At 43.1% G+C, this 288,358-nt stretch overlaps 1 protein-coding gene across 1 annotated transcript; it reads right to left on the bottom strand.

The window, feature by feature from the left end:
* Positions 1-64,743: 64,743 nt before the first annotated feature.
* On the bottom strand, positions 64,744-228,557 carry LOC126260749 (lachesin-like). Its single transcript, XM_049958087.1, has 7 exons — positions 228,420-228,557; positions 228,145-228,330; positions 207,230-207,422; positions 181,388-181,519; positions 95,197-95,316; positions 88,250-88,417; positions 64,744-65,204 (listed from the first exon to the last, which is right to left on the bottom strand). The coding sequence occupies exons 1-7, from the start codon at positions 228,555-228,557 to the stop codon at positions 64,744-64,746; spliced, it is 1,398 nt and encodes a 465-aa protein (XP_049814044.1).
* Positions 228,558-288,358: the final 59,801 nt, after the last annotated feature.

Below are 288,358 nucleotides of genomic sequence, written 5' to 3'. Positions count from 1 at the left end.
TCTGAAATTTACTCTTCACCGCCTGTGCAAATAATTTGATAATTAACGTATTTTCTCTTGATAATGTCGTGACACACTCGGTTCAATAAGGTAAGGATCGGAAGGAACCTACTTGGTGTTATTGTCGGGTGGAATGTAACTGCAACACTTCGATTATAAAGTGCTTGTTATTAATTGTTCAACTTCAGAGAAAAGCACAGTCACTGGCAAGCCTTCTACAATTTTATCCTACGAAAATTACGTAGATCTTACTTCCTTCGTTGTCGGTGGATCGACGGAAGTCCACGGCAGCGACACAATGTGGCAGCGGGCTTTTACTGTTGCGACTTGGGCTCACGGTGCGCTTCACATTTAAGTCCTCGTTTCTTCAGCAGTATGCCCATCAATCCATAATAACTTGCCCGGCCATGCTTCCAGATATGCCGACCATTACTTTCCCTCCGTACTTAGATCCACACACTAGCCGTTAGATGTAACACAGCTAGGACTAGCAGCACTCGACTGTACGTCTTACTCCGAGCACGGCGTCACTGCTACTACCGCCCGCTGGCGCGCTCCCGCGCCCAGAGGCGCGACAAAACAATCTCTCTGAGTTCAACGTTAACTAAAGATGCCCTGACTTGCCAGTGTTAAATATTACATAATTTAAACATAGTTTTTACAATACATATTTACACTACACAATTCATCGTATACAGTTGCATGTGTAAAGTAGGCGAAAAAATTCATAACAAGGACTGCGTTGTAGCGTTACAACCTGAGTGCATGTTTTTCTTATAATCACAAGGGAATAAATGGTGCGGCAGTGGCAGGCATTAGCACTAAGGCAGCGGGCCGCAGGTGAGTGTCGTAGGACCGTTGCTATTAACAATATACATAAAAGACCTTGTGGAAGACATCGGAAGTTCACTGAGGCTTTTTGCGGATGATGCTGTGGTACATCGAGAGGTTGTAACAATGGAAAATTGTACTGAAATGCAGAAGGATCTGCAGCGAATTGACGCATGGTGCAGGGAATGGCAATTAAATCTCAATGTAGACAAATGTAATGTGCTGCGAATACATAGAAAGAAAGATCCCTTATCATTTAGCAACAATATAGCAAGTCAGCAATTGGAAGCAGTTAATTCCATAAATTATCTGGGAGTACGCAGTAGGAGTGATTTAAAATGGAATGATCATATAAAGTCGATCGTCGGTAAATCAGATGCCAGACTGAGATTCATTGGAAGAATCCTAAGGAAATGAATTCCGAAAACAAACGAAGTAGGTTACAGTACGCTTGTTCGCCCGCTGCTTGAATACTACTCAGCAGTGTGGGATCCGTACCAGATATGGTTGATAGAAGAGATAGAGAAGATCGAACGGAGAGCAGCGCGCTTCGTTACAGGATCATTTAGTAATCGCGAAAGCGTTACGGAGATGATAGATAAACTCCAATGGAAGACTCTGCAGGAGAGACGCTTAGTAGCTCGGTACGGGCTTTTGTTGGTTTCGAGAACATACCTTCACCGAAGAGTCAAGCAGTATATTGCTCCCTCCTACGTTTATCTCGCGAAGAGACCATGAGGATAAAATCAGAGAGATTAGAGCCATTAGAGGCATACCGACAATCCTTCTTTCCACGAACAATACGAGACTGGAATAGAAGGGAGAACCGATAGAGGTACTCAAGGTACCCTCCGCCACACACTGTCATGTGGCTTGCGGAGTATGGATGTAGATGTAGATGTAGAAGTACCCAGGTAGTCTTGAAAATGGACTGCGCAAATGAGTACCACATGCGCTGCAGGGGAGTGTTCCCTGGTTGGCGTCCTGGGCAGGCAGGTGTTAGCCACAGTGGCGCGGTCCACGCGGACGGGAATCGCTCTGGCCCTGCGGCGGGCGTAAATACCGGCTGAGTAACGAACGCTTAATTAATCGGGAGCGACGGTGGGCGGGGGGCGGGGCCCTCGCCGCCTGTCCTGTTATTGCCGCCGCGTAATTGGTACACGCGGGAGGGAGGGCACCGGGGGGTCGTTACGACGCTAACCTGTTACAGGCGGCGGCGCCCGTTTTTGGGGCAGCCAACTGCGAGCGCTGCGAACAACTGGAATAGCTCGCGGTCGCAACTGCCTACCTTCGTACGCTGTCGGCTTATTTATGGCTGGCGCCCCGTGTTCCAACAGATCACGTTGCCTTGCGTTCGAATTCCCACCCACTGAAATGGAGAACCGTCGCTGCTGAAAAATCCATTCTCTCCTGTCGCGACACGTTAGTGGTCGATGGAGGGAAACAGAAAATGAAATTAAGAGGAAGCTCCGAAAACCGAAGTCTGGTGAAAGTTTAAACCTGTATTTTTGTTTCCGCAGAAGCTCCAACATATTTTCCATTTACTACAGTTAAATAATATTCCCAAAAGCCACCCTGAAGTGTGTGGCTGAATGTAAAATATACTAAATTCATTTGCAGATGATCAGCTAGAAGAAAAGAATGAGATTTTCGCTCTGCAGCGGAAAGTGCGCTGATATGAAACTTCCTGGCAGATTAAGACTGTCTGCCGGGCCCAGACTCGAACTCGGGACCTTTGCCTTTCGCGGGAAAGAGCTCTACAAACTTTTCTTTTAAGCTCATTTTGTTCGCTTCGTTGCATCTGCTCGGGGCGGACGGCGTAAGACATCCGTTTAAGATCGTTGTTGAACGATTAACTCAGTTTTTTTTATTACAGAGGGCAGCTAACCCAGTGACCGAACACGCTGAGCTACAGTGCCGGCGCCAACTGAGCTACCCAAGCACGACTCACGCCCCGTCCTCACAACTTTACTTCTGCCAGTACCTCGTCTCCTACCTTCCAAACTTTACAGAAGCTCTCCTGCGAACCTTGCAGAACTAGCACACAGATTCAATCTGCCAGGCAGTTTCATAGAAGAAAAGTATCACTACTGTAGCTCCCCAAATATGGAGAGCTTCCCTTAAGTATTCGTATATTTTAACCAGTATCATAAAAATTGCTGAGAGTCATATAATTTATTTTTATGTAATAATTAGTTTAGACACATCAAAACTTTAAATTCAAATTTTGTGTGAAGAGAAGAATGTATCTAGGAACCCGTGATGTTTGTTGGTTCATGCTTCATTCTGGTGACTGATTTAGAATCACACGAAGGAATGAGTAATAGAGACAGCCATCAACTTTTTCACCACTTTCAAGCCTTTTTGTTGTTGCTAAACAAGTGGTTCCATCTTGTGTTGCATTCGTAAATACTCGTATTTCGAGTTCTACGCATTCACGTACTGCATAATATTTGTTAATTCTTCAGTCTTAAAATTTTGTACTTGCTTACTCCGTGGCATGTAGGTCCTTGGCCTCCTGGATTATCTCCACCCACTCTTCTCCGCTGGCTGCCTTGGCTCTCCATCTTCTAACTCCCATTCTCCACACGTCCTGCTCCACGTTGTCTAGCCATTCAGGCCTTGGTCTGCCCCTTATACGGTGTCCACCTGGTTTTCCTTTGAAAACGTTCTTGACTGTGCTGTTCTCCACCATTCTCTCTACATGTCCTAAACAACGTAGTCTATTACTCTTTATTTCTGTCCCGATATCTGGTTTGTTGTACAACTCTCTGATCTCCTTATTATTTCTGATTCCCCAAAACACCCTGTCATTCACTGGCCCGAAGATTTGCCTGAGTATCTTCCTTTCCCATCGCTCCAATAACTGCTCATCATTTTGCGTCAGTGTCCAAGTCTCCGAACCACACGTCCCCGCAGGTCTCGCTACTGTATCATACACTGTCAGCTTGAGAGTCCTGGTAAGGCTTCTTGCTTTAAACACTTTGATCAGTGCGAAGTACCTGTTGTTACCAGCTGTAAACCTTGCAAGTATTTCTTCTCTCATATCATTATTCTCAATTACTAGTGACCCAAGATATTTAAAGGTCTTACATCGTTCAAATTCTTTTCCGTTAAAAGTCATACATCTTTCCCCTTTTATGGCAAATGTTAGTCTATATGTAATTTTTGAAAACTAGTTATACGTATAGCGTGCGGACGGTAAAGTCATATTTCGTCCGTTTTGCACCATCTTGTAATTTTAAATGGGATAATGAGTTTTACCACGATACATGGAACACTTGGAAATTAACTGAGTTTCTTTTACGTTTTAACAGTTTGACCGGTCTTGAAATTGCGAATGGTGGTAAAACTTCTCCTTAATTTGATTTCATGTTTGTTGTTGTTGCGGTATTCAGTCCCGAGACTGGTGTGATGCAGCTCTCCATGCTACTCTATCCTGTGCAAGCTTCTTCATCTCCCAGTACCTACTGCAACCTACATCCTTCTGAATCTGCTTAGTGTATTCTTCTCTTGGTCTCCCTCTACGATTTTTACCCTCCACGATGCCCTCCAATACTAAATTGTTGATCCATTGATGCCTCAGAACATGTCCTACCAACCGATCCCTTCTTCTATTCAAGTTGTGCCACAAACTTCTCTTCTCCCCCATTAATTTCAATACTTCCTCATTAGTTATGTGACCTCCCCATCTAATCTTCAGCATTCTTCTGTAGCACAACATTTCAAAAGCTTCTATTCTCTTTTTGTCCAAACTATTTATCGTCCAAGTCTCGCTTCCATACATGGCTACACTCCATACAAATACTATCAGAAATGACTTCCTCACACTTAGATATATACTCGATGTTAACAAATTTCTATTCTTCAGAAACGCTTTCCTTGCCATTGCCATTCTACATCCTCTCTACTTCGACCATCATCAGTTACTTTGCTCCCCAAATAGCAAAATTCCTTTACTACTTTAAGTGTCTCATTTCCTAATCTAATTCCCTCAGCATCACTCGATTTAATTCGACTACATTCCATTATCCTCGTTTAACTTTTGTTGATGTTCATCTTTTACCCTCCTTTCAAGACACGGTCTATTTCTTTCTACAGCTCTTCCAAGTCCTTTGCTGTCTCTGACAGAATTACAATGCCATCGGCCAGCCTCAAAGTTTTTATTTCTTCTCCATGGATTTTAATACCTACTCCGAACTTTTCTTTTGTTTCCTTTACTTCATGCTCAATATACAGATTGAATAGCATCGGGGAGAGGCTACAACCCTGTCTCACGCCCTTCCCAACCGCTACTTCCCTTTCATGTCCCTCGACTCTTATAACAGCCATCTGCTTTCTGTTCCAATTGTAAATAGCCTATCGCTCTCACTATTTTACTCCCGCCACCTTCCGAATTTGAAAGAGAGTACTCCAGTCAACATTGTGAAAAGCTTTCTCTAAGTCTACAAATGCTAGAAACGTAGGTTTGCTCTTCCTTAATCTTTCTTCTAACGTAAGTCGTAGGGTCAGTATTGCCTCACGTGTTCCAACATTTCTACGGAATCCAAACTGATCTTCCCCGAGGTCGGCTTCTACCAGTTTTTCCATTCGTCTGTAAAGAATTCGCGTTAATATTTTGCAGCTGTGACTTATTAAACTGATACTTCCGTAATTTTCACATCTGTCAACACCTGCTTTCTTTGGGATTGGAATTATTATGTTCTTCTTGAAGCCTGAGGGTATTTCGCCTGTCTCATACATCTTGCTCACCAGATGGTAGAGTTTTGTCAGGACTGGCTCTCCCAAGGCTCTCAGTAGTTGTAATGGAATGTTGTCTACTCCCAGGGCCTTGTTTCGACTCAGGTCTTTCAGTGCTCTGTCAAACTCTTCACGCAATATCATATCTCCCATTTCATCTTCATCTACATCCTTGTATAGACCCTCTATATACTCTCCACCTTTCTGCTTTCCCTTCTTTGCTTAGAACTGGGTTTCCATCTGAGCTTTTGATATTCATACAAGTGGTTCTCATTTCTCTGAAGGTCTCTTTAATTTTCCTGTAGGCTGTATCTATCTTACCCCTAGTGAGATAAGCCTCCACATCCTTACATTTGTCCTCTAGCCATCCCTGCTTAGCCATTTTGCACTTCCTGTCGATCTCATTTTTGAGACGTTTGTATTGCTGTTTGCGTGCTGCATTTACTGCATTTTTATATTTTCTCCTATCGTCAATTAAATTCAATATTTCTTCTGTTACTCAAGGATTTCTACCAGCCCTCGTCTTTTTACCTACTTGATCCCATGCTGCCTTCACTACTTCATCCCTCAAAGTTACCCATTCTTCTTCTACTGTATTTCTTTCCCCCATTCCTGTCAATTGTTCCCTTATGCTCTCCCTGAAACTCTGTAAAACCTCTGGTTCTTTCAGTTTATCCAGGTCCCATCTCCTTAAATTCCCACCTTTTTGCAGTTTCTTCAGTTTTAATCTACAGGTCATAACCAATAGATTTTGGTCAGAATCCACATCTGCCCCTGGAAATGTCTTACAATTTAAAACCTGGTTCCTAAATCTCTGTCTTACCATTATATAATCTACCTGAAACCTGTCAGTATCTCCAGGCTTCTTCCATGTATACAACCTTCTTTTATGATTCTTGAACCAAGTGTTAGCTATGATTAAGTTGTGCTCTGTGCAAAATTCTACCAGGCGGGTTCCTCTTTCATTTCTTACCCCCAATTCATATTCACCTACTACGTTTTTTTCACTCACTTTTCCTACTGCCGAGTTCCAGTCACCCATGACTATTAAATTTTCGTCTCCCTTCACAATCTGAATAATTTCTTTTATTTCATCATACATTTCTTCAATTTCTTCGTCATCTGCAGAGCTCGTTGGTATATAAACCTGTACTACTGTAGTAGGCGTGGGCTTCGTGTCTGTCTTGGCCATAATAACGCATTCACTATGATGTTTGTAGTAGCTTACCCGCATTCCTATTTTCCTATTCGTTATTAAACCTACTCCTGCATTACCCCTATTTGATTTTGTGTTTATAACCCTGTAGTCACCTGACCAGAAGTCTTGTTCCTCCTTCCACCGAACTTCACTAATTCCTACTATATCTAACTTTAACCTATCCATTTCCCTTTTTAAATTTTCTAACCTACCTGCGCGATTAAGGGATCTGACATTCCACGCTCCGATCCGTAGAACGCCAGTTTTCTTTCTCCTGATAACGACGTCGTCTTGAGTAGTCCCCGCCCGGAGATCCGAATATGGGACTGTTTTACCTCTAGAATATTTTACCCAAGAGGACGCCATCATCATTTAACCATACAGTAAAGCTGCAAGCCCTCGGGAAAAATTACGGCCGTAGTTTCCCCTTGCTTTCAGCTGTTCGCAGTACCCGCACAGCAAGGCCGTTTTGGTTACTGTTACAAGGGCAGATCAGTCAATCGTCCAGACTGTTGCCCCTGCAACTACTGAATAGGCTGCTGCCCCTCTTCAGGAACCACACATTTGTCTGGCCTCTCAACAGGTTGTGGTTGCACCTACGGTACAGCTATGTGTATCGCTGAGGCACGCAAGCCTCCCCACCAACGGCAAGGTCCATAGTTCATTGATTTCATATGGCGATTATTAGTTGAAAGGTGAATGTTATCTGTATGTTTCATAATTTCATTTTTTGCGGGTTTTTACTCTGGTGTCCAAAATTAAAGCAAACATGGAAATTTTGCTAGACTGCATTTATGTTACCACAAAGCGCTATAAACAAGTGATAGTAAAGTAGAAACATTGTGTAGAATACAGAACGTAGACATGTGCAACAAGCATAACGGTAGACAAAAATGTTCTTAATGTTTTCCAACTTAACGGGTTTTGCCACACATTTTGACAACTAGTTAATGTGCTCAATATGGGGCGTGGCCACTTCCAGGAGCAACACAGCCCTGTAAACGACGGAGCATGCGTGCTGTGGATGATGTGGTCCATCTCATGTTTGAGACAATAAGGCCCATTTTCTTGCAGAGCTGCTCACAAGTCTTGGAGAGTAGTCGGTGGATGCTGACGTGATGCAACCCGTCTCCCTATGGCATCCCAGACGTGGGATTCACATCGGGAGAGCGAGCAGGCCGTACCAGGCGTGGAAATCTTCCGTTTGCAAGAGAAGATCAAGCATCCATTTTCGTCCTTGGATACGGCAGCACCTTGAAACAACCGGGACAACACGACCAGTGGGTGCTGCGAGGCCAATTCCAGTTGCATTGCAGTACTGAGGTGATGTCGTCCTATCCTTACAGCCAAATAAGGGTCCTCTCTTTTTGATATCACATGTGGTCGTCTCTGCCCTCGTCTTCAGGATACAATTTCGGTCTCTATAGACTGTCGCAACATCCGAGAAACCACAGAACGAATCATATTAAGCCATCGGGAAACATCAGTATGCGACTGTCCTGCTTCCATTCTTACAACGGCCCTCCACCGCAGAGAGCCTGGAAGGCGTCTTCTCTGTGCCACACTGCATCGTCTGTGACGGTGCACACAGCTATTGTGGCTGTGGGACTACCCGGCAAACACTGCTCTCTATGATAGGGGCCCTGACGTCGTTGTTGGCGTGCTCGTCCGTTGACCGGAATGCCATGCTCCTTGCAGAACACGATCTACGGACATCTGTTGACAGTTTGTATGACTATATCGTGAATTGGACACTGGACGAGGAAATAAAGGTTTGTTGCTTTAATCTTGGACCAAGCGAATTTCATCTTTATATATTGGAAGTCGTTCTGACGCATGTCTTCGCCTGGGAAGGGATTTCGGATGGGCAATTTATTTAATTTCCTCATGTAACTAATGAGATCAGCGGCCTCATTCTGCTTCATATTGCCATTCCTTACGTAACCACTTGCATGAATACTGGAACAGGTCGTCTTTGGATCGAGATTGAGGCGATTCGTTCCTCCTATTCTTCCTCACAGAAAACAAGGGACATTCGTTGGCAATATTCAAACTAGCCCGGTGGGAGTGGATGACAAAGGCGGCAACGCAGATTCCCATCGTTTTCAAAACCAAATCTTTCGATTGGTATGGTGGACATCGCGTGAGCAAGCTTCCAGAATGTGGTATAAGTTCCTCTGTCCTCAATGAATTGAGGCCGTAAACATTCCGTACTTTTTTCAATCCCATTGATTGGCTTAGCGTTTCACGTTGTGTAGTGCCGCCCCCCCCTCCCGCCCCCTCACAATATTTCTGCTCTGGACTCAGCATCAAGCAAGGACTCTTAAAATCTTGGCGAATGTTCCAGACATTGGTGATTACACACGAGTCTGATGCAACGCGAGCCTACCAGTTGTAAGTGTTGATTCGTGTTGAAATTTAAGTTAGCTCACGTTCAGACCTGACGATATCAACGCCACCTGCAATGGGGAGTGATTCACTAAATTCGTTTCAGCAATTTGCTGGTGTAATTTAATCATTCCGTGTGAAGTTTTAGATCGATCACGTGAGTCAACGTGTTAGCCACGGACCACCCCTGTGATCGTATTATGAAGTCAGTGGCGAGTCTGGTGCCGACCCTTTCCTTTAGATTATCAGACGTTGTTAGGATTGCGAAGCACTCACTCTCGCAGTATTTTTGGAAATAGTGTCGAGTGAGCCTGTTTTGTGCTAACATGGGATCGATCGCTTCGTGGTCTTGGGCTGCTATCAACATGGTGGTAGTTCACACAATTAATGTGAGCCATACGTTGTCAGTTTACAGAATACGCACTTCCTCTGTATCAAAAAGTTAATTCTCGGTTGCATGGCAGTCTGTAGTAGTTGGTGATGCTAGACTTTGCCTTCCTAGTTACTCTCAGTACGTTTTCATACCATAAAGCATATCAAATCCTCAGTGTATGACGAGGCTATTCCGCGACGCATTCCTACAACCAAAATGTACCCCCTTTTCATACGTAAGGGATTGTAGTAGGTAACTGATGTTTAATATGTGTAACGAATAATACTGATTTTTTTAAGTAATGTGAGGCAAAGGAACAAGAATTAATAGTCGTGCTATAAGCTTCTATATTCGTTTCCATCACAGTGTACCAAACTGTTACCGGTGATTTAGGCAACGAGGAAGAAGTTCAAGACACGGCCATCTGCCGGCAAACTGATCTCCATTCTGTTTTGGACCCTGAAGTGCTAAATGATGACATTGACAGGACTGCCACATCGAATTTTCAGAATTAGGTCGGAGAAGAGTTTTTCACTTGCAACACGGTAAAGCCAGGCACTGTAACAGTTTTGTGATCAAGGAAATCACTGCAAAACATGACTGAACTGTCTTACCACATTCACTTTAAAGTCCTGGTTTAGCACCTTCAGACTTCTATCTCTTCGGGCCATAACAGATGGAGTTCGTGGTCATTATATTCCTCACTCAAATACTGTCGAAGCTGAAAGGCAGATGGTAGCCTCAAGTGATCCAGTATTTCACGAGCGTCATATTCAGCTCCTTAGTCATCCTTGTTAAAGATGCATAATGAACTGTGGCGACAAGATGGGAAAACGACACTATGTAGCTGAAGGTTTCATTCAACCATGTTATTTTGCTTTGTGTATCTGCTGTAGTTCCCCGAGGAAAATAAATGTTAGTTTCGGAATGGTTTCGTACATCAGAAGAATTAACCGTACCTGACCTCGAGCCCTTGCCATTCTAAGAACGTGGACCTCCACGATCCTGTACGCCTCACCACCTCTTGAGAGAGTTGAGCATTGCACAATGGAACGGTCATATTTGTCATATATAAACTTGCAGTGAGTTTTTTGCCACTCGTAACAAACGAAAAGCCACATGCTAAATTTCAGCTGTCGACTTGACCTAGAATCTATCTAACGAAATGATGAAAATCGTTATTCATTTGCTTGGTGCTCACAACCAAGAAAGCGGTGAATAGCCCTGCGTCAGCTGGCTGTTAGGCGAGCGTTGCGCGCATATTGGACCAAGTGCGGCCATCTTTATCGTCACAACGCTCACTGAAGGAAAAAGTAGCGTCAAGGATTTATCAACAAAAGGGAAGATATATAATTTTTTGTGGCTCTTTCTTTTAATTTCCCGTTTTTATTTTGAAACACATCTTTCTGACCTAAGTACGACTTTGTAAAAGAACACTTGGTACATTGAGTGTCGTCTCGCAGCCGATATGGAGCCTTATGAATGTTTTACCAGCAGAGGCCAGCTACAGAAAAGGGTGTTATGACTTGTAAGGTTATCACTAGGTTTCAGAACTGGATTGCCTGCGATGGTAAATCCGTATAAGCCCTAAGTTGATAACTATCCCCATCCGTATACAAACTTTTGACTCATGAATTAACTCTAGTAACGCAGTCTGACTGAAAAATGACCTAAGCAGTAAAAGCTTACTTTATGACAACAACGATTCATAGTGGGAAAACGGAACGAAAATGGAATTCAAGAACTATGAGATGTTATATGGAATATCTCACAGGTTTTAATGTCTTTAAAGAAGATGGCTTACAGCCATTTCGAGCGCAATAGTACTGTCCTCTCCATTTATTACACTAATACGCAAAACATGAGACATCAAGTAGGAGCACCTTGTGCAGTTCGTCTCTGCCTCATGTATCACCACCAGAACCTACCTCGTTTGCTGAAAGTCATGCACAGGGACGTGCAGAAAAATATTCTTAGTGATTGCCACCGTTGTTGATGTAAAGTGCAATGAGGAAATCATGAAGTTCTGCTGAAGGAGGCACAAAGAAAAATTTTTCAGATGAAATGAGTGTGTTAAATACAAATTAGCCTGATTCGTTTAAAATGCAAAATATGTGGAAAAAATAATGTAAAGAGTGTTTAAATTACATAATTGACATCAGAAAAGTTAATGAGTCATATCGATGCATGGGCAACACGTGACACACATGTAGCCAAAGTGCAAGAATGATTCTAAGCTTTCCCGGCGGATAAACTGTATGATTGTATTGCTTTCCGCTGCTCAACCGGGTCCAGTCGTTAATCTAAAATACACTGCTGGCCACCGTAAATGCAACACCCTGAAGGAAGCATCCGAATCAAGTGAAATTTACACCATGAGTTTGCAGCGATGAGATATACAAGTGATTAGAATTTCAGCGCAGACGCACATCACGCGCGCCTGTGGCGCCACCTCAAAGCGCCATTTAAGGCTTGGCGATTTCGACGAGTGTACGTTCGGTACGTGTGTTTACCTTGTGGTTGTTTCACAAGACGATCAGTTATGCGTCGTAGACAACAGCGAACATCTTTTGATCAAGTATCCGAGTTCGACAGAGGAAGGATAGTGGCTTACCGAGATTGTGGATTATCATACAGAGAAATCGCTAGTCGTGTTGGACGAAACCAAACAACTGTAATGCGGATATGTGACCGTTGGATGCAGGCGGGTACGACGGACCGACGTGGTCGATCGCATTCACCTCGGTGCACCACTGCACGTGCTGATAGGCAAATTGTGCGCATGGCAGTGACGGATCGCTCAGTGACGTCCCGAACCATAGCACGGCACATTGCGTCTGTAACGCATCATCTAGTGTCTGCGCGTACCATTCGACGCCGTTTACAGCAGAGTGGTCTGTCCGCAAGACGTCCAATGCTTCGTCTACCATTGACGCAGAACCACAGACGTCTCCGTCGCCAATGGTGTGATGACAGACGGATGTGGACGGCAGAATGGAATGACGTTGTCTTTACTGATGAGGCACGCTTCTGTCTGCAGCACCACGATGGTCGGATTCGAGTGTGGAGACACCGTGGAGAGAGGATGCTGGACAGCTGCATTATGCACCGCCACACTGGTCTTGCACCGGGTATTATGGTATGGGGCGGTATTGGATATTACTCTCGCACGCCTCTAGTACGCATTGCCGGTACTTTAAATAGCCGGCGCTACATATCCGAGGTGCTGGAGCCAGTTGTCCTTCCTTACCTTCAGGGCTCGGCCACAGCCATATTTCAACAGGATAATGGGCGACCACACGTGGCACGCATTGTCCAAAGGATCTTCGTCAATAACCAGATTGAATTGCTTCCCTGGCCGGCTCGCTCTCCGGATCTTTCGCCGATAGAAAACATGTGATCCATGGTTGCTCAACGAGTGACCCAGATTACATCCCCAGCTGCCACACCAGATGATCTTTGGCAACGTGTGGAAGCTGCTTGGGCTGCTGTGCCCCAGGAACACATCCAACGTCTCTTTGACTCAATGCCGAGACGTGTGGCAGCGGTGATCTCCAACAATGGCGGCTAGTCTGGCTACTGATTCTGGCAGGAACCACATGTCACAGACGTCTGTACACGTAATCATCTGATACTTGGTCAACATGTTATCTACAAAATAAATTTTGTTGTGCTGCCTCTTGTATTTCTTGGTGTTGCATTTACGGTGGCCAGCAGTGTACAACCGTGTAAGACGGTATGGCTGAAACTAAATGACTTTTGAAGATAATTCTCATTCTTTCTGCCATCTCAGTTGCACATTTTAAAAATGGATTACACGTTTCGTTTACTTTGGATGATCCAGAGTTATCGAAACACTTATTGCAATTTTAAAAATTGGGCAATTCATACGGAACAATACAACTGTTGTTATATGGTGTAAATGACTTTTGTCTACTTTTAGGAACAAATACTTCTAAAAGAAGTGGTCAGTATATCCGATCGACTCTTACGTTGTTTTTGATCTTTCTTTTTTCCAGCTGTAGAATTCAGCTACAGAACTGAAAAAGCGAATTTTCGTTTAGATAAACGATAGTACCCGACTGGACACTGAAACGTCACCATGTTTTTTCTTTAGTCCTGTCGAACGGAGAATAATACGTTGCCACTAGGCAAGGAACTCGAATAATGCTGAAGTACGAGGGTGAGTCAGTAAGTACACTACGTGATCAGAAGTATCCGGACACTCACAAAAACATACGTATTTTATATTAGGTGCATTGTGCTCCCACCTGATGTCAGTTACTCGACATCAGCGAGCTCAGCAGTCATTAGGCATCGTGAGAGAGCAGAATGGGGCGCTCCGCGGAACTCACGGACTTCGCACGTGGTCAGGTGATTGGATGTCATTTGTGTCATAAGTCTGTACACGAGATTTCCACACTCCAAAGCATCCCTAGATCCACTGCTTCCGATGTGATAGTGAAGTGGAAACGTGAAGGAACACGTACTGCGCAAAAGCCAACAGGCCGACCTCGTCTGTTGACTGACAGAGACCGCCGACAGTTGAAGTGGGTCGTAATGTGTAATAGGCAGACATCTATCCAGAGCATCATACAGGAATTCCATATTGCATCAGGATCCACTGCAAGTATTATGGCAGTTAGGCGAGAGGTTAGAAAACTTTTATTTCATGGTCAAGTGGCTGCTCATAAGCCACACACCAAGCCAGAAAATGCCAAACGACGCCTCGCTTGATGTAAGGAGCGTAAACAATGGGCGATTGAACATTAGAAAAACGTTGTGTTGAGTGACGAATAACGGTACACAATGTGGCGATCCGACTGCAGGGTGTGGATGTGGCGAATGCCCGGTGAACGTCGTTTGCCATCGTGTCTAGTGCCAACAGTAAAATTCGGAGGTGGTGGTGTTATGGTGTGGTCTTGTTTTTCATGGAGGGGGTTTGCACCTCTTGTTGGTTCGCGTGGAACTACCACATCACACGAGTACATCGGTGTTTTAAGCACCTTCTTGCTTCCCACTGTTGAAGAGCAATTCGGGGATGGCGATTGCATCTTTCAACCTGTTCATAACGCACGGCCTGTGGCGGAGTGGTTACACCACAATAACATCCCTCTAATGGAATGGCCTGCACAGAGTCCTGACCTGAATCCCATAGAACATCTTTGGGATGTTTTGTAACGCGAACTTCGTGCCAGGCCTCACCGACGGGCGTCGATATCTCTCTTCAGTGTAGCACTCCCTGAAGAATGGCCTGCCATTCTCCAAGAAACCTTCCAGCACCTAACTGAACGTATGCCTGCGAGAGTGGAAGCTGTCATCAAGGCTAAGGGTGGGCCAACACCATATTGAATTCCAGCATTACCGACGGAGGGCACCACGAACTTGTAAGTCATTATCAGCCAGGTGCTCGGATACGTTTAATCATATAATGTATGCCACAAACGCCAGAATACCACATACTGCTTTATATTTCTTTCCTATAAGTGTGAGGACAGCATTGTATCGTAGTGAAAGATGGACTGTGGGAAAACCGGAACAGATGAGAATCGAAGCATTTCAGATGTGGTGCTATAGACGAATGTTGGAAATTAGGTGGACTGATAAGGTAAGGAGTGAGGAGGTTCTATGCAGAATCGGAGAGGAAATGAATATGTGGAAAACACTGATAAGGAGAAGGGACAGGATGATAGGACATCTGCTAAGACATGAGGGAATGACTTCCATGGTACTAGAGGGAGCTATAGAGGGCAAAAACTGTAGAGGAAGACAGAGATTGGAATACGTCAAGCAAATAATTGAAGACGTAAGTTGCAAGTGTTACTCTGAGATGAAGAGGTTAGCACAGGAAAGGAATTCGTGGCGGGCCGCATCAAACCAGTCAGTAGACTGATGACCTAAAAAAAAGTGTGAGGAAGGAAGGTAACCGATACAAGTATTCCATGGCCAACGTTTAATGAAGTCAGACAGAGATGGTATGGCTGATAACGCTGATTAATTTTTTGTTTACTTGAGTAAAACCAATCTCTGTCAATTGTGGTTACTTCAGTGGTTTGTTCTTGGTAGTAACTTTCGAAAGAAATGTCTGTGTAAGTGTTCTTAAATAACAACTTACATTTCAGCAGGCGTATGTGTTGTATCTTTTTATTACAATACCGTACCATGCTAATGAAGTGTTGATCTTTTTTTTGGTAGTTTATCTAATGGATCAGATGGTGAATTACTGTGAGAGGAAATAGCTGGCTTGGTCGCGATTTGCACAGTCGTCATTGTTGTGTTTTATATTTATCACATAGAACCTACCTGTTTCACCTTAACGATGTCCATTTCATCAGCGCGGAGAGAAACTGACGTGTCTATAATTTTGAAAATACACGGTCGTGAAATTTTCAGCCAAGGCAGGTAATTCTAAGAGAAATATTTTCTATTCACAACGACATCGAGAGAGAGACAGTCAGAGAGAGCGAAAGAGCCTCTAGATGTAATGGCCGGTTTTATTTGAGCTGAAACCACGATTCGCTATTGAATCAGTCCGACAATTGTCACTGCTAAAGCTATAACATTGTTCGAAATTCCTTCTTTACTCAAATCCCATACACACACCCGAGAGTAGTACATAAATTCTAAGGGAACTGAACGAAGTACGAGACAATATAAGTCGGGAAGCATTCACAAAAAACCAATGACAGGACGAGTGACAACATTGATGGTCTTATTATTCGGATGAATTCATGACAAGTAGATTGTGTCTTCGAAATGAATTTGCCTCGCCAAGCCGACACACACAAATAAGACGTGAGTCGAACGCGTGAAAGTTAAAGGAATTTCGCGACACTGGTCAAGAAAACGTTAAAGCATGAAGCAAACTGTCGTCGTGAATAACTAACAAGACAGTTCGAATTTTCTGCACACAGCCTATCAACATCGCAACATTTCATCGACCAGCGTCCAGGAAAACGCAGCACTCGACACCAAAATGACGTCTTTTCTCTATCCAGAAGAATACCAGAGTATTCTACTCAAAAGACCAGCGTTCCTAGGGTGGTGGATAGCGATGTGACTGGTTTGTTCACCTGAAAACTCAGAGCATATTTCCCATGAACTTCACACACTGCCCCTCAGGTAGCCAAGCTGTTCGCGATCGGTATGTTGTGAAATACAGTTTTTTCAGTAAGCCTGCGAAGATAAGCAAGCGAAATAATTGAAAAATGAGAAATAGCAAATTGAAATATGAAACTTGCAATACGACAGGTAAATTTCAAATGGCGCCGAGGATGCAGACGAGTCCGTGGTCCAGCGGCTATAAAGACTCGGACGAGACGTGAACCCGACACTTCGCTTGAAGATGGCAAGTAAGGAACATACTGAAACGTTGCCAGAGAACGACGCGTTTACTCGACTGTCAACCCAAGAAGATTTTATCCTCGAGACGGCCGAGCAAGCCTGCATTCCCATACAGGAGCTGGCTGAGTTAGTCCGTCTCTAGAGTGTATCCATCTGTTTCTACGAAATTTTCTTGACCTGCTGGAAGATATTGTTTGTGTCAGGTTTTGTCTTATATTACGTGTGAGTAACTGCGATTACAATGTCACACATTACTCAGCATTTCTCGTGTTTATTATCAATATCTTGGAGGTTTTATCGGATCTGTCTCTCTTCTAGCTTTGGGTATTCTCTGTCACCTCTAATAAAAAGTTTAATTTAGCAACTAGAAACCCCTGAAAAACGTAACGGAGTCCGGTGCCACAAATTAGCAGCTGAGGCAAAGTGTTCCAGTCATTGACAATCAGGGGCAAGCAGTTCAATTAATCTTACAGACATTGCTTTCAACATTTTGTCATGACCCAGCCACGTCATAGTTAGCATCAGCTGGAAGTTGTCAAACTACTAGCTCTCTCTGCATGCAATTAAGAGTAGTCTCGGAGTTATGAACGATATCTGCCCTGCTGTTATATATTCTAATTATAATAACATGCAAATCGTGTAAGCCTACAGTAATGTCGCTGCGTGCTGCTCACATCGATACTGCGCTTTCTCAGAGAGTGCCAATGTAATCGTGGCAAGTAGTACTTACAGTTAAATAGTAGTGTATGTTGGGACGTGCTCGTTATCGGAATTAGATTATGTTTCATGGTCAGAAAAGTAACACCCAAACGGTAACAGTGATGATAGAGGATACTACGAGGATTGCCCAGAAAGTAATGCACTGCATTTTTTTCTTTAATAATTCTTTATTGAAAATAATGAGAATTACACGGACGAAAGAATTGTGCTTTATCTACACACCCTACTTCTCCATTTAATCCCAATCCCGTTCTATGGCCTTCCTCCAACAGAACACAAGGGCGTGTATGCCCTGTCGCTACTAATCCTTGTTCTGGTGGTAGAGCCAGTGCTTCACTGTGTGAATCACCTCCTCATCGTCCTCAAAATATCTTCCAAGAATGGCATCCTTTAATGGCCCAAACAAGTGGATGTCCGAGGGGACTACGTCAGGTGTGTCAGGTGTGACAGCCGTCGATGATCTCCCCGAGCGTTGAAAATTGTGGAGCTCCGCCGAACCGCCTTCTGATGACCTCTCCGTCCGTGTTCAGCGACAAACTGTACTTCTGTCGACAGTATATGCTACATAGACTTAGAACAAACGTTTGTGAGTATTTCCCACAGTTTCTTTCTCGGCAGTGAGAAATTCAATCAGGCACGTTGCTTGTAACGTACATCCCCTACGGAGGCCATTTTGAAACTGTCCTGCAGCTACGCTATCTGTTGGAAGTGACGGAAACTTGGCGCACTCACTCAGGAGATAATACACACGTAACGTTTCGCATTGGTAGCATTGTTTACGGCTGAGAAAAAAAATGCGGTGCGTTACTTTCTGGGCAACCCTCGTACCTCGAGGTGCGGAAGAAGAAGTATATTACATGTTATCGATATGTGAGTACGTGTGCTGTGCCGTCGACATTACTTATCTCACGCGAGAGTGCGTTTTTCGGGAGACGTAAGGACGTGCGTAGTTGCTTTGGTGTTAACCATCAATGCAACAAAAAATATACGGTGTCTATCAGGCAAGATCAGTATTGAGTACCAATTTTTCTTAGAAGACAGCAACAGTTACAGAGAAAAACTGGATGTTAATTTTAATTTTAAAACCAATAGCCTCAGTTGCACAGTTTACCTAGATTTACCTAGGTTTCAGTCGGGATAACCCAGCCTTCTTCACAATAAAAGTAACTACCGTTTGTCAATAGTGGACATCGTCAAGCTAAAACTACAAATCCAGAAATTATCGTCAGACTGTACAAACTTATCTGAAACTGCCCCGGCCACGACTGCTGTACTGGAACTGACCGTAGCGTAATGAGGACAAGACGCGAACGTAACTCCTCACCTTGAATTTACTAGTAAAGTAAAATAAAAGAAAGATACAGCTGAGGAAAAGGACGTATATGTTATCCTGTGCAGAACGTACTTAGATCGACTGTCTTAACATATATGAAGTATTCGTTGATCATGATATGAGGATGACATCACGTGCTTACAACGTATGGCCTGTCTAGGAACATTTTTGTGCTAAAGAACGAAGTTTAATCACCTAAAAAGAACTTAGGATTGGGAAGGATAATATAAAAACAACATCGTCATTATTATCACTAGGTCAATTTTTTTTAACGTAAATGTTAAGCATGTGCTTAGCTATGCTTACAACGCGTGAATATCCTATTGACTTACCACACAAATGGTCATGAATGAACTTATGAACAAGTCTACATCTAAGCTGTAACATCCGGCAATACGGGCCATATAAAATAGATGGCCAGTATTCAAGATTAGTATATTTCACCTGAAATGGTCTAGAATCAAGTCAAAATAAACTAATTCACGTGCCTGATTGAGCTTCGTGACGAAGTTATGGTTATGAGTTACAGAAAACGCTGAAGTAGGGGATAATGCGGCGGCAATGGGGTACTCAATTTTTCTTGGAGGTTAGATTAGATTAGATTAATACTAGTACAATGGATCATGAATACGATATTTCGTAATGATGCGGAACGAGTCAAATTTTCCAATACATGACATAATTAAGTTAATTTAACAACATACTTAAGTTAATATAACAACTTTTTTATTTTTTTTGTGTGATCCACACACAACTGTAAAAACTGTGTGTGGAACACTGCCATCATTATTCGGGCCTGGCTGGCTCTGAGCACTGTGGGACTTAACTTCTGAGGTCATCAGTTCCCTAGAACGTAGAACTACTTAAACCTAACTAACCTAAAGACATCACACACATCCATGCCCGAGGCAGGATTCGAACCTGCGACCAACGCGGTCGCGCGGTTCCAGACTGTAGCACCTAGGACCGCTCGGCCAATCTGTCCGTCTCGGGCCTGGTGACCACTGCCATTGAACTTAGGGAATGACAGCGGAATTAAATTTAAAGCTAAAGTGCGACTTGGCGAACATAGCTCTAGTCAACACACTTAAGATAATTGACCGACAAACATCAATATGTGCTTCAAGAACTAGTCCAAACTATGGGAGGACGACGGGAAAATGGTTAAATTATGATGAGCTTCTGCAAACAACGCTCGAAAAGACACCTTTAAACGTCATTGAGTAAGATTGATTCAAACTGATCCGGCTATTCTGAACCAAAACTTCGTAACCAGTAGATTGTGGCAAGGTGACGTCACCCACGTGATACTTATATGGATACGACTGCCATTAATTATGTTAATGAAAAGTTGTGTATGACTAGGTGATATCACTGCTATCATATACACATAATACTGATCACAATCGGTCATATTGAAGGATTATGTGGTAGCACCTATATTCTGCAATGGGGTATCGACTTGGTGATCGTCATTCCAGTTATTACACGTACATGTTATTGACCAACGAAGTTATTATCCACTAATTAAATCAAGTGTTGAAACCGTTCTTAAATCTAGAACGTGCATACCGAATATCGGTTGACCATCTGTGTGCATGTTCAACGTGTTCAACACGCCAAATATTAACCATTTACGCTGCTACCCTATATAATAATGAAATATTAATTAGGTAACTGAATATTCCTATATAACTGTGCAACTGAGGCTGTTGGTTTTAAAATTAAAATTAATATTTATACAGCTGCTGGCAGGCCGCGAAATGTTGAAAAAATTAAAAAAAACTTGATGTGTTGTCTTTCTACGTCCCCTCAGCACACTGAATTTTCTGCAGCGCTGCCAGGATTAGAACATAGTGCTTAAGTTTGCAGTGATTAAACGTCATATCGGTTCGGCTGCTATAGACACGACTCTAAGAAAGGCGAGCAGCGCCGCTGCAGAAGAGACAATGTTTCGCACTAGGTGCAATCTTCATTTTATTGCATGTACGTTATTTAAAATGTATCTGTTTGTCGAAGTAGAGAGGATATAAAATGTAGACTGGCAATGGCAAGTAAATCGTTTCTGAAGAAGAGAAATTTGTTAACATCGAGTATAGATTTAAGTGTCAGGAAGTCGTTTCTGAAAGTATTTGTATGGAGTGTAGCCATGTATGGAAGTGAAACATGGACGATAACCAGTTTGGACAAGAAGAGAATAGAAGCTTTCGAAATGTGGTCCTACAGAAGAATGCTGAAGATAAGGTGGGTAGATCACGTAACTAATAAGGAGGTATTGAATAGGATTAGGGAGAAGATAAATTTGTGGCACAACTTGACTAGAAGAAGGGATCGGTTGGTAGGACATGTTTTGAGGCATCAAGGGATCACCAATTTAGCATTGGAGGGCAGCGTGGAGGGTAAAAATCGTAGAGGGAGACCAAGAGATCAATACACTAAGCAGATTCAGAAGGATGTAAGTTGCAGTAAGTACTGGGAGATGAAGAAGCTTGCACAGGATAGAGTAGCATGGAGAGCTGCATCAAACCAGTCTCAGGACTGAAGACCACAACAACAACAATAACATCTGTTTGTGTCGGCAACCATGTCTCAGTTTCTGTTTGACTTGGTAGATCCAACAGGGACCCGGCGGCACAACAGCCTAAACAGATTATAAGCGAGGCAAGTAAGCAGTCTCAACGGCTCACCCGAGGATAACAAATACTCCATGGACTGTTATCGATGTCCGCAAATCAAGTTCTGGATGGCGAGTCTATTTCGAACCTTAGTAAAGACTTAAATTTTGAACTGACGTCGCTGCAACTAATGGTCGTGGACTTTATCAGTAGAGTGGAATAGTCTGTTAAGCACATCTCGCGAGATGCAGCAGACGACAGAAAGTGAACAACTAGTCATGCTGTGGCTGTAGGTAAGCCACCTAAGTCCAGCATTAACTGTGCAGAGAAGCAAGGTGTTCCTTTCGTATGTAACATCCGTGACTTTGTAGTACTGCCAGCGGATTCGAAGAATGTGTCTATGGTCCTTAATCCTGTAGACTGTCGTAAAAGTGTCTCAGGTCTCCGTGGTGCTAAGACATTTCGATTACTCTAGAGCAGAGGCGGGCAAACGTTGCACGCGGCTCATGAGCACACAGCGCTGCACGTGTGCTGCTCACGTGCAATCGGCGAACGGAGCAGTGGCGACAGCCGGCAGGTTGCCGCAGTGTAGTTCCAGGCTAAGCTGCGGACGTTGAAGCGAAGCGACCACTACGTAGTGAATTTCAGTAACCGGCAAATGCAGAGTGAATCAAGGAAACGGAGAATTGGAGATTTGCTATCTTTTAAAAAGGAATGGGAGAATCATTTTTTCTCTGTGCAAAAACGTGAAAATTGGAAATGTATAATATGTGACAGTATTCTCGCTGGTCAGCGGAAGTTTAATATTGAACGCCATTATAATAAATTTCAGTATGTTGCCGTTCTTAGTGCAATAAAAGAGGAATTTCTCAAGCGATTTGGGGATATATCTTACTTATCCCAAGGTTTTGAATAGTTCTCGAGACAATCTGCTGTTTCTGTAGATGATATTCATCCCAGTTTGCAAATGGAATTAATAGGTCTACAGCGTAATTCTCGTCTGAGAGACAGGTTCCTTTTGGCAAGACGTGTGACAGATTTTTATCACGACTTTCCACAGCAAGTTTCCTCGTCTCCATCGTGAAGCCGCGAAGATAATGTCAATGTTTGGCTCGACATACGTTTGTGAGAGATTTTTTTCTGTTATGAAAATTAATAAGTCTCGGTTAAGAGCAAACATCAGTAATGAAAATTTGCGTAACTGTTTGCGTTTGTCTGTACGTAGAAATGTTGTTCCAGACATTAAACGTATTGTAAACTCCACCTGTGATAATTAAATAAAACGTATCGTAGGTAATAGGTACTCTTTCAAACGATGATTACTTTCAAGCACTCCTACTACCCTTATTCCTTCATTCAATAAAACAGGCCAGGAAACAAAACGCATTACAGAGGAAGAAGCGGAGAGACATATACCCAATGTGATCAAAAGCATCCACCTGTAATGCTGGAATTCAGTATGGTGTTGGCCCACCCCGAGCCTTGATGGCAGCTTCCACGCTCGCAGACATATGTTCAGATGGGTGCTGGAAGGTTTCTTGTGGAATGGCAGCCCATTCATCACGGATTACTGCACTGAGGAGAGGTATTGATGTCGGTCGGTAGGACCTGGCACGAAGCAGGCGTTCCAGAACATCGAAAAGGTGTTCTATGAGATTCAGGTCAGGACTCTGCGAAGGCCAGTCCATTGCAGGGATGTTATTGTCGTGTAACCACTCAGCCGCAGGCCGTGTATTACGAACAGGTGCTCGATCGTGTTGAAGGATGCAATCGCCATCCCCGTATTCCTCTTCAGCAGTGGGAAGCAAGAAGGTGCTTAAAAAATCAATGTAGGCCTGTAATGTGATAGTGCCACGTAAAACAACAAGATGGCAAGCCCCCTCCATGAAAAACACGACCACACCATAACACCACCGCCTCCGAATTTTACTGCTGGCACTACACACGGTGGCAGATGAAGTTCACCGGGCATTCGCCATACCCACACCCTGCCATCGGATCGCCTCATTGTGTACCGTGATTCGTCAGTCCACACAACGTTTCTTCCACTGTTCAATCGTCCCGTGTTTACGCTCGTTACATCAAGCGAGGTCTTGTTTGGCATGTTCCGGAGTGATGTGTGGTTTATGAGCAGCCACTTGACCGTCAAATCGAAGTTTCTCACCTTCCGCCTAACTGCCACAGTACTTACAGTGGATCCTGATGCAGTTCTGGGCATCTCGCTTACAGACGTATCACATGTCGCACCCAATCACCTGACCATGTTCGAAGTCCGTGTTTTCCGCGGAGAGCCCCATTCTGCTCTGATGGCTAAGATGGCTCTAAGCACAATGGGACTTAACATCTGAGGTCATCAGCCCTCTAGACTTAGAACTACTTCAACCTAACTAACCTAAGGACATCACACACATCCATGCCCGAGGCAGGATTCGAAACTGCGACCGTAGCAGCAGCGCGGTACCGGACTGAAGCTACTAAAACCGCTCGGCCACACCTTCCGGCGATTCTGCTCTGTCACGATGCTTAATGACTACTGAGGTTACTGATATGGAGTACCTGGCAGCAGGTATGCTTTTGTGGGTGGCCGGATACTTTTGATCAAACAGAGTCGCTGCCAGGTAGTCAGTTTGAAACTACAATCGTCGCGATAATTTGGAAGTGATAAATAATGAACAATTGCGGTTATTGAATATTACCACGGACTTCAGTCAGTTTTGTGCTTAGTGATATCAGAAATACGCGGAGTATGACCGTGTGTGTTTTAGTGCTAAGTGTACTAGTGTTATATTTTTCAGTGCGAATGAAGAGTTTATTCGGGAATAATTGGCATATTATTTACCCGCGTCGTAACAATACAATATAATGGATCGTTATGTAATAAGAAAAAGAAAAGTAGAAGGATCTGTACATTCCGGTCACCATTCAGCGGCAAAAATACCTCCAGATATATAGGCAGATCCCGGCACTTCGGCGAAACTTTCACATCAAAGTTCGTCGATTCGTTCCTTTAATCCTACGGCTTTTGCCAGGTCTCTGGATATATTAGTGTCAGGAAATATTAGTGATGATATAAAACACAAGCTTCTCGCAGGAGCCGGCCGCAGTGGCCGTGCGGTTCTAGGCGCTACGGTCTGGAGCCTCGTGACCGCTACGGTCGCAGGTTCGAATCCTGTCTCGGGCATGGATGTGTGTGATGTCCTTAGGTTACTTATGTTTAAGTAGTTCTAAGTTCTAGGGGACCGATGACCACAGCAGTTAAGTCCCATAGTGCTCAGAGCCATTTGAATTTGAACCTCCTCGCAGTAAACCTGAAAAAGGTTATATCTTTCCTACAACTGAGCACAAGAAGAGGGGACGGATTGAACGCAGGCAAGTGCACGATAATTACTTTGAACGGTATCCATGGCTGGTGTTCTCAGAAGTTGAAAATGTTCTTCTTTGCATTAACTGTTCAATTTTTATGGATAATAAAGTGGTCAGAGAAAAGAAATCCATTGACGCCAAGAATCTTGTAATTGAACCACTAATAAAGTCTGCCCAACTTACCGATAAAGATGGTGACCTTGAGTACCACTCTCAGCTCAGGTACCACGTTGATGCGTCAACAGATGCACGAGACAACCGCGAACTTGAGGTCTTAAGCCAATTGTCAAGACAGATAATAGAAAGCATTGTGGAATACAAGAGACCGTCTTGTACCTCTAATAAAGTCCGCCCCCGGTAGCTGAGTGGTCAGCGCGATAGAATGTTAATCCTAAGAGCCCCGGTTCGATTCCCGGCTAGGTCGGAGATTTTCTCTTCTCAGGGACTGGGTGTTGTCCTCTGAGGTACTGAAGCAAATTGCACCGCAGATCACCCCGTTTCTCACAACGTTGTTAAACGATGCATTAAGACTAGGCCGTGTGCCTGCAGTGAGAAAGACCTCGAAGGCGGTTATCATCAAAAAGGCTCCAGACAAAGACCCATCAGACCCCAAGTCATACAGACCAATTTGCCTTATCAACACACTCGGTAAAGTAAAAGAAAAACTACTCTGCAAAAGACTACAAGCACACCGAACACTACGGGGACTGACACCACACCAATACGGTTTCAGGGAAGGGAAATCTATAGACGACGCAATTAACAGAGCACTCCAAATAGTACACGACACACCCTCCAAATACACACTTGCAGTTATAATAGACATCTCAGGTGCCTTCGACAACCTCTGGTGGCCGGCTTTGTTCAAGAGGCTCAGACACCTGCAGGTACCGGATTCTCTGTATAATAGTTTCATGGACTATTGCAGAGACAGAACGGTCGTTTGGCAAATGGACAACCAGAAAGTGATTAAACGAATTACAAAAGGCTGTCCACAAGGGTCGATCTGCTGCCCCATCTTCTGGGACATAGTTATAGAACCGCTCCTACAGCTACTAGAGGAGCACATCTTGACAGATGAAGTTGTCGCTTATGCTGATGATCTACTCGTCGTAGTTTCAGCAAACAACCGTGCCCAGCTAGAAGAAAGAGCCAATGGAACACTTCGGATAATAGCCCAATGGTGCACAGATAATAAATTAAAGATAGCAGGAAACAAAACAATTTATACATTCCTAAAGGGTATCCTGCGCAGGAACCCAATAGTCAAAATCGGGGACACAAACATAAAAAGACTAGCAGTCACACGCTATCTAGGAGTATACATTGATGAACGATTGAACTTCCACGAACACATGCGAATATGCACAAACAAAGCAGAAAAGATACTACACAACCTGGCTAGGCTAAATTCGGAACAATTCATACTACCCCTGTCAGTGACACGAACATACCATTGCGCTCTCTTCGAGTCAGTACTATGCTTTGCTGCCAGTACGTGGGCCCACAGATTAAATCTCTCAACCAGCAGAACCATTGTACGTCGAGGCCAAAGAAGTGTTCTACTTCGACTAACAGGGGCATTCAACACAATATCATAGGACGCACTATGTGTCGTCATGGGAATCTTCCCCATAGATATCACCAACAGGTACCGTGCGGCAATGTACTGGCTTAGGATGGGGAGAATAGACCAGGTTCGGCAGATCACTGGTGTACCGATTGAGACAACACGCCAACTCAGAACATGGCGAGTGGATACCTGGCAGAGCGAGTGGGCCAACAGCGATAAGGGCCGCCGTGTATACAACTTCTTCCCTGACATCCAGGAAAGACTAAAACTAAAACATATAGATCCCAGCCGCGGTATTGTACATTTCATCACAGGACATGGCCCTTATCCCACGCACCTGTACCGCGTGAGTCTGCAGCAGACTAATAGATGCACATGCGGGGAAGAAGGTTCCTCTGAACATACTGTCTTCTTCTGCGGACAACGCACGAACATAAGACACACAGTACACATAAATTGCCTGAACACACAGAACGAACTACATGCCATAATACGCGACCCGGAAAGGTGGACTGAACTCAACAAACTAACTGACGAAATCTCGAAGATCCAACAAACAGAATACTTGCGCAACAGACCCTAACCGAAGGCAAGTCGGTCCAAACAGACGTCACGATGCCCAGGGGGACACAGATATGGTTAGCACCACGAGTGATGAAGAAGAAACAGATACAGACCAGGGCACCAACACAGATATTGAAGCGTCCAGCGCGGATGATCCACAGTGTCAACCAAGTCAATTTCAAATAACAGAGTGGAACAACCGACAAGAGGTGCACAAGTCACACACAATCCTAAAAACGGATTGCACCTTATATGTAAATAGTTAACAGCATCTCCATGTCTAATAAGGGCTTAAAGCTAGGTACCTCTTCAAGAGACCTACGCCTTCCGTTAAGAGGCAGCGCACAGTCTGGATGGAAGGATCTTATTGTGGTCCCTCTCTTTTGAGCCCAACCCGACGGATACCTATGGTAGATCGGGTCGTGTTGTCGTGTTGTCGGCGGGGCCGGGAGGTGCTTGCGCCTGATGTACTGTACTAGGAGCCCTGTAGGCTCAACACAAACCGTTAGCGTCATTACCTTTTTACGTTTACCACAAGTACCCTTTCATTTGCAACTTTGAGCCAAGCACAGAACCGGTTACCTCTCTACTGTATATCGTAAACAGTTTAGCAGGCTGGACATGGAGGTCTTAGTCTTAGTTTCTAGCTTTAACGTACCCTAATCTCTTTAAGTTAGTTTTTAGGATGGTAGATGTTAAAGGCATGGTGAGCGACGGCCAGCGTCTTGAGGGTCATTCCAAGACCCGGGCCGCCGCCCACAACCAGGTGACGGACAATATTATACATATCCCTTCTCTACTCAATTCTCTTCCTTCCTTCTTTCTAAACATTTAATTTCGTTTTGTTTCTTAATATCTCACTTGATTCTGTATTAGTTATAGGTTTTTCTAATGCTGCACAAAAAAAAGATATCAAATGGATCTAAACAAATAGAGTCCGCCTCCACGTGGCGGGACACGGGCAACGGTGTGAGTGGGGACGGGAGCCGGTGTGGTGTCACTGTCAGTCACTCCGGACCCCGAACCCAGTCATAGCGGCTAAGTGGTAACATACGACCCACCATAAGAAATTAGACGGTGGGTCATAAGAAATAAGCAGCTACTGAAAGAAAAGTGTCCTAATCATCACCATTTCATTCCCATCGACGCGCAAGTCGCCGAAGTGGCGTCAGATCGAAAGACCTGCACCCGGCGAACGGTATACCCGACAGGAGGTCCTAGTCACTCGACATTTACATTTACCGCTAATAAAAACAATCATATTTCATGGAAAGCTAAATATTCCTCTGCGGGAGCGTAGAGATGATGGGAGTCTATTAGAAAATGAAAATGATCGTGAAAATATAGTAAATAAAGAGGGAAACTTAAGAAATTTTATAAGATTTAGAATTGACGCTGGAGACTTGCAATTAAACGTCACCTTGATACCACTAAAGCGAACGACACACAAGTAATACAACGTGTAACGAACTTATTTCATGCTGTGAAACAGTGATGTTATCGAGAATACTGGAGGAAATCAAAAATTCTCGTTATTACAGCATACTCTTCGATGAGACGACGGACATAGAGCACTTCGCCGAACTGAGTTTAGCTGCAAGATACGTTGATGGTGACGGCAAATTACACGAAAGATTTTTGGGTTTCGTTGACATCTATAAAGACAGTGATTGTAGTGGAAACATTGACCATGAACATCAAGAGAGTCAAGATGAAGAGCGTAGTGTTACTCGTGAAGTATTAGGTAATACGATTCTAAGGAGAATGGAAAGCCTTTCTCTCTCACTCTGGAGAACTGTGTGGGTATAGGCTGTGATGGTTGCTCAGAACTGAAAGGAGCTGTGGCTACAATAATAAAGAAAGCTATCAACGCGCAGGGTGGACCGTGTCGAAGTCATCAACTCAACTTCGCTGTCTCTCGCGGTTGCAAAGTTACAAGTGTAAGAAACTCACTTGGTACTATTGAAGAAGTAGTACAGTTCCTTACAGCGTCTAGCAAACAGCTCGCGACATTGAAGTGACTTAAAACACTCCCTGCAGTCACATTGTCAAGCAAGATGGGTTGAGTTACAAGATGCCGTTATTCAATTCGCAGCTGCCGGCCGGAGTGGCCGTGCCGTTCTAGGCGCTACAGTCTGGAACCGCGACACCGCTACGGTCGCAGGTTCGAATCCTGCCTCGGGTATGGATGTGTGTGATGTCCTTAGGTTAGTTAGGTTTAAGTAGTTCTAAGTTCTAAGGAACTGATGACCTCAGAAGTTGAGTCCCATAGTGCTCAGAGCCATTTGAATCAATTCGCAGCTGATCTCGAAAGAGTTTGCAAAGTTCTTAAAGAAAAGGAGGGATACAACAACAGCTATCAAAGCCAATATTCTCCTTCGAGTTTATTATCTATCTGTTTACACTAAGTAACATTGTGAGCATATTATATCCAGTCAGCAAAATAGCTTGTACGTCGCGATGGCAAAAGCAATATTAGATTCGACTCTCAAGGTGTACGACGGCATGAGAGCTAATGCAATAGTCACATTTCTCGTATTGTTGAAGAGGCGAAAGCAGTTATGGAAGAGTTAGATGTGGAGATGAGAGTTTCCCGTCTTCCAGACAGACAAATACACAGGGAAACTGCGATCATAATGATGATGCTATGACAATTGAAAAAAAAAAAAACATGAGAGAACGTTTTGCTGAAGAAAATATTTATCATTAGAAATTCAACATAATTTTGCCTTCACAACTACTGAAACATGGCGGTAATGATCTGGCACATAAATTGAAACAGTGCTTATCTGAACTACCGTTCTTTGAAGAAGAATCACTCTTTGTGATTAAAAAGAGACTAATGGTAGAGATTCTTCAAAACAAGTGAACTAGCATAAACGCCCTTAACGATCGTGATTCTGTTATGCAAGCGCTGTCTGTTTGTCCTAGATGTGGCTATCCTACTTAGCACACGCTGTACAAAACATTTGCTCGCTACCTGCACCTATTGCTACAGCAGAAAGAAGTTTGTCAACATTTCGGCGTACAAAGACATGGGTGAGGTCGACAATGTAGGAGGATCGACTTAATGGCTTAGCTCTGTTCAACACTCACTCTGAAATTCATTGTCCTATTGACGATGTACACTCCTGGAAATGGAAAAAAGAACACATTGACACCGGTGTGTCAGACCCACCATACTTGCTCCGGACACTGCGAGAGGGCTGTACAAGCAATGATCACACGCACGGCACAGCGGACACACCAGGAACCGCGGTGTTGGCCGTCGAATGGCGCTAGCTGCGCAGCATTTGTGCACCGCCGCCGTCAGTGTCAGCCAGTTTGCCGTGGCATACGGAGCTCCATCGCAGTCTTTAACACTGGTAGCATGCCGCGACAGCGTGGACGTGAACCGTATGTGCAGCTGACGGACTTTGAGCGAGGGCGTATAGTGGGCATGCGGGAGGCCGGGTGGACGTACCGCCGAATTGCTCAACACGTGGGGCGTGAGGTCTCCACAGTACATCGATGTTGTCGCCAGTGGTCGGCGGAAGGTGCACGTGCCCGTCGACCTGGCACCGGACCGCAGCGACGCACGGATGCACGCCAAGACCGTAGGATCCTACGCAGTGCCGTAGGGGACCGCACCGCCACTTCCCAGCAAATTAGGGACACTGTTGCTCCTGGGGTATCGGCGAGGACCATTCGCAACCGTCTCCATGAAGCTGGGCTACGGTCCCGCACACCGTTAGGCCGTCTTCCGCTCACGCCCCAACATCGTGCAGCCCGCCTCCAGTGGTGTCGCGACAGGCGTGAATGGAGGGACGAATGGAGACGTGTCGCTTCTGCCTTGGTGTCCGCTGCGCCGTGCAGGTGAGCGCCACAATCAGGACTGCATACGAACGAGGCACACAGGGCCAACACCCGGCATCATGGTGTGGGGAGCGATCTCCTACACTGGCCGTACACCACTGGTGATCGTCGAGGGGACACTGAATAGTGCACGGTACATCCAAACCGTCATCGAACCCATCGTTCTACCATTCCTACACCGGCAAGGCAACTTGCTGTTCCAACAGGACAATGCACGTCCGCATGTATCCCGTGCCACCCAACATGCTCTAGAAGGTGTAAGTCAACTACCCTGGCCAGCAAGATCTCCGGATCTGTCCCGCATTGAGCATGTTTGGGACTGGATGAAGCGTCGTCTCACGCGGTCTGCACGTCCAGCACGAACGCTGGTCCAACTGAGGCGCCAGGTGGAAATGGCATGGCAAGCCGTTCCACAGGACTACATCCAGCATCTCTACGATCGTCTCCATGGGAGAATAGCAGCCTGCATTGCTGCGAAAGGTGGATATACACTGTACTAGTGCCGACATTGTGCATGCTCTGTTGCCTGTGTCTATGTGCCTGTGGTTCTGTCAGTGTGATCATGTGATGTATCTGACCCCAGGAATGTGTCAATAAAGTTTCCCCTTCCTGGGACAATGAATTCACGGTGTTCTTATTTCAATTTCCAGGAGTGTAATTAACCAATTTGCCAGGAGGAATAGGCGCACAGAATTCGTCATTTAAGGAAGAGAACCACAATTGTAACTTTTTTATATCGTAAGATGGCACTGTCTTATATTTGTATAATCAGACCAAATAAAACTTTATTAAACTTTGCGTGTGACTTGACTATTTTTTATCACGGTAAAAGTAAAGGTGGCTCAAGATATCTTTAGCGTCCCCTCCCTGATGTTTTTCTGTATCCGCCACTGGTAACAGACAAGTAAACGTTTGCTACATCCACTGAACAGCAGCCTGGTTTTGAGACGACTTTTCGTCCCTGCGGTTTGCCTCCTTAATGTGGCGAGAATTGTTTAGGGCAGACAATCCGCACCGCAGCCGAGTGCTGCGCTGAAGAATGGCGGCATGTCAAGTACAGATATCTTCAGAAATCAGCGACTTGTGGAAGATCACATGATCGACTTTGAGAAAACAGAGGTCCCCTCCTTCGCTTCGACTTACTAGGATTCCGTAACAAAAGAAGAGGTAGAGGGTGACAAGTGAATTAACAGTTTTCACAGAGACGAAGGTCACATTTTGAGATTTTCGTATAGACGGGCACTAGAGACAGATCTAGTTCAGTGAGAGACAACCAAAAACTGTAGGTCTGCAGGAAGTTATGTGGTACCTGGGGTGATCTCAGGAATCGTTAGCGCTAGGATTTCAACCGGAACAAGTCCCGCCCACCAACCCCCAGTTTTCCCGGCCTTTGTTCGGCGCCTGGGCATCGTTTCAGTTGACCCACGTGGTTTACCACGTTCGGCTGCACTCGCTCGGAGTGAATGTTAAATTAATATCTTTGCTGGGTCTTAAATTTTGCCAGATAGTTGAAAGACACGTTACAAAAAACGCGCACAATTGGCCTCAGCTGTACCAGGTACTTCCACAGCAAACACAAGAGAAAACAATTTAGCACTGATTTCTTTAAGTACGAGAACTCAGTATTCAGATGAATAGCCTATGAAGAAACATACTTCTATGTGAGGAAAAGCACCCAAAGCTAAAACAGGAGAAACCTACCCTCAAAGAATAATTTGCTTGGAGAAAGAGGAACCACAGTATACTTGACACTTAAGTTTCAGAACTGAGACAGTATATGTGAAACAAGCGCCAATGTTCACTATACTTCCAGAGGGCATCAAAATTACTTTTTTCTTGCTAGATCGATCCAAGCTGTTTTTGCGTGTTATTCACTGAATAGTTTTGCTGAAAAGTTTTAGGGGTGAAAGAAGAACTAGCACAGCATGAAGGACGTTTTACAGCCGTGAAACACCGCAGCATTTATTTCGTCCATAACTGCTCTGTGACAAACATACACATCACATTATTATTGTTTAAAAATGGTTTGAATGACATTTACGAAATTAATCAATCTTTTGGTTAAAAACAGACAGGACAAAGAGTAACGACACATTATTTTCCTGAGACGTTTGCAACAGCATATAGGTCACTAATCACACAGAAACAGCCACAATTCTTTGTAACCTCGTTTATAATGCGCAGGTATGGCACTGGAAGAATTTACAAGTTAAAATTCACCCATTACCCATGCAAATACTAACCAAATACGTCATACAAGGAAATATCTTAGTGCTTTCATTAGGCATTTCTACTTCATGACATTCTTATATTCTTTAATTGTCGTGAGCTACTATGAGGGCATACATAAACAAAACAACCTTCACTTTATTTCTATATAACGTTGATTTTAGACAACAGAGTTATTCGACTGCATCCGTGGGTTTATAAACGTATTATAATAAGTGAATTAGTTAATGAAAATTTGTCCTTATTTGCCCTTAAATAACATCACGTTATTTTTTGTTTTCTATTGTTGGCGATGCTTTCAATTCTCTATAAATATTTTTATTTCCTTAATAATGCAGATTCATATTACACTACTATCCAGAAAAACTTAAATTTCTTGTCGTCTAACTAACATGTGTTGGACTGTGACGATAACAACTTTGATGTAGCTTCCAGTTTGCGGAACTGGCGGCTGTTTAGGCCTTACACTATGGATAGGCGTGGAGGGGGGTGAATGGGCGGGACTTGTTCCGGGTGAAATCCTTGCGCTAAGGGCACGTGGTGATCTCCACTCGCCTTCCAACCTTCAGTCGCGTCCGGATGGAGGATGGCGTGGCAAAACTGCCACATTATGATTTCCTGCATGTGCACATGCGATTCCGGCCCTCCAGGAGACGTCACACTACCAACGTTAGTGAGAATTCCAAGCGACGTTACCTGCTCAATGAGAAGCACGAAAACCACTAAAAGGGAATCAGACTTCACTACTGGTAGGCGGACACCTCCTGACGCAAAAGAAAGCTCGAATTCGAAGAATATTTTATGCATCCTCATAAGTTTCACGTGCTCGCTACTTGTGAAACACGTGCTCAGTCTTGTCTCTAATTTTTTGCGAGCAGTAATCATTTTTTCTGAGGCTCCATTTTAATTCAGTAATACACAAGTTTCGGCGGTAATAATAGCATTTTGGGCGCCTGTGCGGGTTTAGAAACCTATTTCGGTGGTATCTCGTGTATAAATCTTGGGTTTTTCATTAGCGTGGCGAAAAAAGAATTGGCTTCTTGTGCGAGTCCAGGATTCCTGTTAAAGAGGAAATATCAGAAACCATAATTTTTACGGCAATGATTCAGTTACTTTCACGAGTGAAGCAGCATGCGGGGTTTGATAACTGAGCAAATAGCGTGCAGGTTACTGACGTGTTCACTTACAGTCGGCAAACTGGTGTAAGATTACCAGGACTGTCCACAGCAACACAGACATACTTGTGCGAGAACTTTGTAGTCTGGTATGAATAAAAGGGGAAATACTGTTGTCCCTTGTCAGTCAGGTAACATAATAAACAGAACTATTTTCTTTTAACAGAGGTAATGTACCTGTTCGATAGGAATATCTGGAAATGATTGTGGCGGCGATTCTAAATGCGTCCTGAGGTTTACTCACCAACATACAAATTTCAAGATTTCTGCTGAAGTAAGAAGCAAGGACGCTAATTGTAAACCATCGTCTCATAACACATAGATACCATCGTATTTACTAATACCTATGTAAAGAACATGACAGTTAGCAGGCTAGCTATACAAGAAATTTACGTAAAAAAATAATTAAACAGAGCTTTGAAATAGCTTCACTCTATTTATCGGACAACTAGTATAGCATGATTTATGTCTAACTGCGGCCATAGCAGGCAAGACACGAAAGAGGAAAGTGCAATTTAGGCGTCAGTATATCCTTAGACCGAGAACTGGATCAAAAATTTTGTGGCGTGTGAAAGATCTTTATAGAGCAAGTGCCAAAAAGGTTTTATTGTTGTTGATTCCTGCATTAAACTGACAAAGCCGAGCAATTGAAAGACATGAGAAAACTTTTAAAGGTACAAAAGAGAACAACAAGAATACAATTCAAACTTATACTGTTAGCGCTCTTCATATGTGTCTAACATATAACAAATAAAGCTATAATAGACACTATAAATAATGTTACGTAAAAGTGTTAGAGATGGTTATGCAACAGCTGAATGACCTGAAAGTAATATGAAATGTAATTAACGGTTTAGGGGAAGATCGACCATTTTGATTCATTTTCTGTGATACACTAGGCGCAGGGGTCAGGTAGTAACATTACTATAGACAGAATTCGAAAATGTAATACGAGAGTACAATGGAAATTTATGAGATGTCAACCTCCGAGTTGTATGTTAGCACTAATAACGAAATGCAACATCACGTGAAACATGGAACAAAGAATCTTTACTCAGGAGGTAGTTTGGTACTCATCACTTCTTTCGCCGAGGAATGAATAGTGAAAGACCAAGCTAAAAAAAGGGGAGGCCACAGGGCTGCGATTAACTACATGTCGAACCCAAAATGCAATTTTGGGATAGGATAAAACAGCCATGTAATGAACTTTGTCTCGAGAAATAACGATTTAGAGATTTAAAGGAAGGATAAGCAGCAATATTCCCAAACGAGATGAAGGTAAACATTTATATAATACAAATATATCTCTCTTCTATATTCTGGTTGTAAGTTATTAAGCAGGACATTAAAGTAGAATAGAAACAGGCGATGAAGGAAGTCACATTGGAAAACCAGACATACATTGTCCTCGGCAAAATTTAAAGGGGAAGCCATAACTGACAATAAATACTTCTTAGGAATAACGGAACGAGAGAAAGACAGTAGAATCATACCGTAAATCGACCTCATGAAAATGTTTAACTAGATAACTCTTGTCTAGTTATAAGTTGTTTTGTGAGAGGAGGATTTTATCTCTCTTGCGCTTTAGCGTACATGTCAGAGGTTTGTTTGTAGAGCTACATCATCACACTTTTTTGTCACCTTCTTCACGTCTGACTCCGTAGCACACCGTTGATAATTCAGAATTTTATGAACGTATGGGATCTTTGGTTTTCTTTATTAACAGCTCCTTCCTCTTCTATTCCAACTGCGTTTTTATATCTTAAAATCGAGTTTGGCTCAATTTTTTTTGGACGAGACTCCAGAGATATTTGGTATCCTGTATTATACTCACACCTCTTCGTTCCTAACTCTGTCTCCCAAATAGATACTCACTACCATCCACATCACCAAATCTCTTCAGTCTAATATTCCTAGCGTCTAAAGCGTTTCGTAACTCGTTACTTCCTGATTGACATTCTCCCTGGTGAAGGTACTCATTCTTGAGATAAAAGCAGGTTTTGGCCTGCTCAATTCTGCTCATAGTCTTGTTCTGGTAAGTCTTAAGTGATCTTGCTTTGTCCCATCTAACTGATCATTTCCAATCCTTATTATTAGAAGTTTATATACTTCTGTACTTCAGTCATCCTGTTATATACCTTCAGATTATACTGCATACAGAATACTTGTGTTGTGGACATTCTGGTAACCTATTTCGTCTCTGCGACCTGACCACAACCATGTGCATATCTTAACATTTCCGCCCACACGTCTATCACATGCTCTCCCTCGAAGTCTTTCTTCGCTGTTAAATTCGTATCCACAGAACAGCTGCCTTAGTATGTCACGTTCCTAAAATAGTCTGGCCTACGTATTAAGAAAAGAACTTACGTTGCCACAAACTGATAGCCGTCAAATGTCATTCGAAAATTTTTTTCTGCCGCTGCTGACGTTCATTAAATAGGGTATGACAGGGCTTGTTATGAAACCACAGCATTACACGGCTAATATGAACACCGCTTATGTTCGATCTCAACGTGCAATAACTATTGACAAACGATAGGTGGCGGCACTAGCAGTGGAGGGTATATAAAGAGTGTCGGGGGGACAGGGAAAATAGTGCAAGCGCTGTCGTATTGTGGGAACGGAGGGATTTATCTGACGTCCAAAAGGACATCATCATCGGCTTTCGGACCAAGGGAGGAAAAATTTCCAGCCTGAGCCTATAAACCGTTCATGTGACGCCATGTGCATGTACCGTACATGCAGAAATGGCGGTATCCAAATCTGGCACCGAGACAACTGTGATGGAACACGGGAACTAGATGACACGCGTAAACGACGGCTACGGCGATGTGTACGGGCGAACATAGGTCTAACGATCACCTGACGGCCTAGATGGACCGATAAACAGTGTCTCCTCAACGACCTTTCAGCTTCTGTATGTCCGTTTGGGCGTCCGCAGCGGACGCATGCTTCATGTACCCTCGCTGACCGTCGTTCATGGGCGACGAAGGCTGGATTTTCCACTCCAGTATTGCAACTGGCTATCCTAATGAATGGCGACAGGTGGCCTTTTCATATGAATCACACTTATACTTCATCAAACAGATGGCCGTTGGCGTGTTGCAGGGTGAAACGTCTGAAAGCGGACACCCTATATGCATTACAGTCTGCTGAATGTTTTTTGGCATTCCCTGTCTACACCAGTCTAGACAACACCGTGAATCAACACAAGTATGCCGCTATACGTGGGGACTACATCCACTCCGTACATGCACTTTTATTTTCATCCGCAAAATGTTATCTTCTAACAGGCCAATGCACCGTGTCACGCAGCTCGCAGCGTATTCAGGCGATTCGAAGTGCCTCAGAATGAGTATATCTTGCTCCTCTGACCAACAAACTCCTAGGATTTAAACCCAATCGAGAAACTATTGGAGGACCTCAGTCGGGCAGTTTGTGGCATGGATCCTCAACCGAGAAACATAGCGGAGCTCGCCAAGGTGTTCGAGTAGACATGGATTCACATCCCTGTCGATGCCTTCTAGAACCTCATTGACTCTCTTCCTAGACGTCTATGAGCGCTCCTCGTTGCCAAAGGTGGTTTTTCAGGCTTTTTACAGGTTTTCAAATTAATGCGTCTGGACAGTGTACTTTAATGTGCTAATGTGGCCCTGACGAAGTTCGTCATCGATGTCGCTTTATTTGATGGACTATGCATCTGCCCGATCCATCTCTGGAATAATTACATCTATCTTTACCGAAACTCACGCCCTAGTCCTGGTCAATGTATTCGCTCTGCATGTAGCAGAAAATGAACGGTAAAAATTGGATTTCTGGCGCCTCAGGAAACCATTCGGTAGCTAGGCTGGCCACGAAATGGTACACGAACCAGATAACTGACAAAGTTGTGGAGTGATGCTCCGTGCTGGTGCGAACCCTTTGGGAATTCCAAATCTTCACAAGGTAATGTTGGACAGATCCACACTGGAGTGCCAAAGAAACTGGTATAAAAACGCATATTCAAATACAGAGATACGTAAACAGGAGCAATACGGCGCTGGGGTCGGCAACGACTACATATGACCACAAGGGTCTGGCGCAGTTGTTATATCGGGAAATGCTGCTGCAATTGAGGGTTATCAAGGTTTCAGTGAGACTGAACATGTCGTCATAGCCAGCGTACGAGCGATCGGAAGCAGCGTCTCTGAGGTAGCCATGAAGTGGGGATTTTGCCGTACGACCATTTCACGAGTGTACCGTGAATATTAGGAATGCGGTAAAACATCAAATCTCCGACGTCACTGCGGCCGCAAAAAGACCCTGCAAGAACGGGACCGACGACGATTGAACAGAATCGTTCAACGTGAGAGAAGTGCAACTCTTCCGCAGACTGCTGCAGGTTTCAGTGCTGGGCCATCAACAAGTGTCAGCCTGTGAACCATTCAACGAAACGTCATCGATATGGGCTTACGTCTCGCCTGGCTCCTTCAACACCGACACTGGTCTGCTGATGACTGGAAACATGTTACCTGGACGAACGAGTCTCGTTTCAAATTGTATCGAATAGATGGACGTACACGGGTATGGCGACAACTTCATAAATCCAGGAACATGCATATCAGCATGGGAATGCTGAAGCTGTTGGAGCCTCTGTAATGGTGTGAGGCGTGTGCGGCTTGAGTGATATGGGACCCCTGATCCGTCTAGATGCGACTCTGACAGGTGACACGTACGTAAGCATCCTGTCTGATCACCGTCATCCGTTGTGTCATTTGTGCATTCTCAGGGACTTGGGCAATTCCAGCAAGACAATGCGACACCCCACACGTCCATAATTGCTACAGGCTGGCTCCAGGAACACTCTTCTGAGTTTAAACTCTTCCGCTGGCCACCAAACTCCCCACACGTGGACATTATTCATCATATGTGGGAAGCCTTGCAACGTGCTGTTCATAAGAGATCTCCACACTTCCTACTCTTAGGGATTTATGGACAGCCCTACAGGATTCATGCTGTCAGTTCCCTTCAGCACTACTTCAGACATTAGTCAAGTCGTGTTGCGGTACTTGTGGTTGGTCGCTGTGACGCTAAATGTTATTAGGCAGGTGTAGCAGTTTCTCTGGCTCTTCAGTGTAGATATATTTATCGATATTTTGCTTATGATGAATTCTTAACTGAGTTGATTTAATTCAATTAATGAAATAGGTGTAAAATAAAACCTGCGTTCTTCTATTACAAAAGTTCTCTATAAGTGTTCCTACAAAGTACGACCACATCTTTATTTGTTCTGTGTCGTATTACAGAACACAGAAGATGTTTATTCAGAAAAACTCAGGACAGTTATTTGACGATTGCTGTAAGTCATACGTAAATCTGTCAGTGTTCTGAGAGAGATGTTGTTCTTTCTTATTTGCACCTGTCTGAGAAACGGCAAGATTTATGAAATGGTGTTGACGTTTACACCATCTAATATAATTCTTAGACTCCTTCCTCATATAATAAGAATCTAGTAACAGTTTCTTATACTCTATTATAAACCAGTATCTTAAAATCCTTATAACGAGTCTTTGCATATAGGACCTCATAGTAAATACTCATGGTGATCAGTTGGGAGACTGTCACATCACATTAGAAACCATGCTAGAGAAATATGAGCTGTATAGCAGGAAGACCGTAGTGTACGAAAACTATGTCTTTTAACTGAAAAGTGGGCAGTGTCTGCTATTTCCATCTAGATGCTGATACTGAGAGCCTGAAGAACTAAACTAACACAAAGCTCCTTTTGACGCGTAGGAGCTTCGATGGTATACTAAATATTAGATGCCATGCAACAACGATGTTACTAGAGGTAAGATTTCTTGTTGTACCGAAATTTAGCGAGTCATCCCAGTGAACTGATTGTCAGTGAGCAGACACAAATTTTTAGTAATTGCGCTCTCCAGCCTTGCGTCTGCCATGTAGAAAGACACACCGTTTACTGAAAAACGTTCTTAAGTGTAAGCACGTTCTTTCGAAAGTGTTTCCCACGACATCATCCTAAAGTCAAAGCTTGTGTTCTGTGTCTAATGACTTCGACATGGACAGCACATCGTCGTCTCAAATTCTCAGAAAATAACTCATGATTGAGTGGCCACAATGAAGTGAGAGCTTGGTACCCAATACAACACATTTAATGCCCATCGGAATCACGTATCACTGGGAAAGTATATCCCAAAGTCGCCCTTACTTTGCTTTTCATGGAAAAAAAATTTTACTATTTTGTGCTGGATGCCAGCGAGACTTAAAAATAAATCATCGATACTTCATGTAAGATTTACAAAACAGTCACATACAAATTACACATACTTTCCATTCACTATAGCGAAGTTTCTGGATGCCATAGTATAAAAGGTGTCTGCGCGCTCCAATATAGCACGAGTCACGATCGTATGCGGCCGTCCCGCTAGTTTGCGCCATCTTGTTGCGATTACGACCGACACATCGCCCATCGACTCACCGTGCTTTTGTTCACAGCCAGATCTGCGTATAAGTTCTGCAAGCGGGTATGAATATCCGTAATGCTCTGGTTCTCCGCCAAATGAAACTCAATGGCAAATCTCTGCTTGGAACTTAACTTCCGTTACAGACGCCATTTGGAACGCTATGTACACTGCCGCCACCTATTGGAACTTCATAAAACTATAGGGGCTGAAGCGGGAATGATCCACGATGCCCCACAACAACAAAAGTTGCGAGAGAAAAATATGTTGGATTACTTACTGAATGCCCCTTGTATAGGACAATGTACTGAACAACATTACATCAGCATTTACTTCATCCCCATGCTAATAATTATAGTTATTACGAGTAGTATGTTTTTAGGTTATTTAGTGGCTCCAAGTACCTGTGGCATAAGCAAGCCATTAATATTTATTTTCACCTGGGCAGCAGATCAGGTGTTCAAGTGTGGAGGCATTGCCGCAAACGGTTAGTCTACACTGACAGGTGTAGTCCTCTTCGCCGTGGAGTTACGACCGTGCACAAAACATCTGTAAATAATGTCATGTGTTTGCGGTAAGACTGACAGACATATAGAGAAAACAACTAACCGCTGAAGTGGGTACATATTATGGTAGTAGTTATCAAAATATCTGTACCTATACCGCTAACACATTGTAGATATAATAACACTAATATCCATAACGGAGTTACTGGAAAACTTCAGCATTTGCTAGTTTCTGAATGGAGCTGATCGTTGTTCCCCTTTTCTTCAAACTTTATCCTTCACAATATTCTAATACAAGTTTTGTAGGTAGTCACAGCCCTTAATCGGTCTCTACTGTGATAATAAATGGCTAATGATGATGACGTATACAACTGTGGCCGTTTGCAAGGAGTGAACGAATATATCGAGGTGTGAATCCGCCCCATTCAGTCTAGTTTCTCAACAAATTATAAACATATTGAGATGTAGTCTGCACTTGTAATTTGATAATTTCGAAACAAAATGTCTTAGAGTTACTAATATTGTGTGGACGTTTTTTTTCATTGTTATTGTTCTGACTCGCTTGAAGCAGTACGCCACGACTTTCTTTCTTGAGGTAACTCTTCATCTCAGAGTCTAACGTGCACCCTACGCCCCTTATAGTTCTTTGCATACAATTCAATCTCTGTCTTCATATACAGTTTTTACCCTCTACAGCTCCTTCTTGTACCATGGGGGTTGTTCCCTGATGTCTTAACACAGGTCTTCTCATCCTATGCTCTCATCTTGTCAATCTTTTCCACGTGCTCCTCTTCTCACAGATTGTGTGGAGAACTTCCCCAATTCTTACCTTGGCCGGAAACCTAATTTTTTTCGCCATTCTATAACACCACATCACAGATGATTCGAATCTCTTCTTTTCCGGTTTTCTTACGGTCTGTTATTCACATTACTTGTTGAATGTAGAGTAGGGTCGAAAGGTACCATTCCCGTCTTAACCTCTTTTTAATCCGAGCTTATCGTTACTTTTCTATTCTTAATTTTCTTCTTCGTTCTTGTCGTCATCATCACAAGTCGTTGTGGGCATTGGTGAACGTCGTGACCACATTCACCAAGTTTCTCCATTCCAAACGGTTACCAACTTGTCTTAAAACCTGCTGACGAGGTGGACCATAGGCCTTCCCGACCAATGAACCGGTCCGCTGCTCTTCCCCTCGCTCTCTTGTCCACCATCTTCCCTTCCGTGATTATTTTCTCTAGATTTTATTCATCTCTTCTCATAATATAGCCAAATAACTGGCGAAGTTTTTGATTGACACGAAAAGAAAGGCACCTCGGCATTATGCGTTGGTCAACACACATCTGTTCTGTCAGTCCGTTTTATGCGCAGCATTCTGTTCAAAAATGGCTCGGAGCACTATGGGTCTTAACATCTATGGTCATCAGTCCCCTAGAGCTCAGAACTACTTAAACCTAACTAACCTAAGGACAGCACACAGCACCCAGTCATCATGAGGCAGAGCAAATCCCTGACCCCGCCGGGAATCGAACCCGGGAACCCGGCCGTGGGAAGCGAGATCGCTACCGCACGACCACGAGCAGCATTCTGTGTGAGTACCAAAGTTCAAATGCATCATTACACTGATTGTCTCTGACCATAAGCGTTCATACTTCGCAGTCATAAAAGACGAAAAACACTTCTCTTTCAACAAGCTGCACGTTTCTGGTGTTATTGCTTTGTTCTAGCGGATGTTGGTGAGCGTCTTGATAATCAGTCGCTGTAGCGAATATAATACTGTATATTATTCGTCTTTCCATACAGCCTTCACCTACTTTCTTGAGAATTTTGTGTTGTCGAGCACGTTTTCTAGATTGACTAATCCCATAAACCTCTTTTGATTTTTCTGAAGTCTTATTTCCATTATTAAGCGCAATGTCAGCTCTACCTTTCTGGTACCTTTACTTGTGCCAAAGCCCAACTGATTGTCGTTTGACAGATCCTCAATTAACTTCGACATTGTTCTGCAGATTATCCTTGTCTGCTTTCGATGCTTGAGCTGTTGACCTGATTGTAAGATAGTTTTCACACTTATTAGTGTGCGTAGCGTGATGTAACTATTAAATTTCTCATAAGTAGGCGGCACTGGGAACGTACTGCAAACTCTCACGAGAGCGAGTAGAGACCAAGACAACAGAATAACAACAACGTATGAGGTGAGCTTATCATCTGAGGAATGATAGGTTGTTTCGAGGTGGTACTAGAACCGTGAAACATTCACGAGTGTAAAAAGACTGACAGAAAGAGTTTAGCTCCCGTCCACTCAGCGTTTGTCCAAGTTTCTTGATAAATTCGCAACCGAAGGAACTATCCAACATACGCTGAAGGCGAGATCTGGCCGACCACGAACAGCTACAAGTCTAACGGCCACCGCAGCGGTGTGGCAACATTTCGTTCGATCACTTGAGAAAATGATGAGTCAGGGAGCGCGAGGAAGTGATGTGAGTCGATGATGTCAAAGTCGCAGGCAAAGTCGAGCATTTGCGTTCTAAGATCGCTACGCACGATGAATGAGGGCAATGCGAATCAGTTTGAGCACATGGTTCGCAAGTATGAGGAATTTTTAGAGATAATTGCGTTGACGGACAAAGCGAATTTCAGACAACGGTACTGTGAACCGCCACATTTATGTCTGCTGGGCTCATGAAAATCCTCACGTTCGTTTGGACAAGTCAGTGAGTCACATAAGGTCGAATATGTGGTGTGGCCTGTCACCCGATGTTTAATTGGTTCCTTCTTTGTCGAGAGTACTATAACGTTCAGACTTAACTTGTTCTTCGAATAAAGATTTCGTGTGCCATCCAAAATCAGTATACGATAAAACGATTTACACGAAAGAACTAACTACTCACTTCGTTTTCCGTATTTCGCACATGTGGACCTCTGTACAAAGGGGACCATGAAACGTAAAATTTGTAAATTTTGAGTAGACATGTAGACACTAATAGACTTATTTTGGAATGGAATGAACTCTTTGCCCGTTTTAATTTACACTTTTTGCGCCCTAGCTGCGTCCATTCAATGAAGAGTGGAATTGATAAGAGTTATAAGTGTCATTGTTTAAAAGACTGCCTTTTCAGTACTGTTGCATTTTCTGTACTACGTTGTATCTCCTCAGCCTTGAAAAAAGCGCCAAACCATGGAGAAAGCCTTCCAGGTATACGTTTGTTAGTGGATGGCGCATGGTTTTCGTGCCAAACTACGCGTACCTCTGGAGTTTCAAAGTTTAAAATACATGGAAAGCGGCTTTATTCACTACAATTCTACTAGTTAATAATCTAACGCTGTATCTCTGTACTTCTATTATCAAAACTGAAACGTAGTGCTTCAGTATTAACAAAAATTTGAACAGATACCTTCTTCTAACTATTTTGTTGAAAAACTGACGATTTAGAGAACGTGACTGTGTACAGAGAACGTGACTGTATACAAAATACAAGCTGATAATGGCAAAAAAAACAGCAACCAGAAACTGCTAACAAAGTTATTTATTTACACAGATAGTGCCGTTACCGGTTGCGAACCAAGGGGTTAGTCTTCAGTCCGCTGTTCATGTGTACATTACATCTGTTGTTTACATTAGATCCTACAATATAGAAAGTCCACAACTAATGCAAACAAAAACAAAATAATCAAGGCGGGCACGAATTACCATATCGCTGAAAAACAAATGTAATGTAAAGGTCAACAGCCGTCTGAAGATGAACCTGTTGGTTCGAAACCGGTAACGGAAGTAGTCGCATAAATAAATAGCATTACTGACGGTGTATTGACACCGTTTTGTTCTTCATGAGAATCCTAAAATCTCTCTTATTGACAACTATAACAAGACAATTTCCTATTACGGCACTCAGAAAGTTATCAATAAGTTACACTGACGGAAAAAACTCGCGACACAGGCGAAACTCGGTAGGCGTGTTTCTACACGTGAAAAATGATGCCTATTGAGACTATGCGCCAGTAGCATAAACGTGGCGCTAACAGCTCCACTATGAAAATGCAAACTAGGTTTTGCTTTAAATAGTCGGTGTAACGACCGTGAGAACTGGTTACCCTTGACTTTGGACGTGGTGCGTTGATGTTAGTCATTAACGCCTTTAAGGTGATAAAGACGCCATTATTAACACCTCACTGAGTTTGAACGAGGTCTTCTAACAACGCTACGAGATGCTGCATTTTCTTTCTGCGATACTGCAGAAAGAGTTGGTGGGAATGTAGCCACTGTACATGACTGATAGCAGCGGCTGTCCCAGGAATGTACGGTCACAAGAAGACCGGGCTGCGGACGGCCACGTGGCACTGCCGTTGTGGCTCTGTCGCATCGTACTGTACCCGCAGCTGTAATCTGCGCAGCAGGTGGCACCAGAACCACACAGCGCACTATCGGTTGCTTCAAGGTGAGCTCGAGCCTGCGCCCTAGACTGTGTATTCCACTCACCCCAAAACAGCACCATTCGCAACTACAGTGATATCAAGCGTGAGCAAGTGGTTGGAGGGCAGCGTGGAGGTCTGTTGTGTCTTCTGATGAAAGCTGGCTGTGTCCCGGTGACAGTGACGGCCGTGTGTCTGTTACAAGGACGCTAGTGAGGACCTGCAACATACGAGGTGCGGCTAGAAAAAAACCGGACTGATGCTGGAAAAAACATTTATTAACAATTATTTACAATTTCATGTTATCTCCTTCAATGTACTCTCCTCCTCGGTCTCTACACCGCTCCATACGAATTTTCCACTGTTCATAGCAATGCTGCAGATAATTTTCTGTAAGTCCATACATTACTTCCGTCGCTTTTTCTTTTACTGCTTCAACAGTCTCAAATCTACTTCCTTTCAAAGCTGACTTGACTTTACGGAAAAGAAAAAAATCACAGGGGGCCAAATCAGGTGAGTAGGGTGGATGATCTAAGATGGGAATGTTGTGTTTTGCCAAAAACGTCTTCACTGACAACGCACTGTGAGCTGGGGCATTGTCTTGGTGAAGGATCCATGACTTTTTTCTCCACAAATCGTTCCGTTTTCTCCGTACTCGCTCACGTAGGGTAGCCAGGACGCTAATGTAGTAATGCTGATTCATGTTTGTCCCTCTGGTACCCAATCAATGTGCACAATCCCTTTGATGTCAAAAAAAACAATCATCATTGCCTTGAATTTCGATTTTGACATTCGTGCATTTTTTTGTCGTGGAGAACCAGGAGTTTTCCAATGCATCGATTGGCGTTTAGTTTCGGGATCGTAAGTAAAAAACCACGATTCATCGCAAGTAATAACATTTTGTAAGAAGGTGGGATCACTTTCAATGTTTCCCAGGATGTCAGAACAAATCATTCTTCGGCGTTCCTTCTGTTCAATTGTGAGACACTTTGGAACCATTTGTGAACACACTTTGTTCATGTTGAAACTTTCATGAAGAATCTGCCTAACACTTTCCTAGTCAACTCCTGTTAACTCAGACACTGCTCTGATTGTTAAACGGCGATCTTGTCGAACAAGTTTACCGATTTTTTCAATGTTTGCATCAGTTTTTGCTGACAATGGTCTGCCAGTGCGAGTGTCATCACTGGTGTCTTCGCGGCCATCTTTAAATCGTTTAAACCATTCAAACACTTGTGTTCGCGATAAACAATCATCGCCGTACACTTGTTGTAACATTACAAACGTTTCACTTGCAGATTTTCCTAGTTTGAAACAGAATTTGATGTTAACACGCTGTTCTTTCTGTACACTCAACATTTTCTGACGCACAGACAAAACGTCAACTACTTAAAACAGACGCCACGGGCAGAATGAGTGCAGGAGGCAGATGAAACTCGAGCAGTAGGCGGAGCGAGAGTCACGTGACAGGCCACGCGACTTTCAGCCTTATTGCATTCGTTTTATTGTTTCACCAGTACTAGTCCGGTTTTTTTCTAGCCACACTTCGTATCTACCTGCGTACTGGACTCGCTGCACTGACACCTGCAGCTGTGGTGTGGGGTGGGAGTTCGTATGATGGCAGGAACAGTCTCGTGGTAATCCCACGCACTATCAGGAAATTTGTATGTCAGTCTAATGATTTTACATGTGCTGCCATCCACGAACACCATTCCTAGGGGTGTTATCCAGCGGAATGGCGCTCACTCACATACTGCTGTAGAAACTCAACATTCTCATTGTCGACAGGTTGCCTCGGCTTGCACGGTCACCAGATCTGTATGAAATCGAGCACATACGGTACATCATCGTACGAAAACTGCAGCATCATCCACAACCAGCATTAATCGTCCCTGTATCGACTGACCAGGTGCAGTATGCATGGAACTCCATCCCACAAACTGGCGCCCGGCACCTGAACAATACAGTCCGTGCACGTCTGCATGCTTGCATTCTACATGCTGGCGGCTACCCCGGCTATCAATGTACCATCATTGCACATTTGCAGTGGCTTATCTCATGCTTACATTTACTTGTGATCCTGTAATGTTTATCATCAAAATATGTTAGCTACATGAACACATTCCCCAAATTTCATTACTGTACATTAATTATTTTTTGGTGTTGCGATTTTGTTCCGTCAGTGTAAACGGGAAGTGTTTTTAGTTGACTACAGCTTTACTAGTTAAAATCCTGGTGGTACATTTCTGTATATTTACCATCAAAAGTAAGAAGATAGCGCTTCAAGATTATTGAAAAATGAAATATACACTTTCCTTTTCTATTGTATTGAAAACTGACATTTTAGGGAACGTGAGTAATACAAAAGTTCATTCTCGCAAAGAAGGAAACAGCATACGGCCACTATTAGTAATGCTGCTTATTTATAGAAATAGCGCCCTTACCGTCTTAGAACCAACAGGTACGTCTTCAGGCAGTTTTTCGTGTGTGTATTGCATTTGTTTTTGTCTACGTCAATCGTTAAAAATCCCAGGCCAGTGACAAACAAAAAAAACAGCAGATGTAAAAACATAGAAGTCTGAAGGTGAACCTGTTATTTCGAAACCGGTAGCAGCGCTATTTGTATAAATAAATAGCATTATTACCAGTCGATTGATTCCATTTACTTCTTTGCAAGACTCTGCTTGTAAAACCTCTGTTACTGACACCTAGAGCAAGTCAGTTTCCTATTACGTCAGTCAGAAAGTTCTTAATAAAGTGTTTATTCTCTAATACGTCTCATTACTTTTTGCGGTGAGAAGGAAAATTCTGTGATATCAGAATGCCTTTTTAGTTTCTGGATGCAAATCATTTACGTGCAGGCAGCGATACATTGTTTTTTCTTCCTTCTAAGAAATGTCAGATTTGTCACTCACATCGTTCCGCATTTCCACTCTTTTGCTCCCAAAGTAGCAGAATTCCTTAACTTTCCGATCACCTATTTTGATGTTAAGTTTATCAGTAACTTTATCTCTGCTTCTATTCATTTCCTCCGTCTTTTTTCGGTTTATCCTCTGTCAGTATTATGTTATCATCAGTCTATTCTTTCCATTCAACAGGTCTTGTAAATCCTCTACAGTTTTAATGGCGGTAAGAGTGTCATTAGAGAACATTGTCATTGACATTTTCCCAACCAGAATTTTAATCCCACTCATGAATCTTTATTTTATTTCTGTCGCTCCTTCAATGCATACATTGAACTGTAATGGCGAAAGGCAGCACCATCCACCGTTTTTAATCCCGACATTTCTTCCTTGGTGTTCCATTCTTATTATTAGCTGTTGTTTCTTGTACATATTGTATATCATCTCTCATAACCTACAGCTTGCGCCTGTTTCCCCAGAATTTGGAACCTGTTATGCCATATTTGTTCCACCACGTTTTCTACATTGACTGATCGTTCAAACGTGTCTTTATTTTTCTTAATTCTTGCTACCATCTCCAATCTCAACGTCAGAACTACTTCCTTGGTGCTTTTTCCTTTCCGAAAGCCAAACTTGTCATCACACAACACATTTTCCATTTTCTTTTCTATTCTTCTCTATATTATTCTTGTCTGCAACAAGGATCCACGAGCTGTTAAAATGACTGTGTGGTAGTTCTCAGAGTTATCTGCATATCTTGTCATCATTATTTGTGGATAATATTCTTGCGAAGGTCTGATGGTACGTCTGCAGTCTCGTAGATTCTACACATCAGTCTGAATAGTCGTTTCGCTTTTAATTCCCCTAAAGATTTTAGACATTCTGAAGGAATATTATGTACCTCTCTTACTTTGCTTGACCGCAAGTCTCCAAATCTTTGTTAAAACTGGATCCTCCGTCTTGTTTAAAGACTCCCTCCTCTTGCTGTACCACGCCATTAGATAATTTCTACCCTTTCCTCATCTAAGAGTCCTTCAATTGATTCTTTCCTTCTTTCTGCTCTCTGCTCAGCGTTTTAGAGGTTACGAAGGAATCCCCATGGCACAGTCAACGTTACTGCCCATACTGTTTTACATTTCACCGAAGATTGTTTTAATTATCCTTTATGCTGAATCTGTCCTTCCGACGATCACTTCCTCTTTGAGTCTCCTCATTTTTCCAGGACTCATTTCGCTTTGGCTTTCCTGCACTAGCTACTTATTTATTTCCTTATTGACTGATATTTATTGTTGCATCCTGTCTTTCCTTGCAAACAGATTTACTTCTTTTGTCAATGAGAAGAAGTACTTTTCAGTTACGCAATATTTCTTCACTATTTGTTTCCATGCATCCATATTTGTCTGTCAGGGCCTGAGTTTACACTTTTTATAGAGAAGTTCATCCCTTTCGGACTGTACCGTTTACAGTGGTATTACCTGCCGCACTATCTACAGGTTTAGGGAATTTCGGACACGTCCAACCATTTCTCAGTCCTTCAGTATTCCACTTTCCTCGAGACTGATTCTTCTCAATAATTCTCTTAACGTTTAGCCTATTCTTCCTCATGACAGTTTAGTGATACGTGTCCATATCTTCTTCTGAGTACGCCTTAGCAGTCCCGTAAGTGATCTGTGAATCTCTGTGTGACCACAATGTAATCCAGGCGGAATCTTACATGTCACCTTTACATTTAAGATTATACCTCCTCTTCTTCTGATTTTTGGACAGTGAGTTTTCTATTACTTGCTGAAATTTAATTTCCGGTCCAGCAGGCTATGAAGGCCCAACGGTACCGACCGGCCGCTGCCTCATCCTCAACTCACAGGCGTCACAGGATGCGGATGTGGAGGGGCAATTGGTCAGCACGCCGCTCTCCCGGCAGTACTTGGTTTACAAGGCCGGAACCGCTACTTGTCAGTCAAGTAGCTCCTCAGTTGGCTTCACAAGGGCTGGATGCACACCGCTTGCCAACAGAGTTCGGTAGACTATATGGCCATCCATCCAAGTTCTAGCCCAGCCCGACAGCGCTTAACTTCGGTGATCTCACAGGAACCAGTGTTACCACTGTGGCAGGACCGTTGCAAACTTGCTAAAATGTACTGCAGAAAATTATTCATTTCTCACTACCAAGCCCATACCGTCCCATAACTCTTTCCTCTATTCCCTTTCCTCCTACCGCTTTCGAATCCCTGGTGACTATTAGATTATCATCTCCCTTTACTACTGAATGATCCTTTCGATATCCTCATATACTTTCCCCATCACTTTATTTTCTGTACTTGACGTCTGCATTGTTGGTTGGACTAATGTTGTCGGGGTTGGTTTGTTATCGATTGTGATGAGAAAAACATGATCATTCGACATGATCATTCGACATGATAGTAACTCAATCCCTGCGCTGTTTTCCTATTCATAACGAATGCTCCTTTTGCTATACGATTTTCTACTGCAACTGATGTTGCCCGTATTCGACTCACTATAAATCCAGGTCTTTTTTCCACTGAGCATCACTGGCGCCCACTATATGTAGATTAATCCTTTGAAATATCCTTTTCAGATTTTCTGCCGTCCTTACCACTATTAGACATCTGATACTCCACGCTCGTTGAATGTTACGATTCTGTTAGTTATTCAATCAGTTTACCTTTACCTTGACTGTCTCATATCAGAGACACGAAGGGGGCTAGTGCGTAATATTTTGTCAATGGAGAGATCACCATGACACTTTTTTAATTACAGGCCTTATGTTCTGTGGATACACATTATGTCTTCAATACAATGGTTTACATTGCGTCCTGCATCGTTATGCCATTGATCATTGCTGATTCTTTCTCCATTTAGCTGCAGTTTCCTACCTGGATGGCAAGAAGTTGCCCTGAAACTCTGTCCGCTTCTGCGCCCTCTTTGACAAGACCATTGGCAGAATTAGGGTGACTCATTATACCAGAAGTATATTTGGCGGCCATTCCTGATTATTTTTATTCCCTATTTAAAGACTGCAGGGTATCGGACACGGGACATCCGGTCGTTTTAATTACCAGTGAAAGACGGTAACCCTAGACCAAGAGCAGCAACTCAATAATGACTTGTACCCACAAAAACCATCTACAGAGGAAGAGTTACGTGAAAAATCGTTGGGCCATGTGTTGCTATTATGCCATAAACACGGACAGCCGCATTTTTTTCTTGTAGCTGGGTGCCACAGGAGTTATTCAGAAATTGCTTGTAGTCCTTTGGAAGATGTAGCATAACTGTATCTCATTGCCAAAAGTTGTAACTGTAAGCAAAATTGTTGAGAATATATGGTCTACCACACAGTGATTACATGTTCTAGACCTCCCTGTACTACAAGCGTTAGACATACTCCACAGAACAAAGTGATCCAACGAAATTAGTGGATTCACGCAATATAAGACAGCACATATCATTGGCTCCCGTCTTCATATATTGGAAACCGGACGAACTCATGCACAAATGCGAAGAAGACTTACGTTACACTGTAGCACGAATCGCACATAGTGATTTCGTAAGCGTATTGATAAAATATGTTCCTTGGAATAGAGTCTTACCATTATCTCAATTTAGATCAGTCGGAGATACGTTTATGGACTGAGTTCGATCGTCGGGGGTATCCAAGACTGCATGGTGACTATTTAAGTTTTGCTTTTGTCACTTCGATGCAGCAATGTCGCCTACTTGTTTCCATAGACCGCATTGCTTCAGTGGTACCGCGTGGACGCAACTACACTACTGGATATTAAAATTGCTACACCACGAGGATGACGTCCTACAGACGCGAAATTTAACCGACAGGAAGAAGATGCTGTGATATGCAAATGATTATCTTTTCAGAGCATTCGCACAAGGCTGGCGCCGGTGGCGACACCTTCAACGTGCTGACATGAGGAAAGTTCCCAACCGATTTCTCATACACAAGCAGCGGTTCACCGGCGTTGCCTCGTGAAACGTTGTTGTGATGCCTTGTGTAAGAAGGAGAAAAGCGTACCATCACGTTTCCGGCTTTGATGTAGGTCGGATTGTAGCCTATCGCCATTGCGGTTTATCGTAGCGCGACATTGCTGCTCGCGTTGGTCGAAATCCAATGACTGTTAGCAGAGTATGGAATCGGTAGGTTCAGGAGGGTATTACGGAACGCCGTGTTGGATCCCAACGGCCTTGTATTACAAGCAGTCGAGATGACGCATCTTATCCACATGGCTGTAACGGATCGTGCAGCCACATCTCGATCCCTGCGTCAACAGACGGGGATGTTTGCAAGACAACAACTATCTGCACGAACAGTTCGACGACGTTTGCAACAGCATGGACTATCAGCTCGGAGACCATGGCTGCGGTTACCCTTGACGCTGCATCACAGACAGGAGTGCCTGCGATGGTGTACTCAACGACGAACCTTGGTGCACGAATGGCAAAAACTCATTTTTACCGATGAATTCAGGTTCTCTTTACAGCATCATGATGATCGCATCCGTGTTTGGCGACACTGCGGTGAACGCACATTGGAAGCGTATATTCGTTATCGCCATACTGGCGTGTCGTCAGGTGTGATGGTATGAGGTGCCATTAGTTACACGTCTCTGTCACCTCTTGTTCGCATTGACGGCACTTTGAACAGTGGACGTTATATTTCAGATGTGTTACGACTCGTGGCTCTACCCTTCATTCGATCCCTGCGAAACCCTACATTTCAGCAGGATAATGCACGACCGCACGTTGCAGGTCCTGTACGGGCCTTTCTCGATACAGAAAATGTTCGACTGCTGGCCTGGCTAGCACATTCTCCAGATCTCTCACCAACTGAAAACGTCTGGTCAATGTTGGCCGAGCAACTGGCTCGTCACAATACGCCAGTCTCTATTCTTGATGAACTGTGGAATCGTGCTGAAGCTGCATGGGCACCTGTACCTGTACACGCCATCCAAGCTCTGTTTGATGCAATTCCCAGGCGTATCAAGGCCGTTGTACGGCCAGAGGTGGTTGTTCTTGGTACTGATTTCTCAGGATCTATGCACCAAAATTGCGTGAAAATGTAATCACATGTCAGTTCTAGTATAATATATTTGTCCAATGAATACCCGTTTATCATCTGCATTTCTTCTTGGTGTTGCAATTTTAATGGCCAGTAGTGAATCATAGCCTTTGGAGCTGGTCTGCACTTAAGAAACGGGGGAAACGACACTACATTCACTGCTTTATTTAGTCTATCACGTTTCCGAATGATGAGTTTCATGGCCTTTGTGAGAACAGGCGGGCACGTTGCAGCATCTCAGTGAAGGGCTACATAAGTGATCGTGATAAGCTTGTTTATACTCGATTTGCTTTAAATTACAACGCAATAAATGGTCAATAGCCGTAAGATCGGATGATGCAGTAGGCCTTCGAACAGATCGTCTCCATCTACATCTACATCTACTACACACATTTCGCAAGGTACTATATGGAGCTTCAGGAAGGGTACTCTGTACGACTACTGGTTATTTTCTTTCCCGGTCCACTAGCAAACAGTGAGGGAGGAACGGCTGTCCATTTTTCTCCATAGAAGACCTAATTTCTCTTATCTTAGTGGTTCTTCCACGATATCTACGATGGCGGCATTAGAATCATTCTGCAGTCAGTTTCAGATGCTGGTTCTAGAAATTTCCTCTCTCGTCTTCCGTCTAGCGATTGGCATTTGAGTTCCTGAAGCAGAGATACATGCGTGATGATCGAGGCTACCGGAAACAAATCTAGCAGCACACCTCTGAACAGCCTCGATGTCTTCCCTGAGTCAAACATGGTGCGGATTCCAAACACTCGAGCAATACTCAACAACAGGTTACTCTACTGGTCTGAATGCGGTCTCCTTCATAGATAAGCTATACTTTCCTGAAATTCTCCCAATAAAACAAAGTCGACCGTTTACCTTCCTTTGTACGGGCCAGTACCATTTCAAGTCGCTTCGCAGCGTTACGCCTGGACGACTAGAATGTTTCAAGTAGAGCACCATTAACCGTGTATTCGAACATTACGGGATTGTTTTTCTTTCGCATCTGCCTAACTAACATTTTTCTACATTTAGTGCAAGCTGTCATTCATCACACCTACTAGAATTTTTTTGTTTGTCCCTCCTTCTGATTCAAGGTTTGAAGGACTTCGGACGTTTATTTATGTAGGAAAATGGAACATTTGCAGCCGTACTTTCGATGTTATTTATTATACAGCCACAGTTTCGGTGATTCAGTACTCAATCTCTATGCCTTAACTGACGCTGAGGGGATAAGTCCAGTCGTATTCACGAGCCCATGAGTGGCCAAGATCTGTGAACTGGAAGTCATAGACTGTAACAACAATGTTGTGTCTCAAACCATCAACTATCAACAATTCTTTTTTTGTCCAAGTCATCTTGTATCCACCTACAATCATCTTCCCAAACACCACAGCATCATCAGCAAACAGGCGCAGAATGCTGCTTACCCCCTTCGTCATATCATTCTCTGTCTAGAGAATAAGAGCGGACCTGTCACTGTTCCCTGGGGCACTTCTGGCGACAGCCTTGTCTCTGATGATCAATCGTCTTCGAGGAAAACATACTGGAGTCTGATACTTAAGAAGTCTTACACCCACGTAATATCTGGCAACTTAATCCGTACGCTCGGATCTTCGTTAGCAGTCCGCAGTAGGCATCCGAGTCAAACGATTTCTGGGAATGTGTTACCTGTCTGTTGCCCTTCATCCAAGGTTCGCTGGATATCATGCGAGAAAGTAGCAAGCTGAGTTTCGGTCGAATAATGCTTCTTAAATCCGTCTTGATTAGTGGACAGAAGCTTTTCCGCCTGAAGAAATTTAATGTATTCGAACTCAGAATATGTTCATGAATTGTGCAGCAAATTGACGTTGAGGACTTTGGTTTGTAATTTTACGGATTCGTCTTTTTACCTTATTTATATACCGGAGTCACTTCATTTTCCTCCAGTCGCTTACCATATCTTCGTGGCCCTTACATGCAATGTACGTCGCTCGAATCCATTTACCAGAACAGGCACCCTGGGAATGTTTCTCCAAATAAAATCGTCGAGTATGTTGAAGGTCCTTCAGTTAGAAACCATATTCTAAAGCCCTCCGGCAGTTTCACGTATTCCAACACCGGTAGGAGCTCATCTTCAAGAAACAAGTAGATGGCTCCAATTAGCTGATCTTAAAAAATGGCTCTGAGCACTATGGGACTTAACTGCTATGGTCATCAATCCCAAAAACTTAGAACTACTTAAACCTAACTAACCGAAGGACATCACACACATCCATGCCCGAGGCAGGATTCGAACCTGCGAAAATAGCGGTCGCGCGGTTCCAGACTGTAACGCCTAGAACCGCTGGGCCATTCCGGCCGGCAGCTGATCTTGAAAAACAATTGGCACCAATATAGGCAACCACTCATAATCCACCGCCCGGTCTCCGTAAAACTGACGTACCCAAGGCGGATTATTCACCCTTCAGGAAAGCGAGTGAGGACTCGATTGCCATGAAACCTCTTTTCGTTTGAAAATAGGATGTGTGGTAAAAAAGTCTTCAAGGTGAAATACGTATCTCCCGAACGCTATCTGCCTGTCAAAATCTTGACCCTGGACCTCATGATGCAAATGTAGCTGGTATAGTTGAACCAGCTGAGTTTATAGTATTCACATAACAGGAGCCGCCTGATGGTCAACTGTATAAACAGCGTCGTGATATTGTGAAGGCATCGACAAATTCCGGACAAGGAAGCCCTTTGATAATAATGAGCGGCCAGTGTTTTTTTTTTGCAACAGGCCAGTGTTCATGCCAGTGTTCAACAACTAACAAGACGTCGTTGCACACTCGTAAGTGTGAAGGCTGGCGGTATCATATTTCGGGATATAAGTCTTGGTGAAGCTCTTAAGCCTCTAAAGCGTTTCCTCTAACTTCCCTAAAGAGCGGAGGATAGTCACGCGTTTGGTCACCTGAGACAATGCACAGGGTTACAGGAGCTATGTACTCACCTATGGCCGCGTGTTGTTATCGTTCCAGTCTAACACACCTTCTCTTCCGTTCTGATATAAAATGGAACTTAAAAAAGGGTACACACTCAGTACTTGAACTTACATACGAATATCTTGCAAGTTCTTTAGACACAAACTGAGATAAGATGGACTTAATGTGCAACAGATTGATGTGATGTACAGTTTATTCACATATGTGTTTACTTTCCATGGATTCATCAGTTCTGTCGCAATTCTACAATAAGATGAGGAATGACGTAGTTGAAAAAGTCAGTATTAGCATGTGCAGTGGAAGTTTGCTGTATGGAACTAATATATCATTGGCTAATCCTATGTGTTACTAAGATGAGTACTAATAATTAGAACTAGAGTGATGTAACATATAGTCATCTCTGGTGATAACTTCATCAAAAGTCTTTATTGACACTTTAAAAATGTTACCCGTTACATGATGTACAATATTGTCGTTTAACATAGAGTTACTAGTTGTAATAGAATAGTGTTAATAGTTCATGTTAATTATATAAAATATTATGCAAGGTGAAAATATAAAAATAAACTTAATAAAATATTGATATGTTTCAGTTTTTTCTGACATAATGGAAGAAATTAATTGTAACGACTTTTACTAAGATACTAAGGTTTTTATTAATTTAAACAGGCAGTTACAGGGATAATGTGAAAAATGCTTAAGAAATTTGTTAGTAAAATTTAAAAAGAAAAGTTAAGTAAGAATTTAGTTTAATTTTTTGGTATGGAATGCAAGAAATTCTTTTAATGATTGTTTAAGTGACGCCTTATTTTGACCAAATGTCTAGCATATTATTTTTGTTACATCCAAGACAACATTTTAAGGGGTTTACATAGACAGTTTACTGGGAATGCTGGTGGATTTGTCTCTTCTCTTCTAGCTAGATTAGTATTTATGCATACAACCATGAATACAATTTGTTTAGAATATGTATTACTCTGGCTATAGATCTGTTTATTTGTTTTGTATAGAAATATAATTTCACACAGATTTCAAAACTGTGTATAAAGCGAACACAAATGTATAGGTGGGAAATGCCTAGACCGAAATGAATATTTTTAATAAAGAAATGCAATTGTTTGTTAGTAAATGCCATTGCTAGTAAGACCAAACATAAGGAGAAATCAAATGTAGTGTTGTGCAGTAAACAATGAAATGAAAGTAAATGGAATACTTATTATGCTACTGAAGAGTAATTGGTAATGTATTGAACAGATTGATCCCTGTATTGAGTCACAGTAAGTTACTCTGTTAAACACACATTTGAATCTAAAGGGACGAGTACACATAGAGATGTTTTGAAATTTATAGTAACTGGGCTCAAAATGTTTGGTAATTGGATTTTTGATTCCATGCTGTCAGACAATTATAAAAGCTTCTCAAACTTTATTATATAAATGTCAGCTATATTACATAATCACATAAACAACAAATGTACATTATTGTCTTATTAACACCTTTAGAAAATTCGTTCTGGTGGTGATATTCTCTTAAATCAAATCTTCTAACAAAAAATATAGATATTGATAATATAGAGAATGACAGTTTTACCTCATATTGAATGTGAATAATTATAAGTCATACACAACATAATTTCTCAGATGTGTCAAAAAAACCTTATGCAGAAACAGTTCATACTTTCAACTAATTTGAGTACTATAACTGACACTGAATTAGTTCATAGGAAATATTTATAAATGAAGAAGACCTACTTTTGTGGAAGAGCTCGTTGTAGATAAGGTTGTTTCGCTTCCAACTCCAAGTAACATGAATGGGTACATTATCGAACATATCACATATCCATTAGTACATAAAATATTCTAGCTCTTAGCAACATTTACAAAATAACGTCATATTCACATTATGTAATTCAATATCGAATTTGCTCCAACAGCATTCCACAACAAAACATTATTTCCACTTCATATCACAACATTTTGTGTATCACTTTATCAAACAACTGCTACTTCAAGTAACTTGTACAACTTGGTGTTGCTGCCTGCCCTTGCAGTTTGCCCCAAAAATGAATTAATCTCAATAGTATTCTGACACAAACATAAATTAACAAAAATGGATAAAATTCTGGTACAGAAAATAAGTTGGGAACACGTATTATAATGAAGAACTAAATTAGGTTAATTTAGTCCGAACAGTTTTTTTAGATACTGTTGTAAATGTTTCACTGCTTCATCTTCGTTTCGTCCTAGCGTCGAAGTTACAGCAGCCAGAAAACAAACTAGCAGCCAGTTATGTGACTGACGCACCAGTGGCATAACTTCTGTCAGATTATTATGAGTTAATGATTGTCTGTATGTTTTTCATAGATACCAATTTCAGATGAACAGTTTACGTGTTTCTAAATAAAGTACAAGTAAGAAAAGAAGCATTTGAGGGGCGTAAAATTATTTTACTTTTTTGTAGCAATAAATGTCTAAATGCTTAAATATTTAATACACACTTGCGAATTGTTCATGCAGTATTAACATTATGTAAATTATTTCTGTCGATACAATAACTCACCACCTCTTGAAATTTAAATGAGTGAAACAATGCAGCCGTATTATCGAGTGGACGTGTAGCAGCTGACATTACTGAAACATCTACCACGTCAGTCAAGCTAGTTAGCTTTCAACGAGCTGAAATTTTTTACCGTCGCTCTAGAGAATCTAACCCATATCTCTCGTCCTTCCAACACCTCCATCACTCTCATTTGCTGACGCCTCCCCCTCGCCATATGCTGTTCTCGTTTCCATCGTATATACACAATGAACCAACACATGTTGTTACTCGTACCATTCGTGTGTAAAGAGAGAGACAATAATAGTACATGGACAGTTTCTATGTAACACAGTTCAACTTACAGAATCGCAACATCAACAATAAATCCGAAAACGAGCCGCAAACCAACAAGTTTTCGTAGTTTTTGAGAATAAACATCGCAAAACCTTATATTTCGCTTGTCTAAATCTCTCCACTGACTTGGTTCCCCATGTGTTCGTACAGTCTTCTTTCGTATTTTATTATGATACCCAGATGAGAAATCCATTGTTCACATAATATAAAAATAGTCAGAAAATATTATACATATTACAAAGGAGGAAACAACAAGCGTAAATAGAACTATTTCCAAAATACTACAAAAACATCGACTTGTTCTTTTGAAGCTGAATCACATAAAAACTTAGCCGACACTATTTACGTCCAAGCGAATGTGCGTTATTTGACCATTCACGTTATGCAAAGAAATACTTCAAGTTGCAGATGGTATAACCTGCAAGGAAACCTAAAACTACGATCAGAACTGCGTGAACGTGGACTTTGGACACTTCTTTAAAATATACAAATCGAAATTTGTACTGATTTAGCAAAAGCGAAAACAAAAAAAAAGCTTTGGTATATAAAATATGTATAGAGAAACGAATCTCACTGGAACTGGTTTACCCACAATTTATTAACAAATGGCGTCAGATGGATATGTCAGGTAAATAGAAAATTACAAGTAATTTGTGACGCATCTACACCAGGCGACTCAAATAGGTCGTGTGACTGTAGAATCCTTAAAAATGTGCTTGATTTACCCTGACATTTGGGCAATGTGGTATGTAGAGAGAGAAGCATCCTTCGCCGAAAATTCTTCGCATAACGTTTCTACTGCAAACATGTTGTTTTAATTGGTGTCGTAGTTCGTCCTGAGTAGAATTTAGTGATTGTTTTAAACAAGGTGTGTTATAAGGAATAACAGATTCACATAGTTGAAATGCTCAGCACAAAACGAGGGAAAATGCTCATTTTAATCCGGGAAAAGCAAGGCAATCTTGTCTATCTCTTGTTATAACGAAATGTTTAGAGTATCTATCCTTTGTAATATATATCTTATGTATTTCATAAGTGGTTAAAAATATGTAAAAGCGATTTTCAGTGACTGTAATTAAAGATAGAAATGCTTTATTGTATGATCGATATATATTGACACAGTGAAACAGATTCCTTTAAATGGAGCAATATGATTGTTTCGGCAGTGGCATTTGAATTATCTTCGAAGGGGAGTAATGGGACATGAGGACTGTAATGTTTTCTCATAGAGGAAGAGGTGAAATTGATATATCTGGACAATATGGTCTGACGTCAAATTGGAAGAACGAGTTCATTTTAGAGACTTCAAGCTCACGTTTAGACCTTTCGCGACTTTTTTTCTGGAGGGTTATCCGAAGAATAAGATTGCTATACTAGCAACAGATTCTAGGTCGCACGCTACAAGATGTAAGTGCAAGCGTCTGACACATTTCCCAAGTGTTTTATCGAGTGGGTAATACAGAAAATAAGATCCACACACGAGCAGCAGGTGGTAAGTCGCACATTGTTTGAGCTAGGGGCCAACCTACAAGCCTCTGAGAAATGTGGAGGTGCTACAGTACGCAACAGTTGACACGGCGATATCGGTCACACTGCCGCAGTTACAGCTATAGAAACGGAGTCCATGATTCTCTTCCCCTCCCCCTCCCCCAAACATCGGTGATACATCTATGGGTAATATTTCTAAAGCTGCCTAGCGTAACTGCGGTCGAGATTCAGTGTCAGATCTATCAAGTGTTGCACGTCAGGGATAGGAAGACACAGCATTGCTCATGGACTAATCGTTATAAGGTCGTGAAAACGTCCATGCCGAAGCGACAGTCTTGTGGAGGCTGTACAGCAGCGCCCTATGGATGAACCCAAAAATAAAAAAGTAGGACGAACACGTAGATCTTTATGGGATACACGTATAAGCAGTGTTGAACATGACATTCACGGTAGATAGGAAATAGCATATAAACTGATCAGACAACTTAAAAGAAGAGATAAAAATACTGTAAGTACAAATATCTTTCCTCCAGAAAAGATGATATATCGCTATCAGAAACTATAATATAATCTCAATGAGAAGAGCCGAGGAAAGAAGAAGAGGAGTTAGGGAGAGACCAAACAGATTTGACAGACTTAAAACAGGTATCCAAATAAAAAAAAAATGCTAGAAGAGCACCTACATGATGTGGTACTAACTCTGAACAAATAAAATATCATGGAACATTTCTGGAATTTAGATTGTTCCAGCACAATAATATATGCTAGCATCCACGTGAAATACCAGAAGCATTGAGAGGAGCACGAATTATTTCACTGTTTGCCAAATGAGACACAAATAGCACAAATCATTGCAGCAGAATGAGTCTTCTGGCTGCTTCTTATGAAACCTACTGCAAAATAGTTAATAAAAGGCTTCGAAACATCTCTGTTTATATTAGAAGAGCAAGCAGGCTTCCGTAAAGGAAAATCCTTTGCCGGCGACTTCCTCACGCTGAAACGAACTGTAGAAAGAAGACGAGAACTTAGTATGGAAACAAACCTAGCATATATCGATTATGAAAAAGAATTTCACATCGCACAAAGAAAAATCTCTGGTTATTGATGGAGAAAGGAGGCTTCCGCAGCCACGTGATAATGGTATACCGAAGTTTAAGTTAAAAATACGAAAATAAGAATAGAAAACTGAGAAGACCTGGTACCAGAAAGGAGATTAACGAGGAACTTAGGCAAGTATCTTATCAATACAATTCAACATCTACCTGATCAAGGAATAGATGAAAGACATTTAAACAAGGCATATGAATTGGGTCTCATTAATTTTTAAATACAATATTTTGCCGATGGCCAGGTAATAACAAACGAAATTGAAAACAAACAACAAATAGCTTTAAGTAGATTAACCAATGATATATATTGTAACATGGAGATATCAACAACGAAAACATAAACATATGCTGTAAGGTAATCATCAGTAAATAACAACATAACAAGTGTCTTATATCCAGTAACTAGAATGTGACATAACTTTTGAATAAGGATATAAATAAGGAAATTAACACCTAGCGACATGTATGTGGCACGACAAGAAGAACATTAAATGTTAATACGAGAAAAGAAACCCATTTGATATTTTAGAAAGTTACGGCATTACCTACAGTGACAGTACAGCACAAAGTCGCTCATTAATGTCAAGAGACTTAAGACAAATTGAAACATCTGGAATGAAGCGTCTTAAATCAGTGAAAGTCTGTACAAGGGAAAGAAAATAAGAAGTAAGGGTGGGACTGGGGGTACAGTCATGAGATGTGAAAGTAAAGTAAGGAAAGCAGGATCACAAAGAGAAAATAGATGTGTATGTCACCTCAGAGAATCCCTCGACAAGCGATGGAACACAATCCTATTGGACGAAAGAGAGTGGCGAGTGAATTGGAAGAAGAAGAAGAATGAAGAACCGTCGCTCATTACGACAATACAACTGACCAATAATTTCCAATAGATATTCCGATCTTCGCGATTGCAATGGACTGTTAGAATTAGAGGCGTGGAAATACACAGTACGGGTATTGTGCTGATCCAGGAGAGTCATGTATACAGGGTGAAATCGAACATCACTAAATTTTCAGAGGGTCTTCAGTGACATTTCCTGATTATTTAGGTACTATGGCTCCACAATACCTGGAATCCCGTTACAGAGTATTTGCTTTTCATCCAATTTCTCAATAAAATTTATGTTTGAATTTACGTTGCACTGAAAATACCTACTCAACGTTGCTAATGTTAACAGTAAGCCCTATGTGTCCTGTTTCGAAACAAATTTGTTCCATTCACTCAAGATACTTGCCGTGGAGTAGAGTTGTGCCCACTTCACGCTTCGCCATTAATTTATCGTTCGGTACTACCCTGCTCTGTCTCCGGTTTGTTAGTCCGACAGTGTCAGGTAGTACGTTGAGTGTCATACACAGCGTTATGGACAGGTTTACTGATGAATTGGCCGATATGCACGTCGTGTATGTGTTCGCTGAATGAAACGGAAGAGCTTCATAGCGGCTCTGTGCTGTTGGCGCATATAGGGTAACCACATCACACTTACTTTGAATTACTCTCTATTGTACGGTTTGGTGATTGAATTTTACAGGCTTTCTCGCTGTTGTAAAATTAAAGCATTCCAGCCAAGGTAAACAGGTTTAAGCCGAATAAACCATTCCTACGTTAATACTCTGTAATGAACCACTGTAGACTACAGGTTCCTATACCAAAATACAAACACAATGTCCGTGGCGGACCTCCGAAATTTAGTCGGTGGAGTTCGGTTTCACCTCGTGTACAGCTCAATGCTCAATGTATGCCTATTATCTGCAGGTGTCATACCGGGGGGGCGGAGAGGGGATGCATCTGAGGCAGATGTTTCGCCGACCATCTCATAATACTGCCCTTCCTACTACCTAAATCTCTTTTTGCTTAGGGTGAAGATGTACCTACTCGGTCAACATTCTCTCTGTTAAGAAAAGCAGAAACAGCTGTCGCATTGTGACCTCAATTCCAGGAACGCCCAATAGACGACTGAAGGATAACGACGTTGTTCGTACGGTACAACTAAATTTTTCGTCACACTTGAATATGTTGAAAAGTAAGTCAACAAAGACGTTTCGTTCTCTTTATGGTCTTACGAAAATTAACTTTCTTGATGATGCTAGCATTAGGAATACATTACTATCTTCCTAATCAGTAGCTATTACAGGGTTTCCTCACTCCGTTAGAAAAAAAAGAAAAACCGGCATCTCGGTGAAACACAGAGTAACACAGCAACACACCGTCGTCTGCCGTAACCCTGGTATTTTTTTACATTTTTGTTTATGAAACACTGTGGGGAAGGGAGAAGTCACTTTATTTTAAAACTCTTTTGATTTTCTAGTGATATCAGAAACTTCTCGCAGAGGAGACCCAGTTGACGACATTGTGAATGTTTCTACTCCGAAACGAGGAAAGGCCGGAGTAGTGGTTGGAACAATGTGTGGTACTGAGTCCTCGGATGTTTGGATTCAAAGTGCTCATTCCTTTCGGAAAGGACGTAATTATTTCTTATTTTGATGATACGGTGGTCTCATTTCAAGTGAATAAACAGACTAGATGAGCTGTCTACTTCCAGATAAATGTCAGCCCAGACGAGATCTCCAGGTTACTCGGAGTGTCTTGACTTGTGACACGTTATTTCGGTGAGCCACAGTCATGGGTCTAGGCGCCTAGCGCGGCTGACCACGCTGTGGCGATGGCTGCCCCCAGCAGGGGCAGCGCTGGAAGACGACTGGGGGCGGACACGCCGCCCGCCTGGTACAGTAGGGTGGGCCGCGTGGGGGCGGCGTGGTGCGGCGCTCCACGGCCCCCGGGCTGGGATGCGAGTGTGGTGGCGGCGGGGGCGGCGGCGGCGGCGGCCAGCGCGTTGGAGTCGCGCCCCAGCTCCGCCTCCAGGTCGGCCTCGAACGGCTGCTCTCGGTGCGGGTCCGGCAGCGGCTGCCCGCCGCCCCCGCCACCGCCCCCGGCGCCGTCCTGCGGCTGCCTCATCTGCATGCGGCCCTTCTTGCGCTTCACGTGAGACCCCTGCTGCTCCTTGTGGTGCGCCTGCAACTTCTTGCGCGGCGTCGGCGGCGGATGGGCGTGCGTGGCGGCTGTCGTTGTCTTAGGCGGCAGGTGTAGCTCTGCAACGTCGACGGGAAAGACCACAGCGTTAGTTTATGTAAAACAACACCATAACAGCGTTCCTATGCTACAGTTCATCTAAAGGCTGTTTTGATATGCGACTATCTCCTCCAAAATAAAATTAGCATCAATAAAACCTCCAACCATCTGATTGACAACTTGACATGCTGCAGCAGTGTTATCAAATGCAGCTTGCGAACGGGCCACTGCAGTAACTGCACTGCTAGCACGAACCAGTATTTCGCCATCAAGCCCACATCAGTACCCTATCACGACCACCCATTCAGTGACCGACGAAATCCATGACGCTTCGGCAGCGCTGCGGCAAGTGGTCCATCTGATTCCTGGGTGTCTGATTACAGACGCAGATGACCGTAGCGCATATTAATACTGATCATGCGGCTCACAAGAGCCACTGAAACGGAACAGCTGTGGAGCAGCGTAACTCAGTAAGGCCGACGAGGCACTGACCGACCATCTGCTGGAACAGCCATCTGTGTTAGCCATACTACAGAATCTATTGCACAGTGGCCTGACGGTCGAAATAGGACCTGCCCAGCCGCTGGTCTCGTGGTGACAGCCGTCGCGAGGTTCCTGCCAGCCGGACACTGACGTCTGGGTTTGCTCCCCGATGGTGAAACTCGCCACAGCTGGAGTAGACCACCAGCCCGGCTTTCTAGTAGCGTAACAGTTCTACCATCTTATACAGGACTACTGTCAGCTTGAAATGTCTACCTGGAAAGGTTCATCGATTCCCGTGACCGACTGGGTCACTTGGCTGCAGATGCGTATAAGGTGACACTTCGTTCCCGAGGACCACAAGTTCGACAGCCACTCCCCACCTGCCATACGTGGTCATACGGCTGGACCAAATAAGTGAATCAGCTGGTACCAAGCTGAACGTGACTGGATTGGCCCTCTCCTAGCAGTAGAGGACTCGGACTCCTACATTTGGTGCTCAGTCTGGACCCCCACCCAAGGCAGACCGACCCATACGGTGGATGGTGAATGGAGATAGACGGTCGCGAGGATGGTGGGTGAGAAGCGATGCCTCCTTATACCCATAGTGGCAGAATGATCTACGTCAGCCACTAATTCAACGCCTCTTAACGGTTAGAAGGCCGGTACTTTTACGCGCCAGGGTCGAGTTTGATGTAAAGCAGACGACCTAACTGACACGTAGACCTACTTTCCGCAACGCTGCTGAGGTGTTTCGATTTTCGGTAATCCCAAGCAGTTGTGCTGGTGTAATAACGGCCGCGTGATGACTAAATTCAGCACCAGGTGATTACCGTAAGACACGTCATTACAGCAACGAAAGCTTGCACTTGTCAGCTTCGCTACATAAGGTATACTTGCTGTCATGTCTTTGATTGTGAAGTCTGACATCCATCCATGTTTTTATCACTGTATGATTTGGTGATTATGTGGATTCTAACATGAGTAAGTTCCTTTTTAAGAACTGTACTATACAATTATTTGAAAATGGGGTCGTAGCTGAAACTGAGCAGTAGTGAAATCAAAATGAAAGAATTATTTAACACAGCCACTGGCAACCAATGTGGGAGAAAGTTTTCATGTTGACAACTTGTGCTGGTTGTGGTCACTTCTGACGACACATTAAATTCGATACAGTTACTCTACACCATTTTGTTTCTTTTGTTTGTTAAGTCATTTACAACTGAGAGTAGATCATATAGAGAACAACAACATATACACTGGAGGAAAGAAATTTCTTTCGTCGCTTAGCAACTAAATTCAGAAAATGCTGAGGAAACAAAGGATGATGCACTCTCGATTCAGTAGGGAACGCACAAATGACGACAGGCAAAGATCAGTAGAGATTCTTACATCTGTAGAAAGATCCACGTTCGATGCAGACCTTAGCAAAAGGTGTAAAATCTGTAAGCGGGCCTAACGCTTCCATCCAGTGACTCGTCGACCAGTCTGGTATGGCAATTGAAGACAGCAAATTGCGAGCCGAAGTTTTAAATTCTACATTTTAAGAAATCTTTCACGTTGGAGAATCGTACAGTCATACCGTCGTTTGACCATCGAACGGACTCCCGTTTGATGAACATAGTAATAGGCATCCTTATTTAGAGAAAACAAATACGTCGCCATGTCCTGATGGAGCCTCTTCATTAGCTTGCATTTATCGTGAATCTCGTGCCCACTGCTAAGTCCGAAAGAACTTGAAAAAAGAGGAGGTGACTGCTGAACCGTACAATTATAGTCCAATACCATCAGCACCGGTTTACTGCAGAATTCTACAACATATTGTGAATTCGAATGTAATGAATTTCCTAGAGATCGAAATCTTCTGATCACTGCTCAGCACGATGTTAGAAAGCATCGCTCGTGCGGAACTCAGCTTGCCATTTCGCTGGGGTCACAGGTAGACACCATATTCTTAGATTTCCGAAAAACATCTGACACAGTACCCGACTGCTGACTGTTAACGGAGAATACGCAATAGGCTCCTAGAAATGTGAGTGGCTCGAAGACTTCTTAATTCTTGTCCTCGACGACAAGTGTTCATCAGAGAGAAGCGTATCTTCAGCTTTGCCCCAGGGAAGTGTGATAAAACCATTGTTATTTTCCATAGACATAAATAATCTGTCAGACAGGGTGGGCAGAAATCTACAGTCATTTGCTGATGACACTGTGGAGTACAATAAAGTGTCGACGTTGAGTGACAGTAGAACCATACCAGATGACGTAGACAAAATTTCTAGTGGGTCTGATTACCGGCAGGTAGCTCTAAATGTAGAAAAAGGAAGCTAATGCCGCTGAGTAGGAACAAACAATCCCGGAATGTTCCGATACAACATTAGTAGTGTCCAGCCTGACACACTCAAGTCGTTTAAATGTGTGAGCATACGGTCATACGGCACAAAGCTATATGAAATGGAACGAGAATGTGAGGACTGTGCGAGGGAAGGCTAATGGCCGACTTAGGTCATTGGGAAAATTTTATGAATGTGTGATTCATCTGTAAAAAAGCCCGCATACACAAACGAAGCACCAAACAAACTGGAATAGGCTTGCGTATTCAAATACAGAGTTATGTAAATACACTCCTGGAAATTGAAATAAAATCACCGTGAATTCATTGTCCCAGGAAGGGGAAACTTTATTGACACATTCTTGGGGTCAGATACATCACATGATCATACTGACAGAACCACAGGCACATAGACACAGGCAACAGAGCATGCACAATGTCGGCACTAGTACAGTGTATATCCACCTTTCGCAGCAATGCAGGCTGCTATTCTCCCATGGAGACGATCGTAGAGATGCTGGATGTAGTCCTGTGGAACGGCTTGCCATGCCATTTCCACCTGGCGCCTCAGTTGGACCAGCGTTCGTGCTGGACGTGCAGACCGCGTGAGACGACGCTTCATCCAGTCCCAAACATGCTCAATGGGGGACAGATCCGGAGATCTTGCTGGCCAGGGTAGTTGACTTACACCTTCTAGAGCACGTTGGGTGGCACGGGATACATGCGGACGTGCATTGTCCTGTTGGAACAGCAAGTTCCCTTGCCGGTCTAGGAATGGTAGAACGATGGGTTCGATGACGGTTTGGATGTACCGTGCACTATTCAGTGTCCCCTCGACGATCACCAGTGGTGTACGGCCAGTGTAGGAGATCGCTCCCCACACCATGATGCCGGGTGTTGGCCCTGTGTGCCTCGGTCGTATGCAGTCCTGATTGTGGCGCTCACCTGCACGACGCCAAACACGCATACGACCATCATTGGTACCAAGGCAGAAGCGACTCTCATCACTGAAGACGACACGTCTCCATTCGTCCCTCCATTCACGCCTGTCGCGACACCACTGGAGGCGGGCTGCACGAAGTTGGGGCGTGAGCGGAAGACGGCCTAACGGTGTGCGGGACCGTAGCCCAGCTTCATGGAGACGGTTGCGAATGGTTCTCGCCGATACCCCAGGAGCAACAGTGTCCCTAATTTGCTGGGAAGTGGCGGTGCGGTCCCTTACGGCACTGCGTAGGATTCTACGGTCTTGGCGTGCATTCGTGCGTCGCTGCGGTCCGGTCCCAGGTCGACGGGCACGTGCACCTACCGCCGACCACTGGCGACAACATCGATGTACTGTGGAGACCTCACGCCCCACGTGTTGAGCAATTCGGCGGTACGTCCACCCGGCCTCCCGCATGCCCACTATACGCCCTCGCTCAATGTCCGTCAACTGCACATACGGTTCACGTCCACGCTGTCGCGGCATGCTACCAGTGTTAAAGACTACGATGGAGCTCCGTATGCCACGGCAAACTGGCTGACACTGACGGCGGCGGTGCACAAATGCTGCGCAGCTAGCGCCATTCGACGGCCAACACCGCGGTTCCTGATGTGTCCGCTGTGCCGTGCGTGTGATCATTGCTTGTACAGCCCTCTCGCAGTGTCCGGAGCAAGTATGGTGGGTCTGACACACCGGTGTCAATGTGTTCTTTTTTTCCATTTCCAGGAGTGTAGGAAGAATAAGGCGCTGCGGTCGGCGCTGTTAGATTGGTTACTGCTTCTACAATGGCAGTTTATCAAGATTTATGTGAGTTGGAACGTTATAACCGGCGCACGAGCGATGGGACACCGCATCTCCGAAGTAGTGATGAAGTGGGGATTTTTCCGTACGAACTGAGCCGTGGTAAATATTGCTGTTTTGAAGAGCGCGCCGCAGCGCGTTGTGTGAAGCAGTCGCCCTCCGATTCTGGCGGTGGCGCCGCTATGGCAATCGCGGTTTTGGTGTCTCCCTCTGGTGGGAAAGGGGAAAAGTTGCCTGTTCACCTGCATTTAAGGTCCGCTATGAGCTCGTCAGTCAGTCAGTCCCACCTCAAACACTGCCCTCCCTCCTTCCTTTCAATTCTTGCCACCCTCTACAATGTCATCCTTGCCACTGGCTTCTATCCCGACCTGTGGAAAACCTCCCGTATCCTGATGTTCTCGAAACCCAACAAGCCTCCATTTGATGCCTCTTCCTATCGTCCTATCTGTCTCGCATCGGTGTTCAGCAAGCTCTTGGAACATCCCTTCCCGACGCATCCATTACCACCTCCGCCAAAACCACCTCCTCCCCAACACCCAATGTGGCTTTTGACCCTCCTTCTCTGCTGATGACCAACTCCTCCGCCTCACTCATCTCCTCTCCCTCCAGCTTAACACCCGTCGCTCCGCCATTTTTGTCTCCCTTGACCTCGAAAAGGCCTACGACCGTGCATGGCATCCCGGTCTCCTGTTTAAACTCCAAACCTACGCCCTTCCTATCATCTACATCCGTCTGATGGCCTCCTTCCTCTCTCACCGCCCCTCCTATGTTACCATCCATAATGCCAATTCCCACACCTTCTACCACTCTGCAGGTGTGCCCCAGGGCTCTGTCCTCTCCCCTCTCCTCTACCGCCTGTACACGGCAGATATGCCTCAACCCCCCCCCCCCTCCAGTTCTCGCAATATGCTGATGACACCGCATTCCTCGCCCTCGCTCCTACCCTCCAACGGTCCCAACGCCTTCTCCAGAATCATCTTGACCTTTTTGCTGCATGGTGTAACCAGTGGCTCCTGAAAATCAATCCTTCCAAGACCTAGGCAATCATTGTAGGTCGTACCACTCGCTCCTTCCGGCTCCTGGATTTCTCCCTTACTGTCTGCGCCCGTCCTGTCCGCCTCACGCCCACCCTCACCTACCTTGGCCTCACCACTGACCGTCACCTCACCTGGATCCCTCATCTCCGCTCCATCCAATCCAAAGCCCACAACCACCTCCGACTCCTCAAACTCCTTTCTGGCCGGACATGGGGGTTGCACCCCTCTACCATCCTCCACACCTACAAATTCTTAATCTGTCCCATCCTCTGTTATGCCAGTCCTGCCTGGATATCTTCCCCCCCCCCAAATTCTATAAGTCCCTCAAGATCCTTGAGCGTCATGCACTCCGCCTCGCCTTCCGTATACGCCTCCCGTCCCCCACGCGGATTCTCTATGATCTCATTCCTTTCCCCCATCTGCTCCTATTCCTCGAACATATCCGCATACTCTACATCTCCCACCGCCCTGATCCCCCTCACCCCCTGGTTGCTCCTCTCCTCTCCCATCCCTGCCCCCTGCCACGAATTCACTGTTGTGTCCCCCCTACCCTCCATCTCTACACCCTACATCTCCTTTCCCAAGGTGGCTTCCATCAACTCCCCCTCCCGGATGATGCCCTCTCTCCCTCCATTTATCCCTCCTATCAACTCTGATCCTCACTCCCCCTCCTTTCCTCTGTCCTTTTCCTGGGCTCCCTCTCCCCCCCTTCCATCCTCTTTCTTCCCCACCTCCCCTCTCTTTGCCCCCTTCTCTCCCCCGAGTCCTTTTACATTTCCCTCCTCTGCCTCCTCTCATTCCCTCTCGCGTCTGCCCTTCTCCCCCTTTATTAGTCCTCTCCTTCCTTGGTTCCCCCCCCCCTTTTTCGTTTTTTTCCTTTCTCCCTCCTTGTTCTTCCCCCTCCTCCAGGTCCCCCTCCCCCTCTGCCTTTGGCTCGGGAGTGTCATCTTTGTGCCGCCACTTTCGTGCAGTGTTCTACATTGAGTGTTCTACAGTGAGTGTTTTACAGTGAGTGTTCCGTGTTGTGTTTTTTGGGAAGTGTTGCGAACGGCCATCATACTGTCGCTGGGTGTGCCTTTTATCTCTTGCGAACAGAAACCAGACTGTCGCTGTGTTTTTTTTAATTGTGTGTGTACTATGTTACTTGTCTGATTCCTGTGTCTTTTATTAACGTTGCCAACACCTTTTGCTTTCTGTTTTAACTTTCCGCATTTTTCCGCCATTTTTCACTTGACGTCACAGTTTTATCGCCTGTTTTTTCTTGTTTCTTTTCTTCTTCCGTTCTTTAAAATAAAAGTCTGTAGGCTGTAGAGCAGCGTACTGAGCTGCTGCCAGCCCCCCCCCCCCACCCCCTTCGGGGGGAATTGAAAATCAATAATGGAAAAAACAAATCAGTCAGTCAGTAGGAGGGTCAGGTCAGTTGGTCAGTCGGAGTGAGTCTGGGTCAGTCACACGTCACCAGTTGTTGGTCTGTCTCTCGTTCGCATTTGTGCGGCAGTCTGTGTCTGTCTGTCGTCCGGTCGTCTGGAGTGCTAGTATGTGTTAGTCCGTCAGTCTGCTCGAGTTGCTCGGACAATGGTCATTGGCGGTTGGATCGGTTGGTCGGTCGCGCACTGGGACACAAGATGACTTGTTCGTCTTGAGCGTCGGTGCATGTGAGTTCGCCACGTCAGTCCAGTGGGCCGCGCCGTATAGCGAGGGGTAGTGGCTTCGCGACCGACACCAGAGCAACAGAAGCCAACCCACGACATCGGTCTGGCCGGTGTCAGCTGCGACGCCGTGAGACGGGAGATCGGCGCGCCTTCCTGCGTCCGTTGAAGCGGTTGGCAGCGGACGGTTCAGGAGAGCGTTTTGGGGGTGCTGCGCCAGGTCTTCGCCAAAAATCGCAGTTTATTAGAAGTTGAGTGGTTCGTGATATGTTGATTCATTTACTTTTAAATTCTACTTGTGTTGTTGGTCAGTCTCTCGTCCCCAGCTTGCTCGTCTGTCTCCCGTCCGCATTCGTTAGGCAGTTAGTGTCTGTCTGTCTGTCTGTCGGTCTACCGTACGTTAATAGCTGCCTCTGTTATGTTAGTCGGAATCGGTGTTAACGAAATTATTGTTTAAGGTGTAAAGGCCTAATTCCTGAAATATGTTTTTATCTTGTGTATGATCTTGCGAGGTGGTATATGTGTAATGTTGAGCATGTTGGTACATTTTATGTAAAACTGTATTTCATGGATTTTATTTAAATGGACATTTTAGTATGTAAAGTTGGCACCCTTCCACCGTAAGAGTTCTTTTAAAAACAAGTTCCACTTTCGGTGGCAAGTAATTTCTAATGTGAGTGTTTTTTACTATCTCCATCCCTCTTACGGGGTGCATAGTTTATGTGTTTGCGTGTGTTGTTAAAATTTTTAGTTTACAGTAATCTGGTGTGTTGCAGATTTGCACCAGTGTAGTCTTTCAGAGGCTGTTGTGAGCGGTCGTGACTACGGCCGTGTTAAAAGGGAACAGCAAGGTTCTCAGCCCGAAAGCCCATACTATCAAGAAAAAAAAAAATTTTTTTTCTGCCTCTGAATAAATTGTAACTTGATATTTACGGGGTGCTTTCTGATTATAATTTTAAATCTGTTTAAAGAGAAAGAAAAGCCTTTTAGGAATAAAATTTCCATTTGAAAAAAACAAAAATTAATTTGTTTCATCAGTTACCAAATGACAACTCCTTCCACGCTCACATAGTGTGATAAAATGTGTTAATGTTCTTGATGAATCGCTGGCAAATAAAGTAAATCCTTTCAGAAAAGGTTTGGAAAGTAAATTCAGGGTTCACGAACATTTCACGAGTGTACCGTTGTTTGTTGTTCTTGTGGTCTTCAGTCCTGAGACTGGTTTGATGCTGCTCTCCATGCTACTCTATTCTGTGCAAGCTTCTTCATCTCCCAGTACCTATTGCAACCTACATCCTTCTGAATCTGCTTAGTGTATTGATCTCTTGGTCTCCCTCTACGATTTTTACCCTCCACGCTGCCCTCCAATGCTAAATTTGTGATCCCTTGATGCCTTAAAACATGTCCTACCAACCGATCCCTTCTTCTACTCAAGTTGTGCCACAAACTTCTCTTCTCCCCAATCCTATTCAATACCTTCTCATTAGTTACGTGATCTACCCACCTAATCTTTAGCATTCTTCTGTAGCACCACATTTCGAAAGCTTCTATTCTCTTCTTGTCCAAACTGGTTATCGTCCATGTTTCACTTCCATACATGGCTACACTCCATACAAATACTTTCAGAAACGACTTCCTGACACTTAAATCTATACTCGATGTTAACAAATTTCTCTTCTTCAGAAGCGATTTCCTTGCCATTGCCAGTCTACATTTTATATCCTCTCTACTTCGACCATCATCAGTTATTTTACTCCCTAAATAGCAAAACTCCTTTACTACTTTAAGTGTCTCATTTCCTAATCTAATCCCCTCAGCATCACCAGACCTAATTCGACTACATTCCATTATCCTCGTTTTGCTTTTGTTGATGTTCATCTTATATCCTCCTTTCAAGACACTGTCCATTCCGTTCAACTGCTCTTCCAAGTCCTTTGCTGTCTCTGACAGAATTACAATGTCATCGGCGAACCTCAAAGTTTTTACTTCTTCTCCATGAATTTTAATACCTACTCCGAATTTTTCTTTTGTTTCCTTTATTACTTGCTCAATATACAGATTGAATAACATCGGGGATAGGCTACAACCATGTGTCACTCCCTTCCCAACCACTGCTTCCCTTTCATAGCCCTCCATTCGTATAACTGCCATCTGCTTTCTGTACAAATTGTAAATAGCCTTCCGATCCCTGTATTTTACCCCTGCCACCTTCAGAATTTGAAAGAGAGTATTCCAGTTTTGTCAAAAGCTTTCTCTAAGTCTACAAATGCTAGAAACGTAGGTTTCTCTTTCCTTGGCTCTGAGCACTATGGGACTCAACTGCTGAGGTTATTAGTCCCCTAGAACTTAGAACTAGTTAAACCTAACTAACCTAAGGACATCACAAACATCCATGCCCGAGGCAGGATTCGAACCTGCGACCGTAGCGGTCTTGCGGTTCCAGACTGCAGCGCCTTTAACCGCACGGCCACTTCGGCCGGCTCTCTTTCCTTAATCTTTCTTCCAATATAAGTCGTAGGGTCAGTATTGCCTCACGTGTTCCAACATTTCTACGGAATCCAAACTGATCTTCCCCGAGGTCCGCTTCTACCAGTTTTTCCATTCGTCTGTAAAGAATTCGCGTTAGTATTTTGCAGCTGTGACTTATTAAACTGATAGTTCGGTAATTTTCACATCTGTCAACAATCTGCTTTCTTTGGGATTGGAATTATTATATTCTTCTTGAAGTCTGTGGGTATTTCGCCTGTCTCATACATCTTGCTCACCAGATGGTAGAGTTTTGTCATGACTGGCTCTCCCAAGGCCATCAGTAGTTCTAATTGAATGTTGTCTACTCCCGGGGCCTTGTTTCGACTCAGGTCTTTCAGTGCTCTGTCAAACTCTTCACGCAGTATCTTACCTCCCATTTCATCTTCATCTACATCCTCTTCCATTTCCATAATACTGTCCTCAAGTACATCGCCCTTGTATAAACCCTCTATATACTCCTTCCACCTTTCTGCCTTCCCTTCTTTGCTTAGAACTGGGTTTCCATCTGAGCTCTTGATATTCATACAAGTGGTTCTCTTCTCTCCAAAGGTCTCTTTAATTTTCCTGTAGGCAGTATCTATCTTACCCCTAGTGAGACAAGCCTCTACATCCTTACATTTGTCCTCTAGCCATCCCTGCTTAGCCATTTTGCACTTTCTGTCGATCTCATTTTTGAGACGTTTGTATTCCCTTTTGCCTGCTTCATTTACTGCATTTTTATATTTTGTCCTTTCATCGATTAAATTCAATATTTCTTCTGTTACCCAAGGATTTCTATTAGCTGTCGTCTTTTTACCTACTTGATCCTCTGCTGCCTTCACTACTTCATCCCTCAGAGCTACCCATTCTTCTTCTACTGTATTTCTTTCCCCTATTCCTGTCAATTGTTCCCTTATGCTCTCCCTGAAACTCTCTACAACCTCTGGTTCTTTCAGTTTATCCAGGTCCCATCTCCTTAAATTCCCACCTTTTTGCACTTTCTTCAGTTTCAATCTGCAGTTCATAACCAATAGATTGTGGTCAGAATCTACATCTGCCCCTGGAAATGTCTTACAATTTAAAACCTGGTTCCTAAATCTCTGTCTTACCATTATATAATCTATCTGATACCTATTAGTATCTCCAGGATTCTTCCAGGTATACAACCTTCTTTTATGATTCTTGAACCATGTGTTAGCTATGATTAAGTTATGCTCTGTGCAAAATTCTACAAGGCGGCTTCCTCTTTCATTTCTTCCCCCCAATCCATATTCACCTACTATGTTTCCTTCTCTCCCTTTTCCTACTGACGAATTCCAGTCACCCATGACTATTAAATTTTCGTCTCCCTTCACTACCTGAATAATTTCTTTTATCTCGTCATACATTTCATCAATTTCTTCATCATCTGCAGAGCTAGTTGGCATATAAACTTGTACTACTGTAGTAGGCATGGGCTTTGTGTCTATCTTGGCCACAATACCGTGAATATCAGGAAACCGGTAAAAATGCCAATCTCCGACATTGCTGCTGCCGGAAGAATATCCTGCAAGAAAGATACCAACGACCCCTTTTAGAGAACCGTTCAACGCGACAGAAGTGCAACTCTTTCGCAAATTGCTACAGACTTCAATGCTGGGCCATCAACAAGCGTCAGCGTGCAAACTATTTACCGAAGCACCATCGATACGTGTCTTCGGAGCCGAAGGCCGACTCGTGTATCCTTGATGACTGCGCGACACGAAGTTGTACTCCTTTGCCTGGGCCCGTCAACACAGACAGTGGACTGTTGATAACTGGCAAATGTTGCCTGGTCAGACGAGTCTCGTTTCAAATTGTATCGAGCGGATGGACGTGTACGGGTATGGAGACGACCTCATGAATCCATGGGCCCTGCATATCAGCAGGGGAGTGTTCAAGATAGTGGAGGCTATGTAATGGCGTGGTACGTGTGCAGCTGTAGTGATATGGGACGCCTGGTACGTCTAGATACGGCTCTGACAGGTGACACGTATGTAAACAACCTTTCTGATCGCCTGCATCCATTCATGTTCATTGTGTATTCCGACGGACTTGGGCAATGCCAGCAGAACGGTGCGACACCCCACACGTCCAGAACTGCTACACGGTGACTCCAGGAACACTCTTCTGAGTTTAAACACCAAACTCCTCAGACGTGAATATTATTCATTATGTCTGGGATGCCTTGCAACGTGCTGTTCAGAAGAGATTTCCAACCTTCGTACTCTTATGGATAGCCCCGCAGGATTCATGGTGTCAGTTTCCTGGAGATCTACTTCAGACGTCAATGCCACGTCGTGTTGCGGCACTTCTCTTTGCCCGCGGGGGCCCTACACGATATTATACACGTGTATCAGTTTCTTCAGTGTACGACGCTTGTGCGACTTATTCTTGACTACTGCACTAGTGTTTAGGATCTGGTTCTGGTCGGCTACCTGACACCAAGATATATTTCGCGTTAGGACCACAAAGACAAGATAATAGAAATTAGGGCTCATAGAGAGGCATGTACAGGGTGTTTCAAAAATGACCGGTATATTTGAAACGGCAATACAAACTAAACGAGCAGCGATAGAAATACACCGTTTGTTGCAATATGCTTGGGACAACTGTACATTTTCAGGCAGACAAACTTTCGAAATTACGGTAGTTACAATTGTCAACAACAGATGGCGCTGCGGTCTGGGAAACTCTATAGTGCGATATTTTCCACATATCCACCATGCGTAGCAATAATATGGCGTAGTCTCTGAATGAAATTACCCGAAACCTTTGACAACGTGTCTGGCGGAATGGCTTCACATGCAGATGAGATGTACTGCTTCAGCTGTTCAATTGTTTCTGGATTCTGGCGGTACACCTGGTCTTTCAAGTGTCCCCACAGAAAGAAGTCACAGGGGTTCATGTCTGGCGAATAGGGAGGCCAATCCACGCCGCCTCCTGTATGTTTCGGATAGCCCAAAGCAATCACACGATCATCGAAATATTCATTCAGGAAATTAAAGACGTAGGCCGTGCGATGTGGCCGGGCACCATCTTGCATAAACCACGAGGTGTTCGCAGTTTCGTCTAAGGCAGTTTGTACCGCCACAAATTCACGAAGAATGTCCAGATAGCGTGATGCAGTAATCGTTTCGGATCTGAAAAATGGGCCAATGATTCCTTTGGAAGAAATGGCGGCCCAGACCAGTACTTTTTGAGGATGCAGGGACGATGGGACCGCAACATGGGGCTTTTCGGTTCCCCATATGCGCCAGTTCTATTTATTGACGAAGCCGTCCAGGTAAAAATAAGCTTCGTCAGTAAACCAAATGCTGCCCACATGCATATCGCCGTCATCAACCCTGTGCACTATATCGTTAGCGAATGTCTCTCGTGCAGCAATGGTAGCGGCGCTGAGGGGTTGCCGCGTTTGAATTTTGTATGGATAGAGGTGTAAACTCTGGCGCATGAGACGATACGTGGACGTTGGCGTCATTTGGACCGCAGCTGCAACACGGCGAACGGAAACCCGAGGCCGCTGTTGGATCACCTGCTGCACTAGCTGCGCGTTGCCCTCTGTGGTTGCCGTACGCGGTCGCCCTACCTTTCCAGCAATTTCATCCGTCACGTTCCCAGTCCGTTGAAATTTTGCAAACAGATCCTTTATTGTATCGCTTTTCGGTCCTTTGGTTACATTAAACCTCCGCTGAAAACTTCGTCTTGTTGCAACAACACTGTGTTCTAGGCGGTGGAATTCCAACACCAGAAAAATCCTCTGTTCTAAGGAATAAACCATGTTGTCCACAGCACACTTGCACGTTGTGAACAGCACACGCTTACAGCAGAAAGACGACGTACAGAATGGCGCACCCACAGACTGCGTTGTTGTCTATATCTTTCACATCACTTGCAGCGCCATCTGTTGTTGAAATTTGTAACTACTGTAATTTCGAAAGTTTGTCCGCCTGAAAATGTACTGTTGTCCCAAGCATATTGCAACAAACGGTGTATTTCTATCGCTGCTCGTTTAGTTTTTATTGCCGTTTCAAATCTACCGGTCATTTTTGAAACACCCTGTAGATAGTTTTTTTCCCTAACTCTGTTCGCCGATTCCTACGCGCCTGCTGGATCGGCAACCCTTCGGCATTCCTCAGATTTCACAAGTGGTAAGCACGCACTAATTCCGCAGTGTAGCGCCAATTAGCTAAAGATTGTCGAAGGGGACGCCTGGCTGCAGGCACTTAGTAATCAGTACAGGTACATTTTTAAAGGCTCAAGATAGGTGCGTGGTTGTCACCTTGGTCGTTGCTGAAGTAGGGGTCCTTAGAGGGACACTTGGCGTCTTCATTCATGCAGTTGTCAATGTTGCCGCCTTCCCCATGACGCCACAGGAGGTGCGAAACGAAAGGGCTGCGAAAGATCACGCCGAAAGAATATACGAAAAAGAGGGACTGACAAAGGATAAAAACACTTTGCTGCTTCAGATCAAGTTCAGATTTCGTCGAATAGTCTTGAACCGTCTCTATTGGAGCCCCGGTATATACCAGAGCAAACTCGGCGGCCGCGCTACGGTCCAAAGATGTTAGTTCACCTTCAGAGAAGCTGCTGCGCTGACATGCCCTAATAGAAGAGCTGAACAGTCCAGCAGGTGTCAGTGGTGTCAAAGATTGTCAAGAACGTCGTTCTGTTGTACACTGCACTGGAACTGTCGTGTTGTTTTCTATCGCCAAATGTAATTAAATGAACGCCCGAAGGGAAGGGGTGGGCCGGCCGAAGTGGCCGTGCGGTTAAAGGCGCTGCAGTCTGGAACCGCAAGACCGCTACGGTCGCAGGTTCGAATCCTGCCTCGGGCATGGATGTGTGTGATGTCCTTAGGTTAGTTAGGTTTAAGTAGTTCTAAGTTCTAGGGGACTGATGACCTCAGATGTTAAGTCCCATAGTGCTCAGAGCCATTTTTCGAATCCTGCCTCGGGCATGGATGTTTGTGATGTCCTTAGGTTAGTTAGGTTTAACTAGTTCTAAGTTCTAGGGGACTAATGACCTCAGCAGTTGAGTCCCATAGTGCTCAGAGCCATTTGAACCATTTTTTGGAAGGGGTGGCTTCATTAACGCTCTGTATGCTATCGCCTGGGAGCGTTTCGTGTAGATTCTGAACGCCGGTGTCTGAAAAGTTTTTCTCGGCGACCCATAAAAGTCCGCGTGATTACAACACTGAGCATCGCGGTTCTAACCTCCATCCCAGAGGCGTTAGGAGAGTGAATTGGACATGGGAAACGGGGCGGGGGTGTGACTATCTTCCCATCGACACATCCACTTGGCGTTGGACAGATTTTTTGTAAGATTTGGTGGCAATGTGACATCATTAACCCACCTTACACCACACACGAGCCTTTGAGCTCTGGTCTTTCTTCGCTTGTGTCATCACCTTGATGTTTGAAACGTCGCCAAGCCCGAGGGTGACATTCGAGTGTGCCATACTTTTGCACCATCACCGAAAAATATTGTAGGTCCGTCTGAGTCAAATATCAGATTTTTGCGTTGCAACAGCGAAACTGAAAATGTTTCAGAAAAGTGAGTGACCCTTCAGTTATTCCGCACAGAAGGGTGAACAGAAACAGTTGCTGACTAGGTTGTACGGAGATATACTTGTTAAGAAAAAAATGTGTGTGGCCTTTTCTGAGATAATTATTAGTTTGATCATCAATTTGTTAAGCGCCCGCCTGTGACGGTGTCGACAAACGCGTGCTTCGTTTGGTTTCTTAAATCTGGACAAGAGAGTGATACAAAACTTGGACATGAGGATCGAACCCGAGCCAGTGACTGAGGAGTCTCGTGCACTGTCATCTACGATATGAGAACCGCCGACAGCGCCGTTTCAATTTGCATCCTGTGTGCACTGTTATTGTTTTAAAGAGAACTGCCCTGCATTGGCCAAAGATTTTACTTGCCGATCAAAGAATGGAAAGTTGCGGTCTGTTATTGGCAGTGAGTGCCAGTGTGCTTTGGACATTGCTGCCTGCGCTACTGGTGTCCAGAGGAAACATGTGGCTTGGCACAAGAGTGGTGACAATGTAAGGGGGAAGCTATTTATTGCCATACATTGTTAACTATAAAAACAGCAAGGAGACGATGAGAGGGAGGGAAGGAGGGAGATAGAGAGAGAGAGAGAGAGAGAGAGAGAGAGAGAGAGAGAGAGAGAGAGAGAGAGAGATGCAGAGAGACAGAGAGAGAGAGAGTGAGAGAGAGATAAGGAGAGAGGTACCAGTCTGACACTGAAGTCATGATAGTCGTTTCAAAAATGTGTCTACATAAATAAGTCAACTAACAAACTTTGCAAAGTTCAAATGGCTCTGAGCACTATGGGACTCAACTGCTGTGGTCATTAGTCCCCTAGAACTTAGAACTACTTAAACCTAACTAACCTAAGGACAGCACACACATCCATGCGCGAGGCAGGATTCGAACCTGCGACCGTAGCAATCGCACGGTTCCGGACTGCGCGCCTAGAACCGCGAGACCACCGCGGCCGGCCTTTGCAAAGTGTAGCAGTCAATACTTTCGCACTTTTTTAACTATCACAAGTTAAAAACAATTTTAGCTAAGTTGCCTTTTTTCATTGCTAATTTTTAAACCCATAAAATGGAACTGCTTTTACCCAAAATAATAGAAGTGTGACAAAAACGTAGCCATTTCGTTAAAATAGAGGCGTAAATTTGCTTCAATAGTACTGTTTGGCACTAAAATGCGTCTTACTTCGGTTGACGAATTCTTCCTGACGTATTTCCCTATTTGAGTGCCATTACAGTCACGTCATAGAATCTTATTGGCTCCTCACTATGTTTTGATACGGAAATAACAACAATGTTATTTTTGTGCTTGGGTAATATTGTAGTTCGTATAAACATGTGTATGAATTCTTTTCGGTTGTTACGTTAAATTGTTTTTACATAAATATAGTGCTGTAGGATACTAAATCATTTGCCAAATCTACGTCAGCCTTCCTGTTATTACATAAATAAAATTATTTGTTTCCCTAATTTCTACATTGAAATGGTGCATACCAAAGTAAATACTCGTACTAAGGGTACTTATAAATTTTTCGTTGTAATACAACCTCGATGGTCCTTTGTGCTCAGGGAGTTTCTGACAGACGTGTTACAATCTGTTGTAATCAAAACTTGGAAACTTAAGATGGAACTGGTTTGTAGTCCAATATGGTGAATACTGGAGTTTAACGACCTATCGGTAACATAGTCATTAGGTGATTCGCTAGTTCGGGTCTCGGAAGAGTAGGGAAGAAACTGTCAGAAATTCATACAGGCATTTACCATAAGCGATTCAGTGGTTCGACTGTAGACATCAGTTCTAATGGCAGGCCGCGACTTTGAGCTGACATCGTCCCGAATGCGAGTCCAGTGGCTTACCACTGTACCACCTCCAAGAACTTGGAGGAAACTTGAGAAGCTGAATGGGAAATTTTATATAATTGGTATATTTGGAAGAGGAAATGTCAGAGTGTACAGTGGTATATCTTTCTTTGCGCGATAACATTTATTTTCACTTGTGGGAAGACACAAATCTAGACAGGTGGCCTCGATGCCATGAAGGGCGCCACTTAAAGTCGCACGCTGACCCAACATCGCTCCACGGCCCTCATCGGACGTCGATGTCCACCTGAAGGTCAGTGTCACCAGACAACTTCGAGACATGGCATGCGTAATTTCTTTAGCTAACACCATAACAGACTCATTTTCGATTGAATAATACCTGGCCATCGGGACAAGCCTAGCACGCATCGAGGAAGCAAGTCATTGAGTCGTCAACCGCTGTAATGTGTCCCTCCACCGTAAGATTTCCACACCACTGCCGTCATCATCAGAGGACCGGTTGCCTAGGAGGCCAGCCATCACCCGACTTGCCGAGTATCGGAATGAGACCCCGATATCCACCGAGTCACTAGAGCACCTCAGTCAGGTGCTGGTCAGGGGTTCGCTCGCTGTACATCAGTGCCTGCCCCTGCCACATCCAGACATGACTCAGAATCCCACACTCAGCGGGCAGTGTCAGCCTGCCGTTTCATCTCGCTCGGCCGTGGCGGGACCATTAGATACCCAAACACGCCTGCGCTTTGCTCAGAACACAGTGCCCAGAGTTGTACTACACCACGTCACTAACGAAGCCCGCGAATGGAGTCCCACCTTCTAACACAGGGCTTCACAACATACGTGCTCGCTGAGCAAGCTGTTAGCAGCAAGGAGCGAGCACGGAGCAGCGCGAGCACGCTACCCCCACTACCAGATCAGAGCGGAGAGTGGGGAGAGTCACATGGGGCACACAATAGCTGCAGCCAGTCAATGTAAATCCGCGGCCACCTGCAGGGATATCACTCACGAATTATTACTGCGACAAATGAGACAAATAAAGGAGAATGTACACGTGCCACATAATTTTATTAGCTTAGTGTATACCTCTGCATTCGTATTAATTTGTGAACTGTTACACAATAAAAGGTATCACTGAAGTGTGGGACTCTCGGTTATCTTGTACTTTTTGGCCTTTGCAATTGCGTCTGCGTTCGGAGTAATTGTTATTGCGCATTGTAGGCGCAGCGTGCAGTTAAAATTTCGATCAGGCAAAGCGTTTCTCAGGTGCGTCTTGTTACATTTCATTGCAGAGAACAGTTGTTCACAAACATACGTGAAACCGAACATTGATATTATTGTAGCCGCCAGTTTGTGCAAACGAGGAAATCTATCCTGAGGGAAGTGTCTGTAGAATTCCAAATTTTTTTCTTGTTCTGAAATTTGTCTCTGTATTCTCTGTCACACTTCAGGTCAATAATTTCTAGTTCCAGCTCAGGACGAATCTCTTCAATATTCGCTGAATATGGAGAGGAGAACAGATCAAAATCACTGTCTAGTGCTGTCGGATCTTGAAAGCATTGATCAAATTCTTCCTTAAGGGCAACTAAACTATTTTAATAACGTTCACAGTCTTTGTGAACATCTTGCACGGATGATAATTTAGGAAAATGAGCTACATTTCCTGTTTCCAGCTGACTCACCCAAAGTGTCAATTTCATTTTAAAAGCTTGTATTCGATCTATGAAATGAGTAATTAGCAGATCTTTACCTTGTAGTAAAATGTTCAAGGCATTCAGATGGCTAGTTAAATCTGCTAAGAACGCGAGATCACATTCAAACGTGCGCGCGCATTTCCCCTCCCTCCCCACCCTCCGTACTCCGCGACCTTGCACCTGCTCGCGAGCACGTGCCTGAGCAGACGCGAGTACTCATGCTCAAAACCGGCCAGTTGTTAAGCCCTGTTCTAACAGATGTGTGCAGGAGTAGTACTACCAAGTATTTGGTGTAATAAAGGGATTATACAGCTTCTGAGCGACTTCTGACTCATCCAAACCCACCATCCTCCACAAGAGAATATCCACGCGCTTTACACGTCAATGACTCTCCTGAATGTCTCTCTGGTAGAATAAGAAATGATAGTTCTGCCTTACAAGATGGCACCGCTGGGTCAACAGGGTCCTCCTCGTCGATGAATATTTTGCACGACAAACGTTTCAGCATACTGAATGGACTGCTTGAAATAAGACATCGTTCGTAACTGTGCACAGATGTAACAGTGAAACTGCCGCCGAATACGTATTGACGAAAAAGCATAACATGTACCATTTGATACTGTAAATTTCGTTTGTCTCTTAGCATTACTCATTGTTATCGCTACACGAAGGCAAAGTGAAAAGTTCTGCATGATAGTGAGGGGCTGTTAGCACGAGGAAATTAGTACTGTTGTCACGTCATGTGGAATGCCGTGCTGGGTTGTTAGCATGAGGAAGTTGGTGCTGTTGTCACGTTATGTGGAATGCCGTACTGTTAAGTGTTCGTCATATGGTAATTGAAGAACACTTCACAAGCCAAGATCGCTCATAACTCGTTTTACTGAATGACCGGTTTCGACAGAGGTGTGCTGTCACCATCGGATCTTATGACTGATGACAGCATAGATCTACCGAAAGTGGTATCCTTTGTAGCGATCTTGCCTTGTTGTTGTTGTGGTCTTCAGTCCTGAGACTGGTTTGATGCAGCTCTCCATGCTACTCTATCCTGTGCAAGCTTCTTCATCTCCCAGTACCTACTGCAACCTACATCAATCTTAATCTGCTTAGTGTATTGATCTCTTGGTCTCCCTCTACGATTTTTACCCTCCACGCTGCCCTCCAATCCTAAATTTGTGATCCCTTGATGCCTCAAAACATGTCCTACCAACCGAGCCCTTCTTCTAGTCAAGTTGTGCCACAAACTTCTCTTCTCCCCAATCCTATTCAATACCTCCTCATTAGTTACGTGATCTACCCATCTAATCTTCAGCATTCTTCTGTAGCACCACATTTCGAAAGCTTCTATTCTCTTCTTGTCCAAACTGGTTATCGTCCATGTTTCACTTCCATACATGGCTACACTCCATACAAATACTTTCAGAAACGACTTCCTGACACTCAAATCTATACTCGATGTTAAAAAATTTATCTCCTTCAGAAACGCTTTCCTTGCCATTGCCAGTCTACATTTTATATCCTCTCTACTTCGACCATCATCAGTTATTTTACTCCCTAAATAGCAAAACTCCTTTACTACTTTAAGTGTCTCCTTTCCTAATCTAATCCCCTCAGCATCACCCGATTTAATTTGACTACATTCCATTATCCTCGTTTTGCTTTTGTTGATGTTCATCTTATATCCTCCTTTCAAGACACTGTCCATTCCGTTCAACTGCTCTTCCAAGTCCTTTGCTGTCTCTAACAGAATTACAATGTCATCGGCGAACCTCAAAGTTTTTACTTCTTCTCCATGAATTTTAATACCTACTCCGAATTTTTCTTTTGTTTCCTTTACTGCTTGCTCAATATACAGATTGAATAACATCGGGGAGAGGCTACAAGCCTGTCTCACTCCTTTCCCAACCACTGCTTCCCTTTCATGCGCCTCGACTCTTATAACTGCCATCTGGTTTCTGTACAAATTGTAAATAGCCTTTCGCTCCTTGTATTTTACCCCTGCCACCTTCAGAATTTGAAAGAGGGTATTCCAGTTAACGTTGTCAAAAGCTTTCTCTAAGTCTACAAATGCTAGAAACGTAGGTTTGCCTTTTCTTAATCTTTCTTCTAAGATAAGTCGTAAGGTTAGTATTGCCTCACGTGTTCCAACATTTCTACGGAATCCAAACTGGTCTTCCCCGAGGTCCGCTTCTACCAGTTTTTCCATTCGTCTGTAAAGAATTCGCGTTAGTATTTTGCAGCTGTGACTTATTAAACTGATAGTTCGGTAATTTTCACATCTGTCAACACCTGCTTTCTTTGGGATTGGAATTATTATATTCTTCTTGAAGTCTGTGGGTATTTCGCCTGTCTCATACATCTTGCTCACCAGATGGTAGAGTTTTGTCATGACTGGCTCTCCCAAGGCCGTCAGTAGTTCTAATGGAATGTTGTCTACTCCCGGGGCCTTGTTTCGACTCAGGTCTTTCAGTGCTCTGTCGAACTCTTCACGCAGTATCTTATCTCCCATTTCATCTTCATCTACATCCTCTTCCATTTCCATCTTGCCTTGTGAAGTTTTTTTCAGTGGCCTAGTTCACTAAGGTACGCCCGTATGGTGGTGCCTTACTCACAGGTAACCAGTCTGAATCCTGTTGGATGAAGAAATTCTCACCCCGTTGTCTGACGTGAAAGGGTAGGACAGCTGGATTAAATTCCGACACGCTACGTAGTGTCTCATAGGTCATGTGACACTGACGATAATGATTCGTCTGTAGAACTTGGACCTTAAGCTAGCATGGCCCGCTTCGCGATATTCGAAATAAGTAGGGTGCATTCCAGCACCAGGGTCAGTCCCTGCCTTCTCACGTCCTCATACAGCACAACCACGACGCCACACTGGACACACCTCCAATATAGTCATCCACACTCGTCAGATACACTTACGATGTAACTTTCCTTCCCTGTAAGGACTGGAGCCACTACGCGTCGTGGTAGGACTGCATTCCCGATTCGGCGGCTCAACCTACCACCCCATGGACATATCCCAGCCCACAATGACATAATATTCAAGAATTGCATGTAGTTGTTGGCATTTCGATTAAAATAGGAGTGTTGAAAGTGATATGGGGTGCTACTAGCTTTGAAGCATCCGACAGTATGTAGAAATTGAGATGGGGTGTTACACCCTTTGAAGAATGCAACAGTATTCAAGGATGAAGAATACAGAGGTGTATTCGAATCCAGATTTATTGAAGAATTAAAACATGCGAAAGTGTTCCAGGTGTTTGAGGATGCTTGGGAACATAATTAGCTCCTACAAGAAACGGATGGGAGAAGGTAGTCTGATACAGAAAACCAAACAGTATGTATTAAATTCAGTGGTTTGACGGTAGTGGTGATGCTAGAGGTAAAAGGAGATACATGCACTAATGTGGATGGGCTAGATTTGGAAATTGTGAGTGCGTATGAATAACTGTAGTGACATTTAATCTCCAACGCGAGTCATGTGACAATTTTAGTCTTTTGGGGATTTTCTCTTTGTGAGTTATTGCGTAGAGACTCACTTTTAATCAAATGAGTCGAATAAGACCTTTATACTGTTAGGTAGAGGTCAGAGACTCGGGTATGTTGCGTCGTTTTTCATTCATTATCGTCAAGGCTTCTGTAGGGTTGACGGAGAGGTGCTACTGCTTCATCAAGTGGTGAAGCTGTTCAGATGGTGTTGAATGGATGTTAGGATGAGTAGGGATTTAATGGACGGTTGGACGGTGTGAAATGTAATGTCTTCAGCATATTGGAGTAGGTACGTAGGGAGGTGGGTGACGAGGTTGCAATGTCAGTTACATGTAGGAGACACAGAATTAGTGATACGATTAGTCCTTGGACACGCCAGTAGTTTGGTGGAGAAACTTATGCAGGTGACAGGTTAATTAGAGAGGACGCTAATGGCTCGATGTAGGTGATTGGAAGCATGTGGCACAGGGGTCTAAAGAAGAACGGACTTAGCGTTTTGTTAGCTATATGGACGAGAGGAGAGAGGGCCAACGCTAATTATTTTGTTGGCACAACAGAAGTTGGATCATCTGCAGACGCTACTGTACTGATATCACACATAGTGACTGATATGAGTGTGTGTGGCTCTGGGTGTTTGTGCAGACAGTCTTAATCGTCCGCCACAGCGGTCTTCCTCGCCACGCAGTAAATAACGTCTGGCTGACTCACCTTGGAGACGTATGGTTCCATCGGCGCTGCCCAGCGGGTTCTTCGCCATGCAAGTGTAGCTGCCGAAGTCGCGCGCCTCCAGCGAGCGGATGGTGAGGTTCATCACCAGAGAATACCCCATCGGCGTCTCGCTCATCGCGTACTTGCTGCCCTCCATCAGCTTCCCGTCTGCGGGAAAACACAAAAGCCAAGGGCAGTTTAGTTTCTGTGTCTTAGAGAAAACATTCAGTGCTATTTTGTAATATCCTCCAGCCTACGATTCGTCGGTAACAATCATACTCCCTTCCTGGACGTAAACAGTAAATGTCTGCTGCTCGTGGTCTTGCGGTAGCGTCCTCGCTTCCCGCGCACGGGGTCCCGGCGGGATCAGGGATTTTCTCTGCCTCGACATGACTGGGTGTTGTGTGTCTCTCATCATCGTTTCATCCTCATTCACTCGCAAGTCGCCGTAGTGGCGTTAAAGAACTTGTGGAGCGGCGGCCGAACTGCCCCGCGAGGGGTCTCCCTGCCACCAATGCCATACGCACATCATTATCGGTAAATCATGTATTCTTACTGTACGCACTAATATACACGTGGTAGCTCTTAATGTCTGCTGTCAGGCTGAACGCAGTTAATTACCAATTGGTCCCTGAAATAATCAGTTCACAATCACATCTTTCGTGGTACATTATTGGCCACAGAACGTGTCTGCAGGAGACCACGGACAAGCCGTAACGTGGTGATACATTTGATACTATTTCTGTGTAGTATAATTTTCAGACTCTGCAGAAGCGATAAATGCCTCGGATTTAATGGATGATCCTACTGGAGTAGGAATAAATAAAACTGTTAGACGATATGGCCTGTGCTTATGAGGGATTTTCCTAAAATGAGAAGAGGCAACTGTACCTAGTGTCTGCACTTCATTTAGAGCCTGAGTGTTAGTGTACCTGTATTGATAGATCAGACCTGAGAAGGCAACAAATATAATTGCAGGAAACTCACGTTAACCTCTGTTAAGGAACCGATATAGAAGGAAATGTCAAGGCTTCACAGAAATTAGTAAACTGAAACTAGCAGAAGAACTCATTCCAAGATGACAGACAAAAGTCGAAACGTAACTGCTAATTTCACTCACCAGGTATAGTGAATGGCTTTAGAAATGGACGTTCCAGAGAAGATAATGTTTTTATACCGAGTACAAGCATCTGTTTGCGGTGGGAGTGTAAAGCAAAGAGCCAAATTGCCTAAACTATTTTGAAAAATCATTTGGTCGGGCAGACGGGTGGAAGCTGCGATCTACAATGAAAGAAAGGCGCTTATCAAAGCACTTTGCCTAAAGTTTTTATACAAAGACCGCCGTTAAAATAAAACTCAAAGCCCAGATGCGCAGGGATTAAGGACCATTTAATGTGTTGGGGTATTTTACAGTATATTCGAGAAATGTAATTCTAAGGTAAGACCAGGCATTAAATCAAAGCAAAGCAGATGTGCCCACGCTTTCCATTTTGCTTGTGATCGCATTTATAATGTGTGAAAACTTAGCTAGCCCATAAACAGCACTCCACTTTCTGAACTAATGTGTAACAATACATATGAAAGTATCAAAGCAAGAGGACAAAGTAATGGGTTTAAAAGCAGTGCTTAGAGTTAAAACAGGTTTTTGCCTTCATGACTAACGGTCGAACAACTGTCACACCTCAGCTGGCTAGGATGTGACATAAGGTATGACAAACAGCATGACATAAAAATTTATACACACAGATTTCAAAATATATGTTGCACAATACGTCAAACACATGACTAAAAGTCTATGAGATATGAAAGTGCTCACACTATCGTATGGATGTGACTCCCGGTATCTCTTGCAAAGGGAAAAATCAAACTAGGTTATTGTGGAAAGGGAAAGTTTCTCAGAAAGAAGGATGATTAACTTAGATATCAGACCAACGGACTCTGGCCTATTTTGTTTCTGACAAACAACTCATTCCCGCAGAAAACCAAAAATATAGTGTATGTGAGCAAAAAAATTAAACACCAGCCCAGCTGTGAAATCCTTTATTATACGATAGTTTATTAACTTTACTACCCATTCCACACGTGTGTGGAGTTCGGAAAATGTATGCTGGCTGTAAAAATGAAATGATGGTATAACATTATTGGCCGAGACACTACATCTGGGATGTTCGACCGCTTGTTGCAGCCTTCTCATCTGACGCCACTTTGGCCCCTTACTCGTCGATGGTGATGAACTGATGATGAGCACAACGCAGCACTCAGTCGACGGCAGATAAAATCCTACGGGGCCGATACGATGTAGAAGCAGCAACACTCCAATCCCCATTCGTCACGAGACAGTGAACTGCGGACACCCAAACAGTCATCTCTTTACTTTAATTTAAGGATGCACATGTAGCAGACTGAAGAGTTGTACTATGATTCGCCAAGTATTTCTTGTAATTTTGTAAGTTTATTTTGCGAACTTAATGTTCTTCTCGAATCTCAGCCAGGTCGCATTTTCTCGTATTTCTCTCTGTTAATGTCTTCTAAAAAAAGAACAGTACAATTTGTGGAATTGTTTGTCTGAAATTAAGAAATCACATAAATTACAGAAATATCTGACGTGCCTTTCAATGTTGCTCGAAAACTCATATACAGCAAATGAGGTGACGATTGAGAATGTAAAGTTCAGCGTTTCACTTGGAATCTTAGTATTTTAAAGAGCAGTGGATGATATTTCTCTCGTGGATTACGTAGGCCACCACAAAAATATCGTCTGTTAATGAAACTGCCTGCAGATTAAAACTGTGTGCTGGACCAAGACTCGAACTCGGGACCTTTGCCTTTAGTGGGCAAATGCTCGACCAACCGAGCAATCCAAGCACGACTCACAATCTCTCCTCACAGCTTTACTTCCGCCAGCACCTCGTCTCCTACCTTCCAGACTTTACACAAGCCCTCCTGCGAACCTTGCAGAACTAGCAGTACTGAGAGAAGGGGTATTGCGGAGACATGGCTTAGCCACAACCTGGGGGATGTTTCCAGAATGAAATTTTCACTCTGTTGGTCTTTCAAATTTTAAGCTAAACGTTTAACTTTGAAATTTCTATTGGCCCATGATTTGCTGACTTGACTTCGAGCGGCATTCAAAGGTACGTCAAATGTCTCTCTAATTTCTTTTATTTGTTTCTTTTAGACAAATCATTTCACAAAATATTTGACCTGTTTTTTTCAGTCTTTTTATTTCCAAATTTTGTTCAGAAAGAATGAAATATAATATGTTTATTAGTCTGATTATTTTCCAATAGTTAAATATTTTTCGACAAAACTAGATCCATCGCTTGTGGGTCTGATAACCCATTTGTCGATTTTACACAAAAATCCTTTGTGTAATTTCTAAGGACCTTTGTATTCGCTCCGCTTAAATTTTCGTTGACAGTAAAATTTCACAAATAAGTAACTTTCTATGCGCAAATTAGCTTCACTTTGAAGATGCGACACTCATTTACATAGCCATCAACAGTTGTTCGTCAAATATTTCAGTTTGACCTTAAATGACTAATTAAGATTTTCTTAACCACCCCAACTGCTTACAAGCAATTAAACCTTTTCCGCAAAACTAGATCTCAAGCTAGACGGTTTGATACTCCATCTGCCTATTTCGCACTCATCGTTTGGTTACGAAAACTTGACAGAAATCCAATTGCGTAACTTTTAGGCAGTCTCGGTTTCCCTCCCCTCACATATTTGACCAACGAAAAAACCTGAGCAAACTCACTTTTCCGGTATTTTTACAAGTTCCACACTGATTTAGATCGCACACTCTTGAGCAGTATTCCACTATGAAATGTACGAGTAGTTATAACAATTGAAGCCCCCATCACAACCCCTACAGATTTAGTGGTACGTTGGACCATCGGATATCCCGTCAAAAACTGAACAGAGAGCAAGGTGTACTGAACTTTGGAAAAACGAAGCAAAATAGAAACAGTGAATGGTTAAGATTTAATGGGTGCAATATCGAACAGCGTTCATGATCATCGTGTCGTGGTTGTGAGGACACGGTGATCGACTGTAAAGGAGGAGATGCGGGTTCAAATTTGTAACAGTCCCACTCTTTTTTCACAAAATTAAGAACTTTCCCTCCCGTCCCTTACGTGTCTATTCGCTGTATTCAAATTTGTGTATGTGCCGCGACGTAATGTCAGTTTGCAACAGCGACGTGTAATGAAGGGACCTCCAGACGTACGTATCTCATATTTGTTCTTGGTAAGAATATATTATGTCGGAAGCAAATGTGATGAATGATGAGAGCAGGCGAGATGCCGCTTAGACGCGTCACAGAAATGAACGAAACAAGTGATTGGGTGTGAACTATGTTACAAAGAAGGAATTCAAGAGTAGAAACTTTAAAAACGGAATGCAGTAAGCGTAGCGTGTGGTACATCTGTAGGACAAATGGGAGATACGTACGTCTGGAGATCCCTTCATTACACGTCGCTGTTGCAAACTGACTCTACGCCACGACACTTACTCAGATTTGAATACAGCGAACAGACAAGTCAGTGACCGGAGGGAGAGTTCGTAATTTTGTGAAAAACAGAGTGGGACTGTTACAAGAACCCGTATCGTCTCCCTCACAATCGTCCACCGTGAGCACTCAGCCAGGACACGACGATCATTAACGTTTCGCGATATTGCACATACACATATTTGGACCGTTCGCTTGTATTGTGCTTCTTTTTTCCATAGCTCTGAACACCTTCTGTTGTGTCTAGACCATACAGCCCAGACACAATGCTGTAGCCGATAGGGCACGCAAGGCTAACTCAGACGGGCGTGAAGTCTGGAACATGAGACTTATAAATGCACTAAAGAAAAATACGTAGCTTTTTTAATACTTAACTTTATTCTCTTGTTGGAATACATCTCTCCTGCATACTCGTAAGCTATTGGCACTGATACAAATGGCGCCTTGCTAGGTGGTCGCCATTTAACTTAGCAGAGGGCTATTCTACTGTCTATCTCTCGGCAAATGAGAGCAAGGCTTAGCACGTCCAATCGCTAGCTATGTGGTCCGTACAACTGGGGACGAGGTCTCCTCAGTCTCTCGAGACCTGCCTTGTGGTGGCGCTAGGTTTGCGATCCCACAGTGGCGACACGCGGGTCCGACATGTACTACAGGACCGCGGCCGATTTAAGTTACCACCTAGCAAGTGTGGTGTCTAGCGGTGACACCACACCTTCTTCCTGTTTTCATTCTTGATCTACATCTACATCTACATATATACTCTGCTAGCCACCAAGCGGTGTGTGGCGGAGGGCACAACTCGCGCCAAAGTCATATTTCCCTCTCTTTACTCCACTAGCGGGGAAAAACGACTGTCTGAACGCCTCAGTACTAGCTCTAATTTCCCTTATCTTTGAATGTTGATCATTGCGCGGTTTGAAAGTTGGTGGTAATAATATGTGCTCTACATCCTGGGTGAAGGTCGGATTTCGGAATTTAGTGAGCAGCCCCTTCCGTTTAGCGGGCCGTCTATCTGCAGGTGTGTACCACTTCAAACTTTCAGTGAGATTTGTAACGCTCTCACGATGGCTAAATGTACCAGTCACGAATCTTGCCGCTCTTCTTTGAACCTTCTCAGTCTCTTGAATCAGACCCAACTGTTAAGGGTCCCATACAAACGAACAATAAGTCTGGACGAACTAACGTGTTTCCTTTGTTGAAGGACTGCTTCGCTTCAGGATTCTACCAATAAACCACAATCTAGAGTTCGTCTTATCCGTTCCTTGCGTAATCTGATCATTCCCTTTGAGATCATTTCTAATAGTCACACCCAGATACCTGACGGATGTTACCGCTTCCAAAGACTGGGCATCTATTTTGTACTCGTACATTAGTGGGGATTTGCGCCTTGTTTTACGCAGTAGGTTACACTAATACTGAAAGATAACTGCCAGTCATTACACCACGCATTAATTTTCTGCAAATCCTCATTGATTTATTCACAACTTCCGTATGATACTACTTTCCTGTAGATTACAGCCTCATAGGTAAATAGTCTGTTGCCGCTGTCAGTATCATCAACCTGGTCGTTTACGTAAATCGTAAAATACAGCGGACCCATTACACTGCCCTGGGGCACACCTGAACTAACGTTTGTTTCTGTTGAAGACACCCCGTTCAGGACAGCATGCTGCACTCTGTCTGTTAGAAAACTTTCTGTCCAACCTCATATTTCATCGGATAGGCCGTAAGCACACACTTTTTGGAGCTAGCGACAGTGTGGAACTGAGTCGAACGCGTTTAGAAATTCGAGGAATACGGCATCAATCTGGTAGCCGGTATCTCGAGCCAGTTGTATATCATGCACGAAGAGGGCCAGCTGTGTCTCGCTTGACCGCTGTTTCCAAAAATCGTGCTGGTTTCTGCAAAAAAAAAAAAAAAATGGTTCAAATGGCTCTGACCACTATGGGACTCAACTGCTGTGGTCATAAGTCCCCTAGAACTTAGAACTACTTAAACCTAACTAACCTAAGGACAGCACACAACACGCAGCCATCACGAGGCAGAGAAAATCCCTGACCCCGCCGGGAATCGAACCCGGGAACCCGGGCGTGGGAAGCGAGAACGCTACCGCACGACCACGAGATGCGGGCTGGTTTCTGCAGATGAGCTTCTCAGAGTCTAGAAAGGTCATTATGTCTGAACAGAAATATGTACCAATATTAAACAACAAATCGATATGAGTGAAATTGTCCGGTAATTATGTGCATCCGATTGATCTATGTTCAGTTTTTGATGCGCTATCCAATCGGCCAACTTGCCACTAAATGTGAGGGCAGTACGATGAGGAGTTTCCCTTGTGAGCGTCGAAAAGCACGTGAAAAAGACACTCTTTGAAGTGGAAAGGACTTTGACCTTCACTAAACTGCGGAGCGTGACGTGTCGGCCTGCTCACCTGTGTCCTTGTGCCAGGTGCAGAGCGCCCCCGGCGACGCCTCCACGTAGCAGTTGATGGTGACGTCACTGCCGACGGGCGCCGCCACCAGCTGGTTGGACACCTTCACCAGCGGCGCAACTGTCAACGGAAGCGGAGCGTCAGGGTGTGCGCGCTGCTGTTGCTGCTGCTAGCTGCGCGTTAGCCAGTGTCAACTCCAGCGAGCTATTACCTGCCCAGTTTATCACATACCGGCAACAGTGTGGAAAGGAAGAACAGCTTATATCACTACCGAGGTTCATTCTCTGGAGCAAAGGTGCACGCTACAGACGACAATTAAGTGAACCAGCGGGAAAGTGCTCTTTTCAGAGTACAGAAAAAGCGAATACGCTGCTCTTCAAAAGAATCTGACAGAAACGTGGGGAACCAATTGTCTCAATCCTCAATCTGCCTCCCTCACAAAAATTTCGGCACGCGAACATAGTCTCGCTCTTTTAATACAGAACATTCGAAATCCTGTCATCCAGTATCTCTTTCTAGTTAAGCCTTCATACTTAACCACTGCACCATACCACGGAAGCTGAAAAATGCTGAGGGTCCTAGCTACTTTTTCACCTATATTCACGTGCCTGAAATTTCTGTCCAAATTGCACCCTCCCCCATACATACGTGTTAAAACTCGCTAGTATGGGAAGGAACAGAACCCTTCCCCACCCCTCCCAAAAGCCTATGTACGAGGGTCACTCCAAAAGAAATGAAAACTGTTTTTGAAAAAATACAGTTTTCATTCTGCATGTGTAAAAGTTTTACAGTGTGTAGATACATCCTTCCCGCTTGTTTTCAAACTTAGTTCAACCTGTTCCCGTGAGTGGCGCCGTCACAGCATGTCTTCATGATGGCTACTACACTTGACGTTCGTCAGAAGCAACGTGCTGTCATAGAATTCCTGTGCTGTGAATACGAGACAGTGGGAAACATCCACAAGAGGTTGAAAAAGGTGTACGGAGATGCTGCTGTCGATCGCAGTACAGTTAGTCGGTGGGCAAGCAGGTTACGTGATGAAAGCGGGCACGGCAATATTGAGAATTGTCCTCGGAGCGGCAGGCCTCATACTGCACACACTCCAGGCAATGTGCAGAGAGTTAACGAATTGGTGACTGCTGACAGACGCTTCACAGTGAACGAATTGTCACGCTACGTTGGGATAGGAGAAGGAAGAGTTTGCAGAATACTGAAAGTGTTGGCGTTAAGAAAGGTTTGTGCGCGGTGGGTTCCCAGGATGTTGACAGTGGCTCACCAAGAAACAAGGAAAACGATATGAAGCGAAGTTTTGGAACAGTACGAGAATGGTGCAGATGAATTTCTTGGAAGAATTGTGACAGGTGATGAAACATGGCTCCATCACTGTTCACCAGAGACGAAGAAGCAATCAGTCGAGTGGTACATGCAAATACACCCAAGGAAAAAAAAAATTCAAAACCACACCTTCTACTGTAAAAGTTATGGCTACAGTGTTTTTCGATTCCGAAGCGCCGGCCGGAGTGGCCGAGCGGTTCTAGGAGCTTCAGTCTGGAGATGCGCGACTGCTACGGTCGCAGGTTTGAATCCTGCCTCGGGCATGGATGTGTGTGATGTCGTTAGGTTTAAGTAGTTCTAAGTTCTAGGGGACTGATGACCTCAGATATTAAGTCCCATAGTGCTCAGAGACATTTCAACCATTTGATTCCGAAGGACTCTTGCTTGTGGATATCATGCCAAGTGGAACCACCATAAATTCTGATGCATATGTGACGACACTGAAGAAACTTCAAGCTGCAATGAAGGAACTTCAAGCTCGACTGAGTCACGTTCAACCACATCGACAAAAGCAGGATGGTTTGCTGTTGCACGACAATGCACGGCCACATGTCAGTCAAAAAACCATGGAAGCGATCACAAAACTCGGATGGACAGCACTGAAACACCCGCCTTACAGTCCTGACCTGCCTCCATGTGACTAATATCTCTTTGGGAAACTGAAAGTCTTTCTTTGTAGAACAAGGTTTGATGATGATGAATCCCTTGTGCACGCTGCCAAACAGTGGCTCCAGCAGGTCGGTCCAGAATTTACCAAGGCGGTTCCAAGATGGCGTAAGCCAGTTGAGAGGGATGGAAATTATGTGGAGAAATGAAAATATTGTTCCTAAAGGACGTATCTACACACAGACTTTCAAATATGTAGAATAAAAGATGGAATTAAAAAAAAATTGTGTGCATTTCTTTTGGAGTGACCCTCGTATATTCTCTCATCCGATTTTTCATTTCTCTTCTGAACACACTGCTCCTATCTCCACGCATCTCTCTTCTCTTTTACTACTACTGTCTGTCAATGACGATCAATATCTCCTCTCTCTTTGGCTCCCACTTCTGTTGTCTTCGTCCATCTCTCTTTCCCTGCCTCTTTCTCTCTGCCACCATCACTAGCTCCTCTCTCGTCCTCTCACACTGGCACTACCGGCACCGCTTCCTTCCTCTTCTGCTGACACTGTCTCTCTGCTTCTCTCTTTCGGAAAAAGGAGCGCGGATATTGTCGCCAAAATTTTGTGGTGAGGTACAAATTCTCTTTCTTGGTGGTCCGACAAAAGCGCTTTCCCGCTGGTTGCCTTCGCTTCCTTGCCATAGCGTGGTGTGCTTCCTATGCTTCCTATATAAAACCACGAGTAATTCTACACGTCGACGAAGTGTCGGTAGGAATGCGGCTGTAGCGTAAGGTGAAGGGTTACGGGAGAATATGGATTTGGTAGTAGGAATGGGAGACGGGACAGACTAATTTTATGCAACAAGATTTGTTTTCGGACAGGATCCGCATTGAGCAAAACACACATTTTTCTTTTTCTTTTTATTCCCCAGACATCTTTAGCTGAAGTTTTCAGCATCATCAGTGGGTGTTTTGTTATCTTCTATAAAGCAGGCTGTAGCCTTTCGCCCCTACTCTTCAATCTGTACATCGAGGAAGCAATGATGGAAATAAAAGAAAGGTTCAGGAGTGGAATTAAAATACAAGGTGAAAGGATATCAATGATACGATTCGCTGATGACATTGCTATCCTGAGTGAAAGTGAAGAAGAATTAAATGATCTGCTGAACGGAATGAACAGTCTAATGAGTACACAGTATGGTTTGAGAGTAAATCGGAGAAAGACGAAGGGATTGAGAACTAGTAGAAATGAGAACAGCGAGAAACTTAACATCAGGATTGATGGTCACGAAGTCAATGAAATTAAGGAATTCTGCTACCTAGGCAGTAAAATAACCAATGACGGACGGAGCAAGGAGGACATCAAAAGCAGACTCGCTACGGCAAAAAAGGCATTTCTGGCAAAGAGAAGTCTACTAATATCAAATACCAGCCTTAATTTGAGGAAGAAATTTCTGAGGATGTACGTCTGGAGTACAGCATTGTATGGTAGTGAAACATGGACTGTGGGAAAACCGGAACAGAAGAGAATCGAAGCATTTGAGATGTGGTGCTATAGACGAATGTTGAAAATTAGGTGGACTGATAAGGTAAGGAATGAGGAGGTTCTATGCAGAATCTGAGAGGAAAGGAATATGTGGAAAACACTGGTAAGGAGAAGGGACAGGATGATAGGACATCTGCTAAGACATGAGGAAATGACTTCCATGGTACTAGATGGAGCTGTAGAGGGCAAAAACTGTAGAAGAAGACATAAATTGGAATACGTCAGGCAAATAATTCAGGACGTTGGTTGCAAGTGCTACTCTGAGATGAAGAGGTTAGCACAGGAAAGGAATTCTTGGCGGGCCGCATCAAACCAGTCAGTAGAGTGATGACCAAAAAAAATAAAAAATAAAATAGGAAAAATGCTTTTTACTACTGGTACACATAAATTTCAATTTAAAGACATTATTTACAAATTTAAACAACAGACAAAATTTTAGCATATATAACTTGTTACCACATGCTGTGGATTTCCTCGATTTTATTTAACTTAATGGAGCTGCTTGGTTTCACAATTTGTCATCTGACACCATATAAAACATAGTGTAGAGCAGTTGTTTACTTCGAAAATTTACGACTAGGCTTGGTACGGTTGTGCCTACCATTAACTAGTACTGCCTCGAAGATTGTGTGTGTGTGTGTATGTGTGTGTGTGTGTGTGTGTGTGTGTGTGTGTGTGTGTGTGTGTGTGAGTGAGTGTGTATGTGTGTGGTTGCAATATGATTCGCCTACTTCTGCGGATAAGAGAAACGTACTGCAAACACACACACACACACACACACACACACACAGACACAGACAGACAGACAGACAAACACACACAATCATCCACTTAGCATTAGTTAATGGTAAACATGACCATAACATGCCCAGTTGTAAGCTTGCAAAGTAAATTTTCTATGAAGCTACAGATGACAAAACCACATTAAATTACATAAAATCCAGGAAATGAGCAAATGTGGTAGCGGAGGTATCTATGCAAAAATATTTGTCTGTTTTCCAGATCTGTAGCTACTGTCTTTAAAAACTCGAATTTATATGTGTACCAGTAGTAAAAAGCATTTCTCGTGTTTTTTAGAAGAAAAACAAAAAACCCACTGAACATGCTAAAACTTCAGCGAAATACGTCTGGTGAATAAAAATAATAATAAAAAAACTGTGTTTTGTTCAAGGCGGATCCTCTCCTAAAACAATTCTATTCGTAAGTAAACGCGGATAGGTGAGCTTCAACCTAAAGATGACTATTTCTGCAATAAATTTCAGATAGTAAGAGCGATACTCTGCCCAAGAATAACAAGAGGAGGGGGTTTGCTTGGAGAATACCGGGAGATACAGGAAGATTTCAGTTAGATTACATGACATTCAGGTAATCAGATATTGGACTGTAATTCATGAACAGCAGCGGATATAGACTCAGGTCATATTTTAGTGATGATGGAGAGTAGAAAGAAGTGCAAAGAAATGGGATACGGAAGCATTGAGGAATGCAGAGATATTTTTGAAGTTCTCAGAAGCTATAGATACTGCGATAATGAACAGCTAGGCAGGCAGTTCAGTTGAAGAGGAACGGATATCTCTATAAGGGGCAATCACATGAGATGGAAAGAGAAACATAGATACTAGGAAAGTAACTGCGAAGAAAGCATGGATAACAGAAGAAATACTTCAGTTGTTAGACGAAAGAAAGAAGTACAAGAACGTTCAGAGAAAGTAACGAATACAGAAATATGTGAATTAAGAAAGAAATAAATGTCCGGTGCAGGGAAGCTCTGGTGAAACGGCTTCATGACAAATGTTAAAACATCGAAAATAAAAAGTGACTGTCGTAAGGAACGACTCCCCATACAGAAAAGTAAAAACAACCTTTGGTGAAGTTAAAAGCAAGGGTGGGAACATTAAGAGCGCAATGAGAATGTCACTGTTAAGTGCAGAGGAGACAGGGAATAGGTGGAAGAAATAAAATGAAGACGTCTATGATGGGGAAAACCTGCCTGATGATGTGACAGAATAAGGAATAGTAGTCGTTACGGAAGAGGTAGGGGATCCAGTATTAGAACCGTAATTTAAAGGGGCTTTGGAAGATTCGAGATGAAATAAGGCAGAAGGGATAGTTACATTTGTAACACCTATATCGATTAGAAGTAGGTTCACATTATGTAAATGTGTATCTGTGATTATGAAGTTTTTTTTTTTTTTATTAGTTAAGGTCACTGATTTGTGACAGTAAATTTAAAGTTTCTAATGTATGTATACAAAAAACTAAATAAGGTTTAGAATAATGAAATTTTATAATATATGTATGTTTATAAAGAAAACAATGTATATTGAAGGCTGGTTCATGCTTAGGGCACTTGTACTGTATAATGTAAAAGATTTAGGGAAGTCCCTTCGCGACGGAAGTGGCTTGGCGCAATGTAAAAGGCGGTTTTTGCGATGGAACTGGGCGGCTCCTTGGTGGGAACGGTACGCAGTCAGTGGCTAGCCTTTACATGGTACACATCGATGGTGCGAAGTGGGGCATTTGGAAACCGTTTTGCAAGGAATGTTGCCTCGGATGTGTAATTGGCTGTTGCATGGTACTCTCGGCAATAAGAAATAAGTCTAACAAGTTGAAAATCCGTCACCAAGAAGAAATTGTAAAGAGCAATCAAATATCAAGAGCCATGAGTACAGTTAGCCACCAATTATCCTAATCATGAACCTATGCAGGATCCCCTCCTAAGTGTTCATAAATCCGAGTACCTTGTTTCAAACAAACTGGTAATTTATTTTTGTGTATTAAATGTGCTAAAATTCAGTGTCCGTCTGTGTAAATGTTGCTACCTAAAATACCTGCTTCACATGTGATGAAAAAGGCACACAAGTTAAATTAATTTGAAACATAATTTAGCCTTGATTGCTATCATGAATGATTTTTTGAGGTTAATTGAGCTCAGTGTTGGGTAATTTGCTTTGGAGGATGAAAACATGAACCATCCCAAGTGAGGCTAAGAATTAAATTTAGCTGAATCGAATCTTACTACTCCAATAATCATAGAATTTGACTAGTGATACAGTATCATTTTATGGGTCCCCACCATGTTCTTCTCTTATTTGTAAGATAATTGGAATATTATTGCTTCTGAAGCAATCTGATACATTACTGTAAATGGGAGTATAAATAGTACTTTATTTGTGGTATTTATATGTCAGAAGGCCCCCCACCCCCGTCCCATGTCCAATTTTAGTTCGGTGCTTCCTGCAGTGACATCTCAATACTGAGTCACGTAATGATCGAGATTTTAACTGTTATTATTATGAGTTGGGTATAATTTGGCTTTCTATGACTATTCGTTTGTGCATTTATGGTAACTACTGCTACCCACAACTTAGAATGCCCTGTATTCATGTGTATTTAGTATGCTATTCAAAGGGAATCTTAATGAAAGTCACTTCCGCAAATAATATTTAATTTTCTTAAACATATATTTCCAAATTCATGTGCCTAATTGGGCTAGAGACCGTTCATTTTTCTTTTCATTCGTATATGAATTTTACTTCTTTCATTAACCCCAAAGTTAAAGCCTGTTTAGTTTTTACTATTAATTGCACTGTATTCAAAATTACTGTCCGATACTTTCATTCATTAGCCAAACAAGCGGTAAAAAATTTCCGAAATCCTCTCAGTGGGTAACACTGGTTTGTGTCACATCAAGTGGGTGTTGTACATTCCATCGGAATTTCTAAAATCATTGGGAGATATGGCAAAAAAGGGCTATTCTTTTTGGTGTGAGGAATGTATAAGACTGGCGATATACCATCAGACTTTCGGGAAAAACATCATCCACATAGTTCTGAAGAATGAAAGAGCCGACAAGTGCGAGAATGGCAGCACAGTCAGGTTAACAGCCCATGCGTCGAAGTTGCTAACAATGTACAGAATAATGTAAAAGAAAACTGAAGATATGTTAAATGACGATCATTTTGGCTTTAGGAAAGAGAAAGGCCCTAGAGAGGCAGGTCTGACGTTGCATTTGTAATGGAATCCAGAGTGAAGGGAAAAGACGACACGTTCATAGGAATTGGCTGCCTCAAAAAAGCTTTCGACAATATAAAATGGTCCAAAATGTTCGAAATTATGAGAAAAATATGGGTAAACCATAAATGAGGGTGGGTAATATACAATACGCACAAGAAGCAAAAAGGAACAGTAAGAGGAAGTTCAAGTACGAGGTGCTCAGATTAAACAGGATGTAAGACACTGATGCCGTCTTTCACCTTTACTGTTCAATCTATACGTCGAAGAACAATGACTAACACCAAAGAAAGGTTTAAGAGTGGGATTAAAATTCAGTCTGAAAGTATATCAATGTTATTTGCTGATGACATTGCTATCCTCAGTGAAATTGAAGAAGAATTACAGAATCTGTTGAATGAAACATAAATGAGAAACGAGAAGCTTAACATCAACATTGTTGATCAAGAACTAGATGACGTTAAAGAATTTTGCCACCTACGCAGCCAAATATCCCATGATGGACGGAGCAAGGATAATATAAGAAGCAGACTAGCAAAGACAAAAAGGTCATTCCTCGCCAAGTGAACTCTGCTAGTATGAAATACAGGCCTAAATTTGAGGAAGAGATTACTGAGAATGTGTGTTTGCAGCACAGCATTGACTGGCAGTAGAACAAGGACTGTGGGAAATGCGGAACGGAAGAAAACTAAAGCATGTGAGATGTGGTGCTGCAGAAGAGTGCAGAAAGCTAGGTGGACTCATGAAGTAGGGAATAAGGAGTTTCTCCACAAAATCTGCGAGGAAAGGAATATATTGAAATAATTGACAAGAAGAAGGGACATGATGATAGGAAAAGTGTTAAGACTGCAGGGAATAATTTCCATGATACTGGAGGAAGTTGTGGAGGGAAAAACTGTAGAGGAAGGCAGAGGTTGTAATACATGCAGCAAATAACTGTGGACGTAATAATAAGAATAACAATAGTAATAAAAGACGAAGCTTTGATAGTTTATTTATATATTTCGACACTTTTGTATAGTTTCATACTTATAAATAAATAACCACGCATAATATAACGTTAACAAAATACAGGGTGTTTCAAAAATGACCGGTATATTTGAAACGGTAATAAAAACTAAACGAGCAGCGATAGAAATACACCGTTTGTTGCAATATGCTTGGGACAACAGTACATTTTCAGGCAGACAAACTTTCGAAATTACAGTAGTTACAATTGTCAACAACAGATGGCGCTGCGGTCTGGGAAACTCTATAGTACGATATTTTCCACATATCCACCATGCGTAGCAATAATATGGCGTAGTCTCTGAATGAAATTACCCGAAACCTTTGACAACGTGTCTGGCGGAATGGCTTCACATGCAGATGAGATGTACTGCTTCAGCTGTTCAATTGTTTCTGGATTCTGGTGGTACACCTGGTCTTTCAAGTGTCCCCACAGAAAGAAGTCACAGGGGTTCATGTCTGGCGAATAGGGAGGCCAATCCACGCCGCCTCCTGTATGTTTCGGATAGCCCAAAGCAATCACACGATCATCGAAATATTCATTCAGGAAATTAAAGACGTCGGCCGTGCGATGTGGCCGGGCACCATCTTGCATAAACCACGAGGTGTTCGCAGTGTCGTCTAAGGCAGTTTGTACCGCCACAAATTCACGAAGAATGTCCAGATAGCGTGATGCAGTAATCGTTTCGGATCTGAAAAATGGGCCAATGATTCCTTCGGAAGAAATGGCGGCCCAGACCAGTACTTTTTGAGGATGCAGGGACGATGGGACTGCAACATGGGGCTTTTCGGTTCCCCATATGCGCCAGTTCTGTTTATTGACGTAGCCGTCCAGGTAAAAATAAGCTTCGTCAGTAAACCAAATGCTGCCCACATGCATATCGCCGTCATCAATCCTGTGCACTATATCGTTAGCGAATGTCTCTCGTGCAGCAATGGTAGCGGCGCTGAGGGGTTGCCGCGTTTGAATTTTGTATGGATAGAGGTGTAAACTCTGGCGCATGAGACGATACGTGGACGTTGGCGTCATTTGGACCGCAGCTGCAACACGGCGAACGGAAACCCGAGGCCGCTGTTGGATCACCTGCTGCACTAGCTGCGCGTTGCCCTCTGTGATCGCTGTACGCGGTCGCCCTACCTTTCCAGCACGTTCATCCGTCACGTTCCCAGTCCGTTGAAATTTTTCAAACAGATCCTTTATTGTATCGCTTTTCGGTCCTTTGGTTACATTAAACCTCCGTTGAAAACTTCGTCTTGTTGCAACAACACTGTGTTCTAGGCGGTGGAATTCCAACACCAGAAAAATCCTCTGTTCTAAGGAATAAACCATGTTGTCCACAGCACACTTGCACGTTGTGAACAGCACACGCTTACAGCAGAAAGACGACGTACAGAATGGCGCACCCACAGACTGCGTTGTCGTCTATATCTTTCACATCACTTGCAGCGCCATCTGTCGTTGAAAATTGTAACTACTGTAATTTCGAAAGTTTGTCCGCCTGAAAATGTACTGGTGTCCCAAGCATATTGCAACAAACGGTGTATTTCTATCGCTGCTCGTTTAGTTTTTATTGCCGTTTCAAATATACCGGTCATTTTTGAAACACCCTGTATGTATGGCTTACATTTTTCCGGATACTTCACTTTTAGAGTGCAGTTAATCGAAAACTCCAGGTTTACGATTTGTTGTATCTTAAAAGAATGTAATGTTGTTAGAAATATTTACAATTTTTACAGTTCAGAAATTTTTGGCTGTTATTTTAAGTTCTTTTCAGGCATATTGAGACCCTTTTTCCCAAGTTTTACGGTTCTGTGCCTCAGTCAGTGTAAACGGAACCTGTATAGGATAGCTTTGTTTTTCGTCTGTCTCTCTGTCTGTCTGTTAAAAACCGTTAGTCTTAGGAACGGTTAGACGTATCAGCTTGACGTTTATGTCACGCACTATTGTCTATGGTCCCCTGGCGGTGTAATAAACGTTAACTCCCAGGTCAGTGCAATCAATCAATATTCTGATACTCGCAAACACATTCGTCGAAATCTATAGGGTATATCCCGTTGGCCGAGAATCGTGAAATTTGGCACAAGCAAGTTTTCACAGTGCAATCAAAGAAAAAAATCCGAAAATTGCTGGTTTGTAATTTTATCACACGAAAAAAAGATATTTTATGCTTTGTTACGAGACGTCAAACTTCAGATTGAAACAATCAATAGTTTTGCATCTAGGCTGACTGGGTCACAGAGTCGTCTGCGAATGTTTGTTTCGCATACAACTTGAAAGGCCTTATCTACCTGCATTAATCGCCCCCGGCTATCTGATGAAGCATAAATTTTTAAACGTGCTGTGTTAGCAATAAATTCATTCCTTGCCTGATTTTCGGCTTTTACCATTGCGACCCAGTCAGCCAGAATGTAGAACTACTTATTGTTATAATAATAGTCGGCTGGCTCCTGCACGACTTTATTTCACATGTATATTATTCAAATAAAAACATTTTCGGAAATCCTGGAATACATGGGTCCGGTATCTTACCAGTATCAGTGTCGATTGGCGGAATGCGTGAAGTGTCTTTATACATGATTAAGTTTGTACGAAACCCTCAGCAGGCGAGTCCCAATCGGACCCGTCAAATTTGTAGTTACTATAGTACCACTTGGAGCATGTTTCTATAGGCATCAAGTGCCCATTGTGCGGGGACATCGCACCATAAAGTTTTATTGGTGAAAAAATCCTGACTAAAATGCTAGTCTTGTGACATTAGAATCCTTGAAATGGCCCTAGAAATCTTGCCACGTGTTCACTACGTCAGTTACAATTGCACTTATGCCTCAGACGTGATATTACGTGCATATTTTACACGCATAAGTACAGTAAATTTGAGCCTGTGAATCTCGATAACGCATAATGATTTCGAAAAAAAAAAAGGATTCTACGTTTTCCGAGAATATCGTCTTAAGAACATGTGATAAAAATTTCGACGATTTGCCATGTATATAAATTACACAATTGGCCACCCCCACAACTGGTACTTCTCGTACCCAAAAAACATGTTACTTCGAGGTTTTCTCAGGAATGGCCCATCAACAAATGGTGCTTTTATAAGCTGCCTAAGGTACGCCGAGGATCACGCCTCAAGCACGATAAACAACCGATTTTCTCAATTTACCTGGGCTGGAGGATATGCGTAATGTTAAAATTTTAACTCTGTACTGAGCGCCAGCTACAGTACGACCGGTCTTCCGATAGGTTTGCAAATGGTTGCTAGCCCAAGGGCTATACACAAAAGTTTGCCTTTATCTCTGTGATCAATAGAACCCGACATATGACGCTCTGAAATGTCGAATATTTTCGCCCGGTCTTTTGGAACATTTTGGTGTCGACGGAGACACAGTGAATTCCACAGCAATATAACGTATATGGACAGGAAATTTGAGGGATATTAGAGACCCAAGACGTGCTAGAATCAAAGAAATTTTGGGAGAGGAAAGAAAAATGTGTAGTAACTATTCTTGTAGGTCACTGTTGATACTAGAACTATCCATTCAATTTATTATGCAAAACATATCGTTGAACTATGTTCCAGACATGGAAGACACAGTGGTGTACAAATTAAGACTGTTAGAGATAAAAAAAATCATGCAGGGTGCTGTGACTTGAGTATGGAAATCATGTATGGGTATTGCAGGGTTGGTTGTTCCGGAAAAAAATTGTTATGAAAAAATTCGACACGTTGCGCCGTTTCGGAGTTAATTAGCATCGAAGTTAGCCAATCAGGCCGTTGCACGCACAAATGCAAGCGGCCTGCCAGGTACAAGGCATGGCAGCTGTCCCCAAAGAGTACAAGACAGCCCTTGAAAATGCCCTGCCTTTTGCTTTGGTTCGATCCTTACTACCGTCTCATGTACAAGTTTTTCATCGCTCTCTTGCTCGCGTTTAGGAAACCAGGCACGTTTGGCGATAGCGTCTGTGGCGGAAGGCTTGAATTTTCGCGCGCCACGTATTCATCGGCTAACGCCAACGCTATTAAGTAACTCGGAAACGGCGCAAGGTATCGAATTCTTTTCTTAAGAAAAATTTCTGAGTACAGCATACCCATCAACGCCCCAACATGCGTTTATAAAAAATAGTCTTCAGCAGTCAACGTGAGAGGCTCTTTGACTAATGTCTCTGTTTCACGAAGCTCAAATGACGAGTACCGTTAACAATAGTACAACTTAGGCCAGGCTGCTGTAGCTCTCCGTAGAGTGCATGAGCTCACGAGAGCACACAGCTATGGCGCTGAGCATACGGCTGCTGTAGACGTGCCAGGCACTTTGCAGTCACTCCTGCCGATCACCGATTACTCAGGAGATTTTGGTTAGCGGTATACGTCTTCACACTATAAGCGTTGCGAGGTGTGACCGCTTAATATAGGGCGGAGTTCCCGTGCGATCTTACTACTTGGAAGAAATATCAGTCTGTTTGTGCAAATGCAAGAACAGACTCATTAGTCAACGAATGTTGAGCAAAGGACAGTGGCTTAACTTCTTTCGCCGGTGTAGTGAGAATAGGAACAATTAAGTACGGCACTTCCCGGAGACAATGGAGTGTTCGTTAACATGTGTAATATATGTTGTCTGTATTGCAGAAAAGAATAACTGTCACTCGTTTTTATTTTACTTTCACTTACGTTTCTTAAGCAACGTACCCCTCCGTAAAAAGCGCGCCACATCTATAATTATCTCAAGAGTTCTCCACCGCCACATCAACCCTACCCAGTCGAGCCCAGCACCCACATTTCGTTGCCAACCTCTGCAGTCCCTAAGTCACCAAGGTCCATCTGCCATGTGGAGTAACAACATCGAAGAAGAATCTAATGCAGCAGACGCTCGCATACAAGGAACTTTGAGTGCGCAAGTCCTAACAGTAGACCCAATGAACATTAAACGTATGACATGTAGAAGTGCTAAGACTGCATATTGTAGTTATACATAGTGACAGTAACGGAACTACCTAAAAATGCTGTCTGAACGAGAACATATGTAAAACAAACGATTCAAAACAAAATATTGAAGCAAGCAGTTAAGAAAATGGTTGCAGAATGGTCGTTTCTTCTATGTAGCACTACGGATGCATAAAACTATCGAGTGGAACATCTTTCAGAGACAAGCAAAAACAAAACAGTCACAAAAGACGCCTAGTAGTTAATTTAATTTACAAGATAGTAAAGAACTAGCACATTACAAAGAAAAACAGTTAATATCAATAACGAGAGCTAACATTAGTCCATTTACGGAGATTTTATTTCTATTTAATAGACAGTTTTGTCCAGCGAGGATTTATCAAGTGTATTTTATTGCTGAAATTAGCCACTGGCACATATTTCGTTGTGCAGCTTCACGAAAATGGAAAAAGGTTGAAAGAACTTCGCATCAAAGAAATAAAATGGAACTATTTAGCACCGCTTTTGTCGTTTCATCAGATGTTGTACTTTTTGAAAGACAATTCTACGTAATTGATTTCTAATGTTTTTATTATCCCGTATCTCAATTGGTAAAAACGGAACCTTTAAAGGATCTGTCTGTTGCCCATCTATTTCACAAATTAATGGCTCTGATTGTTGCCAGCTACATACTAGAAATCAGGTAGACAGAGAAAGTTATGTTGAAGAAAGAAACAAAGCCAAACAGGTAATTGCAACATCCAAGAAGAAATCTTGGAAACAGGTTGGAGACTATTGGTCAAGCTGCTGGAAAACTGTTCTGGAGTGTAATTAGCAGTCTTCCAAAGGGAGGTAAGAAGGAAATGGACAGGTCAGGAAACTGCTGGTGAATCCTGTGGATGCCTTGGGCAGATGGAGGGAATATTTTGAAGAGTTGCTCAATGTAGGTGAAAATCAGTAATGTTTCAGATTTCGAGGTAAAAAGGGGATAGGAATGATGATGGAAATAGGATCACATTTGAGGAAGTGGAGAAAATGGTCAATAGACTGCAGTGCAATAAAGCAGCTGGGGTGGATGAAGTTAAGTCGGAACTCATCAAATACAGTGGAATTTCAGGTCTTAAATGGCTACACAGGGTAACTGAAATGGCCTGGGAGTCGGGACAGGTTCCATCAGACTGGACAAAAGCAGTAATCACACCAATCTTTAAACATAGAAAAGGTTGTAACAACTACAGAGGTATGTCTTTAATCAGCATTGTGGGTAAAATCTTCTCGGGTGTAGTTGAAAGGAAAGTGCAGGTATTAGTTGAGGACCAATTGGGTGAACATCATTGTGGGTTTAGGCCTCTTAGAGGTTGTCAGGACCAGATCTTTAGCTTACGGCAAATAATTGAGAAGTGTTATGAGTGGAACAGGGAATTGTATCTATGCTTTATAGATCTAGAAAAGGCATATGACCGGGTTCCTAGGAGGAAGCTATTGTCTGTTCTACGAGATTATGGAATAGGAGGCAAACTTTTGCAAGGAATTAAAGGTCTTTACATGGATAGTCAGGCAGCAGTTAGAGTTGACGGTAAATTGAGTTCATGGTTCAGAGTAGTTTCAGGGGTAAGACAAGGTTGCAACCTGTCTCCACTGTTGTTCATATTATTTATGGATCATATGTTGAAGACTACAGACTGGCTGGGTGAGATTAAGATATGTGAACACAAAATAAGCAGTCTTGCATATGCGGATGACTTAGTTGTGATGGCAGATTCGATTAAAGTTTGCAAAGTAATATTTCAGAGCTAGATCAGAAATGTAAGGACTATGGAATGAAGATTAGCATCTCCAAAACGAAAGTAATGTCAGTGGGAAAGAAATATAAACGAATTGAGTGCCAAATAGGAGGAACAAAGTTAGAACAGGTGGACGGTATCAAGTACTTAGGATGCATATTCTCACAGGATGGCAACATAGTGAAAGAACTGGATGCTGGGTGTTGCAAAGCTAATGCAGTGAGCGCTCAGCTACGATCTACTCTCTTCTGCAAGGAGGAAGTCAGTACCAAGACTAAGTTATCTGTGCACCGTTCAATCTTTCGACCAACTTTGTTGTATTGGAGCGAAAGCTGGGTGGATTCAGGTTACCTTATCAACGAGGTTGAGGTTACGGATATGAAAGTAGCTAGGATGATTGCAGGTACTAGTAGATGGGAACAATGGCAGGAGGGTGTCCACAATGAGTAAATCAAAGAAAAACTTGGAATGAACTCTATAGATGTAGCAGTCAGGGCGAACGGGCTTAGATGGTGGGGTCATGTTACACGCATGGGAGAAACAAGGTTACCCAAGAGTCTCATGGGTTCAGCAGTAGAGGGTAGGAGGAGTCGGGGCAGACCAAGGAGAAGGTACCTGGATTCGGTTAAGAATGACTTTGAAGTAATAGGTTTAACATCAGAAGAGGCACCAATATTAGCACTGAATAGGGGATCGTGAAGGAATTTTATAAGGTGGCTATGTTCCAGACTGAACGCTGAAAGGCATAATCAGTCTTAAATGATGATGATGATGATGATGATGATGAATTAATGGCTACGACCCTTAGTGGTGTACAAAGCGAAGTTTGGAAGTCAGTGCTGTCAGAAGATGCCACTTATGTCACATAATTTGACTTTCGCAAACTCATTCACCAAAATCTGTACTTTACCTTCCATTGATCTACAACCATAAAATTTAACAAGAAGCAAGGCTCCACAGCACAACCAGAGGAAAAAATCAGAGAATGGTGAATTTGTAATTATATTACAACCATTTCTTTTCGTTTGCTATCTGATTTTCTTTCTAGTCGTGCGTCTGTTAAGCCTCCTTTTTCTCAGGAACTGAAAGACGCATGAAGTTGAAACTTACGTCAGCCTTGGCGGTATAATAAACGTTAGCCTCTAAGTCAGTGTAATCAATTGATACGGCCATTTATGTCTCATATTTAGACACACGCAAACTCACTCATAAAAGCCTACAGGGTACTTTCCAGTGAACTAGAATCATGAAATTTATAAACAAGCAAGATTTCGTAGTACAATCAAAGAAAAAATAATCTGAAAATGGTTAATTTTTTATTGCTTCACACGAACAAAATGTTTTGTTGTCAATTATTATCTGACTGTGTGTCTGTCCCTCCGTCTATTAAGACCTATTTTAGTCAGAAGTGCGTAGACGTATGAAATTGAAACTGATGTCACATACTGAGGTCTGTAGTGCTTTGGTGGCGTATAAATGTTAAGCCTCTAAGTCAATGTAAGCAAAAGATCCGGCAATTTATGCCATATGTTTTGATAATTGCAAACCCAGTAATCAAGTTCCATTAGTCTAGAATCACGAAATTTGGCAAGAAGAAAATTTTTACAGTGCAAGTTAAGTGGAAAATCTGAATCTGTCAATTTGTAATTATATCACACAAAAAAATATTTACTTTTTTTGTTTGCTATCCGACTTCAGACTTGAAATTAAAACGTTCTTCAAAATCTTGAAATCAATGTGACCAATACTTTGCCAGTGTCAACGTCGATAATAGGCAAAAATCGTCGTGATCCTCCATTCCTGGAATATACAAACTGTCTATGTTTCCACAATTAAGTTTGTACGGAACTCTCAGCGCACGAGTACTACACACACCTAGAGAATTTTTTCTATTAAATAACTGGGATTACAGCACCAGGAATGTGTCCCATTATGATTTAGAGAGGCATGAAACGGTAGTTTCCAAGTAACACATAAATGCGGTCATATTACGTCTATGTTTGGGTCAGATCTTTGTTGAGAATAACTATTTCGTCGTATAAAGTATGAAAGATGCAGCTACTCGGCATTTGTATGTTGTAAGATTTAATAATCTGATATTATTGAAAATTTATTAACTTATATATATATATATATATATATATATATATATATATATATATATATCACAGTTACCATGAACTCCTCTAGTTTTCATGTGGTATTTTCTTTGTATAAACTTGTATTGATTCAGAAAGCTATTTGAATAAAGAGTGACTAAGTGATAAGTTTTCTCTATCATTTTCAACCTAGTTGGAGCTTCGCACATGAGACTGCTTTGAACTGTTGATGTGTTCTCATAAAGCAACAAATCTGTGCAACATGTTGTATTTTAAAGTAGAGATTAGTCTTGGATTACCATTTACGACACTACTCGAAACGTCGTGGGTTATTACTTGTAGATACGCTTTAAAACTCTCCACAGAACTGTTAATGCCCTTATGCTTTCAGCGCTAAAACGAAAGTTCTCTCGTTGGAAGAGCCCATCGATGAATCAAACTCCGTCATTTACTTCATCTATAACAGCCGATCTGATCACTTCATTAAGGATTATGAGGCCCTAGGGTGCAGTGGAGTCCTCGTTAGCCTCCATACCAAAACATCGACAAAATTAACATCAGCCCTAATCATAATTTACCGCATGCCCCTTGGACAGAAATTTCTTCACACTGTCCCCAAGGACTAGAATGAAGCACGTGTTGTCTCTCACCAAGGAAAGGCAGCGGATCAAATACACGGAACTATGTCCGAAAGCAGTCAACTCCAAATATAACGGCCAGTCTGAAAAGAAATAACATTCTCTATAGTTATCAGCGCTGATCATTTGAAACCAAAATATTTCTCGTCGTGTAGACTATTTTTAAAGGCCCATATCCATATTTCTTCCCAAGTGGGTTCTCTGTTTCAACATCTAATTCTGTTTAATGGAAAACTAACATGGTGATGCGATGCTTGTGTGAAATACAGGTTAATTCTTATAAAGTGAAAACATCACTAGCTAGTTGTAACAATGCCGTCTGTTAGGGATAGGTACCTTCTTTATTGGTTTCTAACCGGCTGGTTCAGCTCTGAGCACCAGTCATGGTTTATAATCCCATTTTAATAGAAATGTGACATTCGCCGAGTTCAGAGAAAGTTCCTTGGTGTAGTAGTGCCTTACGGTAATAAAACGATTTAAGAAAAAAGAAATATTTTATTATAAATGCACCCAAAAACAAATTCTAATGGAGTAAACGACTTCCTAAGTTAAGAACAGAATTTGTTTTCTTACTTACATCGAAAATAGTGAGTCTTTTTTTGTACCGTTGGCTACTTTGAACGAAGTGTAAATTTCACCGAATGCCAGGCAGTATTCAACAATATCTGAACAATTACACAATATCTCTGTTTATATGTTTGAATCTTTCATTTTGAACAACCTTCTAAGAATGAAGCTGTGAGTTCAACACTGAAAAAGCTATTTATCAGTACCAAATGCCGTTGTTAGCTGTAGCTGGTGACTGTTTTATTTCATCGTCAAAATTAATTCGTAATTTCTTGAATTTGTAAAAGCTTTCAGTTCAGTGCTTCATCCATGGATGCAGCTGTAGATACCTTTATGTGAGATATCTAGGCAGATTGAGACTGAATTAGAGGCTACTTAATGAGCAGAAAGCAGCAATATTAGGGTTGGAGGCTTATCCGTCGATACAAGTTGATAATCGATGTACTCCAGGAATGTGTTATAGCGTCATTACAGTTCATGTTATTTGTTAGAAGTTTGCCTATCATATTAGTTTCAATGCAAGATGACGCAATTACTTATTAGTATATATACTACAAAAATAGTATCAATATCACATTCCACTTTAAGAAGACATGTTTGTTGCCAATTCTGGCGTACATCTGTTGTTGTCAGGTATTGTGCTTTTCTTTTTTTAATTTTGTAAACATTAAAAATTGTAGATGTGTTTCATTACTAGAAACTATAAATCACAGTTGAAGCTGGTCACGTTAGCTCCTCGAAGTAACACTGTGTATCTACGGAGGGGACAATCCCAAAGGCTTAGTTGTCCATAAGGAAACTACGTGTTTCAGCTTACAGTGGAATACTGAGAGAGAGCTGTTCATCTACAAGAGAATTTATTGCAAAACAACGGTACGACTTATATTGAAAAGAAGCCTATTATTTCACGACCACCTTCTTAAGAAAATTCCAAGGACTTGCTTTTAGTATGAGAATTACGCACAAATTTCAAGCAAACACTAAAGGAAGTATCGTCAAGACGAAAACCGAGTTACACTACATAGCAATTTTTTTATGGGATTAGAAAGTGAAGTACTTCAGGCGTTGAGAACAGGAAAGAATGGTAAATCACCGGGACCAGCCAATATCAATCTGGAGTGTCTGAAATATGGTGGCGATAAAATTGTGAAACTGATAACACAGCTCTTCAACAAAATGATACATGGAGATTCAGTATCCAACGAGATGAAGCTGGGTTACATTAATAAAATATTCAAGAAAGGGGATCGCAAAATTTGTTCAAACCATCGATGAATTTGTGTTACAAACACATTAATGAGAATTTTTGCGAAAGTAATTAAAAACAAACTGGAAAAAAATTTTAGAACCCAAGAACAACAATGTGGATTCACGGCTGGGAGATGTGTAGACCATATTTTCACAGTAGACAGACTTTGGAGAAACATAGGGAAAAATCAAAAAATATAGGAATAATTTTCATAGATCTAGAAAAAGGGTATGATACTGTTCCAAGAAAATTACTTTGGAGAGCACTACATATGGCAAACATAAACCCTTCCTCGATTAAAATAATACAACAGATGTATAAAGATAACATTTGCCAAGTGAAAGTTGGTAATAAACTTTCACAGAAATTTAGAACAAGCAAAGGCCTTTTACAGGACTGTCCCATGTCACCATCAGTATTTAAAATCTATATAGATATTAGCATTAGAACATGGTCTCGTAAATGTAATAGTATGGGATTAGAAATAAGAGATGGGGTTTACCTGCATTATTTATTGTTTGCTGATGATCAAGTAGTCGTAGGACAAGATGGGGAGGATGCTAACTATATGTGCAATCAACTAGCAGTAGCACACAAAACTTGGGGTCTGAAGATTAATTACCAAAAAACATAATACTTGACTAACGATTCAGATGAGCTATACATTGAAGGAAAGAAAATCAAAAAGGTAAACACTTTTTGTTATTTGGGATCCATTTTAGAGATCGAGGGAAAATCAGACTAAGAAATCAATAAAAGAATTGGTAGCGGACGGAGGGTCATTGTGATGCTCAACTCAGTCTTATGGAGCAGAAATGTAATGAGCAGAACTAAAAAATTAATATCCAAATCCATATTAGAGAGTGTGGTTCTGTATGGAACGGAGACCTGGACAATTAACATGAAGCACATTAAAAAATTACAAGCTCTAGAGATGGACTTCTGGAGAAGATCGGCAGGAATCTCCAGGAAATAAAAGATAAGGAACACCGAAATAATAAGGAGAATGGAAATAAAAGAAAGAATATATGACGTTATGGATAGGAAGAAATTACAGTGGTACAGGCATGTACGACGAATGGAGAAAACCAGAATACCAAAATTGATACTGGAGTGGGAACCGGAGGGGAGAAGAAGAAGAGGACGACCAATGAGCACCTGGCTCCAAAATGTATAGCACACAATGAGGAGAATGGGCGCAGAAGAAGAGGACACACGATATCGAAACACCTGGAGGAAAATTTTGAAAATATAGTTTAAGAACGTTTATTGTTTGTATTGTAATTTCCAAGTAAATTATTATGTTGGAGAGAAGCCTCTGTAATGAGGAAAGCTCAAAATAATAATAATAATAATAAGTACTTTTCTTAGCAGTATTCGAGAACACAAGGAGTTGTCCAGGGGAAATGATTTTGAATTACATTAAAACTAGCTTTGTTACCTGTCAGACATTTTGCATTACTGACCATTACTGGGCAAATGATCAAAACTTTTTACTACTTTATACTGAACTCCTCTCTAAGCCATTGACAGCTTTAACAATGGGTAATAAAGGACATTTTCCACAAGGTATTGTAGATATGCACATGACTGTTCTTCTCAAACTGTGGTGTATTATGTATGAGGAATTTTATTTGCGAAGATATGTATTGTGACATGCGCAGGTAAATTGTCTAGCTCCTTGAACAGAAACCTACATGACGTCTGTTGGTGAATACCACATATTTTTCTTACTGCTTCCTTTTGTGTAGTAAATATTCCTTGTAACCATACTACTATGACAGGATATTACCTATGTAGACGAGGAGGAACTTACAGAAACGCTTGTGTTTTTCGTTTGGCCACAAGTGGATAATTCTGGAAACAACAAAGAACGTCGTAAACATACTTCCATAAAAAAACCTGAGCTCATTGGCTCAGATACGCCGATGCCACACACGGAATAACTTCTTTGCGCTACGTCTGGTCTCTTTTCACCTAGAAAGATACAGCTTTCATTATTCTACTAACCAGCTGGTGGAACTATGGTAAAATCACTAGACAAGAATATACACTGAAAGTGGCGAACGTGCTAACTGAAGATACTCTGTCCTGGAGGAAAATTGGAGTAGCGACAAACGATGGTATTATAGTTTGGAAACCGAATTAAAATTTTCCATGGACACAAAAGAAGACAGCTAAATACGTAAGATACCTATACAGAGTAACAAGTCAACTTGAGCCTTCGATACCGCCCATCGGCATTGAACCGTAACACAGTACTGTTATACTGAGTGACGTCATTAATTAGGATTAAATATTGTCGTCATTTGTTCTAGTAACATGCGAAAACATTGATAACAATTTATATTAACTTGAAATATTTCATCTATACATTTGTCTTTCGCATATAATATTTTTGCCTGGTGTGCTACTAGATTTGACGGACCAAGGCAGGTTCGATGGCGTGGAAGTTCGCCCCCATGTTTTTTACTGTGTACTGATATCGCTGTTTGGCTTTTTCTACTGCTGTCGAGATACATATTTCTGTATTAGTATAGGTGTTTTGAGTTTGAAATTTTCCTTTGTATTCGTCAGTTTCTATTTTATAAGTTCAGTCGTCTGCTAACTCGCGAGTAGTTTTGGTATGTTAATCTGTGACCACTACTCGATATCCGTAATGTAGACAGTCCAAGCTCGGCTGTGATGAATTTTCTTACTGACCTTCTTTGGATGAGCGGTGGATTCAACTCGGCCTGTACGGGTAGCATAGATCTGTGTCTTTAAATACGTAACCAAAGAGCTGTTCTATTCTGTTCTGGTCTATTCTGCGTTCTGTTGGTTGGAAGGAGAAAGCGTGGCTGCTGAAAGGTATACCGAGAGAGGAAGAGAACGGTTGGCGACTACAATCTGGGTTTGTATGTGAAAATTTATGTTTAAGATTGGGACTTGCGCCGGCCAAAGTGGCCGAGCGGTTCTAGGCGCTACAGTGTGGAACCGCGCGACCGCTACGGTCGCAGGTTAGAATCCTGCCTCGGGCATGGGTGTATGTGATGTTCTTAGGTTGGTTAGGTTTAAGTAGTTCTATGTTCTAGGCGACTGTTGACCTCAGTAGTTAAGTGCCATAGTGCTCAGAGCCATTTGAATCAACTGCGACCTGCAATTCTCCGTGCACGATCAGAGAAATATGTGGTAATACTAGTATATCCTGCAAAGCCTTTGCTTGATGTGCCATATTGATACAAGTTTTTCATGTCCGTTCTGAGCAATTATAAGTGGTATTGTCGAACATGCAGTTTCGATTAGGGTGAGCTATGTAAAGCAATTTTTCATCCACTTAACAATTCCTTGCTTTTTTGTTGGTTTCATGAATACTGTGTGAATAAAGTATTTCTCACGTTTCGGTACAGAAGCCATGTGGTTCATGTAATTTTTAATTAAAAATTAATACAAAATCTTTACATATTTATTTACCCACTTTCCCATCATTATATTTAGACTGTTTGTACAACTTTTCTTTTCAAGACGCCATGTGATTTCAGGCCTATAAATTATTTCGTAATTGGGCCTTACAGTTATAGCCTATAGCTATGAGCCAAGCATGCTCACTGCCTATAAGGTGGAGCATATTTCATTCTTTAAACGTCAGATAATAGTTCTGTTGATAGCAAACTTGTCACTGCGCTAAGTGACTACTTTGTTAACATGTTCATAAAAGGAATTTAGATGGCGATACATCACAACAGCATTTTAAGCCGTCAATATTTATACAGGCAGTGTTCCATTGAACAACTTGGTTTTCTGGTAATGGAATACCACAGGTTAGAACACAGTGCCACGGCAAAAAGGGGAAGTTTTCAAAGACGATTTACTGTTCCGAGAGGACTCGATGCGAAAACTAATCTCAAGCTCTTCTCCAGATTCCGACGGACAGGCATCGTGGACAATGACGTATCGGGCAATGTTGGCCTCAGACAAACCGTAACTACTCCTGAAAATGTTTCCCTGTTTCCGGAATTATTCATCAAAACCTAAAGAAATCCGTCTGAAGAATTGTAGCAGAGACTGGTTTGACGTTTACAGCACGCAGAAAATACTAACACCGAACCTCCACATGTTTCCATTCAAAATACAAAGCCACCCGATCATACCAGTACGAACTTTGCGAACCAGATTCTCACAGTGACTCATAATGAAGGATTTTATATTGGCTGCATCTGGTTCACACACTTCCACCTGAATGGAATCGCTAATATACAAAACTGGCGATTCTGGGGTCCAGACAAGCCTCATTTGCGTCAAGCGAAACCATTGTATTATTCCTACTTTAATGTCTGGGCTGAGATATGCAGCAGGGGCTTTATTGGTCATATTTTCATGCGATAAACGATCTTTAGGGAACGTCACGTTGCAATTTTCAAACAGTTTGTCGTCACAGAGTTAGCGTTGGAGAATCGACGAGGCACCGTGTGGTTCATGCAAGATGGGACCAAACCACGCCGTACCGAACTGGTATTTTTATTGATGAACACTTCGGGAATGGAGTCACTGCTTTGTATTATTGCAAAATTGCTGGCGTGGGGATGTACTGACGTCTGTATTCGCTCGATCTGTTTCCTTTTGACTACTTTTTGTGCGGCAATTTGGAAGGCGGCGTCTACCAGAAACATTCCTTCATGCTGGACGAGCTGGGATCAGCGATCTGTGTGACTTTACATCGATTCTCATTGGGAGGCTACGGGATCTGATGGCATATTCCATTCTTCGTTTGCGCCAGCTCCGTACTTCGAGCGGTGGACACTTTGAAAAGATTGTGATCTGATTGCAAAGAGCGCTCGCAAAGAACGAGTTTAATTACGAGTACTGATGCTGAACCAAGAGCGCAGAAGCATTTCTAAAATTCCTTATAAAATTCCTAGACCGTTCACAATATGCATGCCTGTGTTGTATTCGTTTATCGATCCTAGTGTTCGAGATATTTAGTTTTGAAAACAGGGACATCTTTGCCTGAACACTCTGTATGCACAAAAGATACTGGAAAAGTAGAAAACTGACAGAGCGGTAGTATGTGAAATTTAAAACTTTCACGCGAATTAAATGTTGGGAGAGATTTCGATATTTCAGCCGGTCGTCGTACTTTGTGTGCTGGTCTTGGAACGTTTTAGATATTGTGAGCATTTCAGAGTGTGGCAGAAAATGTATAAAACGCACTGCAGTAATACTGATCTGCAACAAAATCCATCCAAGCTGTGTATTATGTGCATGCGGAAGTCATCTGTATGGCCCAAGCTGGTTACTAACGCATTAAAAATTTATAACTCTCTTCCTATTAATGACTGGCTCTTAGTGATTATTAGTCACCCTTCTGCGTAACGTAATTGATAGAACTTGCTCTTCTGCTAGCCGCAGAGTACCGTAGGTCTCCGTAGGAGTGAAGCTTACGTAGTTACAGGGAAAAACCACAGATCATAGCCGTTTCCAAGAATGGTCATCGAGCAGAGAGGCATTTTGCAAACTCGATGTCAATGACCAGTTAAATTCTGAGAAAATTTTCTCCATTCCAGTACAGAGACCCCGTACAGTTACGCCCCAAATATTTTTTAATGTTTTCATCGACAAATAAAAATTACGTAGTGCAAAGGTCTCGTTTTTTCAGTGTTGAAATACTGCTGCATTTCGATAAGTGTCATACTCATCATTTTCCGGTAAAGTGCTAAGATATGCAGAAACTGTGATATTTATGCTAGCAGAGTGGCTCCCTCTACCTGGGTACGGGTTGCCGTGTGCTGTCCGGCTGGGCGGGAGAGGGGTGGGGTGGGGTGGGGGGGGGGGGGGGAATGAGGATGCAGTGCTGGGATGTTGGTGGTAGCGGATATTGTGTTCGCGTCTCTGTGTGGGCATGCCGGCCGCGCCGTGCCTGTTGGACGGTGTTGGTCGCTCTCTCATCGCATCGGCGGTCACCCTGGGTTCCATGCTGCATCCTTCGCCTGTGCTAACAAAATTGTCGTGCACCCGTGTCTCGACAGATTTCCTTAGGACGCCGTCAAAATAGCCAGTTGCTTGGCAAAGCATCTTTGTTTTCTGCAAATCGAAGATATGGTCTCCCTTGAGGCTATCGCTGATTTACCTGTGTCCCAGTTGCTCATGCCTGGTGTGCTCCCAGCAGCGTTTTGAAATACAAAAAAATGGTTCAAATGGCTCTGAACACTATGGGACTTAACTTCTGAGGTTATCAGCCCCCTAGAACTTAGAACTACTTAAACCTAAGGACATCACACACACCCAAGCCCGAGGCAGGATTCGAACCCGCGACCGTAGCGTTTGAAAGACAACGCTATGTTTATCTACTGTACTGTTGGTGACGACAATAACAGGCGATGCTGTATATTCATCGTACGTTCACTTTTAGTGGGCCTTTCGCAGAGCCAAGTCATTCGTTTGTCTTCGTAGCTGGTCCGAAGACGGTTTTGATGTTGGATCTTCCGAGTAGCCTCATAAATATACTTGAGAGCGGTCCCAGTTACGGAAAGACAGCGAGCCTCTTGCCCTCTTTTTCCTGTTTCGGGTTTCCAGAAACTTGTCTCTTCACGAATGCCCTACCAACCTGCGCTTCACTGTACCCATTTTGCAGAATATTTCTTTCAGGCGTTTCAGCTCGTTCGGCAAGCCTTCTTTATCGCAAATGACGCGCGCCCATCCTAAGAGAATGGACTAATCTAACAGTATAAATATCAAACGAAACTAAAAATCAAACTGCGTCCAAACAGGCTTTGGAAGTCCCAACGATACCGACCGGCCGCCGTGTCATCCTCGGCCCACAGGCGTCACTGGATGCGGATATGAAGGGGCATGTAGTCAGCACACTGCTCTCCCGGCCGTACGTCAGTTTACGAGACTGGAGCCGCTCCTTCTCAATCAACCAGCTCCTCAGTTTCCCTCATAAGGGCTGAGTGCACCCCGCTTGCCAAAAGCGCTCAGCAGACTGGATATTCACCCATCCAAGCGGTAGCACAGCCCGACAGCGCTTAACTTCGGTGATCTGACAGGAACCAGTGTTACCACTGCGGCGAGGCCGTATTTTGCCTGTACTTTGTAAACTGCTCATATTTTTTCGGGACCATTGTGATACTATGAGATCTTTGAATGATGTAGTTGGAATGGGATCATGGTTTTTAAAGTACGTTTGAGGTAGGTGACACTATTGAAATGAGCATAGAATTTTTTTAGGTTTTGAAATTATTGCAGAAAGCTACGACGTTTTTGAGATCTGACTGAGGTGTTATGATGTTATTATTAAACGACGATGTGTATTATGCTGTTGAGGTATGTTTGTGATCAACAATCTGATGCTATATGAGGAATCTGATTATGCTATGTATTTATTATGATGAAATATTGACGAAGTGTCGACGAATATGTATATGTGTAACAAAGTAAGCAATAATGAGGGACTCTGATTTGTGAAAAAGGATGTTGGAAACCAAGAATCGTACTTTAAGGGTTATGAAATGTGTGTACATGCGTGAATGTATCACAATGCCGGCGAAAATTTTTTGGTCACTGTTATATTTATAGGATTTTGTTTCTACACATTTGTAACGCAAATTCTCGATCTTTGAAATTTTTTATATGAGACTGTCACCGTAGTGCAAACTACTGTTGTAAGTATTTCGGTAAGGAAGCTAAGTGACCTTGACATAATGTATTATGGGCGCCCAGCTGTGCCAGTCACCTGGAGAAAAAGCCATTTGGTGAAAAAAAGTGGCCATTAACCTCGCTATTGACAATTTTTTTGTAGAAAGCATTTCAAATAAGACATGCTCATACTTGAAACATACGATTACAGTTTTGAGCTCATACTTTCTGATATTTACTGTAATGCCTAATGAAATGACGAGAAATATTTTATCTCTATACGCCCAATTATGACTACTGTCTTTCTAGTTGAGAGATTTTTTTACTGCCTTATAAAATGCCATATGGCTAGTGAATGATGTTTCATGCTTTGCTTTGTACATAGTTGCTTATTTCATTTGATACCTGGTTTCAAGCTGTGTTGCAGCACTGGTTCTATAAAATAAAATTAAATGCATTTGGTAATGTGAACACTTACTGTCAGCAGATCTGTTAAATAATAAATTTATGATCCACATTCTTCAAAAAAGGAGCACTTGGAAAGGAAAGACCAATAAGAAGGCACTAATAGCAGTAACTGCATACCTAATTTTCTTTTCAAGTACTTGGTAATTTCTTTTGTAGAATAAGTTGTGGTGCACCACTTTAATGACATAGACATTAAGATGTGAATAGATATTTTCTTTATCTGCGCATTGTTGTCCTTAGTGTACTATGTTTTCTGCTTGTGGGTTTGTCATTTTTAGAAATAAGTTATTGAATTTGCTGCTGCTGTTTGCCAGGCATAGTGCTGCTGAATTTCACTTTCTATTACTCTGTGAAGCTAGTTTTACTACTGATTTATTTTTCTTGTTTGCTGCACATTGCCTTATATTAGTTGTAATATTGCATTTGCTTTGCTAATTTACATTTATTGCTGCTTGCTTTACCAATTTGGAATTTTTGTCATTGCTCTTTGTGTTAATTGTTTTGTGCTGCTACATTGCCTCCTCCCTTAGGTTATGCATCAGAGCTCAGTAGATTTAAGTTAGCTTAAGAGGGGGCAGGCTATGTAAGAGAATGTGTAGCGATGAATTGGAAGAAATGCATTAAGAAGTTACACGAAAAAAGTTTTTTTAAGAAAAGTGTACTGTACAATGAAGAATAATTATTTTGGAAGAGGATATGAATAGATTACAGAAAGCAGGTATAGATAGGACTTTTGGGAATAATGATGATCGAAGGGAGATCTCCAAGAAGTAAAGAAAGTTTTGTTTGCAAAATACTGCAGTAAAACAAACCCTGTCCTTTCCTTTTGTGTTATCCCGCTATGTGTTTGTGTACCCTTGTGTATTTGTGTTTTTCGTGTCTTTATGTGTTTAGCTGATAAGATTTATGTTGTAGAATTTTACTAATACTAAGATACGTTCACTATGATGAGGAATACTACTATCCTCAAATATGATTTGTATTAATAATATGTTATTTACTTTGTAAAGATGTTTAGACATTATTTTCGAAAGATATTTTGATCTTTTATGCATTTACTTATGTCATAATTCCTGTAACACTGATGTATATGTTTATTTCTATTCTTTTGTAAAGCCTGCATTACTACAAATGTTACCTGTATTATTATGTTTTTAATGATGTTTTCTGTACCTTTGTGATTGTATTCTCATGTTATAAAATTATAATTGTCACCAGTTCATCAAATTAAGTAACCTGTGAGCATTCATTTCAGTGCACACATTTCTGTAGGTCATAGTATAGGAACAATATGTGAGATGTTCGAACTGTTATTGTTTGCACATGTGTTAATAATTCAGCAAGGAACTGGTTAACAGCATTGCTGGTTCTAGGACGATTCCAAAAACTTTGTGAGTGCACAAGTGGTGGTTTATGGACTTGCTATATTGTCCACAAGACTCTTTGATGGTGATTGTGCACCTGCACAGTCGCAACAGATGGCTGCTGGCCGTCTCTACAAGGACTGCAGTGGATCTGCACTTCGGTGGCCCACCAGTACCATAGTGTCTACCAGGACTACAGTGGGTCTGCTGTGTGATGACCTACCTACCAATATTCATCAACTTCAGTTGACTCTGCTGTGGGTTTTCTCTGTTGTGGCCCATTACCTGTCTGCATGTCAAGAGTTAGCACTGCCTTTCTGTTGCAAGGACTACACTACTTCTTCAAGACTTCATGGAAATCTACTACTTTCATGTGCATTTTCTTTTACTCTTCAGACTTTGAGAAAAACACTGCAATTTCTTTGTTATTTTAATAATAATTTTTTTTCAAATCTGTACTGGCCACTGTTGAAAGCAATTCGTAAAATTTTTTGTGGGGAGCATGGGGGCTATGTAAGTAGTCTATTTAGGTTTTTTATGTTGGTAACGTCACGTAGCGCTCTGTATGAAAATCACTGACTGTGCTGTGTACAGTATGTGGCTGATTTGCATTGTTGGAACATTGTTATTGTAGTGTTGGGCAGTTGGATGTGAACAGCGTGAAGCGTTGTGCAGTTGGAAGTAAGGCGTCAGAAGTGGTGGATGTGGGGAGTCAGATGGCGGAGTTTTGGGAGCGGATGATCTAGACGTGTTTCCGCCAGAAAGAGTAAATTTGTAAGACTGGATGTCATGAACTGATATATATATATATATATATATATATATATATATATATATATATATATATATATATTATGAATTTTGAACACTATTAAGGTAAATACATTGTTAGTTCTCTATCAAAATCTTTCATTTGCTAAGTATGCCTATCAATAGTTAGTGCCTTCAGTAGTTAGAATCTTTTATTTCGCTGGCCGTATTGCCGCTCGCTGTATTGCAGCCGTTCGAGTAACGAAGGTTTTTGTGAGGTAAGTGATTCATAAAAGGTATAGGTTATTGTTAGTCAGGGCCATTCTTTTGTAGAGATTATTGAAAGTCAGATTGCGTTGCGCTAAAAATATTGTGTTTCAGATTAGTGTTGATCAGAATAAGTAAAGAGAGAAATGTCTGAGTACGTTCAGTTCTGCTCAGCTGTTTGAAAATCAAATAACGTAAGAGGTTTATCAGCACAGTAATTCACTAATTTTTCTAAGGGGACGTTTCAGAGTGAGACATTCGTCGAAACGTCGTGGTATTTCAACACTGCGATCCAGTTTGAAAGCTGAGAGCTTTTCACGGTGGGTACACTCCTGAAGCGCCTGCATTCACTATGACGAATTACACTACCTGCAGTCCATTTGAGGAGCCTGGTCTCAGTGTTCACTTGAGGCGGCACTGTGTTCCATTTACCAAGCAATAACCAAAACACGTCTCCATATGGCCAAGATGTCAACCACGACGGAGTCATCGGATAAACAGTTGTCGGTTTGCTTGTCGCGTCCAGTTCGAATAAAATCTCGTTTTCAGTGATTGCATCCGTCATAAGTCTGACTCTGTCTTACTAATTTTCCAGCTTTCAGGAACGGATGTCATTAGCAACTGCATGATTTACCAAATTATGCAGTAAATTGTGGAGAACCTTCGAAGAGCAATATTAAATTTCTTTATTACTTAATGACTAGTTCAGAGCCTAAACTCATAAGCGAATCATCCAATAAGTTAAGTAATAACATCCATTACGAAAGCTACATGACTGTTCCTTCTAGAAGAACATCTTGAAAGTGCTCTGGGGCTGAAGTTCAGTCATAAGTCTGACTCTTTCATTTGCTAAGTATGCCTATCAATAGTTAGTGCCTTCAGTAGTTAGAATCTTTTATTTCGCTGGCCGTATTGCCGCTCGCTGTATTGCAGCCGTTCGAGTAACGAAGGTTTTTGTGAGGTAAGTGATTCATAAAAGGTATAGGTTATTGTTAGTCAGATAGTAGGAAGATGTCTCACTGTCGTGAAACTGAAGGGGCTCCAACGTTAATGCCCAGAGGACGACAGCTGACTGGCCAGATTACGTCACAGCTATGGTCCAGGCTGAGGTGACGGTCGCTGCGTCCATATGTGATCTTTTCACTAGCTGTTCAACGTCGGTTGCAGCATCACCACTTACATCAGACTCCGTGCCTTTTTATCAAGTGGCCGCTTCCATGCAGTGCAAAGTGCATAGCTGTTGTCTCTATTGAAATTTTTATTAAAACAAAGTCTCCTGTTCATTTAACAAGCTACGCTTGGCCATCGTCGATTAATCGTATTTCCTGTACTTCAAATGACACTGATGCTGAACACAGCAGACCGTCGAGAGTCAGACATTTTTCAACAGGACAACTCTCGTCTACTCATGACACGTGTCCTTACGTACAACAGTGTACGCCAGACATTTGCGAAATTCTGTATGACAAAAATTGCAACCGTTTTGGAAAGGTGAGACGGGTAGCATGTATAAGGAATGTTCAAATGAGAAGGTATGAAACATCATAACAAAGAGACAGTTCACATTTGCCTGTGCTGCTTTGGGATAAATTAGTGAAACATTTAGGGACGCAAAAGCACTGTCTTCATCTTCCCCTAAAAAATTCAGAGCCCTGGGCAGGCAAGGCGATGCTCACCGTCTTTTTCGACGTTCAAGGTCCGATACGCATCGAATTCCTCGAGGACGGAAGAACCTCTAACAGTGACACTCTGCAGTCTACGGAAGTCCGAACGGCCTGGGCTGATCATGGAGGGCGTGATTCTGCTCCACCATAACGCGCGTCCAACCGTCTCCGAGGTCGCAGTGAACATAATCGGCCTGTTGCAAGTGGGAGAAGGTTGAGCACCTGCCCTACTGCCCGGAAATGTCGCCTTACAACTTCCATTGTTTGGTCCGCTAAATACACATCTCAGAGGAAAGCGCTTCAACTCTGACGACAAAATGAAGGACATAGTCAAGTACTTGTTCCTGTCACAGCCACAGGAATTCGGGGAACAGGGAATCCTTCGGCTCGTTAAATAGTCGGATAGTTGTGCTCAGCCATCTGGTGATTACTTTTGTACTTTTGAACAACAACTTTAGTTATACCCACAGTGTGTTTCGTACCTTATCTTTTAAACATCTCTCATTGTAATAGAATAGTGGCAAGGTGTAAACTGAGAACTTCCTATTTTTAAGGTGTTACTTCCATATTTCGCAGTCATTAAATGAGACGTTTATTTCTACAATAACAGTAGGAGATCGAAATTAAAACAATATCCAAGCTTCTGATGGCAACGGCCGTGCCGCAGTGGATACACCGGTTCCCGTGAGATCACCGAAGTTAAGCGCTGTCGGGCGTAGTCGGCACTTGGATGGGTGACCATCCAGCCGCCATGCGCTGTTGCCATTTTTCGGGGTGCACTCAGCCTCGTGATGCCAATTGAGGAGCTACTCGACCGAATAGTAGCGGCTCCGGTCACAGAAAACCATCACAACGACCGGGAGAGCGGTGTGCTGACCACACGCCCCTCCTATCCGCATCCTCATCTGAGGCTGATACGGCGGTCGGATGGTCCCGGTGGGCCACTTGTGGCCTGAAGACGGAGTGCTTGAGTGCAATCTTCTGATAATGTGAACATACATAGTTAGAAAAATCTCAGCATAAAGTAATATATACGGTTCACAGTAGCAGAGTCGATCTCGCATCATCGAATCTCCTTCAACAGGAGAAATAAAGTGGACCGTGATCAGTTTAAGTTCAACACGAACTTGTTACTAGTATATCAGGGTACCTGGCACGTACTTTGTGAGGCTTTTTGCCGATTGTAGTTAGACTGCAGACTCATTTTCACACATCTAAAACTAGGTACGATTTTCTCATTCAAAAATGGTTCAAATGGCTCTGAGCACTGTGGGACTTAACAACTGAGGTCATCAGTCCCCTAGAACTTAGAACGACTTAAACCTAACTAACCTAGGGACGTCACACACATCCATGCCCGAGGCAGGATTCGAGCCAGCGACCGAAGCGGTCACGCGGTTGCACACTGAAGCGCCTAGAAAGGCTCGGCCACACTGGCCGGAAATTTTTTCATCCTTGGAGGTTTGTTGCTACTTCGTCTTATCAGTGCCCTTTTCGTGTCATCCTCGCTCCTTGCGTGTAACTAAAATACTTTTGTTTTATGCTTCTCAAGGAGCAATGGGTGTACCTATCTTCAAGATTCACCTTTGATACTTTCTTCTTATTTACCTCCATATCTTAAACTATTTCTACCACGTGTTCTATTACGTTTAGCACTAAACGCAATCCTGTTCATTTGCGATTACCACTGCTGCATCCCCACTTTTTCTATCCTTGACGAAAAATAACAATCCTCCACATATATCAAACCCACCCGAAGCTTCTACAATGTGTAGCGTCACAGTAAACTCCAAAACATGAATTCATCTGAATTTTGAATATGCTTTTACACTACAAATACACGATACACATGCGTGTTCCAATGTGCTTATGCCAGCCGATTGGCAGCGCTGTAATAGCGCAGTTCCAGATTAACTGCGGATGATTCGTGAGTAATTCCCTTGTGTCTCAGCATGAACTATCTGTGTGATGTTGAAGTACTCCAGTGGCGAGCAAGATGCACAAATCTGTCCTGGATTCGAAATGAGTGTGACCGTATCTGATGCCAAAAAAAATAGCACCGATATCTATGAAGTTTCATTTACAGCAGTTGTGCGTTAGAAAGGCTCAGGAGATGATTCAACAGCTTTTACCAACCGTATCAGTGCATACAACCAGGCAGAATCTACAAGAGAGGCGTTGTGCTAACATTCGGAGAGCACACCATCCCAGAAGAGTCCACCAATATATTGCATCCTTCGACCGCGCACCTCAAGGAATGAACGTGAAAGTCAAATCAGAGCCATTTCAGCTCGCAGGCAGCCTCGCCAACACTCGTTCTTCCCGTAGGTCATTCGTGACAGGAAGTCGCCCCCCCCCCCCCCCCCCCCTCACACAACACATGTTACTTTACACCTATCAAGAAGTCTTGAATTCAATCAAAATTATGTGATCTGAACATTCTTAGAGTAAATCAAAGCACAAGTAAACGACGCGACTCGCATAACCAGCGGCCGCGACGCCAGCCTGCCCGGCAGACGGATCGCCAACAGCCGTGTAGCGCGGGACAGCGGCCTAGCTAGGCGCGGCGTCACTGGGCTACCGAGCTGTCCCTGCTCCGCTGGCTTTCGCCCCCGCTGCCTGCTGCCCCCGGCAGATAGCGCTCCTCTCCAGGGGCTCAATTACCGCCGACAGCCGCCGCCGCTGGACGCCTCAATTTCGCCGACTGCCGTCACCCGACCTTCGTTAGCGGGCAGAGCCTCTAACATTCTCACTGCACGCCGACGCCAGCTAGCTTACGATCAACGCTGTATAACTTAGCCAATGTCTACAGCAGCGTGTGTAGGTTCAACTGGTGCTTCACTATCCCTCGCCTCAAAAATTTCAAACCCTCATAAGGCTGATTAACTATTTAGATACGATAACGTACTAACCTTTTATACCTTCCCATCTTCCCTCTGTCAGAGAGAGAAGGAAAGATGAAGGTGATGTAAACCAGTTATTGTTTTCCAGCGCTCCATTGTAGCACACAAAATTTTTTTACAGCAAATTTGGGAAAATGAGGACGCCAGGACTGGTAGTTGACTCTGAACATAAAAAAAAAAAATTATTTACAGGGTATTAGGGATATAAGTGCAGATATTTTTATTGGTTCAAATGGCTCTGAGCACTATGGGACTCAACTGCTGAGGTCATTAGTCCCCTAGAACTTAGAACTAGTTAAACCTAACTAACCTAAGGACATCACAAACATCCATGCCCGAGGCAGGATTCGAACCTGCGACCGTAGCGGTCTTGCGGTTCCAGACTGCAGCGCCTTTAACCGCACGGCCACTTCGGCCGGCTATATTTTTATTGGTGATTGAGGATATGAATGTTTGTTTCGTTTATGGACTAATAATTATAGCTATTACGAATAGTACGTTTTTGGTACGTTATTACCCCCAAGACCATGTGGCAGGAGTAAGCCATTAGCCAGACAGAGTGGCCGAGCGGTTCTAGGCGCTACAGTCTGGAACCGCGCGACCGCTACGGTCGCAGGTTCGAATCCTGCCTCGAGCATGGATGTGTGTGATGTCCTTAGGTTAGTTAGGTTTAAGTAGTTCTCAGAAGGTAAGTCCCATAGTGCTCAGAACCATTTGAACCAAGTAATCCATTAATGCTTATTTTCCCCTGGGCAGCATGTCAGGTGTTGAAGAGTGGACTCGTGGACCCAAAACGGCTAGCCTATATTGACAGGCAAAGTCCTCTCAGTGGTGCAGTTACAACAATGCAGAAAAAGTCGGGTGGTCAACGACGTGTCGTATTTGAGGGAAGACTGTTAGACAGATAGAAAAATCAGCTAATACAATGAAGTCAGTACATATTACGGTACCAATGGCCACAATATCTGTGCTCACTGTATACTGCGCATAAATAGGCGAAGAGGTCCACTGTTCCTCAATTACACCAGGACTAGTCAAACTGTTTTAAGTACCACCCACTTTTGGATATCTATTGGTAATGAAATTTTCTGGCTGTTCACTAGTTCCACAGCAACGGTGGTTTAAAAAGTAACTTTACTTTATTTAACTTATAAACCAGAGTTACAGAAAGTTAAAGCACATAATAGTAACCAGTCACCAAATACGTCAAGAGAAAATTTTATGAAAACTTAATGAAAATGCTTTCGAAACTCGTACTGCCTGCCGCCTACCATGAAACCTGGAACGCCCTCTAATGAGAAGTAGGGACTAGGTTGACTACCACTGGGTTGCAGTGCTAGCAACAAATAACTGGAAACCGTAAGTACTCTAAAACAACCAGGAGTGTTTGGTACAGCTCTCATCTGCAAAAACCCTACTACATGTACACTCCTGGAAATTGAAATAAGAACACCGTGAATTCATTGTCCCAGGAAGGGGAAACTTTATTGACACATTCCTGGGGTCACATACATCACATGATCACACTGACAGGACCACAGGCACAAAGACACAGGCAACAGAGCATGCACAATGTCGGCACTAGTACAGTGTATATCCACCTTTCGCAGCAATGCAGGCTGCTATTCTCCCATGGAGACGATCGTAGAGATGCTGGATGTAGTCCTGTGGAACGGCTTGCCATGCCATTTCAACCTGGCGCCTCAGTTGGACCAGCGTTCGTGCTGGACGTGCAGACCGCGTGAGACGACGCTTCATCCAGTCCCAAACATGCTCAATGGGGGACAGATCCGGCGATCTTGCTGGCCAGGGTAGTTGACTTACACCTTCTAGAGCACGTTGGGTGGCACGGGATACATGCGGACGTGCATTGTCCTGTTGGAACAGCAAGTTCCCTTGCCGGTCTAGGAATGGTAGAACGATGGGTTCGATGACGGTTTGGATGTACCGTGCACTATTCAGTGTCCCCTCGACGATCACCAGTGGTGTACGGCCAGTGTAGGAGATCGCTCCCCACACCATGATGCCGGGTGTTGGCCCTGTGTGCCTCGGTCGTATGCAGTCCTGATTGTGGCGCTCACCTGCACGGCGCCAAACACGCATACGACCATCATTGGCACCAAGGCAGAAGCGACTCTCATCGCTGAAGACGACACGTCTCCATTCGTCCCTCCATTCACGCCTGTCGCGACACCACTGGAGGCGGGCTGCACGATGTTGGGGCGTGAGCGGAAGACGGCCTAACGGTGTGCGGGACCGTAGCCCAGCTTCATGGAGACGGTTGCGAATGGTGCTCGCCGATACCCCAGGAGCAACAGTGTCCCTAATTTGCTGGGAAGTGGCGGTGCGGTCCCCTACGGCACTGCGTAGGATCCTACGGTCTTGGCGTGCATCCGTGCGTCGCTGCGGTCCGGTCCCAGGTCGACGGGCACGTGCACCTTCCGCCGACCACTGGCGACAACATCGATGTACTGTGGAGACCTCACGCCCCACGTGTTGAGCAATTCGGCGGTACGTCCACCCGGCCTCCCGCATGCCCACTATACGCCCTCGCTCAAAGTCCGTCAACTGCACATACGGTTCACGTCCACGCTGTCGCGGCATGCTACCAGTGTTAAAGACTGCGATGGAGCTCCGTATGCCACGGCAAACTGGCTGACACTGACGGCGGCGGTGCACAAATGCTGCGCAGCTAGCGCCATTCGACGGCCAACACCGCGGTTCCTGGTGTGTCCGCTGTGCCGTGCGTGTGATCATTGCTTGTACAGCCCTCTCGCAGTGTCCGGAGCAAGTATGATGGGTCTGACACACCGGTGTCAATGTGTTCTTTTTTCCATTTCCAGGAGTGTATAATGCTTCCAAAATTATCCACATGGACTTCACAGAGGGTATCATAATCAGATGTATCTCATGTGTTGGCTGATGGTATTCGAGAACAAATAATGAATGCATCAGTAAAATAGAATATAAGTTCCCTCACTCGCCTATATGGGCATTGAAGCAGTAGTTTGGTGTTGTCTAGATGGGTATTTCTTATGTAGAACTCATTGTTTTTTATTACTTGGCGTTTCAGTCCTAATTCTTAGTGCCTTTACTCTGTGATGATTCCATGTCTAATTTAACGATTCACCAAAAAAAATTATATGTCTTGTGTTACAGGAAACTCAGGTGTGCCTGACACATGTCAAACACATCCAGTCTGTATGAAAGCAGTGGTTCAGGCTATTGTATGGCTCTGTTTCCTGTTTTAGCTTACCTGGATTGTCTCATAGGGAGGTGGGCAGGCGTGAAGTGACGCACCCTAATTTATACTATGATGTGGTGACGTAACTGTCAACAACGTTGAACCAAAAGTGATGCAGTTAATGTTCAAAATATTTGTGAACCAACAGCTGGTAATAGGTATGTCTAGACTTGAGTGAGACTGCCCTGTTGACGCACGAAATGAAATGTTCATTGATGAAAATCAGCACGGGTTTCAGTTCTGGCTTTCATTACACATGCAGTTCCGTAATAAACATGTCAGAAAGCTTTGCAGTAGGATCCATTATGAAACTGCCTACGTGGAACCCTATGACGAATACTTTTTGATACCATTATTCTACGTTATCATGCGAATGCACACAGCATCGTGTTACAAGCCGCTGAATTGGTGATTCCTTTATATGGAGGTGACCCAAATTATGCCCTCCGATCGGATCGTGGTAGGCAACAGAGACACTGGTCGACCAAAGACAATCGGAAAATGCCAGATTAGGGTGAGAGTGGCGCTAGGAGTCAGGGGTAAATTTCGTGGCCTGGCACTTATACACGATGCAGACCTTAGGAGAGTATTATTTAAGTGTCTAAATAGTGTCGATACTGCCTATTAATCTTAGGTTTGTAAATTTCCTGTGAAATTACTTCATCACATTGAGTTAGTATCACTGTACGACATGTATCCAAGAATATGCAATGTTTGTGTTTGATAAAAATGTGGTAGCCTCCCATAATAATTGTGCAAAAAATCGTTGACAGGCCGGTGTCAAATACCACACTAAATCTCAACACCAGTCCTTCTATCACCAAAGCTAAGTGAACACATACAAAATATCTACAACCGTGAGTGATTTCTGTTATAGCGTCTTCAATACTGAGTTTACATTTTATGGATGAAAAGTTTATACCGATCGTCAGTGCATTGTTCTGGAACAAAATACCGTGAGTTGACCAATGTCATGGGACAGCGATATGCACTTACACTGATGGCGATAGTATAGCGTATTCAAGATGTAAAAGAGCAGTGCATAGGCGGAGCTGTCATTTGTGCTCACTTGATTCGTGTTCAAAGGTTTCCAACCTGATTATGGCCGCACGACAGAAATTAACAGACTTTGAAGACGGGATGGTAACCGCAGCTAGACACCTCGGACATTCCATTTCGGTAATCGTCAGGGAATTAAATATCCTAAGACCCACAGAGTCAAGAATGGTTCGAAAATATCGAATTTCAGGCTTTCGGTCCCACTACCGACAACTCAAGGGCCGATGACCTTCACTTAACGACCAAGAGTAGCGGCGTTTGCATAGACTTGTTAGTGCTAACAGACAAGCAACACTACCAGAGATAACCATAGAAATCAGTCTGGGACGTACGTATCCGTTACGACACTGCAGCGAATTTGGTGTTAATGGACTATGGCAGCAAACGACCGACACGATTGCGTTTGTTAACGCGATTGCTTTTGTTAACAGCATGACATCGTCTGCAGCGCTTGTCCTTTGCTCGTGGCCGTATCAGTTGCATCGTAGACGACTGGAAAAACGTGGTCAGATGAGTCCCGATTTCAGTTGGTAACAACTGATAATAGGGTTCGGATGTGGCGCAGACCCTACGAGGCCTTGTACCCAATCGACAAGGCACTTTTCAAGCTGGTAATGGCTCCATAGCCGTGTGGGCTGCGTTTACATTTAATTGACTGGGTCCTCGGTCCAAATGAACCTGTCTTTGACAGGAAATGTTCATGTTCGGCTACTTGCAGACAACTGGCTGCCATTCATGGTCTTCATGTCCCCAAACAACAATGGAATTTTTATGGATGACAGTGCGCCATGTCACCAGGCCCCAATTGTTTGCGTTCAGTTCGAAGTACATTCTGGACAGTTCGAACTAATGATATGGCCAGCCGTCGAACATTTGTGGAACATAATCGTGCAGTCAGTTGGTGCACAAAATCCTTCACTGCCATTAAGAACTGATACAGAGGCAGCATGGCTCAATATTTCTTCAGGAGACTTCGAACGACTTGTTTAGTCCATGTTGCTTCACTACATCGGCCAAAAGGCGACATGGCCCGTTGTTAGGAAATATCCCATGACATTTGTCACCTCATTGTATGACCGAAAATTATACCATAGAACTTGGTGTTCTTTGCCAGAATTTTAGGACTCGTTCGGAGTGAATAATATTTTTTTAAATGACTGAATTATGTGCAATACCCAGAAAACTCAGTATGAAACACGTAAAAATTGTGAACACAGTGTTACGGCAATGAATGTATTGGTCGTTGGCGAGTACGGACCGAGCGATATAGGTCAGGTTCGTTCCTTCACAGCCACTGCGATCACACTCCTCTGCGTGGGGCCAAACGAATGGAGGAAGCGCGTGCCTCTGGAAGAGACGTTGTGGCTGGTGGTCGGTGGCACCTCCGACATAGTGACAGGCGGATCCAGATGTCGAGTCCTGGTTCGGCCAGTCTATTCTACTCGCTGCCTCCGCCTGTTTCATATCAGAGCGTTCGGGATGCTCAATTGGAAATTTTTGTCCCATACAGCATTAATTAAGGATACATGTTTGTTTCTGAGCCGACAAACTTATCGTGCTGCAAAAAGTGTTTATTGGATTCGATCGTCAAAGAGGGTGTTGAAATGTGACCACCTGACGATCTTCCCAACCTTGATAGTGACTTCCAGATGGGCTATGCGTGGGATTTTGCGTTAGGAAAAGAACGTCGGGAACGCTCTGGTGTGAAAGCGGCAGGGTCGTAATAGACAAATAGCATAAGGTCTAGGCGTCCGGTTCCTTACGAACCCCCGCCCCCTCACTAGCTGAGACCTCTCTTCTGGAGACATGGGACTGGTCCACCCGCTGGCTTTTCGGGGAAGAGGAGACTGCCGTCCAGCGGCTACAATGGAACGAACTAGACGTGAAGCGGACAATTCACGTGAAGGTGACAAGTAGGAAACTCGTCGAAATGTTACCACAACACGACTCCACGACCCGGCTGATAACACATGAACATTTAATACGTGAAATCACCTCAAGATCCTGCAGTCATAATATTCTGGGTTACATCTAATAAATGGTAATTTAATAATTACAGTAAAAACACTGTTTACTGGAAAACAAGTTCCACCTGGCAGAACTACAGAACTCGTCGATGTCTTTACAAAAGTATTTTTACTCAGGTATACTCTCCATGAAAACTACTGAATCTTACAAAACAGCGTTTAGAACATGTACCATTTCCTTTAATGTGTACGCGATTGTTGATGTTAACAGATGAGCTACGTGAAACGGACAAAAGTTCCTTCGTAACTATTACGTTGCGTTTCCTTGAATTATGTAGTCAATACGTTTCCTTTAATCGCACTTCCACTTCTTACGTTTTATCGATATTTATCTCACTTTCAGAAATCACGATACCTATACATGTCGTAAAGTCCCCCACGACTCCCCACATTTGTCTGTGAAGGAAATTCTGAACTGCTACTGTAGAGACTTTGATACGATTGTCAGTAATAGACTGGAGAAGGATTGTGTATATCGTTGATAACTACAGTATATTTGTGAGTGTAATATACGTTTTATTATCTGTCCTCATATTCAAATCGCGTTTAGGGTGACATCTCTTAGTAATTGATTAGAGATACGAACTGGTCAGATACAAATGAGGCGGAATCTTAGACATACACATATATATAGGCCCCGTGGCGAAAAACATGAAGCCACAAAAAATGAAATGTCAGGGTTTGGATGGATGTGGTGATTACAAAACTGAGTCAAATTTACTAAATAGTATTATGTTGCATACACTCTGGCCTGGCTGCATACGCCGATTCAGTTGGGAAGGGTGTTTCAAGAGGCATAGTAATCCACAACTGTTTTAACTGGTACTTGGTACCCTGTCGCGGGGACAGACATTACGTCCGAGCACGTCCCACCGAGCGAGGAGGCGCAATGGTAGCACACTGGACTCGCATTCGGCAGGACGACGGTTCAATCCCGCGTCCGGCCATCCTGATTTAGGTTTTCCGTGATTTCCCTAAATCGCTCCAGCCAAATGCTGGGATGGTTCCTTTGAAAGGGCACGGCCGACTTCCTTCCCGATCCTTCCCTAATCCGATGACACCGATGACCACGCTGTTTGATCTCTTCGCCCCAAACAACCTAACCTCCAACCCGAGCACGTCCCACACATGTTCTATCGAGAACAGATCTGGGGATCTTACTGGCCACACTCTAAACGTAGCCGATTGTTTTCTGATGTTAACTTCAGCCTACGAGCGTGACGGCAATTCCATAGTCCGGCTGCTGCTAATGTCAGATGAACAGCGAATAGTGTTTGGTGGCACTTATTTTTTAATTTTAATTTTAATTTTTTTTATTTTTTTATTTATTTATTTATTTTTTTTTTGAGTCATCAGTCTCGTGACTGGTTTGATGCGGCCCGCCACGAATTCCTCTCGTGCGTCAAACTCTTCATCTCAGAGTAGCAATTGCAACTTACATCCTCAATTATTTGCTGGATGTATTGCAATCTCTATCTTGCCAGACCATTAAGTACAACCTGCTGTTGGTTTTTGTATCATAAAAGAATCTACCAATTAATTATGTGGTGGATTATTCTCTACCATCAAACTGAATTGTATTGTATTGTAACATCTACTGTATTGGTATTCTATTTGGTATCATCATTATTGCATTGTATAATGAAGATTTTTAAAAAATCTCCATCTTCCTCTACAGTTTTTGCCCTCTACAGCTCCCTCTGGTACCATGGCAGTCATTTCCTGATGTCTTAACAGATGTCCTATCATCCTGTCACTTCTCCTAATCAGCGTTTTGCACGTATTTCTCACCTCTCCGATTCTGCGCAGAACCTGCTCATTACTTACATTAATCTCAACATTCGTTTCTAGTACCACATCTCAAATGCTTCGATTCTCTTCTGTTCCCGTTTTCCCACAGTCCATGTTTCACTACGGTACAATGGTGTTCTCCAAACGTAGATTCTCAGAAATATCTTCCTCAGATTAAAGTCTATGTTTCATACTAGAAGTCTTCTCTTGGCTAGGAATGTACATTTTGTCAGCACTAGTCTGCTTTTTCTGTCCTTCCTGCGCCGTCCGTCATTGGTTATTTTGCTGCATAGGTAGTAGAATTGCGTAACTTCATCTACTTCGTAACCATCAGTCCTCATGTTAAGTTTCTCGCTGATCTTATTGCTGCTACTTCTCACTACTTTCATCTTTCTTCGATTTAGTCTCGATTCATGATCTGTACTCATCAGATTGTTCATTCCGTTCAGAAGATCACGCAATTCTTCTCACTTTCATTCAAGATAGCAATTTCATCAGCGAATCGTATTATTGATATCGTTTCAATTTCAATTTTAATTCCACTGTCGAACCTTTCTTTTATTGCCATCATCACGTCTTCAATGTACAGATTGAATAGCAGGGACGAAATACTTCATCGCTGTCGTAGAGCCTTTCTAAGCCGAGCCCTTAGTTCTTGGTCGTCCACTGTTATTATTACCTCTTTGCTCTTGTACATATTGTACGTATATTACCCGTCTCTCCCTATAGCTTTATATTTCTCAGAATTTCGAACATCTTGCACCATTTTAAACTGTCGAACGCCTTTCCCAGTTCGACAAATCCTACGACTGTGTCTTGATTTTTCTTTATTCTTGCTTCCATTATCAGCCGCAACGTCAGAATTGCCTCTTTGGTGCCTTTACTTTTCTTACAGCCAAACTGATCCTAGTCTAACACGTCCTGACCTTTCTTTCCATTCTTCTCTATATTAAAATATGGCGTTTCAGTCTTCGATCGCTATTCTTTATTTCCAATAACCGGTTTCGGGCTAGCTGCCCATCTTCAGATCATATGTTGTAGTTACAGAGTAACTTGTCCGTCGTGGCCGTATCAATTCCATCGTAGACGACTGGAAAAACGTGGTCAGATGAGTCCCGACTTCAGTTGGTAACAACTGATAATAGGGTTCGGATGTGGCGCAGACCCTACGAGGTGTGTACATTGTACTGTGTGTTCTGTACGGACAAGTTACTGTGTAACTACAACATATGATCTGAAGATGGGCAGCTAGCCCGAAACCGGTTATTGGAAATAAAGAATAGCGATCGAAGACTGAAACGCCATATTTTACTTAATGAACGATCGCGGAACTCCCAGTGAGACAACCATGTCTTGTTTTGATAAACTTCTCTATATTATTCCAGCCAGCAGCTTGGATGCCTGAGCTGTGAAGCTGATTGTGGAACAATTTTTGCAGTCTTCGGAATTGTATGGATGATATTTTTCTGAAAGTCGGATGGTATGTCGCCAGACCCGTACGTTCTGCACACCAAGGTGAATAGTCGGTTTGCTATCATTTCCCTCAACGATTTTAGAAGTTGTGATGGGATGTTATCTATCCCTTCTGCCTTATTTGATCTTAAGTCCTCCAAAGATTTTTTTAAATTCTGATTATAATACTGGATCCCCTCCTATAAATCGGCTCCTGTATCTTGTTCCATTACATCAGACAAATCTTCCCCCCTCATAGAATCCTCCAATATGCTCTCTCCACCTATTCGCAGCCGGCCGCGGTGGTCTCGCGGTTCTAGGCGCGCAGTTCGGAACCGTGCGACTGCTACGGTCGCAGGTTCGAATCCTGCCTCGGGCATGGATGTGTGTGATGTCCTTAGGTTAGTTAGGTTTAAGTAGTTCTAAGTTCTAGGGGACTGATAACCACAGCAGTTGAGTCCCATAGTGCTCAGAGCCATTTGAACCATTTGAACCTATTCGCTCTCTTCTCTACTTTTAAGAGTGGAATACCCGGTTGCACTCTTAATGTTACCGTCCCTGCTTTTAATTTGATCGAAGTTTGTTCTGACTTTCCTATACGCTGAGTCCGCCCTCCTGACTATTACTTCTTTTCCGATTTCTTCACATTTTTTCATACAGCTATTTCGTCTTAGCTTCCCCAAACTTCCAATTTATTTCATTCCTCAGCGACTTGTATTTCTGTATTTCTGAAAATCCCTGAACATTTCTTTCATAGATCAAGTGAAGTATTTCCTCTGCTACGCATGTTGTAGAAAGTCGATTAACTGCTCTAAGATTGCAGGCGCGGATATGTAGGTGTTACGATGTACTTCCCGCACGATACGGCGATTCTCACTTTTGGTGGTCAGACAGATGAGTACGTCTGCCCTTACGTTCACACGCGGCCGAAAATTAGCCGACTGTCACATCCGAATGCCCTACAAATCAGAATGTTTAACATTTCGACCAGTCGGCCAAGAAAGACTTTCAAAGAGGCCCACTAAAAACTCTGCTGATAACGCTATCTCAGACCAGTGCCTACCATTACCAAGCCCAACAAAGTCATCACTCAATATCTGACGCGTTCACACTCCTTATATACCATATTAGGTTCAAAAAATGGTTCAAATGGCTCTGAGCACTATGGGACTTACCTTCTGAGCTCAACAGTCCCCTAGAACCTAGAACTACTTAAACCTAACTAACCAAGGGACATCACACACATCCATGCCCGAGGCAGGATTCGAACCTGCGACCGTAGTGGTCGCGCGGTTCCAAACTGTAATGCCTAGAACCGCTCGGCCACCCTTATTAGGCCTGGTAACAACGCAAAATACGAGTAACACCTACCCACCCTGGTGACTGATCTACGTGCCACGCGAAACTGCCGCTCTAATTATTATTTTTTTTTTTTTTGCCTTTACTTGAAATCCAAATTCTGCGACGACTATAGGAATTTTTTATATGGATTTCAGTAAAAGACAAACTGGGTCAGAGAATGGTTTCAGTATACTATTTATCACTGCGATACCATACAACTTGCAGGCCGTAGACGTTTTCCTACTCGTGCGAAGCCAGAGTGGATCTTTAACTGAATATAAATATGTTTCATTCAGTATTCTCTCCACTTACTGCCGGGCCCTACTTCCGTATTCGACTCCGCTACTTCTCTGCAACCATTTGAAAACGGGCGAGCGCTTTTCGTTGTTAGGACTTTAGTTCTCAATAAAAGTCGACCATGCAAAGATTTTAGCACTTCTGGTCGCTATGAAATTAAGAATCAGTTCGAAACCCGAAAGTAACTGCTGTTGTCAGTGAATGCAGAGCCATATCAACTAGTTTACGAGCAAAAACTTCGCATTAAAGTGCGTCTAGTTGAAGTTTGGAGTACTCCGCAAAACGGCTGTGCCACAAGCAGCTTGTAACGCAGCAGCTAATATCCAACTAAAAATTTACTGAAACTTTTCCACTGTACTGTGACTGTAAAATTCGATACATAAAAGTATCGTTGTTTACAAATGATATTAAATGTGTCGTTTTCTAACGGTGTTAAATGTCATTAACAATCTGTTAAAAGTTTATAGAGTGATATATATTGTTTAAATAAATTGAAAACATAATAATGAATGTTTTCTACAATTATAATGACTGTATTATTCACAGGTTATTTGACTATCTATATTGCTTTTGTAAAGAAAACAAGAAACACGAATGTCAGGAATTCACTTTCGATTTTCAACTGGCGGTTGTGTGGATGACCTCGGCAGCAAGTGGCGCGGAAAGGACGCAATGAAACGAAAAGGCAGCCATCGCAGGCAGGGTAGTCTGGAGTGTGCGCATAGCTTTGCCATGCCTAGGAATGCCAAAATTCTCTAAGTGCTCAGACTGTGCATAATCGAGTGGAAGTTGGCACGGCAGCGGTATTTGTCTCACAAAGTCCTCTCCAGGAATCGCGGTTTTTGGAAAGCAAGGGCATCCAACATTAATATAAGATGGAATTCGGGGCCGACGCAACTTCGACTACAGCAAACAGTACGCTCTTAATAAATTAATTTTATCTTACTGGATACGTAAAGAGCCAACCAGGTTTCATTCTGCAATCATCATCTACAGAACCGCAATAACTACCATAAACAAGGAAAAACATTTTATTTAATCTACGTAATCAGCAGTGTAATAAATATTACAGTCCCAGACACCATATCTTACTATTGAATATATTCAAATAGTTCAAATTATTTGTTGAAGTTATAATCCTAAAGTCACAAACTGAATCCTATTTTCCTTATTATACGCAGTTCGTTTAAATAATTTTGAGTAAATCCAAGTGGTCAAAGCAGCGTGTAAAATATTTTCAGAAACACAACTATGAAAGATTATCGTATGTGTATATAGCTGAAAAAGAACTTCTAATTTATTTGTGTGTTTATAAAATTATATCGTCACGTTGCTAATTCGCTTAATGACTCAATTTGGAGACTACTTTCACTTAATCTTCAATTATTCAATTTTCATCAATACTCAAGTGTACATTTTAGAGGTGGTAAGAATTTACTCACGTCAGAATCTCGCAGACTTCGTCATAGTGATTCCAAGTAGAAGATTGAACTTTAATTGTAGTCAAGTAAATTCATTTCAGTAAGAGTGAAAGAACTTCTGAGAGAATAAAGCTAAATTGCTTCTTCAGAACTGGCGACCGCAAATCTTCCCAGAATCAATATTTTTTACAGAGGGAATGTCGGACGCTAAGATAATACCAGTCTCCAATCCTTTCGCTATTGTGATGAGGGTAAGACTACAAGGAAAGTAGCGAAGTTTTTATTCACTGTAACATCATTTGCTATGCGGCGAAATTATTACAAATCGAGCCCCGTTAGCTTTATCGCGATTTTGGGAGAGAACCTAGGGAAAAATAGTTGTCTAAAATTAATAATTTTCCATTAGGTTATACATGGACAATTCAGTAATTAAATATCGCTATAATTAGCGAAATAGCAACAGTTATACACTGAAGAACCAGAAATTGGCATAACTCCTCCGCCCCCCCCCCCCCCCCCCGTCCCCACTTCCACATTGACATTTCTCTCAGTGAAGAACCTGGGCCTATAGACACGTCGTGTTGGACACGACACCGAATTCTCGGAATCGTGGACGTCTGACAATGCATATGGATAGTCTGTACCCAATTTATGTGTTTTTTGTTGGCTCACCATTCCAGAAAGTTGAGATGTAGCTTCATCACTGAAGAATTATTTTCTTCACAAGTAGTCACTTTAATATCGTTCTGCATATCAATGCAGACTGCTCAGTATGCCGTCATGGTGTTTGGCTTGCAGGGGGTACAGTTTGTACGGCTTCATACTTCGTAACGAAGGATTTTCCACACTGTGGTTGAGTGACGTTCGATTCGTAACTAGCGTGGTATGTATACTTCGTAACTGTAACCGTCTGTTCTGCAGCACCCGGTCGGCCCAAACGTCTTCCATCGTAGAAACAGCCATCCTCCTCGAATTTCCTCTACCACTTCTATATGCTCTTGTAAACTAGTTGTCTCATTTAAAACTTGCCAGTCAAAGTTGTTTGCACACTCAGTGCGAATTGGCAACGGGTGAATTTTAGCAAAGTAAACGCTCTCTCACTGGTTCAGCACCACTTTTAGCAGCTACGGTAGATGGCGCCTCTGTCGGCGGATTTTCCAAGTTACACTACTGGCCATAAAAATTGCTACACCAAAATGAAATGCAGATGATAAACGGGTATTCATTGGACAATTATATTATACTAGAACTGACATGTGATCATATTTTCACGCAATTTGGATGCATAGATCCTGAGAAATCAGTACCCAGAACAACCACATCTGGCCGTAATAACGGCCTTGATGCGCGTTGGCATTGAGTCAAACAGAGCTTGAATGGCGTGTACAGGTACAGGTACAGGTACAGGTACAGGTACAGCTTCAACACGATACCACAGTTCATCAAGAGTAGTGACTGGCGTATTGTGACGAGCCAATTGCTCGGTCACCATTGACCAGACGTTTTCAATTGGTGAGAGATCTGGAGAATGTGATGGCCAGGGCAGCAGTTGAACATTTTCTGTATCCAGAAAGGCCCGTACAGGAATTGCAACATGCGGTCGTGCATTATCCTGCTGAAATGTATGGTTTCGCAGGGATCGAATGAAGGTTAGAGCCACGGGTCGTAACACATCTTAAATGTAACGCCCACTGTTCAAAGTGCCGTCAATGCAAACAAGAGGTGACAGAGACGTGTAACCAATGGCACCTCATACCATCACGCCGGGTGATACGCCAGTATGGCTATGACGAATACACGCTTCCAATGTGCGTTCACCGCGATGTCGCCAAACACGGATGCGACCATCATGATGTTGTAAACAGAACCTGGATTCATCCGAAACATTGACGTTTTGCCGTTCGTGCACCCGGGTTCGTCGTTGAGTACACCATCGCAGGCTCTCCTGCCTGTGATGCAGCGTCAAGGCTAACCGCAGCCATCGTCTACGAGCTGATAGTCCATGCTGCTGTAAACGTCGTCGAACTGTTCGTGCAGATGGTTGTTGTCTTGCAAACGTCCCCATCTGTTGACTCAGGGATCGAGACGTGGCTGCACGATCCGTTACAGCCATGCGGATAGGATGCCTGTTATCTCGACTGCTAGCGATACGAGACCGTCGGGATCCAGCACGGCGTTCCGTATTACCCTGCTGAACCAACTGATTCCATATTCTGCTAACAGTTATTGGATGTCGGCCGACACGAGCAGCAATGTCGCGATACGATAAACCGCAACCGCGATAGGCTGCAATCCGACCTTTATCAAAGTCGGAAACGTGATGGTACGCATTTATCGTCATTACACGAGGCATCACAACAACGTTTCACCACACAACGCCGGTCAACTGTTGTGTGTGTATGAGAAATAGGTTGGAAACTTTCCTCATGTCAGCACGTTGAAGGTGTCGCCACCGGCGCCAGCCTTGTGCGAATGCTCTGAAAAGCTAATCATTTGCATATCACAGCATCTTCTTCTTGTCAGTTAAAGTTCGCGTGTGTAGCACGTCATCATCGTGGTGTATCAATTTTATTGGCCAATAGTGCAATTTGCCAGTACCAGGTTCAAAGAAACTTTGACAGTTTGTCCATGACGTACTGTGTCATTCGTTACGCTATGTTTAGCCATTTATCTATACCGCCTGCTTTTCAAAATGTTTCGTGGGCTTTACCCTGTAGAACGGTTTCGGTGAAATAGTAGTGTGGTGAGGGCTACTGCTGGAGCTTCCAACTTTTGCCCAAAGTCACGTGATGCGGCAGCGCGGGGGCCGGTGACGTTTGCACGCGGGCGACAGCGGCAGCGACAGCGACAGCAGGGCGGGGTGCGGGCTGCAGCAGACACAGACGGGCGATGAATCGCGGACCGCAGGTCCAGGCGCCCTGCCAGCCGCTTGTTCCGGCGCGCTGCTCGTTAACTGGGAGTCTGGCCGCCTGGCCGTGCTGCATCAGCTCGACACGGACTCCCACACTGTTCAGTCGCGGCGCTGACAGAAGGACCGCGGGCCACAAAACCCATCCGTTTACCGCGCAGTAATCACGCTGCTGCAGAATTTTGAAACAGATGTTATGTTTTCGTCGTATCTCCACTGTTAAATGCGAAGGAGACAACGTATAGGTGGAAAGAGTACACTCAAGGCTTCGACGAGGAGTAGGACTGGTATGATGACGAAACTTCCTGGCAGATTAAAACTGTGTGCCCGACCGAGACTCGAACTCGGGACCTTTGCCTTTCGCGGGCAAGTGCTCTACCAACTGAGCAACCGAAGCACGACTCACGCCCGGTCCTCACAGCTTTACTTCCGTCAGTATCTCGTCCCCTACCTTCCAAACTTAACAGAAGCTCTCCTGCCAGGAAGTTTCATATCAGCGCACACTCCGCTGCAGAGTGAAAATCTCATTCTGGAAACATCCCCCAGGCTGTGGCTAAGCCATGTCTCCTCAGTATCCTTTCTTTCAGGAGTGCTAGTTCTGCAAGCTTCGCAGGAGAGCTTCTGTTAAGTTTGGAAGGTAGGGAATGAGATACTGGCTGAAGTAAAGCTGTGAGGACCGGGTGTGAGTCGTGCTTCGGTAGCTCAGTTGGTAGAGCACTTGCCCGCGAAAGGCAAAGGTCCCGAGTTTGAGTTTCGGTCCGGTACACAGTTTTAATGTGCCAGGAAGTTTCATATCAGCGCACACTCCGCTGCATAGTGAAAATCTCATTCTGGTATGATGACGTCAGTGAGGAAGGAATGGGAGTTCACACGGAAGGTATAGTGACACGTGGCAGTCATCTGCTGCACTGAGGCGTCACATCTTTCACTATCATATTGTTCTTTGATTCATTTGGTTTGACTGAATGTAACAGATGTACGTTCACGTTTATAGAAATCAGTATTCTCGGGGAGAACGTGGCAAGTGCTATAATCTTATTTCCCAGAAACGTCGTTCAGTGGAAGGGGGTTCAAAATAAGCGAACTCTCGAACTCTTGTCTCGGCTTATCCGTAGATATTCGACCTATTCGGAGAAAAAGACGGTCAAGATTTTCGGGGTATTTTCTAAGTGGTTTATGGAAGAGAAAACTGAGGATCTCAGAGACGAGGATCAGTTTGACTTTCGGAAAGGTGAGGGAACGAGACAGGCAGTCCGAGATTTCAGTTGGGAATGGAAGCAGGAATTCGGAGAAATGAAGACGTGCTCGTAGGTTTTGTCGATCTGTAAAGAGCGTTTGTCAATTTAAAATAGTGCAAGAAGTTCGAAATTCCGAAAAATAAATCTAAGATACGAATAATATACATGATATAACAGTAAGAATGGAAGACCAAGAACAAATGGTTCAAATGGCTCTGAGCACTATGGGACTTAACTTCTGAGGTAATCAGTCCCCTAGAACTTATAACTACTTAAACTTAACTAACCTAAGGACGTCACACACATCCATGCCCGAGGCAGGATTCGAATCCGCGACCATAGCGGTCGCGCGGCTCCAGACTGTAGCGCCTAGAACCGCTCGACCACAACGGCCGGCTACCAAGAACAAAGTGCCCCAATTAACAAAGGGATAAGAAAGGCATTTAATCTTCCACCCTTGCCGGTCAATCGACGCATCTAAGAAGCAAATACGAAAAATATTTGCAACATTGGGGGTTAAAATTGATGGTGAAAGGTTATCAGTAATAAGATTCTTTGGTGACATTGACATGCGCAGTGAAAATTAATTATTACTAATGAGTAAAAAATATCGATTGGGGATGAACTGAAGAAAGACGAAAGTAACGAGAAGTAGCAGAAATGAGAATAGGGAGAAGTTTAAAATCAAAATTGGTGATCACGAAGTAGACGAAGTTAAGGAATTCTGCTACCTTGGAAGAAAAATAACCCATGGACAAAGCAAGAAAGTCATAGGAAGCAGACTAGCACAAACAAAGCAATTATCCAAGGCCAACAGAGTTCTACTGCCTTAAAACATTGACTTTAATCTGAGGAAGAAATTTCTCAAAATTTTCGATTGGAGTACGGCATTTTTTGGTAGTGAATTATGGAATAGAAGACAATCGAAGTCTTTTAGATGTAGTCATACAGAAAAATTTGAAAAATTTGTTGGTCTGATTCTATAAAGAATGAGGAATTCTCGACAGAATCGGCAATGAAAGGAACGTACGTAAAAGCACTTATAAGAAGAAAGGACTTCATGTGTTAAGGCATCAGAAAATAACTTCCATACCACTAGGGGGAGGTGTAAGCGAAAACCTGTAGAGGAAGATAGTGATTGGAATACGAGTAGACAGCAAATAGCTGAGAACGTTAGGGTGCAAGTGCTACTCTAAGAGGTTGGCACAGGACAGAAACTAGCAAGAAGACTGGTTACCCGAAAAAATGGTTGTTTTCCGTAAAAGACTATATTCTGGGTTCAAATACCGGTTCCAGCACGCAGTTTCAGTCAGTCATGAAATTTCAAGCTTCCATTGCTAGTGATAGACTCCACGATTCCCTGTTATTTTAGAAGAAAGGCTTGCCTCATGTAATGTAGCTTAACTGGTGTCTGTGTATTGAAAGTTTAATAATCAGAGTGGTTTTATCTGTCCTGAATATCTTAGTCATATAGTCTGAAGCTGCTCTTCAGATTTACTGGAACAGCTCTTAATTGGCACATGAAATTAAACCTCAGAGTAAACAACATCATCATCATTTTCTTTGGGCCTTGGTCCCGCTTCAACGTGGGGTCGGTCTGTTACTACGACGGATGTGATGTTGTTAGTTGCAGAGGTTGGCCAGATGCCCTTCCTGTCGCCACCCTGACCAATTTCCCCCCCCCCTCCCCCGGGACGCAATCAGTGTACCCTGCATCTAATGTAAGCAATGAAATAGTGCGAACGTTTTCAAATGTCTGCCAGTCGATTAACTGCGGCGGAACGTGGGGACCAGACTGGTATTCACCTAGCAGGATGTGGAAAACCGCCTAAAAACAACATCCAGGCTGGCCGTCATACCAGCCCTCGTCGTTAATCCGCCGCGCGGATTCGATCCGGGGCCAGAGCGTCTACCCATTTCCAGGAAGCAGCGCAGAAACGCTCTCGGCTAACCTGGAGGGTAATAAACAACATCACAATACTGATGTTTTTAAAGCCGTGTTTCTGTACTAAGACATTTTATCTAAGTCTCATATCTTTCCTAATAACTTCAGTTTTACTGTGATAAATACCAGACGGCTGACTCCCGTTACGACAGACTTTTTGTTTTTCCTTTCATTGTGGGATTCCATTGTCATGAACAAGGAGCTTACAACTACCAATGTGGGCTTTATTTCTTAAAAATGCTCTCTCATTGGGGTATAAGAATAAATTCTTATTTTTAAGAAAAATATTGGCCACTATTGAAATAACAGCTGCATAATTTCCGTCGAGTGGGGTATTCCTCCTATACACTCCTGGAAATGGAAAAAAGAACACATTGACACCGGTGTGTCAGACCCACCATACTTGCTCCGGACACTGCGAGAGGGCTGTACAAGCAATGATCACACGCACGGCACAGCGGACACACCAGGAACCGCGGTGTTGGCCGTCGAATGGAGCTAGCTGCGCAGCATTTGTGCACCGCCGCCGTCAGTGTCAGCCAGTTTGCCGTGGCATACGGAGCTCCATCGCAGTCTTTAACACTGGTAGCATGCCGCGACAGCGTGGACGTCAACCGTATGTGCAGTTGACGGACTTTGAGCGAGGGCGTATAGTGGGCATGCGGGAGGCCGGGTGGACGTACCGCCGAATTGCTCAACACGTGGCGCGTGAGGTCTCCACAGTACATCGATGTTGTCGCCAGTGGTCGGCGGAAGGTGCACGTGCCCGTCGACCTGGGACCGGACCGCAGCGACGCACGGATGCACGCCAAGACCGTAGGATCCTACGCAGTGCCGTAGGGGACCGCACCGCCACTTCCCAGCAAATTAGGGACACTGTTGCTCCTGGGGTATCGGCGAGGACCATTCGCAACCGTCTCCATGAAGCTGGGCTACGGTCCCGCACACCGTTAGGCCGTCTTCCGCTCACGCCCCAACATCGTGCAGCCCGCCTCCAGTGGTGTCGCGACAGGCGTGAATGGAGGGACGAATGGAGACGTGTCGTCTTCAGCGATGAGAGTCGCTTCTGCCTTGGTGCCAATGATGGTCGTATGCGTGTTTGGCGCCGTGCAGGTGAGCGCCACAATCAGGACTGCATACGACCGAGGCACACAGGGCCAACACCCGGCATCATGGTGTGGGGAGCGATCTCCTACACTGGCCGTACACCACTGATGATCGTCGAGGGGACACTGAATAGTGCACGGTACATCCAAACCGTCATCGAACCCATCGTTCTACCATTCCTAGACCGGCAAGGGAACTTGCTGTTCCAACAGGACAATGCACGTCCGCATGTATCCCGTGCCACCCAACGTGCTCTAGAAGGTGTAAGTCAACTACCCTGGCCAGCAAGATCTCCGGATCTGTCCCTCATTGAGCATGTTTGGGACTGGATGAAGCGTCGTCTCACGCGGTCTGCAAGTCCAGCACGAACGCTGGTCCAACTGAGGCGCCAGGTGGAAATGGCATGGCAAGCCGTTCCACAGGACTACATCCAGCATCTCTACGATCGTCTCCATGGGAGAATAGCAGCCTGCATTGCTGCGAAAGGTGGATATACACTGTACTAGTGCCGACATTGTGCATGCTCTGTTGCCTGTGTCTATGTGCCTGTGGTTCTGTCAGTGTGATCATGTGATGTATCTGACCCCAGGAATGTGTCAATAAAGTTTCCCCTTCCTGGGACAATGAATTCACGGTGTTCTTATTTCAATTTCCAGGAGTGTATGTAGCTTTTGGAACAACGAGATGTATGGAAATTAATCATACGTGCGAATTATCCATAGACTGCTTTACTATCCGAACCATTTGAGCCGGGTGTTTCCTCACTTTTCGAAAATGTTTTAGTATTGTGCTACAGCACACGACTTACAGTACACGACTTACAGATGCTATTCTTTGAGGGTCGAAACCGGTAGAAACACATTCGCAAGAAGTGCGGGTCCAACACTCATCTCTCCATATAGATTCAACTAACATGTGGTTTCGCTAAATCACTTATGTTGAATTCCGGTTCATTCCATTAGAAAGGAAAGGACGGGTTTCTCGTGCCATGATTATTAAATCCGAACAACTGCCCCGACAATGTAGTCAATGGGGCGATAAACCCTGATGAACCTTCTTGCAAAGTGACCTCCACTGGTCACACGCAGTATGACAGCGTGACGGGCTGTGCGTGTTGTAAGACAGTGAGCATGAACACTACACAGGACGACGACACGACTGGCGTCGTGCGATGTAAACCATTCAGCATAAATTCTGCAGGAAACGAAGCTTTCAACTAGACTCCAAATATAAAAAAAAGATGTTAATGAAACACGTAACACACAAGATGTTGGTGACCACATTGAAACAACACACTGGTCACATTCCAGTACTGTAGTTGGTAAAAGCAGGGGTGGTCAAGAACACGGCTCGAGAGACGTGCCCTGCCACGTGTCTCACAGCGCTTAGGTTCCCCACCGCCATACAGCACCGTCTGACCTTGAGGAGAGGGAAGAGGGGGAAATGTTTACAGTGTGACAATTACTGAACTGTTGTTGTTGTTGTGGTCTTCAGTCCTGAGACTGGCCTGATGCAGCTCTCCATGCTACTCTATCCCGTGCAAGCTTCTTCATCTCACAGTACCTACTGCAACCTACATCCTTCTCAATCTGCTTAGTGTATTGATCTCTTGGTCTCCCTCTACGATTTTTACCCTCCACGCTGCCCTCCAATGCTAAATTTGTGATCCCTTGATGCCTCAAAACATGTCCTACCAATCGATCCCTTCTTCTAGTCAAGTTGTGCCACAAACTTCTCTTCTCCCCAATCCTATTCAATACCTCCTCATTAGTTACGTGATCTACCCATCTAATGTTCAGCATTCTTCTGTAGCACCACATTTCGAAAGCTTCTATTCTCTTCTTGTCCAAACTGGTTATCGTCCATGTTTCACTTCCATACATGGCTACACTCCATACAAATACTTTCAGAAACGACTTCCTGACACTTAAATCTATACTCGATGTTAACAAATGTCTCTTCTTCAGAAACGATTTCCTTGCCATTGCCAGTCTACATTTTATACCCTCTCTACTTCGACCATCATCAGTTATTTTACTCCCTAAATAGCAAAACTCCTTTACTACTTTAAGTGTCTCATTTCCCAATCTAATCCCCTCAGCATCACCCGATTTAATTTGACTACATTCCATTATCCTCGTTTTGCTTTTGTTGATGTTCATCTTATATCCTCCTTTCAAGACACTGTCCATTCCGTTCAACTGCTCTTCCAAGTCCTTTGCTGTCTCTGACAGAATTACGATGTCATCGGCGAACCTCAAAGTTTTTACTTCTTCTCCGTGAATTTTAATACCTACTCCGAATTTTTCTTTTGTTTCCTTTACTGCTTGCTCAATATACAGATTGAATAACATCGGGGAGAGGCTACAACCCTGTCTCACTCCTTTCCCAACCACTGCTTCCCTTTCATGCCCCTCGACTCTTATAACTGCCATCTGGTTTCTGTACAAATTGTAAATAGCCTTTCGCTCCCTGTATTTTACCCCTGCCACCATTACTGAACTACAGGAAATAAAACTGTCATAACTTCCGAACGATTTGCTTTAAGACGTTGAAACTGCATGGTTGGCCGCGGGGAATGACTGGAATTGCCGGACGGGTTGGCCGAGCGGTTATAGGCGCTTCAGTCTGGAACCGCGCGCCCCCTACGGTCGCAGGTTCGAATCCTGCCTCGGGCATGGGTGTGTTTGATGTCCTTAGGTTAGTTAGGTTTAAGTAGTCCTAAGTTCTAGGGGACTGATGACCTGAGATATTAAGTCCCATAGTGCTCAGAGCCATTTGAACCATTTTGATGGGAATTAGTACGGTTTGTTTTAGCGACGAAGCTCACATTCATTTGGATGGGTTCGTCAATAGGCAAAATTTACTCATTTGGGAACTGAGGATCCACATTTCGCGATCGAGAAGTCTCTCCATCCTCAACTGGTGATTGTGTGGTGTGCAGTGTCCAGTGAAGGAATAATCGGTGCAATATTCCTTGATGGCACGGTGACCACCGAACGGTTCATGCAAGACGGAGGCCGACTCCATCGAAGCAGGAGACAGGAGAGTGTTTGACATTCTGGAGGAGCACTTTTGGGACGGCATTCTGGCACTGGAGTACCCAGAGGCCACTGGCATGGGCCGCGACTGGCCGCCATACTCTTCAGATATGAACACATGGGATTAGTTTTTGTGGGACTATATTGAAGAAAAAGGGCACAGCAATAACCACAAAACCAATGCTGAGCTGAGAACAGCCATTCAGGAGGTCATCGACAGTATCAATATACTTCAGCGGGTCATGCAAAATTTTGCTACTCGTCTGCGCCGATCATCGGCAATGATGGCAGGCATATGAAACATGTCATAACTAAATCCTAATTTCTGTAGCGGCGTTTACATGTTGAATAAAGTGTGTGCACTCCGTAGTTTGTAACTAATTTACGATTTTTTTCGTATAATCCAATTATTAACACCCTGTAAATGGTAGTGTAGTCGCACTGCATACGACTTACTTTTATATTTCAGATTTCACAGAAATATAGATAAAAAACAAAACAAATTTTCAGTATTATTTAATTATTTTTGGCGTGCTGAAGACATAATGTAATTTTTATCGCTAAAAACTGTTGCCGCGTAATTGTGACTTATTATAATCCGAAAAGGCTTTCACACACATGTTACCTAAATATTTGGTTACAAAATGGTTCAAGTGGCTCTGAGCACTATGGGACTTTACATCTGAGGTCATCTGCCCCTAGAACTTAGAACTACTTAAACCTAACTTACCTAAGGACATCACACAACACCCAGTCATCACGAGGCAGAGAAAATCCCTGACCCCGCCGGGAATCGAACCCGGGAACCCCGGTCGTGGGAAGCGAGAACGCTACCGCACGACCACGAGCTGCGGACGACGATGAATGTCAACACACAGTGACCGGTACCTGTTTTAAGCCCGTAAATATGTCGAGTTCTGTGCCTACGAACTACTATTTGCGGGCAGCATTGGTTTTATTATTTGCAGAAAACTGCTGCAGAATCGCATCAAATGCTTGTCGAGGCTTTCAGTGAACACGCTGTTGGGATAACACACTGTTTCGAGTGGTTCAAAAAATTCAGAAGTTGTGATTTTAACGTGAGAAACGGCGGGTTCTGGAAACCCTCGAAAAAGTACGAAGACAATGACTTGCAAACGTTAACGCACGAAAATGATACTCGATTCAGCAGGAACTCGCGGAACAATTGAATGTGATGCAGGAAGCCGTTTTTCTTTAGCTGAAAGCTATGGGAAAGATGCAGAAAAAAGGAAAATGGCTTCCGCACGAACTGAATGAAGACAGCAAGAAAATAGAAAGACCACTTGTGAAATGCTGCTAGCCAGATGCAAATGAAAGTCGTTTCTCCATCTAATAGTGACAGACGATGAAAAATGGATTTATTTTGAGAATCCTAAGAGTCGTAAATCATGGGTCAATCCAGGCAAACCATCGACATCCACTCCAAGATCAAATCGCTTTGGAAAGAAGACAATGCTCGGTGTTTGTTGGGATCTACTATAAGTTGCTAAAACTTGGGGAAACAGATAACACTGATCGCTACCAACAGCAAATGACCGATTTAAATCGAGCATTATTTAGTAAACTACTGGAATCAACATGGATTCCGTAAACAGCGATCGTGTGAGACCCTAACTCGCTTTATTTGTTCACGAGACCCAGAAAATATTAGATACTGGCTCCCAGGTTCTTCGTTCAACTGACGATATTGTCAAGGCTAGAGCAGGTGTTACACGATATAAGCCTAATGTCTCCTATGGGTGACAAAGCTTTTTATCTAATGAACACATTTTCGACATTTTGAATTTTCAGTGCCACACATTCACGAAAAATTTTCATCACATTCATTCTGATATTATGTCCGCAGACGGTAGGTTCGCTCAGTTCCTTCTACCTTTAAAGATAACATCAATCTGTGCTGTCACAAAGTGTCATGATCAAGTCTTAATTGAACCTAACCCCAACTCCAGGCCTCCCTATCCCCTTTCTCTATACAGTGCGTCCACTAGCCATCATTTGTGTGATGGATTATATTCTGCGTCGTTATCTACCGTCACAGCAAAGTAATTAAACCTTCTCATAATGTCGCTGCACGTCTGTTACGCAAGAGTGCGAAATCCAAACACTTGATAGCTCTGTTAATGGGACCTCCGTATAAAAGCAAATCGTTAGGGCTCCACCACAAGGCCCTTTCCGCTGACTCCATCGCACACGAGGCAAAACACCAACATTACGTTTCTAGCCGTAATGGTTCCATCGAACGCAGTGCAAAGAGAACGCGCAGTCGTACACGATAGCGGGTGCAAGCCGGACAGCCCGGCAGACACCGCACCAGTGTGTATTCAGCGATCATGTTTCCAAAGTTTGCGGTCGTTACGCAAATATGGCGGCAGTCGAATTCGTCTTGTTTGTGCCGGACAAATTGTGGCAATCTCTGCAGAGGCAGCCGTGCGTCAGCGGTCCGGACCTAAAATAAGCGAGGCGGCCAAATGTCTAACTCTGCAGCCGTTACTTCGGCTGCTGAGTAATGCTGAAATTAATGAAGTCAGCTTCCTACCCACTTACAGTCCAATTATACGCTCAAAATTTAAGTAAATATGAGGGAAAATGCGAAAGCAGGTAAATGTATTTCTAGTGATTACCCTGAACAGTGGGAAACTTGAAACTGACAAACAAAGGAAAGTGGTATTTATCTAATTCTAATGCTTCAGAATTACAGACACGTGCACGCATCACAGTGTTACAGGATGAGACAAAGAAACGCGAAATTTGGAAAATTTAATAATTTCAAGAAAGCCTTTTTCTAAAAACATTTATTTATGTCATTTGATAGTAAAAATAATGCCATTTTGGAATGTATCCAGTACACTTTAGTTTTTGACGACGACATCTTGCAGATGACTACCATCTCTACGCAAACACTCCTGCAGTCTCTTCGTTACAATGTTCATGGTTTGACGTAACATCTTAACAGGAATTTCGGCAATTGTTTCTCGGATATTGGTTTTCAGTTCTTCCATTGTCGCAGGTCGACTAAGGAACACTTTGTTTTTAAGCTGACCTCCACAAAAGGAAATGATAAGCTAACAGGGGACTTGGGGGATTTCTAGAAATTACACGTTCCCCAAAATATTGGCGCACATCAACCATCAATGTTCGGTCTGCGTGTGACGTTGATCCACATAATCTGTGGATATCTCTGTAGTTGTTGCACAACAAAACTTTCTTACATTGCAATGTAACTATTTGACATGTCTGTAATCGTATGATCATTCTCGTCCTAAAAAATTATTAATTAATAAATAAAAATAAAATATTTATAAAAAGACAAAAAACGAGTGGGTCTATCACACCATATGATGACATGGCACAGCACATAGTAATTTTGTTGCAGTACACTAGACGCTGGTGCAACTCCATAGGATTGTCCGGTGTACAATATTTAGAATTTTGTTTCTTAACAAACCCAGTAAGGTGGAAATGGGCTTCGTCTGACACCCACAGTTTGTTAATAAACTTTTCGTCTTCGTTTATCTTTTGAAACATGAAATCACACAACTGTCACTTCCTGCAACTTGTATGGATGGTATTGCAAGTCCTGTACTAATTGGTCTGACATAAGCTGTAGCCAGCACACAGGTCGGCAAAGATGAAGAACGAAGCTCGACAGTAGGCACTGGATCCAGTGCACCTATCACGAGAGAGGCCAGAGATATTCCGACAAGCAACATGCCGCCAACGCCCTCTCGACAGCAGGTATTTAGGCCGCCGCCGCTGACCTGAGGGCTCACTGACTAGACTCACTACCCCAGTCTGGCGTCCGTCATTCATCTGCAGAGTGGATATGGTTCACTGCAGGTTATGACAGTACATAGCGACCATAATTGAGACTACAGCAAGATTACCGATATTGTCCGAACGTTGACTATTACTGAAGAGCTTGTACCACAACACATGGACTCTATTCAAGACAAGTGAATACTCCAAGTGCATGTAAATAAAGAACCGCATTGCTGCATGTGTGCATCTGACTTGTAGAAAGAAAATACTGGACACCCATAACATCCTCTCCCTTGCTTCCTTGAGGTACAAGGGTCTACACTAATATTATTCGAACATTTGAATTACGCAACTGTAAAGATACTGAATGACGACAGACTGACCGAGGTGAACTTCTTATGACAGAATCTCGAGCAGCTTGGATATTGCTTGGGTACCAAAGGTTCGCAGATGGCCTGGAGGTTTCTTTTCCATTACCGAACCGGTTTCTTGGAAATTACTTATACGTGTTTCAGTAGCATGTGCTGATGGACCGTGGCTTCTTAAATTAAAATGATGGCGGAATGCTCTACTAACCCCCTCCAGACTGTCATTGTTCTTGAAAAGTGTTTTGATCACAGACGCACGTTGCACAACACTCCAAGCATCAGTGATAGATAATGGCCAGGTGTCGTTCGCAGGCTGGCGTACGTTATCCAGTGCTACCTATCGCCCACGGCTACCAACACAAGTTTCAAAATTTCCTGTTTTCTATAATCACCTTGTACGTATCACAAGTCCTTTTAGATGTAAAACTGACATAGATTTAAAAAATCTTCGATGACCTTCGATTATTTCTTTGAAGTTGCGTACTTAAACTAAAATTTGGGAAATCCTGTAATTTGAAAAATTCAGAACATACTGCATGTGAACCTTCCTCGAATCTATCTACAAGAAACCAAGGTAGCGACAGTATAAAAAGATAAATTTCAGAAACGAGATTTTAATGAAATTGAAGAATACTGAAGACATAGGTTGGTTGCACACTATAGCGACATAATCTATTGCTTAAAACTGGAGTGGAAGGGGTGGTGGAACGAGGGAATTGTAGGTGGTGTGCCAATATATAATACATAAAGGCAGAACGTTAAGGTTACAGGAGGCAGAATTCGTGACGAAATAAATGAGATATCTGACAAGCCTTATGGTTGAGGACTGTAAGAGTAATAACACAGTGTTGACACTAAAATTGAGGAAACAGCATCACAGGAGCAAGTAATTTGGAGCTCCGAGTAACTGAGCAGAGTAATGCCTGAGACCGGAAGCAATTTTGTTCCCTCATCGAGCGTTACCAGAACAGCAGTGTTGTCTAATCACAGCTCGCCTTCCTGTCTAAACATTCAGACCGAAAGTACCTTTGTCCAAATTTCTCAGGTACCGGAAGAGCTCTAACGCTAACCCTACAGAAGCAACTCATCTTGTAGAGCTCTAGAAATAATAAGTGACAGAGACCTGAGCAGCGACGGATTTCCAACTCACCAGCAAGATTTCCGTGCAAATTTCATTGAGGACAACGGACTTTATTTCGAGCCTTAGACTTTGGCAAAGCTACCAGTCGTCGTATTCTTATTGCCACGGGTGTGGGCCTATGATACCTAAAGAACGCGCTCTGCGTAGTGTGGAGGAAGGTGAAGGTGCCGCAGTGAATGTTGGTAACATGACAGCACAGATTCGTTGCTTAGGCGCTATTGTCGTGCACGGAGCGTTAAGTCGTCGTGACCACATCATCTCGTGGTTCTGTGATTAGCGTGGATGACTCTCGTTCGCGGGGTCCAGGGCTCGATTACTGGCGGTGTCGAGGATTTTGTCCGCTAGGCATTAGGTGTGTGTGTGTGTGTGTGTGTGTGTGTGTGTGTGTGTGTGTGTGCGAAGTGGTGTCAAATAAAAAGTTTAGCAACAGGTGGCCGAATTCCCGAGAAGAGGGTTGCCGGTCAAGTATGCCAAATGCACATTCCATTTCACCATATCAAACACATCGGAATTAAAATCGTGCTGCACGTTGACGGTAGAGTAATGGGATTAAGATCGAGTGATTTTGAGGACCACTCGAGGTACGGTTATGTATCTAAGAGTTTGTCAAACCAGGCACTTACTGCATGCGGCCCTGTGAACACATTTGTTATCATCTTGGAAGACGTGGGTGCCTACACCTCATTAATAATGAAGATGTAGAACACAGAGCTGCGTTTCTTGTCGAAATAAACAGCTTGTTTCTGTTCGTGGTAATATCTCTGAATGGATCCAGGTCATGGTACGATAAACAAGCCCAAAATTACAGACTCGCTTCTGGCCTGAACTACACCCTGCAAACTAGCACACACATAACGCAACTTCCTTCCACAGGCGAAATGTAGTGAGACTGTCAAAACAATGGTTCAAATGGCTCTGAGCACTATGGGACTTAACATCTATGGTCATCAGTCCCCTAGAACTTAGAACTAGCCGGCCGGAGTGACCGTGCGGTTCTAGGCGCTACAGTCTGGAGCCGAGCGACCGCTACGGTCGCAGGTTCGAATCCTGCCTCGGGCATGGATGTGTGCGATGTCCTTAGGTTAGTTAGGTTTAATTAGTTCTAAGTTCTAGGCGACTGATGACCTCAGAAGTTAAGTCGCATAGTGCTCACAGCCATTTTTGAACTTAGAACAACTTAAACCTAACTAACCTAAGGACATCACACAACACCCAGTCATCACGAGGCTACGACTGTCACTGACTACATATACGGATTAGTCACGTAAATTTATCCGTTTTATGAGTACATAGAATGCTCCGGAGACTGCCACTGTATTGTAAATTTATGAAATAATTTCCATTGATTGAGTCGCTTTCCACTATTACTTAATTACCACGATGAGTTTCGGCAGTGTCCTGCCAACATCAGATGCTTCCCTTGTACATATACAGTACAGTAATCAATCAAAAGTGTAATAAGGTTCATCTGCTGTGTGTGCAAATGAGGTTATGCGTCGAAATAGAATCCTACACTGAAAGATACAAATATTTTTTGTGTACAGCAAGTGATCTGCATGTTTTGTTCATTAAATTAGTGCATTTACTTAATTTTTGATAGCCATTTAACTGACTGCCACACAGCGCACAGTGAGAAATACATCACAGCTTAACACTCCCACATGCAGATGTTTACATCACTCCAAAGAGTTTTAACTGCTAAGATGAACTAGATTCATTTCCTAAGATAGCAGTACACTGAGGTGACATGAGTCACGAAATGGCAGACATACGCTTAGCCTTAGTGACGCTTACAGGAGGTATAAAAGAACACTGCATTAGCGGAGCTGTCATTTGCACTCAGGTGATTCGAGTGAGAAAGTTTCCGACTTGATTACGACTGTACAACGGAAACTGACAGACTTGGAACGTAGAATGGTAGTTGGAGCTACACACATAGAACGTTCCATTTCGGAAATCGTTAAGTAATTCAATATTACAACATCCGCCGTGTCAAGAGTGTACCGAGAATTCCAGATTTCAGGCATTATCTCTCACCAAGGACTACGCAGAGGCCGACAGCCTTCACTTAACGACCGAGGGCAGTGGCATTTGCGTAGAAATTACAGTGCAGAGGAATTTGTCGTTAATACGCTACGGCGGCTGAAAATCGACGTGAGTGAGTCTGCTAACAGGAGTACATCGCCTACAGTGTCTCTCCTGGACTCGTAATCATACCAGTCTGAGCCTTTTTTTTTTTTTTTTTTTTTTGTCATCAGTCTACTGACTGGTTTGATGCGGCCCGCCGCGAATTCCTTTCCTGTGCTAACCTCTTCATCTCAGAGTAGCACTTGCAACCTACGTCCTCAATTATTTGCTTGACATATTCCAATCTCTGTCTTCCTCTACAATTTTTGCCCTCTACAGCTTCCTCTAGTACCATGGAAGTCATTCCCTCATGTCTTAGCACATGTCCTATCATCCTGTCCCTTCTCCTTATCAGTGTTTTCCACATATTCCTTTCCTCTCCGATTCTGCGTAGAACCTCCTCATTCCTTACCTTATCAGACCACCTAATTTTCAATACTCATCTGTAGCACCACATCTCAAATGCTTCGATTCTCTTCTCTTCCGGTTTTCCCACAGTCCATGTTTCACTACCATACAATGATGTACTCCAGACGTACATCCTCAGAAATTTCCTCCTCAAATTAAGGCCGGTATTTGATATTAGTAGACTTCTCTTGGCCAGAAATGCCTTTTTTGCCATAGCGAGTCTGCTTTTGAAGTCCTCCTTGCTCCGTCCGTCATTTGTTATTTTACTGCCTAGGTAGCTGAATTCCTTAACTTCATTGACTTCGTGACCATCAATCCTGATGTTAAGTTTCTCGCTGTTCACATTTCTACTACTTCTCATTACCTTCGTCTTTCTCCGATTTACTCTCAAACCATACTGTGTACTCATTAGACTGTTCATTCCGTTCAGCAGATCATTTAATTCTTCTTCACTTTCACTCAGGATAGCAATGTCATCAGCGAAACGTATCATTGATATCCTTTCACCTTGTATTTTAATTCCACTCCTGAACCTTTCTTTTATTTCCATCATTGCTTCCTCGATGTACAGATTGAAGAGTAGGGGCGAAAGGCTACAGCCTTGTCTTACACCCTTCTTAATACGAGCACTTCGTTCTTGATCGTCCACTCTTATTATTCCCTCTTGGTTGTTGTACATATTGTATATGACCCGTCTCTCCCTAAAGCGTACCCCTACTTTTTTCAGAATCTCGAACAGCTTGCACCATTTTATATTGTCGAAGGCTTTTTCCAGGTCGACAAATCCTATGAAAGTGTCTTGATTTTTCTTTAGCCTTGCTTCCATTATTAGCCGTAACGTCAGAATTGCCTCTCTTTGACCGTAGACGACTGGAAAACTGTGGGTTGCTCAAATAGGTACCGATTTCAGTTGGTGGGAACTGAAAGTAGGGTTAGACAGTGGCGCAGAGCCCACAAAGCCATGGACCGAAGTTGTCAACAAGGCACTGTACAAGCTGGTGGTGGCTCCATAATGGTGTGGACTGTGTTAACATGGAATGTACTGTGTTCTCCAGGTCCAACTGAACCGATAATTGACTGGAAATGGTTATGTTCGGTTACTTAGAGACCACATGCAGCCATTCATGGACTTCAGGTTCCCAAACAACGATGGAATTTTTATGGATGACAATGCACCCTGTCACAACTGTTCGTGATTGGTGTGAAGAACATTCCGGACAGTTCAGCGAATGACCTCCCGACATGAATGTCGAACATTTATTGGACATTATGGAGGTAGCCGTTCGAGCACGAAACGCTGCATCGGCAACACTTTAGCAATTATGAATGCTTATGCAGCATGGCTCTCTATTTCTGCAGGGGACTTCCAATGTCTCGCTGAGTCATTGTCACGTCGAGCTGCTGCAGTAACCCGGATGAATGAGATCCGACACGATATTAGGATGTATCAAGTGAATTTTGGCACCACAGTATATACAGTCAAGATGAAACCACTGCAGTGGTTTCAGGATCATAGATAAAGACGCGTCGATCAATGGAAACGCGTTGCTTTGTCGGATGAACCATGTTTCTTGTTTGCAACAGGTCGATGGTCGTGCAAGAAAGCGCCTTCGTATAAGCGAACGACTGCTAAAAGCATGCACCCAGCTATTAACCATGGGAGCTGTGGTGGAAATCGGAAGCATCACGCCAGCTATGCACTACGTTAACATCAGCGCAGACCACCTGCATCCATTCATGTCTGACGTCAGCCCAACGGTGATGTCGTCTTCCAGCGGGACACCTGTCAGTGTCACAAGGCTTAAACCGTGCTACAGTGATTTGCAGCGGGATACCTCTGGAAACCTAGTCCTTGGGTCAAAGAATCGCTTCCACATCGCGTTCGGCAGCTGGACAAACACAATGTTAAGCAGTTGGTCAAAATGTCTTCACTCAACAGTGCAGCTCTCTGTCTGATATTTGAAGTTGACGAGCTGTTCTACACGAGTGAGTCGACAGCATGAGTAACAAATGTACTGGTAAGTAAAATCTACATTTTCGGTGAATAAGAAGACACTTTGCGATCTCTCCAAGATCTTACAGTGCGCATATCATAATACGCTCTTATAAAAAACTAAACTTTTATGGAACTGATGGCTTTACACATAGATGGTTTCACTCATACTTCAGAGGAAGAATGCGAAAGGTTCTGCTGAATAATTCAGACAAAATCGTAACGGCACAAAATTTTAGCGACTGGGTTTAAATCACAAAGAGAGTCCCACAGGATTCAGTTTTGGGTCCACTCCCATTCCTCACATATTTAAATGACCTTAACACTCTGCAAACAAACTTGGTACCTTTTCAGACGATGGTAGAGTTATTACAAATTCAATTGTAGTGAAAGCTATAGAATAGATAGTGAATGATACTTTCCAAAAAATTCTTAAGTGGTTTTTTGAAAACGAACTCTCCCAAATTTTTTAAAAACGAAATATATTCACTTCTGTACAACAAATATATTCATACCAACAACTAATGCAGCACATGAGCAGAAGTCAGTAAGCAGGATAGAATGCTCCAAAATTTTGGGTGTACGTGCTGATGAAAATTTGAACTGGAAGAAGCATATTACTGGGCTGGTAAAGCCATTAAGTTCACCTACTGTGGCTCTTCGCATAATTGCTAATCTTGGAAACAAACGTGTCAACCTCCCGACCTATTTTTCACATTTACTCTCAATAATGTCGTACTTAATAATGGGGTAACTTATCACTTAGAAAGAAAGTGTTGACTGCATAAAAGCGAGCAGCAATAATAATTTGTGGTGCTCAGCCACGGATGTCATGTTGGTGCCTCTTCAATGACCTGACACAATACATATTGCTCTTAATGGAATTCGTCATAAATTGCCTATCACAATATGAGAAGAATAGTGACGCTCATACCTAGAGGGGCAAAGACCTTTACTATCCATCATGAAAGCCGTCAGTGGCTTGCGTGGAGTTTATTACGCAACAATAAAAATTTTTCATCATTTTCTCAATAACATAAAATGTCTGACAGGTAGCAAAGCAAGTATTAAATCTAATTTAGAATCATTTCTGCTTGACATCTCCCTTTATGCCGTTAACGAATTTCTACTTCAAAACTTGTAGCCAGTAAAAAAACTTGTTTTTAAGTGTCAGTTGCACGAGTAGGAATAAAATCATAATGTGTTCTCCGGTGTTAAGAGTAATTGTCATTTCTGTAAAAGGACTCATTCAAATAACCTATGGAACACGTAACTAACTAATTTGTGTTTTGCTTGAGGAGAGATAATAAAATACATGATACATCAAAATATTCTTCCGTTTTCGCAAGATTACACGTTCTACATGAATGAAGATAGAGTTATACAGTGAATTATAACTTTCAAATAGAAAGTGAAAGGTCACCTCGACTCCAGCCGTAAGTTATGGTTTTAAGTGGTTGGCAGTATGGGCCTCCCTGGTGAGACACAGTTGCTGGTGCTCTAGTTCACTGCCTAATGTGCATCATGTCGACACGATGAGACAGGAAGTAAAGACATTTTGCGTTCACCATTTTAACCCTTTAACTGCTAAACTGCTCGCAACGTATACAGTGTGTTCCCAAACTATTCGGTCATATTAAAACGGGAGATAGAGAACATCAAAACAAATATACACTGAAGCACCAGAGAAACTGGTACACCTGCCTAATATCATGTAAGGGCCCAGCGACCACTCAGAAGTGACTCAATACGACTTATCATTGACTCGACTAATATATGAAACAGTGCTGGACGGAATTGACACCATGAATCCTGCAGAGCTGACCATAAATCCGTAACAGTACGAGGGGTATTCAGTCACTCATTGACCACGATGGCACCGAAACAGAGGACGACCGAAGAAAGGCAGAAATACTGAATTCAGTGTTCCGAAACTGTTTCACTGCGGAAAATCGTAACACGGTCCCTGACTTCAGCCGTCGCACGGACGCCAAAATGGAAAATATTGAAATAAATGATATCGGAATTGAAAAACAACTGCTATCACTTAGTAGCGGAAAAGCATCCGGACCAGACGAGATACCCATAAGATTCTACAGTGATTATGCTAAAGAACTTGCCCCCTTTATATCAGCAATTTATCGTAGATCTCTGGAAGAACGTAAAGTACCTAGCGACTGGAAGAAAGCGCAGGTCGTTCCCATTTTCAAGAAGGGTCATAAATCAGATGCGAATAATTATAGGCCTATTTCGCTTACGTCAATCTGTTGTAGAATAATGGAACATGTTTTATGTTCTCGTATTATGACGTTCTTAGATAATACAAATCTCCTTCATCATAACCAACATGGATTCCGCAAACAGAGATCATGTGAAACTCAGCTCGCCCTATTTGTCCAAGAAATTCACAGTGCCGTAGACACTGGCGAGCAGATTGATGCCGTATTCCTGGACTTCAGGAAGGCATTTGATACGGTTCCGCACTTACGTTTAGTGAAAAAAATACGAGCTTACGGAATATCGGACCAGGTTTGTGATTGGATTCAGGATTTCCTAGAAGAAAGAACACAACATGTCATTCTTAACGGTTCAAAATCTGCAGATGTAGAGGTAATTTCGGGAGTACCGCAAGGAAGCGTGATAGGACCTTTATTGTTTACAATATACATAAATGACTTAGTTGACAACATCGGTAGCTCCGTGAGGCTATTTGCAGATGACACGGTTGTCTACAAGAAAGTAGCAACATCAGAAGACTCGTACGTACTCCAGGAAGACCTGCAGAGGATTAATGAATGGTGCGACAGCTGGCAGCTTTCCCTAAACGTAGATAAATGTAATATAATGCGCATACATAGGGGCAGAAATCCATTCCAGTACGATTATGCCATAGGTGGTAAATCATTGGAAGCGGTAACGACCGTAAAATACTTAGGAGTTACTATCCGGAGCGATCTGAAGTGGAATGATCACATAAAACAAATAGTGGGAAAAGCAGGCGCCAGGTTGAGATTCATAGGAAGAATTCTAAGAAAATGTGACTCATCGACGAAAGAAGTAGCTTACAAAACGCTTGTTCGTCCGATTCTTGAGTATTGCTCATCAGTATGGGACCCTTACCAGGTTGGATTAATAGAAGAGATAGACATGATCCAGCGAAAAGCAGCGCGATTCGTCATGGGGACATTTAGTCAGCGCGAGAGCGTTACGGAGATGCTGAACAAGCTCCAGTGGCGGACACTTCAAGAAAGGCGTTACGCAATACGGAGAGGTTTATTATCGAAATTACGAGAGAGCACATTCCGGGAAGAGATGGGCAACATATTACTACCGCCCACATATATCTCGCGTAATGATCACAACGAAAAGATCCGAGAAATTAGAGCAAATACGGAGACTTACAAGCAGTCGTTCTTCCCACGCACAATTCGTGAATGGAACAGGGAAGGGGGGATCAGATAGTGGTACAATAAGTACCCTCCGCCACACACCGTAAGGTGGCTCGCGGAGTATAGATGTAGATGTAGATGTGGGGATCTCTTCTGAACAGCACGTGGTAATGCATCCCAGATACGCGCAATAATGTGCATGTCTGGGGAGTTTGGTGGCCAGCGGAAGTGGTCAAAGAGTGTTCCTATAGCAATTCAGGTTGTGTGGCGTGTCGCACTGTCCCCCTGAAATCGACAAAGTGCGTCGCTATGCACAATGGACATCAATGGGTGCGGCGATCAGACATTCCACCTGTCAGAGTCGTATTCAGACGTGTCGGGGGTACGATATCAGTCCCACTACACACGACTATACCATTATAGAGCCTCCACCAGCTTGAACAGTGCCCTGCTGACATGCAGTGTCCACGGATTCATGAGGTTGTCTCCATAACCGTACACATCCATCCGCTCGATACAATTTGAAACGAGACTCCTTCGATGAAGCAACATGTTTCTAGTCATCAGAAATCCAATGTCGATGTTGACGGGCAAGGGCGAGGCCCAAAACTTTGTGTCGTGCAGTCATCAAGGGTACACGATTGGGCCTACGGCTCAGAAAGCCCATATCGGTGATGTTTCGTTAAATGGTTCGCACACTCTCACTTGTTGATGGCTCACTGTTGAAATCTCCAGAAATTTGCGATAGAGTTGTACTTCTGTCACGCTGACCGATTCTCTTCAGTCATCGTTGGTCCTGTTCTTGCAGGATCATTTCCCGCCCACAGCGATGTCGGGGATCTGATGTTTTACCGTATTCCTGATATTCACGGTACATTCGAGAAATTGTTGTATGGGGAAATCCCCAATTCGTCGCTACTTGGGAAATGCCGTGTCGCATTGCTCGCGCGCCGACTATAACACCATTCGCTGAAATCTTGATAACCTTGGCCAGCCGGAGTAGCCGAGCGGTTCTAGGCACTTCAGTCTGGAACCGCGGGACTACTACGGTCGCAGGTTCGAATCCTGCCTCTGGCATGGATGTGTGTGATGTCCTTAGGTTAGTTAGGTTTAAGTAGTTCTAAGTTCTAGGGGACTGATGACCGCAGGTGTTAATTCCCATAGTGCTCAGAGCAATTTGAGCCATTGATAACCTGGCATTGTAGCAGCAGTGACCGATCAAACAACTGCGCCAGACACTTGTTGTCTCATATAGGCGTTACCGACCGCAAAGTCGTATTCTGCCTGTTTACAAATCTCTGTATTTGAATACGCATGCCTATACCAGTTTATTTGGCTCTTCGGTGTATTCAGATAAGAAACGGATGATCTCCGAAGTTATCTTGTAGTGGTAGGGAACATTTTTTTTGCTTGTACTGACGTAATTGTTGTGTCGGTATCGTCAACTGGGAATTTGTACTGACATTCACAACTGCTCTGTGCACGGATCACTGGCTTTTGAGGTCTGCTTAGAATCACACCGATTCATTCTCAAGCAGCAGCCCCTTGTAACAACAACGTTGACATCCTCATAAACACACCCATTGAGTCGCAGTTACTACTGGCTTGTTACAAGGGTAGTGAACGTGGAGCGGTTTACGTGTGATGAAATGGCTGGAGGGCGTCTGATATACTGGTCTGTGAATTGAAACGGACGTTCCTTAGTGAAGGTGTTGACAGCGCTTTCCCAGCCAACGCGTTCGACAACACAAAACATTGGGACGTCTGCATCGCCTGCCACGTGAAACAGGCAGTTTCTCTCAAGTATGCATGCTACAGGTCGGAATCGAACAGTGCCAACTCCAGAAATGGAAGACGAGTTTCTGCGATATGTTGAAGACACTGCATCTGGCAGTACACGACGTATTGCACACATCCTTGGCTCAGACATAGCCTTACCTGGAATGTGTTACGTAATCAGCACCAACATCTTTTCCATCCTCAACGCGTGGCAGCATTATCATCTAAAGATATCCCCAAACGTGTGCCGTTCGCACAATAGTTTTCACAACAGGCTTACTCGCACCCCGTATTTCCGACCGAGGTCCTGTACACTGACGAGACTTTGTTTACTCGTGAGGACATTTCAATATCCACAATTCGCATGTTTCGGCACATGAGCGGTTCGTTGCTGATGTGTGGACAGGCATTCTCGGTAACACCTTTACTGGACGAATATACACTCCTGGAAATGGAAAAAAGAACACATTGACACCGGTGTGTCAGACCCACCATACTTGCTCCGGACACTGCGAGAGGGCTGTACAAGCAATGATCACACGCACGGCACAGCGGACACACCAGGAACCGCGGTGTTGGCCGTCGAATGGCGCTAGCTGCGCAGCATTTGTGCACCGCCGCCGGCAGTGTCAGCCACTTTGCCGTGGCATACGGAGCTCCATCGCAGTCTTTAACACTGGTAGCATGCCGCGACAGCGTGGACGTGAACCGTATGTGCAGTTGACGGACTTTGAGCGAGGGCGTATAGTGGGCATGCGGGAGGCCGGGTGGACGTACCGCCGAATTGCTCAACACGTGGGGCGTGAGGTCTCCACAGTACATCGATGTTGTCGCCAGTGGTCGGCGGAAGGTGCACGTGCCCGGCGACCTGGGACCGGACCGCAGCGACGCACGGATGCACGCCAAGACCGTAGGATCCTACGCAGTGCCGTAGGGGACCGCACCGCCACTTCCCAGCAAATTAGGGACACTGTTGCTCCTGGGGTATCGGCGAGGACCATTCGCAACCGTCTCCATGAAGCTGGGTTACGGTCCCGCACACCGTTAGGCCGTCTTCCGCTCACGCCCCAACATCGTGCAGCCCGCCTCCAGTGGTGTCGCGACAGGCGTGAATGGAGGGACGAATGGAGACGTGTCGTCTTCAGCGATGAGAGTCGCTTCTGCCTTGGTGCCAATGATGGTCGTATGCGTGTTTGGCGCCGTGCAAGTGAGCGCCACAATCAGGACTGCATACGACCGAGGCACACAGGGCCAACACCCGGTATCATGGTGTGGGGAGCGATCACCTACACTGGCCGTACACCACTGGTGATCGTCGAGGGGACACTGAATAGTGCACGGTACATCCAAACCGTCATCGAACCCATCGTTCTACCATTCCTAGACCGGCAAGGGAACTTGCTGTTCCAACAGGACAATGCACGTCCGCATGTATCCCGTGCCACCCAACGTGCTCTAGAAGGTGTAAGTCAACTACCCTGGCCAGCAAGATCTCCGGATCTGTCGCCCATTGAGCATGTTTGGGACTGGATGAAGCGTCGTCTCACGCGGTCTGCACGTCCAGCACGAACGCTGGTCCAACTGAGGCGCCAGGTGGAAATGGCATGGGAAGCCGTTCCACAGGACTACATCCAGCATCTCTACGATCGTCTCCATGGGAGAATAGCAGCCTGCATTGCTGCGAAAGGTGGATATACACTGTACTAGTGCCGACATTGTGCATGCTCTGTTGCCTGTGTCTATGTGCCTGTGGTTCTGTCAGTGTGATCATGTGATGTATCTGACCCCAGGAATGTGTCAACAAAGTTTCCCCTTCCTGGGACAATGAATTCACTGTGTTCTTATTTCAATTTCCAGGAGTGTATTATTCCAATCCACCTCAACGAACGGAGATATCGGATCATCGTGGAACATGTATTTCCAGAACTGCTGGAAACATGGTACGGCGGCAGCCCATTCGAGCGTAGCTGTGAGGAATCATCTGAGAGTCACCTTCGGGAGTCGATTGGTCGGCCCTTGTGGCCCTGTGGCCTAGCCACGCAGGTCGTCTAACATTATGTGTATGGATTTCTTCCTCTGGAGGCGTATGAAGCAGCTGGTGTATGAAACAGATGTGGAAACAGAAGAAGACCTCGTCGATAGAACTGCTGTGGCTGCTGGTACCATGGCCGATATGCCAGGAATTTCGAACGGACACGTCGGTCTCTGGTCCGAAGCTGTGCTGGGTGCATACAGGTCAATGATCACGCAATTGACCGGTGTCTATGAACTGCGCTGCTGTAATTAGCATGCTAAAATATCTTTTGTGTAAATCGTCCCTAGCATCAGATGGTTCAAATGGCTCTGAGCACTATGGGACTTAACATCTATGGTCATCAGTCCCCTAGAACTTAGAACTACTTAAACCTAACTAACCTAAGGACATCACACAACACCCAGCCATCACGAGGCAGAGAAAATCCCTGACCCCGCCGGGAATCGAACCCGGGAACCCGGGCGTGGGAAGCGAGAACGCTACCGCACGACCACGAGATGCGGGCCTAGCATCAGAAACTGCTGTCAAGGACCACAGTTGCCCTAGCTAAATGTATTTGTTTTTGTGTTCTACCTCCTGTATTAATTTGAACGAATAGTTCCGGTACACCCTCTATGTGCATGCACAGCCATTGTGTGTCGATTGCTAACAGAGTATACAGGCGACAGAACATAAATGTGCCAGGAATTCTAACGTCGACTGCACACGTTTAGAGATTCTCTTAGTAAGTACTAGCGACGAGGTAAAACGACGTCACTTGTAGCACAAGAAGCGGTTTGTACGATTGATAGCGGTTTCTCAGTTTGACGTAAATGGCATAATGAGCAGTTTATCGGCTAGTAGCCTGCCTTGTGTTGTTTCACGATATTTGAAAATGTGTAAACGCGTGCTGTGTGATTAGGGAGTAGAATGCGTCCTCACGGAAAGTGGTAGTGAGAGTGAGCTTTCTCTTACTTTGTCTCATTCTGAGGAAGCCATGCCTGTTGATCCTCGCCTTCGATATTTCAGTGGCCGGTAAACCGTTTTTCTGGTCGCATATCTTCCAAGTACGACTGATAGCAATAACAAAGATGACGCGCCCCCGAAAAAGAACGGAATCTTGCCAAGAGTGACATAAAGAGTAGGAACTTCGAGAAAAAAATTGGTGGCACAGGATGGAGCTACATGCTAGGGTTCATCATTGTGATATTGCACAGTCAGACGTGACTCGTAGACTTTTGGGGAAACCCTAGTGCGTTACCAGTTCTTCAGTCATTGTTCGCGGAGTAATTAATCTTAATTATTTGTAAAGGAGACTAATAGTTACGACACTTATGACACTGTTCAGAGTACTACTGCCAAATAGAAAAGTCATTTGAAGGCTTGGAGAAATAAATCTATAAGAGATGTATTGTTCCCAGATAATATCTCTGTTTATAGCAAGACTAAAAACTGATATAGTTTGAATGTTGGTCAAATAACTCTTCTTTCAAAACTCCTATTTCCAGTGAAATAATGTCTCGTGACAGATATTTATTATTTGTTACTTCTGAAGGCTGCATTTCTGAAACAACAATGTTCCTGTTTAAGATGACAGGTTGTATGAGTTCACAGTTGATTCATAAGTGACAGAGAAGATGCAAACAGCACTCACTCCATTACAAAAAGTTAGAACTGATTACAGTCTCTTACTATTCAAAGGACGCTTTGGTGTAAAATATTTGTTCTCAGTAATTATGAAACAGGAGTTATACTGGACATATTGGTTTATATTGGTGCTAAGTGTGACGTAGTAATCAATAAGGAATATTTGTGAATTACTGGCAATATTGTGACAACACTTCTGGAACCTTATTTGGGCAGGGAGAACACGCTATATGTGGACAAATGGTACACAAACCCATTTCTTTTCACTCGTTGCGTGATAGAACTACAAATGCAGTAGCAACAATTCGCAATAACAGAAAAAGTACACAAACTTGGAGCGAAACTACTAAAAGAAGAGATGGAATTTAGTTTAACAGACATTGTGATCGCTTTGAAGTGGCATGAAAAAAGAGGTGTATGTATATTGATGATATACGATACAGGTGAAAAGGAATCAGCTGCAGAAACGGACCAACAAACAAATACCGAAAACTTTAAACCACTCTGTGTGTTAGATTTGAATCTATAGGTGCAGTGGAGAAATATGACATGCTGCTCAGCCCGACGGAATGTGTTCGTAAATCACAGAAGTTGTACAAGAATCTCATTATTTTACTCGTCAGACGTGTGCGCCTAAGTACAGTATGTTCAAACAGTGTGCTGAATACCTAGAGAGGCGGTGGTACTCATCGATACACGCAAACTAAATCCAGCAAAAATGGATTCGGAAACGCATATTTTCTGAAATAAGTCCAGTAAAGATGGATCCGGAAATTCACGTTTTCTGCGATTAACATGTGTTTAGAGGAGGTGATCAACGTGGCGTCCATTCTTGACAATTCCCTCCGGCTTGAGGAATGACGCATCCTTTGAAGTATACCCGTCTGTTGTTGTACCTGCTGACACGCATTGAAGAAGCGACCCTGTAGTGTTCGCATATAGTTGATTGGCGTGGCATGGTGTACAACAATTCCTTTAAGTCTCCCTGTAAACAAAAGTCTAGGGGTCGAGGTCTGGGGAACAAGCATACCAAGATGTGCCGCACTCTTCCCCCGCCCTCCCACCACGACCAATGCAGCGGTCCTGAAACGTCTGTCAGATGTTCACTCACATTGTGACGAAAGTGTGCTGTTGCGCCGTGATGCGTGAGTTATATTCGTTGCTGCAATGAAACAGTCTCCAGCAAGGTAGGCGATATATTAATCAGGAAGTCCGCCGGCCGCTGTGGTCTAGCGGTTCTAGGCGCTCAGTCCGGAACTGCGCGACTGCTACGGTCGCAGGTTCGAATCCTGCCTCGGGCATGGATGTGTGTGATGTCCTTAGGTTAGTTAGGTTTAACTAGTTGTAAGTTCTAGGGGACTAATGACCTCAGAAGTTGAGTCCCATAGTGCTCAGAGCCATTTGAACCATTTGAAGTCCAGATAACCTTCGTGGTAGCTCGTCTGGCCGTATTACTCTATCGCCAAAAACGCCTGTCCATAAGCTGATTGAGAATCGGTGTTGATGCCGTCCCTCCTGAATTACTTACGGAATTGTTACTTACGAAGCTCACACCCAAATAAAATGGTTCAAATGGCTCTGAGCACTATGCGACTTAACTTCTGAGGTCATCAGTCGCCTATAACTTAGAACTAATTAAACCTAACTAACCTAGGGACATCCATGCCCGAGGCAGGATTCGAACCTGCGACCGTAGCGGTCGCTCGGTTCCAGACTGTAGCGCCTAGAACCGCACGGCCACCTCACACCCAAAAGATAAACTTCAATCGCCGAATATCATCTGTCTGACTCGTGAGATTTCCGAGACATACCATCAAGAAAGGAAAGTGATTTGTCGACAGAAGTGCCAACACCGTGTTGTTTGAGGAAGCCGAAATGCACGCTATAAGCTCACGCAGGATGCCATGAGGTCTGAAACAGGATACTTAATGAATGCTATAAAGAAAAGTACGTAGCTTCTGGAATACTTAACTTTAATCCGTAATTGGTGAACATTGGTCTTGTTACTGTACATGCTTCATTAGATACATAGCAAAGGATAAATGGCGCCATGCTAGGTCGTAGCAATTGACTAAGCTGAAGGCTATGCTAACTATCGTCTCGGCTAATGAGAGCGTAATTCTCAGTGAACCTTTCCTAGCAACGTCGGCTGTACAACTGGGGCGAGTGCTACTAAGTCTCTCTAGACCTGCCGTGTGGTGGCGCTCGGTCTGCGATCACTGACAGTGGCGACACGCGGGTCCGACATGTACTAATGGACCGCGGCCGATTTAAAGCTACCACCTAGCAAGTGTGGTGTCTGGCGGTGACACCACAGAAAGCATCAGGAGATCACCTATCAGAGTAAAATTCGTTGTGACTTCTATAAACACATTTACTGAAAGGATCTTTGAATCTTTGAACGAATCACTAAGGATATCCATCGTGTGTAAAAGAGCAAAAAACACAAACGGAATAGCTGTGCTGCTTTAAACAGTGTGATAAGGGAGAGTGTGTAATACTTTGTTGTGATAGGGTATGTTAGGGATGGTAAAAACCGACCAATTAAAACCAATACCAGTATGTTAAATCTGAATAGCCGGTCTATATCACTATTTGTCCAGTCTGGGTCGTAACAGATGTCTGTTATACTTTGCTAATACTCCAGTTAAAACTGAAACATTAGTGTGCCACAGCAGTAGTGCTGAAATTCTTGATTTTCAAATGAATCTTTTTTAGAAAACGAGTAATATTTATTTGTAAAACCTCAATTGCTTTGAAACATCGCTTTACAATAGGAAACTGGAAAATCCTTCAGTGCTGTTTTAACAGAAATGTCGACAGAAACGAGCAAAAAGCACGTGACATAAGAAGTGGTGCAGCATTGCCGAAACAGTAACTTGTTACCTTGGTTGTGGCCTATTGGACGGTACGCATATATGTGCAGTGCGCGAGACTCGTCCCTACCTGGCCTATATCGTAATTTCTTCATCTTGTCGTCGTACATTAGTTTTACAGAATGCCACCATCCCTAATCATGAAGTATTTTTACGAAAGGCGGTATCAGTGAAGCATAATGCTCCATTTACTTAACAACACTAAGAACGGGAGGAGCCACCACAGATGGCGATATCATCTAAGGAGAAAACTTAAAACTTCACAGATAAATCATAGTTCACACTAAACAGAGGAAGCAGCTAATGTTTTACCTGTATCTACATAATATGCCTATATCTGCTTGTAACCCTTGAAAACGGACAATTTGAGGTGAAAAATATTATTCTACCAGTCTTCGCCGTTTTTCACTGACTATTCGCAATACCCAAATAGTGATATGATCCTCTACTATAACATATCTGAACAGTGTTTCAAAACATTAGAATCAATTATTGAGTATTGGAAATTTTTTGTGGTATACAACCACTTATCACTTTTAGAAAAAAGCAGCTAACGGTGGACGGACTAAGTTTTCTTTTATTTTCTGTTCAATACAATATTGTGAGTCTGCATATCTTGAAACTGAGGGAGTCAAAATTTTCTTTGCGTATCTTGAAACTGAGGGAGTCAAAATTTTCTTTGTTAGATTTCTAGTTTTACTATAGGAAACAACAGAATGAAAAGCTGAAAGTGAGTTGTTTCAGAAACCACTTATTTTCACCGGTTTTAACACTCAGTTTAAACTGCCACTGGAAAAAAAACCACAGATATAAGCGAAAACCCCTTGTTTCAGCTATAACCGCACATCCCTAATGCATGTCACACACAAAGAAGGACATTCGGAAATACGTTTCTTTGTAATGTTATCTAATTTTAAAAACCCAAAACATAAAAAATATTCAAAGTAAACACTATTTTAAAATACTATTGGAGAGAACAAGTACAGAATACGCTGGTATGATAGCGCAACAGTCGGTCACGTGCTCAGCGCTATGTTGTGCCCTGTACGACCGGCACTGTGACGTAGATGTGCTCAATCAGCAGCGGAAGGGTGAACGTGTGCCATTTAGATGCAACTGCTTGCAAGAGCAGCCTGCATTAGGGAGCGGCCGTGAGGGTCGTACTGATGTACGATTACTCCGTTTGCATCAAAGGTTGCGATACTCTTTACCTGCGTTTGCCACCTTCCAGTAATTTTGTGTGAAGGGCGACGCCGTGTAATAAGAGCACTGAAAGCAGTTTAACTCCAGACACGTTCGCAAAAGAATGGCACGAGTTCAAGACGTTAGTCAGGAAGAATCAATACGCAAAGAAGTGGGATACGGAAGTGCTAAGGAATGACGAGATACGTTTGAAGTTCTCTAACGCTATAGATACAGCAATAAGGAATAGCGCAGTAGGCAGTACAGTTGAAGAGGAATGGACATCTCTAATAAAGGCCATCACAGAAGTTGGGAAGGAAAACATAGGTACAAAGAAGGAAGCTGCGAAGAAACCATGGGTAACAGAAGAAATACTTCAGTTGATTGATGAAACGAGGAAGTACAAACATGTTCCGGGAAAATCAGGAATACAGAAATACAAGTCGCAGAGGAATGAAATAAATAGGAAGTGCAGGGAAGCTAAGACGAAATGGCTGCAGGAAAAATGTGAAGACATGGAAAAAGATATGATTGTCGGAAGGACAGACTCAGCATACAGGAAAGTCAAAACAACCTTTGGTGACATTAAAAGCAACGGTGGTAACATTAAGAGTGCAACGGGATTTCCACTGTTAAATGCAGAGGAGAGAGCAGATAGGTGGAAAGAATACATTGAAAGCCTCTATTGAGGGTGAAGATTTGTCTGATGTGATAGAAGAAGAAACAGGAGTCGATTTAGAAGAGATAGCGGATCCAGTATTAGAATCGGAATTTAAAAGAGCTTTTGAGGACTTACGGTCAAATAAGGCAGAAGGGATAGATAACATTCCATCAGAATTTCTAAAATCATTGGAGGAAGTGGCAACAAAACGACTATTCACGTTGGTGTGTAGAATATATGAGTCTGGCGACATACCATCTGACTTTCGGAAAAGCATCATCCACACAATTACGAAGACGGCAAGAGCTGACAAGTGCGAGAATTATCGCACGATCAGCTTAACAGCTCATGCATCGAAGCTGCTTACAGCAATAATATACAGAAGAATGGAAAAGAAAATTGAGAATGCGCTAGGTGACGATCAGTTTGGCTTTAGGAAAAGTAAAGGGACGAGAGAGGCAATTCTGACGATACGGCTAATAATGGAAGCATGGCTAAAGAAAAATCAAGACACTGTCATAGGATTTGTCGACCAGGAAAAAGCGTTCGACAATATAAAATGGTGCAAGCTGTTCGAGATTCTGAAAAAAATATGGGTAAGCTATAGGGAGAGACGGGTCATATACAATATGTACAACAATCAAGAGGGAATAATAAGAGTGGACGACCAAGAACGAAGTTCTCGTATTAAGAACGGTGTAAGACAAGTTCTCTGTACTTAATCGTCTAGCTGTTATCGTGCATCCCGTGGAAGACTGAAGTAGATAAAAAGTTTTATCCTAAACCTAATTTTACAACGAACGTCAAGGTGCATCTACAAGATATAGCGTCGTCAGGTTCAATATCTGATTTCAAAATAAAATCTTTATGAGGCTGTGGCTGAGTTAAAATTCGCCCCAGATTTCTATCATCAGCTATGTACAAGACTAGCAGAAAACTGCTCGCATCGGAGCACAAAGAAAGGCGAATATGCTCCCGTTTAAAAGACTGTGCTTGTAAACTCTGGTACCACCGGCCTCACTTTACCATCCTCGGCATCTTCAAAAATTTCCATATGAAAACAACTTAATGAATCAAGAAAATGTTGACAGTTTACTTGTTTGAAACTGAAATAAATCAAAACTAAGTTTTCGCATTAGACCGTGTACGAAACTGTTGCATATGCTTCGAGCGCTACAAAATGGGGTTCCCGTAACTCTTCTGGTGATAACAGACACACTTTACTGCATATTTCTCCGTGCTATGCTATTTTGTAAACTACGATTTCACTTCACCTCGCATTTTAAGTGTACAATTAGGGTAACTTTGAACTTCCGTATCTCGGACACGAATAAAGATAACAAGAAAATTTTCCAGATTGTTAGAGATAGCGTCCTTGTAAACAGCGCAGCCATTTTCTGTGGGTATCCGTCTTGAAGTCCGCAGTTTCGTTTTGGTATACAGAAAACCATGTTTTGCGGGTGTTTCTCGTTAACAGATAAAGATTTTTGAAAACGAGAAAAACGGCACTTCTAGATAAATGCCTAGAGAAAATAACGTTAAAATTTGAGCAATATGCTGTCGGTGAAGAGATGGTGGGAAACGCTTTTTTCGTATTTTCTTGGGAACCACCTGCGAACTAAATAGTGCCTACTTAATCCCATTAACGCACACCTTAGATCACATATGAGCCGTGGTAAAAAAAATTGCTGTTTTGAAGAGCGCGCCGCAGCGCGTTGTGTGAAGGAGTCGCTCTCCGTTTCTGGCGCTGGCGCCGCTGTGGCAATCGCAGTTTTGGTGTCTCCCTCTGGTGGCAAAGCGGAAACGTTGCCTGCTCACGTGCATCTAAGGGGCGTTATCAGCTCGGCAGGGGGTCAGTCGAAGTGAGGCTAGGTCAGTCTCTCGTCACCAGTTGCTGGTCTGTCTCTCGTTCGCATTTGTGCGGCAGTTTGTCTGTCATCGGATTGCGACTATGTCGTTTGGATAAAACTTTAAGCCAGAAAGTGAGAGTCTTGCCAGTAACAGAACTCAGCTAGTGGTAGCCCGCTCGGGGCTGAGTTCCTGCATCTGAGCCTGCGCGTTAGGCCGCCAGTCTGCTCGAGTTGCTCGGGCAACGGTCATTGGTGATTGGATCGGTCGGTTGGTAAGTCGCGCACTGAGACACAAGATGACTGGTCCGTCTTGAGCGTCGGCGCATGTGAGATCGCCACGTGAGTCCAGTGGGCTGCGCCGTATAGAAAGGGGCAGTGGCTTCGCGGTTCACACGAGAGCAACAGGAGCGAAACCACGACATCGGGCTGGCCGGGGCGAGCTGCGACGCCGTGAGACGGGAGATCGGCGCGCCTTGCTGCATCCGTTGAAGCGGCTGGCAGCGGACGGTTCGGGAGAGCGTTGGGGGTGCTGCCCCAGGTCTTCGCCAGAAATCACAGTTTATTAGAAGTTAAGTGACTGGAGATATGTTGTTTCATTTACTTGTTAAATTCTACTTGTTTTCTTGGTGAGGTCATCAGCCGCTTTGCTTTGGGGTCGTCGCACCATTCTTCTCTGTTTGCCCACCCGCGGGAAGGTGGTTATTTGTGAATTGGGTGGCCCGTTTTTCCCTTGTGGAGTTGGGGAGGGTTAGAGCATTCTGCGGTTCGCGTTGTTCGGTAATCCCACTGTCAATGTTTCATACGTTAATAGCTGCCTCTGTCATGTTAGTCGGATTCGGTGTTAACGTATTTATAGAATTAAGGTGTAAAGGCCGAATTCCTATCATCTTGCGAGGCGGTATATGTGTAATGTAGAGCATGTTGTATATTTTATGTAAGTCTGAATTTCATGGGTTGCCACGCTTCCACCGTAAGAGTCCTCTAAAAACAAATTGCACTTTGGGTGGCAAATAATTTCTTAGTGTGAGTGTTTGTACCATTTCCAGCCCTCTTACGGGATTCATAGTTAATGTGTTTGAGTGAGTTGTCAAGTTTTTTTAGTTTAAAGTAATGTGGTGTGTTGCAGATTTGCACCAGTGTAGTCTTTCAGCGGTTGTTGTGAGCGGTCGTGACTACGGCCGTGTTGAAAGGGAGCAGGCAAGCTTCTCAGCCCGAAGGCTCATACTGTCAATATTGTTCTTTCTGCCTCTAAATAAAATTGTAACTTGATATTTCGAAGGTGCTTTTCTGCTTATACATTTTAAACCTGTTTTTGAAAAGCCTTTTATCAATTAAATTCCCATTTGTTAAAGGCAATTTCATTTTCATCAGTTACTCCCTGGTATCCACTTCCACGCTTAAATCTGTAATGTTCTAGATGAATCGCTAGTAAATGAAGAAAATTCTTTAAGAAAACATTTTGAAAGTAAATTCACGGTTCAACATATAACGCAAAAACAACCAGTGGATCTGTTCCATTTGCCTAAGCTGGAGGAGGTGTGTGATATTCAAACTTTGTCCCTTAATACTTGGTGTAAGATGATTCTTCTGTTGGGTGTAGAAATAGTTCCTAACACCGGAGCTATGCAAAACACTTGAACTTATATTTCTGTCATCAACAGCACTCGAGGTATGACCATGGAAAAATCCCGTTTCAATGTGCAGCGTTTTGGAACAAGCCGGTAGCGCATGCTGTCACATGCGAACCGTTATAGTCTTGCGAAATAAGCTGAATCATTTTGAACACTCTGTATATGATTGTAGAAAGTTTCTTCTTCCCTTTTTGGTAAGTGTGTTAATAAAAATGCATTGGGAGCATTGCATACACTACTGGTCATTAAAATTGCTACAACAGGAAGAAATGCAGATGATAAACGGGTATTCATTGAATAAATATATTATACTAGAACTGACATGTGATTACATTTTCACGCGGTTGGCTGCATAGATACTGAGAAATCAGTACCCAGAACAACCACCTGTGCCGCAACAACGGCCTTGATACGCCTGGTCATTGAGTCAAACAGACCTTGGATTGCGTGTACAGGTACAGGTGTCCATGCAGCTTCAACACGATACCACAGTCCACCAAGGGCAGTGACTGGCGTATTGTGACGAGCCAGTTGCTGGGCCGCCATTGACCAGACGTTTTCAATTGGTGAGAGATCTGGAGAATGTGCTGACTAGGGCGGCAGTCGAACATTTTCTGTATCCAGAAAGGCCTGTACAGGACCTGCAACATGCGGTCGGGCATTATCCTGCTGAAATGCAAGGTTACGCAGGGCTCGAATGAAGAGTAGAGCCACGGGTTGTAACACATCTGAAATGTAACGTCCACTGTTCAGACTGCCGTCAGTGCGAACAAGAGGTGACCGAGACGTGTAACCAATGGCACCCCATACCATGACGCCAGGCGATATGCCAGTATGGCGATGACAAATACACACTTCCAAGGTGCGTTCACCGCGATGTCACCGAATACGGATTCGATCATCATGATGCTGTAAACAGAACCTGGATTCATCAAAAAAATGACGTTTTGCCATTCGTGCACCCAGGTTCGTCGTTGAGTACACCATCGCAGGCGCTCCTGTCTGTCATGCAGCGTCAAGGGCAACCGCAGCCGTGGTCTCCGAGCTGATAGTCCATGCTGCTGCAAACGTCGTCAACCTGTTCGTGCAGATGGTTGTTGTCTTGCAGACGTCACCATCTGTTGACTCAGGGACCGAGACGTGGCTGCACGATCCGTTACAACCATGCGGATAAGATGCCTGTCATCTCGACTGCTAGTGATACGAGGCCGTTGGGATCCAGCACGGCGTTCCGTATTACCTTCCTGAACCCACCGATTCCATATTCTGCTAACAGTCATTGGATCTCGACCAACACGAGCACCTATGTCGCGATACGATAAACAGCAATCGCGATAGGCTACAATCCGACCTTTATCAAAGTCGGAAACGTGATGGTACGCATTTCTCCTCCTTACACGAGGCATCACAACAACGTTTCACCTGTCAGCACGTTGTAGGTGTCGCCACCGGCGCCAACCTCGTGTGAATGCTCTGAAAAGCTAATCATTTGCATATCACAGCATCTTCTTCCTGTTGGTTAAATTTCGCGTCTGTAGCACGTCATCTTCGTGGTGTATCAATTTGAATGGCCAGTCGGGGCAACACGAAACCCGAAACGAGGCACTAGTCTGTAAATAAAGCACAAAATGGTTATTTTCTTATGAGCGACGCGCTGCTTTCTAGCAGGACGTCTGGTACTTACAGAGCACGGTGACGGGAAACCTCTTGCTGACGGACGGCGGGATTCCGTTGGAGGCTATGCACAGGTAGACCCCCATGTCGCTCCGCTGCACGCCCGTCAGCGTCAGGGTCTCGCCTTCGAAGTAGAGCACACCTGTGAGTGAAGGAGAAAGCGCGTGTGTGACAACAGCGCATGCACTACTGGCGTTGCTTCTGAGAGTAAAATTTCCTGCAAGCTTGGATTACCTTGGGCGACTAAGTATCGGAGACATTTCAAAACACCTGAAAACATTATACTTCTACTGAATCTTCTTGACCTCTTAAGAAAGTGTGCTGCTATACTGCTATCGGAGGACACAAGAATTTATGTTAGTCCTGGTCCTGAAACGTTTCTAACAAGAAGACCCTTGAGTACGAGGTCACAAATTCAATCTTTAGTAAGTTTCATTTGAAGTATTGTGTTAACAGTTATGACAGGAAAAATATTAGCTGCAAATGACTGACTATGTGCATCAGGAGGGTGACAGAAAATAGGTGTCCGTCTGGTCAGAGACCAGCCTCCTTTTTTTTTTTTTTTTTTTTTTTTGAGCCATCAGTCTGAAGCGTCCCCTTTTAAACAATTTTACAGGACTGTGCTTAACCTGACACACAATATTTTTTCTAGCGCAACGCAATCTGACTTTCAAAAAATCCCTACGAAAGAATGGCCCTGACTAACATTAAACTATACCTTTCACAAATCAGTAAATCACTTACCTCACAATAATCTTCGTTTCTCGCACTACTGCAATACAGCAAGCGCCACTACTGCCAGCTAAATAAAAGATTCAAACTATGGAAGGCACTAACTACTGATAGGGATAGTTAGCAAATGAAAGATATTAATAGAGAACAAACAATGTATTTACCTTAATATCATATATATATATATATATATATATATATATATATATATATATATATATATATATATAGCAGTTCATGACAAATTTCAAAACTCCGCCATCTCTCTCCCCACATCCACCACTGCTGGCGGCTCACCTCCAACTGCGCAACGCTACGCGCTGTTCACAGCCAGCTGCCTAACACTACAATGGCGAGTATTACAACAATGCAAAGCAGCCACAGACTGCACACAGCACAGCCAGTGATTTTCATACAGAGGTGGCGTTACCAAAAAAAACCTAAACAGCCTACTTACAAGTCTTCTGACTGGTTTGATGCTGCCTACCATGAATTTCTCTCCTGCGCCAACCTCTTCATCTCAGAGTAGCACTTATTGCAACCTACGTCCTCAATTAGTATTCCAACCTCCGTCTTCCTCTACAAGTTTTGCCCGCTACAGCTCATTCTAGTATCGTGGAAGTCATTCCCTGATGTCTTAACAGGTGACCTACCATCCTGTCCCTTCTGCTTGTCACTGTTTTCCGCATATTTCTTTCCTCTCCGATTCTGCGCAGAACCTCCTCATTCCCTACCCCATATGTCCACCTAATTTTCAACATCCGTCTGTTGCACCACATCTCAAATCAGTCGATTCTCTTCTGTTCTGCTTTACCCACAGTCCACATTTCACTACCCTACAATGCTGTGCTCCAAACGTACATTCTCACAAATTTATTCCTCAAATTAAGACCTATGTCCGACACTAGTAGACTTCTCTTGGCCAACAATACCCTTTTCGCCAGTGTTATTCTGATTTCAATGTCTTCCTTGCTCCGCCCGTCATTGGCTATTTTACTGCCTAGGTAGTAGAATTTCTTAACTTCTTCTACTTCGTAACCACCAGTCCCGATGTTTTCTCGCTGTTCTCATTTCTGCTACATCTCATTACTTAAGCCTTCTACAGGATGTATGTATTACACTTCACATCTCAGTTACTGCTCGAATTAAGGTTGACCCATCACCCGTGGTCGAATGGCAGGTCGCCTCAGTGCGTAGCCGGCTGTAAAAGGTTTCCCGGTGACCCGAACGTAAGGCCTCCCCAGTTAGCCTGACGAACAGGTTCCAGGTGCTGTCTGTGGCTGACTATGACCCTCAGCCAGTCGCTTGTCTTGTTTCAGAGGAAACCTCTCAGCCTGCAAGGTACCAGCAGTCACAGTGGGTGGGATTACTGGTAGCTGGGACTTCCAATGTTAATCACTTTATAGGGCTCCTTAGGGACTTGACTACCAAGGAGGGGAAGAAAGCCAACGTGGAATACCTGTGCATGTCGGATGGAGTCATTCCAGACGTGTAACAGATCCTTCTGGATGCCATGAAGAAGCACACGGTAGAACCAATTCCAGGATGTGACTCACGTCGGCACCAATGATGTGTATTGATTTAAATAGGCAGAGAGTGTCTGGTTTCTAGCGGCTAACAGAAGTGGTAAAGGTTTGCGAGATGAAAGCAGAGCTCAACATTTGAGATAGTCACCAGGCCCGATTGTGGATCTCTAATACAGAGCAGAGTGGAGGGTCTGCGTGTTCTTCACGGTTCTTCGACGGTTCCTAGAACGTGTAGCCTGCAAATTCCTCAACTTTCACCATAGGGTGGCGAGGTTTTGGTTTCTCTAAATAGGCGAGGAGTCCATAACACGCAGGAGGTGGCCACAGGGTAGCGGGGGCTGTGTGGCGTGGAGTCGGCGTTTTTTTTTAGATTAGAAGTACCCGGCGAAACACAGAAAGAGCTTCAGCCACAATGGGTGCATGTCCAACACAGGAAGAACGTACATCTAAGAACCTTCGGTATAACAGTTTGAAAGGAAAGTACCAAAGCTCGAAGGGATAATAAAAACCTGTTGTGTCGGCAGACTTGCCAACACTACGTACACTAATTGAAAGAGGCGGCCAAGATGCACGCGCTAACTCACGAAGGATGGAGTGAGGTCTGAAACAGGAGACTTAATGAATGTGATAAAGAAAAGTACGTAGCTCCTTTGGTACTTATCTTTTAATCCATCCTTTGTATACATCGTTCTTGATGAGACATCTGGATATTGTCGCGATACAAGTGCGACTCTTTAGATACAAGCTATCTAAGGCTAATGGCGCCTTGCTAGGTAGTAGACATGGACTTAGCTGAAGGCTATTCTAACTGTCTCTCGGCAAATGAGAGCAAAGGCTTCGTCCGTATAGTCGCTAGCAACGTCGTCGTACAACTGGGGCGAGTTCTCGTACGTCTCTCGAGACCTGCCGTGTGGTGGCGCTAGGTCTACGATCACACAGTGGCGACACGCGGGTCCGACATGTACTAATGGACCGCGGCCGATTTAAGCTACCACCTAGCAAGTGCGGTGTCTGGCGGTGACACCACAAAACCACTTATTGTCAAATCGCTATAGGCACTGAAAACTGGCTAAATTCGGAGTTAAGTTCAGCTGAAATTTTTGCGAGGGATCTAACGGTGTTCAGAAAGGATAGGCTGAACACAGTCGGCGGTAGCGTGTTTGATGCTGTTGGAAGCAGTTTGTGTCGTAGCGAAATCGATATTTTCTGTGAGTAAGTATAGGTAGAGGTCATTCTTGGCAACCGGAATGAAATAATAATTGTATCCTTTTACCGACCTCCCAATTCAGATGGTACAACTGCTCAAACTTTTCAAAGGAAATTTGAGTCCAATTTCAAACACGTACCCGAGTCAAAAATTATAGCTGGTGGTGACTACATTTTGCCGTCGATATGTTTATGCAAATACGTATTTAAATCCGGAGATGCGCATAAAACATCATCCGAAATTGTGCTAAACGCATTCTCTGATCTCTTAGCAACAAAAAATCCTCAGCTAGCAAAAAGCATCAAAACGGATACAGTGATTGGAGAACACAGGTCTGTCCAAAAATAAACGAAAAATATATCTATCCAAAAAATGAGATAAAAGTTCACATGACTCCTTCCTGAGAGACAATCCCCAATCCTTCTAGATAAACAACGTGAGTGTAAACCAGACGCGGTTTGAATTTAGAGAAATAATATCAGCAGCAATTGAGAGATTTATACCATATAAATTAAAAAACGTCTGAGCTGATTCTCCTTGGCACACAAAACGAGTCAGAACACTGCTGCAGAAGCAACGAAAAAACATGCCAAATTCAAACGGACGCAAAGTCTCCAAGATTGGCGATCTTTTACAGAAGCTCGGAATTTAGCGCGGACTTCAATGCCAGATGCTTAAAATAGTTTCTACAACGAAACTGACTCGAAACCTGGCAGAAAATTCAAAGAGATTCTGGTCCTATGTGAAGTATGCTAGCAACAAGACAAAATCAATGCCTCCTCTGCAACGTAGCAATAGAAACATTGTCGATGACAGAGCTGTTAAAGTAATGTTACTGAGCAAGCCTTCCTAAATCCTTTCACCTAAGAAGATGAAGTAAATATTCCAGCATTGGAATCAAGAACGGCTGCCAACATGAGTAGCTTATGGATAGATATCCTCGGAGTAGTGAAGCTGAAGCAACTTAAGTCACTTAATAAAAGCAAGTCTTCCGGTCAAGATTGTATACCAATCAGGTTCCTTTCAGAATATGCTAATCCAATAGCTCTATTCTTACATACATCCGCTTGCTCGACGAAAGACCAGTTCCCAAGGAATGGAAAGTTGCGTAGGTCACACCCATCTTCAAGAAAGGCAACAGCAGTAATCCACTAAATTACAGGCCTATAAAATTTGCGTCGTTATGCAACAGGATTTTGGAACATGTATTGTGTTCGAAGATTATCAATAATCTCGAAGAGATCTGTCTATTGACACATAGTCAACTGCCATTTAAAAAACATCTTGTGAATCACAACTAGCTAGCTCTTTATTCACACGAAGTGTCCAGTGATATCGATAAGAGATTTCAAACTGACTCCATATTTCTAGATTTCCAGAAGTGTTTTGACATCGTACCTTACAAGAGGATACAGTTCATAGTAACTGACGGGAATTCATAGAGTAAAACAGAAGTGATTTCTGGCGTTCCCCAGAGAAGCGTTATATACCCTATGTTGGTCCTAAACTATATAAACGATTTAGGAGACAATCTGAGCAGTCGTCTTTGATTGTTGGCAGTCGATGCTGTCGTTTATCGCCTAGGAAAGTCATCAGAAGATAAGAACCAAATGAAAAACAATTTAAATGAAATATCTGTAAGGTGCGAAAGTTGGCAATAGACACTGAAGATGGAAAGTGTGAGGTCATTCGCGCGAGAGAAAGAAAGAATCCGTTAAATTTCGGTTACACGATAAATCAATCAGATTTGAAGGCCGTAAATTCAACTAATTACCTAGGAATTGCAATTACGAACAACTTAAACGGGAACGAACACATAAAAAATGTGAGAAAGACGAACTGAATACTGCGTTTCATTGGTAGAAGACATAACGTGCAACAGATCTACTGAAGAGACTACCTACACTATGTTTGGTCGTCCTCTTTCGGAATACTGCTGCACGCCGTGGGATCCTTGCCATACGGGATTAACAGGGTACATCGAGAAAGTTCGAAGAGGGGCAGCAATTTTTGCATTATGAAGAAATCGTGGACATCATTAGAACAAAGGCGTTTCTGCAATTTTTCAGAACGTTTCTCGTGGGGGACAGCGGTTTCTTTACTACTTAAAACACGCATAAACTGTCTTGACCGCGAGAAACATTTATTTTTGTGGTTACCCTTTCCGGTCAGATTTCGACCATCTGCAGACCCTATGCCATGATGATAGGTGGTGACCGTGAACGAAGCAACTGTTACGACCCCACGAACGTCAAACGGCCAGCTGTAAGGTCTGAAGACTGTAAAAAGAAACTGACCGAAACCGATAGCCACAAAAATAAAGGTTTCTTGCGGCCAAGACAGTTAATCTTCACTTTAAAGGCGTTTCTTGTTGAGGCGGCATCTTCTCACGAAATTTGAATCATCAACTTTTTCCTCAGAATGCGAAAATATTTTGTTGGCTCCGACGTACATAAGCAGAGACGATCGTCATAATAAAATAAGGGAAATCAGAGCTGGCACTGAAGGATATCGGTTTTCATTTTTTCCCCGCGCTGTTGAAGAGTAGAATAACAGAGAATTATCGTGAAGGTGGTTCGATGAACCCTCTGCTAAACACTTAGTAGGTCTAGGTGTAGATTAAAGTGCACGTCGTTGGCATTCTAGAAATGTTCAAAACAAACCATTAACTTGGACCATGAACACTGAATGAAAAGTAGAGGGCTACATTGATCACTAAGGTTCACACCATCAAGATCGAAGCTAAACTCATTGTAGCTAAGTATCCACTCTTAAAGAATGCACAGAAGATCTTGTTGGTGTAACCTGGTGGTGAGAACTGATGGAATGTGATGGCGAACAACAAAATGTGAAATAGGTAGCCGTCGACCATATCGCGAAACTATTCTTTAAGGCGAAGGAGCAGATAGTGCGGTAATATGTTTTATAGGCACGAAAAAAGCTGTTACCCAGAGGCTGAATTTTCCAGTGGTTCCTGGTGGCATGAAATGCAATGTCACACACTTTTCGGAGTGTCACGTTGCTCTATGGGAGTATGGTTTTTATAGGTAGACCAGGAATCTAGTAAAACCAACTTATTTTGACCAGGTATTGGCCAAAAGCAGCGCTCATACCATAGTTGCAGTTCTCTGACGCCCATTTTCCCGTTCTTTCTTGCTGTGACGCAAAAATATTATGTACTGCCCCTGCAAGGTCAGTCACTTGAGAAAGAATCGTAGGGGTGAAGAGCACCTCTAACACCTCACAACAGATAAGCCTCCAGCCAATTTGCCATCCAGATTAACAGTCGGCATAATTGTATACGAATGTGTGAAAGCATTACTGTTAGTTGACATTGATATTACTTTCATTGTAGTTCTGATTTCTTCTCCAAATCCCCATTGGTCGGAGTTGAAGACACATTTCATACTGAACGGTGGGATGTTTATCTCATTTACAAATTTTCGGGCCGATTCCACAGTTTGTTATGCATCATGTAGTTGACGCTTTGTTTGAAATTTCATTTCCATACGTCTTACAATTCTGGAGCGTTGTTTGACGTTATGCAACCATCCACTGCTTCCCTTGAAATCAGTACAATCGAAGTCACGTGCAGTTTGGTGTCCATAACGTAGTTCGTCACTCGCTTGTAAATTGTATAGAGGATCCTTGGAAGGTGCAAAAACAAGTTTTTGTAACAAGTGCACCTTGTCCTTCCTTGAATATCCGTAGTTTTTCGTATTCACTACGCGGTAATATTTCTGCTATTGCTGTATGCTTATTCTAAATCTGTTCACAACGCTTTTTTTTACTGTTCTTGGGATGACCTTCCTTGTACGTAATTAGGTTTAATCTATCGCACCTTGGACAGTAATTGTCATTTACTACATTTTGCTGGAGACGGGAGTGTTGGCTCCCTGTCCGACAAGGATGTGAACTACATGCATCGACACCTCTTTCGATATCACTTTCACTTGTAAAGCACATATCGTCATCATTATATTCCTCAAGTGCATTGTCCGCACCGTCGAGCTTATACGATACCACACATTCCACTGACGCATCTCGAAGAACGGCTAATATTTCATCTGCCTCTACTTTTTTACCCTGCGAAATTTCTTAGGTTCCTTTATGACGAAATGTCAACATCAGCAACGGTTACTGTAGATATAATGCAATGTTTACTTTGTTTATCGTTGTCAATGCTCTGCTTTGTATCAACATCACTAGCGCTGTAACAGTGTTGTGAGTTACTCGTCGACTAATCGAGCCAACTGAGTTCCGTAGCCTCATGCTGTGTCCATCATTGGACACATCGATGCTTGCCCCCTGTTGCCTTTAGCAGCCAATATTGTGGCTGCATGGTAAGTATTTTGTGGGGCGTCGATTTCCGTAAACATCATTGGCTTTTGCGGCCTCTCATTTAAGGGGTTCCGTGTAAGTTAGTGGTAGACATACATGCTACAGAGACAGAGCTCGGAGGTGTGAATGAGTGTATGAGAAGATAGGAGTTGTCAGGGTGGTAGAAGACATGTATGAAGGTGCAATGACGCTATTCAGGAGCAGTGCAGGCGCAACAAAAGAGTTCCAGTGAGAGTAGGCCTACATCAGAGATCTTCCCTCATTCAAAAAAAAAAAAAAAAAAAAAATGGCTCTGAGAACTATGGGACTTAACATCTGAGGTCATCACTCCCCTAGAACTTAGAACTACTTAAACCTAACTAACCTAAGGACATCACACCCATACATGCCCGGGGTAGGATTCGAGCCTGCGACCGTAGCGGTCGCGCGGTTCCAGACTGAAGCGCCTAGAACCGCTCGACCACCGCGGTCGGCAATTCTTATCCACCTGCAGTGTTTAACGGAAACCAAGGGACACCAAACCTAGATCATCGAACTGTAATCGAACAGTGCACCATCTAAATGCAGGTTCAGTGTCATTTTAACCAAGCCTTCTGATACACTTTCAGGAAGTGAAGCCGTTCTGGATCAGCGTAGACAAATTTAACAATCTTGCGTTTCTTGTTACATTAGTTCATTCATCGTGGAACTGTGCAATTGAAGAACGTTTACTTGTAACAGCAGCCTAAGAAATTTATACCCTTCATATGAAGCGTATTTCATGTATGTCTTAGTATATGGACGACAATATTCTTTCATCTTGTCATGGATAAACTAGTCAAAGATGTGAAAAAGGGGCACCTTGGAGTATGATGTTTGCCGATGATGTTGTAATCGGTGAACCCACTCAGTAGGTACTTCAAAACAGCTTGAACAGTGGAGAAAAGCTCTAGAGGAAAGGGGAATGGGAATTAGCAGGGTGAAAACAGAGTATATGTGTACAAAGGACGCCAAAGATCTATATATTAACCTGCAAGGCGAACAACTGATGCGGGTCAAGAAATTGAAATACCTAGGCTGTTACATGCAAAATGATGGAGGAGTGGAGGCCGAAATACAGCACAGGATAGATACTGGATTAATGAAATTGAGGAAACTGAGCGGAATACTGTATGATAAGAAGGTTAGATGCAGAATGAAAGGAAAGCTTTACAAGTCTGTGTTGAGGCCTGCGGTACTGTATAGCGAAGAAACTTGGCCCATTACAAAGGTCCAAGAGAAAAAGATGGAAGTAGCAGAAATGAGAATGTTATGGTGGATGAATGGGGTGATACGAAAGGATAGAGTGCATCAGGGGAACAGTGAAAGTTGAGCACATAGGGAAGAAGATTCAAGAAATTAGTCTAAGGTGGTACGGACATATGCAGCAAAGAGGGGACTATTACATGGGGAGAAGCGTTGAAGACATAGAAATCGAAGGATCAAGGGGAAGAGAAACACCGAAACTGAGATGGAAAGACAAGGTAGCAGGGGACCTACGGGAGAAAGGATGGCTGGTGCAATATTTCCGGCTTATTCAGCCATCATATTAGGCTCCAGGAAGCTATTCCCAGGGCAATGGAGACGCAAGAAGCATAGAGATATGGGATGAGGTACCGGTGACAGATGTTAGATTCGGTACCATTCCCGTGAGAAAGACCGCCTGCATGATGCTGCTGCTCTGTGATTGGCTGCTGTGTTCGGCGGTAGGGCGCCAAAACGTTAAACTTTAGTTGCTATTATTTATTAAACCTGTCATTCAAATTACTTCATTTTTTTAAAATAAACATCTCTCAACAGCCACCTATCAATCAGTCATTTCAAAATTATTAAAATCAAAGTATTACTAAAACAAAAGACTGACGATATTACTGCCGATGCACTTCGGTGGCGTTCGGGTCACGCCCTGCTGGCTTGGCGCGCGAAGTGTCTCGAGCAGTCCGGCTCTCCAGTTCTGACCGTTCCAGTAGACAGACATATTGTCTGTTATAGCAGTATTTGTTTCACGCAAATTTATTTACTACAGTTCCGACCGTCGCTAGGTACAGATATGTTGTCTGTAATAGTAGTATTTGATTCATGTAATTTTATTCTCCAGTTCTGACGGTTCCAATAGACAGACATGTTGTCTTTGGCAGGATGTATTTCATGTTATTTTAGCCAGATATAATGACTGTGGAAAGATATGTTCAATACGTTGTGATGAAGAATAGTTTCTCGTGTCTATATCAATAAAAACGCCAGTGGCATCCCAAATGAGTTATAGTTTATTCGTAGCAGCAGTTCCTTGCGAAGTTAATTTCAGCCTCAAGAAAAAGAATCCACGACCTGTGTGCTGTTTTCTGCGCTGGGGACATCAGCATAATGAAGACAGCAGGTTAGTGAAGTGTACAAGAACTTATGTATTCCACACAGGGCAGTGGAAACAACTAGGCACCTCACGTGTACTGCATGCACAGTACAAATGTGCTCAGTGACACGTCATCTGCAGTAATGCATAGGAGGTAAAGAAGGATGAAAGTATTAACACTATCTCACCTTTATTCCTTTTTTCTTGCCGTAGTGGGAGAAGAAGCACTTGATAGGCATTTATGGAAGAATCCAGCAAAGCAACGCCGACCCCACATGGCGTGGAAAAAGGCTGACAAGGTGATGATGAAAAAGAGTCGTTAATTTGGAAGCATTTTATCTGACAGAGATGAAAATTATAGTACATGGCAATCAGTCCTCACTTTGGGTTAAACCAAAGCACAGTCGTCACTCCTCTAATTCATGTTGAATTAGCGCAGTTTTGAACTCTAAGATCACAGTTCACCATTTCTCAGTAAATAAATCAAAGTTCTTCTTCATTCTGATAAATAATAAACGAATAAAACTGAAAAGCTGCTTACTGCTCCTACTGCGCATTGTCTGATAAAAGTACTCCCACTATGGTTCTTTGCGAGATTAAGATTCTGTCACGTAGACACTTTGTTTCCAATTGAAGCGCTCCCCACCCTGTGCACTTTAAGCTGATTAAGTAATTAGACGGGAAATTTGCAGGCGACGAACTGGTACGCGTAAACAGCGCCACTCCGCGGACGGATCTCGCAGCTCCTCCGTAAAATTTAGAGCAGCTGCTACTCGTGGAGTCCGCTTTTGCACCAAAATACGTCAAACATGTATTTTATTTATTTCATATGCCACAATAGTCGGAGACGTACAGCGAGATTGTCATTGTGGCTTTGAATAATAACGCATTCCTCCTTTTTTCTTCAATTTAAGGTTCAGTACACTGCAACATTCACAGTACTGTGTCCACGAAATACATGAATTACTGAGGTTTCTTGCGTCACAGGACTTGCTGCACTGCTATCGAGGTTTAACGGTACGTAATGAAGGAGACTAAATGAAAAGATGGAAAACAGGAATCATTTCAAGAAATCAGTTTTTGTATTGTTTCGACATTGTTGCCACGTTCTTGTGACTCTGAGATATGCAGAATTAGCCCAGACAAACAGAGGGAATCACCATATATCTCTTAATACAGAATAGATAGTATCCAAGCGCGAGTGCGTGTGTGTGTGTGTGTGTGTGTGTGTGTGTGTGTGTGTGTATGTGTGAGTGTGTGTTGTGTTATCACGATAAAACAGTGTGACCTGAATCGTTAATTTTGCTGCGAAATCGATTTTAGATATGAATTGTTTGAAAGGGCTGCCCTCGTGAATAGGATATCGAGTGTAAATGTAAGTGAGTGAGTTATGTATTATTTTCAAGAGTCCGTGATAAAGCCATCAACTTTAAACTGGGCACCACTCCTCTAGCCTTGTGGAAGACAGCAGCGCGTCAAGCTCTAGACAGTAGTGGCTTCCACAGAAAAGACTCTAAAAGTTGCTACCTGTCTAGCACTTATTTATAAGGGCAACATACGAAGCGTCCAGACGCCGGTACTGTCTTGCTACAGTCTCAAGCTATAATCTCAACAGGATTGAGCCTACTGAATACAAACAATGAACTGAAAGGTCATTAAAGGCTCAGTGCATTAATACAGGAGAATAATCGAAACAATTCATCAAAACCACTTTAATCCCAGTAGGTTACTAGTTTTGTGGCGGTGTAGAATTTCGTCAGGCCTAATTCCACTTGATATAATGTGAAAACCGAACAAGAGTCGTAACTAGTGAAATTTTAATATGTGTGGATGCAGTTTTCATGCGTGGTCCTTACTTCTGAAAACCCAAGATGTCATCACCCTGACATGCAGTCGTCTCATCTCAAAAACCCATACACCATAAAGTGATACGGATTGTTATTTGTTATTTTACCTGTTCAGACGTTTACACAGCATCTTTGGTGTGACAGACTTAGGTACACAGGATACAGTTGGAAAATGTTTATCTTCCCAACGATTACGAATTTAATGTAGTCTAGAAATTTTAGGTTAATTCGAATAAATAGTGCCATATGCAAAACTGCACTTACAAATTATTACAGTATTTCCAGTATTGCACAATATCGGTTTACCCCTATAGAAAGGACCAACCAAAAACTCTCTTCTGCAACGTAATGTGCAACGATTTGCCAAGGAAGAGAAGCTTTGGTCTAACAGGGGCGCATGATTTAGTTACAACACATCTACATTTACATGGATACTCTGCAAATCACATTTAAGTCCCTGGCAGAGGATTCATCGAACCACCTTCACAATTCTTTGTTATTCTAATCTCGTATAGCGCGCGGAAAGAATGAACACCTATATCTTCCCTTACGAGCTCTGATTTCCCTTATTTTATCGTGGTCATCGTTCCGCCCTGTGTAGGTCGGTGTCAACAAAATATTATCGCATTCGGAGGAAAAAGTTGGTAACTGGAATTTCGTGAGAAGATTCCGTCGCAACGAAAAACGCCTTTCTTTTAATGATTTACAGCCCAAATCCTGTATCATTTCTGTGACACTATCTCCCATATTTCCCGATAATACAAAACGTGGTGTTTTGTTTGAACTTTTTCAATGTACTCCGTCAGTCCTACCTGGTAAGGATCCCACACCGCGCAGCAGTATTCTAAAAGAGGACGGACAAGTGTAGCCTAGGCAGTCTCCTTAGTAGGTGTGTTACATTTTCTAAGTGTCCTGCCAATAAAACGCAGCCTTTGGTAAGCTTTCCCCACAACATTTTCTATGTGTTCTATCCAATTTAAATTGTTCGTAATTGTAATTCCTAGGAATTTAGTTGAATTTACTTCTTTTAGATTAGACTCATTTATCGTGTAACCGAAGTTTAACGAGTTCCTTTTAGCACTCATGTGGATGATCTCACACTTTTCGTAACTGCTACTTTTAGCACCATTGAGATACTTTTTCTAAATCGTTTTGCAGTTTGTTTTGATCTTCTGATGACTTTATTAGTCGATAAACGACAGCGTCTTATGCAAACAACCGAAGACGGCTGCTGAGATTGTCTCCCAAATCGTTTATATATATAAGGAACAGCAAAGGGCCTATAGCACTACCTTGGGGAACGCGTGAAATCACTTCTGGTTTACTTGATGACTTTCCGTCAATTACTACGAACTGTGACCTCTCTGACAGAAAGTCGCAAATCCAGTCACATAACTGAGACAATATTCCATAAGCACGCAATTTTGCTACTAGCCGCATGTGTGGTACAGTGTCAAAAGCCCTCCGGAAATCCAGGAATACGGAATCGATCTGAAATCCCTTGTCAATAGCACTCAGCACTTCATGTGAATAAAGAGCTAGTTGTGTTTCACAGTAAAGATGTTTTCTAAACCCGTGTTGACTTTGTGTCAATAGAATGTTTCCTTCGAGGCAATTCATAATTTTCGAACACAATATACTGCTGCATATCGATGTTAACGATATGGGCCTGTAATTTAGTGGATTACTCCCTTTCTTGAATATTGGTCTGACCTGTGCAACTTTCCAGTCTTTGGGTACGGATCTTTCGTCGAGCGAACGGTTGTATATGATTGTTAAGTATGGAGCTAATGCATCAGCATAATCCGAAAGGAACATAATTGGTATGCAGTCTGGACGAGAAGAGTTGCTTTTATTAAGTGATTTGAGTTGCCTCATTACTACGAGGATATTCACTTCTACGTTACTCATGTAGGCAGCTGTTCTTGATTCGAATTCTGGAATATTTACTTCGTCTTCTTTTGTGAAGACATTTCGGAGAGCTGTGTTTAGTAAATCTGCTTTGACAGCACTGTCTTCGATGGTATCTCCATTGTTATCGCAGAGAAGGCACTGATTGTTTCTTGCCGCTAACATACTTCACATACGACCAGAATCTCTTTGGATTTTCTGCCAGGTCTCGAGACAAAGTTTCGTTGTGGAAACTGTTATAGGCGTCTCGCATTGATGTCCGCGCTAAGTTTCGAGCTTCTATAAAGGATCGCCAATCTTGGGGATTTTGCATCTGTTTGGGTTTGGCTTGCCTTCAAATGCTGTGTACTTCAAATCCAGGCGCCCTTCCTCGCCATGTAAAACTGCTTGTGCTTATCTGTAATTCAGTTGCTTTTACGCTGCACGCCCATATCAGTACATGATTGAACTCTTGATACATACCACTATATTCCGGAAATGGATGATACAACATTAAAGAAAGAAGAATATGATGTGGTTAAATAAAATGTATCATTGATGCCTTTTGTCGACCACTTAATGTGACATATAAGGGACAGTCAAATGGAAACCCAAACAGATGGAGAAAAGTAAGTAAACTGTTTATTATTTCAAACGTAAACGGCATAACTGCCGTTGCATACGTAGCCGTGCTTGTAGTCAGGCCTGCACCTCTTCGCCAAAGCAAATGGACGGTCATGAATTTCCTTTTTCAGGACCACAAAAATAATGAAATCGCATGGAGGGGATAGGGACTAAATGGAGGATGTGTAAGGGCTTTCCAGAGAAACTTCTGCAGCGTTGACGAAACAACCTTGGCAACATGTGGGCCGTTATTACAGAATAACGCAATCCGTCAATATTTCAGTGCGTTTTGACTTCATGGCATGATTCAGTTTTAGCAGTGTACACGTGCTGCTGTGTGTTAATCATGATGCTATGTTGCCAGAAGTCAATGAACAGTGGGCCCTTGCAGTCAAAGAAGATCATCATGATTTTCCCGAAACTGGCGTATCCGTTATTTCGACTAGGCTGCAAAAGTTTCGCTGCGAAGCATTGACTCTGAGACATGCTTCACACAGACCCGATCTCTCTCCATTGGATTTCTATATGTTTGAGCCTGAAGAAAGATATTCTTGGCCGTCATTTGCTTCGGATGAAGAGGTGCACTCCTGGGTACAATCGTGGTTCGATAGGTAACGACAAACCATTTTCCATGAAGACACTGACTGTCTTGTCTGAAAGTGCGATAAATTTATTAATAGTTCAGCTGATTAGTCTAGAAATAACAAACTGTCTACTTACTTTTTCGAACCATAAATTTTTTATTTGTCTTCCCCATTTACATTTCAGTATTTACGTAAAGCTGACAACAGTACTTGTCAAAATTCAAGAAGTTTGTGGGACTGAAACTAATTCCGACTAACAGTTCCGTCCTACCAAGCTACCTACTAAATCATTTTATGCTCCTTCACATGGGACTCATACACGAAACACCAGGATAGTTTTGAGACCTGTCGGCAATAAGTCACACTAGTTTTCCAAGGCACAAACTGCTAAACCAACTATCGTGACGAGAAGTCCATCACAATTCATCACAACTATGAGATGGTACACAACTAGTTAATCAATACTGTCCTGCTTGCCGACAAAGCCATAAGAGTTTTTCAGTAGACAAATTTCCAAATCTCTAGATATTGTCACGAGCAAAAATGTATTTTGAAGCACCAATTAAGAACACTGCCAGCGCGATTCTGTGCATTCACACTTAGTCAACATCCAAAATACAAATAAGAAACATATGATTTAAGTAAGGTAGACTTCCATCTAGCCAACGACCTTGCCGCAGTGGTAACACCGGTTCCCGTCAGATCACCGACGTTAAGCGCTGACGGGCTGGACTAGCACTTTGACGAGTGAGAATCTGGTCTGCCGAGCGCTGTTGGCAAGCGGGGTGCATTCAGCCCCTGTGAGGCTGAGGAGCTACTTGATTGAGATGTAGCGGCCCCGGTCTCGTAACCTGACAAACAGTCGAGAGAGCGGTGTGCCGACCCCGTGCCCCCCTATATCCGCATCCAGTGAAGCCTGTGGGCTGTGGTTGACACGGCGGTCGGTCGGTACCCTTGGGCCTTCCAAGGCCTGTTCGGACGGAGTTTAGTTTAATTTACACTTCCATCTAACATAGGTCCGACCTCAGCGATGCCCCGACGTGCTCTCCTTTGTACAGTGGTTTATCAGTCCTACTTTTAACAAATGGTTCAAAAGGCTCTGAGCACTATGGAACTTAACTTCTGCGCTCATGAGTCCCCTAGAACTTAGAACTACTTAAACCTAACTAACCTAAAAACATCACACACATCCATGCCCGAGTCAGGATTCGAACCTGTGACCGTAGCGATCGCGCAGTTCCAGACTGTAGCGCCTAGAACCGCACGGCCACTTCGACAGGACTACTTTTAACACTTTAGGCTTTGTTGACGTCATACCATCCACTTTACTAACAATTTTCCTATCTAAGTTGTACTGTACCTGCATCTATTCTTCTAGTGGGAACTCTTCCGAAAATCCGAAATAATTCTACCGGCCTGTGTGACCGATCGGTTCTAGGCGCTACAGTCTGGAACCGCGCGACCGCTTCGGTGGCAGGTTCGAATCCTGCCTCGGGCATGGATGTGTGTGATGTCCTTAGGTTAGTTAGGTTTAAGTAGTTCTAAGTTCTAGGGGACTGATGACCTCAGAAGTTAAGTCTCATAGTGCTCAGAGCCATTTGAACCATTTTTTTGAAATAATTCTCCCTTCATGCTTACTCTTGTAAAATGTGTTTTCCTGATCGATTATTCTTCTTCCCTCGGTCGGCCACATCTTGGACTGGTCCGGCTGCTTGTTTCCAAGGGATGTATTTTACTTTTTGTCCTTTATAAGCTCCCCAAAAATTTCCTGACGACGCAATTGTAACCGTACCATGATGAGATGATGACATAGCCTCTTTGAACTCTCTGTGACCTCAACTCGCGACAATGGCTGCGTCCAGCTTCAGTGCCCTGCCAAAAATTCTGATTTTAGTACGTAATTGAAACAGAAATATGTCGTGATCCGCAACTCGCATCACCATGCGGTTTTCATCCAGCGTTCTTAAATAAACGACCTTATCCATACCCCTTCTGTCCTAACGTCATTCTCCTATTACTCAATTCTCATGATTGGAGAAACACGTACATTGACAATGAGGGATGTCGTGATCGTACTTGCAGTGCCAGATCTGACTGTGCGTAACTTAACACCTGATTGGAAGAAAATTTGTAACCATTTTTTTCCTTCCACCTCTTGGAGAACGACGTATACACGAAGACAAAGAAAAGAAACGCCGCCCCTCGAAGAGCTAATCAAATTGGTCACAAACTGATATTCACTGATATTCATACAGGTATCGAAGGAAATTACAAATCTGTAAACGTTGGCGGTCGATGGATGAAAGTCTGATGTTGCAGCATCAATTCACAATGCAGCTGGTGAGGATGGTAAATAGGGGATGTGTCGATGCAAAGGGGTGGGTTCGGTTGTGTGGGGGAGGATATGAAACAGCGCGGTCACCGGTCTCATTGGATTAGGGAAGGACGGGGAAGGATGTCAGCCGTGCCCTTTCAAAGGAACCGTCCCGGCCAGGAGCGATTTGGGGAAATGAAAACCTAAATCAGGATGGCCGGACGCGGGATTGAAGCGTCGTCCTACCGAATACGAGTCCAGTGCGCTAGCCACTGCGCCACCTGGCTCGATCGACGCAAAAGCATAAACTCTTTGTGAATATCATTCCTGGCAGATAAACAAGTGGACAATATATGCAGATGTCAGCATCTGAGCTAGGACGAGTGGTAGCTGGTTGAGGTAAAAGGCGAATTACTCAACATTCGAACAGGAGTGGTACCATGATTCGACGATATTGGCAGGAAGGGGTAAACCAAGGCTCAGCACAGCGTCAATAAGGGAGCACGCTACCTAGAGAGACGGCAGGACGTGAGGACAGATCAGTCGTCAGAGCGGCACTCAGAGCCCCGGATTCATCATTGTCAATTTTCCACTGACCACAACGACCATAAAAGGCTGCTCTAGAAAGGTGGCCGAGCCCACGACGCCCCTTTGCACATAATACCATTGACCACTGTACAACAACAATCCCATTCGCAGTGGTGTCGGGCACATTCAGCCTGTAATGTCATTGGCTAGAGTAGAAATGTTCTCAGTGCTGAGTCCCGCTTTGAGCTGAGTCTCGATGACCAACGAAGGCGTTCCTGGAGACACCACAGACAGCTGTGGGATACCACCTTGACTGTCGTCCTCCGTCCGGACAGACAACCAGGAGTGCTGGTGTGCGGTGCTACTTCATTTCACAGCATGACCCCTTTGCTTGCCATCCGATTCACCCTCACAGCACACCAATACGTTGATGATATTCCACGCCCCGTTTGGTTGCCCTTCATGATTAGCTATCTTTGGCTTACATTTTAGCAAGATAATTCCCGCCCGCACACAGCGCCAGTTTCTGCTGCTTTTCTTCGGCTACGGCTTCGAAACCCTCTCTCGGCCAGCAACGTCACTGGATCTTTCCCTAACTGAGAAAGTTTGGAGCCTTACGGACGGGGCCCTGCAATCAGCTCAGAATGTTGACAATCTCACGAGCCAGTTGGACAGAATTCGGCACTGTATCCCTCAGGAGGTCTTCCAGCACCTCTGTCAATCTGTGCCAAGCTGAATAACTGCTTGCATAAGTCAGAGGAGAACCAATGCGTTATTGACTTGCTCAGTTTGTGAAGCTCTTTCTCGCGAATAAACTGTACAGTTTCTCTGCAATTGCAATTGTTTTTTAGTCAGTACCTGAACATCAAGTCTACCGACTTTCGTCCCATTCGGATAATTTCTTCGTGGCGCGTCGGTTTCTGTTTCTTTTCTTTCTTTGTTTTGTTTTAGATTGTACATTCTATCTGTAATATATACCTAATATTCAATGGCGTGCAAATAACTGAGCCGTGCTTGGCTCGTCGTCCCATCATTTGGTATTTTACAGCCTGTTTTAAAGTATTTCCATCTCACCACGCTGATTAAAATTCTGGTGTTAGTGAGTTGCTGTTTTGCCTGACCGTCAACGGCGCTAGTAGCGCGTATCGATATATTCCCTCTGATAAGATCTTTGCTCGGTGCTATTACTTCCCGGTTGTCATCTGTCGTGGAGTCAGTTGGAACGTGCGAGGAGGACAGTTCACGGTGGCAGTTCGGGTCGTGAGTTGGGCCCTGGCAGTCAGTTGCAACGCGTCTGGAGCGCAGTCCTGGCCATCCAGTCGCCGGCTTGCAGCAGCAGTGAGCCCTGCGTCGACATCGCTTGCCCGACCGTTGCCATCACTTAAGCCGGGCCTGACTTTTGGTGGATTGTTGGTCGGTCGGATGGTTCGAGGACATCTCCGTGCGGCGTTGCCGACTGGGCCGCTGGCGGTCTCTGCGCAGTGTCGGAGTCTGTCTGGAGCTGTCCGATCGGTAGGAACATCGTCGCTCGCCGACACAGGACGTGAAGGTTGAGTGGTTTGGAGCATTACGTTGTCCGTTCCGGCGTTGCTGTTTTGGAGGTTTTCCTGAGAGCAACAACGAGTGAAGTGTTCGCGATAGCTGCCGTCGGGTGGAATTGATTAAATTAACTTATCCATAGTTAAGAGCACCACCGTAATTTGCCGGCCGTGGTGGCCAAGCGGTTAAAGGTGCTAGTCTGGAACCGCGCGACCGCTACGGTCGCAGGTTCGAATCCTGCCTCGGGCATGGATGTGTGTGATGTCCTTAGGTTAGTTAGGTTTAAGTACTTCTAAGTTCTAGGGGACTGATGACATCAGAAGTTAAGTCCCATAGTGCTCAGAGCCATTTGAACCATTTGAACCACCGTAATTTTCTGCCTTGTGGTCGTTAGTGTTCTGGTTACCTGCCCTGGCCATTAACGTAATTTTTAGGCAGTGTCTTTTCTTCACCGGTTGTTGCTGCCCAACATGGTGTGTAGTTTTGGCATCTCAGTTCACATACGCGTTTATTTGTGGATAGTGATACTTGTAACTTTTTTGGGGCCTTGAATTCTAGTGTGCTCCGTCGTCACAAGCAAGCGGGTGGTCGGTCGGTCCTTGGTTGCGTCCGGACGAATCGGGTGTAGGAGGGCAGACCAATCCTCTGGAGGCTCCTGAGTGCTGTTCCCTTAATTATTCTTTGGCAGTGTTAATGTTCTTTATTATAAAAGGTTTTTTGGTGCTTTACTGTATCTTATATTTTCAATTGGCTAAAGTTAATTGAGGGCCTTCAGCCCTGGAAACATATTCTCAGAGTTTCCTCCAAGTCCAAACATTATTGCATTCTGCTTTTGAAAGGTTATTGTAATTTCCTCTGAATGATTTTACAAGTCATTGTGGGCCTTCCGCCTATGGTGTTCCAATAGGAAATTTGTAAACTTAATGTATTGTTTTATCGATTGTTGCAACACATATATTTCCTTCATTTTCAGAATTTAACTTTGCGGCCTTCAGCCATCTTATTGCGTTTGTTTATCTCTTTCTGTGCACCTTGCGGGCTATCAGCCCTTTTAGAATCTTAAAACATTGTGGCCTTCTGCCTTCAGTAATCATCATAGTATATTTGGAATTTTGAAGATTTAATCCGGCGGCCTTCAGCCGTTCCGCATGCTGATCTCATATATGTATACGATTTATCTTATTCGTAAATTTAACTGTGTGTCATGTCTTTTCAAAATTGAACTTATTCTAAAGCATCTGTTTGAAGGCCTTCTGCCGCGGAGAAAATTTAATTCTTTCAAAATTGTATTTGTGAACTAAATGATAATAAATTACAATTGTGAAATGAAGGCCGGCTGGAGTAGCCGAGCGGTTCTAGGCGCTACAGTCTGGAACCGCGCGACCGCTACGGTCGCGGGTTCGAATCCTGCCTCGGGCATGGATGTGTGTGATGTCCTTAGGTTAGTTAGGTTTAAGTAGTTGCAAGTTCTAGGGGACTGATGACCTCAGAAGTTAAGTACCATAGTGCTTAGAGCCATTTGAAATGAATCCGGCTGAAACTCCCTTGGCCCTTTCCACACCCGTAGTTACCTGTTAGGCCTGCGTCATTTAGCGGATGTTTCAATAGCAGTCGTGGCAGTTTTTAGGATTAAAATAATGAAGATTATTTGTGGTGGAACAGAAAATCAACGTCACACCGTAAAGGCATGACATCTTGAACGGTTTGAGAAATATGTGCGATTCTGCAGGTATTATTTGAAGGAACACGGTCGCCTCCCAGTAGCAGTTTATCGAAGGTCACCTTGGCAACAAATGGTGTCTAGCAACTGTAAAAAGTGCATGTCATACCCACTTCCAAAAAATGTGGTTGGAGAGTGCAGACAAATACAGTGGTATATCACTGATGTCAGCCTGTCCTAGAATCGTGATTGACTTTCTATGCCCTCGAATTATGTTGTTTCTGAAAAACAAAGTACACCTGTATGGAAAACAAAAAGAATTTGCACAACCGGAGGTCTTGCGAAACTCAGCTGTATGTGTTCCGCCATGAGATGCAGAACACTATAGACATCGTTGAGGACACTGGTTCAGAGTTCTTGGATTTATGTAAGGCATATGGCACAGTTTCGCGCCATTGTTTAGTAAAAAAAATATCGAATATCCGGCCAGATCTGTAACTGTATTCGGAACTTTCCTGCATACAGAATTCGGCACGTCGCCCTTAACGTAATAAAAGCAACAGATGTAAGGGTAAGAATGCGGAGTGCTTCACGGGCGAGAGAGTTGGCTGGGAATTTTAAAGTCAACGAATCTCTCGCCACCACTTTTTAAACAGACAAACCATTCTCTACCTAGTGTCGTTTTATACGCGTCAGAGGAGAGAGCAGGCTATGATGAGACGAAAAAGCTAAACCTGGAGCGAGAAAGGTTTCCGACACTTCTTGGTTGGCTCAGTAAGTGGACAGATGTACTTTTCAGAGCGGTGCTGTAAAGTCTTGGGAGGAACGTGTCAGAATGTGTTAATTTTATGATTTATCGGATTCAGTCACTTTTGTTTTAGTCTGTTTATTCTAGGTAAATATATGATGTTATTTATTCCATTTTTGATGAAATTTTAGGAAAATACAGAGGTGAACCTTGATCATTGCAGCAGTCAGATTTAAATTAGTATTTTCTTGTAGTTCATTATTGTCTGAGGTCACTTACTGCAACTTCCGTGAAATTAATCATCTTCTGTGTGGAAGGGCTTAGGCTTATTTCATTTTGGTTGCTTTCCTGTTGTTCGTTGAGACAAGGTTCTGTGTTCGCCTCAGTAGGGAGTGCGTGTTCATGATTCTCATGCTGTTAGTTATTGTCACGATGGAGTGTATGGAGCTCGGGATGACGGACAGAATAAATACCTATGTTGGAGTGGGGGACTTTGGCATAACAGTGATTTTTCGGAATTAGTAAGAGATTCGTCGACGTAGGTTTCCCTCGAAACAGCGCTCACTCTCGACTCTGTACCTGGTGATCAGTAAATAACAGAATGGCGTGCCTTCCATGTGTATATTTGAAGAATATGATTACCTCAGTCTATTGACAATGTGTGCATTCCCTGATGTTTGAAATTAATCTCTCTAAAACCAATCCAACGTGTGGTAGGGGACCCCTTGGCGTTTATTGTGAATGTTCTGATTTCTACTGTAAAAGTACATTAACCTATTACCATTGTTATTCAAAAGGGGCATAAAAGACTGTCATTATAATTTAGAGAGGCATTGCACCGATTATATAAAATTACACCGAGCATTCCGAAGATTTTCTTCCGTATTCCACTTGCATAATAAGAAAGAGTAAGAGGGCTTGCAAAGTAATATCCTTTCAGTATTCGTCCATGTCGAAACTGAGTCATGCGGAATCGGTTCGCTTGCTGGATGCGCATCGCTAAGTCACTTTTCACCACCTGTTCACTTATAATATGGTACTACGTGCACGAAATCAGACTCTCTGTCAAGTGAGACATATTTGGTTGTTATTCCATCCTAATCGCTAATACAATAGGCAAGGAAGGTGATCTGAACTAACAAAGTAAATATAGTTATGGTAGGAGGGTAAGCTTTCGAAACATATACTCTTGTATGCGTGTTTGTGTACCTGTGACTAGGGGATAGGCCGGCCGCGGTGGTCTATCGGTTCTAGGCGCTCAGTCCGGAACCGCGGGACTGCTACGGTCGCAGGTTCGAATCCTGCCTCGGGCATGGATGTGTGTGATGTCTTTAGGTTAGTTAGGTTTAATTAGTTCTAAGTTCTAGGCGACTGATGACCTCAGAAGTTAAGTCGCATAGTGCTCAGAGCCATTTGAACCATTTTTTTGACTGGGGGATAACAAAGAAGGCACCATGAGGCCGTTTGCAGATGATGTGGTTATTTATAGAAAGGTAACAAATCCAGGTGAATGTAGAGAATTGCAGAAAAACTTGCAGCAATCGGCAGTAGACCCTGAAACAAATGTAGCGTATTGCGTATAAAATAGACGAAGGAATTCGCTATCGTACGCTTACATTACTGGGGACAATTCACTGGAGACAGTAACTACCGTAAAATACGAAGGATTAACCATCCCGACCTAAAGTGGAATAAGCATATAAAACAACCTGTAAGAAAAGCGCCTCACAGGCTGAGATTTTTTGAGCGAACCTTAAGGAAATGTATTTCCGTAACAAAAGAAATGGCTAACGAAACGTTTGGCCGATTCCTGATCTGTCTGCTACGCTTACTAACTACAATTAACAGAGTAGATAGAGACGATCCATTATATCGGTCGTAGCACCATTAATTCTCTAAGAGCCAACGAAAATAGAAGATTCTATGTCTAACACCCGAAGCACCACGGTTCGAGTCCTGCCACATTTTCAGTAGCCACGCATCATTGACAATTGGCTATTCGTGATCGCGTCTTTAGTCTTGTGGAGGAGGAGAGTTTGACGGCGTTGGAGGCTGGGGCACCGTATGTCGTTCAGATGGTTCAAATGGCTCTGAGCACTATGGGACTTAACTTCTGAGGCCATCAGTCCTCTAGAACTTAGTACTTAAACCTAACTAACCTAAGGACATCACACACATCCATGCCAGAGGCAGGATTCGAACCTGCGACCGTAGCGGTCGCGCGGTTCCAGACTGTAGCGCGTAGAACCATTGAGGTCACTCTGGCCAGCCCGTATGTCGTTCCTGAACACTCTGTACGATGACAGACAAAATGCAAGTCCTGATACTGGGAAAGCCAGTGAACGTGTGGGAAACGGACGTTTATGTTTCACAATAGTCTAAGATAATTAACGTGTTAACATCGAGTATAGATTAAAGTGTCAGGAAGTCGTTTCTGAAAGTATTTGTATGGAGTGTAGCCATGTATGGAAGTGAACCGTGGACGATAAATAGTTTAGACAAGACAAGAATACAAGCATTCGAAATGTGGTGCTACAGAGGAATGCTGAAGATTAGATGGGTGGATCACATAACTAATGAGGAGGTATTGAATAGAATTGGAGAGAATATTGTGGCACAACTTGACTAGAAGAAGGGATCGGTTGGTAGGGCATATTCTGAGGCGTCAAGGGGTCACCAGTTTAGTATTGGAGGATAAAAATCGTAGAGGGGGACCAAGAGATGAGTACACTAAGCAGATTCAGAAGGATGAAGGTTGCAGTAGGTATTGGGTGATGAAGGAAGCTTGCACAGGATAGAGTAGCATGGAGAGCTGCATGAAACCAGTCTCTGGACTGAAGACTACAACAACAACAATTAACTTGTAAACTCAACCCATCAAAATCATTTCTCGAACTCGGTAAACGGTGCTTCTCAGGTCGGTTGTTACAGTTCGACGCAGATTTTGGGAGGATGAGGCTGGACTACAAAGCTAGTATGAGGCCGGTAAGCGAATTCTCCGTAATGATCTTTGAATCTACTAACTGCTTTTGATTAGAAAAATACCTACCATGATTGCAGTATGTAATACTTTCCGACGAATCAGTATTTTCAAAAGCATATGGTGGTCCAGTACGAGTACGTAATCCCCATGGTGTTCGTTCAGTCTCCAAATATACCTACGACTCAGGGCGCAGTGGCCGTGTGTTTGTGGTAGTTTAGGGCTGGATTTGTTCCCATGGACTGGAGTACTTTACAGTATTGGTGGCTGGATATGGTTAAGGGCTCATAGCCCCTTACCAGAAACCCGCGATGACCTTTGGAAAGTCACCCTTGCTGCCAGCAAAAAGATGGCAAAAATAAATTACTCACCTCACAGGCTCCCTCCCTCGCAGCATGCAAGTAGTCGTTGAAATGGGGAGCCTCTTAACGGAATATTAACTTGTATATAAGTCAGATGCTGAGCACTTTTGAGGGCTTAAAACACATTATTGACAAACAAGAACTGTTGGTTTTGTTAAATCCGTGTTTTTTATACATCGAACAAAGATTCAAAACAGAATCATTTGCACTTCCTGTCAGTCTCACTTTTTAGACACTTGTATTCCGTTACACCTGCATCATTTGCTGCATCTTTTAATTTTCTACTTTCCTCGATTAAATTCAATATCTCCTGCGATATCGACAGATTTCTACTAGGCCTTGACTTTTTACCTGTTTCATCTCTACTGCCTATGCTATTTCTTTTCGCAAAGCTACCGATTCGTGTTCTACTTTTCCTATCCCCTGTTTCAGTCAGTCGTTGCCTAATGCTCCCACTGTAAGTCTCAACAACCTCTGACTCAACTTACGCAGGTGCCATCTCTTTAATTACTTATACTTTTCGCAATTTCATCAATTTGCAGCTGCAGCTCTTAAAGTGTAAGTAAGCAGGTAGACAGTGAGCAGGTGGGGCTGTGACTCACTCTGCTTGTCGCGGCCGCCCTCCTGGCGCAGCACGATCTCCTTGGCGTCCTCGCGCCGCCAGGTGACCCGCGACGGCGGCACGCCCGTGGCGACGCAGCGCAGCCGCACAGTGCCGCCCTCCGGCGCCGTCGCGCTGTCCGTCGAGCCGTTGCTCAGGATGTCGGGCGGCACCACCACGTCCAGGTGGCCCATCTGCGGCCGGCGTGAGACCACCAGAAAAGCGTCTAAGTCTACATCTGCATGGTCAGACAGGAACACCTTATCGCAGATTTGGGTTAACAAGTGTCAATAATAACCCTTCCAGTCAGTTTTGGTCCTGAGTGGTCCACAGGTTCTTTGCTCCAAGTCTTCCTGGCACAGCCATGTCAACTTCAATGGTTGTGGAATAGGAACAAAATAATAATTCACAGAGCAGTATAAAATATGCACTTTACTGGTGGGTGGGACTAATACTAGTTCCTTTTCATTTTACTTAACTCATTACCCTTTTTTGACAAAGTTTCACTACAATATGAGTTCGACACTTGCACTGAACAAACCTCTTCTCATCCCTCTCTATGTCCAGTTCTTCCTCCCACTGTCTGTCCACTTCATCCTCCCACTATCTGTCTCCTCCACACTTTCTCTTCGTCTCTTCACCACCCTCTCCCCTACTCTCTGTCCATTTCCTCCACCCTTCGACTAAATCTTCCTCTCCATCCCTTTGGCCATGTACTCCACCCCCTATCTCTTACTATCTCTGCTTCCCCCCTCTTCTATTTCCACTCGCCCACTACCCTCCATCACCCATCTGTCCCAAGCATCACAAGCTTCACCCCTGCTCCTCTCTCTCTGTGATTTTCATATATTACCTCTCCCTGTTCATCCCCCCCTCCCCTTGTCAACCAGTTCCCATCCATTCTCATCGACACTTATAGATCCTCCTGCAATGCAGTTGAATAAATGAGGCTCATACTACTCCTACACCTGGCATGCAGGGCAGGCTACACATCAGGGGCTTCAAAATATTTGACTCTCACACACAGAACACTATGCAAAACAGGTTGATAATGCAGGCTTATGGACTCTTCAACAAATTTGTAATACATGGCAGCCTAAATGTGAGCTGGAAATACCATTTCTTGGCCCTGATATGTAGGCTGCCCTGCCAAGCAGATTGATTTGACAGGCATGTACTGTTCCCACACAACATATGTGTTGTACAGGGTGGCCTATAAAATCAGGGACAGAGAAAAAAGAGTTTATGTCCACATCTCTGCTCCTAATAGAGCTAGGAGATTATAAAGCCCACAGTACTGATACTCATGAGACGAGCTGTTTCTGAGCCAATTTCGATTGTAAACGATCTGGGGATATGGGAGGAGATGCTCGACATACATACATACATACATACATACATTCTGCTTTATATATATATATATATATATATATATATATATATATATATATATATATATATATCACGTGTCTCTCCTAAGGGCTGCAAGGTGGTGTTTCAGCATTCACAATTTAGTGCTTGCATTGCGGGGTCAGCCCAAATAATTGCTTCTTGTCACATCTTTCACACAAAGCCCGGTAAGGACAGAAACCTTTGTGGTTTTCCCATTACAAATACAATTATTTTTAAATTGCAATTTTACGTGCACATTCCATTGAGCGCTCCCGAACTAGTCTAGTCTGGTATTCGTATTATTGGTACGTATTAACAGAGACAATAAAACACCAAGAGTAAATGGAAATCCAGCAGCAACGCTGGATGCTTGATGGTAGTAGTCAGCATAGGCCACGGCAGTCCAGCTGCTGCTGGAATTCTGGTTATTCTACGCGTTTTGCTGTGCCTGTTAATAGACACCAATAAAACGAATTTTTTATCGGAGTGGACTAATCTGAGACTTATGACGAATGAATAAGTAAAATCCCGCTTAAAAACTCATTTTCTTTGTAACTGAAAACTACCTCTTTGCATCAGCACCAGGTGTTAAATGAAAGACACGATGAGCAGTGTTTGTTTGAGGTGCCTCCAGCTACACAATGCAAAACTAAACTACAAATATCTGCTGAAACTCCAGAGGAAATGTGCGTGACTACCCTTAGGAGAGAGATCCTGTGTAATACATAGCAGAATATGTTATAATTTCCTACACACAACGTGTAATTTGGATGATAATATTTCCACCAATTGACGCATTTCATTTTATTTAGAAACCGCAAAAGTTTCAGCTCTGTAGCCATTCTGAAATCATTTGTTACTTTATTTTCTAAAATACCTTACATGTAATTTAATCTTAGACTGACAGAAAAAAGTCGCAACACTAAAAAGTAATTAATGTAATGAAATTTCTGTAAGACATTGGTCTAGGTAACGTATTTAAGTTAGTAACATTATAAAATCACGGGTTAATGCAAGTCCAAGATAGGTCATTGCAAATGCTAGATGCTAGTACATTAATAATCGGTGCCTCCATCTGAATGTTGAATGCAAGCATGCAAGCGTGAATGCTCAAGCGGAGTTAGATCTGGTGATCGAGCAGCACGAGACAACATATCGACGCTCTGCAGAGCGTGTTGGATTACAATAGCTGTATGCGTAAGAGTGGTTTCCTACAGGAAAACTCTCCTGTGTTACTGTTCATAAATGGTAGCACGACAGGTCGAATCACCAGACTATCCTGCAAATTTGCAGTCAGGATGCGTGGGATAACCGTAAGAGTGATGTCACACAAAAACCTCACTTCAGACAGTAACTCCAGACGTAGGTCCAGACAGGCTGGTTACAGGCCCTCAGCTGGGGGTCCTTCTAACCAATACACGGCCATCACTGGCACAGAGGCAGAACCGGTTTTCATTAGAAAGTAAAACAGAGCTGCATCCTACCCACCAATGAGCTCTCGCTTCATACCACTGAATTCGTAAATGGCGATTGTTTGGGTCGGTGGAATGCAACATATAGGGTGTCTGGCCCTGAGCTTCCCTTGACGTCATCGATTTACAACAGTTTGTTGTATCAATGTGGTGTCAACTGCAGCTGAAACTGCTGTTGCAGATACAGTACGATGTGCCAGTGCACCACGCCGAAGACAATTGTCGTCCCTCTCGGTCGTACCACATGGCCACCCAAAGCGCGGTCTCCTTGTAACCATGTATTCTCGTGAACAAGACTGCCAGCATCATACACAGTGCCCATATTCCTATCAAGTGTTTCTGCAATATCACAGAACGTACACCCAACGTCTCGTAGCCTTATTACACGACCTCGTCCAAACTCTGTAAGGTTTTCATAATGACGTCTTTGTTGCCTTAAAGATATTCTTTACCAACATCAACTCACCATAGACAGTCTCAAAGGCTACTAACGCTCACGACCGTTACAGCATATACTTAAATCAAATCTGGTTTGCATCTACATAGTGCCGCTACCCTAGTGCCATTCTTAAGCGACTGGTGTGAAATGTGAATAGACATCGTGGTTCAGATGTATTAATATGCCTACCTGTCTTCATTTTTGTTCTCGCTACATTTCTTCCGTCAGTGTATATGTCAAGAACCTCAAATTCATTACTTGACCAATCAGTGATCGTTGTGTTATGATGTAACATTCAGATGTGACAATGAGATGTACAGTTACTGACATCGGTCATTGGCAATGTCTTTGATGCACCAAGCATAAGAATGGAGTATAGGGAGAAAGAGGTTTTAACAGAAGCTGTTTGGTGTAGTTTAGAGTGTTTGGTAAAAATCACTTGGTAATCAGGGCCGTAGACCAAAACATATTTCAATTTTAATCGGCTATTGGAATCAAAATTCTTGCCGTCGCATGGAAGCATAAGCCCATCATTATCATGCTGGAAGTGCGGCCGAACCGGCCACTCCTGCCGGAGGTCCGAGTCCTTCCTCGGGTATTGGTGTGTGTGTTGTTCTTAGCATAAGTCACTTTAAGATAGTTTAAAATAGTAAGTCTAGGGACCTAGGACCTCAGCATTTTGGTCCCTTAGGAATTCACCCACATTTGAACATTTGTGGCCGAACGCCAAAGGACATTATGTCATCTTTGCGGGTTTCCGAGTGCGTTAGGTAAAAGTTTTTGGAAACCGGGATAATAATATGAAAGGCAAACTCTAAAACTTAGATGCTGTTGCGGAGGGCAGACGCTCCTTGGCCAAAATCAAATGGTCGAGTCAAAGCAATGAACGACTTGTGAAGTCCATCTAGAAACGCATTTTATAAGAGTGAAGTGACAACTAATTTAGAGAGTGTTCCGAAAGAGCTTCGATTGGAAAAACCAGTTTGGACCTTAAAACTGTTATATGAAATTAAATGGTATAGTGGTTTCTCTGACATCATAGAAGCTCAAGAGTTATAGGTAGGAGTGACAAACCAGTGTTTAGAAGAGAACGCAATGGGGACTGACTGAAGTCAAATGCCAGTCCATATTAGTTACAGCTTTAGCTTTGTATTAGTTCTTCAGGTTTTTATTAAATCTGAACACGTATAGTCAAGAAGTCAGTGCCTTTAAATAGTGATCCAAAATACATTTTTGCTGTTGACAATGTCTGTAGATTTAAACGGAAAAAGGTTAATTGAATAAAGCTTACGGTGCGTAATACGTCATCACCAAACTGAACGTCACTATGTCAGACGATGCTAGAAGTATATTTCTGTACTGGCTCACTATTCCTGTGGATTATCGCTGATGCCCATCTACTCGGAGCTGTGGGGTTAGCGTATTTTATGCTTTTGGACGAATCTTGTGACTTATTGCGGCAGATTCAAAAACTATCTTGGCGATCTCTTGTCTAAGTCCTGCATGACAGAGCAGAAAAATGATTGTAATGTTATCTGCGAACAGATAATTTGCAGGCTTGTGTTTTAAATCGCTATTTGTTTCAGTATCGCATACTTCCAGAATTGTGATGAGTGTCACTGTCCACTTTGCATAAATGTGTGTGAATTCCTATTGGACCAAACTGCTGAGGTCATCGGTCCCTACAGTCTGGGAGACGAGTCTTTGGTATTGACAGCTCGGTAGCGTCTTTCCGTTGCCTAGCGACCGCAGGCAGGCAGCCAATGACGGCCTGACTTTGAGCGGGTAGCAAGGGACGTTGCCGCTCTGAAACCCGGTCGCGCGCGCTTGTGAAACTTACCAGTGTCTCGCGTGCAGGCGGTGCGGTCGTTCGTCGTTTGTCTGAAGTTGAATTCGCAGTTTATTTCGTTTTTGTTGTTTTTAGTGTTTCTTTGTTTATGTTTCGTTGTAAACAATGTCTAGTGCGGCGGGTAGTACCAGCCCAACACAAGAAGTGAAACGGAGGAAGAAAAGTGTGCTACACGCCCAGGCCCGTGAATTCGTGTGCTCTGTGAGGGATTACTTTGAGAAAGAAAAGGACAAAGGTGGGCCCTTAATTCCTGTTGTTCAGGTTGTGAAGAGAACTGCAGCAGCATTGAAAATAAGTAAGAACACTGTTGTAAAGATAGGGAAAGAACAGTATAGTGTAGATTGTGACGAGAGTGGCACAACGAAGCTGCACACACCAGGAAAGAAGCGACCGAGAAATAAGCAGGTGCCAGCTTTGCACGATTTTCAGAAAGACGCTATTCGTCGTCATATATACAGCTATTATAAGAGAAGGGAACATCCCACTCTATCTAAATTTCTGGTGTCGCTTCAGAAAGACGATCTTTTTAAAGGGAGCAAATTTTCATTGCGTACAGTGTTGAAAGACACAGGCTTCAGCTATTCATTGTTTAACGGACGCAAAATATTAATGGAAAGGACAGATGTAGTTGCATGGCGGTGCAGATTTCTGCGCAGGATCATGGGTGTGGAATTCGAAAGTATAGTGTTGTTAGATGAAACTTGGGTCAATGCCAGCCGTTCTTTACGTTGAGGCTGGAATGATGGAACGCCCGAGGGGACAATGGCAGTGCCTGTTGGCAAAGGAGGGCGTATTATTGTCTTACATGCAGGAACATCGAAAAGTTTTGTGCCAAACTGCTTGAAAATGTTTCGGTCAAAAAAGACGGGAGATTACCATGAAGAAATGAACAGTGTAGTATTTCAAGAATGGTTCGAGACATCGCTTATGACGAATCTGACAAGTCCATCAGTGATTGTTATGGACAATGCGCCTTATGATTCCGTTGTTCACGATAAGGCACCAACCTTGGCAACAAAAAAAGACGATGTCATTCAGTGGTTGAAACGGCGAAAAGTAGATCTCAGAGAAGATTTAAGGAAGGCGGAACTGCTCGAAATTGTGGCACAAAAGAAACACCAATTTCCAACATATGTAATTGACGAAATTGCTAAAAGGCACGGGCATGAAATCGTTCGGCTTCCTCCATACCACCGTCACTTCAATGCAATTGAAGGAGTGTGGGCGCAGATAAAAAATTACATTGCTGCAAACAATAAAAAATTCACGATCTCTGAAGTGGAAACTCTCCTTCCAGCAGCTATCAGTAAAGTGACAAGCGAGACGTGGGCTAAAATTGTAAACAGCACTGCAAGTGCCATCAGAGAGGCGGTCAAAACCGAAGGGGTTGTGGAAGAATGCATCGAAAATTTAATTATACATCTGGGAGAGAGCAGTGATAGTTGGAGTAGTGCTGAGGAAGACAATGTCAAATCAGATTCTGACAGTGATGTGAGTGGTGTTTTTCCATTACAGTAACTACAACGTATTCAGGAATGTAAGGAGGGAGTTTGCTATGGATCTACAACCAGATCATAATATTGTGAGTACTTTATTCAGATTATAACTCTTAATACACTGACCAATTATTCTGTAGCTTGTAGTAGAACAAATTAGTAATGCTAATACTTAACAATGGAAACCAAAACTGCTAATGTTCAACAACTTGCGAAAATAGTTTTCATTTCAGTTGTGAAGTTTAACAAATAACTTTGTTATGTTTCAGCATCTTAGATACTTCTACTAAATAGCTCTTATCAGTTTTCGAGTTAATATATTTCAAGCATCAACTTTAAATAAATTCACGCGTACCAATACGACTTGTATTTTACCTCGCTTTTATTTCTGCTGCTAGAGAATGCGTGTAGCAGACAGGGCGCCGCGTGCTGTGAGCCACGTTCGGCAACAGCGCCGTCTGCCCGCCGGAACTGTCACTACCAATCACTCGTCTCACGGACTATAGACTTACACACTGCTCTAAACTAACTTAAACTATTTTATGCTAAGAACGACACACACACACACACACACACACACACACACACACACACACACACACACACACACACACACACACATGCCCGAGGGAGGACTAGAACCTCCGGGGGAAGGGTCGCACAGGCTGTGACATGGCGCCTGAAACCGTGCGGCCACTCCGCGCGGCACATACATTTTGTAACGCCTGTACACGAACTCATCAGTCAACTACAGGAACCCAGTAATAAATTTTATTTTAGCACATTGATTTGTGTTTTTTTCGGTGGTGATACTGGCCAGTTTCAGAGCATTGTTGTATTCACGTCACGTTTTATTAGGTACGCATACGGGACCACAGGATAAGGACATACCCACCACAGCAGATTGGTTTAACAGGTGGAGAATTTGCGGGTGGACGTCGGGTGTGTAGCATTAGGAGGTTGGTATGGTAATTCACGGAGCCTGTTAGACCGCTATTTACTGTTGTAGATAGGCTATTCGATATTACATTGCAGAAGTTAGTTTTTGGCTGGTTCCTTCTCTCGGTGCTAACTGATTTACGTATGCTGCCGGAATAATTGATCAGTGACGCAACGTAGGGCAGGTTTTTTTATTCTAATTAAGACCAGATTGATAAAATAGTATTCATTAAATAACTATGAGGAGGTGAGGCGTGATTCAATATGACGATGATTCTATGGTAAAATAAAGTATATAATGTTCCTGACAAATTCGTTCTGCAGTGTAACCAACTGCAAAAGTGGTGATAATGAATTGATGCCAGATGGTTACAGGGCTGAACCTGCAATGTTGTTGCAATATGAAATAAAAGAAGTGAATAGTGTAAACTTTTTCATTTTAACAAGTGACTAACTAAATAACTGTATTATCCAGTGATCTGAACAAAATGATTTGCACTTCTGTGTCGGAAAACTTGAAATACAAGTATTTAAATAACTGTTTCACACATTTTGTGTCTTTGCTTGGCGAGTATTTTCAAATTTACAGCTATTTCCAGCCTAAAAAAGCGGCCATAATGAGGTAACTCAAGGTAACTTAATGTATTTCTGACAAGTATCTTACGGAAGTAGGGTGTTTGACGAAGTAGGGTGTTTATGAAGTGATTCATATGTTAAATGGCATGATACAAATGCATGCCCTGCGTTTTGCAGTTGGAACCCTGTTTTAAAGGAATCAGTCGAAATTAGACTGGCAGACGCTGTTATAAATAGCAGTTGGATGGGTGACCGTCTCGGCTGCCGAGCATTGTTGGCAATTGGGGTGTACTCAGCAGTTGAGGTGCTACTTGGCTGAGAAGTAGATGCTCTGGTCACGAAAACTGACAACGGCCGGGAGACTGGCGTGCTGACCACGTGCCCCTCCATATCGATATCCGATTATCCCTATCGCATGAGGATGGCGCGGTCAGTACCGCTGGGTGTTCCGAGGGGCCGGCCGCGGTGGCCGAGCGGTTCTAGGCGCTACAGTCTGGAACCGCGCGACCGCTACGGCCGCAGGTTCGAATCCTGCCTCGGGAATGGATGTGTGTGATGTCCTTAGTTAGATTTAAGTAGATCTAAGTTCTAGGGGACTGATGACCTCAGAAGTTGAGTCCCATAGCGCTCAGAGCCATTTGAACCATTTTTCTTCCGAGGGCTTTTCGGATGGAGGAGGAGGACCCTGTTATAAATAAATAGTTACCCTTTAAGTAAAATTTGGAAACGGTTTTATCTTACGTTAAAAACGAAGGTCGTTCATTCGGCCGATGGAATGGTTTAACAGTGACGCATGATCCAGATCCATTCTTGTTACCAGATTTCATTACTGGGCCACTGTACCTTGTCTTTCTCTGGGGGAGCAGCAGCAAAGAGTTCTTGAATACAAGCTACTGGCATTCTGCGGCGTGTAAAACGGAAGCCTTTCATGACATGAATCAGTTCGGCTAGGTCAGCAGACAGCTGTCTCACCTGAAGGCAGTGATCCGACAAAGCGATGGAAATAATTGTGGTTGCAAGACTAGACTGCAGACCCAACAGTAATGTCATCAGTTTATACGTCGGGAAAGTCATTGCACGAAGCTTAGCAAAAAAATGAACATTAACTGTGAAACCCGAGTGACTAAGGACAAGTGCAGAAGCAGAAATAGAGTAATACAATATTTTATGTGAAAGGCATTAAAAGATGTCACATTTGCATAATTAGAAAATTTTATTCATTTGTGCACGTTGTAAATTTTTTGCCTCAGAATATAGATATTGTTCAGATGGCTCTGAGCACTATGGGACTTAACTTCTAAGGTCATCAGTCCCCTAGAACCTAGAATTACTTAAACATGCCTAACCTAAGGACATCACACACATCCGTGCCCGAGGAGGATTCGAACCTGCGACCGTATCTCCGGGATAAATTACAAACTACGTAAACAAGTGTAAAAATCTGACTAACTAGTCAAGTTAAACTGACTCGTTAGGGTGGAATCTTAAAACCTCGAGATGCGTACACCTAGTCACTCCAAACGCAATAGCTGTGTAAATAGCAGCATCGACAATCTGCTATTGTTACCACCACGACTTGAAATCTGCGAGCGACCTAACACTAAATTGTTTCACATAGAACCCGGAAAGTGGATGTATTCTTCCTCAGGTAGCTGAGTTGATGTTGCCTTCGACGTAGGAAAGTCGAAGTGAACTACTATTGACGTTATAGTTGTTTCCTGACCCCTTAAATCAAAATTACCTATGAAATGTGTAAAAGTCAGAAAAGATAATGACCTTAATTGGGAATATATCAATCCCCTTCGGGTTATAAAATTTGAATCAGTACTAGTCACTGCCAAAACACTTTATTTTTGATTTCGGATACTAACTCCATTCATAACAAAATGAAAGGTCATTGGGACAGCAAGTAGAGCGCCGGTAAGAGCGAGGAATTTTGTGTTGGTTGTATATCCCCCAGGGAATCTAACACACGCCATTCCCAGGACTGCTCTCTTACCTCTCCGTTTCAAGGGAAACGTGAGATTAGCTCTGTTTAGTTTTGTGAGGGCGAGAGAGAGAGACAAATAGACAGAAAGAAACCGCAAAGAGACATTTGGCCCCGTGCGTCTGCCATCGGACAATGCAGAGTACATCCCAGGATGGTGCTTGTCAACAGAGTTTGTTTTTAACAGGTGATGTCCACGGAGTGCGTTCACGAGATGGTCAGATACCTGGAAGAAATGCTTTTTCAGCAGCTCTCAGCGGGAACTCAAACTTCGCAGAAAAACATGGGTTGTTGAGATAGCATCCTAGAAAGTGGAACAGGAACAGTAGTTAGGCTTCTTGGTGGGGCGTGAGACACCGGAACCCGACCGAGAGACGTCAAACTAAATGAGTGTTTAAACAAACGTAAAGACAGCTCCTACTGGTTCTTATAAACAATCTATGAGTGGAAAAGAAAGTCCGACTGTACTTACAGAAATCAGCCCACAAAGAAAGAGAGAAAAAGGGAGTAAAGCGTAGACACTCTTAGTGCCCCTAGACTAACAAGTTTTTTAAAATGTTTAACTCCTAGAAGTCCGAGTAAGGAAGGGAGGCCAATGTCTTTAAAACAATATCTTATTGGTGAGTACTGTGCCAATCAAAATTACGCAATGCTATTCTGAGAACTGCAGACCTCAAAGTTTTCTTTGTCATAAGAACTGTGCAGATAGTCGCTTCTCTGATACACGTCAATTTTGGACCACACTTCTGCTATGACACTGCATGTATGAGACGATAAGCTGTCATGGAGCTAAGGTTGAACATTGGCTTTGGCACAGAAGAGCCACTGGTACAGAGCCAGTGACTGATTTTGCAGCCTCCGCAGGCAACAATTGCAGATCCTAAATACAGTGAGGCACAACCGCAACAGTGAAGTTACTGTAGGGAAAGACAAATAATACATATCGGTTTGCAGTAATTCCAGTTTTAGATTCAAAGACTTATTTACGCTTAATTAATAATGAATTCAACTCCGCAATAGGTGCACACACAAATCTTTCTGTAGCATTTTCTATCTATATGTACTACCCAATGGTAATCATAGTACTCTCTCTTCGGACGTCATTTAATGTTACGACACTTGTTGACTTTGAATTATCATTCCAAATCCTTTATTCAAGTTGGCCAACTTATCAGTTTACAAATTTTAGCAATCACTAAAAATGTTTTCTTGTGAAATGGCGTTACTTATATGTAAAGAAGTAAAGACTGTATCAAAACGAGTTTATACTGATCATTATTTCACTTTGTATTCAAATGCATTACTTGATCATTGATTTGATAATTAGTAATTCATTTGTCTCAGGTATTGGAGGGCCAAATACCTTTATTTCATTAAAGGACCCAATGAAGTACCCCATCCAGTCAATAAGCGAAAAATCAAACCGTGCACACTTGCATAATTCATCCATCTGATGACTGGCGTTGGGCAGGGCTCTCTATCAAACCCATTTTCTTTTCTTCGATTATCATGAAACCATGAACTGCAAAATTGGCATGATTACAAAGGAAAAAGAATTCGAGTTATAGTTCGTACCACAAGCTACAGGACTTTCCATGATCTCTACTGAATATCACCGTCGCCAAACAAAACCGTTTCCAAAATCAAAATGTTCAAATGTGTATGAAATCTTATGGGACTTAACTGCTAAGGTCATCGGTCCCTAAGCTTACACACTACTTACCCTAAATTATCCGAAGGACAAACACACACTCACCCATGCCCGAAGGAGGACTCGAACCTCCGCCGGGACCAGCCGCACAGTGCATGACTGCAGCGCCTTAGACCGCTCGGTTAATCCCGCGTGGCAAACCAGTTTCCAGGCATCTATCAAGTTCACAAGCTTCCATGTGAATGCGCTTTGAAATAACCGCTACCACCCTGTCACTGACCCCCAATACAATGAGACTCTGCTTCTCATCAGTCTAGGGGACGTCAGCCGGTCGTGCCTATGAGTGGCATATGGGCAGCACAATGACCACTATAACTTGATCCTGTTCTCTCTTGACGGGTCGTTCAGTCACTGCCATCTGTACATGAGCTGCAGCAGAAGTACAATGCAGTAGTTGGCAAGGATGTGTGAGTTCGATCTGCCTTATCAGTTAATTCCTTGGACCTATTTGAAAGAATTGAATTAAGACTTTCCAGCCCTGTCCAATTCATGATAGTATTTCCAGTAAATGAGCTCGGCGTATTTAATATCGGTGGAATCTCTTAAGCCAAAACTTACCCTTCAACCACGTTGTGATGGCACACATTTCTCTCCGTTGACTCTTTCTCATAGAAGAAATTTCAGTCATTGTTACGAACTGTGACTGTACTAACGTACAACGCCGGCCAAATGTTCGGCCATGTAGGACAAGAAAGAACAGTAAGTGACAAGGTTGGTGGTTGATATCGAAACCTGACACTCAACGAGATTTCGTAGTGGTTACAAGAGTGCCCTTGCATTCGGGAGATGTGGGGTTAACATTCCGAAGATCTACGTTTCTCGAAGTTACCCCGAGTAGATCGGACGCCCAGGTGGAGGATATAGTAATAGGCATCCCTCGCGTAGAGACGCAACTGAAAGATCTGAATAAAAGTAATGCACACATCAAAATAAGTTTAGCATATCTCAGTTCCGAGATTTCCGGAACCTGCACAGAAGATGGGAATAGAGATGAACATAAACATCATTTCGTCCCTTTTTATTGCTCATGAAAACCACACATAGCATATTGTACCACCATACAGCGATACCTCCAGAGGTGGTGGTCCTGATTGCTGTACACAGCGGTACCACTAATACCCAGTAACACGTCCTCTTGCATTGATGCATGCCTGCGTTCGTCGTTGCATACTATCCACAAGTTCATCAAGACACTGTTGGTTCAGATTGCCCTATTCCTCAGAGGCGATTCGGCGTACATCCCTCAGAGTGGTTGGTGGGCCACGTCGTCCATAAAAAGCCCTTTTCAGTCTAGCCCAATCATGTTCTATAGGGTTCATTTCTGGAGAACATGCTGGCCACTCTAGTCGAGCGATGTCGTTATCTTGACGGAAGTCATTCACAAGATGTGCATGTGGGGGCGCGAATTGTCGTCCAATAAGACGAAAGCCTCACCAATATGCTGCCGATATGGTTGTACTACCGGCCGTTTCGGCGCCTTCCTTGACACGAGCGGCGTATGTGGGTCCCACATAATGCCACCCCAAAACATCAGTGAACCTCCACTTGCTGCACTCGCTGGACATTGTGTCCAAGGCGTTCAGCCTAACAGGGTTTCCTCAAAACACGTCTCCGACGATTGTCTGGTTAAAGGCATATGCGACACTCATCAGTGAAGACAACGTGATACCAGTCCTGAGCGGTCAATTCGGCATGTTGTTGGGCCCATCTGTACCGCGCTGCATGGTGTCGTGGTTGCGAAGATGGACCTCGCTGTGGATGTCGGGAGTGAAGCTGCGCATCATGCAGCATATTGCGTACAGTTTGAGTCGCAACACGACGTCCTGTGGCTGCACGAACAGCTTTATTCAACACGTTGGCGTTGCTGTCAGGGTTCCTCCCAGCCATAATCCGTAGGTGGCGGTCATCTACAGCAGTAGTAGCCGTTGGGCGGCCTGAGCGAGGCAAGCCATCGACAGTTCCTGTCTCTCCCCCATGTCCTAACAAGATCGCTTTGGTTCACTACGAGACTTGTTGAGAGCCCTTCCTGGCACACAGTAACAATGCGGACGCGAGCGAACAGCGGTATTGGCAAGGCATGGTTGAACTACAGACAACACGAGCCGTGTACCTCCTTCCTGGTGGAATGACTGGAACTGATCGGCTCAGACCTCCTCCGTCTAATAAGCGATGCTAATGCATGGCTGGTTACATCTTAGCGCGGGTTTAATGACATCTCTGGACATTCAAAGGGACATTGCCTGTGATACAATATCCACAGTCAACGTTTGTCCTCAGGATTTCTATGAAAAGGGGTGATGGAAAACTTTTTTGATTTGTGTATATGAAATGTTTCGGATTTGCGAATATGGCCTACTGTCAGCCATATAATGGAATGACGGCAACGAAAATCTATGCCAGACCGAGATTCGAACCCGGAGTGTCCGCTTACCTCGAGCTGTCACCTTGTCTTTAGACTATCCGAGCACGACCCACTGTCAGATCCAATCTTCCATATGTCGTCAACCATGTGTCTGCAACCTGAACTCGTGCATCCATTATGTGTATTCTGGTACAGAGGAGACGTTTTAATTGAAAGTCCTTGCCCGCTTTCGGAGGGTAAATACGATAATGCAGTGCCATTGTTGTTCAGAAATACGATGCAAAGTTACTTCGGACGTGCATATACGCATGCTGTATCGTACCGAAAACAAATAAGTCGCCAGATCAGGATGGAGCCCAAATTCGGCATTGCAGAGTACTGTACGCAATTGGCCTCTTCCATAGCTTCATTTATTGCGTATCACTAGCGCAGCGCAAAATCACAAGGAGTGGAAAAAAATTTTGGTGAATCCTGTATATAACGAGTGTAAAAGAACGGACCAACAAAACTGCAAATCAATATCCCCGACATCAGTTTGCTGCAGAGTTTTTGAACTTCTTCTCAGTTCGAACATAATAAATTCCTTGAGGAGGAAATGCTTCTGTGGAAAAATCAGGAAGGCTCTAGAAAGCATCCCCCTACCGAAACTCTGCTTGTCCTTTTCTCACACGACATCCTACGAGCTGTCGTTCAAAAAATGGATCTGAGCACTATGGGACTTAATTTCTGAGGTCATCAGTCCCCTAGAACTTAGAACTACTTAAACCTAAGGCCATCACACACATCCATGCCCGAGACAGGATTCGAACTTCCGACCGTAGCGGTCGCGTGGTTCCAGACTGAAGTGCCTAGAACCGCTCGGCCACCCCGGCCGGCTACGAAATGTGAATCAACGGGAAGAGGCAGATTGTTAGCGAAGGCACGAGCGCACGGAATAGGTTCCCAGTTGTAAGTGGCTCCAGGACTTCTTAAATAACAGGACCCAGTAAGTTGTCATCGACGGCGAGTGTTCATCAGAGATAAGGGTATCCGCAGGAGTATCGCAACGAAGTGTGATAGGACTGCTCTTATTTTCCGTCTGCATAAATAATGTGACAATGAAGATGAGCAGGAACCTGCGGGTTTAGTGATGGTACTGTGATGTGCGGAAGGAGGTCGTCGTTGAGTGACTGCAGGAGAATACTAGACGACCTAAAGAAAGTTTATTTCATACATGTGTATTCAATCTATCCAACTACATGAAGGACATTGTTTTTCGCCATACGCGTTTCGGTTCTTTTACGAGGGCAGTTCAATAAGTAATGCAACACATTTTTTTTCTCGGCCAATTTTGGTTGAAAAAAACGGAAATTTCTTGTGGAATATTATCACACATTCCTGCTTCGTCTCGTATAGTTTCATTGACTTCCGACAGGAGGCAGCGCTGTACGGAGCTGTTAAAATGGCGTCTGTAACGGATGTGCGTTGCAAACAACGGGCAGTGATCGAGTTTCTTTTGGCGGAAAACCAGGGCATCTCAGATATTCATAGGCGCTTGCAGAATGTCTACGGTGATCTGGCAGTGGACAAAAGCACGGTGAGTCGCGCAAAGCGTGTGTCATCATCGCCGCAAGGTCAAGCGAGACTGATCTCCCGCGTGCGGGCCGGCCGTGCACAGCTGTGACTCCTGCAATGGCGGAGCGTGCGAACACACTCGTTCGAGATGATCGACGGATCACCATCAAACAACTCAGTGCTCAACTTGACATCTCTGTTGGTAGTGCTGTCACAATTGTTCACCAGTTGGGATATTCAAAGGTTTGTTCCCGCTGGGTCCCTCGTTGTCTAACCGAACACCATAAAGAGCAAAGGAGAACCATCTGTGCGGAATTGCTTGCTCGTCATGTGGCTGAGGGTGACAATTTCTTGTCAAAGATTGTTACAGGCGATGAAACATCGGTTCATCACTTCGAACCTGAAACAAAACGGCAATCAATGGTGTGGCGCCACACCCACTCCCCTACCAAGAAAAAGTTTAAAGCCATACCCTCAGCCGGTAAGGTCATGGTTACAGTCTTCTGGGACGCTGAAGGGGTTATTCTGTTCGATGTCCTTCCCCATGGTCAAACGATCAACTCTGAAGTGTATTATGCTACTCTCCAGAAATTGAAGAAACGACTTCAGCGTGTTCGTAGGCACAAAAATCTGAACGAACTTCTCCTTCTTCATGACAACGCAAGACCTCACACAAGTCTTCGCACCCGAGAGGAGCTCACAAAACTTCAGTGGACTGTTCTTCCTCATGCACCCTACAGCCCCGATCTCGCACCGTCGGATTTCCATATGTTTGGCCCAATGAAGGACGCAATCCGTGGGAGGCACTACGCGGATGATGAAGTTATTGATGCAGTACGACGTTGGCTCCTACATCGACCAGTGGAATGGTACCGTGCAGGCATACAGGCCCTCATTTCAAGGTGGCGTAAGGCCGTAGCGTTGAATGGAGATTACGTTGAAAAATAGTGTTGTGTAGCTAAAAGATTGGGAAATAACCTGGTGTATTTCAATGCTGAATAAAACAACCCCTGTTTCAGAAAAAAAATGTGTTGCATTACTTATTGAACTGCCCTCGTATTTATGAAGTATCTTCAGTTGCGATTTGTAGTGTTGTTAGTCCATACATGTGGTCCGGAGAAGCGTTCATTAGGTCCCCATGCTCCAGCTTTCCGATCTCCAGCTTTTTTCACCCACATTTATTATGATACATCACTTGCACTTTCCATTTTCTAATCAACATGTGTGTGTTTAAGAGTGTGCAAACATACGTATGTTGATCATAAAATGAAAAGTGAAAGTGATGTGTCATAATAAATGTGGGTGAAAAAACACCGGATATCGGCCAGCTGGAGCATGGGTCTCGAATGAATAAATCTCTAAGACCGTACCTATGAACGAACAACACTGGAAATCGTCACAGAAGATGCATCATAAATAAAAGAAGCGAAACGAGTATGGATAAAACAAACTGTCCTTCATGAATTTTGAAGCACCTAAGTAAGGATGGAGAACGAAAAAATGACAAAATTTCTTGTCGGTGTGATGAATAGCAGCTAGCTCTAAACGTTGACAAATGTAAGATAATTCAGATGATCAGGAAAAACAGTGCCCTACCTACATCCTCAACTGTATCATACCCCACAGGCCACCAAACAGTGTGTGGTAGAGGGTACTTTTGGTACCAAAAACTGATCTCCTCTTCCCTGTCCCACTCGTGAATTGGCCGTGGAAAGGACGATAGACGGGAAGCCTCTGTAATAGTTCCAGTTTCTCAATTTTCTCGTCTTGGTCAGTTTGTGTAATGTCAGTGAGGAAAAATACACTCCTGGAAATTGAAATAAGAACACCGTGAATTCATTGTCCCAGGAAGGGGAAACTTTATTGACACATTCCTGGGGTCAGATACATCACATGATCACACTGACAGAACCACAGGCACATAGACACAGGCAACAGAGCATGCACAATGTCGGCACTAGTACAGTGTATATCCACCTTTCGCAGCAATGCAGGCTGCTATTCTCCCATGGAGACGATCGTAGAGATGCTGGATGTAGTCCTGTGGAACGGCTTGCCATGCCATTTCCACCTGGCGCCTCAGTTGGACCAGCGTTCATGCTGGACGTGCAGACCGCGTGAGACGACGCTTCATCCAGTCCCAAACATGCTCAGTGGGGGACAGATCCGGAGATCTTGCTGGCCAGGGTAGTTGACTTACACCTTCTAGAGCACGTTGGGTGGCACGGGATACATGCGGACGTGCATTGTCCTGTTGGAACAGCAAGTTCCCTTGCCGGTCTAGGAATGGTAGAACGATGGGTTCGATGACGGTTTGGATGTACCGTGCACTATTCAGTGTCCCCTCGACGATCACCAGTGGTGTACGGCCAGTGTAGGAGATCGCTCCCCACACCATGATGCCGGGTGTTGGCCCTGTGTGCCTCGGTCGTATGCAGTCCTGATTGTGGCGCTCACCTGCACGGCGCCAAACACGCATACGACCATCATTGGCACCAAGGCAGAAGCGACTCTCATCGCTGAAGACGACACGTCTCCATTCGTCCCTCCATTCACGCCTGTCGCGACACCACTGGAGGCAGGCTGCACGATGTTGGGGCGTGAGCGGAAGACGGCCTAACGGTGTGCGGGACCGTAGCCCAGCTTCATGGAGACGGTTGCGAATGGTCCTCGCCGATACCACAGGAGCAACAGTGTCCCTAATTTGCTGGGAAGTGGCGGTGCGGTCCCCTACGGCACTGCGTAGGATCCTACGGTCTTGGCGTGCATCCGTGCGTCGCTGCGGTCCGGTCCCAGGTCGACGGGCACGTGCACCTTCCGCCGACCACTGGCGACAACATCGATGTACTGTGGAGACCTCACGCCCCACGTGTTGAGCAATTCGGCGGTACGTCCACCCGGCCTCCCGCATGCCCACTATACGCCCTCGCTCAAAGTCCGTCAACTGCACATACGGTTCACGTCCACGCTGTCGCGGCATGCTACCAGTGTTAAAGACTGCGATGGAGCTCCGTATGCCACGGCAAACTGGCTGACACTGACGGCGGCGGTGCACAAATGCTGCGCAGCTAGCGCCATTCGACGGCCAACACCGCGGTTCCTGGTGTGTCCGCTGTGCCGTGCGTGTGATCATTGCTTGTACAGCCCTCTCGCAGTGTCCGGAGCAAGTATGGTGGGTCTGACACACCGGTGTCAATGTGTTCTTTTTTCCATTTCCAGGAGTGTAATATGTCGTCCTGCTTTTCCCGAAATGTGCTCACTCGAAATTTTTAACAGTAAACTTTTCTGAGTCGCTATGTGCCATTAAAGTTTGTTGAGTATCTCTGTAACTTTCCCGCAGAAAAAAACAAACAAACAAAAAAAAGTGACGAGCAGTAAATGTTCCTAAAGTTGGAATACAGCATTAGTAGTGTGCTGCTTGACCCAGTGAGGTTCATTAAATATCTAGGCGTAACGTTACAAAGCAGTATCAATTGGAACGAGCACGTAAGGATTGTAGTGGGGAAGGCGAATCGTCGACTTCGGTTTATTGAGAGTTTTAGGAAACCGTGCTCCATCTGTAATAGAGACCACATGTAGAATGTGTGACCCATTCTTGAGTGCTGCTCGAGTGTTTGGGAACCTTACCGGCTCGGATTATAGGAAGACATCGAAGCAATTTAGAGACGGAGTGTTAGATTTGTTACCGGTAGGTTCTATCAACACCGTCAGTTTGACTGATCTACAACATTGTCAGTAGACTGTAATGAACAGATTTGCAATTTGGTTTGCTTTCTGTATCTAAAAACTGTTCGAAACAAAAGGTGCTAATTTTACTTGGGGTGTTTTATGTCCCATTGTCGCGTCCTTGCTTATCGTATTTCACATCAATAAGTGTATAGCTCTGCAAAATGTGGGATTCGGTGGAAAACAGCACTGTCGAACGACGGAATACCTCAAGAAAGTGCAAGAAAATTGCGTGTTCTGATGTGAAATAAAATAACGTATCGAAATCATCATCTTTTGTAACGAACTGTTTTTAGATCTAGAAAGCAAGGCAAATCGCAAAGATGTTTCATTACGAGCCACTGATGAAATTTTCCTTCAATGAAACGAAATGCAGTTGGTGACAAAATAAGCATTTTCTTGTATTTAGACTGATGGATTTTAAATAACGTCAATTATTTCAGGAAAGAGCTTCTCTTGAAAGAAGCGGGAAAGGGGAGAAAATAATTTGCATAAAACAACACTATGAAAAGTGCCAATAAAGTGATGCCGGTGTTATTACCATCCTGTATTACCAATAACTGTGTTCCGTCCATTATTTTACAGATATTGCGAAGTGATGAACTTTGCAAAGATTAAGAAGACCCTGTCCCTAGCATTTGTAACTTTCACGATTCTCAGAGGAAGGCCTACGATTCTGAATCAGTGGAATATTGTGTTTCGGCATCCCATTTTTGTCTCATTTTGGGCGTTTTTTGTTTCGAGAAATACATGAGTACATAGCGTACAAATCGCCGACGATTACCTGAATTTGCTTCCTATTACAGTACATAATAACTTCCTGTGGACGTTAAAAAAAGTTACAAAAAATTCAGTACAATTAAGGTAATGTCTAAAAAACCTCAGCGTACAAAATGCTTTTGGTGAGACACAGTCACAACTACTGAAATCTGTATCCCGTGGTCTCTAGGCTGTCAAATATCCACTGCAGTCCTGGGTTCGTGGATAAATCACGAAAATCCGTCGATTTACGCAACACATCAAGGGCTCGGTTCAGTCACATCTGAACGACTAGATCCGGTAAGCGGGCACTGAAAGTTATTGGGATCGGCAGGTAGGATTCGCCAAAGATATCCGCGATGCTGGCGCGTGGATATGGTACCTCGCAGAAATACAACCGTGTGTGGTAGCTATTTAAGTTTCAAAAGTATACATGAAGTAATTTGCGATCATCGAATCTTGTTTTCCCCATATTTGCCCGTTTGTGCAGCTTCTCCGCTATGACAAGATGTTCCTCGACTTAGCATCGTGCAGGGCGTATTCCACGTATCGTCCGACATGCAGTCTACAGTTGTTTACAGAGTATTTATGCAGATGTAGAAGTATGTGCAGTACTTGCCACGCACTGTTGTAAGTTCGAGTCGAGGCACTCACCTGGCTACGCATGGGCTCCGTGTTGACCTGGCACATGTAGATGCCGGAGTCGTCCTGGTGCACGTTGTTGATGTGCAGCTTCCACGTGTTGTGCCCGTTGTGGGTGACGGTGAGGCGCGGGTTGTGGGCCACGAGGTGCGTGTGGATCGCGAGGATCGCCTTGGAGTCGGACTTGATCCACGCCACCTGCGTCAGCGCAGCATTCGCAGCTCACAGTCCAGCGCTCAGCGTTATGGAATGGCATTCGGAGGTGGGGGCGGGGCGTGCAGGCTCACCTTGTACTTGCCCAGGTGGTTGACGACGCACGTGAAGGTGACGTCACGGCCCTGCGTGGCCGTGAGGTTCTCCAGCGGCGCCAGGAACTCCGGCATGGGCTCGTCGGGCTGCAACACCACCTCGCCTGCAACAGACATTTATCCTCCTGTCAACTTCACGTAGCGTTGCAACTCAACCATTTGCGGGTTGAGGTTGCGAGAGGAGGAAGGGTTGAGGAAAGGTGGGGGAATCTGAGGTGGTAAGACAACTGCAGGAGGACCTTCCGGACATAACAGGAAAAGAAGGAAACTCGCAGCAAGTTTCTTCACTAAATATATTTCCTGTTGCATGGTCGTACTGCCGTTTCTGTTAGCTGCACACGGAACAGCTATAGAGTGCTGAAAATAATACTATTTGGTTTCGTAACTTTTGACGCTAAGACTGGATTAACACGATTAGCTGTCGACTGCACAAACAGAAAATATATCGATGGTATTCTCGTATTAATAAATCATTGGAAGGGGTCTTACTGATTAAATTTACTGACAATAAATCGTAATTTGACATTGTGTAGGGTAGCAGCCTACTCACGCTGTAGTAAATTCACATCAGTCTTTCCATTGTGTGCCAGCAAGTCAGCTGTAACTAGCTCTGACGTCATAAATGTTGCGCAATACTTTAAAAATCAAGCAAATAATCTAAAACTTTTCTAGCATGTCAGGAGTAATACTAAATTAATGTGTGTTGAATATCAGTTCGATAACTTTAGCCATTTTCGAAATTTGGACGTTTTTCTGTAAAAATCATTGGCGCAACAGAAAAGAGCTAGAGACTTCAAAATTTATATTTAGATTCATCTTTCATAATGATTTAATAAAAACAGTACTTTGGATTTCACAAATTAAGATTTTAGTGGAAATTCATGATTTTCTGGTTTTCGTCTCAAAACTTAAGGAAGCAAGATAGATTAAGTAGGCTAATAAATAAAGCTAGGATGTTTAGATTTAAATAGGTTGGAGATCCGCTATAAGTATGAAGATGTGAAAAGTTTTATTTGAATACCTATAAAATTATAGCGATAGCGTATCTCCAAAGAACCAGTTCAGAGCTCATCTACTGCGTGCAGTGTAATTAAATTAATTCTCTCGCCCAAAATATCTAACTTAGCCACATCAAAATTTTATTATCAATACTTACCTGCGTGCTGAATGCACATTTAAATTAAGAGCTTCATCGGCCATCAGCAAGAGAAGCTATGATTTATTAGGTAACTTAAAGTGGTGCATTACTAGCCCAGCGGCTAGTTGGGAGAGCCGATTTGATCAGGCGTTCCCTTAGCCGTCCGCACCGCGGCTTTATATAGAAGAGCGCTGCGCGAGGAAGAAAGGCCCCATTCTCTCCAGACGCTGAATAACACGCCATCTGTGTCGGGAGTCGCGTCGCGTCGCGTCGCGTCGCGTCGGTATCAATGCTACAAACAGCCTCGGGTGCCGTATTAAGTTACTAGAGATATGCGTAACCATGAAATCATTTCAAGTGAAGTGTTAATTCTGGGATGATTTTCATTATCTAGCTTCAGTTTGCGTATTGTCGTATTTTCACGTGCCGTCGCGGGACAGACATTCTACCAATTATTTAGCGTGGCGTTTGATGAAACTAATCAAATTATGGCAAGCATTTATTTAAACATTTAATTCGGACATTTATAGTTGCATCAGCGCATTAGACTCTGAACTGCTCTGTTAGTTAGGTTGTATGGATACTTGTGTTTTTCATCTGTGACTTTCAGAATATACTCAACTATTTTGAAATATCGTTTTTGATTATAAATCCAGGACAATCTCCTAATTCCTCAGAGCTATAAGCTGCAGCTATAATTGTATTCTCAGATGAAGTGAGCACTAGGAATTCTAATTACAGGCTTCACGTTTTGTTAAATCACTTTCTGGTTGCTAAAGTGTAATTAGAGAGCCAGTGTTGAGAACGGCGAAAGACAGCATAAGTAACATTCTAAATAATAGGAACTGATTCTACATTCAAACGTTTATACAACAGTAAAATTAATCCTACACGCCGCCCCACAATTGCCTCCTCCTATAACTGACCATAAATGATCGTTACACATCATACCTAATTATCAGAGACTGGATTTCCACGCAGATGTATTATACCTTCACCTTTGCATGTTTCGGTTATTTGGGGAGTAAATCCATGTTTCCAAGATTTCATCAACATAACTTAATAAAATTAGATATTTATGTTAAAGATTATACCTATTTTCTGACCTCGGTGCATATTGAACCGCTCTTCCCCTCCTTCTCTCGCATCACCACGTGAACCGCTTTGCGTCGTGCCTTCTTGTCTTCCGGTTTACTCGTCTCAGGGAAGGAGCGAGGGAGAACGGCAGATAGTTTCGGTAAGCGTGACTATTCAGTTTGTGTCCTTGCGTGGATATGTATTTTTAATTTTTTTTTATGGAAGTCGGGTCACCCTCACCAAAATTCCGACAGATATGTAGTGTACTGGCATTCAAAGTTCAAAACATTGGTTTTACCTTAAGAAAATCGAACAACATTGAATATGTCGAACTTCGATTTATTGATCCTTCTGAAATAAAACTGCAGTTGCTCTACATCCACTCATCTTAAATAGTGTGATTTCGTATACTACTGTAATTGTGCTGAATGATTCATGCAAAGTAGCAACGGAATCAGTAAGCTACTCCGTATTGCCGATTATTTCAAAATTGAATATCTTAATACTTAGCACGGGTGAGTCTTTAAATCTCCGCTAATTATTTACGTACCACACTATTGTCTCTCGCGCAACTATTCAAATCTACGTGTTTTCAATTAATTCGGCAAAGTCAATCGCACACAATGCGTCTGAGCGCGTCGCATACCGAAGTGTTATTTGTGTTCTCTCTGCGACTTTAAACAACTCTCGTCGACGTTATTACGCAACAGAACTGGATTAATGTACCAATTACACAATGTAGCCCTTTTCCCTAGAAATAATACGGACAAATCACCAAGACGAATTATTGATTCACGCACACGTCTTCGTCCAACAAACAGAACAAAGCAAAAGCGCTCTCTCCTCTGTCCGCGGCACTTACATCTCACCTTCCTCTGACGTGAAAATCGAAAACATACCAATAAAGGTACCTACTCAATTCAAAACCAGACAAATGTCAAAACAAATATTCTACTGCAAATAGAATTATATCCCGTAATTAAATCACCACGTTGCAAAACTTTAATTCCGACATCGTCCACTTTGCAAGCAAGAGCCAATTTGATGTTTTGGTACTTATTTAGAGTGCAATTAAACTCTTTCTCGAAATTCTTGTTACATGGAGAAAGGAGAAACTCAAACTTTTATTGATTAGGGGACGGCACGCTCACTCACGTTATAATATATTGCAATAACTCGTGTGGTAACACCTCTTGTTGATGTTTATATAACACAAATCACGTCAAAAGCGCAGTACATTGGTAATTTCGCTAATTTTGTGGCAGTCTGTACTTCATAATGGTGTCAAGTGCCCTACGTCGGCTCGGTAGACGTTGGTGGAAGTCAGTATATGTTTTTTGCCACTAATTTAAATATAGAAACCGCCTGTTGTTGTTAATCGATGCTACCCCGTACACGTTGGAGGGGAAAGCAATTAAAATATTTTATTGTAACCTAAGGCACGTTTCATCTTTAGCCCATGCAGTACATGGTGTAGGTGAAACAGTACGTCTAACTTCTGGCAATTTGAATTCTCTGGTAGTCTCCAAAAACGAGTTATTGAGACGCCCAAAATACAAAGGTTTCATAACTCCGATATCTTTAATTAATTCATATACTGAATTTCTTCTTACTTCAGATATTCTCTAAAGCACTTGTCCGAGATGCCACATTTAGAGATACACAGTCAGATTTAGCTTTGCCATTACAACATATCCTATCCAGATGGGGGACTTTCATTAATGACGCCATCTTCTACTGTGATAAAATTGACGACAATAAGTCACTAGGAGGAGGTAAATTCCCGAAAATTTGTTGATGATAACACCTGTGTGCTTTATCTGCAGAAAAGCTTTAAATTATTATCCCCTAATTGTGTTCATTCTGGGTTTGGGTCGTCGATACTGTTGAGGACACTAATGCAGCTTGCATTAAGTAAGTGGAAGTGACATTCAAGAAAACGGACATTAAGCAAGACCTAATTTACACTAAATCAAATTCTGTGGTTGCGCTAGCGGTAACAATGAAGTAGGAGCGGGCGTGTTGCGGAAGTCATCAGGCGCCGAAGCCACCCTGCAGCACACCTCTGCCAGGCGGGCTGCAGCTAGCAGTGCCGCTGTGACTCAACGATTGCATAGAGCAGCAAGATAATAAATTTGCAGCCCGGCCCGCAGAGGCCTTCTCGTACACCAGATACGAGAACAGGTGGAGAGCAGAACAGCGACATGGGTCGCTCCTGCTGCGGACCTTTTGCTGCACCCGCCTTGTCACGTGCTGTCAATCGAATGCAGGTATTCCTCCGCCATGCGAGTATTTAGGTATACACTCGTCCCGATCCAGGCAGTTACGTTGCATCCAGTCAACTGATGCCCTCTGCTTCGGCCAGTACCGCTTCCGTCTGTACACCATCTTCATCTCCAGTTTGGTGACGTGCTCGCCGGAACCGTTGATATAATTATAGTTGAATTCTTTTATCTTGGCGGGTCGCGCATGCCCGCCCAGACGCGGGAGATTGCTGCGTTGCCAGTTGCACACGACGCACGGTCGCACGCGCCAAGAGAAACAGCGCCATAGTACAGTATAGTTCGCAAGCTTACGTTTAGGGGGGGAGCGCGCAGTTTATGAAGTAAAGCCACCACGGCCGCATTAACCCTTTCGCTGCTACAGAGACGTGCTCCCCGCATTCCGCGCTGTGCGCGATTTAGTCACTGCACTGATCTCCTGTGCTGACACATGGTGTTTCCGACTGCTTTGACACACTTATCATTCGATTCCACAACAACTATTTGGCCCAAAAATTAGATTTTTACACATCTTCTTGACTGATACCTTCCCCCCACTTCCTTTGACTGATTGAAGTGCTTTAAAATAAAGCCAAACGCGCCCGGTGTAAATAAAACTTTTATTACAGTCGCGAAAGACGGAATATTTCTCAATATTACATACGACACCTATGTGGTACTTAAAGTAAATGAGATATTGTTATACAGTAAATTTTATATGAAATTTAGGTACCTTGCCCACATTTCATTCTCAACATTGTGGCAACTAAAATCGACCATACGGAAAGTATACGCTATGGACTTTTACCTCTGCAAACTCTTCAAAATTTCATGTAATGGTTTACTACATTTAATGGTGCACAATAACTGGGTTGAACATCGAAACAAAATTAAGTCATTTATGGGGGGAAGGTATCAGTCAAGAAGATGTGTAAAAATCTAATATTTGGGCCAAATAGTTTTTGTGAATCGAATGATAAGTGTGTCAAAGCAGTGGAAACACCATGTGTCTGCACAGGCGAGCAGTGCAGTGATGACAAAATCGCGCACAGCACGGAATGCGGGGAGCACGTGACTGCAGCAGCGAAAGGGTTAATGAAGAGACAAAGCACTAGAAATTTAAAAAAACTGCATTCAAATGAATAAAATTCGTGAAGTAAGACACTTCGATATTGTTTTATAATAAAAAAAATATTTAGCATCGCACGAGGTTTGAACACGTTACCTATCGCCTTCTAATCCAACGCCTTAACCATTACGCTAACGCTGCTCGTCCTGCAATATTTCTCCATAAGGACTCTAACACGTCACGCAAAATTCTGACAAACACTGTTGGTATGCCTATCAATTACTCGCACTTCGTCGAACTACAATAGGAAATAAACAATTATCGCTGTTCTTTATTGCGAAAAAGCGGTTCGTGAAATTGATATAAACACCTTTCCTTGCTATCGCCTGAATTAAGAGTCTTATTGCTGGTTTGGTTTAATTAATTAATAGAAAATGAAGCAACTGGCATAAAGAATGGTTTTTCCAAACTTTCAAAAAACAAAGCCTGCTATCAAGACATTGCTTTTGTTCTATTACTTTATTTAAGACTGAACGTTTCTAAAACTGAAGACACTCGTCCGTGCTCTGTACTACAGTCGAGATCTGGCAACGTCGTTCTCTGTTCATTGGCTGACTGTATGTTTTGACGTCAGATGCGCAGAACGAACCTAAACTCGGCCGCCAAGATATATGACGCGCACTTTAGTTACTGTCAGACTCGTCCGGAGAGACTGAAACGACTTCTAAGTTGTTTCTGGTCTTGTTGGAACTTTTCACACTTATGCCTTCCAGTGGGAGCGTGAACTTGGACTGTACTGTATCACAGAGAATATCTTTGTGTGTCTCAGTAATAGGACGGTGTTACAAGCATTCAGCGGACTTCCCGTCTGCTCTGATTTTCTGCCAGGTTACTGGCATTTTTGCACTTTGTGGTGAGCGTCAATATCAGTCGAAGGAGGTCACTTGTGTTAAGTTTAAGAAAATTATTTTGTTAGTAAATGAATATAGAACTTTATTTTTATGTTTTATTTTGTGGTTCCTGAGCCCAGAACACTTCATAAGCAACAAGAACTACCAGTAATTTGTGAAAACCCTGCCAAATATTGAACAGGTTGAAAAATCTTTGCAATTATCCTACGGAGAAGTTGGTATTGCAGACAAAAAGAATATCAAAAAACTATCGGATTAATTTCTGACTCTGAGTTTATCAAGTTCCCAAAAAATATTCTGTGGCGAAAATGTAAAGGACTTTGAACGTGATCTGATTGTCTCCCAAATTTCTTCACATAACTACGCACCCGCCACTTCTTATAATGTAGAAAGTTAATTTCTATGTACAAAAATGTTATCAGATAACACGTGAGCCTAAGCGAAGAACATTTTGAGAATTTGGCTGTTACATACTGTTTTAGAAGAAAATAGGAATGCAGAACTGAATTTTGGTACCGCATATTATTATTATTGCTTTGCTGCCTCAGTTTCCACGTTTGTTGATGCGATACTGCTGGGCTGCATGCGTACCTTACGATTTGATTGTGGATAAAAATCAGAGCTCTACTACTAACTCTGTTGTTATCAGGAAATTCGACTGATTTAATCGTGTGCTCGAACGCAGCAATACTTTTACTTTTATGGAATGGACAAGAATATATTTTTCTTTTAGCCAATTTTCTACTAGCCTGATCTCTATCACTAAATGTTTAAATCCGTCGCCCGACACCGCCTCCCCCCGCCCCCCCCCCCCCCAAAAAAAAAAAACAGCATGCCTTTCTAACTGCTTTGAGGGGGACGATAATTTGATTTTTCGGTATTTGACATAATTATTCAGTTAATTTATAAATTTGAAATGCTGCCATAAGCTACTCACTAAGAGGCGTAATGCTACGTTAAACTTTACAAACCGTAAGAAAAGAATTAAAGTTACAAGTTGTGTATGTGTCCTGAAGAGGCATTACTCTTGAAGCGCATATTCATCCAGTGCTTAAGAATGAGATCACTTAGCGATTTCTAACAAATTTTACACATATTTTCAAAACCTTACGAAACATATTCTCTCTGACAACTACCTCGAAATAATGAAATAAAAAAATTTTTACGCTTACTATATTTTCCCCACCCACCCAGTAAAACTTTAGCAACGCCCAAGACGCCCAAGACGTTTTAATTCATTACTTTTTTGCCTCTAATTGTTTTCTCAAAACATTTTGCAAGCAGTATTCCCACATTAACACTGAATGTACCTACAAAATTATATTACTCTAAGACGTATAGCTCTGGAAATGTGATCTCATAAACATTTATAGAATATAGACTTCTTTTCTTTCTGACTTTGTCTTTACTCATCAATGTAGTCTGTAATTTGAAATTAATAAAACCAACAGAAGTAGGGTGTTGCGTCCTCGGCCATTGTGGCTTCCTATGCTTAACGCTAAATATTTAAACTACCATCGAGTAATCAGACCTCTGAAGCTTCTTCATACAACGGACTTGGATTCTAAACAGAACTGGTGGCTGGTGGGCGTGGGGGGTGGGGGGGGGGAAGAGGGAGGTAGGATGGGGTACAAGGAGGAGGAGGGGAGGAAATAGTTTTCAATCAAAATTGTCTGTGCAAACCTATACTCCGCAAGCCACTGTAAGGTGCGTGGCGGTGGGTACGGTGTACCACTAGTAGTCATTGCCTTTCCTGTGCCATTCGCAACAGAGCGAGGGAAAATCGACTGTCTGTATGCTTTTGTACGAACCCTTTCTTATGTTGTCTTTTGAGTTCCTTACGCGAAATGTACGAGAGTGGCAGTAGAATACTGTCTTGCAGTCAGCTTCAGACGTCCGGAATCTAAATTTTCTCATAACTTTCCTTGAAAAGAAAGTCGTCTTTCGTACAGGGATTCTCATTGGCGACCACGAAGCACATACCTAATACTTGCGTGGTGACTGAAACCGCTGATTAAACTTTTAGCAGCCCGACTCTGAAGCAATTCGATATCTTCCTTTAAACCGACCCGGTGAGGATTCCAAACACTCCAGCAGTACTCCAGATGGGTCGAACTCGGACTCTATACGCGGTCTCCTTTACAGATGAACCACACTTTCCTAAAATTCTCCCAAACAACCGAACTCAACGATTTGCTTTTTCATTTCATGATGCTCTGCAACGTAATGATACCATGTCGAGCCTCACACTACTAATGCTGTATCTGGATATTTCTAATTTCTTTTTCCTACTCATATAAAATAACTTACTATTTTTTTCATTTACCATTAACTACCATTCATCACACCAATTGTAAATTTTGTCTACGTCATCTTGTATCCTAGTACTATCAGTCAACGACGACACCTTCTCGTATACCGCAGTATCATCAACAAACAGCTGCAGATTGCTGCTCACCCTGTCCGTCATGTCATTTGTGTCTACAGAAAGTAATAGGGCTCCTATCGAACTATCCTGGGGCACTGCTGACGATACACCTGTCTCTGGTGAACACTCACCATCGCAGACAACGTAATGGGTTTTATTACTTAAGAAGTCTTCGAGCCACTCGGGAAACCTATTGCATATGCTCGTACCTTTAAGTCTGCAGTGGGGCTCCAGGAAAAACCTTTAAGGATACCTGTCTGTTGCCCCCCATACTTTGTTCGCAGAATATCACGTTGATTAATAATTTTGTTGTGGGAACTCACTCTTTATAGATATCAGCTCCGTTTGTTACAACTAATCGCTAGATCACGAACCTATAAAAGAAAAAATAACAGCTCTGTCGCAGTTTCCTGGGACACACTGGAAACTACACTCCGAAGAAATTAAGTTAAATACATTCAATTTTTTTTAATCCAGGGGTGGCCTGAATCGAGTAGTTCATCATTTCACGAGACTGGAATGTCGTCAGACCTTGTACGGGCCGTCAGCGTGACAGCCGATCAAAGAGCTACCTAGGGACAAAGGGTCAGCATCCATCTCAAAGATCTTGCTGACACTGTCCTTTTCGTGTATCACCTTGTCAAAGATGTATCTTTAACATCTCCATTCGGTGAAAGTCACCAACGCCAGAGTCAGCTATCGTCGACAAGTAGTGTTTATAAGAGGAATCACAGTCGGTTATTTCAGATTACTTCAACAAATGGTAAGTTACATGGTAACTAATTTGGTTATGTTGTGGGAAAAAGTAGAGCCATTCAGCTGCCATTTCGTCCAAAACATTTTCCGCGCTAGCGGATACAGGAAGAGCAATCCCATATGGTCAACCCTGCATTTAGGCACAGAGGCTATCTTAAGTAGAAAGTCGTATGTCGAAGCACAGAAAGGTGTCGGTTAGAAGCACGAGTTGCGGTCTCATGTGCATATGTTCACTCTTTTCATCAAACCTCTGGCATCCTGCAGCTTTGGTATGACAGTATACTGACTGATTGTTGACGAAATTCGTCGTACTGCTTTGAGAAAGACTTCATGGACGTGAACGAGGTTCGGGGAACCCCTACGTTACCTGATTTCAGACCTGTTGAACACATTTGAACCTCCATCAAACGACACGTGCGTCCCTTGAATCTTAGACTAATCACTGTTAACAGTGCATGGCGGATTAGTTATCACTGATCGTTTCCAATGGCTTTGGCTGTCTATTTGAGTCAACTCCAAGAAACACCGTCGCCGTTATTAGGGTGAAAGAGGGTTATTGATGTTACAAGGTAGGTGTCTATGACTGAGCAATGGTTCATTCTCTATTCATAATAGCGTCCTGCATATGAGGAAGTAATCATTCCAGTTGGTCACATATTCCATATTCCATATGAACACTTCTCTCTCTTCCCCCTACTCCACCCCTCCACCCCCTCTACACCCTCCATCTCTCTCTCTCTCTCTCTCTGTCTCTCTCTCTCTCTCTCTCACTCACACTCACACTCACACTCACACTCACACTCACACACACACACACACACACACACACACACACACACACACACACACACACACACACAATGGTACATCTAATGAAGTACCTAATCAAAGCTTTTTGGAAGTCTAAAAGCATCGAAAGTACTTACTTCTTTCTATCCATGGTTATCATGATTTTTTTTTTGGGGTCACCAGTCTTCTGACTGGTAAGATGGGTCACGTCACGAATTCCTCTCGTGCTAACATCTTCATCTCAGAGTAGCACTTGCAACCTACTTCGTCAATTATTTTCTGGATGTATTCCAATCTCTGCCTTCCTCTAAAGATTTTGCCCTCTACATCTCCTTCTAGTACCATGGACGTCATTCCCTCATTTCTTAACAGATGTCCCATCATCCTGTCATTTCTCCTTATCCGTGTCTTCCACGTATTCCTTTCCTTACCTATTCTGCGCAGAACCTCCTCATTCCTTACCTTGTCAGTGCACCCAATTTCAACATTCGCCTGTAGCACAATATCTCAAATGTTTCGGTTCTCTTCTGTTCCAATTTTCCCACAGTCCATGATTCAATACCGTACAAAGCTGTTCCCTAGACGTACATTGTCAGAAATTTCTTCCTCAGATTAAGGCCTATGTTTAATACTAGTAGACATCACTTGGCCAGTAATGCCTTTTTGTCATTTGCCAGTCTTCTTCTGATGTCCTCCTTGCTCCGTCCGTCATTGGTTATTTTACTGCCTGGGTAGCAGAATTCCTTAACTTCATCTACTTCGTCACCATCAGTCCTGATGTTGAGTTTCTCGCTGTTCTCATTTCTGCTATTTCTCATTACTTTCGTCTTTCTTCGGTTTACTCTTCATCCATATTCTGTACTCATTAGATTGCTCATCCCATTCAGTAGATCACGTAATTCTTCTTCACTCTCTCTCAGGATAGCGATGTCATCAGCGACTTGTATCATTGATATCCTTTCACCTTGAATTTTCATTTCACTCCTGAACCTTCCTTTTATTTCCATCATTGCTTTTTCGTTGTATGGATTCAACAGTAGGGGCGAAAGACTACATTGCGGTCTTACACCCTTTTTAATCCGAGCACTTCCTGGTTGGTCGTCCATTCTTATTAATCCCTCTTGGTCCTTGTACATACTGTACATTAGTCGTCTCTCCCTGTAGATTACCCCCATTCTTCTCAGAATTTAGAACATCTTGCACAATTTTACACTGTAGAACACGTTTTACAGGTCAACAAATCCTGTGAATGTGTCTTGATTTTTCTTTAGTCTTGTTTCATTATCAACCGCAACGTCAGAGATGCCTCTCTCTTGTTTTTACTTTTTCTAAAGCAAAACTGATCGTCATCTACAACGCCCTCAATTTTCTTTTCTATGCTTCTGTATATTATTCTTGTTAGCAACTTGGATGCATGAGCTGTTAAGCTGATTGTGCGGTAATTCTCGCACTTGTCAGCTCTTGCGGTCTTTGGAATTGTCTGGATGATATTTTTCCGAAAGTCAGACGGTATATTGCCAGAATCATACATTCTACACATTTACAATTTAGAATTTATAGAAATTCTGATGGAATGTTATCGATCTCTTTTGCCTTATTTGATTTTAAGTCCTCCAAAGCTCTTTTAAATTCTGACTCTAATACTGGATCTCCTGTCTATTATAAATCAACTCGTGTTTCTCCTTCTATCGCATCAAACAAATCTTCCCCCTCATAGAGACTTCTAATGTTTTCTTTCCACTTATCCGCTCATCTGCATTTAACAGTGTTTCTGGTAGCATTCTTGATGTTACCACCCTCGCTTTTAATGTCACCGAAGGTTGTTTTGACTTTCCTGCAAGCCGAGTCAGTCTTTCCGACAATCATTTGTTTTTCGATTTCTTCACATTTATCATGCAGATCATTTCGTCATAGCTTCCCTGCACTTCCTACATGTTTCATTCTTAAGCGACTTGTATTTCTGTTTTCTTGAGTTTCCCGGAACAATTTTGTACTTGCTCCTGTCATCCATGAACTGAAGTATTCCTTCTGTTACCCATGGTTTCTTCGCAGTTACTTTCTTTGTACCTATGTTTTCATTTCCAGCATCTGTGATGGCCCTTTTTAGAGATTTCCATTCCTCTTCAACTGTACTGCCTACTGAGCTATTCTTCATTGCTATATCTATAGCCTTAGAGAACTTCAAGCGTATCTCGTCATTCCTTAGTACTTCTGTATCCCACTTCTTTGAGCATTGATTCTTCCTAACTAACGTCTTAATCTTCAGCCTACTCTTTATCACTGTATTGTGATCTGAGTCTATATCTGCCCCTAGGTATGCTTTACAATCCTGTATCTGATTTCGGAATCTCTGTATGACCATGTCGCAATTAACTGGCCTTCTCCTCTCTCCTTCCTTGTCCCAAGCCCATATTCTCCTGTAACCTTTTCTTCTACTGCTTTCCTTACAACTGCATTCAAGTCCCCCATGACTACTAAATTTTCATCTCCCTTTACGTACTGTATTACCCTTTCAGTATTCTCATATACCTTCTCTGCCTCTTCATTTTCCGCTTCCGACGTCGGCATGTATGCCTGAACTATCGTTGTCGGTGTTGGTTTGCTGTCGATTCTAATAAGAACAATCCTATTACTGAACTGTTCAAAGTAACACATTTTGTAGCCCACCTTCCTATTTATAACGAATCATACTCCCGATATACCATTTTCTGTTGCTGTTGATATTACCCTACACTCATCTGACCAGTAACCCCTGTCTTCATTCCGTTTGCAATTCCCTTTTCAGACTTTCTAGTTTCCCTACCGCTTTCAAGCTTCTGACATTCCACACCCCGACACGTAGAATGTTATTCTTTCAACGATTATTCTATCTTTTTCTCATGGTTACCTCCCCCTTGACAGTCCCCTCTCGGAGATCCGAATGGGGGACTATTCCGGAATCTTTTGCCACTGGAGAGATCATCATGAAACTTTTTTCAGTTACAGGCCACATGTCCTACGAGTATTTAATGCAGTGGTTTCCATCCTCATGGCGTTGGTCATTGCTGATTCTTCTCCCTTTAGGGGCAGCTTCCCACCCCTAAGACAACAGAAGGCCCTGAACCGCTGTTCGCTTCTCCGCCCTCTTTGACAAGGCCGTTGGGAGAACGAGGGTACTTCTTATGGCGGAAGTCTTCGGCCGCCAATGCTGATTATTAATCTAAATTTAAGCGGTGGCGGGATTCGAACCGGGACCACGGACGTTTTGATTACTAACCAAAGAAGGTACACCTAGACCACGGATTATTAGGATATAATTTATGAATCGCACGTTTATGTCTCAGTAAATGCTTTTTCTGAGCGACGATAATTTCATATAGGTAAATTTGATGACTGGTAGATTATGGAAAGCAGTTGCAGTTAGAAAAGGGTCAGATAAGAAGGTAAATCTTCCGACCTGTTCTGAGACTTTTGTAGCCTGCCTCGTTTTACCATTATTGGGTTATGACTCCCACAAGAAAATGAAGAGGTTAATGTGACTTACTTCAGAATGATTGTAATTAAATGAGGTAGGGGTACATAGCGCTTGTAGCGCCTAGATCAATGGATATTCCATACGTTAGCATTCACTAGACAGGGTCGCCAGAAACAGCAAGAAAACCTTTTAAGGGTGTTGTTGGATAGGCTGTGCTGAGAAGTGATTGTTAAGGAAAAAAGTGGATACGTTGCAGTGTTTCCGAGTAAATTACCCTTGAAGTTAGCCAATCAGTCCATTGTGCACCCAAATTCATGTGTTAGTTTTTCTCACAATGTAGATGGTAGCGCACGAGAGTGCTTAGCCTTTAGACCGGGTTGGAGTTCTGCTACCGTCACATGTCCAGTGTTTAAGTCGAACAATTTTGGCGACACGACCTCTAGCGGGTCGCCTGAACTTTCGCGCTCAGTGGTAATTTACTCGGAGACGCCGCAACGTATCTAGTTTCTTTCCTTAAAAATTATTGCTCAGCACCACATACCATGCAACAACCTTACAATCTTTTAGTAGTGTTACTGAACACCCTGTATGAGGGGCGCTCAAAAAGTTTCCGTTCAAAGGCGAAACAGTCCAGAATCACCATTCCGATCCGGCAAAATAGCCGTGAGCCTCCAGCCAGTCGACCCATCATCACACCAGGTTGAAGATACCCGTTTGGTAAAATGCCGTCTGCTGTTGCATGAAGAAGTCTGTGACTGCTTGCTGCACATCCTCGTGAGGCAGGGATCAGCGACCCTCCGAGGTCTTTTTTAAGGGAACGAAGGTATGACAATCGCTTGAGAAGAGATGAGAACTACAGGACGGGTGTAAGTAGGCTGTTTATGTTTTCTTATTGGCAACTTTACGTAGCGCTCTGTATGAGAATCAGTGGCTGCGCTGTGTACAGTCTGTGGCTAGTTTGCATTGTTGTCTGCCATTGTAGTGTTGGGCAGCGGCAGCTGGATGTGAACAGCGCGTAGCGTTGCGCAGTTGGAGGTGAGCCGCCAGCAGTGGTGGATGTGGGGAGAGAAATGGCGGAGTTTTGAAATTTGTAAGACTGGATGTCATGAACTGCTATGTACATTATGATTTTTCAACACTATTAAGGTAAATACATTGTTTGTTCTGTATTAAAATCTTTCATTTGCTGACTATGCCTATCAGTAGTTAGTGCCTTCCGTAGTTTGAATCTTTTATTTAGCAGGCAGTAGTGGCGCTCGCTGTATTGCAGTAGTTCGAGTAACCAAGATTTTTGTGAGGTAAGGGATTTGTGAAACGTATAGGTTAATGTTAGTCAGGGCCATTCTTTTGTAGGGATTTTTGAAAGTCAGATTGCGTTGCGCTAAAAATATTGTGTGTCAGTTTAAGCTCAATCATGTATAATTTTTCAATGGGGACGTTTCACGGGTACTCGAGTGACTCCCACTTGAGTTGGCCTAACTTCTGCAGTACGACGTCAGCGATATGGAGACGTTTCTTATCATGAACGTGGTCCAACGTCCCTCAAGGGTAGTTTTCGACACCCACGCTGCCCTTACAAAACAAAAAAAAAAAATAAAAGAAGGTTCATGTGACTCTGAGTTCAATGGGACTTAACATCTGAGGTCACCAGTCCCGTAGAACTTAGAACTACACTACTGGCCATGAAAATTGCTACACCAAGAACAAATGCAGATGATAAACGGGTATTCATTGGACAAATATATTATACTACAACCGACATGTGGTTACATTTTCACGCAATTTGCGTGCATAGCTCCTGAGAAATCAGTACCCAGAACAACCACCTCTGGCCGTAATAACGGTCTTGATACGCCTGGGCATTAAGTCAAAGAGAGCTTTGATGGCGTGTACAGGTACAGCTGCCCATGCAGCTTCAACACGATACCACAGTTCATCAAGAGTAGTGACTTGCGTATTGTGACGAGCCAGTTGATAGGCCAACATTGACAAGACGTTTTCAGTTGGTGAGAGATCTGGAGAATGTGATGGCCAGGGCAGCAGTCGAATATTTTCTGTATCCATAAAGGCCCGTACAGGTCCTGCAACATGCGGTCGTGCATTATCCTGCTGAACAAGAGGTGACAGAGACGTGTAAGCAATGGGACCCTATACCATCACACCAGGTGGTACGCCAGTACGACGATGACGAATACACGCTTCCAATGTGCGTTCAACGCGATGTCGCCAAACACGGATGCGCCCATCATCATGCTGTAAACAGAACCTGGATTCATCCGAAAAAATGACGTTTTGCCATTCATGCATCCATGTTCGTAGTTGAGTACACCATCGCACGCGCTCCTGTCTGTGATACAGAGTCAAGGGTAACCGCAACCATGATCTCCGAGCTGATAGTCCATGCTGCTGCAAACGCTGTCGAACTGTTCGTGCAGTTGGTTGTTGTCTTGCAAACGGCTCCATCTGCTAACTCAGGGATCGAGACCTGGCTGCACGATCCGTTACAGCCATGAGAATAAGATGCCTGTCATCTCGACTGCTAGTGATACGAGGCCGATGGGATCCCGCACGGCGTTCCGTATTACCCTCCTGAACCCACCGATTCCATATTCAGCTAACAGTGATTGGATCTCGACCAACGCGAGCAGCAGTGTCACGACACGATAAACCGCAATCGCGATAGGCTACAATCCGACCATTATGAAAGTCGGAAACGTGGTGGTACGCATTTCTCCTCCTTACACGAGGCAACACAACAACGTTTAACCAGGCAATAAGGTTAATTGCTGTTTGTGTATGACAAATTGGTTGCAAGCTTTCCTCATGTCAGCACGTTGACATGTTGCCACCGGCGCTAACCTTGTGTGAATGCTCTGAAAGGCTAATCATTTGCATATCACAGCATCTTCTTCCTATCGGTTAAATTTCGCGTCTGTAACACGTCATCTTCGTGGTGTAGTAATTTTAATGGCCAGTAGTGCCCTTTTACTTGTCAAGCAGATGCGAAATGCCAAAAAGCAAATAAAGGAAGTAAATTCATCAACTTCACACTTACTGAAACATATAGGTGCAGTTTCACAATACGCCTCTTACGAATGTGCTAGTTACGTATATTAGCACCAAGTGACCAAATACATGCACATAATCACCGAATTCCTCACATGACTGTGTATGAAGTAAGTATTGAAGTAAACGTTGTAAAATAAATTCCATCAGGGCGATTAATTCAAGCTGTAATTGGACAAACTCGTAAAAGTCTAAAAAATGGATCAAATGGCTGAGAGCACTATGGGACGTAACTTCTGAGGTCATCAGTCCCATAGAAGTTAGAACTACTTAAACCTAACTAACTTAAGGATATCACACACATCCATGCCAGAGGCAGGATTCGAGCCTGCCTCCGTACCGGTCACGCGGTTCCAGACTGTAGCGCTTAGAACTGCTCGGCCACCTCGGCCGGCTTAAGTCTAAAGTCTAAACAATGGGCTAACAATAATTCGCGGACGGGCTGTCAACAGCCTAGGCTGACCGAAAGGCCGAAAAAAGGTGCCAGACTGGTTAAACGAATAACCCTGCATCGGACATTACATTCTGAATATAACCTTAAAATCCTTTAAGAAATATCACCAAAGCAAGGGACATTGGGACTCTGAATTTTAAACAAGAGCATTAGAGGAAAGGATGTACACTTATGTTGGTAGCCGAGCCGTGTAAGGCCTCTCTTTGGCCATTAATCTCATTCCCTGGTGTTAATCGTAGCAAAGTAGAGCAAGCCGGAGACTCAGGCAGCCCTGATTTACGGCTTAGCTCCCTCTTTATCCCGGTCCCGCGCTTTATCTGGCGTGTCTCGAGCTGCTGCGATTCTTAAGCGGGCATTCCAGTTCCAAAGGCAACCGAACTCTTGCCTTTCAGGTGAAGAGAACAATTTCACTCATCTTAAAGGTGCACATTTGAGGTAGGAATGAAAGAAATTACTACCGCATGTCTGATAGTAGAAATCTAAGAATGCACAATCAAACTTCACAAAAAGAACTGCATTTTTGTGTCGTTAATATAGCTACATATGTATCGTGTATTCCCTGCAACAGTCAACTACATGACCGGACCGGAATTATTTGTATCGTTTTATCTTAAAAAAAATACGGAGAATTTTTCTTTTCTAAATAGGTTTCAGTGTACAAACAACTAATTCCCGGATTATATTATTGCATTGTAATCGAAGTATACACGTAGTAAAACGGATGTTATTGAACTTATTAAATTTTCATAATTTTTTCGATCACTGAACATGTAAACTCTGCCATTATCCGTAAAAATATTTCTTATATATGTGCATACTTCTCATTTAATAATAAAATACATCAACAGAAAGAAGGCTTAGCTATGGACAACTGCATGTCAAGTTTCCTAGCTGACATTTTCATCAACCACTTGGAGAATAAGTTCTTCAAAGGAGAAATTAAACCTGTTCAAAAAATTGTGTATTACAAGAGATATGTAGATGACACAATACTCTTATTTGATGGCACTAAAGATGAACTTGAAGAACTCCTCACATCATTCAACTCACCCCACAATAAAATAAAGTTCACAATAGAACTTGAAACAAGTCAATTGATAAATTTCTTAGACCTCACAATTGTGAATGAACAACAAGAACATAACTTGTACCTTTACCGAAAACCAACCTACACTGAAATCTAATACGTGAATCTTCACACCATCCGAACACACAGTATGCTGCATTTAGATCAATGTTGAACAGGGCACATACATTACCTTTAAAACCAAAAGCACTAACACAAGAAATAGATACTATCAAAACAATTGCAGTAAATAATGGTTACTCTGTAAAATCAATTGATAAACTATCTAGAAAAATTCTGACCAACATCACTCACCAAAACACTGAAAACAAAACTACCGACACAAACAAATCTTCACAAGCATTCCATACTTAGGCACAGTATCACAAAAAATAGATAACTTATTCAAAAAAACAATATTAAAATATATTTCCCCACAAACAGCAAACTTGGATACCACTTACCTCACACAGTGAACACAAACAAGCCAATAACACAACACAGTGGAATATATAAATTACAATGTAACAGTTGCCCTGCATTTTACATAGGAAAAACTGTAAGAACCTTCCACACACGGTATAAAGAACACAACGACTCCTTTCGACTAAACCATTTTGAAAAATCTACAATAGCTAACCACATGTATATTAATAAACACAGACTTGACGACATCCAAAACAGCCTAGCTGTACTTCACACAGAACCCAACAGTAAAAAACTTAATCTACTAGAACAGTTAGAAATAATGCTACACAAAGAAAAATATTCCGAAAACTTGTTGAATGAACAGAGTTTAACAGCCACAATTTTTTCTACACCTTTAAAAGTTTATTTTTTCCTGTGGATTCAACTCTATAATAGAACAAACAGCTGACAACCTACAACATTGTGCCAAATAACTATTTTAATAATACCTGTGTACTAGTAATACTATACCGTATTATCTTCTGTGAAACAAGAAAATCGATTATATTTAGAAGTAGAACATCTGCATGAACGAGAATCTTTGGCATGTTTACGTTCTATTACTACAATGTGCGAAAAAGTGTGTGACTATGTATATATCCCAGTATGTACTGCAAAATTAAAGATGTGTATTGTGCAACTACACAACAGAAGCAAACATCATACAATGTTAAACTGTAAGTTAGTTTCATATTATTAACGCTGTTAAACTTATATCTACAATATACCATGTTGTAACACAAAAATGTAATATCAACAGGCAAACAACTAAAAAACCTGATGTAAATCACTAAAAAGCACCCGAAGATGAGCCTCCAGGGCTCGAAATGCATAGTGCAGTAAATAAACGCAACTTGTCACTGAAGGCGATTTGTTCTTCATTTTACGAAAAATATTTACACTTCTATGTCATTCCGATTGAGGGATGAGAAGGAAGCCTGAGGCAGCGTGTATATCCCGTTCTGCAAGAGAAGGGAAGATTCTGCAAGAGAAGGGAAGACCAGAACAGTAACTGAGGAATATTTTTGTTACCAGATTTTGTCACGCAGTATTTTTACTTAAAATTTCACCACTGTATTGGGAGACATTAAAGAAAACAACACACGCCGTAGATGAATGGTATCAAATATCAGGATCTGTCGCTTCAATTTAAAAGATATTTTAAGAGATAACTGTAATATTTCGTATGATAGGTTATGATGTATGTGAACCACAATTATTTTAGAATATCGAGTACCTTTACTGAGGGAACATTAATCAATGAAGAAATTTGAAGGGATATATGACAGTTGAAACCAGCGCCAAGGAATCGCTTTTGTGAGTAACAGACACCTGAATAATTTACCACTTTGAGTAGTATTTCAGAAATATGCGTAAATATATACTGACAGACAACAGTGGTATTCTAAACAGTAAGGAGTATGATCTAGGGCGCTAAGAACGGCACGAGAATGTGTTCAGATTATAAATCTCGCATCCCATTAACAGTGATATAAGCCATTCGCAAGCCAATGCGCCTGTCTAACAACGACAGACACTTTAAGGTCTGTTACAGCATGCGTGGCAGGTTATAACACTGACACACAAATATATTTTGGAAAGTCACTAGTGTGGGGTTTAATAGTGGACAGTTTAGACACAGAAGTGATGTTGTGTACGGAAAAGCTGCGCAATACTATCTCACTGTTGTACAGACAATGTAATTATTTTAGGCAGAGGGGAATATGTCAATGAATCAGGACATTGAAAGACTTTTATTTCTGGCCCTATTGTAACACCATAGCGCTAATGCTGTACTGATTTATTTTGCTTTTGTTTCATTCAATGTTACATTGCTGTGCTTCTGTAAATGTATTTGTTTGAATAGATAACACAAAACTATATACTCCTTTCTTTGTAAAAACTTTGAGTCATGGTCTGATTCTATGCGATGTAGTATATCTGTCGTTTAAATGCTTTGTCCCATTTGTAGGGAACAAAACTTACTGTATATGATTGTAATTTTGTGTGAATAATTTTTGGTAGAAATGTCAATATGTGCAAATGTTCTGTTTTATTTAATGTATTTGGTTGCTGTTATGTAAACTGCTGATCCTCACATAGGGTTCTTAGTTAGTTTGTATGTAAACGGTGTAGTGGTTCCCCTCGGCAACGGAACTGTGTAGCGCACGCAAATTGTGGTTGGCCTAGGTGGAAAAGGTGGAACTGATAGTCAGTCGGGGACGAGCCAGCAGTCGGAGACGAGCCACGAGTCGGGGACGAGCTACGAGTCCGTGCACTGCCATGTAAAAGATGCATATTGTGCTGATTCCGAGAGAGAGGCTTTTCCTGCTTCTTTCCAAGGCCTCGGATGGATGGATAAATAGCTGGAACTATTCTGGAATTTGTATCTATCATCGCCACCAAGAAATGACCGAGTCCAGCAATTCTTCCTGCAATGCCACCTACCAACATGCAGTTACCACCACATTGCGCAATCATTGCAACGTAATACTATAATGATGTACAGTGAAGGATCAGCTTAATGGATGTGCTAATGTGCTGAAATATAAGGTAATTTATATCTGAATTTATGTACCTACCTTGACTTTTCTCATCATAACACCTCTCTGGGTCCTCTCCGTTTGAACTAAAGTGATTACCGAGTGTCCTTACTGAAAGTACATTAAAACCCAGTTTTCTAATTGATGCCCTTTGAACATAGTAAAGAGAAAGTTAAAGTTAATGCGGCAAGAGAGTGAGTTAAAGTTAATGATGCTTGCTGAAATAATTTTCCTAGTAAAACTGCTTATTAATGTGTTGTTGCCAACTTCAAATTAAAATTTCTCAAGACTGAGGCTTATAGAGTTTTGCTTAGTAAATGATCACATTACTGCGTGTTGTTAATCTCAGAAAGTGGATCAGTATCTTACATTAACGTTAATTTTATGTCTCACGGTATAAAAGTGGAAAACTGCATAGTAGGAAATTACATACTCATGTTTGCTAAGTATTTGTCTATCTTGTGTATTAGAAGTGCATATTAATAGTAATGTTATAAAGACCATTCACTTTGTGTAAGCCCTGAAAGTGATAGTGTTTTTCTGTACCTGTTATAATTTTGCAAATAGTTTGTGCTGCTCCAACTGTTAGTTTCACTCTTACCGTAAACATATGAGTGTGTCAGAGTTCATTGCACTCGCTTGTGGTCAAGTATAGGTTGTGTTTACCCATTAGAGTTACTAATAACTATTTTCTTGAACGAGAATGTTAATCATTCTCTTGCCTAGTTAGGCTGGCGACCGTTTTCGTTATCCGTTAAACAGTGCAGATAGGCAATATTTTGTTTGTCACTGTTTAATTATTTACGTAATTCTGACTTTCATTTCCGATAAGCCACCTCCGTTAGGAATAACACGGTCAACATAACAAAATTCCTCTCAGAGGGTAACACTGCTCTGTTGCTTTATACCATAATTGCTCTAACAAAATAATTCTATTTTGCAAACTGCCTCCAGCTTCGAGGTTATGGTACAGTAGTAGCAGAGAGGAAGTGTTATACTATGGTGCCGATATTTTGTTTCTTCTCGTTAGCAGGGTTCCTTTCTGGGACCTTGTATAGGTTATCATCGTCATGCCTCTCGTGCTAAGGTGCTCAGTTTGGCATGCGAATAGCTCACACCATTACGAGATCAACTGAAAGGCGTCCTTGCAGCAGAGATAGCAACTGGAGAACAGGCCAGAATCCTTACCACAAGGAAAATGCTCCTATCGGAGCACAAATCATCGTCAGTGTCTCGTTGCTTCTCTCTAACTGTCACTTTCCCGTAACACACAGCCACAGTCTCCTTCGTTCTGTCCTATTACTACTGTTTCTTCAGACTGTGAGTGTTCGGATAGTTTTTCGATTCAACACTTGTAGAAATGTACTGGTCTGCTGGTAAATATCTCGGAAATCAAAGTTAGTGGTCATTTTCATCCGGAATGGAACAGTCCTGATGGTCATTCGAGAACGAGTAAAAGAGGTAAATCTTTTAGAGCGCAAAACGAGGAGAACATCGCTGCTGGATAGGTTTCTTCTTTAAAAAATCCGTGCTGCAGCTCTTGCTTCTTTCTTCTTGGTCGTTTTTCTTACCAAAAACCTTACTGGATGCTAGTCACAAATTCTAGCGGTGTTGTACACACTGCCGGGAAGCTGTTCGTAGAAAACGACCGCCATTTTTGTAACACCGATGCAAAATATTATCTCTTGTGTTCAGACACAACCCTCCCTGCCTGAGGACACGTTTTGTATTTGGACTCACTCATTAGTAAGTATTTATGTAAGTGACGTAACAACCCATATCAGCAATAACGATGCTACATAGGAATGTTGAGTGAGTGACTAATTATATGCAGACAGAAATGTAATTCCGACTAATGCTGTCATTTTGGTTGCTTTGAATATAGCCATGTGATACCCTTACTCTGAACTTTCTAATCATGCTCTCTGAATGTAAGTTCCGCATAAAAGTTAAATGGTCACAGTGGATCGCAGGTGCAAGGCGTGAAGCGTCAGCGTCGGGATCGCTGGCATGGACGGCGGTTGGTTTCTACATCTACATCGACATCTACGTGATTACTCTGCTATTCACAATAAAGTGCCTGGAAGAGGGTTCAATGAACGACCTCCAAGCTGTCTCTCTACCGTTCCACTCTCGAACGGCACGCGGGAAAACAAACACTTAAATTTTTCTATGGGAGTCCTGATTATTCTTATTTTATCGTGATGATCATTTCTCCCTATGTAGGGGGGTTCCAACAGAATGTTTTCGCAATCTGAGGAGAAAACTGGTGACTGAAATTTTATGAGAAGATCCCATCGCAACGAAAAGCGCCTTTCTTTCAATGTGGCACTATCTCCCCTATTTCGCGATAATACAAAGCGAGCTGCTCTTCTTTGTAATTTTGCGATGTCATCCGTCAGTCCCACCTGATGCGGATTCCACACAGCACAGTAATACTGCAGAATATGGAGGACATGCGTTGTGTAAACAGTCTCTTTAGTAGACCTCTTGCACCTTATAAGTGCTCTGTCTCCGATTTGCTCTACCCACAATATTATTTATGTGATCGTTCCAATTGAGGTTACTTGTAATTGTAATCCCTAAGTATTTAGCTGAATTTACAGCCTTCAGATTTGTGTGACTTATCGTGTAATCTAAATTTAGCTGATTTCTTTTAGTACTCATGTGAATAACTTCACACTTTTCTTTATTCAGGGTGAATTGCCACTTTGCGCACCATACAGATATCTTATCTAAATCATTTTGCGAGTCGTTTTGACCATCTGATGACTTTACAAGACGGTAAATGACAGCATTATCTGAAAACAATCTATGACGGCTACTCTGTTTGTCTCCTATGTCGTTAATATAGATCCGAAGCAATAAAGGGCCTATAATACTTCCTTGGGGAACGTCGGATATTACTTCTGTTTTACTCGATGGCTTTACGTCTATTACTACGAACTGTGGCCTTTCTGACAGGAAATCACGAATCCAATCGCGCAACTGAGGCGATACTCCGTAGGCATGCAGTTTGGTTAGAAGACGCTTGTGAGGAACGGTGTCGAAAGCCTTCTGGAAATCTGAAAATATGGAAGCAATTTGACATCCCCTGTCGATAGCATTTATTACATGGTGAGTATAAAGAGCTAGTTGTGTTTCACAACAACGATATTTTCTGAAACCGTGCTGACTAGGTGACAATAAATCGTTTTCTTGGAGGCACTTCATAATGTTCGAATACAGTATACGTTCCAAACCCCTTCTGCAAATCGACGTTAGTGATACAGGCCTGTAATTCAGCTGATTTCAAGAGAGTGGTGTCCACAAATCGTGTCGATTGCTGCACCCAGAGGACAGACGGCCACGAGCTCTTTTACAGAATTTTTGATGGACGTTTTTCTGTTATTGACCGAATCGAAACTGAAGTAAATTGTCTTAGAGCTTCCGTCACACTAATACTGTTAGCAAACAGAAGAAATTCGTTTAAAAAAATAAAGGAATGAGCGTGTTCGATTTCTCGATATCGTGCTTACACTGAGCGACGTTTACCAACACACCAAAAGCACAAGAACAGCTTGAGTAGAATACAGTAACACCTGTAGAAACTTCGGCATGCAGTAGTGTTGCCAGTTGGCGCAGATGGCTGGAGTTATAATCCGGAGGGGCGGCCAGTTTTATTGTTGGCGTACGTGAACGGTTCGGCCTCAGTCTATAGGGCCGCCGTTCGCCGGGCAAGTTTGTGACAAAGAATATTCTTACACAGGGAGAAAAAACTAATTACATAACTTTATTTTCCGAGGTGTCACCTAGGACTTAATGACTATCTCTCTTGCGTTAAGGCTTATCAAATAGATCCCCTAAATGTCAATCGAAGGAGGATAAAAGATTTCCGGAACAAAATACGTGATACAAAGGAACTCTTGTTAGCTATGGAACTTGGCACCATAGCCATTAGGCGCGACGTAATGCCCTCTACCAAACTAAGCACTGGTCACAGAAAAAGCATATGACAGAGGAAATTACTGCTCGCCACACTGTACTTTGTTAGGGTATGGAAGACTCTGATGAGGTTAAGAACTTGAGTGGCACGTGTACATCCGCAGCTCGTGGTCGTGCGGTAGCGTTCTCGTTTCTGACGCCCGAGTTCCCGGGTTCGATTCCCGGCAGGGTCATGGATTTTCTCTGCCTCGTGATGACTGGGTGTTGTGTGCTGTCCTTAGGTTAGTTAGGTTTAAGTACTTCTAAGTTCTAGGGGACTGATGACCATAGATGTTAAGGGCCATACTGCTCAGAGCCATTTGAACCATTTGACACGTGTACGGAAGTCTTCAAAGGGTGTTAGTAATCGCCGGCCAAGCACCTGGTTTCTGTGTCATAGTCAAACAAGTAATAACTTTAAATTTTTCATTTAACTAATGGCTATATGGGAGTCAAACACATTCTTTCGAGAGCCGTAAAACTTGTAATTATATTTCACTGTTATCATCACAGTGTGATACGACAGATCTGATCCTAGTATTCTTGTAAAGCAGGCTCTAGTCTCTATGGAAGAATGATCTTTCTGAAATCATGATGTGCCTCTGATCCAGCTCCCTGTGACCACATTTTCAATCGTTCCACGCAGTGGTTCTGAAGTTGAGATGGGGATACAGCGCGAAATCTGTGTGGACAGGGGAGAGGGGATCCATCTGAACAGCAAACTCGTCTTTAACCCACCTGGATCCAGGCTGTGGCTACAACACGACCCCTTCCTCAAGATAACGTATCGCACTGTACGAACTGATCTGGAGTCGGTATTCATGCGAAGAACGAAGATTTGTAGCTCTGAGTGGATAAGCAAAATCTATTGGCGATCGTCTACTTCACAGGGATTGTACTCGATGGTGCAGGGTGTTTGAGCAGAGTCTCTCCGTTGTTTACCGCTGGGTGCTGCATCGCCATAATCCGAGAGTTGTGGCTCTTAAAGCTATCCCACGGCTTGGCACGTGCATGCCAGCCCAGACTACAAGCCTGGCATAGTTTAGTCTCGTCGGCCTGCGCTGATACGCCAACTATGTGGCGAAAAGCTGCGAGGGAGGCATGGGCTCGCGAGGGAGCCACAGCTTGTCATACTCGAATTACCAGTATTCCTGTTACAAGTGGCGTAGGTATCTGAAGTAAAACTTTTATTACTCTCTGCAGTCACATCATAATTCACAGCTCACTACAAAACTGGCCGCTCGTGTAAAGAAAACGTTTCATTGCGTTTTACGGTTTGTATATAAATTCTACGTCGACAGCTTCCACTCAGTTGTACTAGAGTTCTACACTGCCCTGTTCAGCATGTTTCTTCACCGCGCGTAATACAACTTTAAGGTTTTTCATGTAACTTTCTATATAGTGTTTTTTTTTTGTTTCATTTCTCATTTCAAATGTAAATCACTAATTCATATTGTTAACGGCCGGACTAGTGATCCCGCGTTTTTCTTTTCGTCAACAGTTGGCAGTACTTTTGCCACTCGGGTTTACTAGTTTGCTTGCTCCTTCGCGTCCGCTACTCCATGCTCTGCTTTCGCTGGTAGCATACCGCGTCTTGTCCACCGCGGTGCTCGGGGTCACATCGCCAGGTGTATTCTTTGAATATTTCTTCAACAGGCAGTCGTCTGTAGTACTGTGTGGTGTTACTTCGGCATTGACTTAGGTTTTACAGCACCTAGCTCGACCAGTGGTTTTTTAAATATTTCATGGAATTTTTTTTTTTTTTTGTATTGCTCCGTGTAAAAATTATCTCCCCTCTCTTGCTGTTTTCAATACGACACCTAAAGATGAGCGTATAAGAGCTCGAAACTGGTCGTGTTCTAAATACACTCCTGGAAATTGAAATAAGAACACCGTGAATTCATTGTCCCAGGAAGGGGAAACTTTATTGACACATTCCTGGGGTCAGATACATCACATGATCACACCGACAGAACCACAGGCACATAGACACAGGCAACAGAGCATGCACAATGTCGGCACTACTACAGTGTATATCCACCTTTCGCAGCAATGCAGGCTGCTATTCTCCCATGGAGACGATCGTAGAGATGCAGGATGTAGTCCTGTGGAACGGCTTGCCATGCCATTTCCACCTGGCGCCTCAGTTGGACCAGCGTTCGTGCTGGACGTGCAGACCGCGTGAGACGACGCTTCATCCAGTCCCAAACATGCTCAATGGGGGACAGATCCGGAGATCTTGCTGGCCAGGGTAGTTGACTTACACCTTCTAGAGCACGTTGGGTGGCACGGGATACATGCGGACGTGCATTGTCCTGTTGGAACAGCAAGTTCCCTTGCCGGTCTAGGAATGGTAGAACGATGGGTTCGATGACGGTTTGGATGTACCGTGCACTATTCAGTGTCCCCTCGACGATCACCAGTGGTGTACGGCCAGTGTAGGAGATCGCTCCCCACACCATGATGCCGGGTGTTGGCCCTGTGTGCCTCGGTCGTATGCAGTCCTGATTGTGGCGCTCACCTGCACGGCGCCAAACACGCATACGACCATCATTGGCACCAAGGCAGAAGCGACTCTCATCGCAGAAGACGACACGTCTCCATTTGTCCCTCCATTCACGCCTGTCGCGACACCACTGGAGGCGGGCTGCACGATGTTGGGGCGTGAGCGGAAGACGGCCTAACGGTGTGCGGACCGTAGCCCAGCTTCATGGAGACGGTTGCGAATGGTCCTCGCCGATACCCCAGGAGCAACAGTGTCCCTAATTTGCTGGGAAGTGGCGGTGCGGTCCCCTACGGCACTGCGTAGGATCCTACGGTCTTGGCGTGCATCCGTGCGTCGCTGCGGTCCGGTCCCAGGTCGACGGGCACGTGCACCTTCCGCCGACCACTGGCGACAACATCGATGTACTGTGGAGACCTCACGCCCCACGTGTTGAGCAATTCGGCGGTACGTCCACCCGGCCTCCCGCATGCCCACTATACGCCCTCGCTCAACGTCCGTCAACTGCACATACGGTTCACGTCCACGCTGTCGCGGCATGCTACCAGTGTTAAAGACTGCGATGGAGCTCCGTATGCCACGGCAAACTGGCTGACACTGACGGCGGCGGTGCACAAATGCTGCGCAGCTAGCGCCATTCGACGGCCAACACCGCGGTTCCTGGTGTGTCCGCTGTGCCGTGCGTGTGATCATTGCTTGTACAGCCCTCTTGCAGTGTCCGGAGCAAGTATGGTGGGTCTGACACACCGGTGTCAATGTGTTCTTTTTTCCATTTCCAGGAGTGTACCTTCGTCACAGACCGGATGTCATCTGCCCTTTTCCTGTCCTTTCTTGTATAGCCCAGCAAGTTAATGACATCTTAGAGAGAGTAGGTTCCTTGAAATGGAAGTGGGCTGGCCACGTCGCAAGAAGAAAAGACAACAGATGGACGAACCTAGTACTGGAGTCCGAGTGAGCACCGGAGGCCTAGAGGAAGACCACCAGACAGATGGGACAAAGACATCAAGAAGATCGGTGGTAACACCTGGCAGAGAACTGCCCAAGACCGTCCCACTTGGAGAATACTGCTGAAAGCCTACCTGAATCCACGACTCGAAGAGGCCACATCATCTAATGATTGAATTGGCTGATGATGATGATGATGATGATGATGATGATGATGATGATGATGATACCTTTCTTTTGCAGAAAATTCGAACAAGTAATATACTCGAGAGTAGTCACCTTTTAAGTAGAGACCATTCACATAGCATATTACAGCTTGGATTCTAAATGGACTGCTCGACTGAGAGGACTACATATAGTTTCACCCGTTATGTATAAGAGACTTTAAATAACAAAATGTCACCAATTGCTATTTCTTCTGATATTTGCAAGCCGATTTATTGTGTAGATCATATTACTTTCTTGGAAAAACTCAAGTTTTATGGAACTAATGGGTTTACAAATAACGGGTTTGAGTCGTACTTAACAAACGTAATACAAGAAGTTGTGCTCAGTAGTTTAAACAATATTGGAAGGAGAGAATATCTTAGTGACTGGGGAGAAATCAGTCTACCTGGGTCTAATTTTGGGTACGCTTTTACTCCTTATGTATATGAATAAACCTCAATTTAACTACCAAAAATCAGAACTGGCACTTTTGGCAGACAATATTACTGTTATACAAGTTATAAGCCCCATTAGGGAAAAAGGCATAGACGAGATTTTTAATGATGTTTTTCAAAGAATTATTAAAATGGTTCTCACAAGGGAACCTCCCCATCGCACCCCCCCCCCCCCCCCCCTCAGATTTAGTTATAAGTTGGCACAGTGGATAGGCCTTGAAAAACTGAACACAGATCAATCGAGAAAACAGGAAGAAGTTGTGTGGAACTATGAAAAAACTAAGCAAAATATACAAACTGAGTAGTCCATGTGCAAGATAAGCAACATCTAGGAGAGTTCGAGTTAAGGAGCGCCGTGGTCCTGTGGTTAGCGTGAGCAACTGCAGAACGAGAGGTTCTTGGTTCAAATCTTCCCTAGAGTGGAAAGTTTACTTTCTTCATTTTTGCAAAGTTATGATCTGTCCGTTCGTTCATTGACGTCTCTGTTCAGTGTAATAAGTATAGTGTCTGTGTTTTGCGACCGCACCGCAAAACCGTGCGATTAGTAGCCGAAAGGACGTGCCTGTCCAATGGAAACCGAAAACATTTGATTGAAAGGTCATAGGTCAACCGATTCCTCCACAGGAAAACACGTCTGATACATTTTATACGAGACTGGTAACGGCAAGTGCGTGACATGACAGGAATATGTTGTCGACCCACCTAACTTGTACATAAGAGTTTGTCACATAAACTGCAACAAATGAATGCAACAGTTTCACAGCCGCACAGTTTTGTCTGTGCTCTGTCAAAACATATGTTTTTAACGTTTTCAAATTTTTCCGTGTGTAGACCGTCAAATCCTCCATATGTCCAAGCAAATCTGAACATGTCCTGGAATTTTGGAGAGCGAAGTTGATTATATGTGATTGCCTGAACTTTGATAATTGTCTGAAAATAAAAAATTAAAATTTTCTCCCGAGGGGAGACTTAAACCAAGGACCTTTCGTTTCGTAGCTTCACACGCTAACCACGAGACCACGGCGCACATGGGTTTTTGCGCTTCTGGATGTTAGTTATGTTTCACATGGACTACTCAGTTTGTATATTTTGCTTTTTTCTTCATAGTTCCACACAACTTCTTCCTGTTTTCTCGATTGATCTGTGTTCAGTTTTTCAAGGGCTATCCACTGTGCCAACTTATAACTAAATCTGAGGGGGGTGCGATGGGGAGGTTCCCTTGTCAGCAAATAGACACTCCCTAAATTTGAGAACACACACTGAACCGTTGCGCGGTAGATATCTCGCGCCACGTATCCAGGAACACGTTTTGCCCTGAGTGGCGTTTGTTTTCTGGGAGAGGCAACGAGTGGAGGAGCACGGAGAGCGCAGTTTTGCGGGCTGACGGGCCTGCTGTTTGTTCTGCCACCCGTGTGAATTCGAAGTGTGTCTCTGTGAGCACCTTCTGGACACGAGGGACGTGCACTGGAAACGAGACTAGACGCCTTACACCTTTGCCATAGCAGGTTAGTCGTGGTCGGCTCTCGTTAATGCCGTTTTTCCTTTTGGGCATTTCGTCACCACCGAGTGGCGTCTTGTTCCTCCATCAGTTACTACCTGAACGAGTTGATCACTTGCCTCCGCCAGCAGCGTTTATCGATATTGCTACTGCTGTAACTTCACTGGTGTGGCAGTTATATTTCCGTGTCATGGTGTGTGCGGGCAGTTGGTCGGCTGCGGCGGAGCAGCGAGGAAGTCTGTGCGGCGTGTGATCAGGCCGGGGCCGCTGGCGGCGTGCACGCACGGTCGGAGATGTGTGGCGCCAGCTGCGAGAACTGCTAAGTTCGTCGCCCACCGCACCTGCATACCGGAGTTGAGTAATCGGTGAACCTGTCGTGAAAGCTCAACCGTTGTGGTATCTGTTCGTTGATTGCCGGTTGTTGCACCCTGGGCTGTCCCCGTAAGCAGCAATGTGATGGTGTCTTGGAGTGGGCAGAATTTTGCAGCCTTCTTCTTGTATGGTGTTTAGCCTTTGAAATAAATACGGAAGCGTCCGATCCCGCCCGTCTGCTTTGACCCATGACGTCACAAATATGGCGGAAACAAAAACAAACACACACACTTTCCACAAGAAGCCTAATGACACTAACGGGACAAGCGCGGGAAATGGGGTGTTTTGGGTGGGGGGCAAACTAAATATAAACAAATTTATACGCCTTGCGTAGCTACAACGTGTAAGTGAAGACAGCCATGCATGAATACCCCCCCACCCCCCCCAGGGGTCGCAACCCCTGCAACCCATAGAAGATAAAGATGCTTCAGCAGCTGATTAGTGTTTTTTGTCTTTTTTAAAAAAAATCTCACGGGATAGAACGAACAGATCAGAAAGATAAATATAATAAACTAAAACAGAAATTGGAGGAAACAGATAATTAAAATATGTAATTAGTGTTTTTAAATTTAAAAAAAAATATCTCACGAGATAGAACGAACACAATCAGAAAAGTAAATAAAATAAGATAAAACAGAACTGGAGACAGCCACACTCAAACCAAACTCCACGCCGTCATGACGTCACACACGACAACACCCTTACGTCACGGGTCAAAGCCGACGCGTGGGATCTGACGCTTCTGTCGACCCTGAAATGATTATAATTTATTAGTGAAGTGCACCGGCGGTATGTTCTGCCTTGTGACCGTTAACCTTCCGGTTACCTGCCCTGGGCGTTAGTGTAGTTTTGCGGAAGTCTCTTTTCATCGCCATGTTGATGCTGTCTGGCACGGCGTGTAGTTCGACAGCTTGGTGTAGTTCTCTTTTTCTCTTTTCAGTGTTTATTGTGCCTTGACTGTGTTTATAGGCCAATTATTGAGACATAATCCATCTGCGATCCTCGTCTTCACTGATACTTTTAGTTGTCATGCTGTTGGTCGGATGGAAGGGAATTGATTAGGCGGTTGGTTGGTCCGTACGTCGATTGTTTAGTGTTACGTTTGGCTGTCTGTCTCGCCTAAACTGTGGTTAGGGTTTCCGCCCCAGGACGACCCTTGGAAAACTTCTGAGCACCACTGTTTGTTGTTTGTGATTGTCATTTTATTTGGTAGCAGGTACTGTGTCAGGCCTTCAGTCGTGTATTAGTATTGTCTGTTTTATCTTTAGTATGTGGCCTTCAGCCAAACTTCATAACAACTTTAAGATTAGGCCTTCAGCCGTGTTTCATGTAAAATTCTTGTTCCTCTGTATTTAGGCCATCAGCCGCTTTTGTTTCAGAATTTGTAGCTTTAGTATGTAAATCCTTGTCTGTAAGCATTCTCTTTAATTAACTCGAATTCTTGAAACGGCCTTCAGCCGTGTTCTGTAAATTTTTATCTAAAGGTTATCTTCAACAATTCTTGAGTAACTGTTTAGGCCTTCAGCCGACAAGATACTTCAAGTTTACTTAAGATGTTTTTATGTTGTACTGTGTAAAAGCTTATCTTTATGGTCTCTGTTTTATTATGTAAAGAAAATTTTTTAAATTGGGCTTTCAGCTGAAGAATTAATTCGAATTTTCCTTAATATGGTTTTAAGCCATAATATGTAGATTCTGGCTTTTAAAGAATTTCCTTAGCTGATCTGAAATATTATTTCGGCCTTTAGCCGAGAAGATATTGTAATTTTACTTAAGTCAAATCCGTTACTATAAATGCTGGTGTTTTAAAAGCAATCATTTAAACGTATTCTGGAGAAGTTACTTGTGCCCTCAGCCGTGAATTGATCTTTGTTCTTTTAAAGAAAAAACTGTGCACGGGTTTGAGGAATAAAGTTGTTTGTGTTCTTCTATAGTTAACAGTAATTGACCTTGGCCCCTTTCCACAACCTGATCCACTCTGTCCTGCGAAACCACATTTCAGCAGGTTGGTAGGCGGGCGGCAGGCTGTCGTCATCCGCGCATTTCCTGGCGGTCCAAGCGTCCCCACTGTCGCTGCACAGACGTCACTGTCAAGAAGTAATAGCTTCATTTTGGTAATTAACATATAGTTGTGATTTCATTATGTGTTTTATTCGGCTCATGCAGTTCCTTTTATTTTCAATGTGTCATTATTCTTCACGTTCAATTCTTTTTTCCTTGTACGTTGTGTACTAAATGGCCAAGTTGCTTTCTTTAGTTGTTTTTAGCCCGTAAGCTTAAGCGTCTTACTGGGGCAAATCCTATTGCATGTATTTTGCTGGGCTATACTTTCAAGCGCAGCTTATGTTTAACGTAGCCAGTCGTTCGCGTCTTTCTTCCAACTACACTGCTGGCCACCGTAAATGCAACACCCTGAAGGAAGCATTCGAATCAAGTGAAATTTACACCATGAGTTTGCAGCGATGATATATGCAACCGATTAGAATTTCAGCGCAGACGCACATCACGCGCGCCTGTGGCGCCACCTCATAGCGCCATTTAAGGCTTGGCGATTTAGACGAGTGTACGTTCGGCACGTGTGTTTACGTTGTGGTTGTTTCACAAGACGATCAGTTATGCCTCGTAGACAACAGCGAACATCTTTTGATCGAGTATCCGAGTTCGACAGAGGAAGGATAGTGGCTTACCGAGATTGTGGATTATCATACAGAGAAATCGCTAGTCGTGTTGGACGAAACCAAACAACTGTAATGCGGATATGTGACCGTTGGATGCAGGAGGGTACGACGGACCGACGTGGTCGATCGCATTCACCTCGGTGCACCACTGCACGTGCTGATAGGCAAATTGTGCGCATGGCAGTGACGGATCGCTCAGTGACATCCCGAACCATAGCACAGCACACTGCGTCTGTAACGCATCATCCAGTGTCTGCGCGTACCATTCGACGCCGTTTACAGCAGAGTGGTCTGTCCGCAAGACGTCCATTGCTTCGTCTACCATTGACTCAGAACCACAGACGTATCCGTCGCCAATGGTGTGATGACAGACGGATGTGGACGGCAGAATGGAATGACGTTGTCTTTACTGACGAGGCACGCTTCTGTCTGCAGCACCACGATGGTCGGATTCGAGTGTGGAGACACCGTGGAGAGAGGATGCTGGACAGCTGCATTATGCACCGCCACACTGGTCTTGCACCGGGTATTATCGTATGGGGCGGTATTGGATATTACTCTCGCACGCCTCTAGTACGCATTGCCGGTACTTTAAATAGCCGGCGCTACATATCCGAGGTGCTGGAGCCAGTTGTCCTTCCTTACCTTCAGGGCTCGGCCACAGCCATATTTCAGCAGGATAATGCGCGACCACACGTGGCACGCATTGTCCAAAGGTTCTTCGTCAATAACCAGATTGAATTGCTTCCCTGGCCGGCTCGCTCTCCGGATCTTTCGCCGATAGAAAACATGTGGTCCATGGTTGCTCAACGAGTGACCCAGATTACATCCACAGCTGCCACACCAGATGATCTTTGGCAACGTGTGGAAGCTGCTTGGGCTGCTGTACACCAGGAACACATCCAAAGTCTCTTTGACTCAATGCCGAGACGTGTGGCAGCGGTGATCTCCAACAATGGCGGCTACTCTGGCTACTGATTCTGGCAGGAACCACATGTCACAGACGTCTGTAAACGTAATCATTTGATACTTGGTCAACATGTTATCTACAAAATAAATCTTGTTGTGCTACCTCTTGTCTTTCTTGGTGTTGCATTTACGGTGGCCAGCAGTGTATATTCCCCGCCCCGTGCGGGGGTCGAGTGTATATCATTTCCGCCTCGTGGCGTCGTTTAACGCCGAATCTCGGTTGGCCGCTGAACTTCTTTACAATCATCTGTAAGTGGGGGGTGGCTGCCTTGGCCAGGTACCTTATCTTTTAGCGACTTACTACAACTATTTTGTCTACGCTGCCAGCCTGTAATCTGACGACTCACGTTATTACTTGTTTTTCTTAAAAGTTTTTCCTCTGTCCATCAAGCTGTCATTGTATGTTTGTTCCTAAGGGGAGGTGTGCGGTGGGAAGTATATCGGGCCTGCCGTTAGTAATTTCAGTGTCGTTCCTCTTTACCACATTTCCCGATTCGTGGTGGTTTCATGTCTAGTAGCTTTAATTGTTTTTGTTTCGTTTTAATGAACTACTTTTAGGTAAATCTAAAATGTTTTTTGTATTTTAGTCAAACACAATCTAAAGATGTTTGTCATCTGCTTGTTTTGAAGATGGGTTTCCTATATGTTCCGCGTGTTTTTTACTCAATCGTTTATACTTTTAACAAAGCAAAAGAACCTTTGAATAGATTGTTTTATCGATTATTAGTAACTTTTCTTAAATTATTTCATCTAATTGGATTACTTTCTATTAATATGTCAAGGTCCTGTTGACCTAACTGATAAAGCTACTTTCCTGAGGAGTGTTAATAAAAATTTTGGAATGATGTTCAGTCCTTATTTTGCCCAGTCCTTCCACTCCCAGGAGATCCTAAGCCAGTGATGCGTAGCATTCTTATAGGTAGAGCGTGGTGGTTTCCGGAAGTTGGGGGCCGGCCGGCGCTTCAGTCCGGAACCGCGCTGCTGCTACGGTCGCACTTTCGAATCCTGCCTCGGGCATGGCTGTGTAGCGCTCAGAGCCATTTGAACCGGAAGTTGGATTGAGTTGTACTGAACACCATCCGTACATATTTTTTTAATTACGTCTTAGTGCTTGTATTGCATCCAGCTGTGCACAGTCTGTTGCTTATTGTCTTTGGGTGTCAGGTGCATTCGTCTGTTATGGAGCCTCGAGTCGTGGTGGAACGGAGCATATTGGTGAAGCGAGCGTGACCATCGCCCAGTGCGTCGCTTCCCTGTCAAGCACAGACCAGAGCTATTCTTCGGTTTACTGCCCCACCGCGATTTAGGTTGTACCGTATGTAGGCGCAAATTACGGATTGGTTGCGGAGGGTTGAAGACATGGCTTCGGTACTCACGGCTTCCCAGTTCACGGCAGAGGCTAATCAACTCCATGATAGAGAGATACATTTGCAAGTTAGTTTGAGTGCCTCAGAGTGGGAGAGCGTAAATAGGGCTGTATGCTCCAAATTTTCGGTTGTACATATTACTGCAAATTTGATCAACAACGCGCATATTATTGACCTCAGACCATTAAAATCGGCTGCTGTTGCTCTTCATGTAATTCATAGTCTTGAAAACAAATGAATGTACGTCCTCATACGGTTTACAGGTTTCCACTCAATACTCTCTAATGGAATACATACATACATATCCTAAAGAACAGAAACTGTTGAAGATCCATAGCCGTGCGAAATATTTGGTAATGCATTCGCTGAGTCCACAAAAACGACCAGTGAGAATAATTAGTGGTGTTCACCCGCGGTTGTCATGTAAGCACCTATTCAACAAATTAGGCATTTTAACAGCACTGTCACAGTACATATGTTCGATAGTGAAATTCGTCATTAATAATTCATCATAAGTTGACAAGAACAGTCATGTCCATACCGGCCGCACTAGAGGAAAAAAACATCTTTATTACCCATCCTTAAAGGTATCAAAAAAAATGGTTCAAATGGCTCTGAGCACTATGGGACTCAACATCTTAGGTCATAAGTCCCCTAGAACGTAGAACTACTGAAACCTAACTAACCTACGGACATCACACACACCCATGCCCGAGGCAGGATTCGAACCTGCGACCGTAGCAGTCCCGCGGTTCCGGACTGCAGCGCCAGAACCGCTACTTAAAGGTATCAGTGACTCCCACAGGCGTCCAGTATGTAGCTACAAAATCTTCCGATAAGTTGCCAAATAATATAAAATACTGATACGTAACAAAGTTTTAAATTAAACCTAAAATAAATTTTTCGAAACTAACGTTTCCGTACCAACACTGATTAGCGAAAACATTATCAGTTGCTCAGTAGAGTTTTGGTTGACCTCTCCAACTGCAAACACCACAAACTTCTTGTGTGACGGATTGGATGAAGTCTCGATAAGTTTCTCCAACTGGTTGGTACGAGATTTATACCCAGAGGTCACACAGTGTGAATGCAGATCTGGTTTCGTATAGTCTCCCACATCTATTTCACTGCGCTCAGATCAGGCCATTCGGTGGCTAAGCTATCCGTTGTTGTTCTCTAATATACTTCTAAAACCACTGCTGTACGATTCTGACCTTTTGACACTCACTGGTACCCTGCTGTAAGGTGGTATTGCTGTCGTGCATGATATAAAGCATGAAGGAATAAGGTGGTCCGCAATAATATTCGTGCAGTCCACACTTGTCATGGGGCCTTAGGTTCCTACCACAGGTCCTCTGGAAACCAAGGTGAATCTCTTCCCGCACCATAATACCGCCCAAGCTCAATGCTTGTTCGAGCAGCCATATGCCCAAATGACAGTGTACTAACATTCGAGCATCGATGTGGTGTACCAAAAAATGTGGTTGATCCCACTAGGTGGCAGGTTTCCACTGATCCACGATCTAATCTCGATGATCCTGTGTCCACTATAGTGGTGATTCGCGATGTCATTGGGTAAACATGGGAACACGTAGGGTTCGTCTGCTATGGAGCCCCATGATCAACAATCTGTGGTGAAAGGTGTGCTCCAAAATACTTGCGTTTCGTCAGCCTTATACTCTGCCGTCAGTTCTGCCACAGATCGCTGCCTATACTTCTTTGCAGATGGAGCAAGGCGACCAGCTTCGCCGTTCCTGCGATGCTCATTTCCATCTCCTGACTGTTAAAAATCTGCCCACTGCCAAGGTCACGTCAATGGAGTTACCCATTTGTGGTTAATATTGTTGCTAGAAACACTTCCAGTTCGTCTCTGCTCCCATTAAACAAGGTGATTCCGTAATGTTACAAATTTTCAAGAATCATGGAGAAGGATGAAGGTATCATTTTGAGTTCCAGAAAAGGCGAGTCGAAAGTTATGAGCGAAAACGTTTCTGACATCTCTGAGAGTGGTCCTCATCTACTGAAAGTTCATTGTTTTCCATATTTTGAGGGGTATTAACATGTATCACAACAATAACAAAAATGCTTATTATACATGGACTAAAGTGCATAAGTTAAGAGTATGATTATTAGTTCAACTACATCTCTTATGTTGAACAAGTTCTCGTAGCTCTTAATGTATCGATTATATTTTTCGTGTTTGGATCCTTACTACCACCCATGGAAAGCAAAGAGTTTGAAACAGAAGAAACCACAGATATCAACAGATTTTGCTTATAACTTTCGACTAGGCCGCTTCCAGACCAGGATTCCGTCCGTAAGATTAATATATTTACCCTCCATCATCTGTGGAAGTCTGTAACATCATTACGGACTCACCCTGTATACTTCCCCTAGCGCGTCACCGTCCAGCAGCTTCACCAAAGGGTTGTCACAGTCTTGCAATTGGCGGTGGTCATACTGTTTCGCCTCGTCAGTGAATGTATTTATGCGGGTATCAGAACGGTATCGCGGTGAAGTTATTATAATTTCGCGTCATCATTGATAGTTTCATAATATTTGGGATGGGATCTATCGCAGAAGCTTGAAAAAAAAATCGCAAGAGATTTCAACGTAAGTAAAGCCTAACAGAACATGTAACGTGCGCGTGGGGCACACAATACTCGTTAAAGCCTGTGCTATGGTAAGTGAGCGGGGTTCACCTTACGAGAAAGGATTCTCATATTGATATCGACCGCGTGTACCTGCATGGTGACAAATCAGACTTACACCCATTCTTTAATAACAATGATCCGTCATGCACGTTCGAAATGCAATTACACCTCAGGATGGACCAAAAGCAACACTGAAGATGCTACCAATTTGATGATAATACGGTCGCCAGCCTAATTAGGCATTAACTGAGTTTCTTCCCTGTACAGGTTGGTAGATATTCATGCAAAGCAACAAGTAGTAACACTGCATACTATAGTAGAATTTTAGAACCAGAAAATTTATTGAACTGACAGTTTCACGTTCTGTACTAATATGGAAAAACCATGAATACATAACACTGCAATATAATGTATACTACAAAAATTTATACTGTCTATTAATCTGATTAAAATCGCGCATAGGTTACCCTAGAAATAGCACTTTCCAGCCACACACAAAATTTCAATTTTGATAAAGATAAAACACTGATAAATTTTGGCTTTTATATTGACTTTAACTTTTGCTGATCAAACCAATTTAGAACACTTCAGAATCCAAATAAAAAGGGGGGGAGGACTCTGAAACTGTATAAAAATAAATTGATTACTGAAATTTTTATGCGTTCATGATTTCCAGTATATGAGTTACTACTCTTTTTTTCTTATTTACTGTTCATTTAAGTACCTTTATATCTTTCTCGAAATAATTAAACTTCATTACTATATCAATATTAAAGTTATCTTTCAACTTCGTTGGACCTTCGTTATTCATTTACTGGTTCATTAACAAAACAGTTCTTTAAACACCATTCTAATATAACTAGGTCTGCAAGTAATTATTATTAACACAAAATTTAATTTTTCATTTCGGGACGCTCGGATTGCACTACATTTGGAAAGGACCCTGTGTAGGTTACTTGTGAGGATAATTAAATGATGGGAAAGTTCTGGTAAAATTTAGGTTATTATTGAACAGTTCACTCTACGGTCCATACGAATACAGTACTAAAAGTTTCAACCTGCTTGTACCGATGCGGCGGTTGTCGGGCGGCGAGAGGGCGAGGCACAGAGCACACATACAACCATAGCTACGGCTCTTGACGTATCGGCACTTTAATTCTTCTTTGCGTCGCAATACTTTTCCATTTAGTGCCTATGGACTTTTGCCATGCTGCGTGGGCTTTGGAACGGCATACCCGAGGCTCAGTGAAGCCACGTCTTCCAGGAGAGCCTCCTCGCTCGGCCCGCATCTCGTGGTCGTGCGGTAGCGTTCTCGCTTCCCACGCCCGGGTTCCCGGGTTCGATTCCCGGCGGGGTCAGGGATTTTCTCTGCCTCGTGATGGCTGGGTGTTGTGTGCTGTCCTTAGGTTAGTTAGGTTTAAGTAGTTCTAAGTTCTAGGGGACTTATGACCACAGCAGTTGAGTCCCATAGTGCTCAGAGCCATTTGAACCATTTTTTTGAGCCTCCTCGCTCCAGAAGGTGTTGCTCAAACCAGTGCCAAACTCCAACTACTACTGCTGAGCCCGTTGTGCCGTGCAGCGCCCGTGCCCATTTTCCAGCGCTCGCCTGCCATCCACCTTTTACCGCTCCCTTACAGACAGGGTATTCACCCGAGGTTTTGCATTCTACATATCCTAACACATTGCCTACGTATGGACCAGACGCACAGTTACAATTTTAAACATCTTACAACAGTCTCAACATTTGTTACATTTCAATTCTATTACAATAATGCTTGACATTTGACATAAACATTAATATTCACATTAAAACTTGTTTACAGTTTTCTTAACACAATGACATGAAACAAAAAAAAGAAATGAAATCAGAACATCAATTACACTAGTTTATCGAAAAATCAGATGGAAAAAAAATTTACTTCTATGTACAATAGTACAGCGTCGTTGTTGTTAAACATACCCCTGTTTCCAGTAAATTTCATTGAGTGCAAATTTGATGGGAGCACTAAACTTTATATTTATACAGGGGTTCTGAATCTTTGCGTGAATGTGCCATCATAAAATTTTATATCACAAAACGTCATTTCACTCACATCATATAGGTCTATACTTTTTAATATATCGAGAACTTGTACCTATTATTTACTTAAGTGCCTTTGGCACAGTCCAACCTCCTATCACAACATGATTTAAATAGCAAATTACTTATCATTATTAAATTTCTCAGAGAAATAAAATCAAAATCTGGAACACAAACACTTAACTACAAAGCGTATACAAATACCTATATACACTATAAAACAATGTGTTGCTGCTTATGGCAGTCCATTTCCTTATTTACTAATAAACACAAAATACTATTTAGAAAAATCACTACATATATTTCCTGCCTATTATTCAGATTTGGGCAGTCCATTTCATATCATTTTATCACATCACCTGTACCACACCTACAATTCTCCTTTTACTACTTATCTGCCGTCTTTGGTGTTTGGCAGTCCTTTATATAATGACTCACGTACTGCCCACTTTGATTTTTGGCAGTCCCATCTTTTATTTGGGTTGCAGCATTTGCTTTTTCTTTTTAGCCCTTTTTTCCATCGTTTTTACATTTATAGTACATTTGGTAATCTGAAACTTACGTAAGTACATTAGCACACTGACAATGGTATACATACATTAACAAATACTTGTTACATTTAGAACAAAATAATTTCATCGGAATGTACAGCACATTTACTGCAGATTGCTTTCTGAGTGTAGTTAGGTCACTCACTCCTAGGAACATACAGTTTCAGGTCCACAACGTTTCTTACACCTAATGGTCTCTTGGATTTTTGGTAGATCAGGTAGTAAGCATTATCATGTGGAATGTTCTGTATTATCTACGGTCCATTATAAATATATTTAAATTAGGAAATTTCATGGTTCAGTTCACTATATTTTTTGTGGGTTTTTAAAAGAACATAATCCCCAATTTTAAATTTTGAAACTTTCAGGTTTTTATCATGTCTTTTAGATCTAGATTCAGCTTTTTGCTTTGCCCTTTTTCTGACTAATTCTTTCTTTTGACTCAACCCCAAGCTTGTACAAGGTGGAAACTCTAGTTTTTCCTCAATTAAACTTTTACTTCTGCTGCCTAGCAAAATTTCTTCCGGTGGGAATCCAGTAGACTCATGATGTAAGGTCTTCATGACATTCTCAAAGTCTGATATAAATCTGTCCCAGGCTCTAAATCATGCCCCTTCCTGTTTTCTCCACAACACACCTTGGATGACCGTGACATCGTCCCAAGATACGTTCCTGACCTGTGAATCATTTATATCTGGTTGCTTTCTAGGTTTCTAGAGTTCGAAGTCTTTGCTTACTTGAACTCCTTGCAAAAGAGACACTGAGTCGTCCGGTGGCTCCTTTTTTCTGTGTTCAGTCTCAACATTTAGGTTTTGTTTTGAAACTTCGTCATCAGTAGGTACAATATCGCAATTAGCTGTATTCCCATTATTTTCACTAGTACCGAAATACTGGTCATCTGAACCATTGTCAGAATCCAACCATTCTGGATCGCTTTCAGGTTCTAACATAAAAGCTTTTCTGAGACAGGCACTAAGTTCTTCCTCTGCGTTTTCGTCAGGCTTTAATTTTAACTCAATATCCTCTTTAGGCAAAACGACCTCATTATCAGCTTTACTCACATCCACTGTTACTTCATATTTAGTGGAATCCTCGTAGACTTCAATTACTCTTAGGTAATTACCTGCCCCTTCCCCACGGTGCCTTTCGGTAACAGCTTGTACTGCTGGTGGATCGTTAACAGAAGTTACTTCCTCATCAATGCTTAGGATTTCATCCTCCAATTCCTTCCTATCTTTAACCATCGTCCTATCAGCAGCACGCGTACTTTGCGCGGCGCTATTTACTCTCTCCTCTTCAAATTCGGGCCACGTCACCTTATCGATGTCCCTACTATTTCCTTTTTCACTAATTAACCTCCTTGCCTCATATTCCTTCTTAAAATCCTCCCACTCACATTGTTTGAGGCCCTTGTACAGATCGTCGATCTGCACACGCCAATCAGTTACTTCCGCTAATTCATTCTCGCCATTTACTTCATTGCTAACACTGCTAACCGCACCTCTCTGTGTATCCACTGTTCCATCTACTATTTCCTTCGCCACGGAATTACCACTCGTAATGTATTCGCCAGCTCTTACGGCAATGTTCGTACCTAATTCTACCGCCTTGCTAGCGGCTTCTCACTGAACAGCTAATCTGCTAGGCTGGGCCGTTGCCCTCTGATGCTCCGCTCGCCAGTTAACATGTAGCGCACTGCGCGGCGAAGATGAATCACCTGCGCACGCACCTGGCGCTTGTTTCGCAACAACACACTGCGTCGTTCCACGCCTGTCCCTAAGCTGTCTCATAACTTCACTGTCAGTCCGGTAATATTTCTTAAATCGGGGCCGGTATGTTCTGTCCGCTTCCGTTTGGCCCGCAACGTTCGCGGAAATCAGTTTCCCACGTCGTTATTATTTTGAGCGGTGTACCCTCTACCGCGACCTGGATAACTCCCTCTTCCTCTTCCTCTGCCTCTACCTCTCTGTATCATGTTGACGCGAAAACCATCGCCGTCATTCCTCTCGTCATTATTACGATTATTCCTGTTACTAAAATTCTGATAATTGGCACGACTTTCGCGCCAGTGGTCTTCGTCTTCGACCCTTTCGAGAAACGCTTGGAAGCTGCGATGATTGCTTCCCACATATCTCTTCGAATCTTCTGGAAGCTTTTTATATAGCTCCCATACGATTTCAGAATCGGATCTTCTCCCTCTTAAATTTGTCAATTTTCGGTACCAATATTAGCAGAAATATATCAAAGACTTCGTGCCTCTGTTATCATGCAGTTCGGCCATGATAAACCCGCGCCACAAACGATCCTGTTTTTGTTCGGAGCAGTATTCTTCTGTAAACTTTTGTTTTAACTCTTCTAACGTCATTAGTTCGGTATTCAAGTTAATTCCCCAGCGCTTAGCGTCACCTTCAAAGGCGCTAATTACTACGTTTATCTTTTCCGGACCAGACAAGTGTTCAGGGAACATCCTCTCGCAATTTTTGATGAAATCCAGCGGATGCCATCCGTTATGTTTCTTGGCGGGATCGAAGCGAACTTCACCTTCCAACAGCTTCGTAAGTGGCGTGCCATTACAGACCACGCCAGGCCTATCGTTGATTTTACTCTCGAGATCGAAAATTTTCCCTTGAATTTTGGATGTGTTTTGTTCACGCTTTTGCACACACCCGATAACATTTTCGCCTAAATTTCGTTCAGTATCTGAAACTGCCTTTTTCAGCTGTGAGATTCCATGTTGGCATTCGTTTACGACCTCAGTTTTAAGACCGAAACGTTTTCGTCTACTTTTGTTTCAAATAGAGGCTCTACTTTCTCTTGGATGTTGAGAATTTCAACATCAAACCTACTGTTAATGTCGTCAATTTCCCCCTGCATATTATTCATATTTTTATTAATTGTGTCAATTTAAGACTTCATAGTATTTACTGAACTTAAATTACCCACTTTTTGTTCTACCTGTTCTATTTGTTTACTAATTTTAATTCCTTGCTCTTCGACATGTGCTTTAAGATGACCAACATGTGTTCAGAGCTGATTACTTTGTTTTTTAAGCTGCTCGTCAACGTGTGTTTTAAGCTGACTAACCTGATTACTGACTTGTTTTTGAAGCTGATCATTCTGTCCTGCAATTTGTTTGGTTAATCGTTCAAATAAGTCGTTCATGCTTAAAATTTTCACACACTGTCTTGTTCTACGGAATCGGTGCGTTCCGATCCTACTTCAAAATTTTCTTTCGGTTTTTTCTTTATCTGTGGTGAATCAAACATGTCAGTGGATTCGTTCACATGCCCACTATCATCTGCAAAGTCATTCTCTACTTCCTGTTTTATTCCTTGCTGTGTTCGAGGCGATCTCGACATTTCAATCTGTACGTTAACATGTTGTGGTATTGTATGTACGCCAATTGTCTACCGCTAACGCCATCTGTTATCTGGGCGCTTAAACTCCTGTCATTGCTAGCCGCATCTTCCATTACGCTCGGCACATCTACTGTTTTTACATTCTTGTCCATACCGAAAGCAAGTTACACCTCACTACCGTACTTGACATTCACTGCTATTTACTTTACTGAATATTATTGCAGTTCGTGCCACTGAACATCCACTGTTCGGTATTCACGTTAATTTGTAACCGAAAACAACTGGATGTCCTGTCACCGTGAAGCCACTTGTAATGCGCGCGTGGGGCACACAATACTCGTTAAAGCCTGTAGTATGGTAAGTGAGCGGGGTTCACCTTATGAGAAAGGATTTTCATATAGATATCGACCGCGTGTACCTGAATGGAGGCAAATCAGACTTACACCTACTCTGTAGTAACAATGATCCGTCAAGCAAGTTCGAAATGCAATTACACCTCAGGATGGACCAAAATCAACACTGAAGATACTACCAATTTGATAATAATACGGTCGCCAGCCTAATTAGGCATTAACTGAGTTTCTTCCCTGTACAGGCTGGTAGATATTCATGCAAAGCAACAAGTAGTAACACTGCATACTATAGTAGAATTTTAGAACCAGAAAATCTATTGAACTGATAGTTTCACCTTCTGTACTGATATGGAAAAACCATGAATACATAACACTACACTATAATGTATACTACAAAACTTTATACTGTCTATTAATCTGATTAAAATCGGGCATAGGTTACCCTAGAAATAGCACTTTCGAGCCACACACAAAATGTCAATTTTGATAAAGATAAAACACTGATATATTTTGGCTTTTATATTGACTTTACCTTTTGCTGATCAAACCAATTTAGAACACTTCAGAATCGAAATGAATAAAAAGGTGTGGGGGGGGGGGGACTCTGAAACTGTATAAAAAAAATTGATTACTGAAATTATTTTGCGTTCAAGATTTCCAGTATATGAGTTACTACTCTTTTTTTTCTTATTTACTGTTCATTTAAATGCCTTTATATCTGTCTCGAAATAATTAAACTTCATTACTATTTCAATATTAATGTTATCTTTCAACTTCGTTATACCTTCGTTATTCATTTACTGGTTCATTAACAAAACAGTTCTTTAAACACCATTCTAATATAACTAGGTCTGCAAGTAATTATTGTGAACACAAAATTTAATTTTTCATTTCGGGACGCTCGGGTTGCACTACATTTGGAAAGGCCCTGTCTAGGTTTGTTGTGAGTATAACTAAATGATGGGAAAGTTTTGGTAAATTTTAGGTTATTATTGAACAGTTCACTCTATGGTCCATACGAATACAGTACTAAAAGTTTTAACCTGCTTGTATCGATGCGGCGGTTGGCGGGCGGTGAGATGGCGAGGCACAGAGCACACATACAACCACAGCTATGGCTCTTGTATCGGCACTTTAATTCTTATTTGCGTCGCAATACTTTTCCATTTAGTGCCTATGGACTTTTGCCATCCTGCGTGGGCTTTGGAACGGCATACCCGAGGCTCAGTGAAGCTACGTCTTCCAGGAGAGCCTCCTCGCTCCAGAAGAAGTTGCTCAGACCAGTGCCAAACTCCAACTACTACTACTGCTGAGCCCGTTGTGTCGTGCAGTGTCCGTGCGCATTTTTCGCGCTCGCCTGCCATCCACCTTTTACCGCTCCCTTACAGACAGGGTATTCACCCGAGGTTTTGCATTCTACATATCCTAACACATTGCCTACGTATGGACCAGACGCACAGTTACAATTTTAAACATCTTACAACAGTCTCAACATTTGTTACATTTCAATTGTATTACAATATTGCTTGACATTTGACATAAACATTAATATTCACATAAGAACTTGTTTACAGTTTTCTTAACACAATGACATGAATCAAAAAAGAAATGAAATCAGAACATCAATTACACTAGTTTATCGAAAAATCAGATGGAAAAAAAAAATTACTTCTATGTACAATAGTACAGCGTCGTTGTTGTTACAAACAGTCAAATCATGTATACCAGGGAGGGAATACAACCTTCGCGAGATGAAACTTCACTAATGCAGAAGCATTGTGCAGTCGCTCCAGAAACGTTTTGAGCTCCCAATGAGAGTATACGTCGCAGTTCTGGCTCACCGGTATCATGTTTCCTTTTTATTTACGAGATACTATCTCAGTAAGCCCCGTTGTTGTTTCCGTGTGTATATTTATTCCAATCTTCTACTAGTGCTCCTCCTCTTTCCCCCTCTGCCTGTCTCAGTCTATCTCTTCTCTCTTATCTCTGTCAGTCTGCTTGTCTCCCTCCAGTTCATCTAATCTTTCCCCCACTGTCCACCTCCTTCACCATCTCTTCCATCTCTTCCTCCTCCTTATCAGTTTTCTCCTCCCCCCTCTCTGTCCATCTCCTCCTCCCCTCATCGACTCTTACCTATTCCATTCTGCGTCCATTTCCGTCTGTCCCCTCTCCCTCTCTCCACCAGCCCCTTTCCTCTGATCGTTTCCCCCTTCCTATCTCTGCCTGTGTCCTCCTCCTATCTGTGCCTGTCTCCTTCTTCCCTCTCGCTGCCTGTCCACTGATTAATCCTCCCTCCTTTCTCCACATTATCAAACCCGGACGCTGGTGGATCTTACCCCCACAGTATTTTTTCCCAGATTGTAACTAAAATGTGTACCTAAGTTGACTTAAATCATTCCAGGCGTTTAGGACGGAGTTTTTATCCGTGTCTTGCCCCGAATACACACATTTCAAATATATTCCACACATATTTAGCATATTTCACGCCTATTTGTACACATATTTCACCTTTGTGTCTAGTGAAATTCACGTAGAATTTTCATTATCACGCGACTCAATATTTTTGACATCGAATCGTCTTAACTATGTACTGTACAGTGATGTAATTGTGCAGATATTTCTAGAGATATATGTAACTATTATCTGCTAAATATGTTGTGAGTAGAGTTATTAGTAACGGAGAAATAAATTAAAACATCAAGTGCCATGCGGCAGTTTCTCACGCATCAGTGTTTATGACGTGGTATCTCCTGAACAAAGAGTCGTACAATGATGTAGTTTTCCAGGTACATTCAGTGGTGTATATGAATATTGTCTGTCAAACGTGTCAAGAATATAGTTGGTAGTAGGGCAATAATAATTAAACTGTCAGACTTAATGTTGCAATTTCACTGAGGAGAGGTGAAAACGTCATAAGGTAGAAACTTTCTTCCTTTCATCGTTTTGTGGGCGTCATTAGTGAGAAAAAGTTTCGTAAATGTTTGTAATTACGTGTAAAGTTCGTTGTAAATTTCTAAGTGCTCACATTCTCAAACACTGTATGACTAAAATATGAGTATTCTAGTTTCGTGGGCTACACTGCTTTCTCACCTTCACTCCTTTGATAAGTGCGTATTTCTTATTTCCAGAGTTTTTCTTTTCAGACATTGAATGATATGTGTACCAAGTTCGCATGAAATCGGTTCGGTGGTTTAGGAGGAGATGTGGAACGTACATGCATGCGTACATCCATTTTTATAATTTATATGGATAACTCGCCGCGACTGTACCGCTATGACTGTCGTTATTATGACTGTTCCTTTCCTTGTACAACATAATTCGATATAGAGATAAAAGCGTTCGTTGGATGTTTGGAAACAAAAATGGTGAGACAAGAACGCTGTACGTGCAGAGTTCCAGTCTGTTGTCTCGGCTGCGCTAGCCTTCCCCTCCCCCCACTGTTCGACAGCTGGTGGTCTTATATGGTACGTAACATCGTAACATGCTCACAGAACTTGAGAACTTCGAACCCCGATCTGTAGATCCCAACGTCGTACAGCTAAATGTTTGTTTTTTTATAGAAGTTAATACCTGTGAGGAGAAGGCAGTCAGAAAGACAGGTGCGACTACGTCTTTCAGGATGGAAGTTAAAGTACGTAAGAATCCAATACCATAATGACTCCCGTATGTTAATGAGTGAACTAGAATTGGAGACATTGGTTAATCGACAAAATTGACCTCAAGTATGAGGAAGTAGTCGGATTGGAATACCATTTCCTAGTTTCGGGTGACATTTTCTTACGTACTGTACCTGAGTTCAATGGAATTACAGATCCGCCGATATTTTTAAAGTATCAGTTACCTGTAATGGATGATGTTGAATCAACATTTACAAGATATATTCAGAGATTATAACATGTAAATGAGAAAAAGTCATACATTAGCCCCAAAATACAAAAAGAGAAATGGCAGTACAATAGATGTTTAGCCGTAGACAACAGTGTGTGTTATTCCGTATAAACTGAGAAAGTACATGCCTTCGTATATATCAGTTCATGGGCATTAGGGATTAGTCACATACGAGGACTAATTCCGCACTTGGGCTGCCTGTTGCGCAGCTGACAATTTCTGATTGCACTGCCTCAGAACAACCGTTTAGTCTAGTTTGAAAAGCCACCCTGACTTTGTTTAGTTCCAACAATGACTTAGAAGCACGCAGTGTCAATGCAGAAAAAAATTACGTTATGCGTGTAATGCCACTGAGGTATATATTTATTCGCAAAAGAAAAAAAAACAGAAAAAGAGAAAACAGCGCCGGGAGATGCTTAAGTGGATAAAGCCGAATAAAAAGGAATACAAAAGGAATTTGCAAAACTGTTCGTCCGTGTCTGTTGACAAAATACTCTGTAACTGTAAAAACACGCTATTGAATCTACTTAACTGGACAGAAGACAGATAAATCAACAGATATGTCTGTCTACCCTCCATAATGTGAAGTATACTAAATGAAACTCTTAACACACATACTGAAAATACATTGGAGTTCAATCATACAAAGAATTAAGATTCCTTTAGCGGTGAATGTAGCACATAAACGATATGCACGTTGTGAACTAAATTAGAGAAGAGAATAACGACAATAAAAAATCCACTCTGCCGAAATATTTAAATTCTGGGGGAAGTTCTTGACTCACTTTCAACAGAACTGCTACTAACAGTGATTGAGAAGCAAGCCGCTGATCCAGTGTATTCTAGTACAGAGAACTACATACATCAACGCTGTAGTTCCTATTATACTCCATCAAGAGAGATTCAAGAGTGAAATGGGCGTCAAGGTAGGAGTTTCCACGTCGCAAAAACTTTCTCAGCTGCCCCAAAGGGAATTCTCAATTCATGGTCTATGTAAACAAGTAAAGAGTACTCTGTACTTCGCGGACATGTGACGGGACTCTGCCATGTTGCTACACTTACCATTTTGATTTAGTGCAAATTATCTTTTAACAACAAGTGGGAGATAAAAAAAGGTAGAAATTAGGCTTGCATATTGATTGTAGCAAGACTAAGAGACCCATCAAATAGACAACTGAATAAATCAACATTGAAATCATGTAATCAGTTGAGTTATTCTATTGAGATGAAGCGAAAATAACGAATGGAGAAGAAGCAATAAAAATAAACACAAGAGGAAATAGGGGTTGGAATATTTTTGGAAAACTAAACTGAGTTTATGAAAGTAGGTGGGCGATGTATTTGAAAATGAAAGTCTGCAATCGCCGTTTATTATAAGTTTGGACTTGAGACCATTGTTTAGTCCTTTCTCTCCTGCCTGGTTGCTGGTTGGATAGGGCCCGTCACGAAGTACTGTATTGTGACAACTTCTTCTTCAGACATTCGGACTTGCTCCCTTCGTCCTCCGTATTTATACTAATGTTTTCCAATCTCTGTCTTGCTCTACAGTTTCTATCCCGTGCAGCCCCCTCTAGAATGATGGTAGTTATTCCGTAATATCTGCACGCAGTCCTATCATTCTGTTCCTTCTTCTTCTCAGTGTTTTCCATAAGTTCCTTTCTTCCTCGATTCTGAACAGAACCTCCTCCTTCATAACATCATCAGTCCTACTAATTTTCAGTTTCTTTCTGTAGCACCACATCTGAAACTCTACGATTCTCTTCTTTCCCAGTTTTCGGACAGTCCATAATTTAATACTATGCAGTGCGTATATTCTCAGAATTTTTCATCTCAGATTAAGGCCGATGCTTGGTAACAGCATACTCCGCTTGGACAGCCTATCCTATTTGCCTGTGCTAGACTCCTTTTTGTGCTCTCCTTGCTCCTTTCGTCATGAGACATTGTGCTTCGAAAATAGCAGAATTCGTTAACTTCGCATACTTCGTGATCACCAATTTTGTATTACGTTTCTCTCTATTCTCATTTCGGATCGTCTCATAACTATCCCTTTGCTCTAATCCAATAGTCTGTACTCATTAGACCTATCATTCCATTCAGGAGTTCTTGTAATTGTTCTTCAGCTTCATTGACTATAGCAATGTCGTCAAGTGAATTTTATCATTCACATGCTTTCACCTCGAATTTCAGTTCCCCTCTTTAACATTTCTTTTATTTCCATTGTTGCTTCTTCGATGTATAGACTGAACAGCAGGGACTAAGGGAAACATCCATGTATTACACTCTTTTTAATTCGAGCACTTCGTTCTTTGTGTAGCATTCTTAGTTTTCACTCGTGTTTTTTGTGCACACTGTAAACAGTCTTAGTCAGGAGGAAAGCCACATTGTGAGAGGGATGATAGTACTAGTGATTCTGAACAAAAACCTATTCCGAACGATTTCCGAGGTAGAACACCTTTAATATCTCTTTTGTGCGTTTTTCTTTTTTTTTTTGGGAAAATCGAAGACAGCACCCTCCAGCGAAAAAGTGTTACAATACAAAATTTGACTGCAAAAAAGCCCTACTCATTTTTTCTCTAGGTATTATAGCTTGCGCGAAGACTGAGCGAGAGTACTGAAAAAAATCTCGCGCGACGTGCATACACTGTAGGTGGATTGTTTTTGTGGGCCACTTTGAGTTGGTTTCCCGACTCGACAGACACCAGCTGTCGTGTATGAAATTATTCACCTCGTCACTTCTACACCACTGTGGTGCGTTGTAAACAATGACAGCGTTTAAAAATCATAAAATGAATGATAATGTACATTAAATGTATTCTATGTCGGGAACCATTCGGAGAAGAACGTATGCCCATTAGAAGTTCTTTGTTCCGAATCGCTAACGCTATTTTCCTCCTGACTCATCCTGTATTATCCCTCGTTCGCTATAGCTCTCTTGTTTTCCTAAGATTTGTAACATCACTCATAACGCCATTTCTAGGTCGACAAATGCAATTAACATGTCTCGATTTTTCTTAAATGTTACTTTCATTGTCAGTCACAACATCGGATATACCTCCCTGGAGCACTTACCCTTCCGAGAACCAGTGATTGTCGTGTAACAGATCTTCAGTTTTCTTTATCTTTTCACGACAGACACACAGGCATGAATAAAAATGGGGAAATCGTCCTGTAATCGACGGTTGCTCAGCGATCAATAAACAGATTTGTGTTCAAAGTTACGAGTAAAGGCATAAATGGAAATAAATGGATTAGAGAGAAGGAAATATGCATGACAATTATGGTACGCGTCGCTAGAGACAAAAATGCAACGAAATGTTTTGACGAATCCTTTACCCAAAAGAGGTTGGAAAGTGGTCGCAGCTGCCGATTATTAAAACAGTACAAAACACATATGAGTGCTGGAAGAATTAACTTTAGCGTTGTTTTTGTAAAAGATGACTAATAAATCTGGTTGGATACGGTTTAACGTCTTTCTGTCTTGGGATGAGAGAACTAGTGCATCACCAGCAGAATGGGGGAAGGCCTGGACTCAGGCTTTTGTCGGAAATACGCCTTGCGCTTCTGGGACGTTAGCTAGCAGAAATTGGAAAAAAAAAAATTATTACACCAATATTATGGCCCACTGCTCCAGATTGGCAGGACGTGATCTGTTGCTATTAATTTTATAAAATGAATTAATTACTCTGTCCTGTCAGTACTGGAACGTTTTATGACAGTAATCGCCACATTTGGAAAATAAATTAAAAAATTCGTCCAGTACAGCAAATGAACTCCAATTACCCCCGTACATCACTGCTAATACTGAAATAAATTAATAAAAGTAACCACGATCATGAGCACTCACTAAAGTAGCAATTCTTAAAGCAGAAAACTGAAATATGAAATAAGTCAATCACGATTTAAATAATGAAGAACTGTACCAGTTACCTATTTTTCAAACTTAGAACAATGTGTTTTGAGAACTTATTTTCATTTTCAAGTGCATTTGTTTAAATAAATATTTTTGTGATATTTGCGTCTGTGGTTTACTTGCACTGTAGTTGTGTTTTTGAGGTAATACTGCAATCGCAAAATAGGACTAATGAATGTTAGAATGCTTTTCTTATGCTAATGTTAGATGCAGTGTTGTTGTCTTTCTTTGGGTATTGTGCCTTCTCCATTACACAGGAAACCATATATACGCAAATCATCACTTACACTGCTTGCTTTTGTAATCAAAACATGCTACAGCAATATACGACAGCCGGCCGCGGTGGTCTCGCGGTTCTAGGCGCGCAGTCCGGAACTGCGCGACCACTACGGTCGTAGGTTCGAATCCTGCCTCGGGCATGGATGTGTGTGATGTCCTTAGGTTAGTTAGGTTTAAGTAGTTCTAAGTTCTAGGGGACTAATGACCACAGCAGTTGAGTCCCATAGTGCTCAGAGCCATTTGAACCAATATACGACACTTTTGTTTCACAGAGACTTTGTATGCATTCAGAGGTGTTACACATTTTCAGAGGACTACATTATGTACATACACTTGTCAGTAATAAGATTTACTTTATCATTATCGATTATTATGTTTCTTACTTTGTTGTAGATGTTCAGCAGAGTCTACTGGGTAATATAACTATGTACTTATGGGAATTAGTGTCCGCAGCTCGTGGTCGTGCGGTAGCGTTCTCGCTTCCCGCGCCCGGGTTCCCGGGTTCGATTCCCGGCGGGGTCAGGGATTTTCTCTGCCTCATGATGACTGGGTGTTGTGTGATGTCCTTAGGTTAGTTAGGTTTAAGTAGTTCTAAGTTCTAGGGGACTGATGACCATAGATGTTAAGTCCCATAGCGCTCAGAGCCATTTGAACCATTTATGGAAATTACTACACTTATCATATGCAGGAGAAATATTTCAAGCGGTAGAGTATCTTAAGATCTACTATGTTTTTGAACGGATGCCCAATGTTTCCTACGTGTTACAAGAAAGGGAAACTCCAGCACTTGGGCGCATAGATTTGAAACCATTATTTTATGATTACATATCGATTTGAATCACAGAGCGATCATCTTCGCTGCTAAAATACAATAAAAGCACTGAAAGTAAAACATAAATAATCAGTGCACAGACATATGTGCAAGTTTGCAATAGCGAAAGTTGAGGTTTTCAAGGTAAAATACATACCAGGCCTAAGTCAAGTGGACACATACAATCATGCATAAAATGTAACTTCAAACGTATGTGTTCATAATGAAGAACATGTCAACTAGTAGGTAAGATTGAAACGATTTCAAATTTATACGACCAACGCTGGAATTTCGTTTGTTTGCAATACTTGCTGTGTGGCCGCGGTGCAAAAATTTCGTAATGGAATGAACTTTCTAATGTATGGTGCTACTGCTGATTTTGTAAATTGGTTGTGATATGTTCAGCGTATCTAATTTGAAAGTTCCCGCCAGCTTTTCCCATGTAGCATCTTCAGCAAGTTTTGCATGTGATTTTATACTTTTATGAGTCTGAGAATCTTTCTTATTGTTTTCTGTGGACTAATTTTAAAAAATGCAGAAATGACAAAACATATCTATGTAGACAAATGCACATGAATATGAGAATAAATTCACGAAACGCATCCTTCCAAGCATGAAAAAAATAAGTAATTGCTGCTGTTTTTCATTATCTATATCACGATGACAAAGTAGCATGCTTTCCTTTTCAAAGCGACCAATTATTGAGAACGAAATTTCTTAAATACTCCGTTGGCTGAACAGACATCAGTCTAGTAGCAGTTTAGCAAACTGTAAGCGAACTATTGTTGGGTGATAGTATCCACCAACTGATCTATTATATATAGTTCACGTTCGCTTCGCCTTCGCAGCTCTACGCTGAAATGTTGCTAAATATACCATTTACTTGGAAGAGAACTGATGAGTACTTCAGTAATGAATGATGCAACACGAATCTGGTAAGACTTCAGTATATGGGTCATGATCACTTGCGCCGTGAAGACACTCCTTAGTGTCGGTGCGGCGCCCTGTTGGCAGTGGCCCATATTCTGCTGCACTGTCCCACTTTGACTGCCCAGCGACGAAATCTTGGGGTACGGGACTCGTTGCCGCTAACTGTATCTGACAACGCCTTACTGGCTGATTACTTTCACGTTTTATTCGTGAGCGTGGGTTTTATCATTTGATCTAAGTTTTATCCCATGCTCTTTGTCGCTCTGTGGCCTCCACCCTAGTGCTTTTAGGGTCGGGTTTTTACTGTGTTGCAGAGTGGTTGGCTTTTCCTGTTTATTCTCGTGGTCTGCAAGCCACTGTAATCTGCTTTCTTGTTTTACTCTCTTCTGTCTATAGCGTCTCTCTGTCGTTTTCTTGTCCTCTTTTGCTCCTTTTAGTGTTCGTTGTCATTGCTTCGTTCTTGTGGTTTTTCCTTTCTTTCCGTTTTGTGTTATATGTCTCGTCTGTTTTATTCTCACACTTGTGGCATTGTTTTATTAGGAACAAGGGACAGATGACGTAGTTTGGTCCCTTCCCCCTCTTTCAAACCGACCAACCATGATCACTTGACACTGCTGCTCTATTCGCACTCTGTACACTGGAAATTACTTGAGGTCACTCTCACAATCAATCATAGCAATCCAACAAATTTCTGCCCGGAGTCCCAGCGTGAACCTGATGCATCATCTCTGGGTTGAGTTAGGACGTCGACTTCACTCCACATCCCATCATCTAACATCATCACCTTTTATGGTTTCTGCTCTTGAGGAAGAACTGCTATTTCTTCACCGACATTGAGACAATGCACTGAAAGTGCCCCAACAGAGTTCTCAAGCCAAGGATGTGCACACTCCGTATTAATATTGACTGTCAGTTGTTCATGTACTTCTCTTCCTACAGTGTATTAAACAACTCACGATTTCCTTCGTTATGCTCTCATATCTCCTAAACTACGTGTCATAAATTAATATAAATTAGCAGGTTTTTCTTTGGTACCAGGGGATACTATATGAAAACTATTCTTGTGTGATGCTGGCGATTTACTGCAGTAACAGCAGATATGTAATAATCAAATCTTTCTCCTTTCTTTATTTGATGGGGAGTGTCAGCAAGAGAAAGTTTCGAAAAGGATTTAAAACTCTGTGGAAATTTTGTCAGAAGTCGCTAAGCACTTCCATTCTCACGTACTCGATGAATATAGTTCGCGTAATTTGCGTGGTTTGAGGTAGTCTGCCTCAGAATGTATACACAGTTTCTAAATTTCATATGTGGCTTACTGTGTTTGGCCTTTAGCGTAAGATTATACCTCTTACAAGTAGTTTTTGACAGCATTTTAAATATTTAGAGTCGGTCAGTAATGATATGAAAAGTTGCCCCTGGAAGCCATTATATAGGCAATGGGAGAGAGAGACTGAGTGAGCTACTTAGCTGTTGAGTAATACAGGTAAGGAAGATGATTAGCAGCTCAATGTACAGTTTAAGATGAATGCCAGGAGAATCTCTCTGGCACGACTGTAGGCCATTCCTTTGCTTCTCCGTAACTAAATGAAAATTGAGTGTATTTATCGACGCCATTGTTGGAGAGATTAAGTAAGTGGACTTACGCCGTGTGAGGAGTAACCTCATCGTCTAAATTTTAGTTTCTCGAAATTTACCTTACTCGCTTAAGGAGAATGCCAAAATAGTTCTTTTTAAGGCCACACAGTCGACGTTCTTCTAGCATTCTTGCCCAAAGCGTGTTCGCTACCTGTACGTAATACACTCGTAGTGAAAAAGTCGTTGCCCACAATCATATTTCCTACCTCAAAAATACTTACTTCTTATATTCCCATGCCGTTATTTTCTTTCATGTCTTTCTCCATTGTATGTTGCTTTAGGATTTTATAGTAACGCAATTGGGTCTGGGTTTAATTTTCTGTGAACGTTCAAGTTACTTGTGAGCGACATTGTCATACTGTGAAATCCGAGGCACTTCACTTATAACGGACCAATATAACTATAAAATGTAGCTCGAACAGTTGTAGAGGATGATAATTCGCGTTGGCCAGTTTTATGTAGCACTTTCCATCGTGCAAAAATACTACGTGATCGATAGCGTAATCTGAAAACGAAATTTCAAACAGAGAAGCGCCTGCAGCGGCCTGAGACTGGAACTTCGCATTGTTTTTCTCTCACTCCACCATCACCACCACAATCACAAAAACTAGGTCGCCTACTATGGAAATCAGTTTCACGATAAAATTAAACAGTGCGGCTGAAAGTACAGCTTGCCGAGATTTAGAGCCTGTTCATTAATCATAGGTTGCATTCTATCTCTAAAGTATCAAACGTTGCAGCGGTCCTACACAAACTACGTACTTCACTCTTTTTCCGTCTCTCTTCAACAAGCAAGCCAACGGAGCAGTTTCCTTATTTCAGCCTCGCTCCTACCACTTCTTGCAACTAAAGCACACACCACACCAAACCACACCACATCAGCGTCACGTGAGTGACAGCGCGTGAAGACCACTCATATGTTCGGCCCCTAACGACTTGAATATCGACAACCCGTTAATGCCACCACTCTTTCTATTCAGCACACTTACAAAATTTGCCAGAAGTTCCCTTATGGGCGACCCTTATGGAAAATTGCTTCAAATCATGACTAAAGGCATTAAAAATTGGGTAGCTTCCTTCAGAGTAAATATATTAGTGAAACTTCCTGGCAGATTAAAACTGGGTGCTCGACCGAGACTCGAACTCGGGACTTTGCCTTTCGCGGGAAAGTGCTCTACCATCTGAGCTACCGAAGCACGACTCACGCCCGGTACTCACAGCTTTACTTCTGCCAGTATCTCGTGTCCTACCTTCCATACTTTACATAAGCTCTCCTGCGAACCTAGCAGAACTAGCACTCCTGAAAGAAAGGATACTGCGGAGACATGGCTTAGCCACAGCGTGGGGAAGTTTCATATCAGCGCACACTCCGCTGCAGAGTGAAAATCTCATTCTGGAAACATCCCCCAGGCTGTGGCTAAGCCATGTCTCCGCTATATCCTTTCTTTCAGGAGTGCTAGTTCTGCAAGGTTCGCAGGAGAGCTTCTGTAAAGTTTGGAAGGTAGGAGACGAGATACTGGCACAAGTAAAGCTGTGAGTACCGGGCGTGAGTCGTGCTTCGGTAGCTCAGATGGTAGAGCACTTGTCCGCGAAAGACAAAGGTCCCGAGTTCGAGTCTCGGTCGGGCACACAGTTTTAATCTGCCAGGAAGTTTCATATCAGCGCACACTCCGCTGCAGAGTGAAAATCTCATTCTGAAAATTTATTAGTAGTTTAAAACAACGAATAGAAATTTCCATGTGGACGCATTCACCAACGTCATTGCTATAACATGCATTACAGAAAGGGATTTCAGCACCATCGTTGTAATGCAACTGCTTTATAATGACAATATTTCTTTTCGCCAGTGGACTTGGCCATAAAACTGTTGATATGCTGGAAAATTTGTGTCCGGTTGCTACCGATGTAAACGACTTGAGTCTTCAATACGATGCTGACAGAACTATGAAGGCAGTAGAGATTGCTGTTTCGTACTAAGGAACAACAAATGCTAGTAAAAGTGTGTTTGTGTGCGTGTGTGTGTGTGTGTGTGTGTGTGTGTGCGCATCAGAGCGTGCTACAACTTTTACGAGCGCTCTGGCTGCGTCTCTGAACGTTATCATTACAATACACCTTTCCTCCATACACATTACTATGCAAAAAATTCTCGCGTATCTGTTAGGTGCACTCAAATAACTGAGACTGAAATTTGCATTTACTGGCATATTCTCGAGTTACCAGTACTCGTCATTCACATGGCAGTGTCGGCAATACCACGACTCGCTGTGCTTCACATATAAACTACATCGAAAGAATAAAGAACAACTCTATTTGTAACTTAGTAGCTTTCCGTTTCCAGTTACCCTAAAGATGAGTAAATTATAGGAAAAACAGTGTGACACTTATTTTCTTATTTTCTTTAACTGATTGTCTTGTGCCATTCTATGCCATTTTCCCACCTCAGATTATGGGCAGGTTTATAGAAATTTTTGTAACCGTGGAAGCAGCATTTAGCGCCAGTTCTTTGTTAATTCCAATCTCATGTTTTAAGATAACTACAGCAAAGAAAATATTATCTATCTAAATAATGTCTGTCGTTACCGAGTCATAATTCAAATTGCTGCGTTGTATACAGACACACACGCCTAAACCAATGCGCTAAACGCACATAGTAGACAGAACGCACAAGAGTAATACTGTGTTGACCGTGTCAAAAAAGAAAGGAAGATCTGGTTAACTGGTGCCATTAACGATGACGCGATGATGTTGTTAGGTTGCAACTCTGGTTGAGGAAGAATGGGTACAGAAATTCGCTTTGCCGTTTTCTAACCACATCGTTCTACTATCACCTACATCTGGATTGCCAGACAGGGATATGAACCCAGCTCTCGTGAATGTGAGTCCATTGTCGTAATTACCGCACCACCTAGCTCGCCCAGCAGAAGAGCAATACATAAAGTTTACTAATATAAACGGTGTGTAAATTAAAACCTCATCAAGAAAAATGCTGGAAACGGTGATTTCAAGGGATCATTCGGTTGGTGTCATATGT

Source organism: Schistocerca nitens, chromosome 5, assembly GCF_023898315.1.
Source record: "Schistocerca nitens isolate TAMUIC-IGC-003100 chromosome 5, iqSchNite1.1, whole genome shotgun sequence".
NCBI lineage: Eukaryota > Metazoa > Arthropoda > Insecta > Orthoptera > Acrididae > Schistocerca > Schistocerca nitens.
Note: the sequence above shows the minus strand (reverse complement) of the source record. Positions and strands in the feature narration are given on the sequence as shown.

Coding starts and splice junctions, on each gene's coding strand:
- LOC126260749 (XM_049958087.1), bottom strand. CDS start 228,557: ATGTCTGTTGCAGGCGAGGTGGTGTTGCAGCCCGACGAGCCCATGCCG. Junction 228,331..228,419: donor ACCACCTGGGCAAGTACAAG/GTGAGCCTGCAC, acceptor GCGCTGACGCAG/GTGGCGTGGATCAAGTCCGA. Junction 95,317..181,387: donor GTTTCCCGTCACCGTGCTCT/GTAAGTACCAGA, acceptor TTCCGTTGACAG/TTGCGCCGCTGGTGAAGGTG.